General features: G+C 52.1%; 12 protein-coding genes across 31 annotated transcripts; 8 read left to right on the forward strand and 4 right to left on the reverse strand.

Annotated features, from left to right (window-relative positions):
- Positions 1 to 17,769: 17,769 nt before the first annotated feature.
- On the reverse strand, positions 17,770 to 23,391 carry UTP11 (UTP11 small subunit processome component). Its single transcript, XM_087760813.1, has 8 exons — positions 23,216 to 23,391; positions 23,039 to 23,100; positions 22,021 to 22,123; positions 21,650 to 21,763; positions 20,832 to 20,925; positions 20,400 to 20,530; positions 18,678 to 18,788; positions 17,770 to 18,063 (listed from the first exon to the last, which is right to left on the reverse strand). The coding sequence occupies exons 1-8, from the start codon at positions 23,276 to 23,278 to the stop codon at positions 17,980 to 17,982; spliced, it is 762 nt and encodes a 253-aa protein (XP_087616939.1). The 5' UTR covers positions 23,279 to 23,391; the 3' UTR covers positions 17,770 to 17,979.
- Positions 23,392 to 23,506: 115 nt separating this feature from the next.
- Positions 23,507 to 55,320, forward strand: FHL3 (four and a half LIM domains 3). 5 transcript variants are annotated; one of them, XM_087760810.1, is made up of 7 exons: positions 23,911 to 24,562; positions 50,140 to 50,275; positions 50,420 to 50,604; positions 50,685 to 50,859; positions 51,489 to 51,658; positions 51,840 to 52,026; positions 53,306 to 55,320. In XM_087760810.1, the coding sequence occupies exons 3-7, from the start codon at positions 50,449 to 50,451 to the stop codon at positions 53,455 to 53,457; spliced, it is 840 nt and encodes a 279-aa protein (XP_087616936.1). In that variant the 5' UTR covers positions 23,911 to 24,562; positions 50,140 to 50,275; positions 50,420 to 50,448; the 3' UTR covers positions 53,458 to 55,320. The 5 variants fall into 5 exon arrangements, with proteins under 5 accessions (XP_087616937.1, XP_087616936.1, XP_087616938.1 ...); XM_087760812.1 differs by having other exon boundaries at positions 50,423 to 50,604; XM_087760811.1 differs by lacking the exons at positions 23,911 to 24,562; positions 50,140 to 50,275 and adding an exon at positions 23,507 to 23,888.
- A 6,746-nt stretch (positions 55,321 to 62,066) lies between these two features.
- SF3A3 (splicing factor 3a subunit 3) lies at positions 62,067 to 70,452 on the forward strand. Its single transcript, XM_087760511.1, has 17 exons — positions 62,067 to 62,227; positions 62,305 to 62,352; positions 62,546 to 62,598; positions 63,035 to 63,140; positions 63,609 to 63,681; positions 64,099 to 64,190; positions 64,590 to 64,672; positions 65,057 to 65,195; positions 65,605 to 65,673; positions 66,039 to 66,106; positions 66,461 to 66,568; positions 66,886 to 66,955; positions 67,647 to 67,811; positions 67,926 to 68,036; positions 68,480 to 68,570; positions 69,508 to 69,563; positions 70,156 to 70,452. The coding sequence occupies exons 1-17, from the start codon at positions 62,132 to 62,134 to the stop codon at positions 70,231 to 70,233; spliced, it is 1,506 nt and encodes a 501-aa protein (XP_087616637.1). The 5' UTR covers positions 62,067 to 62,131; the 3' UTR covers positions 70,234 to 70,452.
- Positions 68,480 to 79,525, forward strand: LOC148055373 (uncharacterized). Its single transcript, XM_087760513.1, has 8 exons — positions 68,480 to 68,570; positions 73,735 to 73,800; positions 74,184 to 74,243; positions 74,704 to 74,861; positions 75,140 to 75,238; positions 76,582 to 76,677; positions 76,810 to 77,066; positions 79,450 to 79,525. The coding sequence occupies exons 2-8, from the start codon at positions 73,758 to 73,760 to the stop codon at positions 79,523 to 79,525; spliced, it is 789 nt and encodes a 262-aa protein (XP_087616639.1). The 5' UTR covers positions 68,480 to 68,570; positions 73,735 to 73,757.
- Positions 77,067 to 98,490, forward strand: INPP5B (inositol polyphosphate-5-phosphatase B). 8 transcript variants are annotated; one of them, XM_087760507.1, is made up of 22 exons: positions 79,509 to 80,758; positions 80,883 to 80,962; positions 81,414 to 81,511; positions 81,896 to 81,925; positions 82,408 to 82,518; positions 86,897 to 86,987; positions 88,366 to 88,536; positions 89,268 to 89,369; positions 89,780 to 89,894; positions 90,559 to 90,675; positions 91,538 to 91,725; positions 92,324 to 92,435; positions 92,598 to 92,707; positions 93,609 to 93,744; positions 94,341 to 94,451; positions 95,109 to 95,271; positions 95,428 to 95,663; positions 96,245 to 96,358; positions 96,746 to 96,830; positions 97,218 to 97,345; positions 97,604 to 97,715; positions 98,052 to 98,490. In XM_087760507.1, the coding sequence occupies exons 1-22, from the start codon at positions 80,330 to 80,332 to the stop codon at positions 98,174 to 98,176; spliced, it is 2,964 nt and encodes a 987-aa protein (XP_087616633.1). In that variant the 5' UTR covers positions 79,509 to 80,329; the 3' UTR covers positions 98,177 to 98,490. The 8 variants fall into 8 exon arrangements, 5 of the variants coding, with proteins under 5 accessions (XP_087616636.1, XP_087616635.1, XP_087616633.1 ...); XM_087760506.1 differs by having other exon boundaries at positions 79,513 to 80,758; positions 86,894 to 86,987; XM_087760509.1 differs by lacking the exon at positions 96,245 to 96,358 and having other exon boundaries at positions 79,501 to 80,758; positions 86,894 to 86,987.
- Positions 98,491 to 99,482: 992 nt separating this feature from the next.
- Positions 99,483 to 120,784, forward strand: MTF1 (metal regulatory transcription factor 1). The gene is made up of 11 exons (XM_087760784.1): positions 99,483 to 99,605; positions 99,936 to 100,400; positions 107,212 to 107,450; positions 107,879 to 108,010; positions 108,539 to 108,612; positions 109,156 to 109,289; positions 110,109 to 110,186; positions 111,214 to 111,316; positions 111,901 to 112,457; positions 113,356 to 113,422; positions 114,460 to 120,784. Exons 2-11 carry the CDS (start codon positions 99,987 to 99,989, stop codon positions 114,846 to 114,848), a joined length of 2,187 nt encoding a protein of 728 aa, XP_087616910.1. The 5' UTR covers positions 99,483 to 99,605; positions 99,936 to 99,986; the 3' UTR covers positions 114,849 to 120,784.
- A 16-nt stretch (positions 120,785 to 120,800) lies between these two features.
- LOC148055374 (uncharacterized) lies at positions 120,801 to 122,292 on the reverse strand. Of its 4 annotated transcripts, XR_015705455.1 has the most exons (4): positions 122,236 to 122,292; positions 121,793 to 122,161; positions 121,424 to 121,558; positions 120,801 to 121,141 (listed from the first exon to the last, which is right to left on the reverse strand). XR_015705455.1 is itself a non-coding variant. In XM_087760787.1 (2 exons), the coding sequence occupies exons 1-2, from the start codon at positions 122,275 to 122,277 to the stop codon at positions 121,796 to 121,798; spliced, it is 408 nt and encodes a 135-aa protein (XP_087616913.1). In that variant the 5' UTR covers positions 122,278 to 122,292; the 3' UTR covers positions 121,184 to 121,795. The 4 variants fall into 4 exon arrangements, 1 of the variants encoding a protein (XP_087616913.1); XR_015705453.1 differs by having other exon boundaries at positions 121,424 to 122,161; XR_015705454.1 differs by having other exon boundaries at positions 120,801 to 121,171; positions 121,424 to 122,161.
- An 18-nt stretch (positions 122,293 to 122,310) lies between these two features.
- Positions 122,311 to 125,643, forward strand: YRDC (yrdC N6-threonylcarbamoyltransferase domain containing). The gene is made up of 6 exons (XM_087760785.1): positions 122,311 to 122,515; positions 122,725 to 122,920; positions 123,213 to 123,327; positions 123,679 to 123,798; positions 124,507 to 124,649; positions 124,998 to 125,643. The coding sequence occupies exons 1-6, from the start codon at positions 122,353 to 122,355 to the stop codon at positions 125,059 to 125,061; spliced, it is 801 nt and encodes a 266-aa protein (XP_087616911.1). The 5' UTR covers positions 122,311 to 122,352; the 3' UTR covers positions 125,062 to 125,643.
- Positions 125,644 to 125,984: 341 nt separating this feature from the next.
- On the reverse strand, positions 125,985 to 129,422 carry MANEAL (mannosidase endo-alpha like). The gene is given in 5 exon segments (XM_087761282.1): positions 125,985 to 127,405; positions 127,408 to 127,595; positions 128,020 to 128,096; positions 129,130 to 129,292; positions 129,364 to 129,422. Coding segments are annotated over 5 exon segments (948 nt in total). The 3' UTR covers positions 125,985 to 126,944.
- A 34,774-nt stretch (positions 129,423 to 164,196) lies between these two features.
- EPHA10 (EPH receptor A10) lies at positions 164,197 to 209,979 on the forward strand. 4 transcript variants are annotated; one of them, XR_015705433.1, is made up of 18 exons: positions 164,197 to 164,287; positions 165,620 to 165,684; positions 166,948 to 167,617; positions 183,750 to 183,905; positions 184,708 to 185,049; positions 192,019 to 192,143; positions 194,408 to 194,570; positions 195,969 to 196,077; positions 196,333 to 196,388; positions 197,830 to 197,955; positions 199,921 to 200,106; positions 200,879 to 200,940; positions 201,062 to 201,265; positions 203,096 to 203,245; positions 203,429 to 203,622; positions 203,726 to 203,890; positions 204,405 to 204,623; positions 204,976 to 209,979. XR_015705433.1 is itself a non-coding variant. In XM_087760637.1 (18 exons), exons 4-18 carry the CDS (start codon positions 167,014 to 167,016, stop codon positions 204,517 to 204,519), a joined length of 2,757 nt encoding a protein of 918 aa, XP_087616763.1. In that variant the 5' UTR covers positions 164,210 to 164,287; positions 165,235 to 165,353; positions 165,620 to 165,684; positions 166,948 to 167,013; the 3' UTR covers positions 204,520 to 209,979. The 4 variants fall into 4 exon arrangements, 3 of the variants coding, with proteins under 3 accessions (XP_087616761.1, XP_087616763.1, XP_087616762.1); XM_087760637.1 differs by adding an exon at positions 165,235 to 165,353 and having other exon boundaries at positions 164,210 to 164,287; positions 204,405 to 209,979; XM_087760635.1 differs by having other exon boundaries at positions 204,405 to 209,979.
- Positions 209,980 to 235,431: 25,452 nt separating this feature from the next.
- On the reverse strand, positions 235,432 to 240,235 carry CDCA8 (cell division cycle associated 8). Of its 2 annotated transcripts, XM_087761218.1 has the most exons (11): positions 240,106 to 240,235; positions 239,878 to 240,006; positions 239,555 to 239,595; positions 238,952 to 239,027; positions 238,466 to 238,605; positions 238,058 to 238,137; positions 237,626 to 237,724; positions 237,307 to 237,433; positions 236,765 to 236,851; positions 236,321 to 236,391; positions 235,432 to 236,129 (listed from the first exon to the last, which is right to left on the reverse strand). In XM_087761218.1, exons 1-10 carry the CDS (start codon positions 240,185 to 240,187, stop codon positions 236,347 to 236,349), a joined length of 906 nt encoding a protein of 301 aa, XP_087617344.1. In that variant the 5' UTR covers positions 240,188 to 240,235; the 3' UTR covers positions 235,432 to 236,129; positions 236,321 to 236,346. The 2 variants fall into 2 exon arrangements, with proteins under 2 accessions (XP_087617344.1, XP_087617343.1); XM_087761217.1 differs by having other exon boundaries at positions 235,432 to 236,391.
- On the forward strand, positions 240,186 to 242,930 carry AIRIM (AFG2 interacting ribosome maturation factor). 2 transcript variants are annotated; one of them, XM_087761220.1, is made up of 4 exons: positions 240,186 to 240,625; positions 240,701 to 240,880; positions 240,959 to 241,077; positions 242,036 to 242,930. In XM_087761220.1, the coding sequence occupies exons 1-4, from the start codon at positions 240,186 to 240,188 to the stop codon at positions 242,101 to 242,103; spliced, it is 807 nt and encodes a 268-aa protein (XP_087617346.1). In that variant the 3' UTR covers positions 242,104 to 242,930. The 2 variants fall into 2 exon arrangements, with proteins under 2 accessions (XP_087617346.1, XP_087617347.1); XM_087761221.1 differs by lacking the exon at positions 242,036 to 242,930 and adding an exon at positions 241,654 to 241,979 and having other exon boundaries at positions 240,959 to 241,095.
- The last annotated feature ends 32,202 nt before the right edge of the window (positions 242,931 to 275,132 follow it).

The following is a 275,132-nucleotide window of genomic DNA, read 5'->3' on the forward strand; positions in this document are numbered from 1 at the left end:
ATTAACCCTGGGTGCAGCTGCTCATCCATACAAGCTTGTGTTTGGGCAGCAGGTCTTCTGGGCTCCGTTCCCAGCAGTGTGGGCTAGTGGTTAGACCACTTAAGAGCCAGGCTGCCCCCACGTTGCCCCGCAGATGCACACTTCCTTCCCTTGAACTCTCTGTGGGAGCAGAGCCTGCCCACTGAGGGCAGAGAGGACAAGAATAAGAGGTTGTTTGTGCAGACTTGAAGTATGATAAATAATATTCCCCTGGAACTGCCCTGCTGCTGCTGATTCCCGTTCATAATAATGATGTGTGAGACACTTTAGGAGAGCAAGGCTGTGTCTGCCCTTGATGCCAATGCTTTTAAGGGTTCAGTGTGCTGCCCTGCTCCCAGGCACCATCTGCAATGCTTGAAGCCAGGGCTGCTTTTAGCTTCTCAATCAATTGAATTCAATTAAGTGATAACGTGAGCCCGTGGGTAGAGAAGTGATTGCTTATCCCTTAATCAGCAAATTCTCCCCAGGTAGGGCAGTGTGGTTTGCCACCCTGTGTCCATGCGGTTTTAGTGCAGACATCCTCTGGATGGGAGCTGGGGGTGAGCTCCCGGCTCAGCCCCCCGGAGCCCTGACCTCCCGCTGGTGCCTCCTACCCCGCTGCCAAGCCGGTGGTGGGATCGGGGGCATCCTGCAGCCACGGACTCGGCTGCCTTTGCCCTCTGAGGACGCTCGCACTGGGCCCCAAGGCTGAGGGTGAACCCTTTGCTATGGGGGTTGCTGCCCCACGCTTCCCAGGCGAGAGGACCGGCAGCACAGAGCTGAGGCTGGGGATGCTCAGCACTGCCTGCACAGACAGGAGCAGCCGCCTCGGGAAGTAGAGGTACATTTATTTAAAACACTCTCTTTTTTTCACTCTGTCTGCAATGCTGTGTTTCCGCTGGGAGATGCTGCCAGCATCTACCCTGACAGGTCTGGGAGCAAGTGTGTTAGGGAGGCTGTGGGCATCGCGGTGAAGCGGAGCTAGCTCTGCCCCTCTCCCCGCTCCTGCTCCACGGCCATGGGATGTGCAGGGCACCTCGGCTATCTGAGGCCAGACCCGGCTGTAAGGGATTTCAGACATCAATAAACATCAGTGTCAAAAAGGACAGGAAAAGGTTATTTATCAGAAAACAGGCCAAGAAGCAGGATTGCAGCAGGGGTGACATGTGCTCCGGCCATGCTGCCGGGGCCGCATCCTGCGGTGGCTCAGAGGGGTCAGAGCCACCACCCCAGCGCTGCTCGCATCCCCACACCAGCTGATAACCGTGGCTGGGCCCTGCAGCCCCCGTGCCGTGCCTGGGGCCCGGCTCTTGCCACCTGCCATGACAGCAGCCCGATACTTCTCTCGCTTCCCCCGGTGCAATTAGGGCTCTGTAGGAGTGACAGTCTCCTCAGAGCAAGTCAGGCTTGGAGGGGGCTGAGGCTTCGGAGCCAGCTCTGCTGCCCCGCAGTGCTCTCCTGGCTGCTGGGCTCCCCGGGCTGGGGGAGCTGTTGTTTCTCTGCAGAGACCAGGGGCTCTTCGGCTGCCAGGGAGCTGCAGGAAACTGTTTGTGGGTGCGTGCATGTGAGCGTGCGTGGATGGAAGTAACATGGTGGAGACTTAACAGAACACTGTTGTACAAAACAAGAATAGAAGAGGTGGTTAATTTTCAAGATAACACCAACAAAAGGAGAATACCGAGATGCTGTTGAATTGTTGACCGTTTTCTGGTGACTATCTAGTAAAGACCCTCATGTGCCACACGGCCTCGTGTTTCTTCTCTGCCCCCGCAGGGGACGTGCGGGCTGTGCCGGTGCTGTGCGTGGGGCTGCCTACAGCCCTGCTGACTGCAGCTGGGTTAATCATAGAATCATGAATGGCTTGGGCTGGAAGGGACCTTAAAGATCACCTAACTCCAACCCCCCTGCCACGGGCTGCCACCCACTAGACCAGGTTGCTCAGGGCCCCAGTGAAGCCCTGGGCTCAGGTGCCCCAGTTAAGCCCCCTGGCAGTGGGGAAGGGCTGGTGCTGCAGACCTTGGCTTGGGAGCCGCGCAGGGGACGGGCGCAGGAGGTCTGCTCCTGTGCCGGGGCCGTTCCCGCAGAAGCACATAACGCACCGAGGCCTCAGGGATGCTGTCAGCACATCCCTGGCATGGCTGGGAGGTTCTGCATCCTTCAAACCTGTCCTGACGCCGCAGTTCAAGGTACAGCCCCAGTGTTGTACCCTCCCTCCCCCCCATCACCTACCTCTGATTAGAGCCCTCAGAACAAACCTGCTAATGCCTTTCCCAAGCTCTCGCCCCCACACTTTTGCCATATAAATCACTATAATTAAAGTGTTTGGAAAATGCTTTGGGAGCCCAGACAAGCATCCTCACATGCTACACACCCAGCTCGGCAAGCCCGACTTCCTGCTGCACCCACCCCGCTGCCCCGGGCGCTGCATCCCTTCCCTCCCAAAACACCCAGCAGGACAGGAGAGAGGACCGTTCCCAGGCTGCGCTCGCCCCGGGCTGCGGGCCTGCCTTCAACCCGGCTGCCGGCCAAGGCTGAGCGCTGAGCAGCCTTCCCCAGCAGAGAGGAGCTCGAGAGACGGGGCAGGACCCCCCGCAGGCCCCTGGCACTGGGAGCAAAGCCTGGACGAGGCGGCCCATGAGGGGAGACGAGGGCACTGGGGAAATCGCCACTGTTCATGTCTCTCTGTTACAAGCTCAGAAAACCAGAGCTCTCTACAGGCTGCTGGCACCGGGATGCAGAGGAACCTGGTGAGAAAGCCCCATCGAGAGGGCACGGAGGGCACAGCACGCTCCACCCTGCGCTGGCCCTTCTGCTCACTCCAGGGGAATGAGCCCCAGCGGCCTGTCCGTGGCCACTTTCTCACAGATGTGGCGGAGGCGAGCCCCGGGGGTGCAGGCATGGCTGGCGGGTGCCACCGAGCGCTGCAGCCCAGGCGGGGAGGGTGAGGGACTAGCAGAGCCTGCCAGGACAAGCTGGGCACTGTGGCACGGTCACAGCTCCCCCGCTTCAGCACAGCTCTGCGGGGCAGGAGTGGGTCCCATCCTGCCCTGAACCAAAGCATGAGAAGCCCAAGAGGTTTTGTCCCCATCTGTTTAACTCAGAGCCGAACAATCCTTCAGGAGTTGGTGCGAGCCACCACCTGGGGGAGAAAAGCCATTTTTCAAGCCATGGGCAGCAACATCCATGAAACATTAATTTTTAACAGTAAGCCCCTGGAGTGAAGATCAAAGCAATTACGTGAGGAGGCAAAGGCAAAGGGAAGAAGCAGAGCAGCAGGCGAGGAGGCGAGAGCTGCCTGGGTGGGAGCGGTGCGGGCGTGCGGCGGCTCTCCAGGAGCCCCTGGAGCGGGGCTGAGCGGGGACCGGCTCACACGCTGCCCAGGGCACGGCGAGCAGCTCCTGGCAGGGGGTGAGCCTCTCGGGACACTGGTGTCCACAGGCAGGGAGGTGGTTTTCTGGGCTCGACTGAGTACAATAATTGCACACGCATCAACATCCCTGTTGGTGGAGGAAGCACTGGCCAGGGCCAGGAGGAATCGGGGCTGGAGCTCGTCATCAGTGCCCAGCTGGGCCCTGGCATTTGCCGGGGCAGCGGGGGGTATCTGCCAGCAGGAAGGTCCCTGACCCCGGGGCAGAGCGGGGCAGCCCGGGAGCCATTCGCTGGCTGAGCCCATCCGCAGCGGGCTGGGGCCCAAGCCGCTGGCCGTGTTGGGCTGTGGGAGGCTGTGGGCCCAGCTGAGCAGTTAAAGTCTCTCTGTTCTCATGCAACATCCTTTTCGGCTTGCCTTGTGAAACAGGAATAACTGCAGCTCCTGATCTCACCGCCCCTGGACCCACCATCACTCGGCGGTCTGGCCCCCTCCTGGCCTTCCCCCAGTGACCACCCCACACCACTTTCAACGGGCATTTCCAGGCCCCCCGTTCCTGCTCCTGAGCCCCACGGTTCCCTGCCCGGACTCCTCCAGTGGGTCCCTGCCTGCTTGTCCTCCTCTCTCACGCTGTGCTGGGCTGGCACCAGCTGTGCCCCGTGCCAGGAATCTTTGAGTCACCTGGACTTTCCTGTTCTGTTCCCAAGAGCCCCGCTGCTCCCCGCGTGCCAGCACTGCTGGCCCTGCCACAGCAGCCCCGGTGCCACTCCGCAGTGAGGGCACCTTCCCACCCCGCATCCCCAGCCGCTGCAGCTGCTGTCGAGGGTGGGGAGCCAAACACCCCAGCCTTCCCCCCTGGGTTCAGCTCCAGAAATGGGAACAGATTCCCTTCCAGCCCCTGTATGCTGACTGGGAATAGCTGGTGAGTCCGCTGCTGGCAACACCTTTTAGGCAGCAGACGCTGTCCGAGTGGTCGGGTCCCAGGCAGGTCACAGCCATCCCCCTGCCCGCCCCTGCCTGCCTGCCCCAGGATCGCCGTGCATGGGCACTCCTGCAGCCCCTTCACCTTGACGCTCCCCCTCAGCTTTCCCAGTCACCCAACAAGACCGAGACCCACACGCGAGGGTCTGCGGGCTGTCTTTGAACCGTTGGCATCAGAGGGTATTTCACAGGCTGACGGAGTCCGTGAGCACATGAAGGTCTGTCTTTTGCTGCCACTTTCCCTTCCCCGGCAGGAAGGGTTCAGCAGCCCTGCTCTCCGTGCAGACAGAGCTCAGCCCTGCTCTCAGCTCCTGCTCAGCATGTATTTTTCACCTTTTAATGAAAGCAACTGAACTGTCAGAAGTTGCCTCTCAACTCTTCTCTGGGGCTTGGATTGCCAAGAAATGATTGACGCATTTAATAGAGGCAGTGGGTGCAGAGGAATTTGGCAGGAGTCCAGCCTCATGATACACAAAGGACACTGCCGTTCCTGCTCAGGTTTTCTGAGCTCCTGCTCTCTTGGAACAGGCTGTCCTGTGCGGGGGATATTTCACACTCCCTGGATAGCTCTGGGAGCTCGGGAGCAGCCCTGGGAACAGGGCAGAGTCTAAGCCGTGAGGATGGTGGGGGATACCCCCGCAGGTGCACATGTTTTGGGCAGGCAGGGGTCTGCCGGGCTGCGGCGCTCAGCACTAGGCACAGACTGGGGAAGCCCAGCCTCCCTCGGTGCCTTTCTGGTTTTTTCACCACTGCTTTGAGATGTAAGCAATCTTGTACCCGCGCTGAGTGTGAAGGTGTATGGCGAATACTTGCATGTTTTTGCATATACATGTTCGTGTGTGAACCTGCATGTGAGAGCGTTTTTTTTCTTACATTTCCTGGAGAGAAACCCCCCCCCCGCCATGCATAGACTAGTTTGGGAACAGCCCGCACAGATTGCATTCAGCATACCTACCCCTGCATGCGTGCTCCTAAACGCACTTGCATGCAGACGTATGTGCTCACATAGGCACGCAGGTGTTGGCCTGCACCACCACGTCCCTACAGACTGAGCGGCCGGCATGTGCTGTGTGCCGCTTGCATGCAATGCAAATGTCAGTCTGAGCTAACCCATTACTTAGCAGTAAATAATAGTCATTACTTGACTCAGCCAGCCTCCCCTTAGCAAAGGAACACTTTGTCAGCCAACTCCAAGGTTTAGGCCAGGACAATCCGAAGGCTTTCATTTCTCCGGCCTTCCTGGGAGGTAGCAGAGAGTGACCCTTGGCCGTTTCTTAGGCTCAGGAGCAGAGTTAGGAACAAAGCCCCCTGTCAGTGCCTGACCACGGTATCTGACCTCGCCTTAGCTTTATCCCACTGAAAGGCACCATGAAGCCGGGGCTGAGATTACGAATATCTCTCTAGGGCAGAGGGAGCTCCCTTGGGTATTTTCAGAGGGGCACCCATTTCAGATATCCCTAGAGAGCGACTTCCAGGAGCAGACTAGGTAATGGCTTTCTTGTGCATGCAGTGTGTACATTGCTCATCCCCTGGAGCTTCCCATCTCCTACAGATATAAAGGGCAATTTGTGAAGCTTACACAGGCTTATTAAAATATCATTGTGAAAGGGTGATGTAAGTACCTGAACAGAAAAGATTTGTCACATTAACCAGAGACTTATAAGTCTTGTTTCCTCGTCCTTGTGTCTTCTTCCCATAGGAGTATAACAGTCATTTATTATCATGCATGGAAAAAAAAGCCTTAGCTCTTCGGAGGATGTGCTGGTTTCTTGCAGGAGAGCGAAGCCACTGTATCTGACTTGTGATCTGACGCAGGCTGGCTGGTGAAGCGAGCGTGCCTGGTGCTCAGATGCCTGGCACATTCTTTCAAATAATGCCAAATGAGCAGCATTATCCTGAAAGCAGCGCAGCCTGAACCTTGTTTGTGTGGCCATGGCAAGTGTGGGCTGGAATACAGCTCCGGCTATTATCATGTAATGAACACAACAATTACTCTGTAAGGGGGGAGAAAGGGTTAGGGCCAGATAGAGTCTTAAGAATAAAGGCTTGTTTGGGAGAATTATTCACTGGGTCCCTGCTGTAGGTGGACGGCAGCAGATTAGAAGGAAACATTATCTCTCAGGGCAAGTTCAGAAGGACAAATGAAGCCAAACTGGCACGGGCTGAGAGTCTCAATACATTATTCTCTTTGCTCTACAAATCTGTGAGAACAAAGTGCTCAGTGTAAATGCTCACCAGGGCCTTTTTTTCCCCTGTAGGACCACAAAAGTTCAGCATGAGACGAAGGGCCACGTGTTGGCTATTAGTCCACTACAAAGAGCATTTGAGTTTAGAATTTAGAGTCTCATAAAAACATTATTGTCTGCATCCTGGGACATTTGTTTGTTAGGGCAACAGGGACTGAAAAAATGTGACCCTCTGCGCAGCTGTGTGCCTCACCGCTCTTGTCATCACTGGCCACCTAAGAGGCTACCTCAGGCCAGCCCCGCTGGCCTGGCTTCACCCTGCAGCCAGCCCCTGCGTCCTCGTTGCCCCAGCACCCCAGCCCTCGGCGCGAGTCCCGCACCCAGCGAGCCTCCCTGCCGGGCACACGCCTCCTGGCCTTCCTACCCCAGGCTCCTCTTCGCCGACCCGTCTCTCCCACGGGACTGCTCTAGCTCAGCTCCACGGAGAGCTCCGAGGAGCCGTGCAGTCCCACTGGCCCAGGCAGCTCAGCGGCTGGTGCTCTGCGCTGTAGCAAGCCGGGGTGACTGTCAGCAAGGAGCAGCTCCCCAGACCAGAGGGACACCAACTGCCGGAGCAGCTCGTGGGAGAGGCTCAGCGCATCCTTCCTTGGACTCCTCCTGAAACAGGTCTGACGCCTGCTTCTGGGAGAGATGCAATGGGAAGGCTGATCGTCTCGAAGCCGTCCCACCTGGCCAGGGACTCCTGGTCGTCCACCACCTTTGCAGTGTTAGAAGGGAACAGAGAGGTTTGCATTGCCCTCAGCAGGGATGTAACGCTTGCAGCTTATACAGGGTTAGAATCAAATCTCCTGCTTTGGGGTTGTCCTGTCATCTCCGAAGGTGAAGAAGGATTTTTGCCCCAATGAACAGTTGGCCTGATGTATTTTGTTGGGGCAGGAGGTTAGGTGTTGGAACAGGCTGCCCAGGGAAGTGGTGCAATCACAGTCCCTGGAAGTGTTCAAAAAACGTGTGGATGTGGTGCTTAGGGACACGAGTAGAGGTGGACCTGGCAGTTAGGTTAACAGGTTGGCCTTGATGATCTCAGAGGTCCTTTCCAACCTTAACGACTCTGTGATTCTATGATTCTACCCAGAGGCCTTTCACACTACGTGGAGCGAGGCACAGGACATGCGCTATGGAGCAGTACCCTGAAGCCTCCGTTGACATTTCTGGCCGTGCTCTGCTCCCATACATCTGCGGTTTATATGCTCAGCAGGTCTGAGGCGAGGAAGAAGTTTATGTCCAAGTGAAAATGCCAAGGACTACAGAGGTCTTGCCTTCCTCTGCCCTAGGGGTCATGATTTTGCTCTCGGGAACACCCAGGCATCTCTCCCCTCAGCACTTCTCTGCCAACACCGAGGCCCTGGGCAGGGGTGAACCTCCTGCTTGAGGCTGCTGTGGCTCAGCCTCCTCAGGGCTGAAATGGCAAAACCCAGCTGGAGCTGCTGGACCCAGTTTTGGCTCTCTGAGTGAAATGCAGCGGACGGCAGCACGCAGGCGATCAGAACACAGGATCTGACAGTCCCTCCTGGACTTGCAGTCTGGAATCAACAAAATTATGGACAAACATTTGCAAGTACATCTATGACACTTTTGGGTTGTGAGCTGCTTGCTGCCTTCCTGGTTTAGAACGATTTTGACAAAAAGCATCCGTATGATTGTGATATAGTTAAGCCCATGGCCAGGCTTTATAAAATGCATGGCAATCTATGGGACAGTTTTTAGAAGCATTTTGTTTTGCATTTGGATTGTCTTCCAACTAACAAGACGATCAGCTTTGGGCTTAGTCAGGACTGGGTGGAAGGTTTTAAGGACTGTCTCTCTTTTGCAGCAGGAGACGTGGGACTCAGCAGGGCCACTCCAGGTCTGCAGCCGCCCCGGGATGCTGCCGGATGGTGCCTTGAGCTGCAGGCAGGCGAGTGAGCGCGGTTCAGAGCAATCTGCGTTCCCCCCAGATCTGTTTGTCCTCCGAGCCTTCCCAGGCAGCCTGCACGCAGCAGCCACTGCTTCCTCCAACTGTGCTACGAGAAGGAGCGTGTGCTTTTAAAAGGCTAAAAAAAAGGTGGAATATATTATCTGTTCACAAAGTCAATGTAAATATTAAAGAGCCTGTGAGGGGGAAACGTCTCTGATGATGTCTTTTCAGGAGTGTGGGAGAAAAATCCATCCAAAGGCTCGACTGAGGGGTATGGCCAAAAGGCAAGCAATGCTTTGAACTTGTTGAAAGCCACAGGTCAGCAGTCTTTCTGGGACTGCAATGGGAAGCAGCTGCCCACCTCTCCTCGGAGTCAGCGAAAAGGTCACTTCAGTGAATCCACAATTTAAATAAAAGAAAGTGAATCCCAGAAAGAGCCATTTGAAAATGAAAGGCATCAAATGTGAAGATAGATGCGGTATGTCTGGGTAGCAGAGGACCTGAGGAGCTCTGGCTTAGAGGGTGTCGGTGCGGTGCAGGGAGAGGGCAGGTACCGCGGGTGCTTCTGAGCGGTGCACCAGCGAGGGATGGGAAGGGAGCCTCCATCGCCCCGTCCACAGGGTGCAGAGCAGCCTGGGCCCTGGGAGACCCTTCTGCCCTGCCCCACCAGTGCACTCGGGCTGGGGACCCTCGTCCCTGCTGTCGCGGGCCGGTACCACAGCCAGGCTGTAAGAGGCATCTCCGGACAGGCTGAGAACAGGGAGAGAGGCGTGGGGGACTCGTCTCCTGTGCTCCTGAGCTGTACCAGGGAAGAAGGACAGCAGATTCTTAAAAACACCGAGGAGATGCTTAGATTGATAAAGGCAAGCAAAACAGTCCGTGGTGTTCTGTAATGCAGCTCTGTTGAAACAGTGCAGGAAAGTTGCCTTGCGCCAATAAATCAGGCGGCGGCCACAGAGAAGCAGATGTGAATCACACCTTGCTTCATATGCCCTGCAGTGTTTTCACTTATTGTTCCAGTTTTAAAGATTAATGGCACTCAGAGATGAGTATTATCTACGCTTCCATTTCATACTCGTTATCAGAAGGGCTTTTTTCAGCCTAATTAGCATGGATCAAATTTTCCAAGTGGCTCCGCAGACTTGCTGCTCTACCTCGGCTGCCCAGGATGCTGGGACATCCCGCTGCTGCTGCTGGGCATGCTGGACCCCGACTCCCCACGGCGCCCTGACCCTGTGCCAAGAGGAAAGCCAGGGCTGGGGGCACCCTGCTGGGGTGCAGGGGAGCAGCCCCCCGACCCATGCTGCTGCCTGGCTCATTCACTGCTCCAGGACGCACATCCTCATCGGAGGGGCAAAAAGGCAGGTCAGGGCGGTTAACGGTGAGCGGTCCCCTCTGCCCTGGCCAGCGGAGGCAAGCAGCCTGGCGGTGACGGCTCCCGGAGCAGGATGCAGCAGCCCCACCGGCGCTGGCCGCAGGGAGCCAGGCTGCCCGCACCCTGCGCCCGCAGTCCCCACGTCAGGCACAGAGAGGGCCGTGCCCTGCCTGCCCGGCTGCAGCCCCCCAGCCCCTGGAAGCCCACTGCTCTGGCTGACCCGGCACAGGCTGGGCTCCAGCGGCGGAGCTGCGAACGCCAGCCACAGCAGAGCTGGTGTGGGCACAGCTGTGGGCCCTGTGCCAGGACATCCCTGTGGGTCCTGGGGGATGAGAGCTGGTGGCACATCTTGCTTCGGGTCTGAACAGAGTTTGTAGCCTTTAAACATGGAGAGAGAAAGGTCGCTGTCATCTCCTCCATCAAGCAGAGCTGCAGCAGCCCAGAAACAAGGGTGTCCTGACCTGGGCTGCCAGGAACCCCCACAGATCCCAGAGCTGCAAGGGGCTGACAGCCTCTCTGTTCTTAAACAGGAGGAGAAAGGGTTCTCGCTGCAGTGGGTGGACCAGGGGCAGGTGCTGGTAGTCACCCAGCCTCCAGCTGGCCCAATCAGCCAAGGCAGCAGAAGCCTTAAAGCCCCTTGCTGGGGTGCAAGCAGGTAGCTCTCTGTGTCAGGCTGTGTTTTGTTATCATCTGGGCACTGGTGCCTAGGTGCTCAACGGGAGATTAGGGCATGGAGTATTTGATGCCTGGAGGGGTAACAGAGGTGGGTTCCTTGTCCCGGGAGCTTAGCCTGGGCCTGGCTATGGGGCAGGAGGGTCAGGAGAGGGTGGACATGGCGGACGTGGTGGTGGGAGGGCTGGAGGAGGTGGTGGCTGGGGAAGGGAAGCCTGCTGGCATCTTCCCCCTGGCTTATCTGGGCCTGCCAGTGCGTGGTTAGGGTTTGCGGGTGCTGTGTGCGCTGTGTCTCGCAGGTAGGCGTGCGGGGGCGTGGGTTGGCGTGTGCTGTGCCTGCCTGCCTGTGGAGGTGTTGGCAGCTTGTTGGGGGGATCGGTGGGGAGCAGCTGGGCTGTGGGGTGCTTGTGTGGGGCTGCCACTGGGCTGGAGGAGCCCAGGGAGCACAGTGCTGAGCTCCCTGCTACATACGATCAAGCCGTGATCGTTTCTATCATGAAGATAAACTGGCCATTGTTGCCAAAAATAAATGTTAGTGTTCCAAATCCACACTTCAATAGCACCAGCTCATTAGAGATGCATATCATTTGGCTCCAGTCCCACACCTTCCAGCTAGTTATAAATATGCAGTTGCTGCTGGCTCTACCCCAATCATCTCTGCAATCAGAGCTTTTAATTAGGTTAATTAAATTGTATCAAACCTCGCAGGGACGCAGTTCACTGATGCTGATGAGGCAGCCAAAACAGACCTTAACTCTAGCTCTAATGAAGGCCCTGCTGCCTGCTGCAGCTAATGACAATGCATAATAAATTAGAGCTTCCCTAGAAAGGTGCATCAGGGCTTGTGCTTCAGTAAATGATGATCTATATGCACTAACTTACTATTTCAGTCTTTAGGTCTGCCAAGCCAGGGACATCCTGGGAATATGTTCTCATTAAATAATGGGCTCCTACCTGCTCAAAGCAATGCTGCTCACCTTGGTTCTCTCAAGGCACTAAAAGCTTCGGGTATATAACTGTAGAGATGGCAAAGCAAATATTTGCTGCTTTCACCTTGCACAGCGCTTGGTCTGCTCTGGTGCCTGGCTTCTCCCAACAGAGGCAGCAGCAGGTATTTATTTATTTGAAAGCCTCTGTAATGGAATTTGGGCAGGAACATTCTGTTTGGAGGGAAATGGGGGGCTGCATCCAAGTGTGTGGCAGCAGGAATGGGGACGATACCCTGTGCATGGGCTGCTCCTGGCTGTTAACAGCCCCCGTGCTGCTCCCAGCCAGGTGGGGAAAGGTCCGGGTGGTCAAGGAGCCTGTGGAAAAGAGAGGTTTAGGGCAGCCATGTTAAACAGCAATTAGTCATTCCTGATTTACATCCTGCTCTTTCAACTCCCTGCTGTGAAGCTCCTCAGGCTTGAGTGGTTCTCCTTGGTGCCCGTGGGCAAGTCACCTTAGCTGAACCTTGCTGTAAGGACAGCATGGTCTCAGTGACAGTCGGAGCTGGGGCAGCCAGTCCTGCCAGCTGGAGACGCCTGTGATCCCGTGCCCGGACCACCGTCCTGCTGGTGACCCCGGGACCGCAGCATCCGGACGGCGAGCGGGAGCTGCTGGGACTCTGGGCTGTCCGACTGCTGGGCTCACAGTGAGTGGACTCATAACGTGCGGTACAGCACCTGCGGGCACGGGCGGTGGGATGGGTGGGATCAAAGCCTCCCTGCTCCGCTCTGCTGAAAGAAAACAGGGCTCTGGGGTTTCCGAGTGTCCCTCCGGCTGCCGCAGGCCCGGCAGTGGCTGCCCGTGCGGGGCTCTGGAGCCTCTCCCAGCATGTCGGCTTCTGTTGCTGTGCCCCAGGGATGGGGCGAGAGATCCCACTCTGCTGGTCTCCAGCCTGGTCCAGGCTCGGAAAATGGGGCCTACAGGAAACCACCCGTGAAGCCTAAGGGCTGGTGATGGTTCTCCTGCTAGTAATAGATTGTTGCAGTTGCCTAGAGATAATCCTGCAAGCATTTTAATGTAGCCAGCTATTAACTTTTATAGACAGTCATTATCAATTGAGTTCTTCAGCTTGAACAAGGAATTACATGAAATTATTATACAGCACAATATTATTCTGAGTCACCTGAAACCTGAGCTGTGAATCTGTGGGGTATTTTGATATCTGTATCTTGCAAGCTGCAGGGAATCTCCTTGCTAAAGAACCTGTTGGTTCAGCCTTTGATACTATAATTATCACAAGCAGAAAATAGCTGTGGGCTGTTTCTCTCTGTCCTTCCCCGCGAGGGCCCAGCTAGAGGATGGCAGATCCCACCAATGTCTCGCATCAAATCTTGCACTCTGGTCGGGTGGGCTGGGTGTTTCGTTCAGCTATAAGGTATTGACTCTTCCCAGACCCTTGCAGAAACATTTCACAGAATCACAGAATGGTTTGGGTTGGAAGGGACCTTAAAGACCCTCTGGCTCCCACCCCGCTGCCATGGGCAGGGACCCCTTCCACCAGACCAGGCTGCTCCAAGCCCCATCCAGCCTGGCCTTGGACACTTCCAGGGAGGGGGCATCCACAGCTTCTCTGGGCAACCTGTGCCAGTGCCTCACCACCCTCAGAGTGAAGAATTTCTTCCTTATGTCTAATCTAAATCTCCCCTCTTTCAGTTTAAAGCCATTACCCCTTGTCCTATCACTATCTGCCCTTGCAAAAAGTCCCTCTCCAGCTTTCTTGTAGGCCCCCTTCAGGTACTGGAAGGCTGCAATAAGGTCTCCCCGCAGCCTTCTCTTCTCCAAGCTGAAAACCTCAACTCTCTTTTCAGTGCTTTAGGATGAGGAAACTAAGCTAAGGGCTTTGGGAGTCAAACCAAGAGCCAGGTCCGACGGAGGAACTGAAGGGAAGGCTTCGGCCCTTTGCAATGTGCCCTGGCGGGAGCTGTTGGGTCCAGTGACTGACCCACAGGGACACTGCCCTGCACCAGAGCCATCTGCTGCCATACAGTGGCAACCATGTCCTATAACCCTAGACACAAACGATGTTCTTTCTTAAATATCTCTTAGAGATAGAGGCTTTTCCAGAACCTCCTGGAAAACATGATTTCCAGCCCCAATTTGTTCCTGGGCAGTTCATACACAGTTGTGCCTGTGCCAGCACTTTTCTCTGCCATGAGTATTTTCATGCTGTTTGCTGTCTGTAAGCTTTTTAAGGCACTTGTACAGCCTTTATCTTGCTAGGCTGAAGGAGCCAAGACCCAGTCCTGTTTGTCAGACACTCTCAATTCCCTTCTGCATCTTAGAGGCTCTTTCATCTCTCCCGTTGTGCACTAATCATCTCTCTCGAGTCTTGGTGACCTGCGCACGGTGGTCCAGATGAAGTCTCATGACAATCCTGTAAGATACTTCCAGTATTGCTTCCCTGATATATTGGCTCTTTTCCTCTGGCAGCCTGAAGTCATTCTGCGATGGCACCCACAAATTTTGCCTTTTTTTTTTTTTAAATGTGGAATTAGCATTAACAAGGATTGTGCAAGTGCACACAGATAGCTGCTATATGAATAGGCATCTAACTTCCCTGTTAAAGGTTAATTGTGAAGCTGAGGGGAGAGTCCAATGCTCTCCATAAAACCCTCCTTGTCCTTGTTTATTGCCTCAAAGCTTTAGAATCACAGAATCGTTCCGGTTGGAAAAGACCTTTAAGATCATCAAGTCCAACTGTTAACCCAGCACTGCCAAGGCCACCACTAACCCATGTCCCCAAGCACCACATCTCCCTGGCTTTTAAATACCCCCAGGGATGGGGACTCAGCCCCTGCCCTGGGCAGCCTGGGCCAGGGCCTGACAGCCCTTTGGGGGAAGAAGTTTTCCCTGATATCCAACCCAAACCTGCCCTGGCGCAGCTTGAGGCCGTTTCCCCTCGTCCTATCGCTTGTTCCTTGGGAGCAGAGACCGACCCCCCCGGCTCCAGCCTCCTTTCAGGCAGTTGCAGAGAGCGATGAGGGCTCCCCTCAGCCTCCTCTTCTCCAGGCTGAGCCCCCCCAGCTCCCCCAGCCGCTCCTCCTTTAATTGTTTTGCAGTGTGATGTTGGATTGGGAAGCTGTTTTCAGGTAGCTCCTAACCGGTTTCTTTCAAGACATGAAATGGGACTGGGGATCTTCCTGAGCAATGGCCAAACAGAACCTGGGCACCGTTTTTGCTCCCCACAGTTTCAAAAACGCACAGGCTTGCCTGCCAAGGAAAATCAAACCGGATTCTCCCTTCCAGCAGGCAGCCCATTTCCCATTCATCTGCACTGCAGGGAGCCGAGTCCTGGCACCAAAATATAGTGTTTAACCTGTGATGGCATTTTCAGCATCAACTGTTTCTCTGGACACCGAGCCACAGTAATACTGTGAAACGCAACGAGGGCTGTTGGTCAGATAAAAGAACTTTGGTTTTGCTCTTTGAGTTGGTTTGGTGCATTTGTTTTGCTGGTAGCCGTTGGGAGCTCTGCAGGGCAGGAGGTGTCGGTCAGCCCTGTCTGCGAAGGTGGAAGTTCGGTGATCAGCACCCACCAAATCCTTGAACGTTGCAGGCAGGAGTGGGTGAAATGTGTTTGTGCGTGAGAGCTGGCACCTCCTTTCAGTATGTTGTGGCCACAAGATGATAAACCACTCCACGCTGGATTTGTACCTAGGCTTTTGTGGTCGGGGTCCAGCAAGAGGTCTGCTCGATGCCACACCGTGGACCTAACAGTGCTCCAGTTTCCCTTTAAGGCCTTCATGGTTTCCCAGGGAAAAGTAACTCAGAACCGCTTTTGCTCCTCGTATCCTGTACAGCCAACGGGCAACCGCCGTGTCTTCACTGAAAGCTTGCAGCTCCCCCATGCCAGCGGACAGAGGAGAACCACCACCAGGAGAATAAGTGGTACGGCACTTGACCTATAACTTCCCATGTTGAGAGCACTGACCGCTCAAAGGCTCGCAGCTACCTACTGCATCCCATAATATCTTGCTCCTTTACTGGGAAGAGATGGCTCCCTTCCAGGGATTAGGTCATTTGTGCCCATTGCAGCACTTGATCCACCGATGGGATCGCCAGCGCACCGGGCACTTTGAGCATCGGGCTAACGAGCTGTTCTTCTTCACGTTGTTACTCTTCAGCTCCTGCCAGACGATAAGGAATTCCTTTAGGGTCTTCCCATGGAATTGCTGCTTTTCTTTCCCATCCTTCCCAGTAACTCTCTTGATGCAGGTAAAATTAAGGAGGGATAAGAATCAAATATTTATCCATTTAAATCTCAATCTAAAAGAGATTTCACTTCAAAGACACCCAGCCAGTCTAGTGGGGACCTTGATGTATGTTTTAAAAACAATGTTGTTTTTGTTTTAAAACAATCTTGTAGGTCCCAAAAAACAGAGGTGAACTTGACAGGTTTCTTAAAATCGGGCTCGCTTTTCGTTCCTCTTCCTTTTTGCATTTCTCTGAACGTTGCCAGCTTAAGCTGCCCAAGTCGATGAATTACGCCTGTCAGCTCTTCAGGGTCTGTTCAAAACGATGGTGAGAGAACGGGAGGCTGCTCTCCTGGGACCGGCTCCGGAGCCTGGAAGACCGGAGACGGCAGAACAGCCGGAATCGGCTGCTTTTGTCACCCCTCGGCTGCAGGAGCCCGGAGCTCAGGGCAGAGCACGGACCGTGCGGGGACTCGGGAGCAGCGGAGAGCAGGGCTCGCTCGCACGGCCGCTGCGGGCAGAACCGCCGGGACCCTTTCCCCGGGAGACGCTGGGGGACCGGTGCGGCCTGGCGCGGTCCCCTCGGCTCGGTTCGGCCCGGTCCCCGCGGCCCCCGCTCGGCCCCGGCCCCTCGGCTCGGCCCGGCCCCGCCGCGGCGCGCTGCTGCCCCCTGGCGGCCGGGCCCGGCCCGCGCCCTCCCGGAGGACCGCGGTGGCGGTGGGGGGGGGTCCCGCCGCCGGTTCTTGCCGTTTCTCGCCGTCTCTGCCAGCGGCGGGGAAGCCGCTTTTCACGGGGGGGAAAAAAGCGTTGCAGCTTTCAGTGGCGCGCGTGTTTTCCCGGGAGGGAGGGAAAGGAGAAAGGTTCTCCCGGGCGCTCTGCTTCACTTTCCCTCCTGGTCGTCGGGTGCGCGATGGCTCGTAGCGCCATTACCGCTGGAACGGCAGGGCTTCACCTCCCGCAGGAGAGCATCGCAAGGACTTTTCAGAGCAAAGCAGAGCACCTCCCTTAATCCTTCCCAGAAAAAAATTCACCCCGCAATTGTTGCAATGGCAGAAACGACGTCTGAAGCGGCATTTGAGCACGTAAAAAAGTCACGTTTCAGCCAAGAGAGGCCGGGAAGGCTCCCGAAGTGGGAAGAGCTTGAGAAGAGCATCTTTTTTTTCATTACCGTCTTGCATGGGCATGTGCTTATTATTGGCAGACACAGTGCAAGTGAGAGAGATAAGAAAAGGAATGTTTACGCCCAGGCTCTCTCAACTTGCCCGAACTGCTCCGGGACACTCAAGGATGCGTCTTTATTGTTCTCGCTTGAAACCCCCTTCCAACTACCAACATCGCAACAAGCACAACCTAAACAAAAGAGGACAAACTTCTGTCCCACAGCCGGCTTCGGTATTGTCCCTCCCTGTGAATTTCAGTATCGCCTCTCCTCGAACGCAGCAGGCAACACTGGAAATTTGGCGTGGCACGGGCACCACGCCATCGTACGGCAGAAGACAGAATAAGCACAAACAGCTCCTCAGCTATGGAAACTATTCATAAAGGGCGAGTTTTGCTTCCTTTCTGTACACTGGAAGAAACAATTGCCTGCTTCTAGCACCATTCCAGAATAGTCTTTGGCTCATACGGTGCCTGAATTTAGCACTGCCTTTCACCTCGTACATTTTGAAGTGAAATACTTTAGTATATAAGGAATACTTTAGTATATAAAGAATACTTTTCAGTGCAGATAGATAAAGCAGAATGGGAAGATTAGAGGGATTGGGGGCTGGAGGGGGTGACTGATTAGAAAGACAGTCATTCAACTTAACTCTGCTTTAAAAGATAGCTAAAAAAGCTGACCTGAAATCTCGTATGGTTTTGGAGGTGTCGGGGTCACCGGCCACAGAGCTGAAGGTAACGAGCCCAGAGCACCTTCTCTGCCCACGGGCTGCGTGCAACCCATCTCCCACTCTCTTAATTTTGACCTTGACTTTTCAAGGATTGTTTATGGTGCGTATTACTAGGACGTTCAGGCACCTCTTGTGGCTTCCCACTGTAAATACCAAGAGAACAAACTCTCTGATTTATTAATCAATTAATTAGATACAATATATTTATGGCTATCACAGGCCCACAGCAATTGGTTTTAACAAAGTGCTAGGCTGCAGTGAAAAACAAACTGATACGGTGTTATCAGTCCTTCTTCATAAGGCAAATCCTCTTTCTTCCTAAGCAAAGATGGCAACAATTATTTAATGGAATGGCTAACGTTTCCGCTGAAATTTGAATTTGTAAATAGCTGGACCATTTGTTGTCTCTTTCTTCACCTTTACTTTATGAGTTTTGTCCTGGAAAAGAAGAAAAAAATATTTCCTGGCATGTACGAAGAAGAAAAAAAACCTAAACAACCCACCCTCATAGAAATAAGAAAGCCCCTGTCTGGGAGTAACAAGGCATTAGTGAAAAACGGTCACCTTCCACTGTTTAGGTGGGAATTCTGTTTCTGTCCGCTCTTTCCGCCTTTAGGCTGTCAGGCACAATCTGTTTTGTTCACAAGCACCAGTGAATGGTGAGTCCCATCGAGACAAATAATTTTTTTGGTCATTGGGATTTTTAAGATCTTCTCATAACCTACAGAAATGGTTCCTTGCCTCTCCTACTTGAAAGCATTCATTCAGTACTTGAGAGATGGCAACAGTATTTTAGAAAAGACTTGTGAGCTCCATTTCAAAGTTGAGTCTTTGTCCTTGCTTGGACTAGCAGATACAGTTTACTAGCTGTGGAACAACTGGAATGCTTCATCTCCTCGCTTTTTCCATTCTAAAAGAGGATTACTTATTTTTAGGAGTTATCTGGAAGTATCAGTATAAAATCAGAGTGAAGAAACACATACATACAAAACCAGACCTAGTGACCTTAAAAAAAACAAACAGATTCAAAGAAGCAGAATGAAATCCCTCACCAAAAGATCTTTACGTGTCTGGATTTTCTGTGCAATAACAAACATGGCCTTTTCTCTTTCAATGCGCTGCTTCAGGAGGTCATACTGATTCTTCCTTTGCTGGGCTAATTTCTGGAAAAAGAAAAAAAAAAAGGCATTTTTAAGACAGGAACAAGACACTACAATCTATAACTGACCTATTCTGAGGCACCTGAACCTCACAAACATTTTTTACATTTTAAAATCATAATCATATTAAAGAATGCTGCTTCAATTCTGTGGCTAGATTCCAGAGAACCATTTTACCATCTTGATTCTCATACTAGAGGGTTTTCTAGTTAGGACTTAATTCTTTGTGCTTGTTTTAATCTCCTAAATCCAAACATAAAAAACCAAACCTCTTCTAACCTAGTTTAGATGCTGTGTAACCCTGTTCAGTAAGTGGCTGGAATTTCATTTTTCTAAATCCTCTGAATTTCGGTGTTGAGTGCAAGATAACATTTAACGCCCTAACAAAACCCAGTTTATCCAGGGGCGGGGGAAGAAAAAAAAAAAAGACCAGAGACCAATTCCCGAAGTGCTTAGAAATTGCACAGAGGCCTCCCAAAATGCAACTTGTTTGGTCACGTTTACCTACTACGAGCGGATGGCTTTCCCAGCACAGAAATGGTATTAGTGCAGGTGTGATTTAAGTAATTAAATTAAGGAGAACAGATCCCAACGTGCTTAAAATGACTCAGACATCTAGAGGAGAAAACTTGTCGGTCTACAACTTGTCCAACTGCTTTACTGACAAGCCAAACGGAGAAAGCTGGCAAGAAGAAAGGGACCACAGGGTGTTTGTTATCTGACATCTGGTTCAGAAAACAACAGGTTACAAATTTACCAATCAGCAATTTTAGACAACTTTGTTTTTACCTGACACACACCAACTCCAGCTTACAGGACTGCCAATATATCTAAACTAATTAAGCGGTGTTTACAGTGTTAAAGCCGAGTGTAGCTGCTTCTAGGACAGAAGTGCTGTGATATTAAAGCATCAGAATCAAAGCGGATTGCATCAGCAATTTATCCTGAAGGATCATGAAACACTTTGAATTAGGAAAGCCGGGAAGTGAGACTATAGCTTAACTGTCTTTAAGAAGAAATGGGGGGAGACAAGTCCTGAATCTCAAGTCACTCCAGGCTCAGAACCTAACTGAAAAACACCATGAGATCAGAAACCCAACAGTATATACATCTATGTTGGAATAAGCTTCTTCACATCCCTATTCAGGGGTGCAAGGGTTTTTGGGGAGGTGTGAGGGGAGACTTAACAGCGGATGCTGCAAAAATCACACTTACAACTGCAGCAATCTAATGAAAAGATAGTCCCATAGGTGTACGTCGTGTAGCAGAGGAGAAACGTATCAATTTTGCCAAGGAAACTGCCTAATCGGATCTATACCATTCCTTTCTGGCGCATACATCGCAACTCTTGATTTATAATCCACAGTGGACTGGGATACGACTGAACAAGTTCTCCGTGTCGGTCCAGGAGATTTGACTGTAGGCTCCAGGCACTTGACGATTAAGCGACATCCACTACAGCCTCGTGTCACCAATAAAAATTCTAAGACAAGAGAACAACTTTGTTCTCCTCCACAACAGTCCAACGAATCCTCTTTAATGCTTATTATATAAAAGATGTAAAACATTAAGAAAACTATAAAAACTGCCACAAATAGTGGCAGGACAAACTACCTTTAAGTGGGCAGGATCTGTAGCTCCTTTCAGTGTCTCCTTCTGCAATGTTGCAATGGTCGGTCGGTTGTACACTCTATCTACGAGCTCTGGAACAGTATCCAGATGAGTTGCAATATCAAACTCCTGAACTATAAATAAAAAGAAATTTAGGAATAAACTCACAGGGACTTCTTGGACTAATGCTCAGCAAACCTTCCAAACATGCAGCTTAAGTCAGCAATGGGAAGCCCCAGCAACATAGCTCCTGCAGAACCGAGGTCTTATCTAATAATCAAAAGAGATTTCTAGAGCACCTGAATTATTACTCCTGAAAAACAAAAATCTTTTTTTTTTATGACAACAGCATAAAGAAAACACCATACTATTTTCAACAGCCTACGGTAAAACATCCTAGAACAAGCTTTCTGATAAGACCGATTTCATTCTCACCTTCTTTTTTGGTATCAAAGAAGAACACGTGCTTATTGGGATTCTTCCCCTCAGCATCCAGCAGATGGAGCTCCGACTTCAGCCTCTCGATTTTCTGCAGGAAAGCAAAGTTAATCTCTGTTTTGCCAAACATCTGTTACAATGTAAGTAACGTCCCCCTGAAGTAAATGCTTGTTTGTTTCTCAACCTTACAAGCATCGGAACTCTTCCTTCCTTTTTAATCTTTGAAAGTACATCTAGTCTATATTTATGTTATGTCTTTGTAACCTTTTTGAGTAGAGGTAATTGCCCAGCCAAACATGGACAAATCAATTTTCAAAACAGTAAGTTATCCCTATGGCAGACAAAGTAGGAATGGTTACCATGAAATCACTAGCAAAAGTATGAAGGAAAATTCAAAGCTGACTTTAATTTTTTATCTGCAGTGATGGTGTGTGGATCAACACCAGAGCACAAAACACCTTCAGAAATGGGTCATATTTCTGTTGATTGCCTGCCTGCCATAGTCAAGCCACCCACTTCAGTAACAATAATCCTCAATTCTTTATAAATATGAGAACCAAAAGTATGTGTTTAATGTCTGAAATTTCCATAAGAAATTGCCACGTTTTACAATAATGCATAGTATATTTTTTATTATTCAGTATACCTTTAGGTTCTATATACAGAGCTCCACTGACATTTCCATCTATCATTTTCAGTATCACACAAATCAGATTCCACTAAACATAAACACAACAGCCAACAACAACAAAAAAAACACGATAAAAAGAACAATTCTGAGCAAACTGGGAAACACTAAAAAAGTCAAGTATTACCTTGGCTTCTGCCACTCTTTTCATTTCCACATATTTAATATCTTGTGTCCTCATCAATTTCACCTGTTCGGGGGTCACTTCATCCTTTGGCTGCTTTATTACATGAACTCCATCCTAAAACCAGACGGAACATAGCACTTACAGACAGATACCATTCTAGCTATGGTGTACTACGGGTCCTAATAATAAAAGCAAAGGAACCTTTTTGTCCTTTGCCCCTCATTTTCTTCAAAGCCTTCCACAGGCACCAAACCAAGTCTGCTAATTTATTTACTAATTCATAAATTAAAAACAAAACAAAGTAGGAAAGAAAATGATGTTACTTAGAGTAATGGAGCGTAACCCTGCTTGAAGGCAATTTAGATTCTCACCTGGAGCTCTGCACGTATCATTTTAAAGTAGAACTCATCAGGATTCTTGTCCAGAGCTTTCTTCTGAAGTGCTCTGAGGGCATTCTGTTTCTTGTGATAGTCACTGGGGAGAAAAAAAACCAAAACCCGAAGTTGTTCAGCAGTTTCTCCATGTTCACGCTCCCTGATGAGATGCTGACTCCTTCAAAGTGACGCTCAGAGCTTTGAGACAGCAGACAAGGCTCCGCATGTAGAGCTGGACACCAACATATGACTTTAGCTTTACAGTTTATTCCTTAACAAAGCTGGAAATGAATAGTGTCCAACAGTAAGTGTTAGAGGAGGGATGGAAACACATTCACCCATTCTGCAAAGCTTACTGAGCTGCTTCGGACTGCTAGATCTTCTGCAGAATCAGTCACTGAAGATGAAAGATAATGCTTACAGGTTTTGTATTAATCACAATAATAATGATTTTGTGAGGCCTTTGTCCTCCGTGTTGCCCTTCCCTCTGACTCAACCAGAGGGATATTGAGCTGTCTGTGCACGTCGCATTTGTTTCTATGAAAGTGCCTGCTAGCTGGGGATCAGGTACACCACTTTGTGCAACCAAGAACACCAGCTCTTCACATCGTCTCTGCAATCTGTGACACCACGGTGCAGAAGCCACTCCGGCCAGAGGGTAACACTCCGGAGCCCGGGGAGAGCCGGGAACACCGCCGGGGCTGCCCGCCTTGCTCCCGGTGCTGAGGCCGCACCTCGGGCCCAGCCCGGAGCCATCATAGAATCGTTTAGGTTGGAAAAGACCTTTAAGATCAGAGTCCAACCACTAACGCATGTTCCCAAGCACCACATCTCCCTGGCTTTTAAATCCCTCCAGGGATGGGGACTCCACCCCTGCCCTGGGCAGCCTGGGCCAGGGCCTGACAGCCCTTTGGGGGAAGAAGTTTTCCCAATATCCAACCTAAACCTGCCCTGGCGCAGCCTGAGGCCGTTTCCCCTTGTCCTATCGCCCTCCCCTCCCGGCGGCCCCACTCACTCGGCGCGGAGCCTGTAGTCCTTCTTCTTCTCCAGCAAGCCCAGCTTCTGCCGGCAGGCGGGCTAGGAGGAAAGGCAGAGAACAGCATGGGCGGCCGCCGCCACCGGCGATCCGCGGCGGGGCCCGGCTCGGGACGGCCCGGCCGAGGCGGACGGCGGCCCGGCGCAGCGCACTGACCTGTGCCCGTTCGCGGTGCGGGCGCTGCCCCGATTTGGCGGCTTTCCTGAAGGCGGCCGACATGGCGGCGGGTGGCGGCGGCCTCCGCTCGCCTGACTCGGGCCTCGGGCCTCGGGCCTCGAGCTCCGCCTCCCGCCCCGCCCCGGTGCCGGTGCCGGTGCCGGTGTCCCGGCCTTGCCCCGCCCCGCGGTGCCCCCGCCCGCTCCCGCCCGGCCCGGCCCGGTGCCGCCGCCGCGCTGTGGAGCTCCCGGCGCTGTGGACTGTCCGGAAGGGGCGGGGCTTGGGGGGTCAGAGGTCGCGCGCGAGGCCGTTTCCGTGGCGACGGCAAGGCCCGGTGCACTCCGCCTGGGCCCCGCCGCCCTCAGAGGCCGAGCACAGCCCCGTTAACCGCGGCAGTGGGCAGGCGGGACCGGCCCGACCCGACCTTCCCTCCCCTCGGAGGCGGGGGCGTGTCTGCCGCCGTCACGGCCCTGAGGCTCCGGCGGTCGAAGCCGCTCGGGAGACTCGGCCCGGTCGGGGCCGGGCGGGAGCGGCGCCGGGCAGCTGGAGGGCACGGGCTCGCGGGTGGCCTCAAGCTTGGTGTAGGAAGGATCCCGCCGCCGGGGGCTCCGGGGCTCGCCTGCGGCCTCCCGGGGCGCGCAGGCCGGGCTCTGAACCGCAGCCTCGGTGACCGGTACGGCCAGGCGCCCCCCGGGCGTTTCAGCCGTGGGGTTCGTTGCGAGCCCACGCAGCGCCGTGAGGGAGCGGGCGCTGCCAGGAGGGGGAGCCGCAGGGCAGGCGGCGGGCAGAGCCCCGCGGGGCCGCCTCGCGTCCTGCGCCGGGAGCCGACCCCGGGGCTTCGCCACGGGCCGGGAGCTGGGGGGTTTCTCCACCGCCCGTCCGGAGGGAGAAGGGCCCGCAGCCGGCCGGTTCTCCCGGAGCCACCTCGCGCCCTGCGGGCGGCCCCGCCGAGCCGAGCAGCGGGGAAGCGCGGCGGGGCGGGCGGGCTCGGCGGTAGAGGCGACGGGGCAACGGGGAGGCGAAGGGCTTAGCCCCGCCGGGGGACCGGGGGTTCCGCCGCGCACCGCGGCTTCCCGGGCAGCACCCGTGCCAGGGACGCCCGGGCTGGCGGGAGCGTCCCCCCGGTGTAACCCCCTCCCGTCCCGGCTCCCGGAGCGAGCGATCGGGCGGGGCGGGCACCGGACGGCCGAGCCCGCCGCCCCTCAGCCCCGCCCCGGGCCGGGCGGGGCCGGGCCGGGCTCCGCGCCGCGCCGTGGGGCTGGGGAGCCGAGCCGAGCCGCGCCGAGCCGAGCCTGCCCATCGCCGGGGCCAGCAGCGAGCGGGGCACGGCCCCGGGACGCCGACCAGGTGGGACGGGACAGGCCGGGAGCCGGGGCGGGAGCCGCCGCTGCCGCCCGCTTTGGCCGCCGCAGCCCCGGGAGGGTCGGGGCGATGGCGGGGGTTGCCCCGGGGCCGGGGCGGCGGGGAGGGAAAGCGGCTCGGCGGGCGGTGAACCTGGCGCTGCCCGGGGACGGGGCACCCCCGGGAGCCCGGCTGGGGTGACCCTGTGGTTCCCCGGGATGTTCTTCCTCAGAGAGCTCCGCTTCGGGTTCTTCTCGGAAGCACAAGCTCACACCGCTTTCTGAAAGAAAAAAAAAAACAAACCCATCTTTCGGCCGTGTCTCTTTCCCAGACTGTAAAGTTGCAATGCTTAAGCTTTATTTTATTAAGAAAGCTCTGAAACTTTACCCAACCAATAAACTCGGAAGTAAACTTAAACCAAATGCTCAAACGTTAATATAGAGAAATTTTCGACACATCCTAAATGGTTGCTATGTTTCCAGAGAATCCCAGGGTGGGTCCAGGGAAAGACTCCTCAAAGCCTTGCTTTTTGTGTGTGTGTGTGTGTGTGTGTTAAACAAAGAGTCAAAAGTCACCGTTTGAACCTTGCTATTAAAAAACCAGCATCTTTTCAAAATGTTTTTTTCCTGGCCACAGTTTTGTTTCAGATTGTTATGTTTTCTTACAGGTAATGTTTTCTTTTTTGGTTTCCAGTTTTGTTGGTGTTTTGTACTTGTGGTTACATTAATCACTTTGACTCTTTCATGAGAATTCATGGAAACGTTGGATATACTTCATAGTTAGCCGGGGTGAAGCACGTTAGCAGGAATTACTCTGCGCTGACTCAAAGCTCAAATGGATGGCATGCGATGGTGGTTACTTATCTTCACCGTGCAGGCTTTGATCCTGAGGTCTCTATACTTAGAATTGAATTGAACACGTTCACTGTTTCCCAGTTTTGAAAATCGTAAAGCCATCTTTCCAAAGGGGAAAACCTATTCTAGGAGCACGGGGAAGGCTGCCCTCGACCAGGCCGAAGGTCTGATGGACGCAGCGTCCTGGTGGCAGCACGGGCCACCAGTGCACAGCGAGGGAAGAGTGCGGGGAGAGTTCTTCTGCTTTTCTGACTCCTCTACCAAGCATTAGAAATCTGCGGCTCTTCTAGCTGCTCTGAATGTGTGGTTGTCAAATACTCCTTTCTTGTTAATATTTGAGAAGCATTTTCTTGGATATTTCCTTAGGAGTCTCTCATATTTAAATAGCTGCCTTTGGCATCAGTCATGTTTTTCTGGTGTTCACAAAGGTGTTGAAGCTGCCTTATTTCCCTAATTTGCTTTGTCAAAACATGGTATAACTTCCCGACAGGCAGGCCATCAGCAGGACAGGAGGAAAGGGGAAGCCTGACGTTTCTCTGTCTTATTCTTGTGCCGTTTTCTTTCCTTTTCCTAGGATGGAGACTGTATGGTTGCCTCCTGCTCTTGCTGGCTGCTTCCTTAGAGGCACCGAGTTGCGAGCATTAGTTTCATTCTTAGCCTGCTAGGTCTGTAATTTTGTAGACTTTTAAGGCTGGTGGCATAGCATAGGAGACAAAAATATAGGCAATATAGTTAGTTGTGGGCACTAATTATAGTGGATGCTCTACAGCAAGAAGTATGTTTTGGAATAAGAACTCCTTCAACCTGTACACAGGGAGTGGCAGGGACACACCGAAGGCAGGGTGGTGTTTGGAAATATCCAGAATTCCCTAGCAAGAAGCCCTGTGAACAGTTCCGTGGTCTCAGCTTCTGGAGCACCACTGTCTCTCCGTGTTGGATGTTTTTGAGGTGCCTCTGGGTGGAAAATCTGTGCATCTCCCCTGCCTGCAGAATAGCACCCGAAGAGCTGAGCGGTGACTCGGGTGCTGAATATCAGGCTGGTTCCTTGGTCTTTGGGAGGACGGTAGGTCCCTGCCGTTCCCTCTGCAGGATTTGCAGCCATCTGCAGCACGGCTGCTGTCAGCTCCGCTTCCTGTTTACACTGCAGTTCGTTTCAAGCGGACTCTGAAACAGCCATGCTGTCCGAGGACACAGCTGGCAGCTGGGTGGCTCAGCTCTCCGAGATCATCGTGGGGAGGAAAGGCAGGAGGCTCTTTCCTGGCCCGTGTCATTGTGGTTGCCCTGATCCCACATGCTTTTTTTTTTTTCTTTCTGTAGAGCCTTGTGTGGCTATGGGCAGTCTTCACTGGTCAATAGATTTCTGAGGGGTATGAGGTCAGTGACGTTCTTTTGGCTTTTGGACCTAGCAGCTTTAAGATGGAGGTGAACCCTTAACTGACGGAGCCAGGGAAAACTTCTCTGCGGGCAGGTTACTGAAATTCCCAGTGCATCGACTTTGAAAGCGCTTGGTTCTGTTCACAGCCAGGACTCGCTTGCTCTACAAGATAAGATGCTTTCTACTGTGTTCCTAATGCTGTTACATGGCCCGCTGTTTTTTGAAATGCCAGCAGGAGAATGGAATAAATTGGTTGCTCTTAGTGCTCAAGTGATTCCCACTCCCTCTCCCTGGAAAAGGACTTTCATGGTAATTACAGCACTGATACACAAGATATTCATGGTGGCCCGCTGGGGTCCTCGTTCATGTCTGTGGGCTTTTCACTGTCCTTAGCTGGCATGAGGTTGTGCTTGAAGAGCCCTAATTGCATCAGTAGCCTCGTGAGTGAGACATGAGTGTAAACCTTCTTCCTCTGCCTCACCTTCCCTGTGAGAACGTTTCCATAGCCAAAGAAGGTGTTTACGGAAAACTGGGGACTGACTGGCTGGCTGGTCTGAATAAAAGCCAAACTTCTTAACTAGACGAACAGCTTCATAACTGCTTGTAATTGCTCAAGTAAGGAAACTAATTTTCCTCTGGTGTTCATTATTCAGTATCCCTGGTCGACATCCCCTGTTCCTGGGTTGCCCGTGCCCACCACGGAGCACCCAGCTTGGCCTGGCAAGAAGGTGGTGCGAATGACACGAGCAGTTTTGCTCAGCATTCGACTCCAGAGTGCAAGCTGCTGTACCTCATTCCCTGGGGGGCTTGGACTATTTCTGCTGAAATAGGGATCATTTCGATGGCCAAACTGGAAAAATTCAGAGAGAATTTGACAATGTTTTGCCTGGTGATGTCATTGAAAATAAATCTAAACGTTTTACTCTGTTTAAAAAAAAAAAAAAAAGAGAGAAAAAGGAAAGAAAAAGGACAGCTATAGCAATACACACCAGCTGCATCTAGGAAAAGACCAGTTGTTAGGGGGCAGAGAAACTTTACCAGTATTATTTAATCTTCAGATTACTACTGAGAGTTTAGGATCGCTTCTGAAGGATAGGACGTTCAAGTGTGAGGGCTGAGAGTTTGCAAGTGGAGAGGTTCAGCTGCCCGTGCTCTGGTGGTTTCAGTGGGACCTGGGTACCACAGCCAGGCTTGACAGCCCTGACCGTCCTCTGTGAGGCTGCTGCAGCGTCCTCCCTCTGCAGTCGCTCGACAGAGAGGAGGTGGCATTTCCCACGAAGGCCGGTATGTAGTTACTAGGCTTGGTCCATTAAAGTAGTCTTTGGCTACAGCTGGAAAGAAAAACGCTCCGTTCTGTGGAGATGTAGTTGCTGAGAAAAGTCCTTGGTCTTTGTTTCTTCTCTTCCTTCCGTTTTGCACTGGTTTTGCCAGGTGTAAAATACAATTGTCAGCAGTTTACAGGGAGGGGGAGCGTCAGTTTTCCTGTTGAAGAAAATATCAAGGGTCTGATTGTGAAAGGAAAGGGGAAACTGAAGAATGCCACATGGCTTCCACCTTCCTGTATTTCATCCTAGCAGAAGTGCCTCTGCTGAGTGACTCACTTTGTGTCTGTTGGTATTTGCTAAATGGAGAATGGTTTTAGCAAACGATTCTGCCCTTACTCGACAGGAGCCCACTGAGAGGATAATATTACTCTGGGAGGAATCAGAAAGACATGTCCGCTAGGGCTAAGCTAATAGTTAATCAAGAGTTATTTAGAAATGTGTTAGCAGAGAATCCAAATAGCAATGGAATAAAAATCCTGAAATTTATGTTCTTAGTGCAGTCTCACTTTAGCTTTATTTGGCCTGTGGTCATCTGACTGTTACCATTATCTCATATCATTTTTTTACTTGGCTCTGAATGTATTACTGTAGATTGTCCCAGGCTTGCAAGTTGCAGAGTTCTTTTTATATAAAGTATTTTGAACGTCTCAAATACAAAAAAAAAAAATAAATTCTTAAATCAGCACCATGGATAAATATTAACTCTAGACCCTGATTGGTGCCATCGCTGGACAAAAGTTTGTTGATGTTTATGCCCAACCTGCCCAGTGCCAGTTCTGTTCAGGAATATAAATTCTCTTCCAGCACCAACCTGGTGGCCGATGCCAAGGACATAGTCTTAACTGCTTCCTAACTTAGTTTTGAACGTCTGAGCTATAAACCAGAGGAATGTGCTGTATCTAACCTGGAGCTGTTAGCGGCCTCCAATGTCATAAATCCAGTAAGTGGAGAAGCCAGTGCAGGTGACTGGACAGCTGGAGCTGTTTTCTCTACACACGAGGGGGAAAGGGACCTCTGAATAACTCAAGGAAATGCTCAGTGTTGTTGGAACGGCCGCGGATCTGCTTCCCTAGTGCTTCCTTCAGCACATGTTACACTTGACCCTGCCAGCGCGAAACGCCAATAGGAGTCAAGTCATTGTCCCCAGTGGCAGATTAAACTGCTTGGCCATTGTTGAGAGTCCAAGATTTTCCTCTCTCACCCTGTTTAAATGGCTGCTTGGATGTGCAGCCAAAGTAAATATGAGCTAATAAAAAATATAGAGATAGCAGATACGGACTAGCTGTTACGGACTAAACAGGCACGCTGTAGCACAAAGACATCTGAGTTTTGCTTGCATCTTTTTTGCTTTAGTTTTGAAGTTCAATTACCTGAAAAAGAGGTGGTACAGATCAAGTCTAACTTCCTTTCTATTGCAATAGGGGAACCGTATTTATGTGTATCCTTTGAATACAAAAGCGATCTCTTAGGCTGCAGAGGATCCAGTACCTGCCTTGCAAGTTACAGTGCGCAAACCCCAGGCTAGCGCTTCCTTGCTCGAGCGCTGGAAGCGCGGTGGCAGCCCATGCAGCTTTGGAACGCTTTCCTGTATTTCCCCGCAGTCCATTTCCTTGTTGGCAATAAATGCCTTTTCAATTGACTTTTTACTTTTTCATTTACTCAGTGCACAGCCTGTGAAGGCCGTTGCTGTAAGATAACATTGAAATCAGTAGTCTGCGGGGGGTTGTAAGGAGGCGAGATATCTACATGGCTATCAGGAGTGCCTAAACTTGTGATAAAGGAGAGAATTAGACTGGGAGAGGATCAAAAATCTTTCCGTGTGTGAAGGCACTGCGGAGTGATAGAGGTTGGATTGTCCCTGTATTCCCGTGGCGCAGTGCTGTTGAATACTGTGTTACGCTATGTTATAAAAGGTGCCGAAGTGAATATCGGGAGAGGTACTACAATTGTTTGAATATTCAACTGGTTTAAGTGCTTGTATGTTGCTAGCATACGTAATCACCGCGTGTCTGAGGATGGCTGACTTGCTGAAGTCCTTTTGCGGTGGCTTTCTTCGCTTTCCTCTTCCTGCGGCCTGGGATGGCGTGCCCTTGGCTCTGGTGGGATTGCACTCTGTCTTCCGGCCTCTTCTGTAGTGGAATGGCCAGCGGTGATCAAAAGGTTATAGAGAAACTCAGGGCTGAGAGTGTGATATGACATTAAAGGACTAAAGGCTGCTGGGCAATAATTACCATAAACGCTGCAGACAAGTCCAGATCTAGGAGCAGTTTTTCCTCTTTCATCCCAAGCCAGTCATGGCTCATGCTGACAGCACACCTGGAAATGAGGTAACTGAATACTCTGCCCACATTGTTCAGATTAGCTGGGGCTTGGGCACAGCCGTAGCATGTGTTTTCTCTGCTCCTGGGCACCCTTTGTTCTCCTGCAGCCGGGAAGTCTTTCTGATGAGATGAGACAAGACAGGGTGCTTCTCTTCCTTTCTCGGGAAAGAAGCTCCTAAGCCACCTGTGGTGTGACGTTCCTGAGAAATACCCTTTCCAGATGCGGAGATCTTGCCGCTATTGAAGTACGAGGCGGAAATACTTCCAGTGCTGCCTGAACATGTTATTTAGGTCAGTTGCAAGGAAGATGGCAATGTGAATCAGAAAAGGAGTTGCAAGAGGAGGAAAGTTATTAGACGGCACCGTGACATCCCCTGCCAATGCAGGATTTTTCTCTGCCAGCACAGAAGCACAGTTAGAGATCACATTCGTTGTCTTCTGTGCTCTCGGTACGCTCCTGTAACTACGAGTATCTGGACTGGAAATGAAAGAGAAGGCTGCAAACAAAAGCCTTGCCTTTATCGCCCTGCATCAGTGCACCTATTTCCTGGTGTATTAACTAATCTCTCTGAAACAGAGAGACAGAGCAAGGTCTCCTCCTTACCCCTCCAGAAAACAAGGTACATCAGAACAATTGCTGTAACTGCATCCATTTGGGGTGAATGAGTCTCCAGAAGATGCTTTTGTGGAGGCACAGTCATCACGTTTTTGTGGCAGCTGCTCGCTGGTGCAGTGCTGGCCGAAATAGCTCGGCCGATTTTCCCACCAGGTAACCGGCAGGGCCGCGGCGGCGGCGGCACCGGGGAGCACTAGGGGTGCGCAGGGAGTAAAGCAAAGCGAAGCCAACAGCCTGAGCACGCTGGGCCGGGTCTTGGGCTGAAGGGATGTCAGCGGTGGTGGGAAACCTTCTAAAACCGTCCCGTTGGGCAGGGCTTTGCCGAGCACTCCGTTTCCCTTCCCAGAGGAAGCAGCCTGAATTTACCCGTTGCTCTGTAGAGACCTGTAGGCTAAAACAAATTATTCTTACGCAGTAGAAAACACTGGGACCAACCTTAACTGATGAAGCAATTTGCCCGCTTTTAGCCTCAAGGTCTCCAGTCCCTCAGGGCTTTCCAGCGTAATGACTTGGGTCGGTTTCCCAGAAAGATTCTCTTGGATATGTGCTGCTGGCAATCCTCTGGCTCATTACTGGCCGTTTTATTTTTCCAAGAGCCAGCTCTTGTTAGCTTCGTTCTCACAGTATTGTTTTCTTTCTAGAAGAAGCTTTTGCTGGCTCTCCTAAACTATCACATGGGAATTGCTTACAAGCTTAGATTTTTTTTTTTGTTTTTGTTTTGACCCAAAGCTGCATTTTGCTCCCCTCTGTAACACTGCCAACATCATTTCCAGTCTCTTTTAAGCATATGTTTTGCAATAATATCTAAACTCTTGGCTCTAAATAACTGCCTTACAGAGAGATTAGTATCTTTTAACGAAGGAATTGAGAGCAGATAGTGAGAACAAAAGCAGTATCTGGAGAGCCTGTAAGACTACCCTGACCTTTCCCAAAGGCCTCAGCCTAGACTTCAGTGCTTAGCTAGCAGATGGCAGAAATCGGGGTGGACTTTAGTTTGTCGTCCTCTGCCCAGTCACTGTGTTTGCTGGAAACGTGCTCTGCACGTTGTTGCCATCTGGGCTTGACTGTACTATTCTTATAATCTCCAGGGAGCCTTCTCTCGCAGAGCTCATCTCTGATGGAAGTCCTCTTTGGCTGACCTTGCACTGAGGCTAGTATTAGCAGCGTGGATTTTTGAGATTTGACAGCAGCGTTCTTCGTAGGAAGAAAACTGGCTTGGGAAATGTTTTGTCCTGGCTGGGAAAGAAGGTATGGCACTTGCCAGCTGCGTTCTCCAGGTATACCCAGCTGCATATGTGGTATCAAACTCGAGAGTGAGGAGGTCAATGTTAACGTTTTCAAAACTTTAGGAGAAAGTGCTACAGGAACGCAAAGGCCTTCAGAAAACCGACTGAAAAATTGCTTTTGCTTTAGATGGGAGAACTAGATGTAGAGGTGGGAAGGAAGTTGTACAAGGCCATTCAGGAAAATAGCAGTGGTGGGAGTATACCCCGTGTCTTCTGATATTAAAAAGCTCCTCCTTGGTTTGCATCCGCGCGGGTCTGGGAGGCTGCGTCTGACCTGCAGAAATAACGATTGGTGATCGTGGCATCTTTTGGAAGTGAAATTTCTCTCCTGAGTAGCACATTGCTCAATTTGGGTTGCAGGTGAGTCGAGTTCCAGTTGCTCCATGCGTTTTTATGAGTTTGATGCTGGTTCGTGCTTATGACTATATATGAGTGCGCAGATTTCAGCATCTCCCTAGGACTAAATAGCACCAGGGTTAAATGTATTTGCTTTTGTCGAGTCTTTAGCTACCAAGTTTTGCGGCAGAATAGCAGAAGTGCGTAAAGCTGATGCTCTGGTGAATGTTAAATGGGACTATCCACACTTACATTTCTATCCTCATTGATTTCTCCTTTGTACTGCAGTAGTATCGTAGATCTGGAGGTTGCAAATTTCAATTAAATTTGTGCAAAATGGCTTGGGGGCAGTTTCTGCTTGGGAATCTTTGTTGTTGTCATTGTAACTACAAAACCTGATGCACCAGACTAAAATAATGCAATCGGAATGGATTTTCTAGAAATGTTTTCTAATCCCTCTGAATCGTGATTCTTAAAATTTATATTCAAACGTCTTCTGCCGCACAGGCAGAATGAGGGCTCCAAATGGTGTGAATAACTGCTCTTGGCAGCACTGTTTACCAAAGTAGTAGCTAGGCTGGAGCCTGTATGTTCTGACCTGCCCGAGTCGCAGGTCATCCATTTGCACCAGCTGCTGCAGTGTCCCGGAGAATTTCCTGCTTTGCTTTTTAAAGATTTATATATGCAGGGACAAAAAATAGATCAGAGGAGTCTCATACACCGTGAAGATCCTTTCCTGATGTTATACGCTGTGTAGCCACCTTTTCCTCCAAGCTCTTTCCAGCTGGCCTCATCTCTCCGTGCTGTTCCGAGGTTTTTACCTTTATTTGCATGAGTGAGCCGGGGGTTGTGGTGTTCGCTTTGGCTCATCCTTTGGCAGGGCAGGCAGCTGAGATGTGTTGAACCTGGACCTGGGAGTCTCAGAATTGCAAGGGAGCTGACTTAACAAGTGGCTGCTTACAGAGGGAGGCGAGAGTCGGGTGTGGGGGTCCCGACAGGAGGCAGAATCTTCATCTGAACCTAAATAAATGGTCTGCTTTTCAGAGGAGCTGAGCTGACTTTGCCTGAAAGCAAAAGAATGGATAGGTGCTCAGCATCCCTGGAATTGAGAGGCCAAGATACAGGCTGCCAAATACAAAAACAAGGCAAGAACAAGACCAAAACCCCTCCCAGCCTCTCTTCCGAGGCTGTAACTGCCCTGGCTCAGCCACGCAGCATTTCAGGTGTGGAAGGGTATATCCCAGCTCGAGCGGCCGGTCCCATGACTGTGCTGTCCTCTGGGGAGCGGGGGGTCTCCGTTCCCCTTTGCACTGCGCATCTCGCACCGTGCGCTCCCAGACCTGCGTTCACTTCTGAATCGCACTGCTCTCTACTCGTGACACTTTTATGATGGATTGCTGAACGCTGAACCTGTGGCGCCCGTTTGTCTTCTGCTCCCTCCTGCCTGTCCCTTTTCTTGGCCTTTTGCACTCTCCAGCTGTGCACTGGTCGGAGCTCACTTGAGGCTCCTTTTGATACAAACGCCCAGGAGAATTTTTGTGATGGTCCCAAAGAGGCTCCTCTCCACGTCTGTCCCGTTGCAGCTTTGTCCCTTTGTTTCCCAGGCTCCTGCCTTTTGCAGCCATCTCCGGCTCAGCTGGCCAGCCCTCCTTCAGCCACGCTCTTGAGAAATCTTAGCAGAGAGTTAGACCTGGCAGATGGAGGCTGTTACCTCATTCCACAAAAATGCTTTGTTATTGAGAAAATGGAAACTGTCTGAGGTTTGGGAGCTGAATAGAGTCATTGGTGTCTGTTTTAACCGCAGTTTGGTGGTGACTGCTGAAAGTTCCCCTCTCGAGCATTCCCTTTTCCTACACCCATAATCTTCAAGTCATCGGAGAGCTGCAATGATTTAACTCATTAGCTGAGCAAATGCTGAATACTGTTGCATACTCTGCAGAAACTTTGCTAAAACCTCAGCATCTTCCAGCAAAAGAAAAATGGCTAGCCGATAAATAACCCTTTGCAAACTGTTGGCCAGAAAAGTGATCCCTGTGGATACTAAGCCAAATTCAACTCTTTTTTTTACAGTCTTTTACAATCTTGTTTACTTGATTTTTAAAAAGCTGTGTTTAATATTACGCAGGAACTTCTTGGAGCAAAAAGGCATACATGGAGATTTATGTTTTGTAATTCTTTAACACAGGTATCTGACTCTCAGTTCTGACGAGAAATTTCTTTTTCGTTCGTAATTTTTAAAAGTAGATTTCAGCACTGGGCGTTTGGGAGCATGGGAGAAAGAATAAAAATAGGGATTGAACTGTTCGCAAGCTGGTTTTCATATTGCTGTGAACAATGACTTCAGTTACTCAGTACAGAAGAGCATTAACCTAAATACAAGGCTTGTTTTAGTTAACAGATATTTGTATGCATTTGTGAAACTGTGGCATCTGATACCTCCTGCTCAGAGCATTGCGTAAGCGTTACTCACCAAGCACCCCAATAGAGCTGAAAGCAGCAGTGTTAGCTTTTTGGAAATAAAGCGAACACTTTAATTATGTATTTTTAAACTAATGAATCTTAGTGGGCCAAATGAATGTCTTCCAGCTGCTACAGATGTTTTTTACATGACTAAATATTTTGGTGCATAGAAAAACCTAGAATACTGGAACCACAAGATATTAAATTATTACACCGGAATGTAAATATGACCTCGATATTTTGAATTTGTTTATCCAAATGTCAAGTGTTCACTTAGAAATTCATCAGTTAATACTGTTCCGATGTTGTTATCTGGGAAGAAGAGTGACTACTCAGCATCTTCTCCAAATTTCTTTAAATATCAGAGTGGGTTTCAGTAACAGGAATTTGCTTAACTGGAGAAATAATCCCAGCTGTTTCAGGCGGAACCCAGGATCGGTATTTTAGCTGTAATGAACTGTTTCCGTTCTAGATCCCTGCTTTCTGTGGGTTTACAGTGTAACCATAAAAATCCTTTCCAGGCTGAGCTCTGCCTCCTGAGGTCTTTGGGAGGTTTTTTTCATATAAAATGCAAATTGTAAAAACAATTAGCAGTTGATTTTCAGACTGTATCTTACCAGTTTAAAGCCCATTCCGGACACATGTTGCTCCTGTAACCGTACAGCAACCTTATTTCTTGGATGATCCAAGCCCACAGGATTTCCCTCCTGTGAGCGTATCAGAGGTTAGGTAATTTCTGTCGTAGTTCGGATCTGTGTGGCTGCAGATTGTGCCGTTTGCCGCTAAAACAGCGTGTATACTAACTCGGTACTGCTGGTGAAAAATGTTTTTTAAGGCTCTTCTAATGAAACAAAAGAGATGGAATAATAATATAAAACGTCGATCTGAAAGGCCTAACTTCAGCATGGTTGAAGACAAAAATTCCTCTCCGAGGTCCACATCTGATGGCAGTGCTCCTAGACACTGCTTAGGATGTGAAGATGGTGAGGAAAGAACAGCAGCAAAAAAAGTGGATCCTGAACTGTCTCTGAGTGCAAGGACTACTTGTGTCAGCATCAGGAACCCACGTGTTAGCCTAAACTGCTGACTTTTGCCAGGCTTTTGACCTCACCTTGGAATTCCATTACCCTCATTTAAGGAAGACGTGGCTTTTTCTCTTCTTAAGAACTAACACAGTTTGAACTGGTGCGCAACTCCTGGTGCTGCGCTACTCCGGTGCCTTCTTCCAGCTCAGCGTGCTCACTTCTAAAGCCCAAAGTTTAAATAGTAGGAGCGACTAGCAAAGGCATGGGGTTACTTGGTCGAAAGATCTGGAGTCTGGATTAACTGTACTTTGTAACTGCAGAGGACTGCGTCTGTCTGTCATGGAATGGTTTGGGTTGGAAGGGGCCTTAAAGATCGTGTCCTTCTCTTCCTCCTCTTCCTTCGTTTTTCCCGTTTCTCACAAGGAGTTCAGTTTGTGCAATCTATTTGGACGTAGGTCTATAACATGCGTTAGTGGGTGTCGCAGTTCCAGGCTGATGGTGATACGTGCTGCATCTCAGAAGGAGAAGAAAGATGGACAGGGACTCGGATCTTGGTTCCATTTTTAGTTCTACCAGGCTTGTCTTGTGCCAAAACCCTCCGAGGTGCAAATCCTAGGAGGGAGATAAAATAACTCCCTGCCCTGCAGGTGTTATAGGGGTAAATAATGTTTTTGCTGGTGACAGCTGTTAGGGAATTGAGGAAGCAACAGTCCTATGAGAGGTACGGGCTGTCAGATCTGTGGAAACTGAGCGCTCTTGCATTTATGGTCTTGCACTGGATCATCATCTATATTTGTGTTATTTGCAGTAGGGACTCAGGGAGCTAAACTGCTTTCCAAGTAAAGAAACTAATCTTTAGTTTGTGTCCCTAAATGTGGATTAGTTATTCTCATCTGCCTCTTTTCTCAGCACATGGAAATTTTCAAATAGAAAAGTCAGCGTTTAAATTTTGAGACATTTCAGTGGCTGCCTTTAACTCGGCGAAGACTTCATATCAAGAAAGTGGCTGCAAAGCCTAACTCAGAGGGTTCTGGAACATGTGGAGTAATAGTGGTACTTACTAAAGTCATTAATAGCAAAAAGTACACAGTGTGTTGCATGTAACTCAGCCAAGAGAAGTTTTATTTCTAGTATTTCTCAACCCTATGCAAACATCGTGTAACTCACAGGCAGATTAAATGTGGCCCATTGCGCCTGTATAGGAGTCTTGGATGTGTTGCTTTTGGAGAGCCTGAAGAGCTCTGTGTGGGAAATCACAAATGCATTTCAGGTTGGTGAAGGTGTTGGAGAATGCGCGCAGGCTGTATCGTGCTTCATGCTCCGTGAAACAGTGACTCAACTAAGGAATGATGAAATAAGTGCTTTCAGATCCTTGATAGCTTTGAGTTTTAATTTTAGAAGAAGATGCAGAGCAGAACTTTGAATAAGAGTGGAAGAGGGCAATCCAGGGATTTTGAATAACTGGGCCCCGAGTAGATCGTGCTGTTTGAATAACCCTGACCCTTTCCACTTCTGCTGCTCGCCTCATTAGCAGCTGACTGGGTAAGTCAGGCTAATAATGATGCTCACTAGCTTTTCACTTTCTGTTAGGAGTTTTGCTTGTTATCGGTTTGGTTTGTTTGGGTTTTTTTCTGTCATCGTGACATTGAGAAATAGAAAGAGTTTGGAAGTGAAATATATCTACACAAAGGTGGAATTCTTATGTCTCTTATGAAAATTTGGAGTAACTTGAATTGTAAGTGTCCAATTTCCAGTCACAAGTAATGACATTTAAACCTCTGTAGGAAATGCAATCCCTGTGCTGATGTCACCCTCTGGTTTATGATGGGACTGCTTTTGTTTCTGGGCAAGCACTCGAGCGTTTTGCTAGTGAAGTGATGATTTACTAGCGCGAGTCTTGCTGGTCGCACCTGCTCTGACTGTCTGCGGCGTGAGTCACTGCGAGAGCCACCCTTGCGCTGCTTCTTGCCGCGCTGCTGCCGTTCGGACTGCTGGGTTTTACGCTGGTCCATCCCATTCGGCAATGCAAGGTAACAGAGAACGGGTCTGAGGTTTTGTTTGCAGGGGGTTGCCAATTTGGGACAAATTGCTTGCAAATGGAGCATTTTTGTTCGGGTCAGTTAGGAGAACAGAGGGTTATTAGGGCGTTGGTGGTGTCTTGTTGCGGTGAAGCCCACGATCCTCGAACTGCCAGAGCATGCAAACAGCTTTGGAAAATCTTCCAGTCTAGCCAGAGAGCAGGTTGCTGTTGCTTCCTTCGGTGAATGAGTGTGGAGCATCTCCTCTGCAGGAAAGAAATGGGGCATTGCTTCATATCTGCTGCTTCAGGGGCTGAAACATCAATGCTTCTTGGTGCTTACCTGGAAGTCCTCATGAGAGGAGCATCTGTTAGATAAAATTCTGACCTTTTGGTTCCTCTTTAATCTGTGACAAATCTGTTTCGTGCAGGTTTCCTTGCTCAGATTTGAATGAGAGAATGAGGTTCTGTAAATGAGCCACAGACCTGGATCAGGGGCTCTCTAATATTGTTACTTCTTTTCTGTTCATGTGTTTGGGTTTTTTTTTTCTGTAAAGGAGCAGTTTTCCCCTGTTCATGAGTTTTTAAACACAGTCAGCTCGCGAGCTTTACCGTGCTGCCTGCTAGCAGCAGTGCTCCGTGTTGCCCAGACTGACGTGCTGCCAGCGTGGTGAGCAGCAGCCCTCGTTCAGAGACGGACACATCCAACTCAATGTGCAGCTGCATGATATAAAGGCATTCATAAATTTTGTGAGCATTTGTGCCCCTTAAAGTAGCTGTTTCCACCTACTCTTTTGGATATGGCTCCAGTTTTCCCTTTCATGGGTACCACCGAAGACTCTTTATCTCAAAGTGTGGCAGCACAGCATGGCAGAAATTGGAAAGCATGTTGCATCTTACAAATTTTTTTTAGTGCTTGCAAGGAGTTATTTCTTAGAGATTTTATGTAAAATATGTGACAATTATAACCGATGGCTTCTATTACTTAAAATGTGCAGTACTTAAGAGTAATTTTTAAAGGTGCCAGTGAGAAATGTTTTAACAAGGAGACTGATTTTGAAGCTAACCAGCTCTGTATAGTAAAAGTAAATGACACCTGGGGACCAGATCACCTAGCAGAGAAATCTACAGCCACAGAAGGAGGAAATGTATTTCACTTCTAGGTTGGCAAGGCAGTGGCTAAAAGAGGAGGTTATCTTCCTCTCTTGACCATCCCGGTTCTGTGCTTTCTTGTACTCTGGAGGGCTCAGCTCTGCTGTCCTTGCAGAGCACTACCTTTTTTTCAGGAGGGCTACAGCTGGCACATACAGCATCTCCCAGGCAACAAATGATCTTAATTTTGTTTCGGACCACAGGCAAGCAGTTCTCGGGATGGTAACCTGAGACAATTCGTCTTTGCCAGGATTCAGTCCTTCCCCAGATTTAGAAGCTGCTCACATGCTGCGGGCTACAGAGCTGTAATTGCCTTTGCTTGCAAGGGACACCAGCAGCTGTAAAAAGTCCTTTAGATGGAGGCTGTCCGTACTTCTCGTGCAAATAGCCAGCACAGGTGGGGAGGCCCACGGTTAGCGATCGGGACGGGGGGAGAGAGGCTGCTGGGCAAGAGCTTGTGTGGCACACGAGTGTCATGGCAGTGTCTCCCCGTCACCTCCCCGGCTTGCTCTTCACTCCGCTGATTTTGCACGTGGGTGGAGAGCCCCAAAAGGCACAAAACTGCCAGGGCTACAACGCAGGTTACCTTTCTCAGTCAGTATATCTGCTTATATGCAAGAAACCAGCTACAAATGCTCATGTTTGGGAGACAAAGAATCAAATCAGAAAAGGGAATATTTTGACCAAATTTGGTGAAAAAATTCACTTTGCCCTTTAAGTAATAGGCATGCATTAAATAAAACATGTCTGGTTTATATGTCTTTTCCTGCTACTGTAAGTCAAAGTTGCTTTGTTTATTAAAAAAAATGAAGTTGAGCAGAGCCTTAATCAGCAAAAGAGCTGTGAGGCTTTTTGGAGAAGACGGTTAGTGAGGGATTGGGCTCAGACTACGCAGGTTTGCTTTTCAGCATGTGAGCACAAAACGTGCACGCTGTGACTGCGTCTGTCCCTGCAGCCTGTCCACAAGCTCATGTGCATGCTTGGTTAGAGGCAAGCTTGAAGCAGCCCCCTGATTGCCTTTATGTGCAAAATCGAGGTATAATATATATGGCTATGGGCCAACTTTGCTGGGTTCCATGGGCATAAATAATTTAGTCCAAAATTAAACTTCCATTGCTAGATTATAATTCTCACAACATACTTATTCTTTGGGACTCCCTTTTTCTTTCTGTAATAGCCAGGGCACTATAAAGATCTCGTTGGGTTTCTGCATTTGGAAGGTTTAGGACATCCTAGGCTCTGTGCAACAGAGTTCTGTCCTTTGAGTTTGGGACATGGATGCATTTTCCCGTTTGATCTTCGTGGTCATATAGAATTGTTGAGGTTGGGAAAGACCTTGAAGATCATCAAGACCAACCGTTAACCCAGCACTGCCAAGGCCACCGCTAACCCATGTCCCCAAGCACCACATCTCCCTGGCTTTTAAATACCCCCAGGGATGGGGACCCAGCCCCTGCCCTGGGCAGCCTGGGCCAGGGCCTGACAGCCCTTTCAGGGAAGAATTTTTCCCTAATATCCAACCTAAACCTGCCCTGGCGCAGCTTGAGGCCGTTCCCTCTTGTCCCATCACTTGTTACTGGGGAGAAGAGACCGACCCCCCCCGGCTCCAGCCTCCTTTCAGGCAGTTGCAGAGAGCGATGAGGGCTCCCCTCAGCCTCCTCTTCTCCAGGCTGAGCCCCCCCAGCTCCCCCAGCCGCTCCTCCCCAGCCTTGTGCTCCAGCCCCTGCCCCAGCTTCGTTGCCCGTTATGTTTGTTTCTGGAGAATACTGACTTCATGCAGGGGCCCTGTACCTCGTGCGAGGTTGTAATCGCAATGATGGCTGCTGTTACGGGGCTGTAGCACACAGAACAGGGAAACAAGTGCTACGACAGGCAGGTAACATGAAGCACCTTATCTACCCATTTGAAGTTTCATGTACATTTATGTATACTCTCTTCATGACTTTCTTGACGAAACCTCATCCAGTTATGATCCCTTCCCACCACCTTTTCTTGTCCATCACTTCATGATGACACGGGCAAAGAAGGCTCACAGACAAATTGTACTACTTCTAAGCAACTGTCCAATTAGCCTCTGCCTAGACCTGGTGTGAAACTTGGGGCCTGGAGGCCAGCCGCTGCCCGTTAATTTGTTCTGTATGGTCGATGACTGTCTTTAGGGTTTGTTTTGTGTTCTTGCATTACTGTTTGTTGTCAGTAGGATGATGGTTAATGTACGGTCTGCTCAATATGTCTGAAAGACCTGTACAGCCCCTCACAAGCAACAAATTCCTCATTCTTGCCCAATTTTCTAGTTGAAAGAGGAAAACTAAGGGAATTTGTGGATTTGGCATTGGCAGACTCTCATGATGTGATTTGTCAAGCACCTACTAGCCGATGACATTTTTGCCAGGGCTGTTGAGGCCGAGGCACCGCGAGCAGCTGGGAATAGTGTGTGTTCCCACGTCGGGGATGCAGCGTGAGCTGCTGGCAGCATCGTCGCAGTGGTGCTGGAAGTGCTGCTGCTGGGCTGGTGTTATGCCCGCTAGCTGTCACAAACGAGGAAAGCCTGAAGATTGTGTGCACTCGCTTTGAGTGCGCGCTCCAATGTTTTTGATATCACTGTTACCATAATTGAATGGGAGCATATCCTTCTCTCTTAAACGGGATGACTAATGTGCTTGAGAAGAGAAGGGAGGAGTTCAGAAAGCAATTGCACGCCTGTGCCTTGCTCCTTCTTAAGAACTGATACGAGCAGCCGTTTCCCTGGACTGTGACTCCTGCTCCTCTGATCACACCGAAGCTCCTGTGATCAGTCACGCTCCCTGAAACTTGGCTCCAGCATCTTTCTTCCTATTATGGTCACCCTGGCCATGTCTGCAGCTGCTGCCCTGCAGCCTGTTACGAGCTTCGGTAGCAAACTTGCTTGGTGCAAGCTCTCGCTGCCAGCAGGCTCCTGCTTGGTCAGCGTTGCACGTGGCAGGGGAAGGTACCTGCGATGTGGAGCTTGGACCAGGCTGTCTCTCTTCTCCCAAGCCTCTTCAGAGACCGGTCAGAATCTCTTCTGGCACATTTTTAAGCCATCTGGTAAAAGGGACTTCGTTTGGCTGGGGAGAAGGTTCTGATGTGTTCATATCTTACTCCTCTGCTCTTGGACGTCCTCCTTCAGTTAAGTGGTCTGTTTGAATCACGACAGGTCCAAATTGCCCAAATGGTTTCAATTCCCGACTTCCTGTTGAGGGCGCAGAATTTGCTTATTTTGTATACATTTTGAATAAGACTAACAGCTGATCTCTTGAGCAAACATTCCGTTTTAATGTCAGCAGAATGCCACAGGCTGCTTGTTCTGAATGTGTCCAAACAGCTCTGCTGCTGTTAGCTGCGCCCGCAGTCCAAGCTGCCCTCTGAAGGGGGAGGATTTTGTTCAGAACCTGAAATAGTTAATTAACCCTTACAAGTGTTTAGTAATAAATTTTCAACTCGGAAATCTTTCCCTCCTTTCTTCCTGGTCAGAGTTTTTCATTTTATGGTTGCATAGTAGGGACTCAAGCTTCTTTCTCTGACCCGGGTAGAATTAACTTTCCTTAAGGAAAATAAGTCTAGAGCCAGGGCTGCATCGTCTGTTGCCTTCCTCCGTGTCAGCCTGCACTCTGCTGTCCCTCTGTTGAAGGTTTGGAAGGTGGGTAGCCACAGTGAGGACGGGCAGCCACGGGAAGTCTGGCATTTCTCACGGGTGTTGTTTGAACAGATCTTCTGTTTCACTTCTTCCAAACCACCTATCTTCATGCTCACTGTGTGGATGCTTCAGCTCACAGCTGGATTCAGGGGACCTGCTCGGAGAGGAAGGATGTGGGGAGGAAAAGGGACAGAAGTAGCTGAAACCCAAATGCAAAGCAAGGTCTCGGCCACAAGAAATTACAAGTGGAATCTCAGACGGGCAAACCCGCCTGGTTTTCCACTGTAGCATGGAAAATTGGATTCCCCTGCAACTGCGGCCTCATTAAAAAGAGATTCTTTCTTTAAAGGGTAGAGAAGGGACAAAAGTCCCAGTGTGCACAAATACTGGCTTAGAGCTTTGTCCCATTACCTTGTATGGGGATGCTGCCTTGTGAGAGCCTGACTTATTAGCGGCAGGTTTTCCTTTCACATAGGAAAAGTTTTGTTTTATGTTTCCTTATCTGAGGAGAAAGAATGAGGAATTTAGTACTAGAGGAAAAAGGTCTATGAACTCATTGGTGTTTTGAAACCAGAGCAGAGTTTTGGAGTTCCCTGGGACCCTGAGCTTCCTGAGGCGCAAGGGCTCACGGCCCAGGGGTGTCGAGATTTCTTGCAGACCCAGCCAGGTCTACTGGGGAGTCTGTAAGCACGGCAAGGCCAAAACTATTTCCACGTGCAGATAGCTGACTCCGAGTATGGACTCTCTAAGGTTTGTTGGCCTTCCTGAGACACCTGGCCAATCACTTATGGTAATTCAAAAATTTAAGTTAAATCATTGCTGCTTTCCAGATCTTTTGCATATATCTGGTCTGGCAGAACTCAGCAGGTACTTAGACCAGGCATCAGTGGTCATCTTCCTCCCAGAATCAGCATTGCTGGTGATACAAGAAAGCGTGAAAGTGAGCCCGGTCTCCTGGAGATGGTGCCTCCTGGAGATGCATCCCGTCACCTCCTCCTCTGTAGAATAATGCTGATATAGAAAATAAATATTAGCATACATATTGTGCCATGTCACTCATGTATAAAGTGATAAAGATGCTTCCTGTCTCTCATCCAGTGTGTCAGCCTGTTGTCTGAGGCAGAGGGCACCTCTTCTTGCACTTACCATAGTTGGGCTTTGTCTCTATTAGGTCTTCCAGTGCTCTCCTGGCACTTGTAACCTCACTCTTCAGCGTCTCCTCTCTGCGGGAAGCTACTTTTGGGTAGGACTGGGCTCCGTGTACCTGCCCTTAGCGGCACCCTCCTGGAACCCTGAGTTGGAAGGGACCCACAAGGATGATCGAGTCCAACTCCAATTTGCCGTTGCTCACCTTGGACTGGGTGTGATGTCTCAGTCACAGCTGTGCAAACAGCGCAGTGCTTCCTACAGGTGCTTCGGGGCAGGCTGCGGGCTGACATCAGGTTTAAGCGTAAGATCAGACATTTGTGGGACAGTTGTGCTTTTAGCACTTACCTTGATCTATAGGCAGGGCTGTCAGGAGTCCATGTGATGCGGTTTTGCTCTTTGGATGGCGGGCACCTCAGAGGTCTCTTCTGAACATTAGGAAACCCTCAATTTGCCATTCTAAGACGCTATTAAAGTCGTGCAACAATCTAGGTCTACCTTATGACTTGTCGGGTGCTTTAACAGTTCCTGCTACCTCTTCCTCTGAAAGTTATGGGCATTTTCAGGAAGCTGCCTACCTTGCTGAGCAAGGGTGATTCTGACAGCACTTATTTCATTTGAAATGCAAGGTGTTTCCTTACAACTGTGCCGGCCGTTTTGCTAAATCTGTTGCAGAGCGCAGAGCAGCCCATGACTGCTCTGGGCAGGAGGTTGGTCTGCCCGCGCTTGGGAAACGACTGCGGTGCAGCTTGCTCAGCAGAGCTCGGTATAGGCACGTGTGTCAGCGCAATATCCAGTATCCAGTCCTGCAGTATAGTGGTGCAGGTGGGGGCTGTGTGGCCTTACACCCAGCTGATTCATTTGTCTCCTCCCTCCTCCTCCAAGGCCAACTGTAAGAACCAACTTTTCCCTATGTGTTGGAGAAATGACCTCCTCCCGTTGTGCTGGTGGGGGGGGAGCTGCCAGGTGAGGTCCATGGCTGTGCTGATGGTCCCTGCGAGGACTCTGCCCCTCGCCACGCCAGAGCCCCCCGGAGCAGCCCTTCATATTTGAGATTTCCGAGCTGTCCGTGGGGAGGCTCGGGCTGGAAGGCAGCTCGGAGGCGAGATCTGAAGGCAGGATGTGACTCACTGGTGCTATGAGCAGGCGGGGGAAGGCTTGATGCAACACCGCTCCTGGGGGTGCTCCGTGCAAGCTGGGTCCGGCTGGGTTACCCTGATGAAACACTCGGCACCTTTCTGGCAAGCTGCCTCCAGCCTCTCACCCAAAAGCAGGATCTCCTTTAGCAGCAGATGGGGGATGTTGTTCCAACTGCGCCAGGTCTACAGCCGCGCTCATGGGTTTGGGAGCAGAGCAAGAGAGTACGGACAGAGGCAACAAGCGGGAGGAGGTGCAGAGAAACCCGTGCGGCACCCCAGGGCGCTGGCCCCGCTGCCCGGAGAACCTGGGCTGGCCGTGCCAGCCCCTGGCTGGGGTGCGCGGTGACCCTGAGCAGATCCACAGAAGCGGTGTCGGGAAACATGGACTGAAAACATTCCCAGCCTAACAGAGGGGCTGGAGCTGCTCCTCGGAGCAAGCAGCTGGTTTCCCTTTTAGGGTCGGCGGCAGGCAGAAACAATTTCACGCAGATTCCAGGACCCATAATGGTTCTGGAAAGCCAACAGGAACAAAAAGCGTTCTTCTCCTCTTCTGACCTTGGAGCGCGCTGAGAACTGTCTTCCAAAGCCTTGTCCCTGGATGGTTTCATCCTTACATGGGGAACACTCGCCTGTCCCAGCGAGGTTGTGCTTTCCCTTCTGCCTGTCTGTGTAGGTGTGAACTGCGACTGCACAAGCTGTGCTCAGAGCACTCCAGGGAAGATGAGAATAGGCAGGAACCTGACAGACAGTCAAAGGCAGGTCTATTCCTGTGTGCTGGAAAGATTAAGTGTTTCCCTAGGAATAGCCTTATGGGTTGCTCTAGGATCACTTCATGGAGCAGCTGGTTGTGACCTGACAACGAACAACAAACTGGTGTGAAGTTACACAGGGTTATAGGTTCACCATATACATGCGACCTCTCGCTGAAGGAGTTCATTGTAGCAGGAATCGTCTCAAAAGGCTGGTTAAACTCTGAAGTCATTGCATGTAACAGAAAGCCTGGCCCTGGACAGTCTGTGCTGCCTCCTTTGCATAATAGGTCCCCGGTTTATAGACACTAAAATTAATGTAATCATCTCCTGGGGCTGTTGCTAAGCCATCTGCTGTGTTGCTGCGGACAATGACACCGGGGTGGTGTGAGGTGCATGTTACTCTCTAATTAGAAAGTGGACTCTGCTGTGCGTCCTTGACAAATTGCTGACCTTTCTCATACGTGAAGCTATTCTGAGCTCTGTTCCAGACTGATCGGATTTGCATCCCGGAGCACTTTAAATGTTGTTTGTGAGAGGAGCTCTTATTCCCAAAGCTGTTTGTTCATGGGCACAGGAGAGGAACTGAACTTCCTTTCCTCCATGAGCACAGCTATATCTGTCAAAGGGAAAGGGTAGGCAGCTGGCAGGCATCTATCTGGTGTTTATTTTTGCCCTCAGCCAGCCAGCGAGACAGCTGAGAGAATGCCCCACATCCAGCTCCACCGTCCCCACGTACGAGGGACCTGCTCCAGTAGACCTTGTCCCACAGGGACCGCAGCCATCTGGGAATGGGCAAGCAAGCGCTCTCCTTGCAGCTGGAATCCCATCATTTTAGGCCAACAGCTTGGTTAGTATTTGAAGGCGTTACTTGCATCAGCCTAGCACATAGCTAATGTTTACAGGGTGGTGCAGACTGCAGAGTATGAGCACGTGCTAATTAGCACGCGTAGTGACTGCCCATGTTGTGCCTTCTAAATCTGAGCCTCAATTAAAATTTTTTTTAATGCATTTTAAAACTCCACCTCTTTTCTTCATGAATGGAGACAACTTCCAGGTTCCTCATTACCATCACAGTAAGAATTGTGGGCTTTTGTACTATTTCTTTTACTCTGTTTCTTTTGTGCCACCTTCCTCTTCTCCATGAACTTGGTCTCCGGCAGTGCCATGTCCTCAGGGGCAAAGATGCAGAGTTTGCTTTGGCGTTGCACAGGGCTTTGACACCACTGCCCAGCCCTGCATGCGAGACCAGAACAGAGAGAGCAAACAGCTTATCTAATACAAATAACCCTGAGCAAACTTCCTGGGCCTGTTCTTTTTTCTGTAGAAAAGGCAGCGTGGAGTCTGATCCCATACGCTCTCATAGCCGTCTCCGCCACGTGACGCTCTGGGGACTTGCTCTGCTGGCGGTCCCTGCATCTGCCAGCCCGCCCGGACTCCGCAGCCTGGGGAGCGGGAGCCTGGCTCACACGGCGTGCAGCAGACATAGGTAGACTTTGGGGAGAAACGACTCATGGCACACTGCTTTAAGGGCTCCCTCGGTATATCATTTTCAGAGGGTTTCTATGGTATTCGCTTCCTCTTCTGTGGTTGCTCTGCGTTGCACACCCTGCAATGAAAGCGGCGCGGCGGAGCACCCACTGGCGCTGCCTGCAGTGTTGCCAGTGAGTGCTGGCCGAAGGCTTTGGCCAGCACAAGGCTAGCTAGGGGTCCTGGTGGGCTCGGGAGTGCCAGCTGCCCTCAGCAGTGGAGGAGAGGAGGACTGGCACTGCCAGGGGCCTGGGTGACAAACAGCGTTTGGGATTGAAACGTTCCTGTCCTGTCACTTTTTTTTTTTTAATCCCTGTTGCGATTATGGTGATAGCTCAGATGCCCCAGGGAAGCAGGGCTTGCTCCGGCCGTATCACCGCTCTGAGCACTCGCTGTGGAGCTGGTGCTCACACCCCGTCGCTCTCCTGTGGTTTGGTGGCTGGTCCCGAGGGTACGGGTGGGACCGGGGGATGGCGCGCACTTGGGGCAGCAGCACCTGCCTTGTCAGGATGGTTCAGGGGTGCGAGAGCCCCAGCAGTCCTTGGTGGGTTTATCCTGCCCACCTCCTGCCTCTGCGACACGGGGAAATGCAGTCCCTTGCTTTGAGTTTGGGGACCGGGGCTTATGGAGGGCCAGTGTCTGGGTCAGGCACAGCAGTGCTCAGGAGGCTGAGTCCGTGTCACCGGTAAAACCCCAGGCTTCTCCCATCAAGTTGTTTTTCCTTCCCTCGCATTTTCTGATGTCCTCTGACCCTGTATTACAGGACCACAGAGATAAAGCGCAGCCCATTGAGCAAATATGGCGGCTCCCCGGCGGTACTGCGGCTCCCCGGCGGTACCACGGCTCCCAGGGTAGGAGTGCTCATTAGAGGCCCTTTTATTACAGACACACCTTGGAAAGTTCCCTTCAACAGGGCTGGGAGGAGGAGGGTTATTAATTTGATTTTCATTCTTTGCCAGAGAGAAAGGTCCCAGGTGGCTTCGGGGAGTGAAGGCAAGTGGGGCGGCAGAGGAGGAGGCAGTGGGTGAAAAGCGGCCAGGAGCCGCGTGGGGTGCCGGGGGCATGGAGCTGCTGCCCGGCCAGGTGAGCACCTCATGGGGTGCCCCAGAGGGAGGGGGCCCTGCGGGCCAGCCCAGGCTGGGGACAGAGCTGGGGCAGCAGGTCCACTGCGGTGCCCTGGCCTTGGCACCTGTCCAGCTTCCCGGTGCAAACCACCCTGAGTGCCTGCCCCGTCTCCAGTAACAGACTGGAAATTGCCCAGCCCGGCCCAGGCCACCTTGTTCCACGGGCAGCGAGCCTGGGGCTGCCGGCTGGGGCTCTGGTGGACAGGCTCAGCAGAGCAGTGGCCCCAAGCCCATGCTGCTCGCAGGGGCATGCCATGGAGCCGCTCCTGTGGCCGCAGCCACGCGCAGCAGCCCGCCGTGCTGGAGGGCACGGAGCGGTCAGCGGAGCAGGCGACGGCCGGGGCAGCAGCTGGGTAAGGAGAGTGTCTGAAAAGGGACTTTGTTCCTCCTCTGTTGGTCACGTAGCCATGTGGGAACACTAGATTTATTCACCGGCAGTCCTATCGGCACATACCAGGCTTGACAACAGCTGGGAGCTATGTGGCTTGACCAAGAATAGCCCTGGGGAGCTCACTGCCGTGAGTCAGAGCTGTCTGGATCGGCTCCTGCCCGGCAGGCTGCCTCCCGGCGTAAGGGAGATGGCCGCTGCGGCTGGGGAAGCCGCGAGGAGGGAGGCGCAGAGGGTGGCGGTGAGCTCCCTGCCCCATTACGTGCTAAACTGTAGATTGAGCCATAACAGCTCTTTCTGAAGCGAGTGGGTTCATGAAGAAAACTGCAGCGTGCAGCGCTCTGCAGCTGACTGCTCAGATGTAATTCCATGGGCTTGTCTACACTTGATAGCAGCCTGTATTAAAGAAGGGTGTGATTTTGCAAGTGGAAAACTCCATATTTAGGAATAACCAGGTTAAACCAAACAGAAGGAAGATACTCTTGTTCTGGAATTAGTGCTCCAAAGAAAGTGAAATCGTTCCACAAACCTCTTGTCTGAGAGGGAGACAAGGAACAACGAGAGACATCTGATCTCCTGTGTGCAAAGCCCCAACACCTCTATTGCTTGTAAAACACCCACTTTCTCCCCAAAGAGCGTTTGTAGTTGGAGCAACACGTGCAAAATGGTTTGCTGGGATGTGGCTTCGTAGCTGGGTGCAGCGTGAGGTGCCTGATTTCTGCTTCCCTGGGGAGCAGCTGCGTTAAATTTCTGGAGAAGTTGCAGCCTTTGAAACGCTGACCGCCCCATCGGGCAGAGGGTCAGCTCGCAGGCCGTCAGGAGGAATCTTGCCATTGGTCCTGGGCCATGCTGGTGGCCGAGCGTGGGTCTGAAGGGCTGCTTGGTAGACAGATCTCCCTCAAGGGCGGCTGGCTCTCCGACGTGACGGTGGATGTGCACCCACGCAGTGTGCGCACGGTCCTGTTTTGGGTGCCAAATCAAAAGTTTTCATGCGAAAAACTTCTCTCTTTTGGTCATCATTTACACTTTGCTTCCCAGCAAGAAGGCAGACAGTAAGAAGCTCAGCTGCATGCTTACATGTCTAGGTTTCTCTGCGTGGTGCCTAAGTGCTCCAGCTGTTGATCTTGAGTATAAACCTGAAGCAAGATTCATCCCAGGTCCTGAATGCGTGCAGGCTCTTTTGGAAGCACATACAGCCACGGAGCAGGTGGAGCAGCTCAGGTCTGTGTCCTGTCCTGATAGCGGCCGTTTGTTGGCTCAGCGCAGGGATTCACGCTCCTGGCCCTCTGGAGATGGCAGGGCCGTGCAGGGACATCTCAGGCAGCGTAAGCTGATACTGAGCCAGCATCTCTGCTGATCTCTTAGCAGGTGAAGGAGGCCCTCAGACTGGCACCATGACGGAGTGCTTTGACTGCGACAACTGCAAGGAGTCCTTGTATGGGCGCAAGTACATCCAGATGGACAACGGCCCGTACTGCATCCCCTGCTATGACGCCCACTTTGCCAACACCTGTGATGAGTGCAAAGAGCTGATCGGCCACGACTGCAGAGTGAGTACGGGACCCCACGCCTGGGCAGGGGGGATTCCTAGGGCGATCGGTCCCCTCCTCATCTCGGCTGCCCTCCCCAGGAGCTGTACTATGAGGATCGCCATTACCACGAGCACTGCTTTCGTTGCTTCCGCTGTGACCGTTCTCTGGCCGATGAGCCGTTCACCTGCCAAGGCGAGGAGCTGCTGTGCAATGACTGCTACTGCAGCGAGTTCTCCTCCAAATGCATTGCCTGCGAGAAGACAGTCATGCCAGGTAGGAGTGGGCAGACTCGAGCCCTGCAGTTTGTTCCTGGTCCCAGCAGCATCGGCCGGGGCTGCAGGGTCCAACACTAGGGCAGCAAGGAAGAGAGCTGAATTTCTGCTCTCCCGCCCCACTGTCACTGCATAGAGTGGGTTGGGCACTTTGCTTGTCTGGCACGACAGCAGGACCCCGAGCTGCAGTCACCACAGAAGCTGTCTGTCTGTTTTCATGGGGAAGTGAGCTGGGGAGGAGATAACAAAGGGTTTCCTGGGCATTTTCTGGTGCGTGCTGACGAGAAGAGAAGGAATGACTGAAGGTGTGTGAGCGTCTCTGGAGATGGCCTGAGGCAAGGGAGCGTCTTTGCTTGGCCATTCTGGCACCATCTTCAGATGTAGGTTACAACAGGCGTCTCTGCCGCGGCCTGTGTGCCGGCGCTGGGGGCATGTTCCCGCAGCCCTCTCCCTTGCGGCTGTGGGGTGGGCCTGGGGCCTCCCCTCTCCAGCTGCCTGCAGTCCGGTGCTGCCACGGGGAGGGCAGGCCCAAAGCCGGGTGTGCAGGACCGCAGCTTATCCTGCGCAGCCTCCTGTGTCCCCTCTGTGTGCTGCTCCCTCCTGTCACACTGTGCACGGCTCTCTCTGCAGGATCCCGTAAGCTGGAGTACAACGGCCAAACCTGGCACGAGCATTGCTTCATATGCAGCAGCTGCCAGCAGCCCATCGGGTCACGATCCTTCATCCCAGACAAGAAGGATTATTACTGTGTCCCCTGTTATGAAAGCAAGTTCGCTCCTCGCTGCACTCGTTGCAAAAAGGTATGTCTGGCCTGACAGCCCGAAGCCCCCGAGTTCTCTGGTGCAGGGACATGTTCCCCACTCCTGTCTGAGCCCCACCAGAGAAGGGTTCGGGCGCTAGCACCCTGGCTAGCCGCTGGTTGTGCGCCGCGGCCCGTTTCCCCGTGCCCATGCGTCACCAGTGTGCGCTCTCTTCCCGCAGACCCTGACCAAGGGAGGAGTGACTTACCGGGATGAGCCGTGGCACAAGGAGTGTTTCGTCTGCACAGGCTGCAAGACCCCCCTGGCTGGCCAGCAGTTCACCTCCCAGGATGACAACCCCTACTGCATCAAGTGCTTTGGGAACCTCTATGCCAAGAAGTGCAGCGCCTGCACAAAGCCCATCACAGGTGAGCAGAATGGTCCTGGTTACGGGGTGCTTCCGCAGGGCAGGGCGTGATCTACCTGCCCTGTTTCCCGACGTGCAGTGACTTCTCTGGGTGAAGTTGCCTTCTTGAGTGCACATGCGACCCAGGCCCACGTGATTCTGATACACACCTCCACCATGCAGGCTCGCTCAAGTGTCTCCAGGCACTTCAGGCCTCCCAGGGACAAATGCTGGGGAGTGCAAGGTGCCCTCAGGCATGTCCCCCCCAAAAAACAACGGCAGCTGCTTTCCGAGGAGCCCCATGCGAGAGGATCTCTTTGTTGCAGTGGTCCTAGGGCCACTTGCATCCTTCCATCTGCATCTTTCAAAGCGGTGAACTGTGCCCCTTGGGAGGAATTCCCTCTGCCCAGGGGTAAAGGCTCCCAAAATGACCTCTCACAGCATGATCTCCTGTCTCTAGCTTGCCTTGTTTGAGGCTGGTTGCCACGTCCTCTGGAAAGATTGCTCACAGACAGGGAAAGCCAGAGACTTCCAGCCTTAGCTGGAGCAGCTACTGCTGCAGGGGGGTCTGGACCTGTCGTACCTGCTTAAGACAGGGGAAGTAGGGGGTCCTCTTCTGCAGAAACCCCTGAGAGGGTCTGGCCTCCTCCCTGTCCTTCCCCGCTTGACCTTTCCCTTTGCAACCCGTGTCTCTTGCTGGGAAGGCAGGCAAAGCCGTGAATCAGCTGGTGACTCAGAGGACAACTCTGGCTGAGGACAGAGCAGCTCCTGGGCACCCTGCTTCCCGTCTGGTCCTTATCAGTTTGTCACAGTCCCGGGGAGAACAGGGTCACAGCCCACGAATCCAGCTGCTGCTGGTGGAGGAAGGAAGCTGCCCGTGGAGCCTGTGCAGGAGCCTGGGCCTGGGCTGGTGGCAGGAGGGCTCTTCCCAGGATTTCGCTAGCACTGTCCTTGGAAGGAGCTGCTCCAGGCAGTGCTGCCAGGAGCTCCCGATGGCCCCCTCATTCGCTGTGATGGTGCAGCTCTGCTCCCTGCTCCTCTCTGAGGAGAAAATGGTGATTCTGGTCTGAGGATCTCAACCCTGCAATATCTGGAGTGAAATCATTTTGGTCCTCTTCCCCCCCAAGAGTGGAGATTCGTATTTCAGATGTATTCAATACCGGGGGGTGTTTGGGTGCCACAGTGCAGCACTGTGTGCGAAGCCCTGACGCGGAGATGAACAGGTCCAAGGCTCGGTCTGTGCAGGAAGCTTGTCCCAGTTTCCCCAGGGGTTCTAACACTGCACTCTGTCCCTCCCGTAGGCTTCGGTGGTGGTAAATATGTTTCCTTTGAGGACCGTCACTGGCACCATAATTGCTTTAACTGCGCCCGCTGCAACACCTCGCTGGTTGGGAAAGGCTTCATCCCTGACAACGATGAGATCCTGTGCCGCGACTGCAGCAGCGACCTATGAGCCTCTGAGGACACCGTGGGGCAGGGGCTTTCTCTATTCTTCAGGGTCTTTGTGCCAGATACCCCAACAACATTTCAGGGGCAGGGCACAAGGCACAGGAGATGGGGGCTGACCCCAAACCGCGGTGTGTTCCGGGGGTTCCTGTGCCCCTCCTTGAAGGCTAGAGTACGCTATGCTATGGCTCTGTGCAGAGTCAAAGCTAAATAAAGTTGAAAAAGGAGCTTCAAGACCCCCCATTATTTACTCTTTCCTTTTGCTTCCTGTCTGACCAGGCACGAGCTGAGCCCAGGGCCCCAGCTGAGCAAAGGGCAGCAGCAGCAGCTTTGGCATTGGGCTGCTGGATCTGCACGCTGGCAGCATGTATCTGCTCCCCTTGGCACAGTGCTGACTTTCCTCTTTTCCCCATGTGCTTCCCTTGCTCTGTGTGATATAAGGCAGCAGCTCCTGATCCATGCAGCTTGGCCGTGCTGGCCTGCCTAGCGGATGGCTTTGCAGCACAGCCTTTTTCGTACACGCGGCTGGCCTGTGGCACTGCTCGACCCGGGCGTGAAGGGCGCTCGCTGACCCGTTCGGGAGGTTTGGGAACACCAGGCTGGAGTGTTACCAGGAGAAGAGCGTGTGTCCTGCCAGATGGGATCCACCTCTGGATTTCCGTAGCCGCCTCATCGTTTGCAGGCCTGACCCTTTGCTCTGCACGTCTCCATGGAGGTGCTCTCACTCCGATGTGGATGAGGAGCTCAAATCGCTTGTAGATACAGGGCGTTCTGCCCCCACCACCTCCCTGCCCCATTCCTGTCCGTCTGTGCTGTGATCTCCCACGGCTGCCTCTGCGGTGCCTGAGCTGGAGCTGGTGGGTATTGCGCGCTGGTGGTCCCCCCTGAGATGCGCCTGGCTGAGCCCCGCAGAAGGGCGTGCTGACGGCTGAGAGCACTGAGGGCTTTATTCCTGCTCCATCTCTCTCATGGGGAACCATGGGCTGGGAGCCGCCCTACTGAGCCCAGCCGCCAGCAGCACAGGTAACGCTGGAGACCTTCTGTTGATTCGGGGAGGGAAGCGTTGCCTGCAGGCTGTGGCTGCGCTCGGTGGCTGCTGGAGGGGAGGGTGTGTGGGAGTGCGGGGCTCTGGCGCGGCGGTCAGCCGAGGGGGCAGTTGGGGTGTCCACAGCCTGCTCCTGCCAGGGCTGAGTGTCCCCCCTTGCGGCGGGCAGAGAGCGGCGGCTCCCCCAGCCGCACTCATCCCTTGCTGTGTCCCAAATGAGAAGCAAAGCAAAGGTGGCACCTGGGCTGCCCTGAGGAGGGGCTTTGTATCTCCCAAGACCTGCATTGGCCCTAAGGGTGCAAAATAGGACACCTTGAGCCATCCCAGACTCACACGAGGGCTTGAGCCATCCTTGCCCGATGGCCGAGCTGGCCTTGGGCCCCGCTAAGGCCCCTCTGCAGTGGGATGCTCTTGCCTGCCTTGTCTCTGCATCCTTTTTGCTTCTGTCTTGCTGGGGCACTTATGCTGACCTTGCTTTCCTGCTTAGACAGCCACGTGCTTTTCTGAAAGCATCCTCTTCTGTTTTTTTTTCCTTTTGTACTCTTTTGTCATGAATATCTGTCATTTTGTAACCAACTGCAGGATGAAGGGGCTAGCCCCCCCCAGGCTTCACGTAGGAACAGAAAACGTTATGCATGTTGAAGTGTTATTATTTCTGTATTCAGATCCTTGTTGAACCCTCGTTTGAAAGCTTTGATGCAGGCAAATCAGAGTTTGTGTGTTTGCTATTCTGAGGACCTTGGAGCAGTCTGTAGAAGGAAGTGTCCTAAACCTCAGCCTCCTGTGTATTTCCTACGGCTTTATATAATAAACGGTTTTAGTGATGCTTGCTCTCATGTGTTTCTCCAACAGCAAGCACAGGGCAGAGCGCCATCTGAATCAGCGTTGCAGCTCTGTGCTCAGTCTTGTCCTCGTCCCTAAGCCCGTCCTGGGGACGGCAGATCCCCCCCCATGCTCCTGCCTCCCCCTCCCCAAACCACAGCCCAGCATCAGCTGTACCAGTCCCGTGGGTTGTGGCAGAGGAACCGCAGCTCCCTCTTCCCGCTGTGGGGCTGCAGTGGGTTCCCGGTGCTGGGGCTGCCTGTCTGTCCGTGCCTGCTGTCTGTCCGGGCAGGCTGTTGTGCAGGACAGGCCTGAGCAGGACTCAGCCGGTGCCGGTGCCGCACGGGCGCGATGCCTCCGGGCTGGCTGGCAGGTCGGGCTCAGCAGCAGCCAGGATGCTGCACTGCTGCGGGAGCTGGTCTGGATGGCTGCGATACCGAATTGTATCCCGCTGTGCAGACAAGCTTCCTTCCCCCTGCGATACGTACTCCCCAGTCCGCACACGTAGGCTCTCGGGAGGAGGTTTGGTGGGGAAGTTGCTGTAGTCTCCAGTCGGGGTAACAGTGGTCTCCTTCTGGCAGCCTTCCCTGAAGCGGTGCATGCTCATTACTCACTTTTATCAGCCGGGGAGCCATTTATTCCCCTAACATCTGAAACTATTTTCCACAGATTCCTTTACATTTACTAACAGCTGCCACGACTTCCTCTGGGCTTGCCTGCCCCAGCCCCCAGCACCCCGCTCCGTTCCCCTGCACGGCGGCTCAGCTCCTGCGGCTGCTGCTCCGGCGGCACGACGGGCACAGCCCGTGGGGCCCGCGTGGGACCGTGGCACCGGCTCTGTGCGTGCACAATCCTGGCTCCTTCAAAGGCTCCTGCTCTGGCAGCTAATGGGATTTTTAAAGTAAGATTTTTGTTGCTGCCCTGTGACCTGCGCTGGGCTCTGGTTTTGCTGCTGCTCGGCCTCAAAGGGTGAGCGAGCAGCTCCAGCCCGGGAGGTTTCCAGCTGAGCCTGTCCTCCAGAAGCAGCACCACAAACCCTTGTTTCTGCAGCGCTGTTTCCAGGGATTAACCACAAAAGGTTTCTGTACAAAGGGCCCCCGGGCTCCTCTTTCAGTCAGCCTCAAGAGCCTCACGTTTTTAGCCAAAAAAGGAAATGACCCAGCTGCACGTAGCGCTGGAACATCTGGATTTTATCCCTGTCATGAATGGGTCATGGCTATGCACGGCCCAGTGCCTGATTTACGGGAGGGGGAGGGTGATGTCATGCACAAACATCCCCCGAGACTCCCAGAGTGCGGGTCTAAAACAGTCATGAAAATATTATTAAGCACAGGCGAATAGTGCAGGGGGGAGGGCAGGGCCGGGGCTGCTGCACGGGGTGAGGTGGGAGCAGGGGAACTCGCTGGGAGTCCAGGGCAGCACTGGGGGTGGAGAAAGAGGCTTCGGCATTAACCAAACGTGCCCAAGCTGCGCTCGCCTGCACCGCCAGCACGGGATCAGGGACTGCGTTTGCAGCCCCGATGGGCAGAGCCAGGTCCAAGCCACTGCCTGCCCCGGCCCCAGCGAGGTGTCCCAAAAGGGCTGCTTGCTCTGGGCCAGGGCGAGAGCCGGGGTGAGAGCAGGGCCCTGCCACGGGCTGGCTGGCGCAGCCACAGGGCTTGGGCAGGGATGCGGACAGGGCATGATGCTCCCTGGTGCCTGGAAGGAGCCTTGTGCCATGGCCCAGGGCACCAGAAGCAGCTTGGCTCAGTGGTGCCGGCGGCTGCTCGCTGCTGGCCGTGCAGCGGTGCCCATGCTGGGCACGTGCTGGCTGTGTGCTTCCTCCCCTGGAGACGGACACAGCTGCTCCTGGCTCGGGCTCGCCGCAGGCAGCGGTTTCACTTCCCAGAGGTTTGTTCTCTTTCCAGCCAGAGTTTCCCCCGGAGGAGAGCTGAGCCGTTGGTGTGTCGGATACAGTCTGCACGGCAGCGACGTGTGCCCACGTCCCAGAGCTGACGGGAGCTGCACCGCTGGGGAATGAGCTCTGCCTGCCTCTGCCTGCGGTTGGGCAGGAGGGAAGGGCTAATTTCAGCTCCCAGCTGCCTGCTGGCGTTTGCCCCTTTTCCAGCTGTAGCTGCACACAGGTTCAGACAGCGTGTCGGATTACTGCGCCGGTAATGCCTTGTCTGAGCTCCCCAAATCGAGCACGGACCTGCCTTGGCTGCTCCTGCGTCCCTCCAGGTGACTGGTCAGGAGGCTGCGTTGATGCTGGGTGAAGCCGGAGGCTCGGGCTTGGCCCCACACGGTAACAGGCAGGTCTCCAGGGCAATCGCTGCAGGTCTCAGGGCTGGTGGGAGAGCCAGGGTTAAAGGGAGAATAGCTCTCCTTTGTCTCTAGAGGTAGGGATGTGGTTATAGCCAGGCTGAACCCTGCAGGCATCCTGTGAGTACTCCCCCAGGTCTTTTTTTGTTGTCCCCTTGTCCCCACCCTGCCAGGGCAGTGCCGAGTGAAGGTCCTGGGGAGGTGGGGAAGGAGCTGTAGCTCAGCACAAGTAGGTTTGCTCCCATCATCCCACCTTTCCTTCCAGGAAAACTGAGCAATGTCCTGCCCTGGTCTGTCCCGCAGCCATGGCTGCAAAGGCACATGGCACCGAGGGGCTGCGGGGCTGCCCCGGGACAGAACGGCACCTCCCGGAGCCCCCTTCTCCCACCGGAGCAAACCTTCTCCCAAGTGCGCTGCCCTTCGTGGGGTGAGGAGGAGGGAGGCCACGCAGCGGCCGGTCCGGTCCCACCTTGACCCTCCTAATGCCAGCAGCCGAAAATAAAAAGGCCATGTGGCTGGACGGGACATTGCTAGATTTCAACTCCTTCCCTTCCCAGGGATGAAGTTTCATGCAAAGGGAAAGGGAAGAACACGAAGTTCAGAATATTATCTCCGTTTTTATTTTTAGACGGGCATTCATGAGGAAGAAATGACGTACTTTGGGGCAGCCTGTAGTGTAAGAGAGTAATCAAAGACAATATTCTTACCTTCAGTATCATTCTCTTCTCAGTGAACTGGCTGTTCCCAGGGCAGGACCAAGTTTGTCTGCCACAATTAAGCCCAATTTTTTCGTTGTTGCTTTTGGCTTAAAGTAATTTATCATGCATGGTAGAAAAATATGAATAATTTATTTGTGAGTTAAAATTTAATTACAGCTTTGCATTTGGCAAAGTGGGGGCAAAGCACTGGCATGATCTCTCCTTGGCATTTAGGGTGGATCTGAAGAAGGCAATTAAAATCCAAGTGAAAGTGGAAGGTTGCAGCCACGGTTTCTGTGGGAGGACTTCCACCAGGACCGTGTCACTCAAGTGCGGTCATGTTGCTGAAAGCCCATCAGGCAACAGAAGTCTGCACGTTCCAGGTAGCGAGGGCACCCGCTCTGCCCCGTGAGAGGCAGAGTGAGGGCTGCAAACCAAAGCCTACGTTCCCACGTGCTTATTTCTTTCAGGCATGTTCCAGTTCGGACTCTGACTCATGACCGTGTAACGCTGCCAGAGCCGGACAGCTCTGCCAGCCGCTGGCATCCCACCTGCGTGGGATGGGGAGGGTTCTGTCCCCCAGCCACAGGGATGCGGGGGCTTGTACCGGAGTGGGTGCACGGTGCTGGCCGTGGGCCCAGGACCTCTGCCTGGGCAACTGCGACGAGCACAGGTGACAGGGACAGGCGGTGCCAAGCCTGGGCATTCCCTCAAGCCTGGCTGCAGGAGGTGATTTTCCAAGCCGTGTGCTATGGATAACAACCGCGTCTGGGCTAAGCGACCACGCCTGCGAGCCCCTGGCTTGTCCTGCTTCCTGGGGCTCAAGAGTTTTCTCAGAAGACAAGGTGGAGGCAGGCTTGCAGGTAGCTGAGTCACTGCACGCTCTGCTGTGGCTCTCAGCACCCAGTGCTGCGTGGGCTGGACGCTCGCGCTGCCCACCCCGTCCCCGGGCAAGCCCCGAGGAGCAGCACTCCCCAAAAGGCAGGCCTGCGGGGGCCTGATGCTGCACGAAGGCTGCCTTGGCTTCCAGACGGGTCCTGGAACGTGCAGGGTGAATGTTTACTGAAGCAAGCTCACAATAATTTTGATAAGGGTAATTAAAGCCATGACATTTTATTTTCTAAGTACTTCTTCCTGTTTTCTCTGTCCTTGCTGCCTCCGTCCTGCAGCAGTGCCGCAGCAGAGAGGACGAGCGCCTGTGCGCGGAGGGCAGCGTGTGGGCGCGTGGCTGAAGGAGGCTGCGCGGGGTGGAGCGGCTGCGTGGCTGCGGGCGGGGGGGGGTGTTGGCGGCACGCCCTGCGCTTGCACCAGGGGTATGAGCGAGTTTTGGAGCAGTTGTCCATGGTTAGAAGGACTTCAGGCACATGTGCCACCAGGCCGAGCGCTGTGCTGTTTTCGGACGATGCCAAGGCTGTTTCAGAGTGCACGCAGTTGCATTTAACTTTGCTGTTGCTTCTAGAGAAAGGTCATTGTGCCTCCAAGGCTGGGGTCAGTCCTGATCCCAAATCCAATGCCAGCATCCCTGGGCACTCTGTGCCACCAAATATGGTCAGCGCTGGGGAGAGCCGCGGGCAGGCCTGGAGGGGCTTGGAAGGCAGCCACCGGGAGGGCTCCTGCCTGCAGAAACCCTCCCAGCCGCTGCGCCCAGCGGGACTGGGCCGGGCTGCTGCGGCGCTGGGGTCCAGCCGCTGCCGCGGAGGGATGGGCAGGACGGCTGGCAGGCAGGCAGGGCTGTGCACGTCGCAGCTCTCCTGGGCGCGAGGCTTTCCCTCCTCTCCTGGCAGTGACTGCCGCACAGCCACCCCGGCTCTCTGCGCAGCCTGGCCAGCACGGAGCCCAGCTGCTCTGCACAAAACAGCATTTTCTTGGTGACTGCTAACTATTTGCGTATAATATAAGCTAATGGCCTCATACAACATGACACTCTCCTTCACTCTGATTTACTAGACTAGGAAGCGTAAGCAGTTGCTACGGTGGCAACCCTTTCCTCCGCTGAAAGCGTCTGCAGAGGGCCTTCTGCGTGCAGCCAGCCCCGTGCGCAGGGATCCAGCCCCGCTCCTGGCCGCAGGGGTCTGCCTGCCCCTTGCTGGGGTTCCCTCTCCACCCCTTTTTCTCTCTCAACCGTCAGATTTGTGTCCCCTCCTGCAGAGAGGGCAGCTCCAGGGCCTGGCCCTGGGCTGGAGCGCAGGGGACACCCAGGAGGCGAGGGGGGCCACTGCTGCCACCCCTGCCACCAGGCTCTTCGAGGAGACGCCCTCTCCCCCAGCCACCGTCCCGGGGAGCCGTGCTCTGCGGCAGAGGAGTCCGGCGGTGGAGCGCAGGCACGGCCTGCACGCACCCATGCGATGGGGCTCTGGGGCCCTGGCCAGCACGTCCCCGTGGCCTCAGCAGCGAGGGGTACGCGGTCTGCTGCCAGGCCTGTGCCAGAGCAGGGCGTCCAGCCTGTTAATAACAGCACTGGTGGAAATTGTGGAAAAAGGGGCGCCGGGGAGCTTTGCAAGCCCCTCTGCGGGCTCCAGTGCCCAGATTCTGTCCAGGTCATGCTGTCGGCACCTTTGGTTTTGTCGCTGCTTTTCTGGCACTTGCGCAATGATCTGTCTCTCCCTGGCAACAGAATGACTAAATAGCTGCTCGCAGCTGAGGCGCTGGGGAACTGAGACCAGAGAAATGCCGGGGACCTGCTCCAAGGGGCCTCCAGCTCCTCAGGCCTCCTCTGACGCGGGCTTCGGCCCGAGCCCTGCCTCCCCCCCTCCTCTGGCCCTGCCGCCGTGGCTGCAGCGTGCCGGGTGGGTACCACCGCAGCCTTCAGGCCTGCGATCCCCTCCAGCAGCTGCTCTTGGCACCGAAACACTTCTCCCACTGGCCTCAGACCCTGCTGCTGTTTTCTTAAGCGGGCAGATGGGACAGAAAACAGCAAGCTGTTCCTCTGGGTGCACGGTCAGGTTAGCAGCCTTCCTGTGCCTGATCACTGCAGTGCAGGGTTCTTGTGTGAAGGAACAAATGCTGACGGCAGAAATCCCGTCCCTCCGGCTCCCCATCCCCAGAGGAAGCGCCGGGGCCGCTATCAGATCTCTGCGGGCTTCTCTGCTGCCCTGTGGCATCTGTGCAGGGGTGGCCCATGCCACCAGCACGGCCGGGTGACGGCACGGCCACACTGGGACCACCAGCGCCCGCTGGCCGCCCCGCACCGCCGCTCTGCCCGGGCAGCTCCCGCGGCACCGGGGAAGTTTTTCACGGGCAGGTGGATGCCCCCAAAGCCTCCTGCTCCGGAGGGTTTCGCTCAGCAGCCGCCGTGCAGGCGGGGCCCCCGGCCTGCGGCACCGGGGCCGGGGACCGAGCCGGCGGCACAGCCCCGCCGCGGCAGCCAGCCGGGCCCGGGCCGGGCGGTGACGCCCGGGGCTCGTCGTGAGGGTGCCCGGAGGAACCCAGAGGAACCGGCCCGGGGGCCGGGGACCCGCCGGCCTGAGGTGACTCCGGGCCGCAGGGGCAGGGCCGGGCCGGAGCCGCCTCCTGCCGGCGACCCCGAGGCGGCCGAGGCCGCGCTGCTGCGGGCCGTGCGCTGCGGCCCGACCCTGGCAGCCCGGCACCGGGCCTGGCCCCTCTCCCCCCGGCACCGGGCACCGGGGCCGCCCCCCGCCCCGCTCCACGCCGCCGCCGCCGCCGGGCCGGAACCTCCCCGCCGGGCCGGAACCTCCGCGGCGGGCGCGGGCGAGGCCGGAACCTTCCCGCGGGACACAGGCCGGGCCGGAACCTTCCGGCGTGGCGCAGGCGGGACCGGAAGGGGAGAGCGGTGGTTTCCGGGCGGGCGCGGGAGGATGGAGACCATCCTGGAGCAGCAGCGGCGCTACCATGAGGAGCGGGAGCGGCTCATGGACGTGATGGTGAAGGAGATGCTCACCAAGAAGTCCACGGTGCGTCCGGGGCCGCGGGGAGGGGCGGGGGGCGGCCGCGGCCCGGGTCGGCGCTAACCCCGCTCCTCTCCCCGCAGCTCCGCGACCAGATCAACTCGGACCACCGGACGCGGGCCATGCAGGACGTGAGTGCGCCGGGAGCGGGACCAGGGGCGGGCGGCGGCCCCGGCAGGCCTGGGGTGGGCTCCGACGGCGGCCCCGGGAGCAGCGGGGGGCGGGCCAGGCCTCTGCCTAGCGCGGCCGGAGCGCCCGGGAGCGGGCGGGTCTCGTCCCCGGTAACGTCCCCCGCGGCACTTGGGGCTTTCTTGTGTTTTTTAGAGGTACATGGAAGTGAGCGGCAACCTGAGAGACTTGTATGACGACAAGGACGGGTGAGTGCTTGTACAAACACCTCGTCTGGCGCGCGTGCGCCTGAACGGCTGCTGAATGTGTTTTGCGGATGGAGAACGTGGGGGCTCTTTTAAGTCAATTGTAAATATCTGGGGAGTAACGCTGGTCTGTGAGACCAGGAATCGAGTTTTGGAGACTAAATGTGCTCGAGCAGGACCCAGATGGCGCACTGAATGTATACAGGCTGGCTGTACGCATTGTGTTATTGTCTTGGTTTAAGTCGTGGGGGGAGGCCGTGAGTTGCCTTGGAGGTTTGTAAGTGGAGACTGGGATCTGATGTGGCTTCCAGAGGTTTGCAGTCGGTCTTACTGGAGCTTTGGGGGATCGAAATGCAGCACTAGACCTGGAAACAGATTGTATCAGTGTCAATGTGTTTTCCTTTCCACTTGTAACTTGTCCTTCTTCACGAACTCATAGCTTACGGAAAGAAGAACTCAGTGCCATTTCAGGGCCAAATGAATTTGCAGAATTTTACAACAGACTGAAACAAATTAAGGAATTTCACCGGAAGCACCCAAATGAGGTGAGTAGTTATCTACTTCATAAGAATAGGTGATTCGTGGTCTGTTGGACCTCATTCCTACAATAAACAGACTTTTTTTTCCCCCAGTTTCATTGCCTTAACATACGAGTATTAAGTACGCTAAAACATCACTTGAGAAAAGATGTTCGAGGCTAGGTGGTGCTTCAGAGGCCTCGTGTAAGCTCCTGTGAGAGCGATACGAACAGGAGAAGATGCAAGATGCTAACTGCGTTCTCTGCTTGCTGTGCGTTAGCAAAGGAACGTTCTGCCGCTGAGCTGGCGTTTGGCTCTGCCTTTCTCGTGCTGGCTAAAGTCAGACTTTTTTTCTTTGTGCAAAAGTAACGGTGAAGAAATGCTCTGGATACCTTTTCAGTTAGCAGTTTTATTGTTTGCGACCTGTTGTGATTTTATATTAATTATTCTGGGACATTAGCTGAAGTAATCATTTTTTTCTGTATGTTCTTGAAGATCTGTGTTCCGATGTCAGTGGAGTTTGAGGAACTGTTGAAGGCCAGAGACAACCCGAGTGAAGAAGCTCAAAGTAAGTTTGTAGTTTTTCTCGGAGGCCAGTTTAAGTGAAAATATGGTGCTTGCTTGAGAGGCGTTATTTAGTGAGTTGTTTGATCTGTTTTGCGTGTTTCAGAGTTCCACCTCCCTTTTACTAAATGACTTCTGAAAATTGTTCTTTTGTCATTTAAATTCTTCTGAACTGCAGCCCCCGGCACATTTCACAGTAGCGGTGCCGCTCTTGAGGAATGTTCTTGTGTGCTTACACAGAGAAGCGGTCAGGTGTCTCATCAATGAGTATCCCGCTTGCATTGTAAACATCTTCCTTAACCGTAAATTAGTCCGCAGTTAATCCTTTTCAAGTTCTAAAGTATAATAAATAATAATAACAAAGTATAATAAGTAGGGAAGATTAAGCTTATAATAAAGCTCTTCATGATCTTTGCTCCAGATCTGGTGGAGTTCACAGATGAGGAAGGGTATGGACGATATTTAGATCTGCATGATTGTTATCTCAAGTACATTAATCTCAAATCATCAGAGGTAAGTGGCTGCACGTGTCTGGGCTACTTCAGCAGTTTGGTCATGGTTATTTGTTGGGTTTTTTTTCCTTATGTAAATAAGTTGTATTTCCAAATAGCTATTTCAAAGGGACTTTGCACATACAGCTTGACAGCATCTGAATTCTGCTTCACAACTCTCCTCTTCTGTTCTCTTCAGTTGATATCTCTCTATCGTTAACGTAACGATCGCCTTGTAAAAAGCCTCTGTTTTCTGCTGCCAAGTGACTAAGGCAACATGTTAGCGCACAGAGCGCCCCGGGCCTCTGCAGTACAGAAGAATGGCATGAGCTAGTGCTTTTCTTCTGGTCTGGTAACTGGAAACTGGATGTTAATTTGGCTGCATGTGTGTCAAGTCTGACTCAAACTTTTTTGTTCTTAGAAATTGGATTATATCACTTACTTATCCACATTTGACCAACTCTTCGATATTCCCAAGGAGAGAAAAAATGCTGAGTATAAGAGGTGAGCTTTTTTGCCTACCTGCTTCTTCTATGACAGCTGATGAGAAGGATTTTGCTTCTTAAGAGTACAGCTGCTAAGAATATAATTACCAGTCAAACTTAACTGATGTAAATTGGGTGACTGAGCTGCAGTAACTCAGTCGTGTGTCTGAGCCCTGAGAAAACACGCAGCGCAGCAAAAGTGTGGAAAGCCACTTTCTACTCTGTGGAAGGACCTTGCTTTATCCTTGTAACTGCTGCATCTAGAAATCGTGTGTTGAAAGCTGTCGTAATCTTGACGACTTGCCTTTGGAGTACTAGAGGGTAATTACTTTCCAAAGATGTGGTTGGAGAAATACGTTAGAGGTTGGTATTGAATTACCTGTGCTCGTGCTTACTCTGCCAGGTACCTTGAAATGCTTCTTGAGTACCTACAGGATTACACAGATCGAGTGAAACCGTTACTGGACCAGAATGAACTTTTTGGGAAAATTCAGACTGAGTTTGAGAAGAAGTGGGAAAACGGCACGTTCCCTGGCTGGCCGGTGAGCAGTTGTTAAGCCCGTGTGAATGCTTCTGTATTTGTGATAGGTTTTCTGTGAATCGTGTGTAAAGTAATGACTGAGGTTAAGTCTAATAGCGAGGTGTGTTGTTGCAAATTTATTTTATTTTTAAATTTTATTTTTAAAATTTAATTTTAGATTTTATTTTTTATTTTTCAAAGATGCAATTTAATACTAACTTGAATTTGAAAACCAACGTAACCGGTTTGAAACAAACCTTTTTTAAGGTTTGCTTATTTTATATCTTTTCTATTGTTCCATTGCTCAGTTTAGTGAGAGAATTTTTCCATGTGACATAAACTGCTTTTCCTGAGGTTAGAATATTATATTGCATGAAGTGTTGCAGGATGTCACAGAGATCTTGCATGTGGGTTTTTTTTTTTTTTTGCAGAAAGAGACCAGCAGTGCCCTCACTCATGCTGGAGCCCACCTGGATCTCTCGGCATTTTCCTCTTGGGAGGTATGTTTTCAGTGCTCTGCACTTAGTGCTAAATTTTGAGTAGGTGGAAGCTTGGTCATTTTGGTTCTTTTCATAATTTTACTTGCTGCGCTTTCACCTCTGGCTCTGGGCTCTCTGAATAAAACTTTGGTTATGTCGATGACTTAATTTTTCCCATTAGAGGGATGTAACTTGAAAGATCTGGTTTTAGATTTGTCACATTCCTCATTTTTCAGTGAGGAGTGGTGCGCCCTTGACAGACCTTTCTTGAGTGCTATTCGTTGTTCAGGGTTGTTTTTCTTTTTTAATGAGTTAAAGTGGACATACATCCACATTGTATTTGATGAATAGCTTCTCTCTTACTGTGATTTACTTTAATTGAACAGGAATTGGCCTCCCTGGGACTGGACAGATTAAAATCAGCTTTACTGGCCCTGGGACTAAAATGTGGCGGGTAAGGTGCAGTCTTTTCACAGTTCCTTTTCAGTTTTTGAGGTCTTCCTGTCTTGCATTCCTTTATGGGATACTTATTTTGTCGTCTCCATTGTACAAGAATTACTTTAATGATGTTTGAAAGACAAAACGTTGAAAACCAATCAGGGGATACTGTGATCTGCTGTTTTGAAAAGTGTCCTGTTCTGAAGTCTCTTGTAGAGAAGAATTTTAGCTTAAGGAATGAAGACAGAGATAATAGGAAATCTCGTGATCTCTTAAAAGCTAAATTTGGAATTTTGTTGCATGAATTCAAATAGTTCTCGGGAAATGTAAAACTGTGGTTTGGACTCGTCTCCTCCCTACTTCTCCACAGGACTCTGGAAGAGCGTGCCCAGAGACTCTTCAGCACTAAAGGCAAATCCCTAGAAGCACTCGATCCTTCCTTGTTTGCTAAGAATCCAAAGACGAAAGGAAGCAAAAGGTGAGTTCCTAGAGGTCGTTCTCAGGTTGGTGGTGTTCTCTTCACTTGAATAAGTGGTCTGTAGACATCACTCTGGTATAGTCGTGACAGAGAGGCTGTTGGAGTATTAGAAGCTTTTCATGTTGGACCAAATAGTCCTGAACCAAATGGAAGATACCAGAGCTGAATGGTTTGTGTGCACTTTAGTTTACACAAGCCGTTTGGTGCTTGTTTCTGTTTTGTCGCTGCTTACAAGTCAAATGTGTCTTTAGTTCAGCGTACACACGATGTTTGCAGTTCTGGAATGGACTTCATAAAGTTTCTGTATCTATTTCCAGAGACACTGAAAGAAACAAAGATCTTGCATTCCTGGAAGCTCAGATTTATGAGTATGTAGAAGTTCTTGGGGTAAGGATTTTATTTTGTCTTTTGAGCTTTTTATTTCAGAGCTGTCAGATAGTGACTGGAAGGTCATCCACACCTTTACCCAGTGCTTTCATAGACAGCAGGCCCAGAAGAGCTATTTTCATGTCCAAAGTCGTAACCTTTTAAAGTGCGTGTTAGCAGACAGCTTTTTCTGTCAGTAAGTAGAATGTGATGGATTACGTTTATGTTTCCATTAGCTAATTATTTGGCAGGCTTTTGTGAACAGACCCAGACACAGAGGCCACATGTTCCCTTGGGGAAGCCTGTCTTGTTTTTCTCTCTTCTCTTCTAAGCACCACATCAATGTAGATAATTTCTGTTTTATGCCTAAGTCGCAGGGTACTGCAAACCTTTACCTGTTCTGCCACGATGCTCACCTGAAGTCCTTGCTTCAGTTTGGGGCGATTGCTTTTAGCAAGGTGGCTGTTGCTGTTAGCTTGTCATCTCGGAAGTGCTAATAGTAGTACAAGTTTTTCATTCTTTGGAAGTAGGAAGTGTTATATTAAAAACTTAAGTGGTTGGGCTAAATAAAATGAGAGTTCTCTGTTTTGTACTGCCTCTTCCATTCCCCTCCCTCTGTACATTGAGGAAGTGTTTCACAGTGCGAGGGTTTGCCCTTATTTTGTTGCTGTCATGTTGTGTGAACAATTCCTTCTCTTTTCTCACGCTCTAGGAACAGAGACACCTCACTCACGAGAACGTGCAGCGTAAGCAAGCACGGACAGGGGAAGAGAGGGAGGAGGAGGAGGAAGAGCAGATCAGTGAGAGTGAGAGTGAAGATGAAGAAAACGAAATCATTTATAATCCTAAAAATCTGCCTCTTGGCTGGGATGGCAAGGTAACTGAGATTGTCAGGCCTGGAAAAGCAGGAGATGTCACTGACGTCGCACTACTCTTCTGTTTGAACCTGCCTTGCCATTTGGCCTGATCTTTGTTTCTCTTTGCTTGCCAGCCAATCCCATACTGGTTATATAAATTACATGGTTTAAACATCAACTACAATTGTGAGATTTGCGGTAACTACACCTACCGAGGGCCGAAAGCTTTTCAGCGTCACTTTGCAGTAAGTAACGTTTCGCTACAAAAACATCGGTACTATGTTCAGGTAATCTTTTTAGGAAGTAACTAGTAAATCACTGGAGTGCCCGAGCGGCACTTCTTCCACTTCTACAATGCGGGTCTGGGCTGATGCTGCAGGGCCATGCGATGGGAACTATAAATTATCGAGGGCACGCTAAGATCTCTTCTGCACATTTCTGTACAGTCCCTTCTTGTTGGAACAGTATCCAGGTCTGACTGGTGCAGAGTGCCCATTGACTGCCAGTGTATTGTTACTGTCTAAAATACAGAAAAAACATTTATATAGAGGTTTTTCGGACCGGTAGATTTCTATTTTGATAGTATTTGTTTCACCCTGTCTGGATGTTAATATGTCTTTCAGCCTTTTGCATTGCGGATGAAGTGGCATTCCCTCTCACCCACTGACCTCTTGCCTCTTCTCCCCAGGAGTGGCGGCACGCTCACGGGATGAGATGCCTGGGCATTCCCAACACGGCGCATTTTGCCAACGTCACGCAGATTGAGGATGCAGTCTCGTGTAAGTAGTGATGGCAGAACAGGGAACGTGTGGCGTAAGAACGCTCGTGTTAGCTCTCACCAAAAATTTGTCTTAGCCTGTGACCAGAGACTGGTTTTGGGACAGAGGGTGAGAAACATGGTGCAAGCAGGATGATCCTTCCTTGGACCATCCCTCCCAGCTCTTAAAAGGAGAGTGGTTTTTTTTTGTTTGTTGGATACCTGCAGGCATAGATGCTTGCTGGGATTGCCAGCGAAGTGTTCGTTTGTTGCCGGCTGTTTTGGCTGTGATGCTTTGTGTGTGAAATCTCAGCCAAGTGCAATGGGCCACCGCTTCTTTAGGCAGAGTGTGGCTACATCATCCCGTGTAACTCTTACTTAATTGATCTTCGTCAACATCTTCGTGGGGAAGCCAGAAAAACCTTCAGAAATGGTAGAGCCTACAGGCAGATTTTGAAAGCCTACGGTACTTAGGACTTACAGTGATTATAACTGAATGCGGCTCATCTGTGCTGATGTTCTGAGGAGGCTGCCTCATGCGGAGGGTGGTTCTTGAATCTGCCCCACTGAGGTTAACAGATACAGGTTATGGTTCCTGGAGGGAAATTAATTCTTGCCTAGAAGAGACCAAACAGGTAAAGCCTTGATTTCCCAAACAAGCTGTTATTGCCTTTGGAGCTGTATCTCTGAAGTAGTGTTTTTGGACCTTTGCCTCTTGTGTCCCATCCTGAGTGATCCCTTTAAAGCCTTGTTTGCTTTAGTTCTTGTGCCTTTCAGTAAACCGTACTGGGGAATGATGCATTTGTAATGGATATTAGGTATGTTCCTGGATACTACTGAAGTGATGGTGTTTTAAAAGAAAGAAAAAAAAAAACAACCTTGTGTGTATATTTTACTAGATTAAAAACTAGTTTTGCAAGGGAAATGGCATCAGATCCTGTACGACTTTGTATTTACAGTGTGGGCAAAGCTGAAACAACAGAAGGCTTCAGAGAGATGGCAGCCCGACACAGAGGTGAGATGTTACAGAGGCATCTGGATGTCTCTAGTCCTGGGTGCGCGGGAACCCTCCATTTACCTTGCATCAACTGTCTGGCTCTGTCAGGAGAATTCCTGAGAGTCCCCTGTGTGCTGGAGCGATAAGCAGGAACGTATGCTGCCGGTCGCACAGCTCCTGTTAGTGGCAGTCTAGGAAAAGCACTTCTTGTGCTGTATTGGGAAGCAGTTCTGACAGCGCAGGCTCAGCCCTTTGTGGCAGAATCTTTTAATACACTGCTTTACGGCGCCAGCGTCATCTTTGCTTTCTGAGAAGAAAAAAGGAACCGTTGTGAGCAGCGTGTTTGCTTATACTAGTGCCTTTTCTTAAACTTCTGTCTCAAACCAGTTTTCAACAGTATGCGGGGAAATACAGCCTGCATTAATTACAGCTTGTAATTATTCTCTTCTCGTGGAGCCCGCTGGTAGCTGCCCTGCGTACCCTCCTGTAGGGAGGTTCCTGGCAGGGTGGTCGTGTTCAGCAGGTGCTGCTGGAGCTAAAATTCAAACGCTGGAGGACAGCCCGAGTCAGGCTGTGTCCAGGTGTCTCTCAACTGTTCCTTCCGTTCTAGGAGGAATACGAGGATTCTAGCGGGAATGTGGTGAATAAAAAGACCTATGAAGACCTGAAACGTCAAGGGCTGCTGTAGCTTTTCCCAAGGGAAGGATTTCACACCTGAAAAGCAAGTGGATATGTGTCAGCAGCTCTGAGTCTTCTTCTGTTTCTGGATTTTCTATGTGCATGAATATAGATTTCAAGGATACTTTATAGAATCACTTTCTAGTAAGCCCCTTGTGAAAAGCAGACTTGTGACGTTATTTTATATTAAAAACCCCCTTGAAGAATAAACTGGTTTTAATTTAGGAAATGCTGAGAAACTTGTCTCCTTTCATATGCTGGAAGGAAGAGATTTGATTACGGTATTTTTAAAATGCTTTTTATGCAGTTTGAATTGTCAGCAACAATTGCTTTTCTCTTATTCCCATTCTGATGGAAACTTTTATAATGAGGATTGACTTTCTGTAAAGCACACGTGAACGTTGCATGCTGACAACGAGTAACGGTCCTATACTGTATCTTGCTGTAAGCACATGGTTTTCTGTGGGCTCCTTTGCAAAACAAACGTATTTGGCTTCCATTGCTGCTTTTACCTCGGGTCTGTCTCCCTGTGGAGGTTTGGCCACCGGGATTTTATCGGGGAATTAATAATAGAGGTTGAGAGTTTATGGTAATTCCTCCAGCACTGTGGCAGCCCTCCTGCCCCCTCCGGCCCCTCGGGTGGGTTTCATTTTGGTATGGAGTTGGCTTGTGCGACATCTCCAGCCTCAAACCCCCCCCTTTCTCTGTTGTCGCTGTGCAGGGCCGTTTGCATCTCCAGGTGCCATGGAGCAGCAGGTAACAAACGCTTCCCCCGGGTGATGGTTTGCGCAGCCGGTGGTTGGCAGGGGTGGGACCGGTTGCTGGCACCAGGCTGCGAACCTGCGCGGCCGGTGCCGCAGCTGCTGTCGGTGCTCGCAGACTCCACCGCTAGCAGCGGCTCCAGGCTTTCGCTGGGGCTTTGGGGAGCAGACGGACAGGGTGAGTCAATGCTGTGGGCTCTTTCCTTTCCCTGCCCTGGGGGAAGGTTGTTCTCCTTGGGACGAGGCCGTGGTGGTGGGCGTTCGTTCCTAGCCTGCCCCGGAGCTGGGTTGGGCTGTGCTGGAGTGGCCCCCGGCTCAGTAAGGTCCAAACCTGGCCTGCGGGGTGGCTGCCCCGGTTTGGAAGGCGAGAGAGACGCCAGCCTGCGTTGGCTTCTCTTCCACTCTGAGTGAACAGCCTCAGTGGTCTCTGTGCAAGCTTCAGCCATTCCAGGTCCTCGGGGAATGCTAACTGGGCCTAAATCATGAGGCGGGAGGGGAGCGTTACAGTTCTCCTTGGAGAACTTGGCCATGGAGCCTGTTTGAAGTCACGTCTCCACTGTTTCCTTAGCTAAACAGGGAAAGATATTGAGTGAAAGCAGAGAGATTCCTGCAGCGGAGAGCTGGGTGTCATGGGAAGCACCAAAGCAGGTGGAATTTCCCAAACCATGGGGGCGAGCGGCAGGGCAAGGGGCTGGGGGGTGAGAAGCTGTGCAGATGCCTCTTTGTAGTCAGGCCTTGCCAGCAGCGTGGAGGCACAAGCAAGGACGTAACCAGGAGCTTGACAGCAGGAAACCTCTCTCCATCGGACCCGCTCCGTCGTGAAGCCTAGCCGCTGTTGGCGAAGTCCCCTTCTCCCTGCCGTGAAGCAGCGGTGGCTCCCGTGCCCGCCCTCAGGAGCAAGCTGCTGCAGCAGCTCTGCCAGGCAGCTCCTCTCACAGCAGACCTGCCTCCTGCCCCGTCTGCCCGGCCCGTATTGCTTGCCCAGAGGTGCCGCCTGGTTTCCTTGCGCAGTCCGGGCAGCGAGCCGCTCACAGCCCGAGGGCTGGGAAATCCTGCGTGAAAGGGATGTGCGTGCCGCCGTCCCGGGCTGGGGGGCTGCGGTGTGGGCTGGCAGGGAGGGGACAGGTGGGAAGGATGTGACTAGTTATCGTGAGCTAACCAGAAATATTTGAGCGTCGGCAGCGCAACGGCTCTTTATGATCCAGAGCATTGCCACCTCTCGCTAGGGAAAGCTGCTTTGGCTGTAAATGTTCCTCTTTACGTTCCACATGAGTTGTGTGCCAGAACTAATAGGCTTATTAGTTTTGCTCTGTGCCAGGTCCTGCGGGCCTGTTGCATGGGCATGTCTGGAAATGAGCATTTTTCACACCAGACTTCGTCCATCCGCAGCAAGAGCTGTGGAGGGTCTCTCTTGCTGCCCTGAGCTCTGAGGGCTGGTGGGCTTGGGTCCTCCCGTGATGGGTGCTGCTGCCGGCGGGTCGCATCTTCATTTGCGACAGCATCAGCAAACTGCTGCGCGGTGCCGAGTGTCATCCGTAACTACCCTGCCCGCGTGCTCCTGGCAGCTGCCTGCAGCTCTGCGTATTGCCTGTGCGCACCGGTGGAGGGTTACCACACCAACGGGAGCGCGTGGCTCCCCGGGGGGCTCCTGCTCGCCAGCAGCCCTGCTGGGCCCCTGGGCCCCGTCAGCGGCAGGCGGCTGCAGCAGCCGCCGTGCTTTTGGAGAGCCTCTCGGGAGGGAGCGGCGGTGGACGTCCTGGGGCTGAGCCCCGCGGCTGAGCACCGCTCCTGCGAGCATGCGGCGGCCTGCAGCACTGTGCTGTGGCCCTGAGGCTCGTACTGGAGGCAGAGTGCAGACCTGCACTGGGGTGTCTGCCCCTCACCTCCCTGCACCCTCCGGCAGCCGACCGCGGTGCTCAGCAGCAACGCAGGCAGGAGCCGGGCAAGCCCTCGGCAGCTGCCTTCTCTCCCCAGAGGTGCCAGCATCCTAGGGGAGCCCCGGGCCTCCCGGGGAGAGCCTGCACTCCCGCTCAGCTGTGTGGCTGTGCCCTGCGCTGGGCGCGCTGCTGCTGGCACGAGAGCTGGGGATGGAGGCTGTGCTGGGCTGAGCCGCAGGGCAGAGGCAACCGGCCCTCGGGAGCGGGCACCCGCTGCTGCCGGAGCGCGTGACCGTGCTGGCCAGCACCGCGCTGGCGGCTGAGGGGGTTCAGTCTGGGGGAGGCAGCTCCCAGGCCCCCTCTGCGCTTGTTCAACTGCCTCCGGCTGCAGCTGTGGCTGAAAGGGCCTGACTCTTGCTTGAAGCCTAGGCAAGCACAGTGACGAGGGTGCTGAATTATTTGGTTATTTATATGTTAGATGATTTCTGGGTTGAAAGCCTGTTGAGACCACCTGGACGGCAGTTTTCAGAGGTGCTGGTGGTGGGTGTTGTTATTGCCAGGCACTTATTCCTGCCTGAAAAGCATGTCCTGCTACTACAGGGACCAAAAACGGACTGCTGAGCAACCTGGATTTCTCTGGTGTCCCATGGCGTCCAGAATAAAGGCTGTAGAATTTCCTAGAAGAAAGGTTTCTTCAAAAAAAAAAAAAACTGAACAGGAAAAGTCTCTTTTATGTAACTTGTCCTGATGTTGTTTCTGCCGCCTCATCCCGAGCCGAGCAGCCGCAGGGAGCACGCGCCGCTGTGACGGCGGCAATGCCTGCTGGCCTGTCCCCTCCTGCTGCCCAGCTCTGACTGTGCCTCCTCCTGCCAGGTCCCGGGTGAGGTTGCTGGTGGATGAAGATGGCTGCTTGCCGATGGCTCGTCCCCTCCGTTCAAGGTAACGGGGGCTCCGCTGCAGCGTGGAGAGTGGTGTCCGTCCCGGCGTGCCCAGGACGTCTGTCCCTGCCCCAGCTGTCGGAGGCTGTGCCAGAGGCTCCCTGGGTGAGGGGTGGCCACTGGTCACCCAGGGCTCTGGGCAGCTCGGGGGTCTTTCTGCAGCAGGGCTGGTCCCCTGCGGCCAGCATGGGTCCCTGACCTCAGGTGTGTCTGTGGGGCTCCCCACGACCTCCCGGAGGGGAACTGGCCACCACCCTCCTCCAGGGAGGCTGGTGGGGGCTGGATTTAGTCTTTTGAGGGCGCACTGCCTGTGCTGCCGGGGAGGCTCTTCGGGTAAAGCGGGTGGCAGGCGCGGTGGTCTCAGTCATCCCCCCTCCATTCCAGGCCTGCTGCTCTGCATCTTGGCTCTGCACCTCTGCGTCCAGGACCCTCTTGCCACAGCAGGTGAGCTCTGCACCCCAAGGGAAACCTGGGGCTCCTGTGGGGAGTGGGGCAAAGGCAGCATGGTGCAACAGGGACTTCATCCCTGTCCCCTCCAGGCTGTATTCTGTAGGATGGAGCTGCACTGAGGAACCTTTTTTCAAGGTGTTTACCCCAGAAAAGCTTGTTCTTCACATGCAGTGTGGCTGGAAGGGGGATGGAGAAGGTGTTCCAACATCTGTCTGTAGTGCTGCTGTGGTAGTCTGTTGTCTCCAACCTGCTGTCGGGCTGCCCGGGCGCTGGCTGCAAACAGGCCTTGTTTGGGACATCCTGTCACTTACTGCCACCCACGTCCCAACCACAACGTGACTGATGCTTCCCGCAGATGCCTTTGGACCACGCAGAGGCTCAGGAGGGGATGCAGGGCTTGCTGAGCAGGAGGTTGGTGTTTTCTTCACCAAGGGGGAACTTTTGTGTCTTCCAGAGCACAGCACAGTCGCCAACGCCTCGGTGGCCGCCAACGCCTCGGTGGCCGCCAACGCCTCGGTGGCCGCCAACGCCTCGGTGGCCGCCAACGCCTCGGTGGCCGCCAACGCCTCGGTGGCCGCCAACGCCTCTGTGAACAATACAGAAGAAACATCGGTAAGGAAAGGGAAGGGAAAGGGAAGGGAAAGGGAAGGGGGCCGTTGGCCAGGCTGTTACTGCCCCATGGACAGGGTCTCCAGGCCTGCTGGTCTCTCGCAGGAGCCAGGAGTCCCATGAGAGCATCTCCTGGGGTGGAAGGGGAGCACCTCGGGCATGGCGGGCGGGTGCGCAGAGGCAGCCCCTCCAGACAGCGAGGCCGTGGTTGGGGACAGCACTGTGGTGCCGCGCGAGGAGGCTTCGCTGCAGGGTGACACCCCGCTGTGTTCTCCCTCCAGCTGACCTGCCAGAGCTTTCAGTGCTCTGGGGAGAGGTGTTACCAGGACGAGGCCCATGCCAACGAAACGGTGACCTGCCATAATGAGACTTACTGCGAGGTACGGAGCTCGCTGAGACGGAGGCGCAGGGGGGCTGTGATAGGGAAAGTCTGTTTTCCCTTTCTTTATATTGGGAATCCACTATTAAGTCTGTGTCAATCTCCTGTTTCCCTCCTCTCTCTCTGTTGCAGTCTGTCAGTTATTTTTTGCTCCTTTGTATAATGGCATCTCTTCACACTCCTAGTATTTTTCTCTTTGGCTCTGCTGTTGCAGCTTTATCGTTTCTCCAGCACAAACTACACAGCCAGGTGCAGCAGCGCGTGTGGCACAGAGATGTGCAGGACCAACAGCAGTGTGAGCACGCAGCAATGCGCCCTGGATTGCTGCGGCTCCCCGCTCTGCCTGCAGCTCAATGCCAGCTCCTACGGTAACTGCCCGCAGGGTCCCCGGCGGCGGTCTGAGGGTCTGAGGTTAATCCTGCTGCACGGGAGGGAGATGGGTGGGCAGAACCCCATTGCAGAGGGCTGGCCATGGCTCCATCGCCACATCTCACGCCTCTGGGGCTTGCTCTCCTTCAGAGCTGGGGCGAGGGGAAGGGGTGGCCCAGCAGCTGGTGAATCGGTCCCGGGTGCGGCTGTGGAGGGCTCTGCGCGGGCTGCGTGCTGGGCACAGCCTCACAGGGTTCCTCGTGTGTCTGCAGGTGACCTGCCACCCGCCACTGTGCCGCCTACGACCACCACCACCACCCCCCGAGCTCCCCCCCGAAATGTAGGTACAGGCTGGGCAGACGCTGCTGCAGCCGCGGGCTCTCCTGGGGGCTGCGGCTGCTGGGATGGCTGAGCTCCCACCTGAGCGGGGGGAGAGGGAAAGGTCCCTCCTGCGCCTGCTTTACAGGGTTAAAAGCTGCCTCTGGAAGGGGAACAAATCCTTAATGAGCTTTGAAAGGAAAGAATCTGTAACCAGCCCCCTCAAACAGGCCTTTTCCCAAGCCCAGCGCTTACGTCGGTTCAAGCGGTTTGAACCGACCGCGTGGTGAGCCTTCCTCACAGCCGCAGGGAGGGCACGGGGACCGATGGGGCACTGCAGCCTTTCTCCTGAGCCTGCGTGGAGGGGAAGGTGCTTATCTTTGCGGGGCCCTGTTAAGAGGAAGGAAAAGGAGGTTCGAAACGTTTGCTATGCTGGTGTTTCACTGAAGTCTCCTGCAGTTTCAGACGGGGCGCTGTTAGTCTTTTCTCTCTCTATCTAAAATGCCTGAGACAGCAGTGGCCAAAGACCAAGAACAGAGGGGGATTTAGAAAGGAGCCCTCGGGAAAGAAGGGCTGTCTGAGGTTCAGTTCTTGTCCTGGGAGTCCTGCTCTCCGGAACGATGAATATACGGTGTCTCTTCTGGCCCTCTCTTGCAGGGGAAAGTGTGTGCAGCGTTCTCCTGTCACGGGGAGGGATGTTTCAAAGGCAAGAAGACTGTTGCTAGATGCATTGTCGGGCATGACTTCTGTGAGGTACGGCCTTGGGGCTAAAAAGCAGGACAGCTCATGAGCTGGGACGTGCCCAGGAACCTGGGTGCACCTCTGTAACATGAATACTAAAGGCTTGGCAGGACCCCCAGGCTAATGTCTCTCCCCTCCTTCCAGATGAAGAAGATGGGCTTGAATTACATGGCGGGATGTAGCAGAGCCTGCAAGGCTGCCAAACCAGTCTGTGCTGGTGGGACGAAGGCTGCCTGTTACCAGGAGTGCTGCCCAGCTACCCTGAAAGCTAGCTGTCTGAAACTGGATGGCAAAGTTCACGTCAACAGCGCTGGGCAGGTGACTCCGGCCCCGCTCTTGAAGCTCATGGCATGCGGGGTGGTCCTGCTCCTGAATTACAGGGTCTCAGCTTCCCTCTGGGGGTAAGCAGCAGTCGGGGTGCTCCGCAGCCTGCCCTCCTGCAGCGGAGCTCCGCAGCGCTCGTTAGGATCCCTGTCTCTCTCTGACTTCAGCCAAGGCTGCTATCGAACGCCCTCTGTTACGGCCCCGTCCCAGGAACAAGGTGGCCCTTGCAGGTGCCTGCTTCTCCCCCTGTGCAGGTGCCTCCTGCCCACGGGGCGACCCCAGGCCTCTGAGCGAAACACGGCTGCAGGTTGCTGACAGGCTCCGGTCTCTGCTCCTGTTGTCCCGCAGCACAACGTTCCTGCGCTCTCTGCTTTGTGAAGAGGCTGCGGGTGTCTGCTCGGGTGCTCTGCCCAGGGATTCCTCCTCCCATTTTTGAGCTGCCCAGTGAATGGCAGGTCCTGGCCATGGGTGGACGTGGGGCTCCCTCTCGGCGCGGCGAGCCGGCGCTCTGCTTCATACCTCTGGTCACAGCGCTGACACTGGTTCCCTGCCCAAGCTCCCGCAGGGCAGGGGGATCTGAGCAGCTGCCCTGTGGGATGCCCTCCTCCGTGGGATGCTCTCCCCTTTCCACTGCTACAGCACCCTTTCCACCTGCTTCCCAGTCCCAGTTCAAGCCTCTTCTGGGTTACAACTGGAGAGGATGAATTTCTACCGGCCCAGTGCCTCGCTTGTGCTTCGTGAGCGGCCCTTTGTACCTAAGCCAATATTGTGCGCAAGGGATGCTGAAGCGTGTGGCAAAAGCCAGGTCTCCTCTTGTGCCCCTCTCCTGGGTGGCTAGTTGGGCGGGAAAGCCCTTCCATTAGCACACTGAAGCAGCAGCAGCTTTTCCCCTTGTCTTTCCAAGAGCAGCTCATGCAGCTGCCTTAGGCTGGGGCCCTCCTGGCCCAGCTGGCCGGGTACAGGTTAGCGACCGCCTGGCTGCGCTGCCTCAAGCTGGTCCTGAAGCCCACGCAAGGAAAACTTCTTTCCCCTGGGGGCTGCTCCCCCAGCGTGGTAGCGCACAACTGCCACTCGCACAACTAGCAGAGGGCCACCACCGCTGCTCCTCCGGCCGGCCCTCCGTGTCTGCGCGGGGGCAGCTACGCTTGCTTGGGGTTCACTACGCTTGGCTCGGCACTTGCCCTGCACAGGACCCTGCTGCTGAGCGCCAATCCCACCTCCCATCCCTCAGCTCCACTCTAAATCCTGCACCTTCCCAGGACTGGTGAGTCCTGGCTCCTGTTTGGTGTCTCACATTTCAGTAAATTTTAAATACTTGTAATCGAGACTCCCCCAGCGTATCCAGAGGAAAAACACTTAATCTATGCACGAAGGAAGCTACAAAGAGGTATTCTTCCCTGCCCTGCCAAAAACCTGTAGGCCTGTGAGACTTGCAAGCTAATTATGGTTTCTGAGAGCTGTTGCAGTGTGTGCCTCTGTGCTGCTGGGACTGCAGATGCTGGAACGAGTGACCTCAGGAGTAGGAACAAGAGGGTCTTAAGCCTGCTTAAAAACCAGAAAATTCTGCCTTGACTGAAGGCACAGGGTCTGCTCTAGTTAATAATCTGCTTGCAGCACAGCCTTTCTGGGCACCCTCTTACTTGTTAGTTTAAAACTGCTCTGATGTTGAAGTACCTCGTCTGGGTAGGTAAAATTACTAACGCCATGTTTCATCTCCAGTTCTTAGGCAGGAAAATGGGATTAATCTAAAAGTGTCTCATGTTTTACGTGTTCCTGTATCACATCTGTGATTCTCTACTGCTAAAGGTAGAGCAGAGACGTGAGCATTAGCCTGTAATGGCGCTGGTGCGTAGCTTGTCAGGCAGAATTCACCGGTGTCAACGCACTGCCGAGCGTGTAAACGCGCGCTCTGCTGTCCTCTGTCACTGTTGCCTCTTTAAAGAAAAGATTGCAAAAATATAAAAAAAATCTATGTGTTGGTCCCGCTGGGTTCAGGGGTTTGAGCGTGGCTGAACGCGACACGACGCGTGGGAAGGGGAGGGAGAGCCTGGGCGTGCTGGTTTGAGGCGCAGCGGGAGCCCGGCGCTTTCACCAGCAGAAAGGCTTTGCTCTGCCAGCCCTTACGCGGTGCTGCCGGCCGAGCCGTTCCTGCGCAGCGGATGTGGGACTGGGTGGAAAAAAAAGCCCGACTGAAACGATAGCTGGCCCCTTCCACCTTGCAGGGCAGCCTCAACCAGCCTGCTGTGCTGGTGCAGCGAAACCGCAGCACGGGGTTTGGGGCGTGTTTTTAATTTGTTTCAGGCCCCAATGTCAGCATGGCCGTAGCAAGTGAAAACAGAATGAAACCTGGGGTTTTTCTCTCTCAAAAATACCATCCAGCACCACGTTTCTTGTAAGAGTAGAGATTTAGCGTTTACAGCAGATTTTTCGGACTGTTCTCCTTTCGTTTCCTCTTTGCAGTCTCTTGTCTATTCTGCACGGCTGCTGGAGCGCGGAGAAGGGAGCGGAAAGGCAGACAGCAGAGCGGTTACTTTAACAGAGACTGTGTGGTTTTTTCCTCGTCTCTAGATCTTGGCTATTGCCCCTACACGAGCTGACTTAGGCCAAACTCTCCTATCTCTACTATGCAAAAGACAACGGCTGGTGACATTTTCTAGCACCTGCATACACACTCTGCAGTAGCTCATCTGCATAATAAACCGGCAGCTCAAAAGTTGGCTTACGCCAGCTGGGTCTTCTTAAAATTCAACAAAACATTGAATTGTGGGTCCAGAGGAGGGTCACAAACATGGTCAGAGGGCTGGAACAGCTCTGCTGTGAGGACAGGCTGAGAGAGCTGGGGGTGTTCAGCCTGGAGAAGGGAAGGCTGCGGGGAGACCTTATTGCTGCCTTGCAGTGCTTAAAGGGGGCCTACAAGAAAGATGGGGACAGGCTTTTTAGCAAGGCCTGCTGCAACAGGACAAGGGACAATGGTTTTAAACTAAAGGAGGGGAGATTTAGACTAGATAGAAGGACAAGATTTTTCACGCTGAGGGTAGTGAAACACTGGAAGGGGTTGCCCAGAGAGGTGGGAGATGCCCCATCCTTGGAAACATTCAAGGCCAGGCTGGACGGGGCTCTGAGCAACCTGGTCTGGTGGAAGCTGTCCCTGCCTATGGCAGGGGGATGGACGGGATGGCCTGGAAAGGTCCCTTCCATCCCAAAGCGTTCTGTGATTCAAGGTGCTACTGAAAAAAAGAGCATCTCCTGATTTTACCGGGAAATTATCCCAAGCCCCGCTGGTTTCGTGCCTTCCCAGCCGCCCGCATCCCGCCGGGCGGGATCCCGTACGGGCGGCGGGATGCGAGCGGCCGGGATCGTGGGTGCACCCGCACAGGATCCGCTCGGTTGTGAAACCGGTTGCCCGGGGCGGGGAGCGGCGCTGGGAGCTGCCCCGCGGTCCCCGGGCCCCGCCGCGTCATTCGGCCTCCGACCCCGCCCGGCGCCGCTCCCGGGGCCAAGCGGTAACGGAGCGGCGGGGCCGGGCCGGGAGGGGGGAGCCGCTGCCGCCGGGGAGGCCCGGCCGAGCGGGGCGGTGCCGAGGGCCGGGCACGACGTATCGCGACAGCCGCGCCGAGCGGCCGGGCCGGGGGAAGCCGCCGCCGCCGCCGGGTACCGCTCGCGGATCGCGGGGACCGCGGCCCCGCCTGGCTGCGCTCCCGCGGCGCGGAGGATGGACCAGTCGGTCGCCATCCAGGAGAGCCTGGCGGAGGGGGCGACCTGCCGGATCGTATCCTTTGCCTCGGCCTTGGTGTGCGGGGAAGGCCGGGTTCCCTCCCTTCCCCTCCCTTCCCCTCCCGGCCGCCCCGCCGGGCTCCCGTCTGTCTCGGTTCTTCCTTGACCCTGGGCTGAAGGCGGTGCAGGGCGTCCTGGCTGCCGGGGAGAGCGTGGAGAGCCGGCTCCTGGGCCTCGTGGAGCGCGGCGGGCAGCACGCGTAGGTGCCGGAGGCCGGTACCGCGGGGCGGGAGGGCAGGGTGCTCCCGGTAGGAAGAGTTATCTGCAGAAAAGGCAAGAGCTCTGCAGGTCTCGTCCAGGCCTCGGAAACCGCCTGAAAACTCTCCTATCCCAAAGACTTTCTACCGGGGTGGAGTCCGGTAGGGCGGTGATGTGAAGGCGTTGTGCCTTGGCACCTCTCCTCCTGTACGTTATGGGTGGTTAGCGAGAGACGCCCAGGGCCCGGAGGTTTTGGTCCGGTGCGTTTTGCCAGTAACATAAACCCATTCTTATTTAAAGGACGGGGTAAGCAGGCGGGTGGGCACGCGGCCGAGAAGTTGCTTTGGGGTTTGCATGAGGTTGGGCTGGCAGGATGGGATGGGGTCTGGCCGTGCCTGCGGAGGTGCCAGGATCGAGGAGGCACTACCGCCGCGTCTGCTCCGTGCTTGCAGGATCTACGTATACACTCACCGGCGGATGGCCATAACAGCTGAGGATGTCTGGCTGGAGAAAGTTATCCCGATCGCGGAGGGGTTCGCAGTGGAAGAAGGTACTCGCGCACTTCAGTGGCTTAGTGGTCGCCTCCAAAGAAGGGGATGAAGGGGTTTGGAGTCCATATTTTGTTGTTCTACTTGCTGAAATTTGGCATCTTCACATTTTTCCTTCAATTTGTAATGCCTGGTGGCGCTTGTGCGACACACGGCATAGCTGGAAGGGCCGTGCTGGGTTAATTCTCTGCAGGCCAGAGCACCCTGCGTCCTTCCAAGCGCCAGCCCCGGCCTCCCGCCCCGGCAGGTTGGTTCTGCCTGCCTCCGCTCGTGCAAGCAGTATTTGGGGTCTGAGGCGCTTAACGAGGTCGCTAACTTCAACGCATCAGCGCGGCCCGCAAACCTGTTACTTAGCTTTGTAACTGAACTTTGTTTTGCGTTTACAGTTGCGCTTGACAGCGACCTTCATGTCATCGGTGAGTTCTGTGGTTGCTCCCACGCCCGTCTTGCGGGCGTTCCTGGGCCCCGCACCAGCCACGCTCGGGGAGGCAGGAGTGGGGGCTCTCGCGATCACACTGGTGACCGGGGGATCTTGCCTTGCTGCTGGTGGGGAGCCGCGCGTGCCGTTTGCCGTGACTCAGCTCATGTTAGCGAGTGGTGTCGCACCCGTTCAACCACAGGAACGATTTTTCCAAATGCTTTTAAACTGCTACTGGAAGATTAATTATTGTCACTGAATAAGCAGAATAAAAATTATTATAAATGCTGATTTTTATATTTTTAAATGACGTTCCAACGTAGAACGTGGGAAAGGACCATGATAAGGAGGCATAGGGAGACTTGTTGCTGAAGCCTGCGTGCATGCACGCACCAGCTGCTGCAGAGCGGAGAAGATGCTCGGTTTCTGAAGGCTTGTCAGCACTAATCACAAGATCTCTTCTTCTCCCACTGTCTTTAGGCTCTGACGTGACGATCCAGATAAGTTCAGAAGACGATCGACTCACGGTGCGGTTGCCTTTTGGTTCCCACACGCGCACGTTCCTTCAGGAGGTCAGCAGGTGCTGCCCAGGTACGAGCCGTCGCGCGCTGGCTGTGACCCGCCGCTTTGGTGCCGGAGGCGTAGGCGGTTTCGGCTGGCGTGCTGCGTTCGTGCATTTCTTCCCCGTGCGGAAGAGCAGCGTCGGGCTCTCCGCTGCTGAAACTCGCGCAGAGCTGTCACGATTTGCACGTGCGACGATTCTCCGTCGTCGGGCAGCTCAGCCCAGATGAGCAGATGAGCGGATGCGAGCGCCGTGACAAGCCGCTTCTGCGGTCCCAAGGCCAAATCGCAGTTCGTTTCGAGCTCCCGCGGCGGCAGCTCGCCCCGACTCTGCTCGCCCTGCTCCCCCGTCGCTCGTAACCGCCGCCCGCGGCCGCCGTTCCGCCGGGCAGGGCCCCGCCGTGGCCCCGGCCCCGTTCCGCCGGGGAGGGCCCCGCCGCCGCCCCCGCTGGGCGGCCCCGCGGAGCCTTGGGCCCCCGACCGACCCCGGCGGGGGACGCGCTCGCAGCCGGCGGCCTGCGGCCAGGCCGGGGGCGCCCGTGTAGCGCGGGGCCGCGGCGCTGCGGCTGCCGGGGGCGGGCCGGGCCGGGCCGGGGCGGGCCGGGCGCTGGGAGCGGGGCCGGGGAGGCCGGCGACGCCGAGCGGCGGCGATGTCTGCGGGCGGGCGGCCCCGCCGAGGTGAGCGCGGGACGGGGACGGGGACGGGGACGGGGCGGGCGGAGGGGCCCGGGGCCCGTCCGGGGGCCGCCCAGCGCTGGCCCCGGGCCCTCGGGCGAGGCCCGGCCGCCCGGCGAGGAGCGACGCCCGCGGCTGGGCGGAGGGGAGGCCGGCGGGGCCCGGCGCTCCCGGGGCGGCCGGTCTGGGGGCGGCCCGCAGGCAGAGCTGCCTCCGCGTCCCCTCTGCGGGCAGGTGAATAGCGGGCAGCGGGAGCAGGGCAAACCGTGCCGGTACCACGGGAGCGGAGCTGCCTGCGCCGCCGGGGCTCGGTCAGCATCGCCCCATCCAGAGCCCAGCAGCCGCCAAGGATCCGGGCGCTGCCCTGGCCCAGGCTGCCCGGGGCAGTGGTGGAGTCCCCATCCCTGGGGGTATTTAAAAGCCGGGGAGATGTGGTGCTTAGGGACATGGGCTAGTGGTGGCCTTGGCAGTGCTGGGTTAACGGTTGGACTCGATGATCTTTAAAGGTCTTTTCCAGCCGAAACGATTCTGTGATTCTGCGGCTTTGCTCATCTGGTGCTGCTGCTCTTGCTCTGCTTGCCGCCTCCCAGCTGCTGCTGGGCTCTGCTGGGTCGGTTGCGCTCTCTTGGCGGGCTGTCAGCCTCTTCCCCTTGCAGGGTGGGTGCTTGCTGCACACACCAAACCCCCACGGCTCCCGGTGTCTGTTGCCGATTCCCTCTTTGCAAAGCACACGTGTGAGAAGATGCAGAGCGCTAAAGCAATTCCTGGAAGTCAGTGTGGGATTCAAAATCTGAATTACGCCGTTTCTAGTTTACTTACCTTCATTTAGACCAGGCTCCTCTTAATTCATGACAGCGCAGTTTGGTATTGCTGGCATTGCTTCTTTCTATTGCGATGTTTATCAGTAGTGTACTTAAAAAAAAAGAGAAGGGATGAACTTTGTAACTCAGGTAACAGCACAGCATGGGTTGAGCCAAGGTAGGGATCTGGGAGCGTTCCCTCGGACGAGGTGTTTTAACTTGTAGCTTAGAACTGACGGGGAGAGACTTGGACGTATCTGCATGCTTAGGAGGAGAACCATGCTGAATGAAACACAATCCTGGCTCCCGTGTTGGTGTGTTTTGTTGTATCTGGAGCACTCTTTGAATGGGAAGCTCCTTGGGAAGTAGTTCTGCTATCAAATCATGCCTTTGAGCTTTGACAAAGTTGCCTTTTCAAGGCTTCATTGTGTTTTTCTTGAATCAGAGGAGTCTAGCGTTCCCTTTTTTTTTTCCCCCCACTCAGTTGTATTAGCAGAAGAAAACGCTCTCTGCCATCACTTGGGGTCTTTTGGAACATAAGTTGATATAGAATGAGGTTTTGTCTGCCGTTTCCAGGAACAGCTGTAACTCATTCTGTCCTTAAATGAACATGCATATTGAGTTAGCAACTTTCATATGCAAATTAAAGCACGTTTTAATACTGTGTAAATGCTGCCGTTTGCTAGTAGAGTGATATTAGTTCATTATATCTTCTGTGAATTAAAGCTGGCTAATGAATGAGAGCATCTATAAAGGGATTAAATGTGTTTTAAATGTGCTTTACCTTGTATGGTTTACGTTCACAATTTCAGTTAAAACCCCTACCTAAAATCCTCTCCGTGTGCATGCGTGTGCAGTCGCAGTCACAACTGTGGTGGTGCTTCCTTTGGAACAGCGAGCAGAACAGACACGCTTCCCTCCAGCCCGGAGCAGCGCGGTCCCGCAGGGACTGTTGCTTACACTTTCATTTAGGAAGGAGCAGACTGTCTAAGACTGATATAACTAATGGCAAGACTAATTTAATTCTCCCTTTTGAGCACTAAGCATGGGTTGTACTTTATCCAGAAGATATATTTTCCTGCTGTAGAACAGTACTATAATGTCACTGCACACTTTTAACAAGAAGGTCTTTATTGCTGCTTAAATCTCTTTTAACTGCAAATCCCGTCTGATGCAGGCCATACGCATTCTGCTGTTCTGTAATCTCTGCACATAGCGCTCTATTTCTGCGCCCCGTTCAATTATTGAACAAGGTCATTATCTTGCTAAAATATTCCACTTCAGGTTGCTAACATATAGATCCCTCTGGCTAGAGCAATCTGTATCTAGATATAAATTTATGTAAAGGAAACAGCCCTTTTCCAGGGCTAATCTCTTTCTTAGGAGAATCCTACCTAAAACTGGTTTCTGCTAATGAGGTTAGAATGCGTAAGTGTGAGATACGAGCGTGACCTTTGGATCGCGTCGCAGCCGTGTCAGCAGCGCTGAGCAGGGACGCAAGCCTTGTGTGCCGGCAAGTGGCATCGTCCTATATGGGTGATAAAGCCTCAACTTCTGCTCCCTTCCTGTTACAAAAGTAACAGTTGTCCGTTAAAGCCAAAGTTCAAGTTGTTTTTTGTCACTGTCAGGATACATTGCATGGTCTTTATCTTCCAGAGGCTCAAGCCTGGTTAAGTACTTAATGCCTATGGAGAAAATTGATGGCTCTGTCCCAGCTCCCCGAGACCGCGCTTCGCGGCGCGTCTCTGAACTGCGTACGCTCCTGTTCAATTCTACGTGACTTCGGCTGTGTGTTCTGTAATGAGGTTTGAGTCATGTGCTCTTCTGCAACCAACCTCTGATAAATCCTCTTACACAGTCTATTCGCAGAGGGCTCTTGGGCAGAAGAGGTTTTCCAAGCTGAGAATACGGCCACTTCTTGTCAGCTTGTTTTATTCTGAGTGCTTAGGTAGAGTACTTCAGGTTCTGTTTCTGGTTTGCGCTCTCGTCCTGGAGAATGTGCTCTGACAGCAATAACATTTTAATTGTTCTGGATCGTGCTCACTGAAGGAGGAGCTCAGCTGAATGACTAGAACCTTATAATCTTAAGAACAATTTCTATATCATCACTGGGACTGCTGTTTGTGCATCTTAAACATGGAAACCCCCATGGGGAATCCTTTTTTAACTGTTGTTTTGCTGCTTGTAGGAGCAGAATGTCATAACGGAAACGAAATGCTGAAAGACTGGTCAAATTTTGCTGATGTGGTGTGGTGTGTTTAGTGGCACACCTGTATTTAGTTACATTTGCATGGTAGCTGCCCTGTTGTTTTTTTAGGAACATGCAGTTTGCATTGAGGCACTTGTTTCTGCGGAGGTGCGGTGGGTTCACATGGTGACTCTGTATCGCGCTGCCTCGAGGAGGAAGACACTTGTGCTTTGCTATGTATTTGCAGATAGGTAGAAACCCTTAAAATGGTAGCGTGGGGTTTTTTTGATTCCCCCCCCCCCCCCCTTTTTCTTCCTTTCTTTGTACTTCCTGTCTTGCTTCAGAAAAGAAAAACCTGTCATTAACCTACATTTTTTGGATTCCCAGGGTAAAACCCTGGATTTTGTGCTGCTAAGTCCCAGTTTGGCTTAGCTCTAAGGAGAGCCAACAGCAACCTGCTCCAGCAATGGGCAGGCAGCGTAGAGCAGTTCTGCTCTCCGTGGCCGTGCCGCACGCTGGTGTCAATTCTTCCTCTAGAGGGGAAGCTGCATCGTCACAGAGCAGTTCTGTCAAAATAAGCTAAATCTATCAGATAACTGAAAGAGAGACTGCGGGGCACTTTGTTTCTCCACACAAATCTAAATTATATTCTGCTCACAGATTTTTGCCAGTGTTTGCATAAGTGTGTTGATAAATTAAAGAACACTTTGTGTTTATGTGAAACTTTTTTGTTTTTTTCCAGAAGTGGTTGGCTCTGAAGGCGTCAAACAGAACGGAAAAAAGCTTGCGGTTAGTCAGAACCGGAGCCACGACAGCACCGATAAAAGTGCTCCCAGGTATGGGGTCTCTCTTGCTTCTCGTATAGGTTTGGTGAAGCAGTTGAAGGGAGAGTTGTGCACGTCAGCTCTTCGTGAAAGGTCTAGTGAGGAGTAAAAGTGGTGGCAATGTTTCTTTGCTGGTTTAGCTATGCCTCCCCTCCACAGAGGTTCTCTGTATGGTGACAGTAAATATATATAGCACCAAAGTTCTGGGTACTTGTGTATGGATGGAATGAACTGCAGCGGGCAAATTGTTGATGCTTTGATGTCTAGAAGAAGAAAAAGAAGGTGCAGAGAGCTTCTGTCTGGGCTTGCTGGTTTTTAGCTGGAAACCGACTGGGGAAGTTGGTCTCTCTGGTGCCAGCGTGTGAGGTCTGTGCACACACCAGTGCTCGAGCAATCTTGCGGCTGCATTATCTGGTTCCATCTGCCGGCGACCGTGTCGGTTGCAGTCCTCAGAGGTGGTGGGATCTAGAGCAGAAGTTGGCAACTTTTTGAGAAGAGAATCCGCAGATTCTAGTTAGGAGAGAAAAAAGTTCAGCCTAAGCGTGCTGTCAAAACTTTAGTGGGAATTTCAGCGCAGCCTCTTGGGGACAGTCCTGCTAGTCCCCTACTTGGGCATATTTTTGCGGTTTACTGGGACAGGACCCGCTAGTGTTGTTTATTTTGAATTCAGAGAGCTTTGGCTTAGGGCCACCGTGTCTCATAGATACACACTTAAAATGTTACAGTTCCATTTTCCTGTTCCCAGGACTTTGTGGACCCTGCTGCATGTCCTTCAAAGTCTGTCTGTGTGCTGTCCTTGGCACTGGTGTGCAGGTTGTTGACCTTAAATTTATACCACCCGCTTGCTTGTGGGAACTCCCAAGCTGTGGCATTATTACTGTTGCAAAAGGAGTTTGCAGAGCCACGAGATACTAAATAAAACCACCTCTACCTCCACCCACTCTGTGCTGCCTCCTTTCTAGGCTGAGCTGGGAGTTTTCCACCAGAAGGCTTTTTAAAGAAACACAGTTTTTCATTCTTCTGCTGAGGTCAGAAGGGCTGAGCAGAGGCAGCAGGAGAGGAGATTTGCATCTCCTTGCTCCAGTAAGCAGGAAGGGTTGTACAGGTTTTGTATTAACATCCAGGTGTGAGTAAGGCCTGCTCTCAGTCAACAGGCTGCACCAGGTTAGTGAAAACCGTTTGTTATTTCAGTTAGTTAAACTGGTTTTATCTCGAGATCTGAACCGTTCAAAGAAATGCTCATTTCAGGCTTGTTTGCTTATCCCAAACATTGATTATCTTTAGTGAAACAGAGAGATAAATGTGAATCAAGTCCTTGGTGGCAGCAATAAGCTGGTTAGGGGGTGTGTGTATCCTGGGTTTCATCATGCAGTTTTGCTTTCGGTTGCAGGCAAAACAAACTGAAACCTGAATTGACAACTGAAATGGTACGGTCCTCCAGCGTAATGGTTTCAAACAAGGCTTCAATCTTATCAGAACCAAAGTTTGGACTAAGAGATACTATTGTTAAATCTCAGCTTGTACAAATGGAGGATTCCTACACACACATCCAGAGCTTCAGGTAATGATCATTCCTGACCAGAACTTATTTTTGCGGGGAGTAACTTAGTTAGCGTGAGCTGTCAAAATAACTCATGTTCGTTATTTCATCTAGTATCCCTGCAAAGAAGAAATTTTGTTGAAAACTATGATCCATACTTACCAGAACAGCTAGCTTTCCTCGTTTAGGCATTAGCAGAGAAGAATTTCATTCATGTCTCTGTCAAGGCTTGCCTCAGGGTTTTTGATGAGAAAATGGCCTTTTTGAAATGACTTTTTCCTGTGCTTATTTCAGACTGTGTCTGGAAGTGCATCAATTCTGTGTACCTCTGGCCTTCTCTCTCATTGCTTCTGTTCACTCCCTATCCATGTAGTTGTTCCAATAAGCTCATAACAGCTTGGGTGAACTATGTAATTAGGACCAAAACTTTACTGTGGTTGAAATCCTTTTATGCATGTCATTCTATGAATTTATAATTTCAAACTGCTACTGCACAGCTCTAGTCTTTTTTTTTTTTTTGTATACTATATGTAAAAATGTGTATCCTTCTGTAAAACATGCCTGCAAAGATGCTACTGTAATTAAATCATTTTAGGGATTTAAACTTTGTCACGTTTTCCTAATCCCCCCCCTCCCGGAAACATGTTACTCCTAAATAGTTATATGTATTTTTATGTACATGGGTTGATAATAGTGGTATTTTCTTCAGCCCTACAATTTGCAGCTCTGGGATTTAGTTCATTTCTTTGCAGATTTTTTGTTGGGACGTATAATGTGAACGGTCAGTCACCCAGAGAAAGCCTCCAGCCTTGGCTGAGGTGTGATGCTGAGCCTCCAGACATTTACTGCGTGGGGTGAGTGTCTCTTGCTGGCCCATCCTCCTAAACCTTGGCTGCGGGCCGCTTGCTTGTGAATCCGTAGCATGGAGGTGTTCAGCCAGGACACCACAGCTGAGGAACGTTTGCGTTGCCTTACTCCATTGCACGGCTTTAGAGCGTGTGTTTGTGTAGCCTGATGGGGCTCTCGTTCTGGTAGTGTTTGGACTCTCTGGCACTGCGCTGTTACAAAATCTTTAATGCCATTCAATTTAATACTAATAGTAATTTAGCTTTACATTTAACATACCTCTAAAATCAGCATAACCGAATTTGAGTTTTCAGTTATAAATTTAGTGAGAATAAATTGATGTAGTTCTTTCCCAGAGGAAAGGGCTGGAGAGTTATAAACAAGTGCATGCATCCATGGGTTCCTTCCTCTAACACAGTTTCCAGGAGCTTGATCTGAGTAAAGAAGCCTTCTTTTTCAATGACACACCGAAGGAAGAAGAATGGTTTAAAGCTGTAACTGATAGTCTTCACCCAGATGCCAAATATGCAAAGGTAAATGTGGCTTTTGGGGAGGTTTGAGTGTGGAATCGTTTTCCACTCGGGCCTCTCTTCCCTTTGCTTTTTCTTGTTCTCAGTTGCTGTGTCTTCCAGAGGCTCATTGTCTGCAGGCTTTTGCTCAGTCAGAAGTGCTCTGAAGGTGAAGTGGGTAGTGTTGCTGTGCAGGGTGCTGAGGCAGGGGGCAGGACAGGAGACCAGAGCTAGGCATCCACGCGTAAAGGGAGCTCCTGCGATCTGGAGGGAAGAGAATAGGAAGTATCTTAGTTTCTTCCATGTCTGTCTCCACAATGCATGGTGGAATGAGTTGTGAAGGTTCCCTGGTAGGAATGCTGCTTGTTTTGGCTCCTGCTCCTTAACGTCTGCTTTGTCTCCTCTCACTGTTGTTGAAGGGAAGCTCTTTGCATGGGTCGTGGCTGTGCTGTAGGTTTTGCTTTGGGCTTCAACTTTGTCTACTGGGGTGTTGGTCCCTGGCTCCTTCCTGTGCTGTGCTGCTGGCGTGCCTGTGTACTGGGAGCCCAGTTGGTCCATCAGATGAGCCTGGAACTCTCTTTTTCTTCATCTGTATGTTGCTGACTTGTGTTCTGGACTGGGGGGCGATGTGCCTTCTCTCACCAAACCTCTCCCGTTCTAGTATTTAGGAACAGGATCTGTTTTTCAGGTGAAACTTGTGCGGCTCGTGGGAATCATGCTTCTGTTGTATGTGAGAGCAGACCTTGCTTTGAACATCTCCGAGGTGGAAATTGAGACTGTGGGAACTGGAATCATGGGGAGAATGGTAAGAACAGCAACTGTGCATGAGAAGGGGTGAGATTTAGAAGAGCTCTGGAGAGCCCCTCTCCTTAGGTGTAGTGGTTATTCCTCAGCTGAGGGATACAGCTGCCTTCAGAAACACATAGTCCTGCCCCTGTGCCAGCTCAGGGCGTTGCGAGAGGGAATTGCTGTGTGCTCACAAAGGCTCAAAGACCTTGAGGGAGAATCTTCTCTGAAGGCTTTTTTTTCTGACTGCACGTGCTGGGCTGTGTGGGGCCTGGCTCTCACGCGATTTTGATGCTGGCTGTGATTTTGCCCAAAGCAAATAACACAAGGAAACATGAGTAGAAGAAACATGTCTATCCAGATTAGTTTTCCTCAGGAGGACTTCCTGGCCTCTTGCCATTCCACACCACTGGAATGAAGCCTGTGCCCTTCGAATGTAGTTTCTGTGAACGCTGCAGCTATAGCTTGTCAAAGGTATTTTTGACCAGCTAAGCCATGTGCTTTCTCCTCCATTTACAATTTTTTTATGGCTTGTGTTGAAAGATCCAGTTTGTTGCTAAATAGGTTTCAGGACTTGCTGAAGTAACTGACGAGCTCTCTTACTGATTATGATTTCCTTCTGTATTAGCTAATTCCTGAATCACAAACTGAGTTCCATGTGCTTGCTTGCTGTGTTCCCTTGCTGTGTGCAACCCTCACATGAGTTACTGACTTGAATTCATGAAGTAGTTATCACTAATTGGCGTTTTCAGCCCTTTCCTTCCTCTGGGATTAAATGGTCTGCCTCAATGTCTTCTGGCTTGTCCACCGCTAGTAACTCATTTGTGGATTCATCTGTTGTATAGAAGCTTCTGACCAACGTCTTTGTCTTTATCTTTCAGGGTAACAAAGGTGGTGTTGCCATAAGGTTTAAATTCCATAACACTAGTGTGTGCATTGTGAATTCTCACCTTGCAGCTCACACAGAGGAATATGAGCGGAGGAACCAGGACTTCAAAGACATCTGCTCTCGGATGCAATTCTGCCAGTCGGATCCAAATTTGCCCCCTCTCACTATTGGCAAACACGAGTATGCTTCCCGTCTGACTGTGTGAATCACTGCATGTGGCAAGGAAGAACCTTATGAACGTACTGGGGTGTGAGGTTCTCTCAGCTGGGGTGTGAGAAGGGGTGCCCAGTGAGCTAATCGTCAGCCTGGGAGGGCCAGAAATGCCTTACCGTAACCCTGGTTTTGAGAGTGGTCACCTATACGGTTCTGACAAGTCACTTGCCGCCTTATGCTCTTCCAGGCCTTGTTTTATTTTCGAGCATGAAGTGGGAATGGGGCAATAATAGGCATCGATTTCCCCAGTGGGTTGTGGGATTTAGTCAGTGTGGAATATTAAAAGCACCAGTTACTAAGAGGTAGTGACAAACACACAGAACAGGAATTAAAACCAGCAAAGGTAGAAAATGTAGCTTCTCTTTCAAGTTTTTACTCTTACTTGTTCTCTCTGATGGAGAAGCAGACACAGCATCCCCCTGATCATGCTGAGATTAGAAGAGCTCGTGCTTGCATTAGATGGTTTCAGGCGCTGCTGCGGAGCTGTGCTTCCAACTCGGGGCCAGCTTGCGTGTTGGATGTCTTTAGGCCTCTGTGCAGACTTCTGGTGTACGTTCTCTTTCAGTGTGATCTTATGGTTGGGTGACCTCAACTATCGGCTGGAGGAACTGGATGTGGCAAAAGTGAAGCAGCTTGTAGATGAGAGAGCATTTCTAGAGCTTTGCCAGTATGACCAGGTACTGATGTCTCACCTACCTGCAGGTGGTGCTGAGGGTGCTGGTTAGAAACGGCACGCATGCTCCTTAGCCTTCTCCATGCTGAACATCTCCCTTTTAGCTCATATGGGAATTGTGCTTCAGCTTATTTAAAATTAATTTTTTTGTCTTTTTCTTTTGTAGCTAAAGAGGCAAATGAATGCAAATGCAGTCTTTGAAGGCTTTACAGAGGGAGAGATTTCTTTCCAGCCAACATACAAATACGATGCTGGCTGCGATGACTGGGACACAAGGTACGGTGATTGCCTCATATGTGGGGCCACCAATGGCTAATGTTATCACTGAAGGAAGTAAAAACAAAGCTAAAAAGAATGGCAGATCTAATGGCTATAAATAGGAACAGTTCTGACATTATTGCTGTTCCTCTCCCTTGGCTCCAAAATCCCTCGCCAGTTTACATCTCTTTATGTTGCTTTTCTCTTTGGCGGATATTCCTAATCTTTTTCCCAGGAATAATCCATTGGGTTTCTTTCCTCTTAGTTAGAGGTGTACAAAATGAAGGAATCATTTTAGTTAGTTTCGTTCTTTTTGTTTGGTTTGGGTTTTTTTTTTTCCCCAAGCAAAATTTTTATGATCTTTTATTTGCTGATATCTGCTCTACCTACTCAGCTGGGGTTCGAAATGGTGCATTTGTGCTGTCTGTAGCTGAATGCATTCTCCAAAAGCCTGCGAGAACCGTCATTCCTGCAATGCACTACAGAGAGCGGCTGACCTGTTCTTAGTAAACTGGGAACGTTGGCCTCAAGTGCAGGAATGAAATCTGTGCAGCAGTCAGTGGAAAAAAAAATAAAATTAAAATGCGAACTTTAAACGTAGAGCCTGAGTTCTTATTTTTCATGGTTCTTATGGTCAAAAGTATCTCTGAGTTCTGTATGTTACTTGTATCAAAAGAACAAAACAAATAATTGCATCTTTGAAGAAGCAGAAAGTAAAGCATGATATAGAGATACCTGATTAGCAGATAATCAAACTTTTTATAACTACTCAAAGAAACTGTAGAAAATACAGCTTTGATAGAGGACTGGCTCCAGGCCATGTCAGGAAAGCAGAGTCCCTGGGAGAGCAGTATTCTGCCTTGCATTGTTACTCCACCTGAGCTGTGCCTGGAATCTGTAATTTTTACCTCTGTTTTAGTGAGAAGTGTCGTGTTCCAGCATGGTGTGATCGGATACTCTGGAAAGGGCAGAACATTGCTCAGCTGAGCTATCGCAGCCATATGGCTTTGAAGATCAGTGATCATAAGCCGGTTAGCTCTGTGTTTGATATCGGGGTAAGTACGTCAGTGCCGAAGGAGCCAACGCTGCTGACCTCGTCCTCTGTGTGGGGAGAGGGGGAAGGAGGAGAGAGGTTCTCCTGCTGATTTCCCTCTCCTCCTGCTTTTATGGCATCCACAGAGAACAATGGCTTAAAAGGTGGGCTAGATAAGATACTGAGGTAGGATTGTTGTTCATAGTAAGCTAGGGTTGTGTTAAGTGATACTTCAGTTAAGCGGAATAACGCATGAATATCTATAGGTGTTTTTTCAGAAGTCTTCTTTTGCTTTTTTTTCTTATTTTCCTAATAATTTTCACAGAAACTTGCAGTGCGGGAATGCTGCATCATTGACAACACAGTAGTGTGTTGTCAGACTTTTTTTTTTTAACAAGTTGATCTGGTACTGACTGGGTGACTCTTGCTAGTTACGGCGAGGTCCTTTACTGTTGGATCCTGAGGAGATCTTGGAGCATTAGTGGCTTTGTTCATTACATGTGTTGCATACTCTCGTGTGCTGTTAAAATTAAATCACTTCATATGTTTCTAGCTGTGTTACAGCTCTCCTGCAGAGACACAGTGAATGCCAGTTGGTGCAGTGTGTGTCCTTTTCAGGTGAAGGTTGTGAATGAGGAGCTCTACCGAAAAGCTTTTGAGGAAATAGTGCGCTCCCTGGATAAGCTGGAGAACGCCAACATTCCCTCGGTGACCCTCTCCCAGAGAGAGGTAGGGTATGTTCACGTGCTGTGGCTCGCTGGAGAAATGGAGCACCCCTAGACCCCAGAAGTGTATTCCGGTGGTAGCAGATGGATTCTAGACCCTGGTGTCTGGTTCCAAAGAAGTAGAATATTTTGACTTCCAACTGTTCTCTGTTTACAAGCCCTAGAAATACTTGTTTCTGTTTAGATGCAGGTAAATTCCATTCACAGTACCAGGCTGAAATGTAGAGCGTGTTACTCCCTGAGGTGGGGAGGGAGAGAGTAAAAGGGTAGTTTGTGGCCCTTGCTCTGACTTGTTCTTTGAAACATAAAATGTAAATCTGAAGGATTTGGAGAAGGTCACAAACCTGGCATTTGCTTTGTGTGTTGGGGACTAAAAGAGATAAGCAAATGAGACATTTGAGGCTACAGCTATCTCATTCTCACGTTTCATTGAGGTTACTTGAGGGGAGCGTTTGTTTTAAAGGGCCCACTGATGCAAACGACTTTAGCATACAGAGTAAGCAAATGTGATCATTTGTAATCCTGGAAGAGATGGGATGCGGGAGCAAGAGGGTTAATCTGGGTATCTTGCTGCTTAATGATTAAACTACAGGACAGGAATTGCTGCTGGTGCTTGGCGAGCTGGAATTGGCTGATGATGTTGACTGACATTTGTTTCTAGTTCCATTTTGAGGACGTTAAATACATGCAGCTGCAGGTAGAGAAGTTTACAATTCGCAATGGACCAGTGCCCTGCCAGTTCGAATTTATCAGCAAACCAGATGAGGAAACCTACTGCAAGGAGTGGCTGATTGCTAATCCCAGTAAGGGCTTTCTGCTATCAGGTGAGCTCCTCGTTGTTCATCTCATGTTAATGAGCCAATATTGTCACCTTCTGGCTTAGTTCTCTCTGCTGTTTTGAGAATGTTATGCTTATTTGCAGGCTTACTGGTTTAATACCTTTTTTAACTGACTATGGGTTTTTTATCATCTTCCGGCAGATGCTGAGATCACAGTTGAGTTGGAAGTGTTTGTTAATAAATCAACAGCCACACGCTTAAACTCTGGAGAGGAAAAACTTGAAGATATCTTGGTCTTGCATCTTAACAGGGGGAAGGATTATTTTCTATCTGTAACGGGAAACTACTTGCCAAGTTGCTTTGGGTCTCCCATTCATACGCTGTGCTACATGAGGGAACCGATCCAGGACATGTCAGCGGAATCCATTCAGAAACTTGTAAGTTAAAGACAAGATTCCCTTCCGAACCCACGAGAACCATTAAAACTAGATGTTAAATCCTGTTTACTGCTAAAGAGCCTTCTTCCACTTCCCTGGTCCATAGTCTGAGAATGCTGATACAGCTTGTGCTCTCCAGTGCACCATCTTCACGCCTTGCGTTAGTTCTTCACGTGGATGAACCAACCCATTTCGTATAGAGAGCACTGAAAGTAAGATCCCGTTTGCTCTGCCTGCACATATAAAGGTGTGCAACTTCTAAACGTAGGCCTTTTCCCTGGGACCTTTGGCTTTCTCCGCATTGAATGGAGATGTGTGTGTACACGTGAGGCATGATGTAACACTTCCTTAGAGCTGAGTGAACGTGAAGCGTGTTCATGAGAGCAGCTTGTTTCTCTTGTCTGGACTTTTGACATAAATGTGCCTGTTGTACTAGTCTTGTATGAAGAGTGGTGAGTGAAGCTGCACAGTTTCTTAACAAGTCTTAATTCTCAGGTATAAGCTCTGTGAAGCATTTTTGCAGAGTTGAATAACAACTTGGCTAGCTACCTTTTTTCTCCCCCCTGCCCTTCCTCTCTCAGACCCTGATGCCACTAGAAATGAGCGATGACGCTGTTCAAGCTGAAAAGCCCATGGACATTCCAAAAGAGCTGTGGATGATGGTGGATCACCTATACCGCAATGCTTCCCAGCAGGTTGGCAGTGTTTGTACTGGAAACACAAAAGAATTTGTTTGCGTTAGGTTTAGTTTTGAAGAAGATACTGGTAACAGCAATCATTGCTAACTGTGGACGTTTGGCCAATGGGAAAGAGAGATAAAGGACATGTGCGATCAGTGATCCTGGTGCCGCGGGTTGCACTGTTTCGTGATGGTGACCTTGTCTGTGTGGCTTGCATCAGCAGCTGTCCTTCTGCATTGCTCTCTACTGCAGGGCCACAACCTTACTAGAACCGCTCATGGTGAGATTTATGCTGAGAACTAGCAATTTGGAGAGATTTTCCAACCAGATTATACGGACATTGCTCTATTTACCCAAATAACTTTTATTTTCCTGGAGACTGACTAATGGTCTTCTTTGCAGGAGGACCTGTTTCAGCAGCCAGGCCTCAGATCAGAATTTGAGCAAATCCGAGATTGTTTGGACAAAGGAATGCATGATACGCTCCGTATCCTTTTAGACTGATGTCTGGTAAGGCTCGCTATGCCTTAGTGATCAAAGCTGAAAAAGATTTTATCAGTCGTCTATGCTCCACCATGGCTTTTAGATTACCGTCTCTCATCTCGGCGTAACTGAGACCTGCAGTTCCTCGCAACTCTCTGTAATTGGTACAAATACCTCTGCTCAGTCCTTGCGATGTCGATGAACGATTGTTGATGTAAGTGTCCGACTGCCAACGGAAACAGCTTGCTACGTGAAGGCAAGTGATTTAACTCAAAGCTGTGAGCAATAGTTGTTGTTCTTGGAGATCTAAGCAAAGATTAATGTTTCAGCAGAAATACAACCAAAATAGATGACGCTGTGCTTGCCTCTTCCTTAACCATCTTTGAATCAGTTGGCAGCAATCACTCGGTAGCAGAAGCCCTGCTGCTCTTCCTGGAAAGCCTGCCGGAGCCTGTCATCTGCTACAGGTTGTACAGCAGCTGTTTGGAGTGTGCCAGCAACTACCTGCTGAGCAGCCAGGTATCGCCAGCTTTGCTGTGAGACTGTCCCTCTAATTCCGGAGGGAGGGGAGGCAAACTGTTCTATGCCAGACCAGTAACAGGTTTTTGCTCTCAGAAACTTGATCATCTGATAATAGAAAGGATCTAGAACTGGTGCTTCTTGGTTATTAAGAGCTGTTAGTATTTGCAGACAGGGTGATGTTGGTAGTAGATAAAGCTGCTAAGCCATATCTTCAATATAAATGTTGGGGTTTTTTTTTCCTTTCTCTCTCCTCAGCTCATATCTAACTTGCCAGGGTGCCATAAAAATGTATTTGAATATCTAATGGCGTTTTTACGAGAGCTACTGAAAAATTCAGGGAAAAACCATTTGGATGTGAATATTCTCGGTAAGGCGAGCAAAATAACCATTCTGTTCAGAGGGGCTTTGCAGTTTGTATAACAGAACACATTTCTCCAAAGTGAGTGCAGTCACGGCTTCTACTGTTTTGAAGCATTTACTGATGAGCAAACAGTCCGTAGGAAAACAGTCATTGGGGGAGCCTGAAAAAAACTGTACAGTGACTCAGAGACCCATGGGTCATCAGCTTTATCTTACCCCATTCTGAAGCCAGGCACTCTCTCACTTTGACTGGTTGGGGTTGGTGGAATTACCCTCGATATCCTGCTGCTGACGGGCTCTTATCGTGTGTCTGTGTGGCTTTTTTTTTTTTTTTTAAATGCAGCTAGTATATTTGGTGGCTTGTTACTTCGACCTCCTCCCGGACATCCTACACCTGATATAACGGAAAAGAGGAAAGCTCAGCAGTTCATCCATCAGTTCCTCTTGAGAGAAGACAATTTACCATGAATTTCAGATGCAGCTAATCTGATTTTTAGATATCAAATTACTGTAAATTTTTTTTTTGTACAGTATACTGGCTTTCTTTTGAATATCATGATATTTTATACAATCTGTTGCTTTTGAAGATGCCGGTCAGGCAGTTTGAATCAGACTGAACATGTCACTGTTTAAGCTGTAAAGTATATCAGAGTTCTAAATAAGCTGTATGTAGACAAGCAAAAATATCAAAGCTGATATTTACACTGTATTTTATTTAACTTGTGTTAAAATTCAGAATTTTTAAGTCCTTGTTATTTAAATAAAAAGATCTTGGTGCATTTTTCCAGCCTATCTGCCCATTTTTGATATTGGCTGGTTTAGGTTCTTGGTTTCTTGATAGTGATTTAAGTCACGTTGTAAAAGGCCTGGAGCTGCCCCTGCCATGGTTTAACAGTACCACGTCCTGGGTAGCAATACGGATGCGTTACGTGAATTGTTCTGTGGTCTTCCACTCCCCACTGGCGGAACTCTGAGACCACGTAGCAAGGTGGATCTGTGATCCAGTGGAGGCAAGGGGCTGGTCTGTAAGAAAATGGGTTTATTTTAAAAAATACGTGCCGGCTGGTGCTGCAGATGGTGGGAAGGGTGTGGGGGGAGACGTGGGTGCCACTGTGAGGAACAAGAGGCCTCCACCCCAGCTCTGTCACCCGCCACAGCGCTAGCTGCTTCTCTGGACTTTTTTGTGCCTGGGCGCTCAATTTGAAGGAGGTACTTGGCCATTTTGTAATCTTGACGAAGAGACTTTGAGAATACTGAGTGATGCGTGAAGATGTTTGTTGTCCGTCGCTGGGCGTGGGTGGCTGGTAGCAGCTGCCATCGGACCTGTCCTGCGGGGCTCCTGACTCACTTTTGAAAATGCTGAGGTAAAAACAGACTATCGAGGAAAACTTATCCTAGCTTTGTGTGCTCTGCTTCCAACTTGTGCTAATTACGGAAGAAATGGCTACTTTTTCTATCGTGTGACTGTATTTCGAGGCTATAAATCTATTTTAACACCGGCTGTGGGGCGCGTGCGGAATCTCCCCCGCTGCAGCAGCTGCCGGGCTGGGCCGCGGCCTTGGCCCGGTCCCGACCCGGGGCCTGTCGCTCTGCCCCCGCCGCCCCCGTTCCCTTCTCCTTCTGGGGCCGGTAACGCTCCTTTCCGTGCCCGGCGGGGCCGATTCCGCTCTGCGTCCGCACCGCGGGGCTGCCCCGGGCGGGCGGCGACGGCAACCGCAGCGCCGGGCCGCCGCCGAGTGCGCAGGCGCGGCCCCGCCCACCCGGCCCTTCCCGTCAGGCCCCGCGGCGGGCGCGGCGCTCCCGTCGGGCCGTGCGCGGCCGGAAGCGGAAGTGAGTGTGCTGGTAATCATGGTGCCGCTGGGGCGGGGAAGGAGGTGCCGCCGCTGCCGGGAGCTCGGTGAGCGCGGCGGGGCCGGCTGGAGGGCGCCCGGGCTGGGGGGCGGTGAGGTCCCGCGCAGGCCCTGGGAGCGGCTCTCCGCGGCAGCGCGGGGCCGGGCCGGGCGGGGGTAGCGCCGCGCTCGGGGAGGGGACGAGGCGCAGGGCCCGGCTCCCCCGCCTCCGCCACCGCCCGCCCTGAGGCCGCGGGGAGGGGGGGGGGCGGCCGGGGCCGCGGGGTGCCTGCCCGGCTTCGCAGCGCTGCGCCTGCGAGCGGAGCGGGGCCCGGGCCGGCCCGGCCGGGGCAGAGCCGCCTGACCCCCCCCCCCCGCCGCCCGTCCTTCTGTTGCAGATGAGTCGTTACGGTCTGACTTGACGATATCGCACTGAGAGGCGGTGAGCCATGGGGGAGAACAGTCCTGAAGGCAACGTTATCTACTACGAAGTGGAGGAAGACGACTTAACCCAAGATGACAATATGATGAGGTTTGCTGATAAAAACGGGCTGGTTTCTTCATCGTCTGGGACGGTCTATGACAGGACAACTGTTCTAATAGAGCAAGACCACAGTGTGTTGGAAGATGATGAGGATGAAGGACAGTGTGGTGATCACTTGCCTTTTTTACCAGAGGGTCATGAAGAAGGATTTCATTTAATAGCAGATCATGAAGGAATGTCCCAGGGTTACGTGCAACATATTATTTCTCCAGATCAGATTCATCTAACAATAAATCCTGGTTCAACTCCTATGCCAAGAAATATCGAAGGAGCAACGCTCACTTTGCAGTCTGAATGCCCAGAAACCAAGCTTAAAGAAGTAAGTAGTTAGATGTGATTCTGAATTTTATGTTTATTGTGAGTCCTTTTCACCTGGCGACCTTAAATGCTTTGAAAATGTGTTTTTCTAAAACCGTTTGCTGGGAGAGAGACAAAAGTTCCCCTTGTTCTTAAAGGTTACTGTATAGTGGAGTGAATTCCATTCCATTGAATCCGCTGTTACTTTTAGCGATAGCAGTGCTGCATGCTGATAGGCATAACCATTTCCCACAGTTATTTACTGGGTCAGCAGCAAAACTGCGAGTGTCATCAGTTTTCACTCTAATATCCTGCTGCTTTTTCATGAAGCAGCCAGGAGCCGCTTTTTGACATGCGGTAACGCACTAGATAACAGGAGAATATGGTACTGAAAATGCATTTCTATTAGTAGCGTATGTGATTTTAATGGTCTTTTATTTTTCTTTTGGTTGGACAATTTTGGTTGGACAATTATTTCCTGAGTTAAGATAACTAAAAAGAACACGAACTCTGTTATTCTGTGGTTAACCACATTCTTGAGAAAAGTGCACCCAAGTTGCAGGTTAAATTCCAGACTGTTGGCAGTAGCTAAAGTATGAAACTGAAGATGCCAAACTTAAAATTACTTGTAGCTTTATTGTGTCGCTCACAGGGAAACTGTGAGAAGAAAATAAGGGAAACTTCAGACTACCTTCTGCTGTATTTTGAAAGCTTAAATCGGCTTGCATATTTAAAATGGTGATTACTTTTAATTCTGTTTCCCTAATGAATTCTACCGGCATGCAAAGTGGTGAGGGCCTGTACAGACTGACTTGGGATTCTTGCTTTTTAGGTGCAAAAGCAATGCAAAGTTGACTGAAATACCAACGCAGTGACAACTTTGTGCTCCTTTTTTGGCCCTTCTGGGTTAAATAAGGGAGGATCTAGGCAAGTGTCTGTGCTAGTGTCAGTGCTAGTAGTATCGACTACTAGTGTAACTGATATTCACTGTAAGAGAGAATTGCAGAAACGAGCCCTTGCTGAGAAAGGAAGCTGGGTTTGAATGCTCTGAATAATTTAGAGTAGCGGGGAACCTTCATTATCGCTCCCTCGGCAGTGAGGAAATGGGGCTGCAGGAGGTTAGCTCTGCAATTAGTTATGAAACTTCTGGACTGAGGTTTGTTCAATAAGCCAGTTTAAGTCTAAGGAAGTCCTTTTGCTCAGTTATTATTCATATTAGCAGCTGCTGTATCCCTACCTTCTTAGCTGCTAAAATATTTAAATTTTGTATGTCAGTCATATCAGTACTTTCTTTTCTTTTTGTAGGATAGTCAGCTTGCAGTCTGCGGTGTCCGAGAACAGTGTGTACTAGCTAAACGGGTGTTGATGACTGCACGTGCAATTAAACTGATTTTATTTCTTCACCCCTCCTTTTTTTTAAAAAGGCTTGTAGCACCTGGAATTTCCTAATGAAATCCTTTATCTGAATTTATTTTCCCTCTCTTGAATTAATTTTCCAGGGTGGGGGTGGAGTTACACTATAATTTGAGTGCAGTGGAAATAAGCCCTAAGCATACGTGACACTCTTCCATCTTGTAAAAACCCTTTTTGTCCTGCTGTTTCAAGTGCTTGGGAAGCTGTCTGGAGGCGGGGAGGGGAAAGCTCTCAAACCCCTGAACGTTTGGCTCATCTCTGAAAGTCAGCAGTCCAATTCTTTGGTACTTCCAAAACATCCGTAGCAGTTCTAACACTTGAGATAACTGTTTTAAGGTCTTAAATTTTCAGGCCAGTCTTAGACATTTATGAAGCAAAAGAGGGTTTTACACTTCATTAACTACCTTTAACTTCCTTTTGTTATACGATACTTGTCTCACTACAACTCTGTCTGTAAGAATAAATGTGGTTATAGTCTTCTATTTCAAATTCATTATTTTTTTTTGTTCAATGACGACATAAAAAATAGCAATTTAAGGGAGATCTTGTGAACTCAAGATGAGTTAAAGGTAAACTGAGCCGTTTAAGTAGACTTTGGCACAGCGTGTCAGGCTCAGCTTTTGCCAGTCTTGTTGATTATTGGACAATTAGTTCCTACTTCTAAGGTAAATGCTTAATTAGGACTCTTGTAGCTTCCTTCTGGTGCATCTCCTTGGGAGAGACAGCACACTGTCCTTTGCAAAAAGCACATGTGATGCATCCACGGCCTTTATCTTCAAAGCAACTTGTTTCTGTACGCTTCATATCCTGGCCATCTGTGTTTTTTCCTGTTGCTGCCATGTTTCTTTGTTGTTGTTGCTTGCGCATGGCAATGGTCTTGAGTACTTGCTGCTGTAACCGCAAGTCTTTCATGGTCAATATCTACATAATTTTATGTGTATTATCAGTGCTTATTTGATGTGCTAATGTTCCTAATGTGAAAAGAGAATTAAATGCTTTGCTGCTTTACAGAAAGTTTTGTTTTGCTTAGAACATGGTGGTAGTATTGCTTCTGTCTGGAGTATCCTTCTCAGAATAATTTGTGAAATAAAGATTTGGTCTTTGAAAAAAGGGGGAGCACTGCAAGGCCTTTGTCATAGTTCAGGCCATTAAGCTGAAAGTGTTACTGCCGTCTTCCTTTAAATATGTGCATTGGCAGCTAGAATCCAAATCCTTAATCTATAATTATTCTCCTTTTCTTGGACTTTCTAGACCTAAAAGTAAACACCTAGAAAGTGTAACAGACTCCTCACTTGATTTTTTAGGTAGTTTGTGCCTGTGTCAAATCCCTTGTGTATTATGGGGAGTACTGTGGAGAATGTCCTGTCATGCAGTATGTAAAACGTTAATTTCCAGCTGCCTTAAAACTCGAACAGGGAACATTTGCTTCAGTACTGATACATAAATTGTACTGAATCTGATGATCCCTGGTGAAGATAATGTACCCCTTCTCGTCTAATAAAATGTACTTTCTGACCTCGTGTCTGTGTTTTATCAGTCTATGCTTTTGTGTTTTGGCTGACTCAACACAACCAAACTTCTTAATTATGTTGTAACTGTGTTGTAATGCTTGGATATTTACTGATAACTTTAACCTGATTTGCACTATAAATTAAGGGCAAGTTGCTTTACAGTGGAGTTACTGTTTCCTTCTCTGTACGGTGCTTCTGATAATGCTAAGTGACTAGATAAAAATGTGAAGCCTTCCAAAATCTCTTCCTCTCCAAGTTACTGTTGGTCTGATCACCTAGATCATTTGTTCAACTTTAAACGCTTGACGTTTTTCATCGTTCCTCTTTTTACTGTCTTGCACAAAATCAAGGGAGAATCGGATGCAAACATTAACAGCTGGTTTTGGGGTAGTGCACCACTTCCATTGCTTTAGCACACATGTATTTCTTGACTAGCAAATCTATAGTGAGTTAAATGCTTTATAGTAAACCTTGGATCACAGGAGGAGAAGGATTTAGGAAGAATTTGCTCTGTATTGTGAATTTCATGGTAGGCTGTCAAGTCATGAGTCCAAACATGACATTTTCCTACGTGTTCTCACATGAATTCGTCGCATTTCCTGTACTTAGGGCAGCCTAGGTAACTAGTGTCTATAGAAATAAAGAGAAAACAGTGTATCTGAAATAAAATATAGTATCAGAAGAAATTGAATTAATCTCTTGGCTAGCTTTTTTTTAGCTTATTTAAAGCTGTTACAGTGAAGTGTAGAATAGGTCCTCTTCCCCATCCTTTTTATGAAAACAAACCAAAAAAAGCCACAAGCAAATCCACAGTCTCCTTGTTAGATGGGAACGTAGCGAGGATTGGAAGAAGTGGCACTTGAACAGGGCAAGATACTTTGAAAAAGGAAAAGGTTTTGGCAGTAAGGCTCCTGAACTGTAGTTTTTAATAAGCCCCTTAGTATGGGTAGTTTTCTCTCAATCTTCCTGCATATTTCTGGGACAAAATGCTTTTTTTTATACTTGTTCTTTCGCCATCCACTGTAATTTCTCTCTGCTATACTTCCCTACTGTATGTTGCAATAGCTAGATATTTTTCATGGTAGTTACAATTCTATGGGATAATGTTGCTTCTCATCTGTCATGTGAAATTGGAAAAGCATGGAGAACTAGTTCCTGGATGTGTCTGCATTTGAGAGTAAAGTTTCTCCCTGGATTAATTCTGTAGTAAGATAAGTGTTGATAATACATAGCTTGGAAAACTCATCTCCGTTTAGCAATATGCTGTTAGCATCAACTATATCTAAGAGGCAGGAGCTGAATTCAGTAGTAGCCAAAATGAAAACTACTGCTAGTTATTTTATAGTTGCCTTATGTCTTTTAAGCTTTATAGTTACGATGTTTCTATGCTCTGTGTAAGGATCTGTTGTACAGCTAATCTGTTTTAATATTCTCCAAATACTAAGGTTTTGTTAAAGGAGAGTGAAGGTAGATGCCAGCCTGTTGTGGTATGAACGAGAGGCTACAGATTGAGACCACACAAGAGATTACTCAGCTCCTATATAGTCAGGTTTTATAAAGCTTTCTTAAAGGCAATTTTGTCCCCTGCAAAATAGGTTGGGAGTTAACTGAGAGACTATTTATTTCTCTTTTCGTATGGAGGGCCATCTAGAACCCAAATTACACCTGGTATGAGTTTGCGCCGGGCACTGTGTGACCACAGTGCTTCCTGGGAAGGTGTTGGGACGATGGTTTAGTTAACTGCAATCCCTGCCCGTGCTGACAAGCTCGTTTCACAGGCTGCCCTTGTAGAGGTGGTCTTCTGGACAGGCAGAGCCTGGGTCTCAATAACCCGATTGTTACAGCCCTGAAACGCGTGCCTTAGTGCTTTTGACCCTCGTTCTGTAGTTACCCTTATGAAGGCCTTAATCCTGTGTATAGAGAGGGGAGGGAAAGCATGCAATGAAATATCTTTTGGGTGCCTCAGTTCTCAGGTAGCTGATGTAGGACCTAGTAGGCATGCACTTAAGAGGAAATGCTGAGTGCGCATGGCTCAAATTGACACCGTTAAGGGCTGTTACTTTGAGAAACAAAACCTGAAGGTGTGTACCTTCCTTTGGACCTTACAGCACTGATAGGGTCTCCAACAGTACCAACAACTGTTAGCATAATAAATACTGTGTACCAGATCCCCTCCACTGTCCGTATTCTTGTGCTGTTGTAGTACATGAATAGGAGACAATTTTTGGACAAAACACAAATGTGTTTCAGAGAGCCATTTACAGATCTCGTAGTGATTTTACTGCAGGCCCATTGTTTCTTTCATTTATGGGATACTACACAAAGCATTAATCAAATTAGTTATTTTATAGAAGGATTAAAAAAATACTCAGTTCTTAATTAGGCACACCAAGAACAATGTGTTTTTGGTGTTACTCCTACTTAACGCATCTACCTAAATTCCTGTTATTTTGAGAGGAGCATGACTTCGAAGTGATTTTGTACTTACCTGACAATAGGTGAAGGAATCCCATGTTATTCTTTTCTCACCTTCCAAGCTGTGGTAGTTAAAAAAAAAAAAAAAAAAAAAACAACAAACAAAAAACATGATTATCAAATGATCTTTTCTGATGGGTGTATATAAAGAAAAAAGAAAAATTGTTGAGTCATGGGATGGGTAGAAACCCATAAAGGTTACTCATCAGTTATGTGTAGGTTCCTCAGGTTCTCCTGGTATCAGCCCCCAATTCCGTATCTGTTTTTTTTTGAAGACAGTCTGCAGCCTTTTCCAAGCAATAATACTAGGTACTGAGAGATAGGTGCTTTGTGCCTTGGAAAAGAGGAAAATTGCTGACTTATGTCCTGACTAGTTGCTAGAATATTAAACCTGCAAGTTCCTGCTCCTCCGTTGTGAGTTTGCGTTGCCTTTCTAAACATTTCTAAATCAATGGAAATACGTTTGGAACACTCTTCTGCTTCTTGCCTGTCAACCGTCAAGTCCTCTCTTGGGCTCCATAATCACTTTTAGATGTTAAGGTTTCTCAACTGCGACAGTCAAATGAAAGACCTCAGTCTGATAATTAATGTTGAAGATAAATTTATTCAAGCATATCAGATGGCTTATTCCTTCTACTTCACAAGAGAATGAGATTTAATTAAGCGTTATGACTCGCACACTGGAAGCTTCTGCACGGTCTCTTTCTGCCTGTTGCAGAAGCTGGGAAGGCTACCAAATCTAGTTCAATATGAAATTGTTTCCTGGTGGTCTAGACAGCTGACTGAGAAATCTGTAACACTTGCCTTTTGATGTAAAGCACCTTGTTTGATTCATTACACTTCAGGCATTGACTATTTAAGTAAACACGGAAGAGAAGAACAAAGCACAATGAAGGCTGTTTTTGACATAAAATGAAGTAATAAATGGACCGATGGTTAGACCATAGGAGACGCTGAAAACTGTAGTTCTTATTCAAGGCATTAATGGGAATTCAGCACACAGGGCAGTGCTTTTGAGGGTCAGGTTGTGAAAGTACGTTTTCCATTGTCTTCCTCCTCCATAAATAAGTAGAGTGAAATGTAGGTGCTACACACAGGAACAGCAGGTAGGTTTGATAGCCTCTCAGTGTCCTTTCCAACTATTTTATCAGAATTTTAGCTAGAAACATTTTGAATTAGTTTTTCATTTTTTCCTCTGTTCTATTAGATAACTATTCCTCTATAAGGTTAGCCTGCTTTCCAATGTGTGCCACTGCTTCCTCACATAGTGCAGCAGAAATATTAAGTTATCGGATAATTAAACGGCAATAATTTTTTTTTCCCTTTGGGAGTCAAAATCTATTCTATTGTCTTTGACATTTACCTGCAGTTCTGCCCTGACTGGACTCCAGAAATGCTTAAAAATTATTAAGTATGCATCGTTTTGTCTCTTAGGTCAAGAGATACCAGTGCACCTTTGAGGGCTGTCCGCGCACTTATAGCACTGCCGGAAACCTGCGCACTCACCAAAAGACGCATCGTGGGGAATACACTTTTGTCTGCAATCAAGAAGGCTGTGGCAAGGCCTTTCTTACCTCCTACAGCCTCAAAATCCATGTTCGAGTGCACACTAAGGAAAAGCCGTTTGAATGTGATGTGCAGGGCTGTGAAAAGGCATTCAATACACTGTACAGGTAGGAAGTCTCTGCTTATTTCTCTTGTAGATGTGGCCGTTGCTGTTTGGCAAGTTGCATCTACTTCTTGTTTGTGTCTGAACACAGTTGTTATGCTTCTTCCAGGCACAGATATGAATATAAGCCCCCCAAAATGTGGAAGTGCTCTACCAAGAGTAGGATGACGGAACCTATGATGACATACTTAGCTTATTTATATTACAGTAGTATTGAAGGTGGTGCACAGACACAAGGAATTCTCAGATTTGCTGGAGGGCTTCGGAAGTGATATCAATTACTTCCGTAAGCTAGTTCCCTTCAATTCAGAACACGTTAAGCCTTTGATCCTGTCCTGCACGTTTGAGCGAATAGCTTGCTTGCCTCAGGTAGGGGCCATCTCATACTACAAGTCATAAGAGGGATTTTTTTTTTTTTGGCACATTTTTTAGGTTGAAAGCACATCAGAGGCTTCACACAGGGAAAACATTTAACTGTGAATCAGAAGGCTGCAGTAAATACTTCACAACGCACAGTGACCTGAGGAAGCACATTCGAACACACACAGGAGAAAAGCCATTTCGGTAAGTTGCTGGATGGCAATTTTTACTTCTGTGGGGCTTCTGTAACGGGCCACCTGTGCCAAAAGGCAGCTATTACTGTCCTGAATGAAAAGCTGTTCTCACGAGAAAAAAGTGAAGGGGGCTAGCATTTGAGCATGTTTGTTCTAGAGCTCCCTCAGTTGCCTGTAAAAGTGGGTAAAATGACTGTTTTCAGAGACAAGAATAGTCAAGCTATTTTTTTAAACATGAATGTGTGCCACGATAAGCATGTTTTTAAAACATATGGCGGCTTCTCTGCTGTGATGCAATGTTTATTCCATGAAGGAGCACCCCTGCCCAAATGCTGACTTCATGCTTGAATTTTGAAGTCCTATTGAGAGCCCTGCTATAGGGTGTGTAGCATGTATAGATAGAGATACCTGATTACTAACACAGATTAGCGTTAGGCCTGCTTTTCAGAGCCCTGCGACTATTGCAAGGCGTGATCTAAGGTTGTAACTAATGCATCAAAGCAGCCTGATGCTAACCCTTCTGTGATGTCTCATTCAGGTGTGAGCATGACGGCTGTGGAAAAGCTTTTGCTGCAAGCCACCACCTTAAAACACATGTTAGGACACATACTGGTAAGTCCCAAGGGTTTGTTTTTTCTTTAATCGAGCTTATTCAGTTTATACTAACTCTCAGAATCCTAATAGGTATTTATACTTACATATAATACGCGGGTGACACCAAGCTGAGTGGTGCAGTTGATACGCTTCAGGGGAGGGATGCCATCCAAAGGGACCTTGACAGGCGGGAGGAGCGCACCCAGGTGAACCTCATGAAGTTCAACAAGGCCAAGTGCAAACTCCTGCACCTGGGTCAGGGCAAGCCCCAATATTCCATTTATGCGCTTCCATCTATGCTTGACAGGTCTTGAATTTCATAAGCATGTTTCACAAAGGTATCAGTAATGATGCATAAAAATGAAATGTTGTGTTCTTGTGGCAGTTCATGTGGTAAAGTGGAAGCTTTTATCTGCAAGACTCCCAAGAATGCTGAATGTGTCAAGTGGCATTAAACAATCTTGTTTGTATAAAATATTATTACTGTCCTAGGTCCTTTAAACGTATGTGTCTTGATATAATGTTTGTGAGTTTGTTATATGTGTTTTGTGTTGCCTATAGGGGAGAAACCCTTCTTCTGTCCCAGTAATGGCTGTGAGAAGACTTTTAGTACACAGTATAGTCTCAAGAGCCACATGAAAGGTCATGAGAAAGGACATTCTTATAATGCACTTCCCAATAACAATGTATCTGAGGTTAGTAGAACTTCTTCCTCATGCTTCTGTGTTAGGTGGAGATAAAACCATAATTTGGGGAAGAAATTATTTGGTCTGTAGCTTGTTCTAAAGGTATAACATTTAAGGCTGGGATTTTCAAAGGGAATTGTGGTGCCCCGTCTCCCATGAAGAAACCCACAGGTGCCTCTCTTCTGAACCGAGAATTCAATTTCAGTTCTGAAATTGCTGGCATTCAAGGTGGCAGCATAGGGTTTATTCTCATATGCTGTGTTTACAGCGTGCGGATAATAAACAGGGGGATCGGCATTCCTGCCACTTCTAGCATGGTATTTGGTTACCAAGTTTTATTTAGAAAAGCTCATCTAAATTTGTCTATTCATTTTAATCACATTAAAATTAACGCTTGGGCTACTGCTGCTTTGACAAGTATGCCACGTACCAACACAAGTTGGCAATTATATATATTATCGTGCTTTCTTGTAGATTCTTATGTTTTAATCAGTACTATGTAATAAGCGTGTGAAGTAAAATAAATACTAACTGTTAAGGTTTAACTTTTTTATTTTCTATAGGCTGTTTTGTTCCTGTGCTAATTTAAAATTCTAGGTTATTTAATGTTTTGGAAGTAATGTGAAAGAGATGTTAAGAATCCTTGATAGCTGCTAAATATCCTTTGCTTAGTAATATTGCTCCTTTGATTTTAGAACTGAGACTTCGGTCACATATAGGTAAAAAAAATTCTGCGTAGACAGAATTGTATGGACTCTAAAAAGTAATTTAAAACATTTCTGACACTATTTTTTAATATATAACTCAATCTATTTTTCTTCTCTACAGGATACAAGCCACTCACTTTGTCTGAGTGACTTAAGCCTCATATCAACAGATTCAGAATTGCGGGAGAACTCTAATCCAGTGAGTTACTGTCCCGGAATTGCCTCACCCGTAACCTGAGTTTTGCTTTTTTTCTGGCAATGTGCTTGTCCCGTCAACTAGAACACAGCAGATTAGATACGTATGGCTGGTGGCTTCTGTTTCGCTCGTTTGGGCCACTGGCATGCTCTACTTTAGGCTTTCATTTTGCTAGTGGAGGAGATGTAGTCTCTCACAGAATAAGTGACGTTGGATAGAATTGTTTTAGATGTACTGAACGCTGCTTTTTTGTGTGTCCTGTGGCAGTTTGCAGGAGGCTCTCTCTTGACAAAAACCGTATGTTTCTTACGCACGCTATTGAGCCTGTAAATATGACACATTATTGCTGTCCTTTTTGGAATGTTGGAACAAAAAAGAAATATTTCTGTCTAAAAGCAGAATAACCAGGTGAAAGAGAGGGATTTTCCTCCAAAATATGCAGTGCTTAATTCAGCCTGTTTTTAAAGGCTCTGCATCTGACTTTACCGTAATAATGTTCTTATTGATAACTGTTGACTGAGCTTCAATTTTACATGGAGGAAAATTATATACTGATGAGACTGTGTCATTCTTTTGTGCTTTGATGTGGAAGCAGTATGCAGCTTTTTAATATATTCTGTTCCTAGAGCAGCGTGGGTGACAGTAGTGCATAGTCCAGGATATAATCTAAGCGGAGCTATTTTGTTTCACAAACAGCCAAGAACAAATTAATGTCCGTTTCTAACAAAGTATTACAAGAAATAAGGGTTAAACAAAGTGTGGATGCAGAAGAATATGTTTTACTTTGAAGGACTTATTTATTTTTGTAAGGATTTGCTCCTTGTGTTGGTAAATTTGATTGTGGGTAATAAGAACTAAGTGTCATTTTACAGTAGGTAAGTGAAGTACATTGCCTTTCCTGAAGGTGGCTGGTTAATTGGCGAGGTATTTCCGACATTCATGTGCTGCTTGACTGGGATTTGTGCAAAGTTTATGGAGACCTGAGATATAACATTATCTGATGTCTTCCTCTTTGTTTTCTATTTGCCAGACACATGGACAAGACCTTAGCACAATCTCACCAGCAAGCATCTTTGAGTCTATGTTTCAGAGCCCAGATCATACTGCAAATCAGGACGACTCTCAGCAGACAGGTACAAATGGTATTTGTGCTATTTTAAGAGAGAGCTTTTTGACAATTTTCCCCCTCTGCATGCATGTACTTAATTCAGCATGTCAGACTGAAGATTACTGCCCCACATAACTCTAAATAGCAAACAGAACTTTAATTTTGGTATTGAAATTCTTTTGTGTTGGAAATGCGTTGTATCCACTGACAGTGTAACACTCAGGCAGTGACAGGGGAACTGACTATTTACAGCACGTACAACGCTGACATTGATGTTCTTGGACTTTCTACATAAGCGTTGTTTTCAAGCTTCCTCTCTTGACGTAGCTGCACAAACCTGCTGATAAAAAGGCTTCTTAGAAAGAGCTAATGAGGCTGATCAGCTTGTGTGTAGTATTCAGTGTTACCAGCTTCCTGAATTTGGACCTGCTTTTACATTTCTCTGTCTAGTGTTGTATGTTTTTGAGCACTAGTCTGAAGATGTCAAAGTGGTAATGCTTTACTTAGCAAAAATCCATCAGCTAGCCGAGAAGTTCATTGAAAGAGTTGTTTATTCAGATCTTATGAGAACTGATGTGTTTATATTTTTTTCTTTGTTTCTTTTGGCAGCTGCCTTGATTGAAGGTTTTAATGGTGATGCAGACTCAGTCACTGCTGTTCCGCCTTCTGCAGGAGACTCAGCATCGTTGTCTCTTCCACTTGTACTGCAGCTTGGCATCTCTGAGCCTCCGCATTCAGCACTACAAGCCTCAGCAGCACCTGCTGCTCCCTCCTCCATAGGAACCAGCTCACAGCAAGCTGCATTTGGAAATCCTGCAACTGTTTTACAATCCCCAGAAGTGCCTGTTCCTCACAGCACACAGTTTGCAGCCAGTCACCAAGACTTCCTGCAGCACACTCAGACACCGCCGCAGCCCATTGTACAAGGACTTTCAGTGGTTGCTGGGACATCTGCCCCAACGGCATCAAGTGCCACTGAGCCCTTGCCAGCTGTAGTTCAGACTGTGCCTGTTGGTGCGAACTCTGTTCTGACCAGTAATCCAACTATAACAATTACTCCTTCTCAGAGCACCGCTATTCTGCAGTCCAGCATTGTCATGGGAGAGCAAAACTTACAATGGATCTTAAATGGTGCCACTGGTTCTCCACAAAGCCAAGAACAAATGGTCAGTATATCCAGCATGGCTTTGAAACAGCTTGAACCATCTCTCTTCCTCCTAGAGTCCTTGTTTTTGAAAAGGAAGGGGGTCAAACCTGTAACTGTAAGATACAAACTAGGATGCAGTATTGTATAATGCTTATCATGGTAATATGTGTAAACATGTCACCAATGCAGCCCCCGAAATAGAGAAATAAATAGAAAGTAGATAGAGAGGGTGCAGAAAAAATCTTGCTTTCTTCTTTTCCCCAGTGACAGACTTCTCACAGCAGGTATCAGCTTGGTTTATCCAGGACAGTGTACCACATGGCCTGAGAATATATGTGGGTTTTAATCTATTACTTTTGACAAGTAGAAGCACAAAAAACTCTGTAAAGTTTGTGTTTAAACATTTTGTAATCTGTCTCTTCCTAATTTAGCCTGATAGAGATAATGAAAAGTTTTCTGGGAAAACAGAATGTTTCTGGTTCTCCAGTAAATCTGGATAGCTGAGACTTCAAGGGTTTTATCTTGTAAGAATACTGTTGCCACCTTTAGACTTTCTCAGTTGCAAATGGTCAAGAGTGAGGGGCAGCAGGTACAAGCAGTATGAGCAAGCACAGCAGTGTTTTAAGAATACAGTCGTGCAATTGTCAAAAACCACAAGCTGTGTCGACAAGCGTGTGGTGGGACGGGTGATTACTCCCCATCTTTAGGACTACTGAAATAATACTCTTGAGTTTTGGGATAGCCAGAACATGGCCCAGAACCAAGCCAAATGTTGTATTTTTTTAATTAGTTTTCCTGTGTGTTCTCTTTGGAATGTGTGTATCACTGTTTCTTATGATTGCAGTTGTTTAGAATTTGAACAATAGAAACTTGATTGGGATCAACTCACACTTCTTTTTTTTTTTCTTTCTTGAAAGCCACAAGTTCCAAAAGTAGTAGAAAAGGTTTTTTTTACCACTGCGTTACCAGTAGCTGGCAACACAGGTAAGCTTGACACTGAACTTGCTTTTCTCTCTTTCTCTGTTTGTAGTACTGTTAGTTTGACCAGGATTTGTTGTGATTTTATTGTTTGCAGAAATGTTGAAGACAAACCTTTCATTTTTTTTTTTTTTTACCTTCCTGAGGTTTTAAGTGCAGTCTGCTCTAGACTTATAGGTTTGTGCTGAGATCTGTCCTGTAGTAGTTTCTCTAACAATTTGTAAGATAAGCAGGTTCACAGATCAGATCCAGTATTCATAAAAATGGTATTTAGTGGAACTTATATAAAAGAATAAAAGACAGAAATGCAAGGACATAATTTGGTTTTTGTTCTTTTAAATGAGGACGTGAAACAGGTAGTAAACTAGTAAGCTTAATCAGTTCTTTAGCAATTGTTTTTGGTAAGCACTATCCGTGAGATTCCTCAAAATGATACACAACTGTAGAAGTTCCGTTCTATAACATGCTTCCTACACAGCGTTGTTATATTGCAAAGATGAATCAATCGGAGTCAAGAGAGATCGGGTAAGTTTAAAACTTAAATTTTTAAAAAAGAAAGGAAGCCAGGCGAGTAGAGCAGCATAGGAAGAGCGAGGAGGAAGATGGGAGAGGAAAGCAGACTAGAGAAAACAAACAGGAAGATACCTGTGTTGGTGTCAAGGACTAGAATTACTGGTGTAATGTTGTATCATCATCTTCAAAGACTGGTGCATAGGGACCGGGGCATTTGAATGCCACTCTTTATTGGATTTTATCCTGTAGAAGTTACAGTGGTTGTCAGAAGAGACGTACTGTGCTGTGTAAAAAAATTTAGATCAGACTTCTAATGCCTGGGTTCGACCTGAACAGGTTGCTCATCAGCCAAGAGTACCTGCCACTTCTTTCTTATTTATCATCTGCTAGAGGTATTCGTTGTGATTGAACAAAGTAACATGTAATCTCTGCTGCAAGGTGCATACAATCTAATGTCACAAAGATTATTTGTCTCTCCCTGCTGTGAAATTATGTAGTTCCATTGTGTTTTGTCTTTGTTTCACCTTCAGGAAACCCTGTTCAGCAGATTGGTCTCAGTGTTCCTGTCATTATTATAAAGCAGGAGGAGGCCTGCCAGTGTCAGTGTGCCTGCCGAGACTCTGCCAAGGACAAAGCCACCATTAAGAAGGAATGTTCCTCACCTGATTCAAAAGCTTTGGAGCAGCCAGCTCCCCAGCTGCAGCCTCAGACCTTTCCTTCCTCTTCCCCTTCTCCTTCGTGTGGGCAGAGCAGTCAGATAGTTAACCCTTCAGACTCACAGACTGAAACATTAAGTGCCATGGATGTATCGGACTTCCTGTCCCTCCAAAGCCCTGAAACCCCATCTAATATAATTCCAATCGAAGCACTACTGCAGGGTGAGGAAGAAATTGGTTTGAATAGCAGCTTCTCTAAGTGAAGATGTTCCAGATTTTCCTTTGCACCTGGAGGGTAAAACCCTTCTCCTTAGAAGCAGAAACTGAAGGATCGATTCTTTTTCCTTCCTCTTTGGAAGTTTTGTGGCTTATTTCTGCTTCACAGATGTCATCTTAGTCACGTCCCAGGTACATCCATCTTTGAGAATCTATCTAAAAAAAAGAAAAGGAAAAAAAAAAAGAAAAAGCTAAGTTATATATGAACTGTTTTGGCTGCACTGTCTGTCACTTTTGCTTGTCATATGTGAACACAGAAGTTAAGGTTACTCGTGTGCAAAAAGATTTTAAAAAGAAAAAGGGGGGTTAGTTTGTCTCCAATTGCACATCACTTATGTTTGGGATTAAGGTACTGGCAGCGTGTGGGTCTTTGTTACAACTCCTTGGGTCTATAATTTTCTTCTGTCTCTTATGTCTGATACTAACCATGCACTATAAGGGGAGCCCAGGAAAGGAATTTGCTGTAGTAGAAAATGGCATTATTGTAGAAGATGATTTATCTGCAATTTTATTGGAATGCGATTGTCACGTCACTGAGTTGGGAGCTGATACCTGGGTTTGCTTTGTACTAACGCTGTTACTAAAGCCTACAGAAATTGTGGGGAGTTTATTTCAGTAAAGCACAAGTACCTTGTGCTCCTGAGAGATCTGTTCATTTAATTTCGTTAGGACTTAAAAAGTGTGGTGGCAGACACACTGTTTCACAACATGGAAACACAATCGGAGCCCCTGCTTACTCAGGCTCAAGAGTCTGCTTTCTTTGCCTCTCTTTGAAGGATGCAGTGAGTCCTAGGTGTAGTCAGATTGGTGCCTGCTGCTCTTTTTGATTTATTTGGCTCTGTTCAGAAACAAGTCATCCTCTTAACCCCCGCGACTGTTTAATCAGGAGCATGGTGCCTTTGCTGGTTACTCTCATCTTTTGTCAAGAACAACTCTAGGAAAATTTTCAGAATGATTCAACAGAAATTCAGTTTGAATTCAGTGAGTTTATCCTTCAGCTGTCCATAAATGCTTCCTTTTTTTCTGTTCAGCTATATAATTTCTGCCTGAATTTGCCTCCAGCCTACTGCAATGCCAGCTTTTTGTGCACGGGGCTATTTCTTGACTAAAAGATGTTACACAACGTAGTAGTTTTTCATATCAAACTGAAAGTCTATATTCTAACCTACTCAGGGTAAATAAAACACAAACCCCCCTTCCACCAAAAAGCCTGTAATGTTGCAATAAATGCAGTCTCATTCTAAATGGTTTATTTATGCTGCATTATTTTAAAAGATGTAATTTTATAGTGTTTTATCCATCTTTCTGGCTTTGGCTGTCTTTTTGTGTTAAAGGAAAGAATATTAAATAGTCTTTATTCAGTTTACGGTGTTGTCATTAGTGAGATACAAAGATAATGACTGTAAGCCAATTAATGTGGAGTGTCTCTGCGCACTAAATTTAGGAATGCAAAATCCTAGTGGATAGAGATCTTTCACTCTGTATCTGATCAAAGCTGCTCTCTGTACCTGCTGGGGGGAGAATCGTGTGAGTGCAGCCAGACCTCCCCAGGATACCGGATGATTAGCAGGTTTTTTAACCCTCTTGTGACACGGTCTGTGTGGCCTTACCAACACCGCTGTCACAGTCTTAGCTGAGACAGCGGCTTAAGCGCTCTCGCGTGCTATTCCCTCGCGAATCTGCTGCCACAGCACAGATGGAAGTGGGCTGAAGGGAACTGGCTTTTCACCTCTCTGACAACTTGTTTCTAGTTGTTAAGTGCAGAAGGGTAAAACTGTCCCGTTAGGGCGAACGTGAGGGAGGAGAGGCTGTGCGAAGAATGCTTTGTGCCTGGGAGGTGTCGTGTCGCTCTACGAGGGCAGTGTGCTCCATTTTGGTAATTGCTCGGGGGCACCAGCTGAACTGGAAACACCGATTGCGTTTCCTCTCCGCGTGCGGGCGCGTGTCGCGGTGCTGTGCAGTGCTGTCGCAGCGGGGATGTGGGTTCTGCAGCAATAAGGTTTGCATACACAAAACTCAGCTTAACAAAGCGTTTTATGTTTTGTTCTTGTAGTGGTAATCCCTAGAGGGCAGCGAGATGGTGGCCCCTTTTGTTTTTCTCCTACAGCTTCATTTTGTGATGCAGTTTGGTTGCAAGGCAGCAAGAACTGCTTTGAACACAAAAGAAATAGTCTCAAGCCTGCGTGGCTGGGACTGTCCTCACAGGGATGAGTCTCCTGCCAGCTCCTGGGTGTAGAGCTCCGCCTCGGAGGAGTGCGAGCAGCGCCTGGAGCTGTGCGGGGTCCCCTGGGGCACAGGCCACTGCGAGGGGCCTCGGGGCCTCGCGCCTCTCCTGTGGCGTAGTGCAGCAGTGGTGGCTGAGGGCGAGTGGACGTACGCCTGCGTGCACGTGAGTGAGTCTGCTGACGGAGGAGCGCGTGGATCCCCCTGGAGTTGTGTGGTTTTCTCTGATGGGGACAAGGGTACCAGACGTGGCCTGAAATGTGACAGCCAGGGGATTTAGCAACCTCTTCTGAGCCTTTCCGTCCTTCAGGGAAGCTTTTTTCCATGCTACTTTTGCTACTCGGGACTTGGTCCACCTAAAACACGCTTCTGGTTCGACCGGATAGCATCTTCAGAAACTCCTTTGTGACAGAAATGAGTAGAATAATCTACCAAAGGCTTTGAAATCAGAAGCTAATGTGGAAGTGTGGTGATGGGCAGCAGTGAGGTGCTGCACGCGTCCTCTCTGAGTGGGTGTCAGAGGCTGACCTCTCTGCTGTGTTCTCTTCACAGCTACTGTTTTCTATTGGTGTGTTCTAGGCAAAGCAATGTGTTCCAAGTTTATGCTGACTTCTAGGTGCATTGGGTTTGCCATTACCTGCTTGTATGTGCATCAGGCAGGCTGCGATATAGGTGAAACTAATGAGAGCTTGTAATGAGGCAAGAGCAGCGTGATTCTGTGAACGCACAGGCCGCTGCCCCACGGACTGTGCACCCTGCCCGATTGCGTTGTACAGATGTGTGCTTTTGTTGTTTAATCGTTGGTCTGCTTTCCATGCTGCGTCTATCCGATACGTTTCACAGTGGACATTTGCATCATCCCCAGTGCTGTGTGATCAAATGCTGTGCTGCCGCGTGGTCACTAACACGCTTGGATGGGAGGAGATCCCTGAGCAGCTGGTGAGAGAGGGCAGCGGCAGCAAAGCCCCGAGATTCCTCAGTGCCAGAGAATTTTCTGTCCTTCTCCCCTTGTTGCCCCAGCATTTAGCATATTCACAATAACATTTTTAATAAAGGGGGGAGTTTCTGCCATGGTAGATCTGGTAGGGCGTTGGATTCCCAGAAAGGGGCACGTTCTGTTCGTACGCTGGAGCCTCTGAGAACAGTGTGCCCTCCCTCTGCAAAATCTGCATTTCATGAACCCCTTTAATTATCAGTCAGAGAGTAAAACTGCACTGCTCTGGGTCGTTCTGTGTTAAGGGTTTTGCTGTTTTGTGGCTTATGGGGATTTACTTGGTTACTTAGAGTTTCTAGATGGGTGCAGAAGCTTAAACATGTAGAATGGGTCTCATTGCCAACATCGGTAGCTCTAGTCGCCAAGCGGTGACCCAAGCAAGCAGACTTGGCGTGCAGTTGAAGGCTGTAGAAGTTGCTTTTCATGCTTGTTAGATGGTAGAGGGATGGAAAATCAGCACTGTTTAAATGCTGGTACTGAATTATATAGAACAAAGTACGAATTGGGCACTTCTGTAATGCTGACTGTGTCCAGAAAGACTAGTTCGCAGAACCTCATACTGGTATCTAAAATGCACTTTAGGTTATTTTTTCTTTAACCCAATTGCTGCAATTTCTTTTGTATATACTTTCACAAAGTTTATTTTTGCTCTGAGTAAAAAGTTAACAGGGGTGTGCAAAGATGAGCACTTAACTTGGTGCAATACTTGTAGCTAAAGATCATTGTCCCGTGTGGTCGGTCTGTCTGTGTCTGTCTAACTGAATATATAGTAACTAGCTCAGTGACATACTGCCCTTCCCTGTCGATACCCAAGAGAAATTATGCATCATTAGCAAACGTCCAATCTATGCAAATATTCCACTGAGAGCACTGTGCTTTAGCAGGCCTTTTCTCTCACGCTTTCTGGTGGGCTGCTTGTCACTTCTGTGGGACACAGCTGTGTTCCTTGGTGTGTGTCCTTTCCCCCTTGTCCTCTGCTCTGTTCCGCCACACGAGTATGAACAGAAGCGACAAGCTGTTCCGAAACGGGCATGTTGCACCTTTAAAATTTGTCTTCGCGAGATCGTTTTTGATGTCATGTTATCTGCCTTACTTCACGGAGGATGGCGCTTCTGCAGTCATCCACGATATTGTTTTTGCAACTGCAACAACATTGTTAAACTGTTTACAGACCTCTTCCTGCACCAATTATAAATAAGGCTCGGAGAACAAACTGAGGACCGGCCTGTTGGTTGTGGAACTGCTGGGGGAGAGTAGTTGAGGCGTCATTGACCTTGGGGCTGACTGGAGATGAAAAGCTGGTCCTGACTGGGGGGAGGAGCGCAGCAGGCAGCTGAAACAAGAGGCAGCCAGGTCCGTGGTGTAGAGCAGACGGGATCTTGGTGTCACGTTCTTTGTTTGGCCGCTGGCTGGCTGCGAGACCTTGGGCAAGTCACCTAAGCTCTCCATGCCTCGGTTTCCTCCCTGTGAAATGAGGACAACGAAACCGGTCTTTGTAAAATGCTTTGAGATCTATGGGTGAAAAGTCCTTGGCGTTAGTGATCTGATCTAGCTGGGCAGAACTGTTAGAGTCAATCTGGACTGTAAGGCAAAAAAAAAGGCATGTCTTTAATAAACCCTACAAATTTCTGATTGCATAGTTTTTAATTGGTACACTATTTTTTCCGTAACATATTTTGGAAACAATGTCAAGTTTTTATAAATGTTACCTGTAGTTGATACTCACGGACAGGGCTGAACTTTTAACTTTTTTGCGTCTTGTCTTGATATATATCATATGTTCTAGAAGTTGGATTCTGTGTCTGCACTGAGAAATGCAAATTAAACTGGATATTTATGTAGTAGTGTACATAGTCTGAGTGTGTGTGTTCTTGGAACTAGTTTAAAAATCCCACACCATGCTTTTGGTGGTGTGCAAGCTGGCCAAAATTTGGTTCATTATGCAGTGTACACTTTCTCAAATAAATGCAGTTTCTACTTTTTCTTACAAGAAATTTTTTTCATATGATCTTTTTCAGCAAAATCAAGGGAATGTTTTTGCAGTACCGTAGTTACAGTAGCTGGTATTTCTTGCTGTGTAGCTTTGTGTCCTTCCACTTGCTTACTGAAGCGGAGCTATCTGTCTGACCCTTGTTTGGAGAGAGAGTTGTAGTCAGAGTTTTATTTCACGCAGACCAGCGTCAGCGCGGCGGGCAGGGATGCGCAAACCTCGAGCCTGGTTAGTTACCGAAGCAGTCTTTCAGCATCGACAGCAGCGTAATTGTCAAACCGGGAGGTCTGGGAGAAGCCTAGGTTGTCTGCTTACTGCTTTTGTTTTGTTTGACACGTATGGGGAGCTGGGCAATGGTCTTGGAGATGACAAAACAGAAGAACCCCAGTTTTTTAAGAATGTGTGTATGGTATTAAAGGAATTTATTTAACTATGAAACATGAGAACATATGTGCTTACATTGAGCAATGTGAATATGTTAGTTACAGGTACAGTACTTCCAAAGGAAGAGCATCTCCAAAACCCAAAAAAGAGTAAATATGAATTTGTATTTTTTGAAGAATGTAAAATGTGAAATAATGGTGTTTGCTTAATTGCTCATTTTGTATGAAGTTAATATTGTACTTTGAAATATCTGCAAAGAAGTGGAAATTAACTTTTTTGGAATTGAAAGCAATATTAATACTAATGGAATCCTAATTAAATGCTTATTTAAACATTGTGTTATAATAGTCTTTCCTCAGAGTATTTATAAATTCTTTGGGAGGTGAGCGTGAGGATCCTTCCCCTGCCCCCTTAGGACAGATCAGGACATGAGGGGATTTCCAAATCCTGACACCCAGCAGCATTTGCCTTGCCTCCCCCGCCAACAGTGACCTTCAGAAACAAACTTCGTATCCTCAAGTTCACTCGGGTATGGATAAGAGTTAGAGCGGGTGTTGGGATTCTACGAATTATTCTTCATTTTTGAAAATGGGAAACGCTGCTGTAGTCCCTTTCATGCAACCACCAGCTGTGTTCGATGCCGGTACCGCGGTGTCAGGCGCCGCCAAGTCACCGTAAGCCATCTGAAGCTGCAGGGGAAGTGAGAAAGGCAAAGTTTCCTGTGGTAAAGACGGTAGTTTTAGTACCTAAAACCTTCAAAGCGGGGAGGCTAAGTACTTTCCAATAAAGAGGATGGGAACTTTGGGGAAAGCTCGTGGCAATAAGGAAAACAGACTGAATCTCCACTCTGAATAAATCAACCTTTCGGTGTAGCAAACCGTTTTCATGTGGCAAAAAACCCCACCCCAACAGCCGAGGGGCACCTCCCACCCCCAGACCTCCAGGCTGGGCCGGCCGTGGTTTGTTCGTACCTCTCGGATCGAGCATCTGTGACTTCAGGATTGTACTTATCATCGGAGACGGAGTTGCTACCCACAAAACAATGCACAGCGGTCGTGCTTCTCCAGCCCTTCTAAAATCCAGTCAGTCGTTACCTAGTCCTGGTCCTGTTAACAGTCGAGGACAGAGTCAACATCCGAGACAAACTGGTGCACCCTGGTTGGAGGCTGTGCCTCCTTCGGTAAGCAGCAGCTAACCTCTACGCAGGCGGGGGGCTGCGATACAGACTAAGCCAATATTGCTTTATTTGAAAGTGCAAATTTAGTAAGATAAGGTATCGGTGCAACAAGAGAAAGCAAAGTCCAAGGCCACAACTGAGGGACTCGGCCACGTTCACTGACTTATCAGTCTTTGGCTTTTCCCCCGGCGCTAACGGGTAAGGCTTTTTCTGAGCCTGTAGCCGAGCAAAAACCTGTGGTGGCTCCTAGCTCTGCGCTGGCACCGCCGTGCTCGGACGAGCTCCCGCAGCCGCTCCCGGGCGCACCCGCCGAGGCTCCGCAGGGCTCCGCGTCCCCCTCGCCGCCGGGCCCGGAGCTCCCCGCGGCCGAGCCGGGGCCGCAGCTGAGGCAGGGCGGGCGGCAGCCAGCGCGCAGGGCGGCCTGCAGGGCGGCCATCTCCGCCCTCAGCTCCTCGCAGGCGGCCATGCGGGCCCGCAGGTGCCGCTGCCGGGCCTCCAGCAGGCGCCGCAGCCTCCTCAGGTCGTTCTCCACCTGCGGCGGAGACAGTGGTCACGGTGTGGCCCCCTCCGGGCCGTGTCCCCCCCACCCCGGCCCCCGGCACCCACCCCGGGCCCCGCCGCCGCCTCCATCCCGCCCCGCGTCGCCATGGGAACGGCCGCGGCCGCCACGCTTCCGGATGTGCGTCACCGCGCCGCCCCGTGCAGGCCGGAAGCGGCTCTTGTATGCTGAGCGCGCGGCTGGCGGCGCTGGCGCGGGCCGGGGAAGCAGTGCCGGGCCTAGGCCTGAGCGCGGGCCTAGGCCTGGGCGCGGGTTTAGGCCCAGGCCGTGCCTGCGGTGCCCGCCTGCTGCTGCCGCCCGGCGGCGCGGTCCAGCCGGACCCGCAAGGTGCGGGCGGGGTACCTGGGGGAGGGGCGAGGCCGGGTCCGGGTCCGGAGGGAGGCTGGGCCGGGAGGGGAGCCGGGGCTGGTGGCGGTGCGGCCCGCAGGGCGGGAGGCCCGGGGGTTGGGGTGGGCTGGGGGGGGGGGGGGCGCGGAGGCCCCGGGCCGCCAGTGGGGGGTGCCGGGCCGCCCCGCTGACCCGCCGGTGCCGGGCAGGCTGGAGGGAGGCGGTGGCGGCCGCCGTTGGTGCCCTGCAGGCGGGCGGGCTGGTGGCGGTGCCGACGGACACGGTGTACGGCGTGGCGTGCCTGGCCCAGGACTCCGGCGCCGTGCGGAGCATCTACAGCCTGAAGGGGCGGAACGGGAGGAAGCCGCTGGCCATCTGCCTCGGGGACGTGGACCGCCTCTACAGGTGGGTCGGGCTGCGGAGCTCCCCGGTCTCTGCCCGGCTCCGAAAGGCCTCGTACGGTACCGACAGCCGTGTGCGAGCGAGGCTGCCCGGAGGGCCCAGAGATACCACGCTTCCCACGGGGGCCGGGGGCTGCCCGGTGCCGTTTGCGGCGGGGAGCGGCTGCTTTGTGCTTACCGTGCTGCGGAGGGGACCGAGGGGACGGGCTGCGCTGGAGCTGCCTGGCAGCGCCCAGCACCAGGGGTCTGGGTGAAGCTGTGCAGCCGCCTTTAACGCGCTTCCTCTTGCCATGTAGGTACTGCCAGGTGAATGTGCCGGACGAGTTGTTGCGGGACCTGCTTCCAGGGCCTGTGACCCTGGTCTTAAAGCGTTCAGAAGAACTAAATAAAGACTTGAATCCCTTCACATCGGTAGGTCTTTGCCGCAGGGTACATCTGTGTGGTTTTGAGAGACAATATGCCCTTTTTGTGCTTCTGCTGTAGTAGTTTTTATTCTTGTGTGTGTGTTTAGCGTGCTTAGAGTGTTTGGCGTTTTCCCGAAGCTGGTCCCTGTGCTGTCGTGCTCCCTGTGACTTATTTGAACACGGCATAACCCAGCATTAGGGGCTAACTGATGAAGGCCCGTCACTCATTATTGCTAGTTCCGCAGGTGTTGATGTATTGATTCTGTAGAGTATCAGCCTTTAAGTCAAGAGGGCTTTAGGCAATGCAAGATTAAAAACGGTTACTGTGTGTAAAATCATGCTCCCTTCTTCCTTGCAGCTGGTTGGTGTTCGTATTCCAAACCACCCTTTTATCAGGGAGTTGGCACGAGCTTGCTCTGGACCACTGGCTTTAACAAGCGCTAACATCAGCTCTCAGGCGAGCACGCTGACGGTTTCGGTAAGGCTGTTTTTGCCACTAAGTGACGTTATTGTGGTAGTCCGTCAGAGTCCCAGGCTCTCACAATTGGAAGCCAGTTTTAGCAATAAAACAAGGATTTCTCTGCTGCTATTATTATTTTTTTAAGGATAGTCTGTAGTTAGAGCAGATATGTGGTGTGGGGTAGCTGTCTTGCTGTGATCCTCACCTTAAAAAGCGAGGAGGGCAGAGCTGGAAAGTAATATTTAAAGGCTTAGATGCAGTTTTTGAAGTGGGCGCCAAATCTGAAAGATGGAAATTGCTGCAGGAGGGACAGCTGTGGAATGAGACTGCTGCTGTCTGTACAGCTCCTTGCAGCCTGGTAACTGTCACTCAAGGAGATGTCTTTTTGCAAAAGCTTGTGACCCTGGTGATGGTGCTGTTGGGCGTAGTGCCAGACAGACACCCTGTCCTCACTCCCAAATGTCTGATAGACTTCTAGCTTTTTTTGTGCACTCCTTAATAAGCAGCGGTGCAGCTAAGAAGTCTCCAACCCGAGAATCCTTGCGGCTCTCCTGCATGTCTGAGATAAATCTGTTCTCAGAAATCAAACCGGGATGTGTTCATGACAGAAAAACAGTGAGCTGACCTGACAGAGGAAGGGGAGAGACACCAGAACGTCCAGTAGTGTCTGTTAAAACACGATCACAAACCATCTTCAGGACTGTTAGCCACATCTCTCTTTTTCAGGAATTCCAAGAGCTGTGGCCTCAGTTGTCCTTAATCATCGATGGAGGCCCGATAGGGGATGTCCAGAGCCCAGAGTGTCGTTTGGGGTCAACTGTGGTTGACTTATCTGTGCCGGGGAAATTCACCATCATCCGTCCCGGCTGGTGAGCACTCTTCTGAATACAACTGTAGCTTTTCCTTCACGTTAAATGAAATGAAGCTTTCAGGTTAGGGTGGGTTGTGTTTGCTTCTTTTCCCATAGCAGTTGAACCTTCGCATTAATGTTGTTTAGCTTAATTCCCAGCAAGCTCAAAAATCCTGAAAGAGCGCTCCTAATTCCGAGCCCAGGAGACCCCTTTCTAGAAGTTTCTGTGTGAATCACTCTAGTTTCTGGAGTTCATCTTCTTCTTGATTCATATTGCAGTACTGCATCTAGCTGATTACTCTTTCCCAGAAAATGCAGTTTAATCCTTAAAACCCCTTTTTTCTGAGTGTTCTGTTTCACCCCACAGTGCACTGACATCTACAGTTGAAATCCTGAGGCAGAAGTATGGCTTGGTACCGGAATCATCCTAAGACTTCAGACTCCGAGGAGGCTCGGCAGAGCTGGTAAAGCTGGGCACCGTGTGCCTGCGCATTCAGGAAATGGGCATTCGTGGCCTTGTTTAATAAGGTCGATGAGTTATGTCAAGGTTAATAAACAAAAGATTTAAAAAAAAAAAAAAAGATAAAAAACGAGGACAACAGTTGATGGGTGTCTGTTAATTAGTATCGCATCTGCTATACTCTGAGAAGCCAACCCAAATATGTAGGCTGACCTCTTTGTGCTGCTGTACCATTCCCAAATACCTGTCTGTTTTATTAACATGATTAGGCCTTTGAAATGCAATAATTTGAATGTTAGACTGTTCTCGGGATGGGGTGATGAAGACAGTGTCCGATCCACCCTCCCCTTAACGCTTATTCCATGTGTTTGTTTATTGTATCTGCACTGAAAGAAAAGCAAAGATGGAAAAGAGGTTTTTTGAGCTTTCATGATATAGCTACGGTGTCCTCTGGCTGTTTTTCTCTGTTCTAAGTGTAATCAAAACCTGCTACTGAGATAAAACAGTGCTTTTGAAAATTAACACTATTCAAATGGTCCCTGTCGAGATGAGAGCTGCTCAGAAAGACCTGACTTCCTCCTAATACAAAGAATGAAAACAAGTTCTTAGCGTGCTGATCTTTATTTTTTAAATGTGGATTTCCCTTTCTTGATTTCATTCTGAAAACGGTACTAAGCTGAAGTAAATAGGGAATGGATGAAAGTTGCCTCTGGTATTTATTCTTCATTAAAAAGTAAAGTTTACGGAGCTGCTGTTAATTTCAAAACTGGTAAGCAACTTGCATGATTTTGTTATAAATGCTTATTTTTAGACATTGTCGTCCATCGCTTTTGATGGACTTAGGTGCTTAGCGAGAACATGTGTGGAGTCATCATGAATAGAACCCTGTTTCACATCCAGAGCTGCCCCTTCTCATTTATTGGTATAGACAAGTATAAATTAATTTTATGGCTGAAGAGTCCAGGCATGGCTAAAATCACAAAAAAGGGAAAGCTAATGAGAGCTGAACCTCTTTCAAAGCACAAATTAATGGTGTTTTCAGTTGCATTTTTATTGCTGATATTTTTTCTCCTTGGTTCTAAAGGGGATAAAGCAACTTCAGATGCAAATTTTCAAACCGTGGAACACTAAACAATCAGTTAAGAGCTTTTAGTGTAGATCATTGCATTTCCTTGGTTTCCAGCGCATACAGGTGTAGTAAATAGTCTCTCGTGTTCCTGCTCTAATTATCTTTAGTTATTTATCTTTAGTTATTTGGGTACAGTGGAGCACAGTGACAATGCCCACTGCAGAACTCCTTGGTGCAGGAGAGATTGGATCAAGTAGAGGGTTTGTAACGGCATGGCTTAGTGTCACCTACAGGAGACAATTTGGAGGACTATTTACTCCTCTTTGCAGTAAGCTGACAGAGTTGCTAGCGGAGTGAGGGATACGTGATCGCGGCAGGCAGCGGGCCAAGGGCGTACGGTGAAACGCGTGCTGGAACCAGCTAACCATGTCAAACATCACGGAGCATGCGCACAGAAGGAAAAACCAGATCTTTGGCCCCCCAGCCAGCACCCCTTGTGAATTCCAGAGCAGCTCTGAAAGGGGCATCTGTACTAAATCTGCAGAAAGTTAATTTGGCTGCTGCTTGCAGATTTCCTGCTCCCTGTAACACTTGGCCTGTGAGTCCCTAGCTGGGGCTTACGCAGTCCTTGAGATATTTGCAGATGGCCGCTCGCGTTCAGCGGCCTGGTTAGGCCAAACGCTCTGTGGCTGCGTCCCCTCGAGTGCTTTTTTTTTTTTCCTGAAGCGCTTCGCTGTGCTGCAGCTTTGTCAGCGGCACGTTTTTCCGAGTAAGGCAAATCCTGGTCACATCAACCACTGCTCTTTCTCTTTGCTGAAATGCTCTGCCCACCTGCGAGTCGGCTCCAGGTTCGTGCTCGGCCGATGAGGAAGGCAGTTGAGATAAAGGCGTGTCGGCGTCTTCTTGGGTACGGCCTTCTCGATCTGGGTGCCTTTGTGCCATTCGTTGAAGGATGTGATGGAGACGATCTCTGGCCTGGCCATGAGAGCAGCCTGCAGAGCTGTTTCATTGTACTTCCCGTTGACTCTGTTCCGAGTGTTGCGGTTCTTCCAGGGGCGAACGCTGGTGTCGATGTAGCCTGGGCCAACGCTGGGCATGAACATCGGGTTGTTGGAGTTGCAGAAGGCTTTGATTGCTTTCCAGTTCTGGTGGGATGAGCCAAAAGAGAAGCCGTTGGATGCAAAGTATGTGTACATGCCATCGTACCCTGCGGAGAGGGTATCGTGCTTCTGTCCCTCCTCCACCAGAACACAGCGTTGTAAGCGGTGTTGGGGACAGAGCGAGAGGGGGAGCCTGACGGCGTGAGAAGGTTGGCCCAGGATTCAGCCAGCGTCAAGTAGGAATGGTAGATAGAAAACAGCGGGACACTCTTGCTGGTGCTGGTCTTGTACTTATGAAAAGCTGCATGTGATCTGTATCTAGAGGAGAGCACAAAGCTTTTTCAGAGGCTGGGGTGATGAGCCCCCAGCAGGCGTTTCCATTATAAGGCAAGCATGGTGGGAGACTTGCTTTGCTGTAGGGGCCTCCTTTCCCAGAGCCTTTGTCTCCGTCTTCACGGGAGCGTCTGTGCCTGCTCCTTTCCTTTTTAAAAGAAAGGGTAGAGGTGCCAGCTTACGGGTGATAAGCTTAGAAACATGCAGAAAGCAATTTTGGGTTCTGAAGGCAAGGTATTCAAGTGCCATGGAAAGTGGGATTTATGATCCCTGCCCGGTATCGCCCTCCTGGCTCGCTCTAGGCAGCTCCCTCCCCTGCGCGCTGGTTTTTGGATACTATTCTGATGCATTTAATTCAAAGTTCTGCACGCTGTTTGGGTTTAAAGCAACGCTGCGCAGCTGGGTTTAGCCTACATGAAAAACTTACTTGTCCGTGATGTATTTGATATTCTGATGCACAGCGTGGTCACCGCGCCCTTTGTATGGCTGGATATGGAAGGCAGCCTTCAAAAGAGACTACGGAGGTGATTATTTTCATCGCACTGGCATTGCTTCCTCTGCACCCTGACCTCCCACGAGACCCTAGGTCTGCTGTAAAGGACCTTCTGTCACCCGCCGTGGGCAGACTGGGAGGACCCCTGCACGACACATGCGGAATACAGCAGTCTACTCGGTGAAGTCAGGGCTTTCACTAGCGTTCCCTAATGCTGGTGAAAAGTAAACTGAAAATCCCAATTACTAAGAACAGGAAAAGCGCTGTATTTAGCTATTGAAAAATTGTTGCCAGTGTCTTAAACACGAATACTCGTTTCTTTTAACTCGTTTCTTTTAATGCAGTCACTGAAGCAGAGGAGCAGGGCCCCTGCCCAAGCCCAGCATCGGCTTTGTGCTGAACGGTGAGTTTAATGGCCTCCAAGAGCAGACAAGAGCCCTCCCTGTATGGCGTATCTGTGCGCAGCATCCAGTATGGAGTGCGCGAGGCCGTCCGACAGCTCCCTGTTGTCGTCCGCTAGGCTGGGTGGGTACCAGAACAGGACCAGCGCTCCTATGGCGGCATGTAACACAGCAGGTCGTGGTCAAGTGTGTTTTGTTCCTAAACTTTTCCTCTTCCCGTGCATCAGCGCTGCAGTAAACATTTCTGGTCCTTCTAACGCTTTAGAAGACCTGTGGTGTTTAAGCTGTGGTTATGAGACCCTGTAATCAGCGCTCCCAGCCGCTGCCTCCGAGGTAGCTGTCGGGGGCCTTGGGTGCTGGCAGCGCTCTGCGGGGTGGTGGGGGAGAGCGGGGAGAGGGGCTGGGTGCGGGGGCACGGCAGGGGACGCCGAGGGGCGCTGCTGCCCGGCGATGGGGCATCGCAGCGTGGCGGAGGGGAGCAACTGCAGCTGCTTGAGTTGTGGCCCCAGTGATGCCGTGCAGGGCTCGGGGGCTGGTGTGTGCCCGTGCCTGCCGCAGCCCCCCAGGGTTGGTGTCCAGGGGGCTCGGGGCTGCCTGCCTCCCTTGGGGGATGGGGCTGGCAGGCTGGCACGGGGGCTCTTGCCGCCCGTGTGGGGCTGGGGGTCCGTCGGGGCCGGTGGTGCATAACAGTGGTGGTGGCGCGGAGCTGGCCCATGTGCTTGTCTAGCATCGTGGGGTCGCGGGAGCTGTAGGGGCCGAACACAGGGTAGAAGCCGGAGCTGATGTCGTTGGGCGGGCGGTGGTACCTGCGGGGGAAGCCGCCGAGACCTGGGGGTCCCAGTGCCCGTGCCGCCCCTTGAAGCACGGGCTGCCGTACCAGGCATTGAAGGTGTGCAGGTCGTAGCAGGGGCCGCCTGCTGTGGGACCGGGGCGCATCTCTGGTGGGTCCCCCCATGCGGGCAGCGCTGGGGGCTGATCTCCTGTGGGACTGACAATGCTCCTGGCCAGACCAGCCCATAGCTTGGACCGGCCGCAGCCCCGGCTGGGAGGGCGGCGGGGAGAGGGCAGGGATGCCCGATGATGGGGAAGGGCAGGGGCTGCTGTCTGTGCTTGGTTCCCGACCCTTGAAACGAGTGGTTGATGAAGGACTAGACACTGGAGGAAAGGAAAACGCGCTCCAGCAAACACTGAAATGTGACTATCCGAGCTGTTAAAGGAAATAACATTTTAATTGGGTGAATCTGTTACGCACAAATGTTACAGGCGATAAAACTCCTGCTAAATGGAAACCCAGTAATGAGATGAACCTGTCGAGGGAACAAATTGCCTGCAAATCAGAAACAGGCTTCCGAGGCACCCAGCGGCTTTGGGGCTTCCATTATTTCACTTGGCCGATGCTCATGCCGCCCCGCAGCACTGGAGCCTTCTGGCAACGTTCCCTCGCCGCGGCCACCCATGCAGAGCGGTGGTCTGCGGGAGGAGTGCGGGTAAGCGTTAGCGAGCTGTAGAAAGAACTCGAAGTTTGCCTTGCAGAGCTTTCGGTGGGTTTTGGCTGGGTTAGGTGTGTGCAAGAACTAACTGTGGGCTGGGTGCCAGGTTGGCAGCAGTGGTTCTGGTGGGACACCAGTGGAAAGGGGTGTTGGGAGAGCGTCCCAGTTCTGGCTGGCTGGTGTGCTGGGACGCGGGTGAGGAAAGCGCCTGGCCAGCCCTGGCGTAATCCTGTGTGCTGCTGTATTGCCTCGGGTACGTTTTGGCCTCTAAAATCCCTGTGACTGGTGCCACCTGAGTTTGCCAAAGAGATTTGGCAAACTTCTCCCTGTTGTTTGTACGCCAGCCCTGCTCTGGAGGTGACGCCCGCTCCTCTCTTCCTGGGGACAGCAGCGTCCTGTCCGAGGCAGCTGTTTCAAGTCCTAGTCCCAGCTGTATTTCACGCTTCGCCATATGTGGATGCTACAAGCAGCACAGAGCCAGTTTTGGAAGAGCGGCAAGGAACATCCCCCTGCTCAGATGAGCAGTTATTTGTAAAACAGGGAACCTCATCTTTGTCCTCTGTCTCATCTGGGCGTAGGGCATGAGTGCTGCTGGAGCCTGAGCTCTGCACGCATGGGACTTGCTCTAGGAATACTTCATCTCTGTATACAAATACCGTGCAAATGCTGTACTCAAAGGAGTGGAAAGAGGCGTCCAGCTCTTACCTCTCCAGTTCCTGGATCTATTTGGTCAGAACACAAGTGCAGCTGTACCTTCCTAAGGAAGCTGCTCCACCTGATTGCAGAGGGAGACCAGAAACCATGGTGCAAACGTACTTTAGTGGCTCAGAGAATATAAGGCAAGAAAAACCTCTCCTGCTTCCCCCGTTTATTTTTCAAATCTCTTCAAGAGCAGTGTGGTAATTTTGGAGGTCTGATTTACGCTTGGGGGTGCCGCTCCTGTGCGTTTATTCATCAGCTCACATCTGCTTGGGCCTCTTCAGGGACTCGGTGAGCTTCGTTCCCCCCTTTGCCTCTCGCTTGCTGTCATCTGCTGGAGATGAGGTCACTTTTTAATCTCATTTTGCGGCTGCCCGTTGTGGGTGCAGTGAGCGTCGTGCTGAGCCAGCTAGCTCAGGAAGCCAGCGATGCTATGTTCCTAGTCTTTTCTGAGGCCTTTTTCTTTCGCTTATGCAAAGGACGCTGCTGTTTGCGACCTCCCGGTTGGCAGACCCTTACGCCTGAGCATGCTAGAGCCACCAAGAACCAGCTGTGGGGCAGGAGGCAGTGGGGCTAAACATGACTGCTTTTTGATGGACAGTTTTAAATTGCTCTGTTCAGCCCATCATCCCACAGGTAGCTGCTGTCATTTTCTTTCAAATAGCTACCTTCGGGCTGCTTGGAGAGGTCGGGCTGCAGACGGTGGATGCTCCAGGGAGGTGGGAAGAGCTTTCTCTATCTAGTGCTAAGGACAAGGGTACTGGACAGAAATCTGCAGACCAGTGAATTTGCTGTCACTCTTCTCCCTCTGTGAGTTCAACACCTCTAGAAACTGTCTTTGAAGTTCAATTTATGAACTGGCAGATGAAGGAGCTGAAGGCAGGGCAGAACCATCTAAATAAAAATGATTTGGAAGCAATGAGGAAGGGACGCACGGTATACGAGTTGGGATCTTTGGGTCTAACAGCCACGTCTAACTGGGTAAAATGGTGGTGTGGCTCAGTCTGGGTCTCCGCTGCTTGTGTGATTTGTGTTCCAGCAGCATCGCAAGGATCAGCTTTTACTGGAGTCCTGTCCCTGAGCCCACCCGACTCAACCACCCTGCAGTGCAGAAGGCCCAGAAACACAAGTTCCCAAAAATTACTGCACCAGGGCACTTCTCACTCCTGCATCGCTGGAGATGACGCTTGTCCTCAGTGACTCTCCCGCTGGCTTCCCTGATGCCTCCGTCCGTACAGGTTTGTTCTCCGAGCAGCCCCGTGAGCCAAGCTGGAGCTCCAGCCTTTTGCTTCTGGGGTGGCCGAGCTGCCGGAGCCGTGTCTCCCACCACTAGATAGTGCTAGGCCACCGCAGGGAGCCTTGGAGCTGGCAGCCGTACGGGCGGCCGGTGTGTACGGTTGCTTAAAAGTATTAATTAGCGAGTGCTGTGCTGGGGCTGTGCCAACACGGGCTCGGTGTGGTGCAGATGGCAGCTTGCGTGTCGAGCCGCCCGCTGCAGGCGAGCAGCTGCCGGGGAGGGCAGGACGTGGTGCTGCTCTCCTGCCTCTGCCTGGTCTTTGCAAAGCACATGCTGGGATGATTTTTCCCAGTGTCTGAGTGCCATGGAGCAGTTATGTGTCTTTATTGCTCATGAGCAGCTGTCTCAGTCGCTGCTAATGGACTGTAATACACCCAGAGCTGACCCCAAAATGATGTCTTCACGGAAATTGCCTGTTTGTGCAGCTTCTGCTGTAAAAGCCCAGAAGCACCAGGCTGGGTGAGTTACTGTCATCTGCAAAGTGTGTGCGTGAGGGGTCTCTGGGTGCTTCCCCTTCTCTGAGCCTTTGCTAAGAGCCTTGCTCTTACCTCGTCTTTCCAAAACAGATATCCTGCAGGATAGAGGGCCCGGGGGAAATAAAAGAGGGATCACTTCCCTTTTGTCTGCCTGCGCAGGACCCTCTCCCCTCCACGACTGTCCCCGCGGTGGGGATAGGCACCGCTCTGAGCAGAGGGCATGGCTCGGTGGGGGGGACAGAGCAGGGCACAGGGGTCCCTCTGTGGGCCCCGGCAGGCAGCGGGTGCGGGCGGTCTGCTCTCCACAGCCCCCGGTTCGCACCGATGCTGAACAGAGCCAGAGCCACGCTGTGGCGTGGATGTAAAGGCTGTTTGGGGGCTCACTGTAACGTCTCACCATAGTGAGCAATTTCCCTACTGATTCTGCTCCCTCTCTATTTGCATGGTGAGCTTACCCCCGCCGTCTCGTTCCTTAGCTCATCAGCTATTCATTGATCTTTGCCGGGCTCCTCCAGCACTCATTCATCACTCTCGCACCCGCCATCCACTTTCCAAATGTTTCCTATTTTTCTGGTGATGTATTTCCCTGTTCAGACAAGCTAATCTTGTGCCATCAATAATCGGGGTGCAGCTGTGCTCCTGACCTCCGTGCCGGCGTGGGCACGTGGCTCTGCCCTGCGTGGATGGAGCCAGCCGAGCCGCGGGGACGCCGGGAGAGCGGTGCAGCTGCAGGGGCCTCCCGGGAGCCGCTTCCCCGGCTGCTGGGTCTCTGCTGCAGGAGGTCGTCCCTCTTCTTGGGGACTTCGAAGCGTGCAAGATGGAGGTGATGCTCTCATGGCCAGGAAGGGCTCTTCTCCCATAGCTGGGTGGGGAGCAATGGTCTCGGAGAAGGTGAGGCAAAGCCCTGAGGCAGAGCAGCCTTGCTTGCAAGGGGCTGGGTTTGCGGTCTGCCCCGGGGTGCCCGAAGCCTTGTCTCTCTGCCACAGCCTGGCGTGGCCTTTGCGAGCAGCCTTGGTGGGCAGAAAACTGGGGAAACATATCGGCATCTGGGCTGGTGCCTCTGCTTCTGGCTCGTTCCACGCTGCTGGCGGTCAGTGTCCCCGCAAGCGACAGCTTTATTTGTGCCACCGGCATCAAGAGGATGAGGCACGCGTCAGGCGTGGGTGAAATGGCTGGTGCCCTTCTTCCCTTGCAGGAAATGCAAGCGCTATAAATTACTTCTTTCCTCGGGCTTCTGGGTGTCTGCAGGCCGCTGTAGCTGTCAGGGTGATGTACTCAGCACCAGCTAAAGCGACCAGCCTTTGTGTCAGCATTTGGGCACTGTCAGCACCTCTGGAACGCACCAGCACGGAGCAAACCCAGGCTTTGTTGCATATTCAGGTGTTCTTGGTACTTTCCAAAACGGGGACCCTGCTGCTACGCCGAGTGACTTTGTGCGAAGGCTCGGTGCCAGGCGCTGTGCGCGCAGCGGGCGGGGGGACGCGGCATCAGGACCGACGGCGATGGCGAGCGTCTGGGACGCTGCAAGCTGCCTGCCGAGATGCGTTGTGGAAATGCACCCATCACCAGTTAGGACGTGCTGATTAGACAAATAGCTTCTGCTGGAGTGGAGAGAGATGCCTTTTTAGATCTTGTAGGTGGAACTATAAACACTTTCACGAGCCAATTCACAGGAGCGGTACAGATCAGGGTGACTCGTGTGTGCAGCCCTTGCTGAAACCACATTGGCATGAGCACTCGGAGCAGGAAATACACGGTTTGCATTTTAATTAGCGCTTGCCCTCCAAATGCAAACGCAGCTTTAGAACCTCATTAGCAGAGCCAGTTCAAGCTCATATAGCGATGATTCAAACGAGCAACAACAGACCGGGCAGGCTTAGTCCATGTTGATATCTGAGGTGAAGCTGCTGAGCGTCTGACCCTTTCCATCCCTGTTGAAGCCATTGGGGAAAAATGCTGTCGGAGTTTGTGTTTGGAAGCCTTGGCCGAGTAACCGGCTCTGTCTGATGTCCGGCAGTTGCTGGGTAACTCTTGCTTCTCACCGTGGTCTTATCTACTGATGTTTATTGAGTGCTTCCCCATGTCCGCAATGTCAGCCTTGCTGCTGCGGTTGGTGGCTAAAAGCCTGTGGCTTTTCATACCCTTTTTTATTTTGTGCAGCTGTTCTACGGCAGAGGTGGTTGTGCTGAGAAGTTTTCACAGCGGCTGTAGTTGGAGCACCCTTTACTGTGGCCTGGTGGTTGTTGTTTGGAGTGCTGTAGGAAGCAGGAGATAAATTAGAGCAGCCCAGGAATAACCCTTGTTACAGGAAGGTGCCTCAGAGCATGTATTTAATTGCTTTAGTATTTTTTTACACATTTTTGGCCATCTCTAGCTATAATTAGAGTCAGGAAGTCTTTCCAAAACTGTGCAGGGGTGAGGTGCTGTCCCTGGGGAGGCTCTTCCAAATACCCCCGCCGCGTCCCAGGGCGCTCTGCCTCTCATGCCACTGATGCTGAAAGCAAAGCGGCTAAGTCCTGCTTTGGCAGCTGCAGCAGCAACGTGCCGGCAAGGCTGGAGCACCCTCCTTGTCGCCGAGTGGCACGGGAAGCCACCGGAGCACCGTTCTTGCTGCAAAAAGCAGCCTCCCCAGAGATCCTGCTGTCCGAGGCATCTGCTGGCCCCAGCCAGGGAGAAGTTTCCCTCCCTCGCTGCAAACTGAGATCTGCAATGCCGCTTCTAAATGCCCTCACTCTACTTCACAAGACAGAGCAAAGAAAACCAGGCTTGGGCTAATTAAGCTGGAAACATAACATTGCAATTTGTAGCTGATTAAATCTTTCAAACAATGTTTATGTTAATCTCCTTCTGATTTATTTTTTTATAATGCCTTGACTAGGAGATAGGCCAGTGCATGGGGAAATGCTTCCAGATGGAGCACAGTCCGCCTTGCCAGATGCTTGAAGCTCAGAGCGAGGATTTTTCGCTCACTGTGGTTACAGCCAAGAGAGATGATCTTGTCCATCTAAGCCGGTTTTGTACGTAGAGGGGGATGCTGAGCTGCAGTTCTTGTGTTTGCTGCAGGAATGAGTCCGCCTGTAACAGGAGAGAGCTGTGCAACCGCGCGTGGGAAGGGGCATCCATGAGACAGCCAGTTCTCTGCCTCTCTCGCATGCACCTTGCATCTCTGAGCCAGGGCTTTGCTGTCGCAAGAGGAGCCTGATGTAAAATGCTCCTTTGAGTTAATCTCTGGAGATTATAGGGGCCTATTGCAAAAAAAAAACCAAAACCAAACAGTTTTCTTTTACACACTGTGTGTGCGTATCCATTTATACTGTCCTCCAGCCCTTCTTCCAGCTCCAGAGTTGGCAGGGTGCCTGGCAAATTTCCACAGGATGCTGATTTAAGGAATTAGTCTGTAGAAGCGTAGACGATAGAGACAGAAGGGACCTTGAGGCCATCTGGAGAGTCCGCTTCCCCAGACAGCATCCCCTCTCCCAAGTCACTCCAGACGCATTTGTCAGATTTGCTCTCGGCTCCCTTTTCTGGAGGAAAATCCACCTGGCTGCTGCTCCTGTTCTTCCTATTTTCCAGTTCCTTAAAAACGTATTTATCGGGACTGGAATTTTTCAGGGGCTTAAAGGTAACGTGGTCTGTCTACGTCCATCTCTTCTCTTTTTTTCTCACTTTTTCAAAAAGGCTGTAATTTACCCTTTCTGGTCTTGACACCTTGGAGATGGCTGCAGGGTGGGTCCCTGGGCAGTGCAGGTCGAGGCAGGGCCGTGCCGGGGTGCCACGGGGTGCCACCGCTGCCAGAGCCAACTGCTGGAGCGATGAACAGCCCGTGCTTGCAGGGAGGATAGCTCCAGAGGTCAAGGGGTTTTCACTGCAGAATTGTTAAATTAACTATTCATTTAATTATATTTTGATTAAATTAGATCCTTTTTTTTTTTTTTTAATTTCACCAGCAAATGATTCTCTGCATAATTAATGCTGGCTGATTCTGCTAATTCACTTACTGCTGCTGAGGGGACAGAGGTTTCGGTTACAGTCTGAGCTGCGTGCTGGTTTCCAGGAGCTGGTACTGCCGGTGCTGTGCCAGGAGCTGCCCCGCAGGAAAGCCACGCTGTGGCCCTGGGGCTCCCCGGGGGGCACCCTCGTCCCCAGGGCCTGGGGGTCTCTGGGACAGGGAAAGCTGGGTCAGACTCCTCTTTGCAAGGAAGCGATCAATTTTTATTCATGAGCCCGCTCTCCCCTGGGTCTGTGATGATGTTCTCCATTAACTCTGCCCACAAGTAGCTGGGAAGTGGGCTGGCTGCAGCTCTGTCAAGTGCGATTACTTCTTTACGCCGTAACGCAAACTGTCATTAGCCGCAGCTTGTTTTGGTGAGATTTCTGGGGAAGTGGGGACTCCCGAGCCTGCAGGAGCTTGCTGCCCGACGTGGGCCATCCGCTGCCCGATGCGAGCCATTGCTGTGCGACGTGGGCTGTCTGCGTGCTGTGTGCCGTGAGGTCCCGTGGCATGTGTGCCCCAGGCCCGTGGTGGCCATCGGGGCTGGCCCTGCTGCGTGCCAAGAGCAGCCGTTCCTGCATGGAGCAGCGACTGCCGGGGCCGGCCAGGCTGCATGGCCGTCACACCAGCAGGGCTGGATGGCTCACGCCGAGCGCAGGCAGCCGGCATGGTGAGGCCACGGTTTCTGGAAATGGGACTGGAAAATCAAATGCAGTGGTGCTCCCCCGCGCAGGACGCGCTGGCCCACAGAGAGGGACCAAGACTGTGGGACTCCACTGCCCTCCCAGCCTCTCCCCGCCTCGCCCAGGACCTGGGCAGCTCTTGGAGCCCTTCAGGGGAGGCAAACTGTGTTTAGGATGATGTGGTGGCCAGCAGCCACGCGTGGGGCAATGGGACAGCGGCAATGCCAAGGCTGCCGGCTGCAGCCCCGGGTGCTGGAGCTCCCATGGGAGCTCTGCGAGAGAAGCGAGAGTATGGCACAGCTTGACCCTGCTTCTTCTTGGGGACAAAACTCAAAGCGTCTTCTGCTTCTCAGGGACATGCGGGAGCTTGCGGAGCTGTTGTTACTGTGGGCTGAGCTGATGAGCTGTCTCCTGGTGAGAAACAAATTTAGTTAACCTTAAATTAGTCAGGAGAATGGGAGACTCTTCTTTGAAATGATGTCATTCAAACCATTGCACCTGAAATTATCCCCACTAGAAATGCAGCTGGAGAGAGTAATTAATTCATCGCACTCCCATATTAATTCTGCAGCGGCTCTGCTCCAGCGTGACTTTGACGAGCCGTGTCAAGCAGCAGTTCTGGGCAGGGAGCCCTGGGATGGGCAGCCTGGTCCCCGTTGGTTTCTGCGTAGCTGACCATCAAAAGATAATTTCCAAGTTTTTCCCCCGTGGTGTATAGTCGTATCCTTTAAATACCCTTCAGGCTCTGACAAGCTTCCCGAGGCGTGGAGAGAGCACTTCCCTGCCTCCAGGTGTCTGAAAGGAAAAGAAATGGTGAGTCTACAGGGATTTGGGCTTTTAATCATGAAAGATCATCTTTTAAAAACTGCAGTGTGAGCAGGACAATTGGTTTAATTATTCTGAGCATGTTTGGCCGAAATCCTGGGCCCGTTACAAGATGTCCCTTCCCCTCTCTGCTGGTGGGGGTTTACACGCAGTTGCTGGGGAGGCAAGCGGTGGGGCAGGGACCGTGGTGGGGCAGGGGCCGCCGGCATCTGGCTGGCCCCAGGACCCCCAGGGGCTGGCGGGAGGAGCAGCTGATGGGGTCTGCAGGGGAGGTCGGTCCTGGTACCACTGCCTGCCCTGCTGCAGAGGTGGCCCGTGGTGGCCCTGCCATTGGGCTGGGCTGCAGGTGGGCTCTGGCTCCAGGTGCCCCCTGAGCTCTGCGGGTCTGTCGGTGGCTGCAGTGTGCCCATGGTGCGTCCGGGCAGCGCCTGGCTGAGGAAGGCTGGTTTTGGTTGGCAGGCTGCAATCGTCAGTAAAACTAAACTCAGCATCCAGCCTGTTCCCGAGAGGCGATGCTGCTGGCGAGGTGCTGCTGGTGTCGGGAGCAGGCTGGTCCCGCAGCTGGCCGGGCAGGCACCCTGCTCCTGCCTGCACCGCGAGGGCAACGCTGGCAGCGCTGGGCAGCTCGGCGGAGATGAGCATTCGGTGCAGAGACCACGTGCGGCTCCACTTGTTCCTGCCGTGGTTAACGCTTTTGCGAATAACCTCTTAGAAATGATTCCAATTAGGCTAGCACATCTCTTTGTAATCTGGATCCCTGTTGTGCTGTCAGACTCAATTCAAATTTAATTTGCAGAAGGTATATATCGGGCAGCTTTTTTACTTAGCACAAAACTGAGAGGAAGATAACATTGATGGAAAAAATAATACAAGTTCATATTCTCCTTACCTTAAGGAAGGAAGAGATGCCAGAAAACTTAGCCAAATTTACATTTTAATGGGAAATGTTACAACTGCCTGCTCCCGGAGGCACAAATTGCTTTCCGGATGGGACCCTGACTTTATACCAAAGTGCAGGGAATTAAATCTAGCAGCCTCTGATGAGATGAAAGGGCTATCTAGAAACGCAGCCCCTGCCACCAGCCAGATGTGAGGACGGGGCCAGGCGCTGCCGGCGGTGGCAGGCTGCCTGTCCCCATCCTGCCTCGGGGCCTGGCAGGAGGGAGGCTGCTGGGACCGATGGAGGCAGCTCCTAGCGCTGGGGTCTGGAGGGGTCGTGCAGGGGGCTGCAGGGCTGTTTGCACAGAAAACCTGTGCGTTTCAAAGCCCGGGGTGACCCTGCCCCTGTTGGTGTCCCCCGCCCCATCAAGTGGGTGACGGCAGAGGAAGAGCTGGCTAAGAGCGGTCTGTCCTTGCTCCCTTTGCAGGAGGCTCTGGCAGTGTTAACTGCACTTGCAGAAGTGCCACTTCAGCCTTTCCCGCTGGCAGCTGCAGCCGGAGCCCTGCCGAGAGCCCGTGTCGGAGGCAGCCGCTCGCTTCGGGGTTTCTCTGCTCTCTTGTCTAATTGTTCCTAATCAGAGCAGCTCAAGCCTGCAGACAGGCTCCGGCAGCGCGCCTCCGCGATGCCAGCCTGGTGTCTCAGACCTTCCCGCAGGGACAAAAGCTGTGCCCAGGAGAAGATGCTGTTAATTTCTTAGCATCTTAAAGCTCTTTGAAGATGAAAACACGGTGCAGTGCTGCGTAGTCTTATCTCTCTGGCAGTGCCTGTCACCTGCAGCCGTTTCTGGCACATTCACGAGCGCGGCAAAGACTCGTCCCTGCTGGGACCAAGTCTGGGGAGTCGCAGGGCTGAAACTGAGAATGTGTCTTGCGTCTCCTGCAGCTCTGCTGGGCTTGACCACAGAGCAGCCTCTGGCTGGGGCAGGCAGCTCATGAGCTGTTGTCTGGCCCTTGCACTTGCAACAAAAGAGCTTTTCTTAATATCTCTGGGTCCTCCGAGTCCCCCACTGCTGCTGGGATGTCCCAGCTGTCCCCCAGCCTGCTCCCTGCTCCCCTCTTGGTGTGCATCGTTGCCCCATCCTGGAGACAATGACCCAGTCTGCACCAGGGATTCGCCAGCCTCTGAGCTTGTTTTTCAGATAATTTCTCTGTGCTTGAGGGTAGCTGGTTTAATATAACACATTGGATTTTTTATATTGGCAGCACGATAGGCAAAGAGTTTTATTGGCATCAGATATCCTTGTTAGTAACGACTGAGGTGTATGAACAGTTGAACTGACCATTAATAATTCAAGCGGTTCAGCTCACCAACTATTTATTTACTTCCAAAAGTTGCTGGTAATCATTTTTCCTGCTTCTTAAGCGAGAAGTTGCAACTGCCAGCGTGGACTGGCAGGGTCTTGCTGTGAGTAGCACTTGTCTGTGCCCTTGACTTCTCCTTGGCTGGGCTGGGCTCTCCCAGCCCCAGGAGAGGCAGAATCGGAGCCCGGAGGAGAGAGGACAGCCCCGGGGCAAGGGGACGCAGGCACAGGAATTCCTGCAGGCTGGGGTCTCGCAGCCGCTGCAGCTGCCTGAGCAGTGGGAGCAGCCGCGGCTGGTCGGTTGTGCAGGGTCGCAGTGGTCGGAGACCAGCGGCTGGGGGCTGCCCTGGCTGCCTCTCTGGTGGTGCTGTGCTCTGCCTGCACCCGCTGCGGGCAGGACTCGTCTTGGGGCAGCCTGTGGGCTGCTTGCCAGCAGGCAAGCAAACAGCCAGCAAGAAGGAGACTCTGCTGGCAGGGGTCTCGGAGCCCCTAAAGTGTTGCCAAAAACCTCAGGGCACCCAGCCTCGGAGCTGGGATGGGGATGGTGCAGCAGAGCCCCGAGGAGAGGTGGCCCAAGCGCATGGAGAGGCACGGGAGGAAGGGTCTGTGTGCGTATGCCTTGCCAGGCCAGCTCTGCAGGTCCCTGCGCCACTGAGGCTCTCCCTCACGATCGGGATCACGCTGAAATGTGCTGCTTCCCTCTGGAGTGGAGCTGGCCACAGCCGCGTCCTTCACTCGCTTCACCGGGCAGGAGCTCGCCCTGTGCGGGAGCCGCCTGCGGTTCCTGGAGTTTGTCCTCTCCCCAGACGGTGCTTTTCCAGTTGTCAGAGCAGTTGTGCACAGTGGATAGGATGTAAATTCACAGTGTTGTATGGTGAAGGCATCACTCAAACAAGCAGACAGCGTGCTTATTGGGGATGCTTCCAATCCAATAAAATAAGCAAAAACATCGCTGTTAGAGACTCAACCAGAGCAGATGCTCTGGCACCCATGAGGCTGCTTCCCTGGGTGAAGCAGTGTCACTGTCTGGAACCCAAAGCAGTGATAAATCATAGGTGACCTTCAGTAATTTATTACTGCCTTGTGCAAAACACTGCTGTTTCTCTGGGCCGGTTCCTGGGCATTTGCCTGGGATCACAGTAATTCCAATCTTTAGCATCGTAATGGGTTTGTCATGGGTTAGATAATGATAAAAGGCTGGGGATGTGGGGGAATGGCAGATACTGAGCTGCTGGAAGCAGAGTAGTGCGTGCACCAGCGGCAGCTACCGCTGCCATTTGCTGATGCGGGACGTGCCGTGCCAGGCCTGCAAAGCCGGGCGGGATCGCTCGGAGGCACCAGCAGCTCTTCTGTGCTGGGACGGAGAGAGGGTGTTTCTAACGTTTTCAGATTGCCGGGCATTAGTAGGCTCTGGCCTTCTGCTGTACACTGTTCATAGCAGTAAGACCAATACCGTTAGTGGTAAGCGATGGGAGAAGGGCTCGGCATCGTTTGCAGTGCGGCAGATGTTCCACTGATGATATGGAGCAGTTCAGGGTGAAGATTTCACAGCGATGTGCTGAGCCTCCTGCCCAAATGCGGAGCCAAGTTTGGAGGTGGTGGGGCAGGAGTTGCAGAGCTCGTTGGTCGCGGACATGAGCTGTTGGGGTAAAGCCGTGGGCCAGAGCCACATTCTGGGGCCATGGTGGAGTGGAGGGTCCTTGGTCCTTCAGAAACCTTGGTGGGCACCTATTAGGGTCTAAAATACAGGTTTCAGCGCTTCAGCTTGGACAGTCAGTCTTGCACCGCTCCCCCCGGCAGCAGGGGTGCTCTGTGCCGAAACGTGGCAAGGGCCGGGGACCCGTCCTGCCGGCGCCGGCGCGAGAGAGTGGCCAGCGGTGCGAAGGCAGATGTGGTGGCTCATGGGGTTCGCCCTGGTGCCACGCCAGGCCTGCAGGCCCTTGTCCTGAATCACACCCTGCTCGCTCTCGGATGCTCTGCCCCTGCGTCAGCATTTTGGCGTCTAGGAGGACTCCGAGGATGCCCTGTGATGCTCAAACCCAGGCCAGCCCCCAGGGGTGGGTGCCTGAGTTTAACCAGCTTGCTCTGTGTCCACGATAATAATGTGGGCTTGGCTGGAGTGAATGTTATTTCCCCCCAAAAAAGTCACAGGGAGAGAAAAGACTTTCTAAAAGCAAAAACTTCCCCCAATACTTCAGTTGTGAGGCAAAATTTACATTTTGATTTTGGAAATCAATAGCAATTCACAAATAATTCTCCTGTGCTGCTACAGGTCATCCATCAGCTTTGGGTATCTGCTCGATAGAAGCCATTATTGGTTTTTGTTTGTTTGTTTGTTCAATATTAGTGGTTTGTTCAGCTGTTCTCCAGGTCTGTATTATAATGATAAATTACAGACTTGTGGGCTTTTTTCCCAAATAGTCTTAGGAAATGCAGATGGATGACATCATTACAGTGCCACTGAGCCAGGACACACCAGCAGCAGCAGCTGTGAACATCTGGGATGAAATGGTGCTGAGGAGGCCATGTCCCTGTGCAGGTGAGGAGCAGGCAAGCCTGGCCTCAGGTCCTCCTCCACGTCGTTTATCCTTGTGCCCGATGCCGGGCTAGAGGGAGCAGGGCTCGCTGGGTATTGCTTCTCCTCCGGTCTGCCCTGTCCCTCGCCCACGTTTGTGTCCTGGCCATGTCGGGGAGCTCCTGTCGTGACGTGCCAGAGGAGCGCGTGCGCTGGGTGGTGGGCTGCACCACGCTGAGTGCCCTTGGATGGCGATTTTGGGGGACAGAGCGGCCGTGCAGAGCCCGGAGCCTGTGGGGGCACAGGAGGGTCCCGAGCTGGGCTGGGGGGTCTCCTCAGGGAGCGCCTGTGAGCCCAGAGCTGAAGCCATCCCAGACCCGCTGGGCTCTGCAGGCGTGGGGCTGTTTGCCAGCGCCGGCCTGTGCTGTTATGGGCAAATTACCTGTGGGACGCCTTTTTAATACTGAAAGAAATAACTTGATTAGTAATTATTGGTGCAGAACACTTGAGGAGCCTCTGCAAAAAGCAAGGATGGGCTGTTTCACTGGAGCTGCCTGTCAGTTTTGTCATCTAATTATAAGACCGTTCAGTGCCAAGACTCTGGACAGAGAGAGGAAAAAAACCCTTAGTGTAATTGTATTGGTCATATTTTGTAGCCACTAATTACTTGCTTAGCAATTAATGTTTCTCTGGCTGGCTGGGGAGCTGTCATGGCCTTGGCTTGGGACAAACAGCTCGGTGCTTCTCGTTGTACAGCTTCCAGACTTTGTTAAATGTGGGGCTGGGTGGGGAAGGGGATCAGGCCCCCACTTTGACCCCAAGCAGCCCCAGTCCCACAACAGCTGAGCAGGACGGTCCCCTCCGTGTTGCCCATCCACTGCCGCAGAGCTGGTGCTGCCCCAGCGGAGCTGCCGCGGTCCTGGGGCTCCTGGGCGTGCTGGTGTGCGCCCCTGGGTGCCGGAGTGGGGATGCTGGTAATGACCATCATGCTCTCACCCTCGTTACAGCGGGAACAAGTTAATTCCTAATCTGTGTGTCTTGCCTTGCCTTTTCGTGGCATGTGTATGTAGTATTCACTCGAGAAAGATGGATCAGGGTCGGCTCTTCCAGCTGGGGAAGGAGAGGCCGGTGCCGAGAGCGGGGTACTGCCGTGGCCAGAGGCAGGCTGGCTGGCTCCCCCGCGGAGGCAGCGAGGGTGCTGACAGGCAGAGTGCAGGCAGAGCACGGGCAGGCTCAGGTGGTGGCAGGTCCCACCACGTGTGGTAGAGGGACATCACTGGGCTTGCTTTGTAATTTTGGTTTTAATTTGAAACGTGTGTAACACCTCTGACCAGCACAGACCCCTTCTGCTCCATCCCCGGTGCACCAGGCATGGAGCAGATCCCAGAGGGGCTGGGAGGCTCCGGCAGGGTGCCTGCTCCCAGGACCCATCCTGCACCAGTGCAGCAGGGCCAAGTGCTGCAGGTGCCTTTGGTTGGCAGTGGGCTGCCATCTTCAAAGGGAGCACCCCTCTAATCCACCACGCAGTCCGAACCCCCGAACCCGGGTGCTGCAGCTCCCACTAACGCCGCTCATGGCTGCTCTGCGGGTGCAAGCCAGGGCGCAGGCGAGGCGGGAGGAGAAAGGCAGAGTACGAGCCTGAAGGAGAGGAGTGACAGGCACTGAGGTTATTTATTGTTTACTGTTTGCTTCTAACAAGCATCATTTTCAGCTTATTAATTGTGGCAGGACGTGAGCTGGGTGAAAATTGATTTGGACCCCATCATCTAAGTGGTCAAACAGTTAAGTACCTATTTTATGCTCTCTAAACAGACATGGTAATTTTTCTCTTCACACACTGTTTTACACTAGCTTAATTCCAACAGTAAATTGAAATCAAATGACAAGCAGCTTTTCAGCCCAGAAGGCCTTCCTGGCACGTGTGCATGAGAATAGCAGCCCGTATCAGGGGGATGCGTCCTGAAGCACCAGGTAGTACAGGCAGACAAGCAGAGCCAGCAGACAGACGGACAGAGGAGGGCTGTGCCTGTGTCTATAGTTGTTCACGCCTTATTTGTGTGAAGTACATGGTAGTAGCTCCACCATTACCGTGGTGCTGTTACAAAATGAGACTATCTTCAGCCTTGCAGGTGGCCAAGCCATTTTTTGGTCTCCGTTGGCCTCCTGCAGCCAATGTCTCGGTGTCTCTTGGGTGTCTGCAGGTGAAGTCAAGAGAAATAGAGAGGCGGAGAAAAGCACCACCTGAGAACGATGTGTTCTGGACCAGGGGGAGCATCCTTCGCTGCACAGAAAGAAAACCTCTCGCTGTCCTGGTTGGCTGCAGCGTGGGGGTGAGGACGGCAAAGGAGGCAGAAGCCGCTGAAGCTCAGACCCACCTAGAGTTGCCTGGCCATGGTCCGTGGGGATCTCCAGCCCCGCAGCACAGTGGGGAGACGGGGGGCTGGCAGTCACCGGAGTGCAGGTGAGGGACACGCTGGCGCCCAAGTCTGGGACAAGGTGCTGGATCTGGGGTTGATGGCTCCACCTGAGCTCAGCGTGCTCATAAATCAAAATCTTGATGTGAACTTTAGCAGCATCCATAAATTCTTCATTTATCATTATTAAAGGTATGTCAACATTCAAAAATTGATTTATAGCTGGTAATTTAGATCATGGATTGTCTCTGATACGGTAAACTATTCATATCCAAAGCCCATTGTGCGGTTTTCTACTTATTAGGAATTAATGACTCATAAAACAGGGCCAGAACAGGCTGTTAGCGTGAATGAAGGGAAGGCGGTGACTGTTGGGGTTTCTCTCCTGAATGAGCATGAAGGAACCCCTGATAAACAGCTGATTGGGTCCGTGCAGCCTTTTGAGCATGGCTGGGTGCTGCGGGGGGTCCTGGCCCTGCTGGGACGGCTGGGGCTCGGCAGGCGGCCACCTGCGAGGCAGAGCTGTGCCAGCCACCGTCGGGCTGCGCCGCCAGGTGCTCTCCTCTTAAATTTTACAATACATATGTTAAATCTCCAGTTCTTCTCCACACTGGCGAAGCTTTGAAGTCCTTTATCTCCATGAAAGACCATCTGCTGCTTCAACACCATGGAAACGGCTTTCGGCAGATAAAAACTTTAGTTTATCATTTTAATTCAGCACGAAATGCCATGAAGTCAGTAATTTATCGTGCAGTTTGCAAGGTATTTCTCTAAGTCTCTAGCATGGCTGTTGTTTGTTTCTAATGTTGTAGTGATTTTGCATTTGTGTAAGTGCCACAGAATTGACATTATATAGCGAGACAGATTGTCCTGTCTTAAACAGCGTCTCATAGTAAACTAGCAACAGCTGCTAAATTGATACGCTGTGTTGACATACCTTCATAAATAACATATTAAGGCCTAAAATAAAACTCTTTTAACATCTAAATTAAATGGAATCAAGGCTTAAATCATGAGCTAAATACATTTACAGATGGCAGGCCATCGCGCTGGTGGTGGGTGATGGGGCTGGGTTCGGCAGCGGGAGCTGCAGCCTCTTCGCTGAGCCGGGCTCCCTCTGCGGCCGCCAGCGAGCGCAAAGGGAATGCGAAGGTTCAGGTCCGAGTTCAGGTGAGGTTTACTAATGAGGCTCGTTAAGCGAAGAACAGGGCTCCCTGCAAATTGTGCTCCTTGGGTGCCAGGAGAGCTGGAGGGGTGACAAAACCCACAGACCCTGGCTGCCTCCCTTCCTGCTGACCGCTCTCTAGCTCACCCGCTCTGCCCTGGCCGCTGCCGGGACGGGGCTGCCATGGAGGTGACACCGCAAAACCGCCTCCTCTCTTCTGGGACCACAGTGGTGCCAGCCCTGCCTGCTTCTGAAAACGCCGCCGGGCAAATCTCTTTACTGCTTAGGGAAGTGGTGTCTGTTGCTTGTATTTGTGTGTGGTCTGCGTCGGTGACCGCAGCTCTCGGCAGGCGCGGTGCGGGCGTTCGCGTGTGCTCGGCGTGCAGACGCGTACGGGGCCGTTGCAGACCCTGGTCCAACGGGGACGAAGCCTCCCCTCCAGGCTCCTGTGCGGCTGCAGCGGCCTCGCGTGTCCTGCTCGGTTTTGGAAGGGGGAATGGTTCTGAGAGTGGGTTTGTACCAAATCGTTTACCGATTTGTTGGTTCCTTTTGGCTTTGTAGAGGATGTTTTGCATCCCAGTGCCTGATTAATAAAACCTCTGCTCACCCACTGTGACAAACTATTATATTTTGGTTAAAATATTACAGAGAGAGACTGGTGTGATAGAAAGTGCAACATTATCTCTAATAAGCAATTATATTTCATAATATGAATTAATTAAAATCTTACACTTAAACCAAGTAGCTAATTACAGACCTTTTAGCTTAATAAAGATAGAGTGCGGAAAGGGATAATATATACGGTAATTATTGAGTTAAGCAGAATGTAATGTGCATCCGGGGCTCGCCTAGGACATTCTCAGTCAATACTTAATTACTTTACTGGTCTCTGAAGTCTATGTGGCATCTGGCTGCTCTGCTTCTGCTCCCCCTCCCGAGACATCGTCGTTGCTGTGATTTACCTGCAGCTGCTCTTCTGCAGTGGCCGGTGGGTGAGCAGGACGCCGGGGCAGGGGGATGTGTCTCGTGGGGCTGATGTGCCGCGGTGGGTCGCAGCGAGCTCTCGGTCCATGCCCGCGGTGCGGTGGGCCTGCTCCGCGCTTGGCCCAGACCGTCCGTCCCGCAGCACGCACCGGTGACACAGCTCTGCCTGGCTCTTTCCCACGGAGCATCCGCACTGCTCTGGGCTCTGGCCATGGACCCTGCTTGGTGCTGCTTCCCAATCCTGCAAAACTCCTTGGGGTTTCTGCTATTGCTCTGTTCCGCAGGGAGGCGAACGCGTTACGAGGGGCAGATCTACGCTGGCGGCTGGCAAAGCTTCCTGGCCTCGTGCAGCCCGGTGGCGTGCATGCCTGCTGTGCCCCACGGAGACCCTTTGCTTCTCTGGCTTGCCTTGATTGAGCGTCGTTCCCGGCATCGCACAGCCCTTACGGTAACACAGAGGAAAAATTTATTTAGCAAGACTTAAGGTCAGGTTTTGAGAGTTAACAGTTACAAGGTCGGGAACAGAGAGTTACAAGAGAAAACAAAACACAAACCGCAGACCTATGCCGAGTGCAAGGGCCAGGCTGCTCCCTCGGCTCTGCTCCCGGTGCCGCAGGGCTCCCACGGCGCGCGTGCGGCAGCACGAGGATGCGCAGAGCCCCGCTCCCTGCCAGGGGCTCTCTGCAGCCCCGTATTAATTATGCTCGCTGCCAGTGAAAACAAAGGCAATGCTCCTTATGCCTTCCTACGGGGCGGGGACGGATGGGAAGTCATCTCGGACCCAACTGCCACATTCCCGTACGGGGATGGTTGGTGAGGCTAAACCTTTCTGCAGGCGTGTAAACAACCCCGGAGAGCTGTCAGCATTGACCGCAGCCATCCCGGCGCTGTAATGACGGGCCGACAGCTGATGTGATCTTAATGACTGGATGTGAACTTAATGGCTGGCAGGCAATGGGACGCACTGGCTGGGGAAACTGGAACTTGACACAAAGCCAGAGGTTTCTGGCCGGAAAATTCTGGCTTGTTTGGGAAAGGCCACTGCGATGCTGCAACACTTGAGCTGGCTGGATTACGAACAGCTCTAAAAAACAGCAGTAAATGGAAAGTGGGATAAGATGTACCACGGGTTCCTCAGCAAGCGACCCAGGCAAGCTGGGCCGTGCGCACCGTGGCGAGGCAGGCATCCGAGCGGTTGCTTGCCAGAGAACGGGACTGCAGGACATCTATCCTGCATGTGTTGCAGTCACACATGAGACAAACTGTTGGCTAAAACACAGCAAACTGAGATTAGAGCACGAATGGCGAGGCGAGTAAGAGCGGGGTAAGGACGGCAGCCGTGGGGCAGTGGGGATTCGGCTGGGGCCACCCCTTGGGGCTGGGAAATGCACTGCAGGCACAGGGCACCGAGAGCTCTGGGTGCTGGGATATTGCAGAGAAAAATGCAGGAGTAAAGTAACTGGGATGAAATTTGTTATTACACAGTGCAACGCTGTGCTTCAGGCCTGGCAACGGAGTTCATCAGCCATAAACAGCTGCACTGGAGAAAGACCTGAGTTTATCAGCGCGTCATAAGATGATTCCCTCGGGCCTTCAATATCCCCGTCCTCTGCTCTGCGGAAAATGGCCCGAGCTGCTTCACAAGGAGGTTTTTCCAGCAGACACACAGTGGTCTCGCAGGGCTGTGCAGAGGAGCTTGAGCATCGCGCTTTGCATCGCAGGTGCCCGCTTGCCCTCTGATGCCTCCGGGCTTGCTGCGGGCAGGGGGCTCGGTCCCGTCCCTGGGCATGGCCGCGGCCAGGAGAGCGCGTCACAGGGATGCTGGCAGGAGAGACCTGCCCGCTGCCGACGGTGGTGCAGGTCCTGGCAGCACGGGGCCAGGGTCCCGCCGGTGTCTCCCTTCAAAGGCAAAACGCTTATTTCTGTCTGAGCAAGAAGAGCCACTAATTGTATGTAAGCCCCTTCTGTGATATTTGATTTGTGCTTCACGCAGCACCCCTGCAAAGGGTTTGAAGAAGGATGAAAGCCCCCTTTTAGGAAGAGAGGCTGTATGATTAAGCAGCTTTCTTCCTTTTCACTCAAGTACTGTGCTGGTTGGCAGCTGCTCTGTGCCTGCGATAATTATGTCAAAGCCTGGGGTGCCATCAAGGGTCTCTGACCATCTGCAAGCCAAGAGCTTCTTTCCAATTACTAGCACTGGCATCCCATGTCCTCTTTGGTCCGAGCTGATGTTTGCTGAAGGATATTGGAAGAATTAGTAGATATATTTCTCTCTAATCCTGTCCCAAGCGACAGCAAAATCAAACTAAAAAGCACCAGATCGTGTGCTGTTGTTTTAGGCAATAGCCCAATGGTATTAATGAAGGTTTTTATCATTCTGGGGGCTGCATTGATTTAGAGAACGAAATATCCAGGGTAACAAAGCTGGATGAATTAAAAGCTTAACAACGTGAAGAGGTGTTATAGCACCACAAATTCTTTGGGAACTTGTCTGGGCTATCCCACTCCTTGAGACTGGCGTCCCTGCCAGACAGCGTTACCCTTCCCTCAGGGGCTGTTCACGTGCTCGGTTGCTGGATTGCCTCTTGCTAGGAAGGAGGCTCGAGGGGAAGGCAGACTGTGGCGGTGCTGCTGCTTGCCCTGTTCCTTGCAGGCGGCAGCTGCCTGCCTGCTCCGGCTCCCCGGCGTGACCCGTCGGGCACGGGGAGGGAACTTGCCCGTCCCCACAGCCGGAGAGGGGTGCCTTGCTCAGGGACACGCTGCAGCCAGAACGGCGGAGGTGTTGCGCTTGGGATTCGGTGTATTTGGCAGGGACGCAGTGTGGTGGGGCTGCAGGGGGGGTTCGAAAAGCCAGGAGACCATTTGTCACTGTCTGCGTTTTGGCTTATATTTGATGAGCCAAATAATATAAATAAATGGACTGTATTTGCAAAGGTGATGCTTCTGCATTTCTAACTGGCATGAACAAGCAGCTTTGGGGAAGAATAGCAGGGCGTGGATGTTTCTGAGAATCTTCTTCAGTCTTTGCTCTTCTTTCCTGGCAATATCAGCAAGCTCTCAAGCACCTCTGCTCTCTAATCTAATCAGTCCTAGCGAAACAGGATTTGCCGCAGTGTCTGATCACTGAGGTACCCACCAGCAGAGATATCACCAGATAGATTTTGTGAGAATGGCCAAAAGTTATCCCAGCACCTTTTAATGCAGAGACAGGGTCTCCAGAACCTGGGCCTCTCCCTGCTTTGTGCTGCTGCTCCAAATTCCACCACTGCTGGCTTTGAGCAAGACTGGCAGGCAGGTTCGTCGATAGAGGAGGATATGTATGCAGGGAACTCCAGTATCCAGAAGTACTTACTGCCCTCTCTAAAGCCCTGTGATGAGGACTGATACAGCAGCTCACCACACAGCTATGTACTGTGTTCATGAGGGTAAAGAGAAAAAGCTTTGCAAAGGGCGTAAACAGCTGCTTGTGACCATAGCGCAATGACAAGACATGCTTGCAACCACTGCGGTTAAAACTGTCAGTTTTGAAAATGTGGCTTTGCTCCACCATGGCTCTGAGCTCTGCATCGGCTCTGGCTGTTCCCCCGGGATGCAGCCTGTCCGCGTCCCGTCCCTCAGAGCCCACAGGTGAAGGCTGTGGTCCAGGCGCCTGCCTGCTCCAGCCGTGTTTCCCATTTCCATGGCCGGAGCTCACGAGGAGGTGACACACATATCCTCTGCCTGTGCTGCGGGTGCCGCATCTGAGGGCTGCGGGGAAGGGGGCTCTCCCGGGCACGCAGGGTGGTCAGATGAGTCGGAGCGGGGGATGTGCAGCCCCTTCCTCCTCACAAGCCGTGCGGCCGAGCCCGGCAGAGCCGCTGGGCATGGGGCAGAGGGGCGGCTGTGCCAAGGGATGGGGACGGGAGGCAGAGGCTGCTCGGCCAGGACTCGCTAGTCCAAGTCTGGCTTCCAGGTGGCAGGGAGAGCCCTAAATTACCACTAAATTACTACTCAATTTCTTATGGACCTGGTCCAAATGCCACTTTCCTGACTACATCACACGTGTTTTCCAAGCAGCAACCAGACTGGGTGGTAAGGCAGGGGAGATCTGATTAGTCCTGTTAATGCTCCATTATTAAAGCTCAAGTGATGGGAGGTAATGGTCCCTCGGGGCCCGTCTGCCTGGGGAGTGTGAACCTGGCAAAGCTCTGGCTTTGGGTCCAGCCCCTTGTCCCAGAGGCAGGATTGGGGCTTCTGCCGGATGCTCAGCTCCACCGGGCTGGGTGGGCTGGGCCAGGCAGGGCAGTGCCGCGGTGCCACGGGCATGGGGATGCACAGCCGCCATCCGTCCCAGCACCCACGCAGCCCAAGAGCTCTGCTCTCCGGCGAGGGACCACTTGCCAGGGACAGGCCACCCTTAGGGATGGCTCGGATACCTGGTGCGATGCTGCTTCCCCCAATAGGGATGGCTGCGGCTCTGTTGTGTTAAATTGTCCGGCAGATGCCCTGGCCTCACAGACGTGTTGGTGGGGTCGGCCGGCTGGGATGGTGCAGGAGCCGCGTTGCCGGAGCTGCTGCTGCTGTGCCGTGCTGTGAGCTGCAGTGCTGGGGTTTCCCTGGGGATGCGTTAGGGGATCTATGGTAGTCTTCCAAGGTTTTCTGCTTTATGATTCTTGATTAGTAGATAAAAGGCCCATTTCTACTTTTAATGGAGTCTCTGATGTTAATGGCCTCCCTCCAGTCAGATTAAGGTGCTTTGGCCTGTTTTACTCTAATAGAGGATGATTGAGAAGCATCTGGCTGGTTCACAGCTGGCTTCCTCGCACGCCTTGCTGTGCCGTGCCGCTGCCACCCCTTCCGACCAGAAGCTTCCTGGAAATGAAAAAAAAAAAAAGGCTGGAGGAGCTCATCCCCTCCCTTCGCAGGGGCTCCAGCGCTCCCTCCTCCTGGCCTCTTCCTTGCTGCGGACATGTCTCGGGACTGTCCCAAGGAGAGCGTGGCCGTGGGATGGGAGCGGGGGAAAGGCTGTGCCTTCCCTGGCGTGCCGCGCTGCCCGTCCTGCCTGGCCCTGCCAGCCTCTGCCACGTGCCGCCGTCCAAGGGCAAAGCAAAGCGCTGGAGTCTGCAGGATAATCAGAGCTATTAGAGGCACTCGTGTGTGCAAGAGGGTGTGAAATGCAGATGGATAGAGGACCCTGGGGAGCGGGAGAGAACAAGTAGGGATGTGCTCATGTCCCTGCCGAGGCCGGGGCGGAGGGGAGCGCGGGCTGCGGGCGCCGGCACGGGGGCCCCGGCGTCCCTGTGCCCCGCTCAGCCATGGGCATCTCTGAATCGGCACGGAGCAGCTCCCCAAGCTGCAGTCTTCTTGTATTAACAAGGCACCATTTCTGCATTTTAAGTGCGTGCTCCTTGATGTTGTCCTGCCTCTAAATGATCCTGGAAATGTATTGTCTACTTAACTACCTTTTAATTAAAAGTCAGGGATATTAGAAAAGAGAAATCAATTCCTGTCACAATTAAGACTTGGTTTGAACAATTGCAGCGTGTTTCAGCAAAGGATCCTCTCTGGACTTATTGATCTGTATTGTCATAATGTCTGCTTTATTACCGTGGCTCAGATGGTCTTAAATGAATATTTCGCCTGAATTATGCATGTCATCTGGCAGGCAGAGGAAGCTGCCTGCTGCCAGTCAGAGTTTGCAGGGCTTCCAGGCCCCCGTGCCTTCTGACGGGGGCCGGAGCCGGGGCTGGGCGAGCAGCCTCGTCCCCTACGGTGTCGGGCTCGGCTGCATGATGCTCGCACGGAGGGCCTGCTGGAGCAAGCTGGGGAGTCTCAGGGTTTGCAGCCCCAGGAACCGTCTCAAAGCCTGGAGGCAGTCATGGCGAGCGGTACCAGGGGAGCAGAAATGGGTAACTGGCAGCGCCCACCGGAGCATCCCGCACCCAGCGCGATGCTGTGTCTCCCTACTGATGGGAGCGGGACCAGGACCAGGCGGGCAGGCTGGCACCGAGGCTGGAGCCTTCCCCGCAGGCGACCGTGGCTCCTGCAGCCGCCGAAGCCTCCCTCTCCCTCTTCAGAGAGGGGCTGCGGGAGGTCTCCAGCGCTCTCCCCTGTGGAAGTGAGGGGAGAGTAGGAGGCTGATTAATCAAAATCTAATATGATGAAGGACCTTTCTAAAGGTAGGAGATGTCCCAGTTATGGTTTCTCTGCCCTTTAAAAGTTCTTGAAAACTAGGGGGTCTTGGAGGAAAGGAAATTGATTTCTTATGGTTTCTTTTGTACCTCGGGGCAGAAAGTAAATTCAAAGGGGCCCTGACATGAAAGGTCAGAGTCTCTGTTGCTACAGCTGATAATAAGATCTCTCACAGATAAATCAAAACACCTGGATTTCACCACAGAGGAGCTACTGGTTTAACCCAAGATACTGGGATTAGGAAGAAGAGAGGGCATGTGCTAAAATCTCGTCTGCCGTGGAAGCAGACTTGGCAGCGGGAATGCCGCAGCCCCGGTTTCCCCGGGGTCGGGGCCGTAGCCTGCTGCCTCGCTGTGCCTGGCACATCCAGTGCTTCCCTGCAGTTTGTGCAGCATCTGGCAGCCTCCGCCGACTTGCTTCTTGCGCCGTCACTGCTCTCTTGCTGTGGTCCATCGGCAGCGACTCCTGTAGCTGCTTTCTCTTCTCCCCCGTGCTCCCCCGAGTCCTGCAAGTTGCCTGCTCACCCGCAGCCGCGTCACCCAGACTTAGGGGCTGGGGAAGGAGAAACCCCACGGCCTTGACAGCATTTCTTGTAAACCAATGGCCACGGCTCCCAAGGCTGCAGCCCGCTAGATAGCATTTGCTTTGTGATATATAGGATTCATGTAATTATTTCTGGCTCTTATTAATGCTTTTAATCTGCAGACCTCAGGAGCACTCAGGCAGGGAGAGGTAAGCAAGAGAAAACCAGCAGAGAGAGATATGCTCAGAAAAAAAGGAAAGAACCAGAGAAAAGTGAGTAGGATGAACTCTTTACCTCTCTATCCCATTAGCACATTCACCACAGATTGCAAAATCCTGTTAGGAGCAGGCAGCTTGCAGAGCTGGAAGGCAGCATGGGGCACTCGGTGCTGGGCGGTGGCTTCGGCTCTGCGCCGGTGCCTGGGCTCTCCCCGCTCGTGGGCTGCACAACCCGGGGTGTCGGGGACAGCGTCAGCCCTGCCTGCCCCTGGCCCGAGAGCCCCCCCTCGCCGGGACAGCCTCCAGCTTTGATCTTTGCTGCTCTCATTTGTGGGTTAAGTGATTCCCAGGCTCCGCGTTCATGCCTTTGGTGTATGACTAATTGGAGGAGTGTCTAATCTTGTCCTCCACCGATGTTACCTTTACGCAGCCTGTGATTAAACACGCTGTCAGCCGCTGCTGTTTACAGATAATAACGCTGCTTTCTCTCCATTCCTACACTATCAGCCTCATTAGGAAGGTTTACGGCTAAATTAGTCAGTCTGGGATTGAATAACATCTCAAAAGCATCCACCGAGCACCGGACCCTCCGATGCCGGCTGGCTGGGTGGTGACTCCAGTGACGCCGAATCGCTGTGCGGGGCAGAGACCTGGCCCCACACCAGGGTCACCCCCAGCTCCGGAGCCTAACTGCTGTGCCATGTTGGCTCTCTTCATGGAGACCCTTTCAGGGGTGCAGCCCCCCACTTTTGCTACCAGCCTGGAGACAGCAGTAAGTGTCTGGTTTGATAAAATTCTGTCTGATGCTTCATTACAACAGAATCTGCAATACATGCAAAAAGATGCTCTTTTTCCACTCTTGCTGAATGAAACATTCATCCATTTCCAGAGAAAGCTCCTGGTACGGATGGTGCATGGCCTTTCAGCTACAGTAGGAACAAACTGCAGCTGCAGATGGGAACAGGTTGTTTCTGCCATTTGTTATTCTTTCCCCTAATTATAATGCAGATTGGACACTCTCTCCAGCATTTCCTCCCTTTCTGTTTATTTAAGCAGTATTTTTGCAAACCTACATGGCAATCTCGCCCTGGGACATGAGTGCACTGTTAGAATGAAACCGAATTTATTGCTTCCCTGAGCTGCAGGCCTTTTCCCCCAATGCCCCTTCCACCGGCGGCCAGCACTGAGCCAGGGGCTGGGAGCGGGGCAGAGCGTGAGGCCGGGGAGGGCCCCTCTCCCCACCATCGGGACGGAGCCGGCAGGACCCCCGTGGCAGGCATCCTGGGGGCCAGCGTGGCCAGCGGCCCCCCTCTCCGGGGGGCTGCATCCAGCCCCGGCACGGTGGCAGGCAGAGCAGAGGCACCCGCGGGCACGGGAAGCCGTCCAGCTCTCCACTGCGCAGCGAGCACTCCGTAATTACCGGAGAGCTTTAATGGAGCTGGACACACCGAGCTGGTGCCTTATTTAGAGTCTGCCCAAGTGCTGAGTCCTGGAGTGCAAAATGCATCTAGGAATTAGCCCCAGCTGGAGTAAATTGCTAATTATCATTTGCAAAGTATATTACCCTCTTTTATCATGGACAAATGAAAAAGACTCGCTCTGCATGACCTCCCTGTCACCCTCACCCCGTGACTAAGGGATAATTGGTGAGTGCCTTGTGGTGATTGAGTTATGGAGCAAGTCCCAAAGTGTCTTTCTTCATCAGTGTGTCATGCAACTTGCATCTTTGATTGCCTAATGCATAGGAGCCAGAGCAGCGTTCACCCCAAGGAAAGCCACTGTAGCTCGGTGCTGTAACTGCAGTGCCCTTGTTGTTAAGGGACGTTTACTGCCACTTTATTGAGGGGCCAATAAAGTTAGAAATCTTGCTAATTGATTTTAAATGCTGATCAGCGCAAAGACTTAAACGTAAAAAAGCTCTTAATAAATAGGGGAAACACTGTGAAACAGGGAAATCCACACCCGAGGGGCGCTGGCATTTTGGGGTCTCCCCTCAGGGGTGTGCGGGGATGCACGCACAGAGCCGTGGGTCCCCTCGGGAGCAGCGTGACCCAGCCTGGCACTTACTTAGTCTTCAAATTTACAAAGGTTTGGGTTGCAAATTCAGCGCAGTGCTGCTTGGAGCAGTCGAGGGAACTCCGGGAAGATCACGGGCTGCGATGAGAGCTCGGCGCAGGGGCCGCGGCCTGGCCGTAGCCACTCTGGAGCGTCCTTCCCTGGCTTTCGAGGCCGGACGCTCGCCTGTGCGGCCGTACGACCAGCAGGACCAGTCTGTCTGAAACGCGTCTGACCACAAGTGATGGCCACACGCTGCATATCGCTTTGTAAAACATAAAGAGCCTGCTGTGAAATTATTTCCGACGCCACTGAAAATGAAAATCCTAATGACAGCACTTCAAACAGAACTGCTGCAAATCTCTATAAGTGATTTTAATGAAACCAGCCAGGAATACAAGGAGAGCAAATCAAAGCTAGGACAACTCCTTTGTTCAAATTACACGTAATTGGTATCAAAATTATGATAATGGTTGTTTGCACCATTATACTTGAGGTATATCATCATTTCTATCACAGACCTCGGCTCTCAGAGGCTCAGACACCTGAGCTCTCAGTCTGCAACTCTGTCTTTCAACCAGAGTAGGAGAAGCAGCAGCAGTTTGGGTGTGAAGAAGCCCGTCTGTGCAAAGACGGGGGTGCCGGCATCCTGCCCTGTATTCAGCACCACCAGCAAAGCATCTCTGCAGGGCAGGACCTGCCTCCCTGGGGGAGCTGGGGCGTCTCTCTGGTCGGGATCCCCCCCCAGCCCGGTTATGACTGTGCCATGCATACCTCCATCGGGAAGGTCTGCGCTTGCTGCCAGCAGTAAAGGGTAGAGTGGCTCCAGGAGGCTCCGGGGTCCGGCTGGGGATGGGATGGCGTCAGCACTCATCAGCTGTGGGAGTGCAGGAGGTTGGTATGTCTGATCCTGCTGCTCAGGAGTGACTGAATGGGTGGGGCAGGACACAGTCCCAAATTCAATATGTTTACTTTAAGTAATTGGACATTAATTAGCACTAAATTACGGCTGGATTCCTCTGGAGCTCTAAATTACTTTTCTATTGGCACCAAATGGTTTCCTCTTGATCAGTGCCGCCCAGGTGAGTGTCAGAGCCGTGGTCGGTGGCCGGTCGGTGGCCGGTCAGTGGTGACTGCCACGACCCTGAGGGGATGTGCCGGTCCCCCGGCTGCCACGTGCTCGGGGCGTTTGGGGAGGAGCGGTGCTGTGGGCGAGGGAGGACAGGGTTCGTCTGGCGTAGCGGGCTGCTGGCCATGCCGGGCACCACGACCGGCTGGGAGAGGAGCTCCCCTGCCCCTCTCCTTGCGACCAGCAAACCACTGCTCCGTGAGAAATGCCGGAGCTACCTGGCCGCCGGGATGGGTTTGTTGCAGTTTTCCCACGAGTCCGCCGTTAGCAGGTGATGCGGGGTCTCTGCACCTTCACGCCGCCTTTTCTGCGTGCTGGCCGAGCAAGGCTTGGGCTGGAGTGACCTTTGAGAGCGGAGCCAGAAGCACCAGCTTACTCAGCGAGGAGCAAAATGAACCAAACCCTCCCCATGCTGGGGCAGATCTGAGCAAATGCAAACCATCGTTTTCTCCTGGGAAAAGTAAAAAGTAATTATTTCTCCTCTGTGCGTTCCAGCCCTGCGTTGGCCCCGCGTGAGGCTCTGAGTGCCACTGCGGGCTGGGATGGGATCGGATTTATCTGGCTCTGTTACAGCCTGGGCTCCATCAGCTCTCCGGCCTCCGTAATTTATACGCCATTGTGTGACTGACGAAAAGCTCCTATCAGATAATTGATTCCCTTTGTTTATTTGTAATCCTTTGAAATCTCCTTTCTGGTACTAATTACCTGCCCAGGGCCCTTGCCCGGCCAGCCCCCCGCTGCGGGTGGGTTTCTGCCTGGCCCCCCGTGCCGAGCCCGCTGACGGCTCAGGAGGAGTTGGGGGAGCCCGGGCAGGCCCCCGGGAGCTGCAGGGGCTGTGGCTGCCCTGGATGCCGCCGAAGGAGAGCCCGAGGGTGCTGGGCTTGCCTTCGCCCAGCAGCTGGGAGCTTCGCTGGCCTCGTGCTCTTGGCACTGGCTACAGCTCTGCCATGCACCCCATCCCCACGTGCCACCAACACTGAGCTGCATGGTGGCGGGTCCGAGTCCCCTGGGAACAGCACAGGGAGTCTAATTAACGCGTGTAATAAATCTGCAGAATTAGGTGGCCCGTCTGCACTTGTACATCCATTGGTTCCTCCTCCACAGGGATAATGACAGCAGATAGCTCTTAAAATAGGTGCTTTTTCCCTCACAGGGGTTTTGTGACTGGAACTGGAGGCAGCACGAGGATTTGCGCCCAGCCTGGGCTGGGGCACCCTAGGACGGCTGGGTCCTGGCAGCACTGCTGAGCGGGCACGGCATCGCCTGGGCCAGGGCCCCTCGTAACCCCTCGGTGCCAGAAGAGGTGAGACAGAGCGTTAACTTGCCCGCATTGGGTCCCGGTGGCTCTGCTGTGCTGCAGGCGATGCGTAGCGAGCCCTGGACCCCCGTAGCTGCTGTGCGTGGATGGTCCTGCCCCTCGCTCCGAGGGGAGCGGGCAGAGGGGCGGGAAGGGCACAGGGTGCTAGGGGAGACCCGCTTCGGCACAGTGGTTTGCACTCACCTCTCACCTTTGCCAGCTGCTTGGCTCCGTGCGGCAGAAAGCACGGCACGGCGTCACCCTCTGCCCTCCTGCCGCTCCCAGAGCGCGATTCGAGGTGGGGAGAGGGTAACGTTTTCCACGCATGACTCCTGAGCCTTGGCTTGCTCTTCAGATTCTGTCACCAGATTGCAGCGCCTGGATCCCCTCCTGTCTGGTTCTAATTAATAGCGTGTGATAATTTGTCTCCAGTTGAGTTGGAATTTAACACTGAATGGATCCTTGCTCCTTTCGGCTGGGTTTCATATTGATGATGACAGAACGGAGCATTACTTATATAAGTATAATGATCTTACGCTGCCTGGAGCTCTGGATTTTCTCAGTATATGACAAATGTGAGGCATTAAAAAAAATTAGACACTTACTATATTTTACATTATTTTCTAGAGCGTGGATCTCTGTGAGCTGCCTAGAAATCCATTAGCAAGAAATGTAAAGATGCTTAAAGGCATTTCCCCGGATTAGCTGCCTTTATGTAGTCAAGGATCTTTTATGTGATTACCTTAAAAGCTAAAGAGCTGCTGCAAAACATTTATAGTACAGAGATCCCGAAGCAAAGAGTACACATCTGACAGAAAAATTAAGCCATTAAAAACAAATGCATAGCTCTGGTTGCTTTTATTTTCAGACAAACAACGTAAAAGGAGTTAATACACGGAGTATTTTCCTTTTGCAGCCCACGATGCAGGGCTGTGCAGCTTTGATCACGAGATTTATGGGGAAGCTTTACATTAACTTTTATTTTCACTGTGATTTCTACCAGTTAGCGGCGAGGAGATGGTGCGGGGATGAGACGGCGCTGTCGGCAGCAGGCTGTGAAGGCACTGGCTGCGACGGAGCGTGGTCCTCCTGGGAAGCGGTGTCTGAGCCCCGGGATCAGCCGGCGGCGGCGGGCTGGCGAGGCGCCGGTGGTACCCGGTGCGGATCGTTGGAGCCGCACTAACTCTGCCGCTTTCCCGGGTGGGCTATTTACTTACTGCCAGACACATTTGTGCTGTATTGCTGCTGCCTGCTCTGCTCTGACTCCGGCACCGTCACAGCAGAAGGAGCAGAACTCATCCTGGAGCATCTTTTTGTGACATGCCCAAAACATCACGAAATTGCACAAATCCCATGTTTTCCATTGTAAGAAAATCCTTTCAAGCGTGGAAGAGGAAGGAGAGGTGCAAAAGCTTCCGTGAGGTTTCTGCCTGCTCCTTCTTTCTTCAAGGGCAGCTCTTATAGCCACATACTGAGGCCCGCGTCCTCCTGCCTCCTTTGTCCTTTCGCATAAAAAGTCATTTGTCAGCAAAAGAAACAAAGTTTTGTTTTTCACTCCAGATCTGGCTGTCCTCCCACTGAGACTTTCAACTCTTTATCTCAGGAATTGATGGTCTCGGATTCTGATCCTCTTTCCTTGGTGTTTGTATTGATTTTTTTTTTCCAGGAGGGTTATTTTCACCGTGGTTTCAAAACTATCTTTCTGTCTCCACTTACAGCAGGTAATAGCTCAGCTCGGCGAATTACACATTTTCTGGGCCGTGCTGGTCCCAGCTCTCTGCAGAAGTTCCCCTGGCAATCTGGAGCCTTGATAACCAGGCGTCTTTGTTTTTTCACTCTCGTCTCTCCAGGCTCATCCTGGGGCTGTGGTAGCACTCAGGAGCCGGGTACGGGAACCTGCCCGCCTGCTGGATGGCGGTGGCAGAGGTGACCAGACGACCCGGCAGTATTCCTCTTCCTTCGCTTACGGAAACCGGCCCCTCGTTACGCCGCTGGTGCTGGAGGAGGTGGCTGGTCCCGGGGACGGCATCCCTCTGCCCCGCTTGCTGACCTCGTGGGACCATGACCTTGGCGCTGGCTTGGCTGTGCCACAGCCCCTCTTGGGGCTCAGAGGCCCGTCCCTGGCCAGCAGCTGGGCCTGATAAGGAATAAATCCAATAGTCTCAATTTAAAAGGCTGCTCTGTTTCCTTCATCCCAGCAATGGCTTTTAGTCATCCAGTCCCGCCAAAGAAAAATTCATGAGATCATTTCCCCAAAACAACGTGATACTTCAAAATTGTAATTAAAATACCTCTGGCTGTCCTAATATTAAGCTTTTATAAGTGCTTGGAATAATATTTCAGATAAATGGAAAAGCTTCGTACTCTATTAGCGTGACATACCCTTCTTCTAGTGAAACATATCTCTAACATCGAATCCTCCGTATACGCTGAAAATACTCTTCCCTGCTTGGTTTTTCAATGACACGACTGCGTACACCTCCCGTGGGTCTCGGTGGTGAATGGAGCTATCCCGGGGGGCTGTATCGATTTGCTTCATGACATTAATACCTTCCAATGTACCAGCAGCAAGCTCCTGCGCATGAATACTAAATGGGAGGCTGTTGTGCCCCGGAGGCTGGTAGGAGAGATCCCATATATTACACCATGTGAGTTGTGTGTCATATTAGAGCAATCTAGTTTTAAAGGGCATCTTTCAAGCACAAACTAGCTTTTTCCCACACTTGACTGATCACACAAATAACTGTGATTAAAGGTCAAGTGCCTGGGTTTTTCTATTTTACTCCTTAAAAATTTATATGCGAAAGAAAACCTAGAAGTTAACATAGCATGAAATTGTTATGCAGTTATGAGCCTTTAACGACAACTAAATACCACTTTTCTTCCTGGGTGGCTTGAAAAAGCTCCGGTAATAATGGGTCACTTCTTCTGGTTTCCACTTGAGGAAAATTCTAAATAAACCCTGTCTTCTGGTTCCCTGCCCCGTAATGTGATGGAGGGAGAGGTTTAATCATATGAACTTGCGACCCCTGGTCCCCAGGGCTGTGCCCCGGGCTCGCCGGGAGCTCCTGGGCTGCAGGCGCCAGGCGGGAGCATCGGCCGAGCTCGAAGCACTGGCGCGCTGCGACAGCACCGCCGCAAAGCATTGGCCCGAGCTGAGCTCTCCCGGACGGAAAGAGCATTGATAAATGGATGGGGATTTTCTTGTCGGTCAAGTTAACACAGAGAAAAGGTAGTGGCCGTGTTTCCAGAGGGGCTGAGAAATGGCGGGAGAGCTGGAAGCACGCTCCGGGTTCAGGCGTCCAGCTGGGCTGCCTGCGTCCCGTTGCGGGTCTCACCCCCGGATCTGCCCGGCTCCGACCGACGAGGCAGCTGCACAGCAGTTTTGGGGCTGGGCTGGAATATGGGGGGTCGGTGCGTTGGGGTGGGAGGGGAGTGCTGGAAGACACGGAGAGCAAGTAGAAATATTAGAGGTCTATATTGTCCAATCCAATTGTGAATCCTCGTCATGCTTGAAAAATGCAGCATTTCTGCCAAATGGCCACAGCAGCAGCGTCTTCGTCTTAACTGGCCAAGAGCCCCAGATTTCCAACAGATTTATGCTCAGATGCAATGCCTCCCAAACCTCTCGAAAGCAAACGTGTCTTAGGTATTAAAAAAAATGCTTGGAAAGGCAAGATTCCTGTGGAACAGGTTAAAGAAACATTGTGCTCGGGGTTTTGAGCTGGTCCCCGGGTTGCTCGGGATTCCTGATCCTGCAGGGACTTTCACATATGGTTAAATGTATTCACACGAGCAGTCTTCTTGACTTCAGGAAGAGAGTACTCAGAAGCTGGGGCACGAGGCAAATGAACTGCAATCACCATATCTAATTAATCTTATTATGCAATGTGCAAATCTGAGCCTGACTGGCAGCAGGCTTCCATAGGATACCTGCTCCAGTAAACTTTGCGTGTGTGAGGCACCGCAGAATCCGGGCTTTGGTGTCTAACACTTGAAGGCGTTTAAGCACAGCGCGTTTGTGCACACACGACACTGCTCTTCCCCTGCGGTGCCGTGCCCCAGCCAGCTTTCGCATGGGCACGTTCACTGAGCTGCTGCTCCCCCGCACCCCTCACCGCACCTCTCATTTCACGCGTGGGTTTTGCTTTAGCTGGGCGAGTCCTGCTGCCAGCGTGACCCAGCCCTCAGCTCTCCGTGTCCGGGCGCAGCCCTCGGCTCTGGGTGCTCCTCACGCCTGCTGAGCCAGCACCCGAGTCCCGCACCGCCCTCGCTGGGGGCGGCCAGCTGTGGCAGCGGGGAGCCGGCAGCGATGGCGAGGGCCGGGGGTGCCCCTCTGCAGGGCTGCGCGTAGGGCTTGGCCTGTGGTCCGAGCACCCACCACCACGAACGGGGGCCGCACACGGGGTGCCCCAGCCCAGCCAGGCTGCGTTAGATGGAGACTCAATGTTTTTATTGCAGACTTGCAATGTTTTACGTTTGACAGCACATAATCACAGCGAAGGGAACATCCCACAGGAACAAGTGTTGCTACATAAGCAAGCTTTGGCGTCAGGGTATCAGCCATCAGGTGGGAAACCGTCAGGCGGTCAGCCTGACTGAGTTTTGCAGGGACCTGCAACACCTACAATTAGCGATAATCAAACCTCATCGAGTTCCTCCCCCGGTGCAGGAGGCTGTGGGCCTGGCGGCACACGTCTCACCTGCAGCGTGCCGGGAGTTGCCTCTCCCAGCCCAGCCGACCTCACCACAGCCTCCCCGCCCTGTGCTTGCTGCCGCGGCGCTGCCCTTCGCGCAGCTCTGGCGGGACCCGCCCTGCCTGGGGCGGCCTTTTCCTGGGGTTTCTTTCTGGCCGCTCAGACTTTTATGGCAGCCGCTGGACTTGGAGGACCTTGAGACAAAGCTGAGACCCAAATTTGAAGAGAGAAAGGCGGAACAGAGGGCTTGACATAAAACTGGCGTTCCTGGGCATCGCATGCAGGCAAGGGCAGTAATGAGACGCGCCCTGCTGCGTGGGCCCTGTGGTGCAGAAATAAGGCTCTGACTCCCCCCTGACTGCCCGTTAATGGCAGCAAGGAGCAAATGTCATGCGGCAGGGGGGCCCACAGCACTGTTAATTATGGCTGTGACCACAGGCCGCCGCGTCTCAGCATCAGCAAGGGCTGTCCGTGCCCCAGTAATCCTTTGGCTTCCACGGGGAGGGCAGTCCCTGCCCTCGGCAGCGATGCCAGGCAGCCCAAAGCTCAGCCCCACTGTGCTCAGCCCGTTCTGGCAGCAGCCCGCCCCGCAGATCGTGCAATGAGGCACAGCTGGCGGGGGATTGGACTGCAGCTGCCGTCAGTAGGCTTCAGAGTGAACGGTGCCCCCTCGCCCCGCCCCCTCCCGCCGAGCGCCCCGGCGGCCGCCGCGGATTGGCCGTGCCGGCCCGCGGCCACGCCCCAGCGGCGGTTGGCGGCGGCGGTTGGCGGCGCGGGGCGGGGGCGGGGCTCGGCGGCTGGAGCGCGGCGGCGGCGCGGGGCGCGCGGAGTCGGCGGCGCCATGGCGACGGCGCGCGGCGGCGGCGGCTTCCCCCGGGCGCTGCCGCTGCTGCTGCTGCTGCCGGTGCTGCCCCGCGCCGCCGCCGAGCAGGGTGAGCCGGGGCGGGGGCCGGGCGGGCGGAGCGGCGGGGCCGCGGCACCCGGGGCAGCGACGCTCCCGGCCGCGCCGTCTCCCCGGTGCTCCGTGCACCTCTCGGCGCTCGGTGCCGCCGCATCGGCTCCGGCGTCGGTCGCCCGCGGCGGGTCCGGCGGCGCGTTGCGGTGCCCGGCGCCGCCGGGAGAGGCCGGCGCGGCTCCGCTCCGGTGCAGGCGGCTCCGCTCCGGGGCTGGCGGGTCGGGTCCGGGCGTGCTTCCCCTTCCTCCCCGCGGTGTCTCCGCCTGCCCCCGCGGGCGCGGCGGTGGCTTCGTGGGGTGGATTCGCCGCCGCTCTCCGGGGAACGGGGACGAGCGGGACGGGGCGGGCGGGGGCTCGGCGGGTCCCCGCAGCGTGGCCGGGTCAGCCCGGAGGGTCCCGGAGCGAGGGGACCCGGGCGTCCCGATCCCTGCGCTCCCCAGAAGCGCTGGGAGGACCGAGCTCCTGCGGCGCCCGCTGCCCGCCCGGCGCTGCCGGTACCGGCCCCGCGCTGCCCGCTCCGGCTGCAGCGGCTCTGGGGGGCAGCGCTGACCCCCGCCGCAGGCTGCGCCCCGCGGCCGTGGCGTGGGGAGGGGGTTCAGGCCCCAAAGGTCCCGGTGCGGGGGCAGCCCGGTCCCGCCGCGGCGCCGGGAAAAGCGTCCTGGAGCGCTGGCTTGGGAAGGGAGCGGCCAGGGATGCGCCCTCCGCTCCCCGGCGTCGCCTGGGGTCTTGAGTCTGGGGTCTCGGATCTGAGCCGAGACACAGCTCGCCCGTCAGGGGCTGCTTGGGTTTGCTGGCTGGGGAGGGATCGTGAAACTGTGAATCTGGGGGAAATACCTTTTCCTGCCAGAATTAGCTGTTCTGTGGGAAAAGGATGTAGTCTTTCAAGGAAATTCTTCTTTCAAAGCAGCTGCCTGTGCCTTTCAGTTCCAGGAGATACGCGCGCTGCGGGCACGGTACAGTTGCAGCTGGTGGTGCCGGAGGGATTGTCCTGCAGAGTGCCTTGGGAAGGACTGCAGCCTTCCCTGGGACGTCATCCTCGTTAGGTTAGGGTGCTAATCGCATAACTGCGAGGTCTGCTCCGGATGCGCAGCCTGGAGCTCTGCAGCGTGAGTCCCGCTCGGTGCTCAGGCGCTGACGCCGTGGCTGGTGGAGCTGGGGCGGGAGCTGCCCCCTGTGCTCGGGGCCCTGGCCCCGGGTGTCCAGGAAGGGGTGCACGGCACCGAGCTTCCCAACGGGCAGACTGGGGGGGATAGTTATGGGCGTTCCTGCATTAGCGAGTTTGCTTTCTAACGTGTTGTCTTCCCTGCAGTTGTCCTGCTGGATTCGAAGGAATCGCAAGCGGAGCTGGGCTGGACCTCGCACCCGTCAAACGGGGTAAGTGCGGAGGTGGGACTGTCCCCCCGCGCTGCCGGAGAGGGGCTGCCTTTTGGTGCTCAGCAGTGTTGCAAGTCCACGCGTGGAGCCGGTGGAGGGGGCTGGCAGCCACGGGCTCTCCTCGAGCCGCGGCGGGTGGGCAGCTTGGCACGAGCTGTCGCGTTGTTCAGTGCTGGGCACCCTGGGGAGCAGAGCGAGAAGTGAAGTACTGGTTACGTGACGCGGAACGGCTCCTCAACACGAATTTTACACTCCTGTAATAAACACCGGCTAGCCAGGGCTCTGTATTGTAGTTGGCACGCCGGTGCGAGCTCCTGGGGACCAGTTCGGCGCTTGGAAGAGGGCTGTGGCTGGAGTGGGATCATCCGGAGCTCTGCATCACCTAGGGTTTGTTTGATCAGGTCCCTGCTTTGCTGCCAGGGCCAGTCCATAGCTGCTTTCAAGAAAGCGTGCCGGGAAACTCAGAGTTGTGTTCTGTGCTGCTTTGGGTTCATTTTCCGGAATGGAAACAAACCATTTGGAGGGAATAGTGATAGATCCTGCCTTGCCCAGCTGTTAGTCTGCAGGAGAAACTCTGTTTTGGGTACATTTGGCAATTTTGCGTAAATTTACCCCCAGAAAGAATTGCTTTGGGAAGCTGCCAGGTCATCCTTAAGGCTGTGAGGGTTGAATCGTCATTTCATTAATCGGAATCTCTGCTGGTAACTTTGGGGAAATACCGTTTCACTTGCAGTCAGAGGATTTGTCCTGTTCTAGCTAAAACTTCTCCTGACAGAGGAGCTGCCGCTTGCTGTTCACGAAGCTATTTGTCCTTGTGTGATGGTGTGACTGGCATCACATCTCCTTGGCCATCTTTGACTTCTCTGGGTAGCCCAGCCCCACCTGGCATTACGCTGTACAGATCCACCTTCCCAGGGATGGCAAATCTGAGGAGAGAAGCTCTGGCTTCTCAGCAGGTGATGTGTCCAGTTTCATATGAGACTGTTTTAGGAGGTCTGATGCCCGTGCCCTCTTTCTGGTTGCATCTCTGTGTTTGCACCTCTGCAAAGAGCTTGGGCATTAGGTGGTCTGGCAGCACCGCTGTGTTACTACAGCTTGTGGTGTTGGTGGGCTAAGGACTTTTAGTGCCTATGATATAATGGCCTGTAGGTGGAGAGGCTTGTGGTGTGATATTTATACCGATCAGTGTGTTTCTGCTGGGGCGGCAGGTTCTTGTTCACAGCAGCTCGCGAGCTGTTACAGCCCTTTGTGTTCTTTCCCCAGTGGGAAGAAATCAGCGGCGTGGATGAGAATTACAAGCCGATACGCACGTACCAGGTCTGCAACGTCATGGAGCCAAACCAGAACAATTGGCTGCAGACGGGCTGGATCGCCAGGCGCGACGGCCAGAGGATCTTCATCGAGCTGAAGTTCACCCTGCGGGACTGCAACAGCATCCCCGGCGTGACCGGCACCTGCAAGGAGACTTTCAATCTGTACTACGTCGAGTCTGACTCCGACCTGGGCCGTAGCGTCCATGAGAGCAAGCACACCAAGATCGACACCATTGCTGCTGATGAGAGCTTCACGCAGGGGGACCTGGGTGAGCGTAAGATGAAGCTGAACACTGAGCTGAGGGAGATTGGGCACCTGAGCAAGAGAGGCTTCCACCTGGGCTTCCAGGACGTGGGCGCCTGTGTGGCGCTGGTCTCCGTGCGGGTCTATTACAAGAAGTGCCTCGCCACCGTGCAGAACCTGGCCGTGTTCCCGGACACGGTGGCGGAGACGGCCTTTGCGACTTTGGTGGAAGTTAAGGGCGCTTGTGTCGCTCACGCCCAAGTGGATGTGGATAATCCCCCCCGGATGCACTGCAGCGCGGAGGGCGAGTGGCTGGTCCCCATAGGGAAGTGCGCGTGTGCTCCCGGCTTCGAGGAGAAGGACGGGGGATGCAGAGGTAAAAGCGGCCGTCGATGTCCTCTGGCAGTTTTTGTCTGTGTCAGTCCGTGTTGCTGCCAGACTGCTCCAGTCTGCCTGGTGCCTGAGCACAACTCAGACAAGTGGAATTGCCTTTTGTCAGCAATATGATTCTTTTAGTTGATTGCAGCTCCCCAGCTAACAGCCAGACCTTAATTTGAAGGGTGGCGATTGGGTAAATGGGGCGCGTTGCCGGTAGCTGCTCTGCAGCACGGTGTTGGCTGGGCAGAAGTGCCAGAGCTCTGAATACCATCAGGCATTTCCCACAGCTTTATCTGTAACTATGAAATTACTCTACAACATTAACATCCCCTTTGTCTTGCTTTAGACACAACTTAATAATTGGGTGACTTTGCAGCTCGCAAGGTTACGTTTAATGACAGCTGTAAAAATGGATATAACCTCTACCTTAACCGGGTGTCCCTCTGATGAACCTGGTGCTGTGACCACTTGGATCTCGCTTTCAAAGGCAGGTGAGAGCCGGGCATGGGATCAGCCCCGAGAGCGCGGGATGCGGGCTGCCGTGCTCCTCCTCCCGGGGTGTGTGAGCCTCTGAAGGGAGAGAGGTGCCGGGCTAAAGCCTCCTCCCGGGCACGTTCCTGCTTCAGGCCGTGGTCAGGATCTGGTCCCAGCTCAGCATGGTCTCAGCTGCCTCTGCGTCGAGTCAGGTGCCAGCACGAGCCGGCAGCGGTCCCCGGCGGGTGTGCATCTCCTACCCCGTTCCTCTCTCCGTCAGCACCCAGGGGCTTTTCTTCTCCGAAAGGTGTAATTGGCTACCAGTTATTAACTGGCAGTGTGCATGGCTGGCCCGTTAGCAAAGGGGAGAGGTCAGACCACCAGCTGGGAAGTGTGAGAGATGTTTTCTTCAGTAAGAAACACCTGGAAACACCCGTCATTGCCCATGCCTGGTGTCCAGGTGATACCTTGAACCTCTCTACCTTTTCACCTGGTAGAAAATGGAAATTAGCTAAATAAGTCCCAAATGGGTACAGTTCGCCTGTGTTTAAGGCGTATGGCATGGTAGGAGAGGGAGCTTTTCCTGAGGAATCAGCTCTGTCCTTCAGGAGCTACTTGAGGCTTTTCAGATCGAGATTGTGCCAACTGTGCTGTTGTCCTCCATGTGGGAAGCCCTTCCTGGCGCTCCGGGGAGCGGCTGTTTGCTTGGTGCCCTCCTTAAGGACACCTTATTAAAACTATTGAATTGAAATTTCAGTGCTGTTCATTGCTTCAGCGGCTGCGTGGCAGCTCGCCATGCTTTCCCCATCTGTTTGGAGTGGGAATTTACATAGCAAGTCCCAGAAGGCTTTTGCTAATGTTTCAGGTTTCTCTGTGTTGAGTTTAAATAATTCATATTCTCTAAGGAAAAATATTTGAAGTAATTTAATGGACATAATTAAGTTTTTTCCCCCCCTCTCACAGAAAGCAGGTCATTAGTCTCTCTCTGTGGAGCAGCGTCTGATGTCTGGTCAAATATCAGAAAAATAGTTTTTAAGGGTTCAAAGTTTTTTATATTTTTTAGAGCCCTGCATTAGCATAGCACTAAGTGAATAACTTTAGAAGATTTCTGATGAAAGCATCTGGGGCTGAGGAAATTCTTCAACAAGGACAAAAGCCCTTGAGCTGGAGGCAGGTAAATACGGTGGGAGTTTGGGGATGTTAAAACAGCCAGGTGATGGCACAGCAAATCTGGCTCCACCAGTGGCCCTGCGGCGGTGGCTTTGGAGGGCTCGGCGGGTACGAGTCTGCTGGATCCTCCTTGCCCGTGAAACTTCTTGGCTGCAGTGTCTGTCGCAGTTCTTGTGGCCATGAGAGGTTGGACCCTGAGTTTGTTCAGGGACCACTTTGGGGAGCAGGGACAGCCTGGGGGCCGACCCCCCATCCTGGGCAGCTGGTGGCTCTCCAGGCTGTCTCAGGTGCCGCTTCGCAGCTCCCGGCTCTCCCTTATCCTTCAATCTCCTCCGAGACCTTTCTGGCTGCGCTTGCAGCATGGGACATGCCGGTGTCTGAAATCAGTCACCCATTCACCCTGCCGACTGCTGGGGTGGCTGCGTATCCGGTGACCCCGCGGGGCCTGGCTGCCGGCTGGATCTGGGATGGAGCCAGGGTGGTGCTTAGGGCCAAGGCAAGCACTTCTTGGGTCTAAATCAAAAGGAAATCGGATGGCAGAAGCGAAGAAGAAGGTTCCCCAGGCCATCCTGCGGCTGGGCACTGCCTTCTGTCGTCGTGCTCTGAAGCCGGGGCACATGAGGCTGTCCTCCGCAGGGACTGACTGGTGCCTCGGGGCTGTGCTCGCCAGGCAGAGGGGCCATCTGAGGCCCTCGGCCGGTCTGACCCCAGCCCAGCTGGCTTTGCTGCTGCCGGCGCCCTTGGTGTGGTGCAGGGGCCGGGGTCGGTGCTGGCGGCGGGCAGGACTGCGCCTGGTCGGCAGCGCTGGTGGCAGCCGCGAGGTGTGGGAGGTGCGGGCTTCTCTGCAGGAAGAACGAGCTTCATTTCCCACTGAACTGGTGAAGCTGTTTGAACTAAATCATAAAGCTAGAATCCTTGTAGCCGTGATCTAAGTGCTGAAATCATCCTGCCGCTGAGAGAACATTTGTATCTTCACACTGAAATTAGGAGAGATGAAAAAAGACTAGTAGGATTTACGGCACTGCTAATTACTGCTGCGAGAAAGCCGAGCCTTTTCACTGTCCATCTTTCTCTATCGCACCACTTCTCTGAAGAAACCCCAGCGTACCTGACAGGCTTCATGGGTTTGCACGTTTCTGATGAATCACTTTGCTGGTCGTTGAAATGCAGCCATCTCTAGGGTGGAACTGAGCAGCTTTAGCATCTGTTTAACATCTACTCTCAAATAAGAGGAGAGGTTCTGTCACTGTAAATACATTTAGACTGCTTTTCTTGTCTAATATATATCTATAGCCAGCTGCTGGTCTGCACTTACTCTGATCTTAAAACCTATTTCCAGCAGATGCATGGCAGGCAAGTGAGAAGTCCTGTTGCAGTGTGGATGATCACCTGTCCATCCCTATTTTGTTTTCGGTACACTTCTCAGCACTGATGTCTTTTTACCCTTTAATTTTACCAGGCATGAGCTGTGGCCCCTTCATGCCATTTACTTTGTGGTGTATTGCAATAGCTTTTGTGTAAATGAAACCGTGATGTGGAGGATCTGCCTGACATTTGCTGTAAAGTTGTCTCTTTCTGCTTCATCTTTTCCATCCAATCCCTTGTAATATCTGCAAGGAGAATTTCAACAAAGCCCAAGGTTAATATTTACCAGCCAGATTTGCTGCAAATGAGACAACTTCAACCAGACGTTGAATTAATATGATGGAGACCAGTTTCCGAAAATAGCTGTCAGCCACTCTTCTTTGACAGAAACGTAAATTTGTGCTGTAGCGAAGTTTCCTTCTCAATTTATTTCCCTCCACTTCTGACAGCAGCGTCGGGAGCCAGCTCCACGCCGCCGTTGTGCTGGGGAAATGCCCTTGCGCTCTGCTCTCCTTCACCGGCATCGCCTGCGCAGGGCAGCCTGGCACCGCGCTCGTTCTGATAGATGATGCTCTAATTAGCGGACTGTATCCCTTGCCTATGCAGGGATGACACTACTGAAACCAGTTTTAGGGAGGAAATAGTTTCTAGCGCTTTGTCGTGATTTTTAAACGTTTTAAAGTGAATTTGGCCGAGCTAGGTTTGACGCCTCTGGTGCTCTGGGCCTGCAGGGACCAGGCAGTGAGGGAGGGCCTGGGGCTAGCCGGAGTGCGGGCGCTCGGGCCGGTCCCTGGCCACTGCTGCTTCTCTTCTGTGGCCCAGCCAAACACATGCATGTATTTTTCTTCCCTTGCAATAAGCATCAAGTGTTGCCGCTTTTCAGGGAAGGAAAACCTCGCACAACAAGTCGCATCAGCGCCTTGCTGCTTGTGGCAGCCTGCGGGCATGAGGAGCAGCTGCTGGTGCCCACGGTGGCTGTTTGAGAAGGGGAATAAAATGCCCTGTTCTGCATTACTGAAGGGATTTTTTGAGCAGTATGTTGGATTCAACATGCCATGGTCAGGACACAAGGAATATTTACTGTATCTCACTTAGGGAGAAAGCTGGAGAAAATGATAGCCCTCGGACTCGTTCTTTTGCTTATAAAGCATGTTGGTCTTCTGGGCTCTCCTGAAAGGAAACTTCAAGGATCGAGAGAGGAAAGGTGTTGCTGTTGTGGGATTTTTCATTTTCCCACCCCTTTCCTGTACATTTGTGATAAACCAGCACGAGTTACCCAGCTCGGCTGGGCGGATTTGCACGGTTTGTCCCACTGTGCCGGGTATTCCTGTTGCACAGAGAACTTTTCAGCTGCTCTGCCTGTTTGTGTGCATGGAAATGGGACTTTCCGAGGGCTGGAGGCAAGTCTTCCCACGGAGCCTTTCCAGCAGGCATGCTCTGGAGAAGGCTCCAGCACCCGAGGCTGTCGGTGCAAGCCCGTGTGTCGGCGTCTGGGGTGTTTCCCTCTGGCTGAAGTGCACTGTCTTCAGGCTGTACTGGGTTCATCCCTGGCAGCTTCCACGTAAAGGACTTTGGGGGCCTTACAAGGCGAGCTGGCACGGCTGCTGGTCTCAAAACATAGGGATGAGATGAAAGGCACAAGTCAGTGCTAATTAGAAGAAAGCAGTCTTTGCTAATGGTAACTGCTAGCGATACAAAACGTAATGCACGCTTAACGCTGCGGCAGGCAAGAAACAGCTTCTCTGATCTGCTGTGGGATTCATCAGTGGTCTGCTGAAAAATGGAGGGTGCCGGACTGCGAGTCCGCTCTGCTCATCGGGCTGGGGTGCATTATTAATGGCTGTAATTGCCTGATGAATCTAACGCTGTGGATAGTATAATTACACTTTATGTCAGCTTATAATTGTTGCTGTTAATGAGGAGACACGACTTGTGACAGCACAGTCTGGATTCTGATGTGGCCCTTCGTTGTTGCTGTTTTCCGAACCCGTTTTCAGCCCCCCCCCCCGGTAATTCCTTACTGAAGCAAGCCCATGCAAAGGCAGCCAGCTGGGCTGTTCCCTTCTCTTCTGCCTGCCGGGGCTCTCGGGTGCTGCAGATTTCCCTGGGATTTGCTCTGGCGGGTGTTTATCCTCCTCCCAAAGCCCTTCAGCGATGCCTTTTGCTGCTGCCTGGGCAGCCTGTCCTAGCACCTTGCCCTCCTCATGTCTAACACAAATCGCCCTTGCAGTCACCTAAGCTTAGAACTTCTTGTCCTAGCGCCAGTGCGAACACTTCTCTCGTAGCAGATTGTGTCTTGCTACAGATATCTCAGGGAAGTCAATATTATCTTTCCTGTGCTTGGCTTCTTGAATAGTAGGGGAACAAACGGATAAGCAATGCCTTTGAGAAGATCATCTCTGCCTGTTGTGAGTAGTAGGTTTGTGGACAAAAACACAGCTGTAAATACTGTGAAACAGAGTAGTTTCTTCATTGCTGCCAGGCATTACTTGGACATAAACTTGGTCAACGTTTTGAGCAAATTTAAAAGGATGTTTTTCTGTAGAAAAGAGGATTTGGAGAAAGTCCTTGATTTTTATTTTCCAAAGGGAAGTGCTACAATAGAGAAAGTGCTTGCCTTTTAGAAAAACAGCCTTTTCTTTTGTGTCCTGTTATACCTCCCCTTTTAGTGCTTGTCTTTTTGCGTTGGCAGCACCCTCCTGCCCGCATCGTGCTGCCAGGCTGTGCCTTTCCTTCTGCCAATGAATTGCAGACGCTGACTTTAAAAAAAAAAAGGAAAAAAAAAAAAAAAAAGTCCAAAAGCAGTGGCCTGGCCCTGAGAGCTCCTGACACCATCTTTCTCTTAATGACAGCAAGCTGCGAGCGCGGCTTGTGTCCTTGGAAGTCTCAAGGGCTGCATGGCTGCCTTGCGCATCAGCAGCGCTCTGCTGCGAGGGGCCGCGGGCAGCGATGCTCCTGCTGCGGCTGGCGGCTCGGCCGGGACGTGCAAGAGCAGTCCCTGGGTGCAGGCAAAGGCTGTGCACCCTGCAGTCGGGGGAGAGGCTCGGGAGTGGAAGCGCGATGCCCGACACCAACCCGAGTCTCTCCTCTTGCTCTGGGAATCGGCCACTTCATTTGCCTGGGAGCAGAGGAGGAGGAAGGAGAGCATCTGAAGGCCGTATGAGCTGGGGATTTCCTGAGCAGGCTGTCTCCTTCTGGAAGATGTTTTTGGAAATCGAGTGCGTGTGTGCTCTGCACGGCCAGGGCTTGCTCTTGCTGAGCAAAAGTTTGGGGCGGGAGTGGGAAGGGGTATTGGTAAGATGCCTTCCTGTGCGTTGCACATGTCCCATCAAGGCAACACATCACTACAGTGTCCTTAGATACAAAATAAATAATTAAATTGAAAGCTAAAGAAATTTAGAATAATAAATTACAATATTTTGTCATTTAGTGCAAAGATACCTCCTGAAGCCTAAGGTCTGCTTTTCTGGTTAAATACAAAAAAGATGGATCCAAATGCACAGCACTTGGGGCTTTTGATTTGTTTCATCTTTTATACATCAGCTTACAAACCTGTATATGCTTCTGGAGTTTATTTTATCTTCTGACTGATGCTTGAGTATTATGCATAATAAGTTTATTTTTTCTCCTGGGATTCTGTAAGTTGCACAAAGCACCAGGTTTTACTTTCATCACTGATGCAGCCACCGGCATCCAGCACAGACGCTGCGCTGGCGGGGCCGGTGCCGATGCGCAGGTTTAGCAGCATGTGTCAGGGCTGGAGCAGGCACGCCGTGGCTGCGCTAGGTGGTAGCAGGATGGGAAACGGGGCTACACATCACGTGGGGGCTGTGGGAGTAAATCTGTGCCTGCTGCTGAAGGAATAATCGCTGAGGAAATTTATACTTTTCTTTCTGAGTTATGGTTTGGCGTTCTCCTCCTGGGTCCTGTGTTCTAGCAGAACACAGCTGGAGCGCCTTTGTGACCTGGGCAAAGTGACAACTGGAAGGCGTGGAGAGCTTTGCCCTGAATGGATTTGGAGAATCCGCCTCCATCTGCCCATTAGCAGCCTCCGTGATAGCCGTGATGCCTTATGGTAGCTGCTGCTTTCCATCAGTCATGCATATGAAACACCCATGTAAAATATGCTTTCTCTTTAGTCTTTTTTTGGAGTAATGATCAAGCTTGGAGATATTTATTATTCGGGATCGCACGTTATATTGCTGTTTTACAGTGTGTCTGAAATAATTATGGCTATGGAAATTGTGGCAGAGCCAGACACAAATTACTCTATGATACTTAGTTTTAGCGCAAACTACTCAGAAAATTACAAGCATCACAATTCGTTTGCAGAATTCTTGTCAGGCTCAAGGTTATAGATCCCCGGCTGCTAGATGGACATGCTGGTTATTCTGCTGAAATACTGGGGGAAAACATATCTTGCCCATGGCTAAGGGAGTTTGTGTGGGATAAAGCACTTGGCGGGAGTAGGGGGCATTGGAGGTGCAGGTCAGTCAGTCCTTTGCGGGGAATTATTTAGTAGATGCATTTGGGAACTGAAAGAGACAACAGTAAATTGCAGTTGGCTCCGCGGATGTGTCTACTTTAGCGTGTCCTTGAGGAAAATTCCTGCATAAATAGCAATGAGGTTCTCTTCAGTACTGCCTAGCACTGAATTCGAGCAATTCTAAATTCTTTTAGATATTTCAAGACTGTCTTACTAATATTCTTGGGTATTTAATTTTCTTCTGGACTAAATCACTGAATTTAATTTCAGCTATTAAGAGCTCATTGTTGGAGCTGCACAAAGATCTAGCCTCTGGACATAGGTTTTCATTTCAGTGCTCTTCAAATTATTTAACAAGGGCAAAAATTATAGAGTGGCATTGTCCTAGAGGTTTCAGAGATGCTGGGAACATGTTGGACTGTAGGCAGCTGAAAAGTATTTTTGAAAATCAGTTATTTTACAAAAAAAAAAAAAAAAAAAAGAAATTTGTGGAAGACAAGCTGCCTTTGAATTCACAGCCTGAAATACCCGTCCTGGTGGGCAAGGTACCAAGGTAAGAGGAGCTGGAGACCCAATCCAGTGCTTGTATTGATCGCTCCCTCACGCTGGCTTTGTCCCTCTTGCACAGGCGTGGAGATTGGACAGGATTTTTTTCCCTTCCTCACAGTGGGATTCTGTAACGGCACCGCTCGCTGCCTGCAAAGCACTGATTACAGTTTTTGCAGTAAGACAAGGCAAGATTGCAAACCAGCGTGTAAAGAGAAGACAGGAGCCTCTCTATTACCCGAGGACATTTGTGGACAAGGCTCTTTCACCAGCTCAATACACCACTGCAACTTTATTCTGTGCTCTGAGTCCGTCCTTCGCCGGGCGGGACTGTTGGTCTGCTGGGGTGCCTTGACCCTGGGTGCTGCAATGGTTCTTGCTGCAGCACCCCCTCGGCACCAGCTGCGTGTTTCCCCTAGCTGCTGTCTTTCCTAAACGGCGTTTTTATGAATGCCTACTTCGGCAGAGAAAATTAACGTACGTTAAAAGCAGATGAACTTTGTCAAATACAATTTCATGACAAAAAATGGAAAGGAATTGATTTTGGAAGACAACCGAGTTGTAGTGTTAATTATAAATGTGTGTATAGGCGTTTTGGGTGAAACTGCAGGCGTTATTGATTCATGCTGGCATGCATGCGGCTCCTCCGCTATCTGCAGGAGTTCAGCAACATGAAGAAATTCAATAGTGCTAACACAGGCAGTGTTCTTTTTTTCTTTCTTCGAAGCTATCTGCAAGGTTTGTGGGTCAGCAGGCTGACCTGAGACAGTTTGGGGAGGAAAAAAAAAAAAGGCAGAACCCATCAAAAGCATTAAGACTAAATGTTGAGGGTGTAAACAAACCAACAAACTCTGGTATGAAGAAAATGATACCAGACAGCAAGGAGGGGTAAGTGTGGCTACGAAGGTGTTGCTGGAGCTTGCCGCTGAGACAGCGAACGCCTTCCACAGCCGGTGATGGGTTTATCCTGTGGTGCCCAGAGGAGCTGACCCAAGGCCGTGGTCTTTGCTGGGCGCTGATGCTAGCGCGGGCGTGCTTGCGCAGAGCCGTGGCTGCGCTGCGTGCCCCTTCCCTTCCCCTTGTTCAGCCTGGAGAAGAGGAGGCTGAGGGGAGCCCTCATCGCTCTCTGCAACTGCCTGAAAGGAGGCTGGAGCCGGGGGGGTCGGTCTCTTCTCCCCAGGAACAAGCGATGGGATGAGGGGAAACGGCCTCAAGCTGCGCCAGGGCAGGTTTGGGTTGGATATTAGGGAAAACTTCTTCACGGAAAGGGCTGTCAGGCCCTGGCCCAGGCTGCCCAGGGCAGGGGCTGAGTCCCCATCCCTGGGGGTATTTAAAAGCTGGGGAGATGTGGTGCTGAGGGACATGGGTTAGTGGTGGCCTTGGCAGTGCTGGGTTAACGGTTGGACTTGATGATCTTAAAGGTCTTTTCCAGCCTTAATGATTCTATGATTCTGCCCAGCAGCGGGGTCGCTGCCGGACCCTTGGACCCACCGCCTGGCTGCCCTGGGCTGGGTCTTGTGCCTCAGCATGGTCACTCTTAACAGAAACTGCGTTGATGTGTATAAAATTGCTAATAATGTTTTCTTTAGGAAGCGGCATCTCCGTTGCATGGTGCGGGTCTGGAGCGTGAGAGTCGTGGTGGCCCATGTCCACATCCAGGTCCGGGAGGGGAAGGGGGGTCGTGGCCGAAGGTGAGAGGAGGCCGTGTCGGTGTCTGTCGCTGGTTTTGTGCAGGTGGGCTGAGAAGCGCTGCCCCAGCATGGCATCCTTGAAACAGTCTTTAAAAGGATCCTCCTGAACTGCACCCGAGGTGGGATCCTCAGGCGAGTCCTTCTCGTTGCACAGCAGGGCTGGAGAAGCAGAGAAGGGGACACCGCATGCAGGCGTGTTTTTTTCCAGCTATGGAGAGGGGCAGGAAGTATGTTTGATGGGTTTTGCCTGATTTTTGTATTAACATTAACATGAAGTTGTCTGGGTTAAGTAGTTTTATTCCTAAATCCATGTTATGAAGCAATTTCAGCCTAGTGTTTAATCTTCCATCTCTGCTCATTCTCTTAATATTTTATGCTAAGCTTCAGGATTTACTTAGATCTCGGCCCCTTCCTCTCTGCAAAATGATGAACACTTTTTAATTAGAAGGGACTCATAAGCTGCGGGAAATGGATTTTTGGTTTTACTGGGTCCTGCGATGTGTCTGGGGCAGCGTTGGTGAATGCTTCCATACTTCTGCTCACAGTTGTCTATTGAAACACGCTGCTTAATTTACAAAAGATTTCGCAGCTGATGCAGCTACGTTGTGCGGAGCAGCCGGACACTCGCGCAAGCTTGGGGAGGGACGGACGGCTTCACTGCCTCAGCCAGCAACAGGCCCAGTGGATCGACACCACGTACGGGTGCAGGAAAGGCACATCGGATGAGGCATGATGGCTGGAACGGCTGAGGGTCGCGTAGCCAGCATGGAGCTGGAGAGCCTCTGCTCCGGCTTCTGCTGTGGAAGTAGGATTTGCTCCCGCAGTGTGTCCGTCCCAGGCTTCCCCAGTGCCTGCTCAGGGGGATCCTGCCCTTCCTCCCACTGCTGCCGACATCTGCAGCGTCCCCCCGGGGGCACAGCCACGGCTCCGCAGCCCCTGGTCCCCAGGCGTGCAGTCCCCGGGGCAGGTGGCAGAGGCGGGGAATTTCCTTTAAACTTGCCGAGATACAGGATTGCGCCTTCGCTCGCTCACCCAGGCTGTCTGCTCTTTTAAAGAAGATTGCCTTTTCCCTAGGAGGCGAGTTGCTGCCAATGCAATTACGGTCGGAGACGTGCTGCTCGGCCCTGCTCGCGATAAGATTGCATGTGGAAGCCGCGGGTCTGCGGGAAGAGGGGATGCTCTCTGGACAGAAGCTTTGCATTGAGCTTAACCACTCCGTGGGAGAAGGCTAGCGGGAGCAGCGCCTGTCTGAGAGGCTGCTGGAAGAGGATTCAGTCTTTGCTCTCACTTGGTTAAAAGCCAATTTTTTTCTTTGTGTATGCGTAAACCAACATGCAGAGCCTTTGCAGAGGAAAGCTGTGAATCATTAAGGGTCAACTTCTGTCTCTGGTTGTGCAGTCAGTGTGCTGGCTGGACCTCCAGAGACCCGAGTCCTGTTCTGGGTCCTATTTGTCTTATATGACTTTGTGCAAATCGTACGGTCGTTCTGTCCCGGTTTCCCACTTGTCAGTGTGGTTAATGTTTCCATACTGCAGAAAGAAAACAAAGGTTAACTTAATTGTTTGAGGTAGTCAACTGTTGCAGTGATGGGTATGATAAGTGCACGCAATGTAAAAGGCTGCTGACCAGCTGGTGAATACTGCCAGGGTGATTAATAACTTCATTTTACTGCTGCATGCAAAGTCTTGGCCATGCTTCACTTGAACGGCGACTACGATCAACGCTGGAGCTTACAGAGCCTGTGTCCTGCAGACAGGTTGTCCTACTTGATGCACATAGCGAGTCACTTTTAATCACTCTTCGTTGATTAACAAGATAAAGCTGCTCAAACTCTGATGCCCTTTTGCGGATTAATCAGGATTTCAGCTGGGGATCTCTTCTGCCATTTTTTAAGCCAAAACTTGTACACTGAGCTAGCTGCAGCTTAGAAAATGTTGAGATCCTTGCTGGTGAAGGAGCAGCTTCGGCATCCTTGGAGCTGTGACTCTGAGTCCCTGGCTGGAGAGGAAGGTTACGCCTAGGAGCTGCTGGCGGAAAAAGCCAGTTGTCAGGCTTCATGGTGCTGGGAGATGGAGATGTCTGAACTGCTGGGGAGGGAAAATTAAAGCTGTCACATGCCAGTTGAGTAAGAAACCATGCATTTTTGAACTCTGCATCCTCAATTGCCCCTGCTTTCCCTATGGCACAGGCCAGGCGTTGCCTTCTCTTGATAGAGCCATCCGCTCTTGTCCAAGGAGCTGCGGCAGACGAGTCGGTAAGAGAAACCCTTCCCGTGGGTGCATCATGCCGGGTAATCTGCCAAGCTGCAGCACAAATCAATGTTGCTTGTTCTGCTGCTGGTTTGATCGTGTGTGCATACAGTGTTATATCAAGGAGGGAACATGTGCTCTCTCTGTCAGTGAAATGAATAAGGCACGCCTGGTGAACAGGGAGTAGCTTGTGTGGGCAGCGATGATGGAGCTGGAGAGAGGCAATTAATCTGTCTGACCCATCCAGCTGCTTCTCTTTGGCTCTAGGAGAATGTATTATTGAATTTTATTATTTAATAATTAAGGACAAGGAGTAGGATAGAAAATAGCGTACAAAAAAGAGAATTTCATTCTATAAATTGATGGCCTGATCTCTTGAGAGCTGCCACATACCCACTGCAAAAATGTGCACTGTGAAATAACAGGGACACCTAAACCAGCTGGGGACCAAGAAAAACACTTGTGGGATGAGGTGGAAGAGGGTGGGAGTTTATCTGAGAAAAGAAATGGAGATGCACACATGATGCATCACATGCGCTGGGGCGCTTTTGTTCTTCTCCGGTGTAAGATTCAGACAACCAAGGAACAAAATTAAGAAGTAAGCCCCCCGGCTGGGCTGCGCCCAGGCTCCTCACGCAGGCTCGGCGTGCTTGTGTTTCTGGGAAATGCAAATCGAGGTGTTTCGTACAGTGATTAACCAACATATCTTCTGACAGACACTTTTGTAAACTTACTTCTGCTAGCTATTAGAAAAGAGGGAGGAACAGCCTGAAGGATGCTTCTAATTGAGAACGTTCAATGTCCTACGACGAGATGTCAAATTTATGTGACTGTCAGGCTCACCTTTCAATCCGAGGTATGGCGGCAGTATGCTCTGGGTTTAGTGCTCAGCTTCCATCAAGTTTGTAAACAACATTGATTTTTCTGTTCTGCCTGACAGAGGGTGCGAGCGGGAATCTCGCGCCGGTGTTCAGACTTTGATGCCGTAACGAGATGGGCTTCTCCCCGCGGGGAGGGATGAGACAGAGGCTGCAGTCGATGTGCGGCACCGAAGCCCACAAGCCCCCGTCCCGTCCCAGGGCTGTCTGCCAGGAGGCACCGGGGGACCGGCCGTGCCCTGGCTCTGCTCTTGGGGCGCACGTCTCCCCGAGCCCTCCAGCCGCTGGGAGAAGGGCCGGTTCTGGGGTGTGCGCTCGGGTCACCTCCCTGCAGAGCCGGGAGGAAACGCTTGAGCGTTCGGGAAAGTTCAAACGTTGTCCCCAGCGTGCGGGGACTGCGGGATTTGGGGGTCTGCTGATTCTCTGCCCCTTCTCGGGCGCAGCACGTGTTCGGCTCGCTGTCGGTGGCTCTTTCAGCAGAGACCTCCAAATGCTCCGTGCTTGTGCTGGGTTTCTCTGTTGAAATCTGGCTGCCTCCTCTGCCGTGGTAGGATGTGTTCTCAGGCTTCTGCTCTCTGGAAGCGGCTGCGCCCTGTGCATGCGGGGCGTTGGGATCTTTAGCGGGCCGCTGGTGATGTTTCTGCCCTGTGTTGTGGTCAGGGCTGCCTAACTAAAGGAAAAGCAAGCTACCTATGTCGCCATTAGATGAATGTAACATTAGTTTTGGTTTGGTTTCTCAAATATAAAGAGGAAGCTGGAAGTTTTGGGAGTAATTGAAATACTTGCTAGTTTTTTTCTGTTTTATCTAGCATCCTAGGTAGGGAATGACATTTACTATGCATTGTGGCTCGCTGTCTTAATCTTCCTCCTCTTTTGTGTTTGTCAAGCCTGTGCTTTTAAAGGTTAGCTTTATCTGGTATTGGAGGCATGCAGACTGAGACGGGAGAGGTGAATATGGAACTGCAGGCTCTCCAGTGCCATACTGGCAGCAACTGTTGCCGAGAGTTTGCAAGATCAAGGAGCAAATGTCAATTCTTCTTCCTAGAAATATATATTTTCCTAGAAATCCTGCCTCCAGCGCCTCTCGGGAGAGGATGCTCCAGCTGTCCGGCAGGCACTGACAGCCGGTGGAGGTGTCTGGGCTCCCCTTGCAGCCAGTGAGACCGGTGAGGGCTCCTGGCACGTGGGTCGTCTCACCCAGCGCCAGCATCGCAGGCAGGTCAGGCAGACAAGAAACGCCAGCGCGCCTCCGGTGACCGCTGCGGGGTCCCGATGTCCAGCTCAGCTGGCCAGAGCCCACCGCTGGTGCTGCCCTTTGCGTCTGGGCGACTGCAGCATGCGCTGAAATGCTTTGCCTTGTCCAGTTCAGCTAGGAACCGCAGCCAAGAGGGGCCCAGGAGTAATCTGCTAATTTGGGCTCCCTCGTTTTTTAAAAGGTTTTTTTTTTTTTTTTTTAATTCTCCTTTTTAACAATTGAACTCTTCAGTTTTGCTATAGAAATAGAACGCTGAGTCCACGTCAGCTGGAAAGTTGCAATTTCCATTCCAGATACAAGGAAGTCTCTCTTCATTTCTTGGGCTTGAGGAGGCCAAATCTCCTGCTTTCTGCAGGCTTTGCTTGCCTTGGGTGACACGACAGCACGAGATCTTGTCTGGCAAGGAGCAAGGCTTTTGGGCAGCTCTTGAAAGGCTGTATCTGTTCTGTAAGAAAAGCAAAAATGTCTCGTGTGTTTTGCTGCTCCCAGCTCTGCCAAGCTGCTGTCTGCCGTGTGCCGGCGGCCAGGGGATGAAGGGACCGCGGGGAGTACAAACCTCAGCTGTGGTGCTGCGGTCCCTCCCCGTGTGTGACTGCAGGGCACTGAATTTCTAAAGACCTTGCGGTAGATGAAATAGCCTCCCCTTAAATATTCACCCATTTTCAGCATCCCAGGGAAAGATCCTCTCCGCCCTGTGCTACATCTTAGTGCTTTGTCCTCAGATCACAGCTGTAGCTGCCAGTTTTATATCATGCTAAAAATTAATGAACCAGAGTGCACTGGAATAATCTGCTTTAAAAGAACAGTCTCAGCAGCCAACTCCTTAAAAATTGTAAGAGAGAGGACTGCGTTAGTGGAGCTGTTCATCTAGGAACTTTACAAGTGATTAAGTTTAAATATTGAGGGAGCCGATGACGGGGTAGCAGCCAGCAGCACCACACCAAGAAGATGAAGAAGCCAAGCAAAACATGAGTGCTTCTGTTTGGCTTGAAAACCAGCTGAGACAAACCCCTGGCCCTGCCGGGGGTCGCCCCCCAGCACGGAGGGGCTGCCAGCCCCGGGGGACCGATGTGCCGGCGGGCAGGAGGTGTGCACGGGGCACCCTGCAATGCCAGGCAGACGTTTCTTTGCAGGCTGCTTCCTTTTCAGATGTTTTAGGGTCAAACTGAAGCTGTTGCAAACTGCTTTATGGGGGTTTGCAGCTATTATTGTTGTTTTTGTAAGGTAGTAAGTCTTTCATGCAGAAGTAGCTTGTGTGTGTCCTGCTAGGGGTATTGCTCGTAGGCTGCATGCTGCTTTTAGTAAAGATCAAGCAAATCCTTGACCGGCGTGTGAATTACTTGTTTGTTTGCATATCAAAGGTACTTTCAAAAGGATGAGGGGAGCCTGTGTATGACCTATAAAAGCAAATTTATACTGCTGCCTAACTTCAGCCCATACCTCACCGCCTGCAGTGACTGCTGTATAATCCACAGTGATAAAGCCGTAGCTGCCAGTGACATGGCCTTCTGGCTTGGGTTTGTATATGAAGCTCTGGTGATTGATGAGGTCTCCAACTTCTCCATTGTCTATATTCCCCCCCTTTTGGGGTTGTTGCTGAGCCTTGCTGTGCCTCCCATGTCATCTCTGCTCCGCTCACCTGACTCTCAACCCCAGTCATGTGTTCTCTGTATCCTGCATCTTTCTGCAGCCACCTTGTCCCGTGTCCCTCCAGAACCTCCACGCGGTGCTCCAGCTGATGTCTGACCATTCCTCCAGCCCCTTGAAAGGGTCCTCCAGCCTGGAAGTCAGTGCAGAGCTGCAGCACCCAAATGTCCATTCTGGGTCGAACCAAAGGCACATCTCTCTTGGTGCCAGGATCATGCAGGCGCTCGGGGAAGGTAGCTTGGAGGGTGATGCCTGCTGGCCAGTGGCAGGCAAAGGATGTCCCAGGAAATGGGGAAATGCAGTCATCAGACATATCCCCCATTCGTCTTGTGGTGTTCTTCCCGTAACTCCCTCTCTCTGTCTTTTCAGCTTGCCTTCCTGGATTTTACAGGCTTTCCCTCCGTCTCCCTTTCTGCTCTCCTTGCCCTGAGCACAGCTTCACGCATGAGGAAGCCTCCACGTTCTGTTCGTGCCAGAAGAACTACTCCAGGTCCCCGTCAGACCCACCATCTGCCTCCTGCACACGTACGTCTCGCTGAAATGCCGGCTCTTTGTAAAGCGAGGATACGGGGATCCAGACGCTGCGTCTGTCCTGCAGCGCAGAGCTGAGCGGGTGCCCGGGAGGCTGTCCCAGGCTGTCCCCCTGCTAGCCCGTGGGAGCTGCGCCCGGGCACGCGTGTCCCTCGGAGGTCCTGTCTGCACCAGGGTACTGCCGCGGTGGGGAGGGGATGGAGGGGCTGTCCCTACGCCGCAGAGCTCGCAGGCTGAGGCTGCGATCTGATGAGACAGGCGTGCGGTCGGGCTTGCAGACTCCCAGGTAAAACTAGGGCACAGTCATTTAGTCCATATAGTTTACAGATTTTAATTAAATGGCCTCTAGTTAATTGGATTGGACCCCAGCTACTCTAGTGATGGATGCCGGAGAGCTGCTTGCACGGCGATGAGAAACCCTCCTGCTTTGCCGGAGAGGGAGCGTGGCTGGGCAGTGTCGGAGCAGCGGCAGGGCTCCTGGGCCCCTTGCAGCCGAACCCTGGGGAGGCGCTGGGTCTGACCGGGTGCTTCTCATGCGCTGTGAGAGCTGCGGCTTGCTGTGTATGACATGTCCCTTCGGCGGGGATCCTCTGTCCGGTGTCCCCACCGTGCTGTGTGCATCAGTGCATCCATGTCCCCTTGCGCTGCCATGTGCTGTGGCTGTCCGGCACCGTGCTCTTTTGCTCTGCCACCGGTGCCTGTGGTGCTGCTCCCAGAGGACCCGTAGGTTCACCCTCCTCCCCAGGCAGCGCCCAGCTGTCCTGGCACCCGTGCACAGACACTCTTCTGCTTCCAGGTCCACCCTCCGCCCCGAGGAACCTGGTCTACAGCCTGCGGCAGTCATCACTGGTCCTGGAGTGGAGTGCCCCTGCCGACGCAGGCGGCCGGAGCGACCTGACCTACAGCCTGTGGTGCGGCCGGTGCCCGGCGGCTCTGCGGGGCCGCTGTGAGCAGTGCGGCAGTGGTGTGGGCTTTGTGCCGCAGCAGACGGGGCTCGTGGACCGGACCGTCACCCTGGTGAACCTGCTGCCTCACGTCAACTACACCATCCGCGTGGCAGCCGTCAACGGTGTCTCGGGCATCAGCCCGCTGTCGGGGCAGCAGTACGCCGAGGTCAACATCTCCACCGGCCTCGCAGGTACGGCTGCTGCGTAGCGCGTGCAACCGCTGAAGGCAGGCAGTGCCTTGCCCCCATTGCCCCAAGAAGACAGTTGCCCACGCTGTCTTACACTTGCGTGTCACCTCTGGGGTCTATGGGTCTGCTCGGTGGCCGGTTCCGTGGCTTAATTGCCAGGAGGGCGTGGGGTCTGGAGGTGGTGTGGGCACCATCCTCAGGCTCTGCCCATCCAGTGCCGCGGCAGTGCCCTGATTCCTCTTGGTTTGCTCCGGTGGCACAGACGTGGTGCTCAGCGATGGTGGGCAGCGCAGCAGCACAGGCAGGAGGGGGAGATGGAGACCGGCCTGCGATGCTCCCAAGGGGGTCTTGGTTGGTGCCACAGGGAGGCGAGGAGCTGGCTGTGCTGGAGGAGCCCGTGGCCCCGTTGTCTCCCACTGCACTGTGCTGGCTTGCAGCAGGGTGGCAGTGACTGTGGGGACAGCCTGGGCTCCTCCCAAGGGACGAGCCTGCTCTGTGATCCGGCTGCAGTTTGAATTTACAGATCACAAAAAAGCACCTTCAGAGAAGCAACATTTTCAGCCCATTCACAAAAAACCCTCATTAAAATAGGTAATTCAAATATTGGCTATCCTTTGGAAACAAAAAGATTGATTTCATCTCTCTTCTGTGCCGGTCTGTGGCACAGTTTCTTACTGTAAGTGTCCCTTTCCACGTTTTGCGTTTCTGTTCCTTTACGTGAGGGGAAGCGAGCATCCAGCCTGCCTGCATGCCCGGGGCCCCTGGCCGGCCGGAGGGGTTTGATCCCTCTCAGTTGTTAGCTGTGCCTAAAAGAAATCAGCTCTGGCTTGTTGTGTCCTTGTCTATTCCTCTGCGGTTACGTTATTAATTTGCATGAAAACCCTTTGCCAAGCCACAGTTAATGGAGACAGATGATCCTCACGTACCTCGTGGCAGGAATCAGCCAACAATTTCGCCTGAAGAGATTAAACTTTGATCTTGTTATAATAATTTTCCCACCACTTGATCAAATGTTCTTGCTTGTGTTGTTGCTTTCTCGTCCCTCGTATAATAATTTCTGTGAATCCGTTGGGTGGATGCTGTGCTGCAGAGTGCTCCTCAGTGGAGGTGTCATTCCTCATTAGGATCTTTCCTGTTCAAGGATGGATTTAGCTCTGGGAAGATCTTCTGTCTCCTGAGCTCGGGCTGTTCCTGAGCCAGCGTACAAGCTGGGTGAGCTTAACGAGGTCTAATAACGAGCTGTTCCTCCAGAGGCTGCTGCCTGGTGTTGGGCAGAGGGCAGGGGGACTGGTGTTCAGGAGCTGCCTCCTCGCCTGGAGCTTCAGGTCCGAGCTGGGGACAAGAGGCCGGGTAAGGGCAGCAAGCACCCCGTCCTCTGTAGGGAGTGAAGCAACAAGTCCGTGATACCAACCCACGCCTTAGCCATTTGTCTGTTTAATACGGCTTTTCTTCTGGGTAAGTGGGAATCTCAACCCCTTACTCAACACGGCATACTCCTGAAGGAACTGAACTATGCATAAAGAATATGGCATAATTAATCTTGTAATCTGTTCAAAATCAATGCCTCTTGTCGAGCTGTCAAGTCTCCGGATGCAGATGGTGGCTTAGAATTGGCTGAGCAGCTGAGGCTCAGGAAATTTCTTGACACACTTCAATTTTTTGCTGCTGAAGGTGTCCCCTCCCGGGGACAGTGCCAGGCTGGACCTGCTCTGTGCCCAGGTGCCCAGGTGGCCCCGTTCCTCTCGCTTTGGCACTGTGGGCACGAAGTGACAGTGATGATTAACCTGCACCTATCGGCAAGGAGGGGAGAAGGTCATCTCCTGGGGAGGCAGCTTCTCAGTCTGGTTTGCCCCTCTTGGGCCAGAGCCCCCCTGCTGCGAGGATGGCTGTGTATGGGGGGGACCCTGTGCAGGCAGGGCGCAGTGCAGGCAGGGCGCAGTGCAGGCAGGGCGTGGGGCCGTGGCTGGCACCCACGGCTTGTAGAGCCGCTCCGTGGAGCGTGCTGTCTCCAGCCCTGGTGCCCTTCATCATTAAAGGCCGTCACAGAAGTGCTGGATGGGGCTGGAGATCAGGAGAAAGGGAGACTTCAGGGGTGCCTGCAGCAGCGGTGACTTCTTGGTGGCTGCGATGCAATGGTCTCGGGGATGTCATTTGCAGCAGCAGGGAAGCTCTGGCTGCAGATACGCAGAGTCAGAGAAAAAATTAAACAAAGAAACAAGACCCTATTTAGCTGTCAGATCCCGGCTCCTCTAAATATAGCTCTGAGTGCGGCTTTCGCACTGCCCTTCCCCTTCAGCAGTCACAAGAGGGAATTAGCAGTTGTTCATTGTATTTGCAGGGGAAAAGAAAAGATGCTATTTAGTCTGCAGGAGGCAAAATTAATACTGTGTTTTTTCTAATCTGGCCCCAGCATGGGACTAAATAAAAGTGTTTGCGGAGCGAACGGAGCTGTTTACCTGCAGGAGTAGAGCTGCATTAGCTATGTAAATGTACACTCTGGGACGATGTCATTTATATTCCCGGCAGGGATCGGCTCCTGTCTTAAAGGGCTTTTAAATCTGTTGCAGATTAATAATGCAGCCAGTGCCGAAATGCATTCTCCTTTCTCAGACTGTGGAGAAGTGGTTTGTGCTGAATTAGGTCCTCTGAAGTAGACTTCTCTGCGCCTGCTTGGTGCTGGTGCAGCAACAGCAGCCCAGCCCCGGCCGGGAGGGGCAGGGGGGCCGCAGGACGAGCTGACTCCGGGGCGAGGGCACACGCTTGCGGGGGCTTTGCCCTCCACGCGCAGAGAACCGGACCTGGAAGAGCTGCACGGTGACCGATGAGGCTGCTGCCCTGGTTGGGAAGGAAGGACCCTCGGGCAGGAGTTTCCTGGGACGGTGCCTAGTGCATTTTCCACGTTGGGGTGTTAATAACTGGTGATGGAGGGGAGAGGCTGGCTCTCCCCAGCGCGAGCAGTGCCGTGGTGCAGGGCGGCAGAGGCGTTCGAGGGCAATGGCAAGTTGTATCCATCCGATTGCCACCCACCGCATGCGCGGAGCCACAGACAGCGCGGTGGACAGGTCGTGGTCTGCTCTTGCTTGCTGTCTGTCTGCTCGGCTGCCCCAGCTCTGAAAAGGTGTGGGGAGAGCGTTCCTGGAGACGGCCGGGCGCGGGAGCTGGGCACCAAAGAGGCTCTTCTGCTGCGTGGCCTGCAGGCACTCTTGGTTCAACTCTGTCTTTAAGTACCTGCCGTTGTCCCTCTCTAACCCCTTTGGGTTTTGGATGCAGCTGGCCGTTCCGTGGAGGGACGCGGTGCCCACACCTAATTTTACGCTTTTTCTGCTGATACGCTGGTTAATTAAGAGGAGTAAACCCACATACAATGGAATGGAGCTTATAAAATCAGGCAGCGTGGTGAATAATTTAATGTTTGCTTTATCAGAATAGAGGCAATGTTAGGGGAGCTTAAAATATTGATGGAAAACACATTTTTTTTCACAGTGTGAAATGCTTTATAGTCTGTGTGATTTTCTTTAATCCCTTTTAAACACGTTTGAGGCTAGTGCCTGCTTTTCTGGCGTGTACCATGGGTTCTGCTCTACAGCCCATCACTAAGAGAGTGTGATTTTTCCTGATGACTTTGTTAACAGTCAGGACCACTTGTTCAGGTTTCTTCAGCCCGTTTCTAGATTCCGAGATACAGGAGGGCATCCGTGTGATATTTTATTGATGGGAATCACATAGAACAGCAAGGAGCACTTACCTTATTTTGCAGGAGTAAAACGCAAGTTAAGCGTCAGGCTGGCCTCAGCCGCCCGTATCGCTTGTCGTTTCATAAAACATGCGGTGCTGCGCACTCATGCGGAGGCCCCAGGCTCGTGGTGGGGATTACCCCACCGCCCCAGCGACGAGAGCTGCGAGCGTGCCTGTGTGCATGTCTGTGCATGTGGGTCAGCGTGCGTTTGCGAGACTGGTGAAGGGAGTCGAGGATATTTATCTTTTTTTTTTTTTTTTTCAGCTTATTGAAACACTTCTTACGTATGAAAATCATTCTCACCACTCCGTCCCAACAGCAAATGCCATATTACAGCCCGTGCCAGCCTAAAGCTGGCTCTGATGAAGTGGAAATACGGAGCAATTTGCAAGGTTTGGAGCAAAAGTGTGCCCAACTGGTGCAAATTCGGTCATACTCATTCTTGGTGTTTGAAGTGCCACAAGCGGGCACGGGGCTTCCTGCGGGTGCTGGCGGGGTTGAAGGTCTCTGGCAGAGGAGGGGACCCTTTGCCACACATGGGTGCTGCTGGCGCTGGCCGTTTCCCATGCACCGTCATACAGACTGGCATGAGGAGGGCGGTAGCACCACACGCACCGCGGGATCGCCGTGCTGGAGGAGTCGCAGACCTCTCCTTGTGCAAAAAACGTTGGCAAAAAGTGCTGGAGGTCTGAAAGCTGTGATGTGTTTGGCAGTCTGACGTGGGCAGGAGAGGTTCGCTCCATGGGTGCCCGTGACGATCTCTGTAGTCCTGCCTTTTATCTTGATCTCGGAGAAGGAGGCAGGCCTCGGCAGCATCTGTGCTCCAGGTTCATGGTGCAGCCGCCCGGGCGGTCGTGTCCTGCTTGGCCTGGCAGACCTTTCTGCCTTGCTTCGTGCTGCCGGGGTGAACTGTCTCCCCCTTCTTTACACATGGACAATGCGTTATCCCCTTAAAGGTCAGCTCTGGGGCCAGTGTATTTCCTCGGAGAATTATTTTTAAAAAGGTCAAGTGAGGCGCAGCCAGATTGCAGAAGAGGGAGCTGTGTGCAGGGGGTGTGAGCTCACACGAGCGCGGGGGCTCCTGGCTGCCCTTCGGGTCCTCTCGCTCTTCCAGCAGAAGCTGAAGGGATGTGGAATCAAGGAGCAACTCATCATGAACAAAACATCAGGAGGACTTTTTTCTTCAGCAAAGCTTAGATTAATGAGCTAAGTAATAAATAAAAAATTTCACAGATACTTAAGTTTATTTCCCAGGGCCTTGTTCCTCTCCACAGGAGTCTCTGTGGGATAGTCAGGGTCCAGCAAATGTCCTGATTTGACGGAGAAGCGGGACAAGCTACAAACGGCCGATTTCCCCGTGCAGCGTTCCCTGCGCCTGCTGCAGGGCCGCTGGTGTAAACGGGTGAATCGGTCACTGCAGCCCCTTCAGCCCGGTGTGTTCTGGCCCCTGGTGCTTACCGGGGTGATCCAGGGACCACCCTTCCTTGTGCCAGGACTGTGCCACCCAGCCGCGGCCAGGCTGATGGCTGCCGAGGGCACGCTGGGCAGCCCAGAGCCACAGTTACGGGAGGCTTTTCTGCCATTCCCCATTCCCTCCTCATCCAGAGAGGAGACTTTCTGCCCCCCAACCAGGACAGCTTGTGGCACAGCCCCAGGAGAGCTGTGAAGACCTTACTTGGTGTGTTTGCACCCTGGGGAGGTCAGTTTTTCTAATCAATCCTAGTTTTCTCTCTAATCAATCCGAATCAGAACAAGGGGCTCCGAGAGAAGCTTTTATCAAGGTACCAGGTACAAAGGTTTTTTTCCCTACTAAACTATTTAGTGTCTTTCTTGCATAGCACCTTCACAGCAAAGACACCGATGTCCTAGCATGTCCCAGCCAGCCCCTTCCTCCCTGCTTTTGCTGGTGAATGCCCTGGCCGTGGGCAGATCCATCACGTCTGAGCTGCTGCTGCCTTGCTCTGGGCAGTCAGGGGATGCTGGGTCCTTGGCTGGCTCCTGAGGTGCTGCAGACAGCCTGACGGGTCCAGCTGGCTTTCTGCTGGTGCAAGAGGCAGAGCTGCTGGGATGCTGCCTGCAGGCAGGGAGCCCGGTGCAGGCAGTGCCGCTGCCTGTCAGCTGCAGGAGCAGTATGGGCACTGAGCGCAGCTCAGCGGCTTGAAGGCAGGAGAAGGTGCTCAGAGGAGGGGACAGCATGGAGGAGGCTCTGCAAAAGTGGAGATGAGCGCAGCAGGGTAAGGCAGGCAGACCCTCCTCTGCTGCCGCAAACAGCAAAGGCATCAGTGTCAGGCAGAGAGCGTGCGGATAGCTGGGAGCTGCAAGCTGCCTGCTGCGTACTGGAGCCAAACCTGGTTAAAATGGGAATAGTTGGCAAATTTCATCTTGCATAGTGAGATGAACTAAACGGGAGCATGCATGCCAGGGAGGAAGATGCAGCATGGAGCATGTGCTAACTAGAAATAACCAGCCAGCTCCTGGGGCACAGGCTGTGTGCTCGGCAGCGGGTAGGACAGGCAGCTCTCCCATCTGGGGTGGCGCGGGGCAGAGCCCGTGCCAGGGTGGTTGGAGGGGGCTGGAGAAGCCTTGGTATGTGCTACAAGCCCTCCTGCTCAAAGACTGTGTGTTGTATTTCCCAGAAATCGTTAGCAGCAGGTTCAGAGCACTGGACGTTGGCTGATGCTCGGACCCCTCCGCAGCACCGTGGGCAGAGGGTGCCTTTAGGTTTTTTTGCTTGTTTTCAGTCAATGCATTACTAGCTGCCCACAGATTACAAAGCTGTTGTATTTTTACCATCATCTTCTCCCATTGGGTGATCACTAGCTTGGAGTTTGCCCTATTTCAGCCCTGATTCAGAGAGAGGGAACTGGTAACTGCAAAAGAAGCATGCTCTTCGGCTGTTTGAATTGTTAAAGTTTTTGCTGCGGCACCACAGGGCAGAAGCAGGAATGAAGTAACCACAACTGAACACATTTGTGCTGACATGGGACTCGCAGCCGAGATGAATATGAGGATAGAGATAAAATTCTCTGTAACGTGCGATCTCCTGGTTGCGCTTACTCGGCTGTTCAGAACCAAAGTAACCGAAGCGTGGTGGCATGCAGTGTCACTGGCCGTGTCCCCGGGGCTCTGCCCCCGGCCTGGCTGGCTGTGCTGGGCTGCTGCGGGGGCTTTGGGTGCTGCTGGCTGCGGGGAGGGTGCGGGGCATGCACCCACTGCTTTCCTCTCTGCTTTTTCAGTGCCAACTCCTGTCACCGACATCCGCACGGATAAAGTTGAGCAGAAGAGCGTCTCCTTGTCGTGGCAGGAGCCGGGCTTCCCGATGGCCAACGGCACTGAGTATGAGGTCAAGTACTACGAGAAGGTAGGCTCTGGGGACTGGCTCTGGCTCGCAGCCGTGCCCTGGGCCAGCTCCCGGGTGCTTCCCTGGCCGGCCAGGTCTGCCCCTCGGGAGCGCGGGTGCTGCGTGTGCCGCCGCTCCTGGTCGCGGTCAGCCACCGCCGCATGAAGACCGAGCGGTGGAAAGGCATGTGTCTGCAGACGGTGCTGTTGCGAAGATTTTACCAGCATCTGAAAGTAAGAGGAGTGCTTCAAATGGGGGCCGATAAGGTCTTTTCTTCTCCAACAGTGTTATGCAATCTGCTTACACAAGTTTTAGGAAATTTGGATTATTTGTAGAGTTTATGTTAATTAGTGGTTTTTTCCCCCCATCTGTGCAGCAAGATTTCATCCAGTCCTAATGTTGCCATCTCCCTGGGAGAAAGAGTAAAGCCAATAATTTTCATTCATTTTTTTTTCGGTTTTTTTTAATGCATTGGATGGCTTTTTTCAAGGACATTAGAAATCTGAGGTTTGGGTGCTTGCCATTAGCCAGGAACTGCTAAACCATACTGTGTTTCTCAATTTTTGACAAGATGACACCTGTATTCATAGCCTGATCTCTGGGAAAGTGTCAGACCTTGTGGTCTTCACTGGTTTAGGACTGAGGGCCACCGAACCCGTGACTTCGGTGAGCTGTGAGTGGTCTTCCACACAGGAGGGGACGCAAGCAAACATTTTTATGACAGTCTCTTAATTTTAAAAATAGCTGTTATTTGACAGGTGCGGTGGATTGAGAATTTTAGAAAAAATACCAGCGGGTAGAGAGCAGGGACAATGCTCTAAATCAAAATAAATGCAGTTTATGACACAGTTCCACAAATTACCTTATCTGCGTGTGCTCAGGCTCATTATGAAAGTGATTACATGTCAAGCAAACTGTGCAGGTGACATGTCGGTGTGCTGTATTTAGAAACAAGCTACCTTGAAGCTGATTCATATTAATGTGATTTTCAGCATCTGATAGATCTGAAAGGAATAATCTGTGGGTGAGGGCGAACGCTGAAGCCCGAGACGGTAATTCCTGTGCAAATGGGCTGCAGCAACAAGATACTCGGGGTATGTGAAATGAGGAAATGTCCTGCTTGGGTAGGGAATTCAAACTATAGTTTAGCAATTATTCACCGAAATGAGGCTCTTGATGCTGACACGAAAATCAACTTAGTTCCTAATCTTTGCTTTTAGAGCTGTACTTTGACTATGAAGATTCAAGGGGAAAAGCATATCAAATGGAAAATACATTTCACAGCGGTGTCCCCCGCCCTGGGAATGGCTGCTGCCTGCGCTGGGACGCTCGTCGGGGCTGGGACGCTCGTCAGGGCTGTTCCCCGGCACGATGAGGGGGCAGCATGTGCATGTGGGATCCGAGAGAGGCTGATGCTGAGGCAGAGGGACACGGCCCGGCCCCGCTCCCGGTGGAAAGTAGCTTCAGATAACCCCAGTCCAGGACTGTGGTGGCACCGGCCTCATCTTCTCACTGGGGAACTTATTTGGAAGTACCCGACACAGCTGAGAAAATGATATCTGATGGCGGCTGTGCAGAAGCACAGGGAGCTTTGCGGGAGCTGGTGGGAGGGCTGGGGCTTGTTTTGCTTGGCAAACCACGGGAAGCAGAGGCACGGGGATCTGCTGCTCTGGTGCGTGGAAGCGGTGCGAGTTGCCCAGCGGTCCCACCGGCTGCCTGGCTGGGCAGAGCCCACCCTGCCTTCACTGCCTCCGGCAGCGGCTGCGGGAGGGGAGCTCCCCATCGCGCTCTCCCTTAGTTGAAGCAGAGGGATCTGTAAGTCGCTGGGCAAGTGAATAACATCCCGGGGACCAGGACTGGTGGCAAACCCACCTGCCAGCTTTGATTACTCAGTGTGTGCTAATACACATGTATTTACTCGGGGGCTGAAGCAGCTGTAGCAGGGGAGCGGGAAGGGGCCGGCCGGTGCCAGCAGGCGAGCCCCAGCCCGGGGGCAGGCGGGAGGAGAGGAGCTGTGCGGGGTGGCACAGCTGCTCCCCACCACCCCATCCTCCGCCTGTCTTCATAGCACATCATCTGGCTCCATCTGCCATTTCACGCGATCTTTCCATGTAATTTCTATTAATGAGACATCTAGTAAATGTATTCTTTCTGTTGGAGGTTTTGTGTTTAGATAGACTGTCCTGATGGGACCCAGTGGCGGGGCGAAGATACAGCTGTGCTCTGCCTGCTCTGTGGCACAGCTGTCAGTCCAGCTAGATCTCAGGTATCTCATTATTCCACAGGATCAGAGAGATCAAAGTTACTCAACTGTGAAAACCACATCAACAGCCGTGACGGTCAATAACCTGAAGCCTGGCACCCTCTATATTTTCCAAATCCGGACATCTTCCTCGCCAGACTATGGAAACTACAACCCTAGTATTGAAGTGGAGACGCTGGCAGAGTGTAAGTGTTGGCAAAGCTCGTCGTCCCTTATGCATGCACCTGCAGGCATGAGGCTCCTTGAGCGGAGCTGTGGGGATGCTGCTGCTCGCTGCTCCTGCCCCAGATGCTCTTGGTTTTGTGGAGCAGCATCTGCTCCTCTGGTTCTGCTGCTCTGGGTCTAAGGTACTTCCCAGGACTTGCTTTTAATTGCATTTTCCTATTTGATTTTTAAGAAGGTTGCTACTGCTGGTCTGCCTGTGGTGGCTGTCCTTGCTCTTCTCAGCACAGCATCAGTGCGGGCAGCCTGTCTCTGGCTCCTCTCTGGTGTAGAGGCTGGGGACAGAGTCTCTGCTCCTTGTCTGAGATTGCCCGAGAAAGTGCTTACCAGAGCCAGAGTGACAGGGCGCTGTTTTGTCTTGCCATGATGTCGGTGCTGGAACAGATCTCACCAGGTCCTTTTTGTGGGGCCACCAAACAGGTGGTGGAAGGGAGCGAGGGCTGGTGCCCTGCCGAGGGCATGATCCTGCCCGGGTCTGTGAAGCTGTGCAGCCCACGGCAGGCGCTGCAGAGACAGGGCAGCCGGCTGCACAGGCTGCAGCAGAGGAGGCCAGACCAGCCTGGAGGTCCAGCTGGCCTTGGATGTGTGCCCCAGATAGGAGACGACTGCTTACCTCCGCTGCCATCCTGGCTCATGAGGCACTTGGCTCCTTAGCTGCTCGGCTGAATGAGGTCAGCCAGCATCAGCGTTATTTGCTGGGGCTTTTCCTTTTCACAGTTTCCATACATAACTATAGTCCAGAAGCATCTTATTTCACTGGCTAAAGGAGGGCTTGGAGAGGTGGTAGGGCTTCAGCTTAATAACCCACCCTGGCTAGAAATGAAAGCCCTGAGATGGCTGGCTCAGTACGACTCTCACAGATTGTGTTTAACAGGGCTTTAAATTGCATCCATTTGCCACACAGAAGACATTTTCAGAATGAATTGAAGCCAATAAAAATTTTATATAGAATGTAGCTTTCTAATACCCCCGTTTGCAAAAGCAGGAAGGGGAGGGATTAATGTGATGCAGGAAAACTATTTGTAAGTCATAAATTTTAATACATCCCTCTGATAAACCTTTCCTTGGCACTGATTGATTAACAAAACCAGGAGCCCGGTGTGGCAGCGCTGGGGTTGCTCCGTCCGCTCCTGCAGCACTGCCCTGCACGTTGGTCTGATTGCACCAGCCTGAGCTTTTAAAACTGAACCAGAACGTGAATTGCTGTGAGGATAGTGAAAAGTTACCTGGCACTGCGGGCGAATTGTCCCACAGCCTTGCTGGAAGATGCTGGCTGGCACTGGGAGGAGCAGTCGGGGCTCCCCCATGCCTTGGACCTGCCCTGGGGCGCGTTGCCCACCGGCTCTGCTCCCCTCCCGCAGTGACGGTGGCCTCCAGCGAGCAGAACCCTGTCCTCATCATCGCAGTGGTGGCCATCGCGGGGCTGACGGTGCTGGTGTCCATGGTGATCGGCGTGATGGTCTGGAGGAGGTGAGCGGAGCTGCGGCTGAGCCGGGGCGCTGACCGAGGAGGTTTGGGGCTGGGGCTGAAGCAAAGCCCCCGCAGCAGGGGCTCGCGGGAGCACGGGGCAGCGCTGGCTCTAAGCGCGGGAGCTGGGTTGAATGGCCTGCTGGCTCCTCATGCCGTGGGGCTGGACTCTCTTCCTGAGGGCTGCCACTTGAGGCTTTTATGCCCAGCGAGAGGCTGCTGCCCAGATAATGGTGTGCATCTTCGTTCTCGTTGCAGACAGTGTGGGTACAGCAAAGCCAGCCAGGACGGGGACGAGGAGCTGTACTTCCATTGTAAGTGAAGCCTGGCCACCGTGGCCAGTATGACTGCGTGGGGATGCCTGTACTTAGTGCTATTAATAACCAAGCTCCTGACAAAGCAGCCCTGAATCCTTGCTTTAGAAGTGTTGTCAGCCCACGTTATCCCCGAGCAGGGGCTCAGCACAGCGAGGCTCTCTGGGGATGGCAGGCTTGACAGCTTCATAAGCCGGTGTCCAGCCTTCCCGCACATAGGTCACTGCCGTGCCAAAGGATGGAGAGATGTTTTCAGCTTTCCACGGGGCACGTGAATTATTCCGTCAGCTTTTCGCAAACGGCTACATGAGAATACAGCTTTGTTTTCTGGGGCTACTCTTGATTATTGAGCAACAATAATTTTACAGACAACTGTTGTCAAAGGAAATTCAGATGTCAGGACTGATGAGTTTATTTGATTCCTGGCATGTGCCCGTGAAGCGCACACGTGCTCTTCTGCTCCCCGAAGCATTTTGGAAGCAGCAGAGCCTGCGTGCTTCTCGGATGCAGCTTGGCCGTTTCTCCTGGCTTTGAAGGGCCTCGTGCTGCTGCGCTGCCCTTGGGAGTTTGCTGAAGGTTTTCTGTGCGGGGCGAGGGGAGCGCGGCAGCTGCCCGGTGTCGGGAAGGCGAATGGAGCCGAGGTGGAAGGGAAGCCTTGCGTGCCATGACCCCTTCCCAGGGGCAGGAGGGCTCCGCCGTTTGCCTGTGTGCTGGTCCTGGACGGGCCAAGCAGCTCATGCCAAACATCCGTCGCCCTCCTTGCCTCGCCCAGGGAGAGGAGGAGACACGGCAGCGCTCTAGCAGGGCGAGCGGCAGAGCCGACGTGCTTCGGCTGTTGTTTTGCCTGTTCGTTTTCAGGAAATGTGAATTAGGGTTTTGAGGAAGCCCCAGCAAGCGGGCGGCTGTTTCCCCTCGGGAGCTTCGCAGGGGCTGCTGTAAGCAGGTCAGCCTCGTTCCGCGCAGTTCTCCTGGACATGCTCCTAGGCAGGGTCGCTTGCCGTGCAGCAGATGGTAGGCACCTGTGGGAGGTATTGTGCTGCCCATGCTGCTAATCGAGGGAACCTGGAACATGGCTGTTGTTCGTTACTATAATTATCTCTCCTAGAGATTGGGAACAGAGACGATTTGGATACTCGAGGCTTAGCGTGAGTGGCAGATAGGCTCAGTCTGGGAGGGAGCTGCACTAGAGTGAAGGAGCTGCTCTCCTTTAACCCAGGGGTTGTGGCAGTGGAGCAGAGCGGTTACGATCATTTAATCCCACAAGAAATTTCCTAGCTACGTTAAAGTCAAGTCTTTTGCTTTGCTTATAAAAAGGTGGCAAGTTAATCCTGCCAGCAGAGCTGGAGATGGATAACCTGCGAGTGCGTTTCCTGGGACAGGCAGGCGGGAGCCCTGCCCAGCCTTTCTCACGTGCCCTTTGTGCTTTTCTGCTTTCCTGCAGTTAAAATACCAACCAGGAGGACGTACATCGACCCTGACACTTGCGAAGACCTCACGCAGGCCGTGCACCTCTTTGCCAAAGAGCTGGATAACGCTAGTATTAAAATTGAGAGGATCATTGGGACAGGCAAGTTCCTCCTCGCCGGCCCCTCTGTGGTGGGCACCGGGGCGGTGGCCGTGCCGCGGGGAGGTGGCTGTGCTTGTGCCCAGCCGGAGCGCTCCCCCGGCACGCAGGGCCGCGGTAGTGCCGTGACGTTGCTGCTGCGGTGCTGCCCAACCCGCAGTGCCGTGAGCGCGTGCCGGCCCTCCTGCCGCTGTCCGTGGGCTCTGCCCGCCTTGCCGGCGGCTGCCAAGGCAGCTCCTCATCCTCTGGCACCGTCAGCGCCGCGGCCCTTTGCTCTTGCTCTTGTCCCAGGGGGGTACATGCTCGCAGCAGGGAGATGGGAGTGGGGCTGGTGAGTATTTTGTTCGGGAGCTTGATTTCGCATTCCCATTTGTTTTTCTGAGGCACTAAGTACAGCCAACCGAGTGAGGCATGGACCAGAAAGCATCAGCAATTATCTGCATCTGGGCAGTTTGACAGCAGCATGAAAACTATTTATAAATATGTGAACCTAATGATTTATTGATTTTCATCAACTTCACTGCCTAAAACTTAAAAGCAAATTAAAATCCCCTCACTGGGCCCTAAAGCCTTAATCACTAATGTGTGCCAGAACATGGAAAACACGATTATTCTTTGTCGTTTCTTTTTCTAAAGATAAATTCAGCTGCAGAAAAAGAAGAGGTGGAGGAAGGGACGAGGGAAGGGCTTGCCCACCAGCTTAAAGGACAGTGTTGAAGGGAAGAGGACACTTGAGGAGAAGAGGAGGTTGTCTTTGTAGCTGCTGAGTGGAGCAGCTGAGACTAATCTCATATACCTTTCAGAAGCAAATTGGTGTTGGAAAAACCAAGAAAAATCAGTCAGGAAGACATTTAAATATAAGGAATTTGGGAGTGCGTTTGTCTCTCTGCTGACCCTAACAAGTACCAGGCTTTGAAATCAATAAAGCTTTTCATAGCTACGCATTTTTTGCTGTAAAGGCAATATTGGCCTTTTATGTTATGAATTTGATAGCTCCTGTTGTCAAGAGTGTGGCTGTGCAGAGTGGGATGCTCTGGCTCAAAGATGCACGGGCTGAGCTGGGAAGCAGAATGGGCCAGGCCCAGGGAGCACGAACTCGAGGGCGGGGGGTTAATCTTCTTCTCGTGGGGAAAAAGCGCAATATGCACTTGAGCAGAGCGTGGAACGAATGGCTTAAAGGTGTAGGAAGAGGAAGAAGCAATTGCGTTGCATTGTCACACGTTTTTAGTATCACATGCTGATGCTAAACTTGTGGGAAGGGTTGTGTGTTCAGCAAAGGTGGGGGAAGATGGCAAAACAGACTCTGTGGGGGAAACTTGCAGCCATGCAGGGCTCCACGTGTTTCTGAGTTTATGGATTGGCAAATCCTGTGATTAACGATGGGAAAGTCATAGAATCATTAAGGTTGGAAAAGACCTCTGAGATCATCGAGTCCAACCGTTAGCTAGCGCTGCCAGGTCCACCTCTAAACCATGTCCCTAAGCACCACATCCACACGTTTTTTGAACACTTCCAGGGACTGTGATTGCGCCGCTTCCCTGGGCAGCCTGTTCCAACGCCTAGCACCCACAGCAAGACACATCCCTCGTGCTACAGAAATGCACTTTATGGTCCCAAAGCAAGAAGATAACCCCTAAAGGGAAGCTGACTTCCCAGAAGAGAACTGCTGCCCTTTGCTTTGTAGCAGGTGTGCGTATACACATAACCTGTCTTTATAGTGCATTGCAACCGCTCAGTAAAACATTGCCCTTACACAACGATACCAAAAGCTGTGAGGAAGCCATGAAGTCAGCTAGCAGGTAGCTCATTCTTTCGCGATCTGGAAATGGCAGAGGGATCTGTGACAGCGCACGAAGGAGCGGTGTGAGCGCGATTGCAGGGATCCTCTGGGAAGGCGCGGTGCTGAGCAGCGGGCTGCGAGGGGCGTCCTCCCATGGACGCTGTTTAACTCATCTCTTTGCTGTGCAGGAGAGTTTGGAGAAATCTGCCGGGGATGCCTGAAGCTGCCCAGCAAGCGAGAGCTGCCGGTGGCCATCCAGACCCTGCGGGCAGGGTGCTCGGAGAAGCAGCAGCGATCCTTCCTGGCGGAGGCGTGCACCATGGGCCAGTTTGATCACTCCAACGTCATCCGCCTGGAGGGGGTCATCACCAGAGGTGAGGGGGGTCCCGGGCTGGACGCCGCGGGGCGGCCTGAGCCACGCGCAGTGGGGGAAGGCTCCTGGGCAGGCAATGTGCTTCAGCTGTCGCTTTGGAGCGGTGACCTGGTGCTGGTGGTGCGGTACTGTTGGCTCTCTGGAAATCAGGTGTTTCCTCATGTCTTAGCTATTTTAGCATTCTGATGATTAATAAAATGCTTACAGCTAGATTAATAAATCCAGGTAGTAGGACTGGCTTAGCAGCAAAACCGTGCGCTCTTAATAAAAGCAAATTGAAGTGAGGTTCTGTCAGTGAAACAGATGACTCTGACTGCTCCGGGCTCTCGTGGGAGTGCGTGTGCTGAACTAGTCTGTGGATGCTGTAGTTAAATGGATATTCATGTAAATCCAAAGAAACGTGGGCACGTGTGCTGATTTTAACAAGCCTTTTTATTAGGTAAGGAAGTATTTCTGTCCTGAGTCTTGGGCTGAGCTGGTTGCTTTTGCTTTCACTGGGTAGTGCTGTCCTCCTTTGTGATGTGGTTCAGTGCCCTGATAAAAGGAGCCTCTGATATTGGGATCCAGTGGGATCCCAGCTGGGAATGACAAGAAAGCCTCGGACCCACTGCTTGTTGCAAACTGTCTGAGATAAAGTCCTTGCCTCCCTTGATAGCCAGGCAGCGCAGGCTGACCGCGCTGGAGGTTAGCACCTGGATTTCTAACCCCCGCAGTGTTAGAGCTGCCTGAGCAACGGGCAGGACTCACGCGCTGCTCCTTGTCTGTCCGTGCAGGGAGTACCATGATGATAGTGATGGAGTACATGGGCAACGGTGTGCTGGACTCTTTTCTCAGGGTGAGTGCTGTGGGAGCCGGCGGTAACTTCTGGGGTCTGCCACCCGCTGGGGCTCTGCTGGCGGTGCCCCCTTGAACTGGGCATCACTCACCTTTGGCTTGTCCTCTTTTTTTTTTTACAGAAACACGAGGGACAGTTCACGGCCACCCAGCTGGTTTGCATGCTGCAGGGGATTGCCTCTGGCATGAAGTACCTGGCAGAGATGGGTTACATACATAAAAGCCTTGCTGCCCACAAAGTCCTTGTGAACAGCAGCCTGGCTTGCAAAATAACTGGTTTCAGGCGGCCACAAGAAGATAAGATGGAGACCATCTTCTCCACCATGGTAAGCTGCATTTCCAAATTCTATTGTCAACATTCCCCGAAAGCAAAATGCTGACAGAATGGCTACAAAACCTCCGCAGAGGTGGATCTCCCTGGCTGCAATGCACGGCCATGGCCAGGAGTGCTTGGACGGGGGCTGGCATCACTGGAGAGGTTTTCAGCCTGCTCTGAATGCTGAATAAGGATCAAATCCAAAGCCAGCCAGCTTCCACAGGTGGAGTTAATAACACATATAGCAATCCTACTCCAGAACCAGTATTTTTCCTAGGCTCCTATGTTCTTCCTCATGTATGAATGCAGGCTCTGCATCTTAACAGCTTCTTTCTCGGCTAGAAATCAAATGTGTTTAGCCAGGGAACTTCACAGCAGCTGCCCAGCACCGTTCTTCCTCTGGCCGCAGCCCTGCCGCACGTCTGCACGAACTGGCAGAGAGGCGGTGGGTGGCTGCAGGCAGCCCTGGCAGCCTCAGGGTTCCTTATGTCTGTTTTATCACTTGTAATGAAATTCATGGTTTTCAATTAAGAATTTAAGTCCTGCTTGATTCACCCTTATGCCTCGTCAGCTCTGCTAGCCAGCGTGTCTCCCGAGCGCCTGTGTGCGCTTGGAGAAGCTGCCCGGGAGCCCTTGGGCATGGAGCCGGGGGGCTGCCCCTGCCTGCCGACCTGGGCGGGCACCCCGTGGGCCCCCGAGGCCCCGCAGCCCCTCGCTGGAGCCGACTCCCCGTCCCCGCTTCTTCCACACACCGCTTCAGCGCGTTTCACTTGAGGCTGCGTCAATGCATTTCTAACCACAGAGCAATAAGCTGTATTTCATTTGGTACCCTGCAGCCGCCCGGTATCAGCTGGGGCTGTTAGTGCATCACATTAACCAGGCATTAATATTTTAAAGAGCATTGATTCCTCAATCAAATGAGCATTTATTGTTTGCAGGGAGCACTGGGCAGCGCCAAGGAGGCAGCAGCTGATGTGCGCTGCCTGCAGGGACCCGGTGCCTGTGTCCCAGTGCGGGGTCTGGGTGTCCCAGGGGCAAGAGCCTGTCTGCAGGGTTTGGCCCACGCTCTGCCAGGAGCCGCAGTCATTTGCCAGCTCAGAGCAGGCTGGTGGCAGAAAGAGTCTTGGAGAACTTTTGCAGCCATTATCAGTAGCTGCAGGGAGGCATGCTCTGTGCGCTCCGTAGGGAGACCACCACCGTCCCAAAGAGTCCCTGGCACAGCGCAACCCCCCCTCGCTGGACGTGGCGAGCGTTGCCTGCAGAGCTGTAGCTCAGCCGTGGCTGTTGTGCCGCAAAGCTCTCGAGCAGAGTCGCCCTGGCGCTGGCGTGCTGCCGGGTACGGAGCAGCCCGCTGAGCCCGTGCGGTGCAGCGGGGCTGTGGCTTTGGGGTCAAGGTCTCCCTGCTGTTAATTACAATTAGGTGCGGTGTCTGTCACTTGCTTCCCCTAGTGCATCCAGAGAGCTCTGCAGATGCCTAGACGGGATTGCTAATTACAGGAGAGCAAGCCAGGGTGGAGGGACTGTGTGTTTGCACAGCTCTGAAATGGTTTTCATTAAATATTAATGTATAAAATGCCATCAGCTCTTCCCAGAGACATTCTCCTCTCCCATTAATATTTCAGGATTCGCACTCCCATGCAGCATATGATTGCATGACCATTTTAAAACAAATTGAGGCAGAAGTTTTCTCCTAGTACTAAACCTGCATGTGGCATGTGGGCTTGCTTGGTGTCCACCCTGCGATGCTGGGCAGGGCACGACGAACGACTGCCCGGGAATTGCGTGCCGCAGCTATGTCCTGCTGTGCGAGCACGTCGTTTCTCCCCTTCTGCCCATCCAGCGTGGGAAGAGCCTGGTGCTGTGGTCGGCCCCCGAAGCCATCCAGTATCACCACTTCAGTCCAGCCAGCGACGTGTGGAGCTTCGGCATCGTCATGTGGGAAGTCATGTCCTACGGCGAGAGACCCTACTGGGACATGTCCAACCAGGACGTGAGTCCCCGGCAGCCACGCGGTAGATGACGATGTTGTCATTGCTAATGGTGTGCAGGTGGCTCTGTGGTGCGTGGCGGAGCTGCTGCTGCTCCCCAGGCGGGGTATGAGGAGGGAGGTTTGCACCAGGGATCTGCATTGCAGTGCCTGACCCCGTCCCTCTGCCCTCCTCTGCCGCTGCAGGTGATGAAGGCTGTGGAGGACGGGTTCCGCCTGCCCGCACCGGTGAACTGCCAGCCACCCCTCCACCAGCTCATGCTCGACTGCTGGCAGAAGGACCGCAACCAGAGACCCAAGTTCTCGCACATCCACAACATCCTCAGCAAGATGGTGCAGAGCCCGGAGCCCCCAAAGTGCCCCAGCTCCATGTGCACCAGGTGACCGCCCTCTCGCTTTGCTGCCTGTCCTGCTTTGCCCCCCGGTTCCCACCTCAGGCGTGCCGTGCCCCGCTCCCTCCTCACCGCCCCGTTTTGTTGGCAGGTCCCACAGCACGTCCATCCCCCTCACCGAGCGGACCTTCTCAGCCTTCCCGTCTTTCAGCTCGGTGGGCGAGTGGCTGGAAGCGATAGAAATGGGCAGGTACAAAGACAACTTCACCGCTGCGGGCTACTGCTACCTGGAATCGGTGGCCAGGATGACAGCCCAGTAAGTGAACTGGTTTCCTGGCTATAACCTCATGTCGCTGGGTGCAGCGTGAGCGAGCTCTGCTTTGCAGTTACAGTCAGGTGTCGCTAAACAAGAGGACAGATCTTCCAAAACACGGCTGTAAGAGCTCACTGTGAGCTGGGCTGCGTGTGTTGTGCATCTTGGTGGTTTTTGAAGCTGAGATTTAAACCTGTAGCTTCTGGCAAAAGTAGTGTTGCCTGTCCCTTCCAGAAAGCAGAGTCAAATCGAATGCAATTTACTGATAACCTGTTACGCCGGCGGCAGGGCCAGGAGCCATCTCACGCTTGGTGTGCTGCATGTGTTACCCCTGGATTCCCAGTCAGGTCTGCATTGCTTTGGCTGGGACAACAAGTTGGGGACTTCTTACTCTGGCAGGTCTGCAGTAGCCTGATAGTCTGAAACCTGCGCTGCCCTTGCCTGGGAGCAGTCGGTGTCGGGGCACTTTACAGTTAGGGCTTTGTTTTTCATGGCTGACGCGGGGTTTGTTTTGCAGAGATGTCCTCAGCCTGGGGATCACGCTGGCGGAGCACCAGAAGACCATCCTGAGCGGGATCCAGACCCTCCGGGCCCAGGTGATCCAAATGCACGGCCGAGGCGTGCAGGTGTGAAGCAGCCCCCTGCGGAGGCGCGGAGCACTGACCCGGCGCTCCCGGGGAGGAGACAGCCCGCCGGCCCCAAACTGGACCAAATCTCTGAAACCTCGCAGTTTCAGGTGGGATGTAGGAATCACTGGGCTGCTGCCAAACAAGTCATTCCACGTGGCAAGAGAGCAGGGCTTCCCGTCCCCGGTGCCAGGGAAGGCAAGGATTCCTGGGACGTGTGCGGTGTGCCTAGGTGGCTGTGGCTCTCCCTAGCACTGTTTTGTAAGATGAGTCAAACTGTAATGATGCCATTTCATGTGGTAATTAGGTTAACAGGGTGGATGGACATTTGTGCACTGTCTTAATCTAGAGCTGACAGCATTTTCTTATCTAGCATCCTACTGGTGAAATCCATGGGTATTTTTATACAACCTGACATGTTCTAGCAACCCCACAAGGAGCTTTTATTGCTTTTATTTTTAGAGACCGGAGCACAGCTCACACCCAGCGCCCAACTTCTGGAAGGTGACTTTCCCCATCTGCTATGCTGAAGGAAACTCTTTCCCAGCTGCGTCCCTTCCGCTCCAAGAGTTACTTCACTGAGTCTTGACACCACAGTTGGTGAACAAAAACAAATATTCTCCACTAAAGTGCAGAGCAAATGGTGCCGAATGGTTTCTAAGGCTCTCTTGACAAGATAATTTCAGGGGAAGAAATGAAAAGCTTTGATGAAGAGAGCCATAGCCAAGAGAGGGCAAGCAGTGGAGCCCTTGGGCTGCCCTGCTGATGCTCTCAGCCTTCGCTGCCTTTTGTGCCGGTCTCGGTCCCTCGTTTTACTGCTGGAGCCCAGCAGTGGGGTGGGAACTTACAGACCAGAGCAAAACAGCAGGCAGCTCTCTGCTGCCCGCAGAGACCTGTGGCCCGCGCAGGACTGATGCTAAAGCGTCTGTTGCTACTTTAGCCTCTCTTCCCTGCTTCTTGCCATGCAGTTTGGCGGGCAGAGCATCCTGCATCTTGCCTTCGCTGGCTTTGTGGGCAGCTGTGATGGGCTCTGACTGCTGTGCCCTAGGCTGCGGAGCAGAGCAGGCAGAGCGTCGCTGTGTGCCCACAGCCGTGGGCCGATGCCAGGGCCTGGGGACTCCCTGCTGTCGGCTGAGCCGGAGCATCCTGCTCAGAGGTGTCCGCTCTGCCTCAGAGCGGTAGATGGACAAGTGCTCTTCCCTCTCTAGGTCTGGAAGCTTTTGCAGGGGAAAAGGTTTTATGAACAGCACTAATTCAACCCACAGCAGCAGAAAGGAACCTCCCAATTCAGCTAGAAATGGGATGAAAACCGGGGAATTGGTTTGGAGTCAGACAGGTAGCGGGCATGGCTGTGCTTTGGGTGGATGCTTCCCATGTCTGCTCGGGCAGCGTGCCCCCGGCCGCTGGAAGGGCCACCTCAGCTGCAGCGAGTGCCCTTCCCCTCCTCCGCCGGCTGCCCTGTGCCCGGTCGGGAGCAGGGCAGGGAAAGGCAGCAGCCTGCCCAGAGTGTCCTGCTTGGCCGTGCCAGGGCACCAGTTTTCCACCGCAGGGTAACAACTAGGCGGAGATCCGTGCCGGAGGGCTGCAGTGCCAGCGAGCCCCGCAGCACCCACAGCCTCTGCACCCCGGGTCTGGGTGTTTGAAGCGGGTGCAGGGGCTGTGCTGAAGGGACCGCGCACGGGGCTTGGGCAGAACCGACCATTGCATCCGTGGGATCCCTGAAATCCTGCTGTGCAATCCAGGCAAACCAGGGCACATCAGCACTTTATTTTGTTGCAGACGGTAGTGCAGTACTGCCTGCCTTGCACGCTGGCAGCTCCCGCTGACGCAGGCCTGATCCCTGACAGTAGACATAAATAGCATCTGCTTAATAATACAAGTTTCCTTGAAGTTAGTTAATTAAATGGGTCTTTGCAGCCTTGTACAGAGTTTTGTAGGCCTTTTATTATCTTCTGTAAGTATTGCAAGTGAATTATTAATGATGAAAGGCAAAGATTTACAAAGGGAAGGAATGGTGTGGGAGATGTTCACAGTGTGGCTGGAGATCTGTTCGAGTCAGATCCTCCTGTTAGCCTGCTCCGAGGGGATGAGGATCTAAATGACGATTGAGCGAAGGGCCCTAAGGCAGCCTCTTGCGGGGCCGGCACAGCACCTGCCCTGCTCGGGCATCTTCCTTCTCTCCTGGTCATGCTTAAGCAGGGTGGCACAACCGTAGGTGCTGGTGGATGTCCTGGGCGTGCTGACCTTCGCAGAACACGTTACTGTAGGGATCCAGGTTCTGTTTAGTAAAGCCTCATTCGCGGTGGTTTCCTTTTCACTGGCCTTCGGGCTCTTCTGGCTCGGCTGCGTGGCCAGGCTGGGTCCAGGAGTGCTCGCGAATGACAAGATTTCACTTTTTTCAGATATTTTAGCTTGATTGCATCAGAGATCAGAACTCTCTGCCTGAACTTCACCGACCAGTGGTCTCAAGAAGGTGCCAGGTTTGTCAATTTTCTGCCTTGTGCCAGCGTTCCCAGGCAGTGCCGTGGTGAGCACCACGCGCTCCCAGCCGCGCTCGGGTCCTGCAGCCCCAGCGCTGCAGGCTGGCAGGGAGAAGGGCACCTTCCCCCACCCAGGTTTTGGGCTCCTTTTGGGTCTGCGGGCGCAGACGGAGCTGCCCTGGCAGCGTGCGAGTGCTGGGCGCGCTCCAGGGAGTTTGCTGCTCTCCAGGGTAAACAAGCTCTCTCCTTCCTGCCGCCTCTGCAGTTTAAACAACATTCCCCGTTCTCACGTGGTTAGGTTTTTTTTTTAACAGAAATAATTTGTCTTTAAGTTTGGCACGTGTCCAGACTGGTTGGTCACTCGCCATCCTGCTGTTTCACACCCAGAAGAGTAATAACGGTGAACCGAAACCTTCATTTGGTAGAAATGCCAGATCCCAAGGATCAAGTGCAATTTGTATGCTCTTTATGTTTACATTTTATCTATAGAGAAAGTATATTATAGTTCTCTAGGCAGGGAGTTGAACCAACTTGATTCCAGATCCTTTCCCTCCTCTCCCTGCTCTTGCCCTGTCCGCTGGCGTTTCCAGCAGCCTCCTGCATCGGGATGCTGGGAGCCTCGCTGGGAGGTCACCGCCGGAGGGGCTGGCTCCAGGTCGGGGCTGCTGCTTTCAGGGAGGTCTGGGGAAATCCAGGGCTTGGTGACAAGGTGACAGCGCGCTCCAGAGTCTGGGAGACGGACCTGGCCGTGAGCACACAGCGACACGTTCCTCTTGAACCCCCCCAGAACAGAGCCTGTCTCCAAAGTCAGGGATGCAAGGAGGGGCCGGCTCTGGGTGCAGCCCGCGGCCGCTCTCAGAGCTGCCGGGATCTGCTCCTGGGGCCCTCTGAGCGTTGCCTGCTGGAGAGAGAAACCTCAGCGCAGCTTTTCTAGAGTCATGGCAATTTCTCCTGGGCTCCGGTGGCTTGCGGGGAGCTGTGGGTGCCTTGGGGAGCTGCCGTGGGCGTGTGGGCAGGGGTCCCTGCCTTCCCACAGCAGCTGAGCTCTGCATGGGGCTGGCAGCCCTGCAGCCTCCTGTGCCGTTCGCTTGGGTACTGCTAAGATGCTTGCTCTGTGCCAGAGTACTCCGAGTGAAAATGCGACCATCTTTCAATCATTTCTTTAGTGTTTTCCCTACTGAATTAGGCTCCCGTACTACATTCTCTAGCACAATCAGAATTGAAGGCGTCATTTCTTTGAGTCTCTCTAGCTGTTCCCAGGAGAAATTCAGTGCTTAATTACTTTTCTGACTTACTCTGGTGAGGGACTCGGATGTGGTGTTTCAGAAAGCTGTTTCTTTCAGACAGTAAGGTTCCGTGGATGGGACTGTGCTCTAACTCATCAGAAACAAGAGGTATTTGCTTTCCTGGCCTCTCCTTCAAGAAAGAAAAGAAAAAACACATAATGGAAGTATGCTTTCTAGCTTAGCTTGTTGCAACAATAAACGCATTTAATTGAGCTCCTCATCAACGCTGAAGATAATGAAATGAGCAGATTAAGTTATAGATTGTTGTTATGATTTTAAAATTAGCTTGCATCCTCTCAGCACGTCTCTTTGGGGAAGTGTTCAATGCCTTATAATTAAATTAATTAGCAACGCTGTTTTGAAGCTGCTCGACCAAGGGAAATGCCTCAAAATGATTTCAGTCTCTTCGCCCATCCAGCCTCTGACACGGTGCAAGGCTGCTTCTGCCTTGGCTGCGGGGAAGCCCCGATCCTGTCGGTGCTAATAAGGGCTCAGGACCGGCCAAGCAGGCTCAGCCTCACTGCAGCAGCGTTGGCCTTAATTGGCTTGTTCACGCAAGAAAAAAGAGCGAGTGTTTTGTAATCTGCAGGCTTTGCTGGAGCTAATAAATAGAGTTACGAGAAGATTAGATTTTAGATGCTCACACAGAGTGGAGGCCAGTTATGAATTAGAGGAGCAGAGCAAGTGTGTCTAAGCTTGTGCGCGGATGGGACCGTTGGCCGTTCTTCTCCGGAGAAGCACCTGGTAAGCAACCCTGATCCCTCAGCGTGTCCCGGCGGCTGTTGGTGCCTTGCGACTGTAAAGCAGGAGGCTGTTTCCATTGCGCATCCTCTGGAAGCGCAGGTCAGCAGCCGAAGGCCGGGTGCTGTTGGGGGGGCAGCGACGCGGACCCGGCGTCCAGCCTCGCGTCTTCAGAGCCGGCCTTTGGGAGGCCGGACAGTGCACCGTGCTGCCCTGACGCAGTAGCAGGAAACCTCCTGTTTCTGGGCTTTGCTTGAGATTCCTTCTGGGAACGTCTCCAGTAGATGTTCCTCTCTGCCGGTGAGAAAAGGTGGAGCACAGCCTGCCCTGGGGTGGCAGGAGAGCGATTCCTGCTGCTCGCTGCGGCTCCGCTCTGCAGGAAGGCTCTTGCAGGAGAGACCCTTTCCCCTGAGCTCCTTCATCTGCGGTCCCCGAATCCTCCCCTCCTGTGGCATATCTTGTTTTCTGCGAGGTCAGAAGGATGGATCCTAACCGCACGGCCGGTCTGTGCGCTGCGTCCTGCACAGCGCCTGCAGGATCAGGCCCCTGGGCGTGCCAGACCCTACGGTGCTATAGGGGTGCGTGAGCGAGTGGGGCCAAGGGCCGTGTCTCCCAGCTCCGGGGATGGCCAAAGGCCTGAGGCAGCCTTGGGGTAGGAACCATGTGCTGGAGTCAGAATTGGGGAAGCTCCGGCCGCAGCCCGACGTGGCGCTGCTCGGCGCGGGCAGGACACGCGGCTTTGCGATCGCCGGCACCCTGCAACGCCCCCCCGGCACGAAACCAAAACTGGAATCAAGTTGGTTCATCTCCAGATGCTTTTGGATATTCATTGAACGCGTGTTATATACTGTAAATACATACTTGAGAAGTCAATATATATTTTTATAAGCTTGAAACAAATGTAATATAATATCATAAGGGACACTGTGTGCATTTCATGTTTGAACTATAGTCAGACATCTCCAGGGAATCACTGTTGGTTTGGAATAAATAAGAATAATAATAATAAATGATAATAAAGATCTATTGACATTTTTGTTAATTTTGTATTTATTGAACTATGTTTAAAGATTGCAATAATGAGATACCTAAATACCTAAGTAAAAACAACCACTAATTCTGCCCTGGCTTGTCTGTGTGGGTCATTTCAGGTGTTCTGATGGCAAGTAGCACTTCAGCGAGGGTAGCAAGTGTCAGGTAAGGACTAGTTTTAGTAGCAGCGAGGTGTGAAATGACGCATTGTTTTGTTAAATAGCCCATGTGCTAAGATGAGAGCCTTTGCTCCTGCTGCAGAGGTGGCAGCAAGGGTGGGACTCGGGATGGTGGATTCTTGTTAGGGTGGGAGAAAACCATTACTTAACTAGGACAGCGTCTGTGTTTTGTGGACAGAGGTCCCTCGGTTGGCCTGCCAGGCCAGGTGCTGTTTGGGCAGGCGGGAATCCCTCCCGTCACCCTGAGGACCAGATAACCTTGGAAGTGCTCGCGGCGTGGAGCTGTCAATACAAGTGCAATTGTCAGTTTAATATATGTGTGGCTGGGTAAGTGTGGGGATGCTGCTGAGCAGAGGGAAAACACTGCAGAGTTACTGTGCTCAAGGCGTGTAATTAATTGTTTAATTGAGTAAATGCAAGCAGTGTATGGCCAGCATGTTAAATGCGCACACTGCACAAACAATAATATTTAGAAATAATTCGATGCGACTCTTCCACTAGTTTGCATTTCTTCTCTTTTTCTTAGGCTGCTTAGTGCCAAAGAACATGTACAAAAGCCTCGTTTCGGTATGCTGACAGCAGTGACAGCTGCTAGGAAAAAGGAACTGAATGGGTGCTTAAAATGGGTGAAGTCTATTTGCCTTCTGTCGATCAATTAATTCAGCCAGTCTTCACTAGGAGCCTGGCCAGGGCTATATTGGCACTATAAAGAAATAATTAGAGCTGCGAAGCAGGGTTATGAATAGTGGAGTGCAAGTCACAGCCGAGCAGATGTATTTTTTTGCCTGGAGTTATCTGCACTCGTGTCTCCCGTGGTCCACGGGTGGTGGTTTTACCCCTCTTCTGTCACCTTCCTGGCACGGTCTTGGCTGGGGACCCCCAGTACAGACAACGGGGGGTGCAGTGGAGGACGTGGGTGATGCTGGGGGTGGGGGGGGGTCTCCAGCTGCAGACATCGCCCTCCCTCGGGGCTGGCGGGTGGGCAGGAGTGACGGCAAAGGTACCGCGCGGTCGGCCCTGTGGTGCTCCCGTGTGCGTGGGCAGGGGAAGCTCCCCCAGGGAACGTGCCAGGCGAAGGCTGCGGCATGCCATATAATCGAGCCATTAATAACTGAGATCGTGTCATACGGAGATGAGTCTGCCGTAGGCTGTGTGCAGCAGCTTGCAGAGATAGCCAAGAAAGCAGCAGCAGCACCAGGAAAGGTCAGTGTGAAAGACGGTCAGAGCGGGCACCGGCCACGGCTGCCTGGCCCCAGGTCCACGGCCTCGGCTGCCCAGCCACGGCCACCTGCATGGCAGCCAGCAGCTCTGGGCCCCCTCCCTGGTCTAAGCCTTGGTCCCAGCTTTCAGACCTGGGAGCCCTTCTCCTGTCTGGTGCGGCAGGCTTGAGCTCATCTCACTTGATGCTTTGAGTAAAAAAAAAAAAAAAAAAAAAAAAAATAAGGAAGGTAATTGCCTGGAAATGAGCTGTTACACACCTGTATAATTAGCTGGCATTAATTAATGGCACAAAAGGGGCTCCTTCCCCTCTGCCACCCAGGGAGCAGAGTTCCCCGGCTGTCCCACGGCAGGGCCACGCTTCAGCAGTTCGCTGCATTGCCTGCCATGCAGGCAGATTTTCTGGCTTATTGGGTCAAGCTGCTGCACTGAGCAGTGTCAGCGTCTCCCTGCCCTGTTTGAGCTGGAAGCTTTGTCCTTATAACTTAGTGCTCGCAGTTTTACGACTGCCCTGTTGCGGTGATGGATTGCCCAGGCTGACATTGAAGCCGCTGCTCCCTTCTTCCCCCACCCTCTGCTGATGGAGCTGACCAGACTGCAAATATTTTCTGCACAATGGACCAGAGAAAACCTCTCTCCTTCTAATTCTCCTTCCCTGATCCAGAGGTTTGAGGGGAAAATTACAGCCTGGTCTGCAACTGTGCACGTGTCTTGTATATCCAGCAATGAACTTACCAGCTTCTGACATATGCAGTGTCTTTGAGGAAGAAAACTAGCTCTGGAAAATGTCTGGAAAATCACAGCAAACAGCATGGCTACCACACCGTGCACGGCCGGCCCACGACTGAGCGGTGTTGGTGTCAGCTCCTGCGCCCTGGAGAGCTTCCCCCCTGCACGCCCAGGCTCGTGCCCCCGGCTCACCCCCAGCGCTGCCGAACGCGCGCTGCAATGGAGGATGTTGCTCTCTAGTGACAAAGGAGGGATCAATAAGCTGTTATGGCTGAGACACAGCAGAACAGGAGACGCAGCAGCGATCAGTCAGGGAAGGGCTCAGCACTCGGCAGGTGCTGCCTCATATAGGGGGATTTTTTTAAATAAAGCATTTATTGTATGGTGCTCGTGAGAACAGCTGGCTGCGGTGTCCGGCCAGCCCCGACGGCAGCTCTCTGTCTCAGGGAGAGCCGCGTCTCCTCCTCTTGCCCCTCGCTCCCACGTAGTGGCCTCAGCCATGAAATCCATCACCTTCCCCATTCCTCTTTTGGACACTTACTGCAGAGAGGCTGCGTGGCCCCGTCTCTGCTGGCTGACGAGGCCAGGATGAGCCACTGCTCCGGTGACAGCGGCATGGTGGGGTCAGACAAGGCTGGCCTCGCTGGCGCGTGTCCCTCATCCTCCCTGCGCTGCCTCTGGGACCAACGCGGGAAGGAGACGGGCAGGAGGAGAGCGATGCCCAGGGAATATTAAAAAGAGCCTGGCTCTGGAGAAAGAGCAACTTTTAAATATGAACAACTGCTAATTATCAGGAAGAGCCGGTGCCATCTATCATTATAATCAGCGATCTGTCAGTTCAAGTGTCACCAGGACGGATGCATCTTTCCTCCTCGTATTAATCTCCCACCGTCTCGGTGTGCAAGAAGAGCGCTGCACGCGCTGGGGCACGGCCAAAACCCCACAGCTCCTCCTGCCCCAGGACTTCGCTGCGAAGGACGGGTCCCGTCCCAGCCGGTGTGCCGAGCTGCCGGCAGTGCCGCACACTGCCCGCCTTGGCTGGGACAAGGCCTGTGTGGTGGCACGGAGGGACAGCCGGCACGGAGGGATGGCCATCCCGCAGGCACGGCCGTGCAGCAGCAGCAGCAGAGCTGCCCTGCGGAGACCTGGCGTCCTGCAGAGCAAGGGACAAGGTGTCCACTCTGCCCTTTCAGAGCCATGCTCTGACGCGCTTAACATTTCTGCTCGCTAACCCTCAGCGTGAGCTGGGGCTCCGGGGAAGGCTAAAAACCCACATGGGGCTCGTCAGCCTTTCCCTTGGCAAAACGGCTGACGAGCACGTAAAGTGTCCCTGTGGGCGATGCACGGGTGGAGCGATATCCTGGGAAGTGCAGCCAGCTGTCAGCTCCGGAGGGACTGCTGGGGCACGGCAGCGCCCAAACGCATCATTTGGGAAAAACAGAGGGGGCACTGCCGATTCCTTGAGGAGAGCGTGTGTTACCCCTGGCTGGGAGGCGGGCAGCAGAGCCGGGTCTCCCTGCGCCTGCAGCACTTCCAGCGCTTGCATTCCCTTTTGCTAATTGCAAAAGCTGAAAATGCACTGAAGGTAATGTATTATCACCAGCGTGATAAGCTAGTTTAAGAGAGAGTTGTTGAGGATGTGTTCAGCTGCTCAGGACTTTGCCTGCCTTGCATCGGCTCTGGCCTTCCTCCTTGCTTTGGCCCAACACCGTCTGCTTAAACCACTTCTAATGAAAGCCGAGGCTGCAGGCTCAGTTTCAGCCCCCCAGCACAGAGACAAGGCTGCAGGGACCTGCTCCTTCTGCCCCCCCCGATCCCTCGCTGGGGCCAGACGCAGCCACCGTCCAGCCCTGCCGCTGGTCATGCCGGCGGGGACAGGGGTGCCAGTCCCGGGCTTGTCTGGCGGCAGCAGCTGAGCTGGGCTTGGCTGAGCCCGCTGCAGAGCGGGGACCGGCTGAGGGGCGCCGGGGCTGAAGCAGGTTCTGAGGTTTGTGGCACCTCCCGGTTCAGGCGGCCTCGGCGCAGGGCTGGGTGCCTGCCAGTGGCACCCGCGCAGCCGCCCGCGGTTAACCTTAGCTGCCTTTGCTCTTACCATTGCCTGCTGACGAGAGAGCCATCTGCCCAGCAGCAAGAGATGCCTGGAAGGCACAGGAGCTGTTTAATTACACAATTATAAATGTCTTTGGCCTTTTTATCTTGCCGAGGCCGACAAGCACCTTCAGCATCAGACAAAGGGATGCTGTTATCGCTTTGCGCAGCAGCCGCCTTCCTGGGCAGCAGCCACCGCTGAAGGGGCACAGACAAAAGCAGAGGAACAGTATTAGTGAGCCAGCGGGTCCGGATCAGTCCCCAAGCCACCGCCTCGGCACAGGCTCTGCTGCACAGCCAGATCTCGGGGAGCCTGAGCCGGCCCTTTTCCCGCCTTGCTTTTGTTGCATTACGACAACCTGCCACGTCCAGAGCCCCGGCAGCAGGGCCCCCTGGGCTGGCAGGGGCTGTGCCCCCTGCCCCCGCCACCGCCTTTTTCGCTTTGTCTGCCTGGTGTCGGAAGCAAAGCCCACCCGGGATGGGGCTGGCACTGCTGGCTGGACAACTTACCCAGCTGCTTGATGGAACTTGCTGGCAGGTCTCTGGTGGCAAAGGGGGAAAGACGAGGGATGGGAAGTTGTTTAGAGGGTTTCTGCTGTTTCTGTTGCAACGAAGAGCCTTTATAAGGTGTTCTCCCCAGGCACCCACCCCCTCCACCCCTTCTTTACGGTGGCACCTGACTTAGAGGATGTAAGTAATGGTTTATTAGCAGATCACACTTTCAGGAATCAGTTGTGCCAGGAGGAGCGTTGCACAACTGCTCACAAAGCTCAGTGCAAACGGGCACTTTGGGAGCAAGCCGGTGGGCTGCTAGAATGGGCAAGTGGCCTTGGCACCTCTCAGAGAAGCAGCTGCCCTCGGTGCTTGGTGTGGTGGAGAAGGCTGGGTGACCAGCTGACAGCCTGAGACCATGCAGGGCACCGCGACCGCTGCCGGTGCCAGCACCTCCCCTCGCTGCCACCATGGCAGCCCCTGCAGGCTCCGGTGCCCAGCGGGGCACCCCAAGCTGCAAAAGCCAGTGAGCCTGACTGGAGCGATGCGGAGGCTGTGTGCATGGGTCTGTATCGCAGCTAATAAAACTTTCATTAGATGAGAGAAACTCCATGAAGTGCTAGGAATTGGCAACAGCTGAGCAAAGGCATTCAGTAGAGATGCAGCCACATCAGGCTTGGGAGTGCCGCCGAACGTGGATGTTCATCAAGTCACCCTTTACAAATGGGCGATGAAATATTTACCCACAAACATTTAGCACAGATGAGCAGCGTGGTGCTGCCCAGCTGTGAGTGCCATCTCCACCGCGGTGGCAGCGCCGGCTCCTGTGGCAGCGGGGTTGGGGACGTCCTCCTGCCTGCTGTGCCGCGCACGAAGCCCCGCGCTCTGGAGAGCAGCCGCCAGCTGTTTGCGGAGGGGCCGGCGGCAGGAGCACCCCCGGGCAGGGTGTCACAGGCTGGGCACCCCCTCCAGGTGCTGCAATGAACCCCCTGGGCACCTGCAGCCTGTGGAGAGCTGGTCTGCTCCCTGCACGGTGCGATGGGAGCACAGCTCGCTGCTTTATGTACGGTCATAAACATCTCCATTAACTTGCACAGTATTTAAATTCCATAATGGAGCTGAAATAAAGCAGCAGCATCTTATCCCCGCTGGAGCCCTAGATCATCTGCTACAAAGAGGCACTTTGGGGAAGTCTTGCACACTTGGATAAGAACTTAGACCTGGGCAATTCAGGTTTTTCTTGCAAGTCCCTTCTCCTCAGCCTGTTCTCACGGACATTTTCCCAGGGGAATTCTGTGTCTCTGATATAGCTGGATGCTTTGTAGAGTGCTCAGGCGCAATGGGGCAGCAATGGGGCAGCGGCGGGGCTTTTGCATTTTCTGACAAGAGAAGCAAAGGGCTGGATGGGCCCTCAAGGGCCAAACGAGCACCAGAGGAAGGACATCACAAACGCAGCCCAACGCAGCAGTGCAGGGCAAGGTGCTCACGTGCTGCGCATCCCCTGAGCCCCCCTCAGGCCTGTGGCGGGCGAGCTGGCCTCGTCACAGCTGCACAGGGTGGGCAGAGGCGGCAGGGACCCCCCAGGGGACCACAGACCTGGAATGGGTCTTCTGCTTTTTAAAGCAAAAGCATGAAGCCAGGAGGAATCAGGGCAGAGGCAGGCGCGTTCCCATGCTGGGGCACAGCAACACAGGTCCTGCTGCGGGCTGTGTTTATTAGCAATGAGTAAAACACACTGCAATGTTTAAGTAGCTCAGCTTAATTTGTTTCCTGCAAGCGGCCACGTCCCACCATGTCACGAGTGCCGTGATGCACCGGCAGCATCTCCCACCGATGCCTTCTGCAGCTCATTTTGGGCTGTGCCGAGGCGCTGGCAGTGCCTCTCCCCATCCTGCTCCGGTGCCGTCTTCTCTGGGCAAACCATGAGAATGTCAGCATTCAGGCTGATCCTAAGGCTCCCGTCTCGATGCAGCTTGGAAACCAAAAGCTGTTGGCCTGATCCTCATGCCAGCCCCCAGCCTCGGTGCAATCACCGCCTCTGATGGACAGACAGACCCTGCCGGTGCCACTGCCGGTGCCGCTGCCGCCCCGGGGCTGTGTGGCCCCAGCTCTGGGGAGCTCCGGCAGCCCATGCCTGCTCATAAAGCCCCGGTGGCTGCAGGGCCAGGGACAAGAGCACAGCGGAGCAACGCGCTCCCGCTGGCCGGAGCACAGAGGCAGCAGGGCAATCTCTGGAAGCAGGCATAGGGAAGGCACTCAGCCATGGGGGTTTTATGCTGTTAAATATTTTTAAGTGAATTCTATTAAACGCCAGGAGACAACGAGATTAATAGGGCAATGAAAATGTTTTTTGTGAGATTTAGGTCCTCTGGGGTGACAGCAATTGGTGTGTTGGATAAATAGCGGCTTGTGACTGTAAATACAAGCTCCCGGGGTAAGTGGTATGTAAATTGGTAATGCTGTATGTCTCTGGGGAAAAACAGGCTCAGGCACCCAGACTGCTCTCACTATGGCTGTTTCTGGGCAAAGTTAAATTAAGTGAAGATATAATGCAGCTTTGCAGGAGAAGCAGAATTCATTACAGCGGTTCATGTGAGGAACAGCAACAGAGTCATTCCCTCTCCACCATTTCATCACCGGGAATCCCGAAGGAACAATTTTATCCTCATGCTGTCTGTACGAGTCTATGACCCAAGAGGGTTTCATGTGCCGGTCGCGTTGCGTGCTGTCACGCTCCTGCTGCGAGGTGGCTGCTCCTGCACAGCCAGCCCCGAGCCCAGCAGCGTCTGCGGGTCCAGCTCACACATCTCCTTGCAAGTCTCCTCCTTGTGCATTTGCTTGGTCCTGCCCCAAAAAAGGGTCTCTTATATTCGTAAAGATGCTGCCAAATCCTTGCTGGCTGAAGATGAAAATCATGGCACCAAACACCAGTTTAGCAGACACCCAGCCCAAGTTTGCAGCGTGTTGGAGTCTGGTGGTGGTTCTGAGAGCCCTTGCACGCTCGGGTGCGGTGGGTGCCCAGATGGGAGCTGAAGGAGCAGGAGGCGTGACGGAGGCACCCGTCTTGGCCGTCTCACAGACGTGCCCAAGTCCTTCCCATCTAAAGCACCGGCAATCAACATGCTTGTGTTATTGGGGCAGCTGGTTGTGCTGAGCTGGGAAAAAAGACGTTGGCAGTCAGCTCTGCAACATCTTTGATTTCCTAATCGTGATTAAGTGCATAGTAGGGTCTACAGTGCCTGCAGCTGGGGCAGCTTCTGATTTCCACTTAGATTATTTTATAAGGAAGCTCTGTTATGACTGTAATACTTGCTCACGCAAGGATAAGAGTTTCCTGGAGTCTGTTAAAATTGTTGTTAACAGAGTATTGTCTTGCCTAATAAGAGCAGGGTGGCTCTCAGAAGCCGGCGTGCTGTCTCACAGCACAAAGCAGAGCAATATATAAATCTCTGCTTTGACTTGCGGGGAAATGCAATGTGTCAGGTATCACTTCGCATGGCATCAAAATGTGATGTGGCATAATGAATCAAACTTCCAGAAATAAAACTTTCTTCTAGAAATAAACTTGTCACTGTCAATTTAAACGCTTGCCAAAGAATCGTGATTTGATGTGAGTTACTTTTGCCAGCAATTTACAAAAGTGGGTGGCTTTAATTACTATTTATAACACGAGTAAGATCTAAAGAGAGAGGAAGGTGTCTCTATCCAAATATGCATTAGCTGTGCAACAGAAAACCCAGATTCTAAATGTAGCTCCAATATAGCAGAGCTTGAGAGCAAGCGAGCGAAACACAATCCGCTTTGAGCCATGAAGGAAAGGAACATTTCCTCCATTCCCACTTACCCAAACACCCATGGAGGCGACAGCGGCTGCCACGTCTTCTGCCGGCACCCGGCTGGAGCATCATCCCCTGCCCAGGGTGGACTCCCTGGCTACACGATGGGGACCAGCAGCGTGGCTGCACGCCCCCCTGCAGCAAGTGGTGCAGGAGCTGGGGAGGCAGCGGGTGCCCTGTGGCAGGAGAGTGCCCAGGAGCGGGCAGGGAGCCGGATGGCGGGATTAGGAGATGGGAAGATGGGAGCAGATGGCCCTTCCCATCCCTGCTCCCGCAGGTGCTGTCTGTGCTAGGAACTGGCCCAGGGAGCTGGAGGTGCCTGTCGGTGGCAGCACCCAAGGACCAGCCCTGGGTGCCAGCCCTTGCCCAAAACCAGGCTGGGGGTCTGTGCAGATGGAGGGGTGCAGGCAGGGACGGCCCTGCCTGGTCCCGGGCAGCCCCGGGCTGCGGGGAGGGGGCCCTGCTGCCAGCAACCCACCCGTGGGCAGGGTCTGCAGCTCACCTGGGTGAACTTCAACGGGATTTTTTTTTTTATTTTATAAGTATATTGGTCTAGAGCTTTGACTTATTCAGCTGTTTACACTGGTCACATTGCAATGGGAAGATGCATTTCCCCAGATTACAGCCCTCATTTACACAGCCTTGATTGCAAATAAGTGCAGAGAGGCTTGGCCACGCTGATGTTCCCGCACGGTGCTCCGTGGAAAAACTGGTGGGCAGGCGAGGAATGGGGCCGACAGCCGCTGCTCGTGCAGGGAAGAGTGTAGGGCTTCAGTGGCTCTGTGCTGCCTTTTAAACCGGTATCAAGAGATGAAAAAAGATAGCAAGATGTATGGGCTCAGATTAAAATTTCGTCAGACTTCCCATGTCAGCGAGGAGCTGGGAATAAAAGGAAATCTGTCAGAGAGAGCTTGAGAACCTAAAATACAAGACACAGTAAAGAGACATGGTTGTCGATGATGAAATCTCTGAAATTTGGCTCCCATACATCAATGTCTAACTGCACAGAAAGATTCTGTGTATTCCTCTGATTTAGTCTTTAAGGAAGAAAAGAGCTGATTAAAATTCAGCAGCCTGAGGTATTTTAAGTGGGTATTTAGAGACAAAAACTTACAAAATTCTGCAAGGAGAGACAGGATCCTCTCTTGTCAACAGACTGCGAGAAAGATTTCAGTCTCCCAGCCTCGGGAAGGGCGTTTGTCTGGGAAAAACCCCGATCTGTTGGCGATGCTGATTAGTGCAGTCACTAATCGCAGCGGCTCCCTCGTTCGTACGTGCAGCCCTGCGATCGCCGGGGAGTGACGAGGTGGTGACGCTCTCTTGGACTGTTTGGCTGCAAAGACAAAATTCTTGCTGTGACCACGGCGCTGCACAGGCAGGCGTGCAATCGGCCCCTGCCCGGGTAACCACCCGTGGGTAAGCGCTTGCACCGGCTCGTGGCTGGTGGGACCAACCGAGCTACCCAGCCCGGCTTTAAATTTGCCAGCGGGACCCACCGAGCCTGAGCCTTGGTGAATGCTGGAGCAGTTGAGCTGCCAACCTCCTGCCCCACCTCCTGCCCTTCCGACCAAAGCAAAGACCTCGAGCAAAGCTGCTCCGTGTTGGTAACCACCCAGCGCGCCCCGGCCGTGCACCGCAGACGCCGCTGTGGCGGGGCTGGGTGCCCCAGGCAGGTCCAGGCAGCTCGTCCCCCCGCGCTCTGCCAAGGGCTGGGGTCCAGGCTGGGCTGGGACGGCCCCGCTGGGAGCAGCACACGTGCAGCAAACGGGTTTTCTGATGGAAATGTTCAGGTGGGAAGAGAGGGCAGAGCAGGTGAATGGCAGAACCCTGCCCCTGGGGTCGCACGGGCAGCCCTGCCTGCAGCCTGCCTGTCCTTGCAGCTGACCTCACCCCCGCCGTCCTGCCGGGAGCCCGACCTGTCCCAGAGCTGTCCCAGCCTCTGCCGGGACGTGACGAAATGCCGGTGAGAAAGGAGCGAGGTGGCAGCCGCCGAGGGCTGGGGGAGCGGCGGTGGCTTGGACTCCGTTATTGATTTGAGGAATGTTTCAAACAGATCGTTTATTTTCATTAGACTTCTGCCGACATCTTCATATCAGTGTCCCCTACGTAGGTCGACATCTGTCCTCAGGAATGCTTTAATTGCATTTTCTTCGCTTTACGCAGCTCTTAGCTAATGCATTCTGGCTTCATTAGATTAGACACCTATTGTCCTGAGGATGTTGTCATGTTTTCAAATGGCTTCAATCAGCACCTCCCAGGCACTGGCTATTTCGGGAGATAATAAAACCGAAACCTCATTCAGGCTGGGTGAGTAATGGAGGTGCATTTCCCACCCCCATCCAGCCTGGCTTTAAATTTGACTCGCTGACATCCCCTGGATGCTGGCAGAACACCATTAAGCCTCTTGTCTTGCAGGCATTGTCCGCGTGGTTACACACTGCTCGGGAGGAAGAGCTCTGCAACAGGAACTGGGTTTCTAATGATCTTGTCATCGTGAACAGCACAGAGAGATTAAATGAAAGACTGAGGGGAACAGTCAAGATCAAAACTCAGATTTCCAGATGTCCGGAGCACGGCAGGCAGCAGGCTCGCAGTGCTCCGTCTCCTTGGACCCAACCTGGCCCAGCAGCTCGGGGCGCATGTACGCGTGCTCATGCCCTGTAATGAAAGAGAATAAAAACCAGCGTGACAGAATCAGAGCCCGCCCGCTACCAGCAGTGCTGGGGTTTCTTTCCTTGGCAGCTCCAGGCAAAGGCCGTTCTTAGCTCTCGTTCTGCAGAAGCTCTTTCCTGTCCCAGTTTCCCTGGGATCCCTTTATCAGTGCTTACAGCACTTGGGTCCCCACTGCACAGCTGCAAACGGGCAGATTCGGGAAGTGAGCGGCGGTAGGAAGGGACTGGCCGGGCCCCGGGCTGGGGGCAGAGATGTGCGGGGACCGCAGAAGCGCTGTGCTCTGCTCCCCTGGTGAGGGCTGATGGCTCCGGGACCGTCCCCGCTCTGCGGGAAGGGCTCAGCACACAGGGCCCCAGCACACAGCTCCCCAGCACACAGCTCCCCAGACAAGGGCTCGCCTTCCCCAGCCGCTCTCCTCCGGCAGAAGGATTGCCTCAGCCCTGTCTTCTTATCACGAGCTACCACAATATCCGCATCTATCCTTTTCACCCCACAGGCGGTATTTTGACTTCTGGAATTCATCTTACCTACCAAGGGATTCTAAATATATCCCAGACAATTTCCTCCCCTCATTTTTAATAATCTCTTTCAGCCTCAAATTAGTTTTTGAAAATATGTATTGGGATGATAGGCTTTTTATCACAGCTGATAGACAATATTCATCACACCTGTGTCCTAATCCTCACAACACACGCACATTCATTACAGTAGCCCTGCCTCAATTTTAACAGCGCTTAATTCATTACAGCTCCATTACTGCCTGTGCATGCTCCCCACAACGACTTTACCATCGATTTGTCACCTGGGTCCCCCCGGGTGCTGCGGGTGGCCCTGATCCCCACCCCGCGTAGCCGCGGTCGCTGCTCGAGCCGTGGGAAGGGTTGGAGCGCAGCGGGTGGAGGATGCCGCCCTGTCCCCCGCACGTGAGCAGGGCTCGCTCCAGAAACCTTGGGGAGGTGACGTGTGGAAGAGCAGAAGTAAAAAAGCCCTTTTCCTGCCCAGGATCCCTTTCTCCGCTCGCTGGGCTGCAGAGGGGTGGCCGCAGCCCCCGTGGGCACAGCGAGGCCGAGGCGATGCGCTGGGGCTGCGCAGACGCGTCCTCCCGTCCCCGAGCCCTGGTGAGACCAAACCAGGAATGATGGAGACAGCCCCATGCAGGAGACCTATGGTGCCTCTCCGTGCCCTCAGCTCGGTCAGGGACCCCAGGCCTCGGGGCAAGAACCTGCTGGCAGAGCCTATTGCAGCAGCAGCTCCTCTAGAACAACTACTCCAGCAAATCCCAGTTGTGCAAGAAACCCCTCCGTCAGCAGAGGCTTAAACCTCAGGGCAGCTGAGGAGCCACGATGCCTGCTTTGGACCGGAGCCGAGAGCAAGAGGAGGAAGCAACATGAGCTGGAGACTGGTGACAAAGAGGAAAATCACTGAAGCCTGAGAAGCTCAGCAAGTTGCATTACAATGAGTGTTGCAGAGATGGTGAAGCTGCAACATCTGTCGTGTCCCGGGAGCGCAGAGTTGTCTACTCGGCAAAAAATAAATCTCGTCGGGCTAGCTGTGCGAGACCAAGGACACAGCGACATGGAGCCCTGGTCCCGGTGTCAGCTCGTCTCATTCTGCACCGTGCTCCTGTCATTAGCCGGTGCGTAGAAGAGTAAGCGCAGGATTTACACTCCTCAACCCATGTGTCAGGAGGTTTATGGCACCGTAAAATGGCTGGGCTCTGAACAAACACAGCTGAGCAATTCTGCACGGCCTGTGGTTTCTGAAGCTGCTTTACGATTCCCATTTAATGTGACTGATTCCCTTTTACTGCACCAGCTGATTAAAGGTATCGCTGGGATGGGGATAGTCGCCTCTTGCTTAGGGCACAGCGGTGCCGGGGCTCCTGCCTGGAGCAGCGGAGGTGGGACGAGGAGCAGGGTCCCCCAGGCTCCCCCTTTACACCGTGGGCAGCCAGACCAGGAGCATCCTCCTCCTGCCAGTCTCGCAGGCAGGAATTGGCCCGGAATCGATTAGACCCACTCCGCCAGGAAAGGAAACACCCTGCGACGCTGCTGATACCGCATGTGTGGCCAGAAGAGCGCTGCCGTTGAATACCCGCAGAGAAAGATTCATCAGTAATCTTTGGAGCCAAATGGCAATTATGACTATGGCAAATAATTTCAGCCTCTGAACAGGACAAGAATATTGTCTCTGCAGGGAGATCTTGGGAAGCAGGAAAAGCAACACAGTGATTCTGCATTTCAAATAGTATTTCTACTTCTAATCAAAAGCAAATTGTTGTTTTTTAGAATGATAATAGACAAAAAGAAACGAAATGGTCTGACTGCAGCGTCAAGGTTTAGCCAGAAGAAGGGGTGAGAAGGTAATGTCAGGTCATTAGCAGATTCAGTTAGAGAAGAAAAGCCCTTCCTTGCAGCCTGCACGTCCCTGCCTGGATCAATTAGTTAATGAGCCCTCAGCCCATCCTGGCCACAGCCCTGCCCGTACGCTGCCGAGCCCCTGGGCTGCCCACACCTGCCCGCACACCCGCCACCGCTGGGGCAGGTTTGTCTGGAGCAAAGCTCAGCAAGAGAAGCCCAGTGGAGCTGCCACGGGCAGGATTCGGCCCAAAAGGCTCTGCCCTCCAACACCAGCACCGGACTGGGCGAGCACATCCCTCGGCTGCGGGATGCATTTTTGGAAGTGCCAGGTCCCACCGGTGCCACTCTTGCCTGGTGGCACCAGCACAGCCACAGCCCCTGCTCTGGCGTGTCCCCTCCCGACCAGGCAGACGGACTCTGGACCACCCGTGCCAGCGGAGGCTTCGGGCTCCCTGAGGTGCACCCGTCCCACATCCCAGCCCTTTCCTCCTCGCGGAGGGGGTGGCTGCCCTCAGCTGGGTCACTCACCGCCAGCGCAGGCAGCAGGGCAGGAGCAGAGGTCTCTAGCGGAGACATTAACGGCATCGTTAGGATGGGAAGTGTCTGGGGTGTTTCGACATAATTAATTGGGGGGGGACACATGTGCAGGAGGTGTCTGCAGAGATACTTTGCTTGGGGTGCAAGGGACCACCGTGAGCACCCAGCCTTTGGAAACACTTGTGCTGTGCTGCCTCTGCATTCCTGCCTGCACTGCCTGCTGCTGCCCGCGGCCGGGGCTCGCGTCTCCCCTGGCAGCAGGCAGTGCCCTTCCCGGGGCTCCGGCTCTCTGCACGGAGAAACTTCCTACAGCAAACCTTAGATAAGGCAGGGAGCGTTGTGGGGAACAGATGGCAAGTGCCAGATGGGTAAGGCGTCTGAGGAAGGAGATGTTATTACGTGGAGTGAGCCATAGGCTCCAACGATCCCGCTCCAAACAATTGGCAATTAACTTAGGCTATTAGCATCAAACTTTGTCTCCAAAGTTTCCTCCCCTCCTCCCTTTGCCATCAGGTCTCCTCATTTCTAGGTGAGCTGGATATTTGATGAGAAAATGAACCCGTAATTCATTCACAGCAAGATGCCTGGTTCTTCAAACAAGCAAAAAACCACCAGAGGGGTTATTTGCCAAAAATAATGGGATTACTATCGGTCGGCACTGTCCCCACGGGAAAGGGAAATTGGTTCTCTCTTGCAAGGGCTTTTATTTATAGCGAGCAGGTGGAGTCTTGTCACTGTTTCATCTTGTGCTGGCACAGACTTGGGACGTGTCCTTCCAGGGGACGCCCGCAGGCAGTGCCCTGGATGCTCCTCACTTCTGCAGAGGTGAGCTGGTGCCTCGTCGGTGCAGAGCGGTGGCAGCGGCCCCTTCCCTGCCACAGGCCAGGACCCCTGGCTCAACCCTGCCCCGCGGCAGCTTTCCTTGGTGCTCGGAGGGAGCATCTCCAGCCGCACGTCTCCTCCTGCCTCATGGCCACCCGCTCTTAAATCCACGTGCACCGGGGTGCTGCCAGCTCCTCTGCCAGGCTGGCATTTCAGTGCACCGTGGGGGCTACACCGATGTCAGAGGGGTCCCCGACAGCCCCCGGCCATCGCCCCGCCATGCACGCCCAACGCAGGGCTCAGGCACCCGCTAACGGGGCACTCACGCAGGAACTATTTGGGTGCTTACGTCTAAACTGGCTGGGCATTCACGTATGAACTCATTGGGCACTCAGGCATAAATTAATCCAGTGCTCATGCACTGCAGACCCTGTAATTTATGCTCAGCACCACCCGACCTCCCCACCGTTGTCTGCACTGCCTTAGGGGGGCTGAGCCGTGCTGGCCCCAGAGGGGACGTGCTTCTGTCATCCTGGATTTTTGCAGGACGTAAACCTCAAGGCTCTACTGCGATATAACGCGCAAAAAGGCCTTGCTGCTGCCCCGGTCCCTCAGGATGAGTCCAATGCCCAGCAGCTCCGACACAGTCTCCGAGCAGCTCTGCTCCCTGCGTGCCTGCACGGTGCTCTCACTGCTACAAGGGTGACTTCGCTCTGCACCATTCGCTGTAAAGCGCAAAGCTATTGCTTTTCAGACCTCTGCCCCTTTCTGTCTGGCGGGATAACAGCATCTCTTCTTTTATCTGCAAGAGCTGCTCAGAGCTGGCAGGACTTGGAGCTGGCAGCTCTTGGCAAGCGGTTTCCTTGTCCGGCAGGTTCCTATGGAGCTGCATCTTCTGTCATCTTTGTGTGCAATAATTGAACAGCAGAAAGAGAAAGCGGGAGCGTTTGTGAGCGTGCACGAGCCAAGCGCTCGGCCCTGCCCTGGCCAAGCTTCCCTCCCGGGCTGCACGCTCCAGACAGAAGCATTTTCAATTGCACTTTCCATCTGGCTTTGATTACTGTCCAATTTCTTGTACCTTCATTTGCAGTCAGCAGAGGCGGGCTGACTGACATTGAGGGAGAACGACTCCTCAGATCCCATCAATCAAGTGTCATCAGGATGCAGCTTCCCAGGCTTCCGGGCCACAAGGTCACCCTCGGGGGGACATCAGCTTTCCGTCTGAAGCAGAGCCCTCCTCCTGCCCCTCTCCCACCGCACCCCTGGCTCTGTCGCACAGCGGGCAGGGAGGGAGGCCAATCTGCAAGCTGCCATTACTCACTGCCCCTCCGTCCCCCCTCTGGACCCTTGGATAGACCATTTGGGGGATAAGGGGGAAGAAAATTCACAACTACTTTTTTAGGAAATCGCAAAACCACATGGGAACATCAGACAGCACCAGATGCAGAGCTTACGCCCCGGGCACCCTGTGCAGGTCCCCGCTCCTCACAGGTGCATCAGCCGGTGGGGACGCACCTCTCCCCGTGGGTGCCCAGGCAGGGGGCCATGCCCTCTCCCAGCAGTGCCAGGCAGGCACACACATCCCCAGCGTCCCCCTGCAAGGGACAGGGTGCCCGTCGGGCTCAGTGAAAGCCATCAGCCCTGCACAAGGCAGGCAGGTGGGCAGTGAGCGCTCAAGGGATGATGCTGGCCCGGCACCAAGTGGGTGCTTTTCCTGCGCTTGGCCGTTCAGCAGCAGCTTTTCCATAGGGAAAGCCACAAGCGGTTAAAGGAAGGGGCTGCTGTGCTCGGTGGCTCAGCACTCAGCCTCTCGGGGGAGGGCTTTCCACCGCTGCAGCCGAACAGGGAGAACAGCTGGAGCTGCAGCCCGCTGCGAGGTACGACCTCAGCCCATCGCTTGTTTCGCTGGGATTTAAAGTCTGGCTGTTCCCTACTGCATTAATTTCTCTGTCATGGGGTACACCGAACTCCCGCACCTGCTGGGCAGAGAGGAGGCAAACCCCCCGGTGCTGGAAGCGGGAGCTCGGGGTCTGCCCATTTCCATCTCCTGAGCTTCGCTCACCTCGTTCCTCCAGGGAAAACCACCTTCCTGCAAATCATGTGTGCTCAGAGCCCCGGCACCCAGGAAATGTGAACCCAGGCGGTGATCTGGATCCGTCCTTCGCTGTTTGTGTGGATGAGCCAAAGCCACCCCGCAGCGGGGAGAGGCACAAACAGGGTCGCCCAAGCCAGCTCGTCCCTCCTCATTTGCACACTCAGGACGGCCGAACTGAGCGAGGTACGCCTCCATCGCTGATGCACGCTGCAGCAACGGAAAAAAATCCACTTACTGCTCACAGAAGGTAGCACTTGCAGATGCTCATCACACCAAATTACTCTGCAATTAGTGTTCTTCATGGAGGTGAACTGAGGCCCTTTGCAGAAGGGAAGGCCTGGAAAGACAGAGCGCAGCAGTTGTGTTTCCTAAAGGAAACCAAAGAAACAATCTCCTGAGTTGGATTTAATTGCCTTAACAGCCAACGCGCAGAGCCCTCGGGAGGACGGGTGGACAGGCTCTGCTGTCACCGCTCACTGGAGGCCAGCCCCGCCACGGTGACCAGCCCCGGCTGAGCACCGCGAGAGCTGGGTGTCGGGGCGAGGGCTGGCCGGGGCGACAGCAGGATGGCGGATGCGCGAGGTGTGGGGCTCCGGTGATGCGAGCAGGGACGAGCAAAAGGAGAAACACCCAGCTCGTGCTGCCCGCTCGCCCCCAGGACCCGGCCTTGCAACCGCTCCGCAATGCGCTCCTGCCTCTCGCCCGTCCACCAGCGTTTGCCTGCCTGTCCTCCTCCCTGGATGAGCAGCGCTTAGAGATGGGTTGGCTCTTCTTAAACCCAGCAACTCTCCCCCCTGATCAGCTCCTCCCAGGAGCTCCCTGCCTGCTGCAGCCCGAGAGCCGCACTGCCAGATGCTGCCTGTATTCTGCAAGGTTGGCCGGGAGAAGCTGCAATTAGTGCTCAACCCCCCGATGCTATTTATATGAGTGATGCAGGACAAGGATAAATCGTCCTTTTCCACCGGCTTTGTGCTTCAACACTAAGGATCACCAGTCACTTCTCCCACCCCATACCCTCCATTCGGGGGCTGCAGCCGGGTTCCAGCACCACTCGGGGCTCCTGAGCTTGCGACCGTGGAGGGGGTCGCAACAGCAGCTGAGATCTTACTAACATTTCCAGTTACTACCTCACAGCGAATGAATTAATTTCAAATTGTGTACGAAACATGTCAGCTTTTCCCTGCTCAGTGTAGCCCTGAACTGTGCAAAATCAGCAGGGTTTGTCCTTTATAAGGAAGATTGACCCATAACTAGTAAATATTGATTTTTCCCTTGAAAGCCGCTCTCAGCCAGTTGCCGCAGGGCTGCGCGGCACCAGCAGAACAGAAGACGATAGACACCGTTAGACCGTCGGATTGCAAGAACTTATTTTCTCTTCATGAAAATAATCACGGCTGCAGTTCAAGGTGCTCTCTTGGGGAGCACTTCGGCAATGACAGCTCCTGCTCCAGAGGCACGGAGCCGGCATGCTTTCATGCCTTAAACACCCCGCACCCTCCTGTTTCCCCAAGTGCCCTGTTCCACGGAGGTGTGCGAGCATAACAGCCCCCGCAGTGACGCGGTGAGCGTGCTGGGGCCGTGGCCCTCGCCGGGACCCCTGGGCAGGAGCAGCCTGAGCCCAACAACATCATCCTGTGGGAGCGGGTGTCAGGCGCGGGGCAGAGGGAATCGCTCCCTTCCCTTCGCCCTCTCCCACAGGGATTTCTGGCTCCAGAGGGGCCTTTGCCAGTTCCTAGGGAGGCAGAGGCAGCACCTGCTCCGCGCGGGCAGGGCCTGGCGCTGGGGTGAAGGGCTGTGCTGGTGGGACGGGTGCTGCCCTGGCTGCGCTCCTCAGCACGGCAACCGAATTTGAGGACATGACTTCCCTATTAACCGTCTCACCCTTATTAAGGGAAATTAGATTAATTACATTGTAGCAGGCAATAAATACTTCCCTGGAGAGACAGGGAGGGTGCCTGGGATTTTGGTCTCTGTGTGCGACGTTAAAATTAGCGATTCTGTCTAATCCCATTTTTCAGTGTAATAATGCTTCTGGGCGAGAGGAGTGTAAAGCTCTGTGGCTTATGGGCACGAATTTTCTGAGATAAATAGAGAATTTCATCCCGGCTCTCATCAGAGCTAGGGACGAAATTGCTCTGAAGTCCGCACCCTATAAGCTCTGTTTCCCGTTGCTGTATTTTAAGAGGACATTTATGCTTTCCCCAGCTCTGATGTGACAGCCAAGCAGCGGCATCCTGCAATTCCACAGCGAGGTCCAGCCACATCATTTTTCATATTATCTTGCTGTAAATGAGATTCACTGGACAATATGGATCTGATTTGCAGCACAGCTGTGAAAGAAATCCTGCCTTTACGAAAGCTACCATCTATGAATAAATTGGATATACTTATTTTGCTCTCCTGACAGGCTCAAACTTTCAGTTGTGTGGCTGTGAAAGCCAAGACCCAGCCTGCCTTGTGGGTACCGCTCATGGAAGGAAATATTTGATGTACACCTCAGGAAGGGCTCAGAAGGCTGATCCTTGCTGGAGCACACTGGGCACACACCCGGCTTTCTTACCCTGCAGGGACGGCACCACAGCCGAAGGGGAGCTGGACTCGCAGTTCCCCTTCCAGAGGGCTGGACTATTTGGGCAATCAGCTTCCCCCTCTGTCCTCGGAGGTGCCAGACCCTCAGAGATCCGGGCAGCAAAGGCTGGCGCTGCCGCAGGGAGGACAGAACCCTCCTCATTTTGCCAGTCGGCTGCTGGCAGGACCCGGAGGGACGGGCTGTGATCAAACGCCGTCCTCCTTACAGCTGGGCTCGCAGCCACGCAGGAGAAACAGTGGCGGACCAGAGGACAGCAGGTACCGCACACGGGACAACCCCTTCCCCACAGGGCCTCGCCACAGAGCAGCGCAGCTTTCCAGGAACTCATCTGTATCATCAACAGATTTCCTACCCAGAAGCTAAGCTGCAGCCCCTCTGGCTCCTTATACAGCTTCCCCAAGCCTGAATGTTGCCAACCAACGTACCCCTCCCTGCTAAGCCTCAGGTACTCGCCAAGAGACCACCTGTCCCATCTCTGAGCACACCCGCACGTGGGAAGGCAAGCAGGCATCAGAGCAAGGCTCTTCTCCCACCGCACACCTCCAGGACTCACCCAGAGTCCTGCAGCACAATCAATCAGAGGAACGCGAGCTGCAGCTCAATCCACAGCAAACAACGGTGCTTGATTTGTTTCCTGGAATCCCTGTCACACACAGTGACGGGCGATACGGCATCAGCTGGAAGGCTGCAAGGTCCCACAGGGAACGTCGCGTTACGGCAGACGGCCCCGGGCAGAGCCCAGCTGCCTGAAGCAGCGCGGACATAGTTAAACGCTGCACAGCACGGCTTCCCTGCGGCGAGATGCCAGCCTGGAAAACCCACCACCACTCAGCTCTTCTAATTAATACATTTTACCTAATTGAATGCCCAACTGTTAAATGATGTCAGTGAGGTTAATTAAATGTTAAATCTTTCTCAGTTAGCAAAAACCCAACCAAACAAAAAACCACCCACCAAAACCTCCCACCGAAAAAGCCCACAAAGAAAGGAGGAAAAAAAGCAAAGTTACAGAAGCTTAAGCAGCGTTGGCAGACTGTGCCCTCAGCTGATGAAGGGTAATTCAAGGCTTGTAACTCCACTCTCGGAGCATCCATTCCATCAGCAACCAGAGAGGGAGAGGTTTGATGAGCCACGGGAGGCAGCCACAGAGCTGAATCCCTATGCTCACCTCTGCTCCATCCGTGTTTCTCTTTCTACGGGTGGACTCGCAATTCTTCAGCACGGAGACCACTTACCTGTCTGCGCCGGGAGTCCGACACCATGCCAAGGAACACCACCGCCTGGGCCTCCTCATCCTCGTGCCGCAATCTGCCGACAGCCATCGGCATTGCTGACTGTGGTTCCAAACAGCGTGTTCCCCTTCAGCCGAAGCGGGGTGAAGAGCAAGGCGAGGAACCAGCTGGCCACGTCTTGCGACTTGTGGACCAGGCAGGTACGCAGCTGGAGGCAGACCTGGGATCCAGAGACTCATCTCCCTGATGGAGATTATCTTTTTGCCTCATTAAAACCTGCACATTGCTCAGCTGTGAACTGCTGGAAGGAAGACTGAAGTTAGAGCAGAGCCAGCGTAGTGTCCCAGCTGCAATCAGGTGGCATGGAAACGCACGTGAGATGGGAGTGGAGAGAGTGGCCGTCCCCACCGAGAAAGGCCACTGAAAGCTGAGCCTTTATCTAAGGGAACGGTATCATGAATCACAGACTTGACTCCAGGAGCTTGAACTTCTCACTGGTCCCCAGACAGCCCTCTCCGATCCACTGAGATGTGGGAACTCGCATGGAAAAGTCAGTCCGTGCACACTCTGACTCAGGCAATTTGTTCTATTGATTAAGCAAATAATGCCTTTTTTGACAATACCTTTTTCTTGTTATTTCCCTGACCCCTGAGACTTAGCTGTGTTTTCAAAATGACTCACAAATTCCACAAATGGATGAATTTTTGGTGTGCAGAATACCTTTACTGCTAGCTGCAGACACTGCAATTCAACACAAAATTTGGAGATGCAGCCTGTTCAACTAAACTCACCAAAATGGCAGGGGTTTCCAGACATGCATTTCACCTTGCAACTTGAAGTTCTCCCAATCACTTATTTAGAGAAGAGAAACAACTTATGAACTCCTCCATGCTTCTCTCAGTGGTGCTAAGGAATATTTCCCCTTCTTATGCCTTCAGCTGACCCAGGAAACATCCATTTCTGGTGGAATTATACAGGTCAGTTGGAGGAGTCGCATGTGCTGTCCTGCACCTTCCAATCAAAAACTCCTGCATGAAAAAATTGCCTAGAGACAGCTCTAATTTGTTCTAAACTATCATCCCTTCTATCAGCAAGCAGGGAATTGTTATCTATTTATTTCTTTACAATGTCACCGAATCAGTGACCACCTGCAAGGTGTCCACGATGATAAACGCTTGCTTTGTATACGGAGCTATTTCTGACAAGGCTTGATAGTGCACATCTATCAAATTGCCTGGAAGAGCCGCCGATGAGGATCATTATCTAACACGGTCCCTTTGCGGGAGTTCAATGTCAGCCCGTCCTGGGGAATGTACCTCACTGGGTACCTCTTCTGCTCATTAGTTCTCTAGATTAATCGTTTCACATTTCCATTATGAATTTGGGCCGAACTTTGGAGGTCTCACGCCCAGAGCAAAGCTGTAGCACAAGCCCCGAGACTCCCGAGCATCGCCCCAGCGCACAGCGTACTGCTGCACCCGCTCGGTGCGAGCGGGAACTCCTGGCTGGAGGGCTGGCTGGCTGAGCGCTGTGCCAGCCAGCCGGGGGAAGGCAGCAATGCTTTTTTCCCTGCAAGTCCATAGTTACCCAGCACTATAAAAGCTGTGGTGAAACACAGACATGCCCTGCTACTTGCTTGCTCCCTGCTGGGTCTGTGCTGCTCAAAGTACCACCAGCTCTCTTCAACAGCTTGCTCTGTCCCAAGGGAAACTTATTTTGAAAGAGCTCTTGTTCAGGTCAGGAGTTTTGATCTTAAAAAGTCAGTGCTCAGCAATCTTTTAGCAAACCATGGCTATTACTCCCCAAAGCACCCTTCCTACAAGAAAGCCACAGCTCTCAGCCCTGGCAGCAGTCATCATGACTGAAATTACAACCAGGAAACTCACTTTTTCTCATGGAAGCAGCCACAAAACACGGGGGGCTTAATTCCTTCTGCAGAGCCTCACCTATTAATGCAAAACACAGGCCTTTGGAGGTCACGTAGCTCAGTTCTTGGAAAGAACATATGCAGAAGCGATATTCTGAGAAGGCCCCTCGATGTTCTCTAGCCTTGCCTCTCCAGACTGGCTCTGTTCAGAGGACAGTCCCAAGCCATGCCCACAGCGACTCAGACCTAGCAGTGGCTCAGAAGACACAAGCTAACGTCAGTCTCTGTCTGTAGCCTGAACTGCTCCGGCCAGTGATGGATGCAGCCTCTTCCAACCTGACAGAATAGTTTCTTTCCTGTGGTGCTTTTTATTTCCCATCACTCGGTTTAAAGAGCAGTTCAGACTACAGCCAGGCTAGCACCCAAATAATACACAAACAAAACCTCCCCCAAATCCACAAAAAAGTCAGCCAGCTTCCCTGTGGTGCCCCAATAATCCTTGAACTGAATAGAAAAGGGAGGTTCGAGCTTTGTTAAACAAAACACAACTGCCATGTAACGTGCAAAAGGGCCAGAAGCGACGCCAACAATTCACATGAGCAATAAATCCGCAGAAAAATGAACTACTGCTTACCCATGGTGCAGGCAGCATGCAAAATGGATTTAGGTGATGAATCTGTTTCACTATTAGCTGCCAGATAGCTTTAATTCATGTCAGATACAATTAACTCAACTCTGACAACTGGAAAAGGAAGCTTGAATATTAACAGCATTGTTGGTTGCGTTGTGCCGGGAATGCCACGAGCAGCACCACCTCTGCAAAGAGGAACCTTGAGCTATGCCGCCGCCACGCTCTACAGAGCAAATTCAGCACACAGACAACCCAAACAGGCACAAACTGAACTGCAGTCATAACCCTCCGCCAGGTTCTACAGATTCTGCTTCTTCCAGGTGCTAAACGTTCTTTTGCAAGCATTTTTTTGCTGGAGGCATAAATAATGTGTTAACCCCAATCATAGCACAAGTATGGCCTTTCATCCTCCAGAAGAATCAGGAACGTATGGCACATACATCTAGAGTCAGAAACAAAGGTATGACCTGCTGTTGGAGCGCTGGGTCGGCAGGCTTGCGGGGACACAAGGCTTTCAGGTCTGTGTTGGAAAAGTCTGTGGAAGCAGACAAGTCCTATCTGCATCTCCTCGCCACTCAAGACTCATTAATCGAGAGGAACAGTACTTCTGCCTAGTACTAGCAACAACATTAATTCCTGGATTTACTAAGTAACAATACCATACCTCAGCATTAAACAGGAGACCGAAATGGCTGATAGCGTAACAAGCATGTCAACGCAGGGCCTTAAAGATTGTACCCAGAGCTGTTAAAAGCAGACAGCATTAACAGAAGAATTCTCGGGGCTAGCTGAGCATTTTAGTTCACTTTTTTTTTCCCCCGGTAAAGACATGTTTAAAGCAGAATCTAGACTTACACATCTGTATCCGAGCAAGTGTGTTACAGTTTTATTTACAGCTTAAGTGGTTTTTTTGTTTGTTTGGTTTTTTTAATTAATACTTTAACAGAATTCAATGACAGGAAGGCAAGCGTACTTGCAGCTTAGTCGTTTACAATATTGCCACCTGCAGTTAGGACTTAGAAGCTGCCAAAACCTCTTAAGTGGTGATTTCCAAATACGTGGTATATACTTGAGGTTTGCATTACAGTGACACGCTTGCTTTTTAAAGGAAATTAACGTATGAATGCTGTTCTACAAACTTTTTCCCATACCACAGACGGCATCAAAGATTTACGCCAAAGCATAAGTTACCTCTGATAGCAGCTTTTCCCGGTCTTCCTTCATGCTGTAGGCTTGGCTTTTGCCAAAAGCAGAACTTTTCCAAACCTAGAAAAATTCCCAAAGTCTCAACATCCTTCTTTATAGCTCTTTCAGAGAGGCTTAAATCAAGGACAAAAAGGTATCTTTGGAAAGGACAGTGCGCCAGCTAACAAACAAACAGGCTTATTTTTAGAAAAAAAAACTTAAGACCAAAGTTACGGAAGCAAAGTTCTTTACTCTGAATGCTCTCTTAACATGCCAATTAAAACGTTCTCATGTTAGCTTCCCTGCTGACACAGAGGAAGGATTATCAGGTTGTCTCTTGCAGATGCCATTTTACATATTTGACTTTGTACGATCCATACAGAATAACGCTTCAGGAATCGAAGCTAACCACCCTTTTAAGGGATTCCATCTCTTAGTTCAACAGACGAGAGAAGTGTCCTCTCCCATCCTGTACCAGCTACAAAGAGTCACAATAAAAAGGAAACCCTGGGTTTTGAGTGAGAGGAGTCTTTTACATTTTAAGACTTTACGCCGTCTTCCCATGGAGGGCTAGTGCTTCATGGAGAGCTCTGCTTTTCCACGCTGTTGAAAAATAATACAGTGGTTGTAGGAAAGCAAATACAAGACTTCTTCCCTGCTTCATTTTGCAAGGAAGTGTTAAGCCAGACGAGTGCTCCTGCTTACATTTTAAAATATAAATACGTTAACCCTTTCCTAAGAGGCTACGTTTAAAGTTGAATTTTCCTGAATTCGAAGTGGAGCAAGATTTCTCTGTATTTTCTATAAGCAACGGGGGAAAAAAAAACCATTAATGACTGAGGAAGTTATGTTGTTCGTTCAAACAGCATTTATTGGATATGGCTCTTTGGCAAAGAAATGCACTGAATTAACTCAATTTAGATGAGAAGAAAGGGCAATACAGTGTTTTGACCAGTCCAAGCTTTCTTCTCTCCTGTCTATACTCAGTTCCAGGAGTACTGCTTCTCCTAAAGATTTTGAAGGGGCTGTAGGAAAAGCAAAGTTCTCTCATATTAGAGATACTCCAGTAGCTCTACGGTTAGCCTCAGTAATCTAGTTAAGCAGCGGTCTAGCTAATTGATTTGGTGAAGTTAAACTACCTGTGATCTTTTATTTCTTTAAAAACACTAAAATGCATAAGCTCACTATAAAAACCTCAAAGCCAGTTACAAATACAATGGCTGCTGTAAGAACAAAAGAATTGCTATTCATGGTGGCATCACGAACTACGAGAGGCTTTGCGTTTAGTCCCAGGCACCAGTAACTTGCCTTTAGGTATCTCAGGTACCATCCTGAGATAGTCATCACCTTTTAAGCACATTTGCAGAGAAAGGACGCGCTTGGAAGGAAGTGCAACAAGTTTGATCTGTTGCTTTCCTTGCCCAGACAGATACGAACTCGTCACTTGTGTCCACTGCTTACGTCTTCTGCAAGATACCAGAATAGCCTTTCTTACCGAGCTTGCTGGTCCGCAAGGCCAAGATAACTGTATCTTGACCTCAACCTTAAAGGAAATAGAAAATAAAGTATTTTTTTTCCTGAATAAAAAAAAAATGCGATCTATTCTAATCCCATTACATATTATAGGTAGAAAAATTAGTTCTTAACTTCCATTCTGTAAATTAATGGAAGGAAGACACAAATTAGAACAAGAACAAAAAGGTAGCAGTCCTAAATGTAATATTCTGTATTTACAGAGGGACGTCAACATGCGTTGAGTTTCATCTATGGGTTTTTGCAGCACTGCAAGCTTGTGCGAGACGTACCTAGAAAGAAAGAGAAATTCATCAGTACTCTAAGAGACGCTTATATCCCACAACGACTTACGACTTCTGCCTGAAGCAGAAGGCACTTTCAGTTTCGATTCAGTTTTTCAAAACATTGACAATAGTTCTTTTTCAAGAAGTGCCTGGTTTACCCACAGTTTGTATTAAGCTAGATGTGATGTAAAACTACTCCCCCTCCTTCCCCCTTCTCAGTTCATGCTGCTTCTTGACCAGTGACATGAGCCAAATACAGGACAAGACAGGGAAAAAATAAGGAGTTTTTATTACAGCTCAACAGTCCAGTGACTAATGACAGAGTGACAACACTGCCTTACAACTTCAGGTCGTGGCTGACAAAAATACATAGACTTACTGATAGCTTCTTCACAATTCCTTGGGCCTCTGGATTTAGATGAAGAAGATTCTTCTTGGTTAAATCACTTGCTGTTAAACGAATGCTCTGTGAAAAAAACCCCAAATCTTAGGTTTTCTGTTTGGTCAGCTGTAGTAGCCAGAAGCAGGGGGAAAAAAAAAATATTACAAAATAAAAGTAAATAAAATCCAAGCATACTAGGAGACCACATACAGGCAGGGAACAACATGCAGCTTGACCAGAAGCTCATCTCATACCTTCCTTGCAGTGCATTAACACATTACTGCCAGCAGAAGTTACTTTAAATGTTAGTTAAATGCACAGCAAAACGTCATTCTACATTCTGCTTTGACCAGCTTGAACAGCTCCCACTTCTGACTCAAAATCTTTCCATGTTCTTTTTACGCTAGCTCAATCTCCTGATAAACTGCAGTGGCGCAACTGAAGAGACAAGAGTGGATGACTTGAAGCTGGTAAGGCCCCCAAGAAGTTACAAGCTATCCCTTCAGCATAGATTTTACAGATTAAAGTTTCTGATTTACCTCCCCTCCTCCAACAGGGACCGTAATGAAGATATCGTTGCTGTCAGCAAGGGGGCTGCCATTGGCAGAGATGGTGTAAACACGTTCATTTATGGCAGGCGTGCGCAAACCTGGTGTCTTGAAAATTCTGAAACAAGAAGTTATAGGTAAGTAATTTCACTGCAATTGCTCAAAGCACTTTGACTAAAAGTCTTTCATTTCAGGTTCAAAGAGCCACTAAGGATTATGTTGCAAATAAATGACAGATACATACATAAAGCAAACGGCAAGGTGCTCCCCTATATGAGAGATTAACCGATAAATTTAACAGAATACAAACCTGGAATCAAATTTGGGTGTGACCATGGAGGTACCTCCCCGGGCACAGAGATCAACAGTTCTGCCATTAGCTGGAGTGATAAAGTTGGTTTTGCTTGATCTGTTAAAGGGAAACAAACAAACAAACATTTGGTCATAAGAATACTTTTAACAAATGTACAAGCACTATCTTATCAAAGACTTGAATGAGGTCATCACCACAAGAAAACAGAGGTTCTTACTAATGAAAAGTAAACCCCAAAGCCAAGGATAGCCAGTCATCACAGGAGAGGAAGTTGCCCATCTTTCATTCGCTGTCAGATCACAGATTTTTTCCTATAGCATGGCACAACTACATCAACCAGCCTGCTAAACCATGCTCCATTCCATGTAAGAGCTATATTAGCATTATACACCCTTTCTGAAACCCGGTAAAAAAGATATCCCCTATTACCTTTTACTCATGCGCTTCACTCTTGCTGAAGGAGCTCTCCTACTCCTGGACACTGGCACTTTTTTAGTGGATGCCTTCACCTGAAATACATATTACTCACCAAATCAGTTACTTTTGAAATACAAATCAGTTACTTTTGAAACACAAATTACTCACCAAATCAAATCATGAACAAATGCTGCCATACAAAACGTTTGGCTCAACAGGCCCCTTTTTATCGCACAAGAGTCCAGAAACAAACACCAGACAAGCTTCTGTGACCCTCTCCTATCACTAGACATTTCAGGAAGCGATACCTGTTTTGAAGTCCCCCTCAAAGTATCCCAGACAGCTCTATTATCATAGGCATCGCCTCAGTAAGTAGTTCATATCCTGGGAATAAAGTCATCACAGAGAATAGCTACTTACCTTTCCAGTTCTTGGATTAACGTTTTCAGCTTCTAGCTCTGGAAGACATTGGCTATCATGTTTTGCTTTCTTTGCTAGAGGAAGCAAAGGAGGTTCTGCTTCTTCTTCAATAGCTTCAATATCCTGCTTAGATTTTTCCACTAGAAAGAGAAAGTGTTAACTAAGTTGAAAATAAATAATAACTTTACATTATTAGTTAGCAGCGGTGGTAAACAGTAAACAACCACAAGCATTTTGGGCAACAATTTGCTTCTGAAATCCAAATCCCAATGTAATCCAAATGGTTAACAGAGCACTGTTTTGAATTAAGTGTTTTAATAAAATTAAGTAGAGCCACTGCAGAAAGTAGGGATAAAACCAGGATTATTTTCTTGTCTTTAAATATACTGAGGGATGTAAGAACAAACTGAATTATTATTCACAGTATGTAAACCACGACATGCTTTCACCTCGCTGAACTCATCGCAATGCTAAAAACAAACTGACCTTTCTTGATGATTTTTAAAGGAGTCTGGATAACTTCTGCTGTTAACTTGTTTATTTCTGTTATTTCCAAGTCTGCCTAAAATTAAAAACAGTCACGACACCATTAGGATTACGAGTAGCATACAGTTCTGAGAAATCCCCGTTGTAGAGAAAATCCTTAATTATTTTATAGCAATAATACCTCCATGTGTTCTGCTGTGCTCAAACTGGGACCTTTCACGTTATTCTGGAGGTGACACAACACGTGAGGTCCGCATGCCATTCAGGACCAACACGCCTTATTTGGCAGCTGCAGATATGCTTCACCTACACCCTGCTGCTCAACCAATTTAGAAATGCTTTAATGTACTGAAAAGCACATGTGCTCTCAGGGACCTGGGAGTGAAATCAAGCAGGTAAGGGAAGACGGCCAAGGAGCAGTATGAGCACGCAAACCCTATATTGGATACGAGGGGCATCTCTTACTAAGTCTTAAAGCAGTATTTGTGACGGTATTTATGTAACCTCTGCCATCGTGACGCTCCTACAAACTCAGGAAACCCTTTGTTTCCTAGAGGTACACAACGCCGTCAGGGAAGTTTGATATTTATGCTAGAAACCTACCGTTGCTGCCTCTTCCAGTGCCCTTTTGCTTCCTCCTTTAGCTAAAAAGAAAATATTTTTTTTAAAATTAATACATATCTAAGACAGCCTATACAGCATACGTAGGCATACTTTAATACGTCACCACTAGGGTGCAAAAAACCAGCACAAACCAGTTTTCCTGGCAGCGAGCGAGCAGCCTCGGACAAAGAGAGCGGCGCTTCCCAACAGCCCGCGGCCGCCTGCGCGGCGGATTCCGGACAGAGAAGATCCCGGCTGCTCCTTTGTTTTTATTATCTACGGGAAAACGCGCTCCCGCTCCCGGGCCCGCTCCCGCCCCGTACCGAGGTAGTCGAGCCAGTTCATCTCGCGGAGCGCCACCGGCAGCCGCAGGATCTCGATGTTGTACAGGTTCTCCGCCTCCTTGACCAGGCGCTGCCCGTTGGTCCGCAGCTGCTCGACCCGGCTCCTCACTGCGGGGAGGCAGACGGCTCAGTCACGGCCCCGGGGCCCGCCGCCCCCCCCCCCCCCCCCCCACCCCCCCCCCCCACCCCCCGCCGGCCGCGGCCTACCCTCACGGTCGAAATCCTTCAGGAATGCCGCCAGCTTCCTGCCGCGCGCGCTGGCACCAGCCTTCTTTCGCGCGGGAGCCATGGCGGCAGGGCCGGGGCTCGGGGCTGGGGTCCGGTTACCGGGGCTCGGGGCAGGGAGCGCCGCCGCCCGCCGCGCGTTCAAACCCAACCGCCGCCACCGATCGACCAATCAGAGCGCGGCGCGGCGCAATGACGCATTGGCGCGGCGCGCCGGGGGAGCGCTTCCGGGTCGGCGGGTCGCTATGGCGGCGGCAGTGGCGGCGGCGCTGCGGGAGTGGGCGGCGGCGGCGGCGCGGCGGGACGCGGCCTGGCGGGCGGCGCTGGCCGCCTGGGAGCCGCTGCTGGCCTCGCTGGCCGGGCTGGCGGCGCAGATGCGGGCGGCGCAGCGGCTGGCGTGGGGCGCCTCGCCCTTGGGCGCCTTCGGCGGCCTGCGGGAGCGGCTGTGGCGGAAGCAGCGCGGCGCGGCCGAGGCGCTGCTGGAGCAGCTCGGCAGCCGGCGGTGAGGCGACGGCGGCGGCGGGGCCGGGCGGGGGCCGCTGGGCCGCGGCTGAGTGCTCCCCGCTTTGCCGTGCAGGGCGGAGCTGCGGGCCGTGCGGGACGCCGTGGGGGCCGGCGTGGCCGCCGTGCTGCGGCTGTACGAGGAGCGGGCGGCGGAGCTGGGCCTGGCGGCGGCTCTGCGCCGAGGGCCGCGCTGCCCCTCGCTGGCTGACGCGCTGGAGGGGCTGCAGGACGTGGAGCGCTACTACCGGCACCTGTATCCTTCCACGGTGGGGCTCTGCGGGCAGCGCTGGCGGGTGCCTTTTCCTCTTTGTCGTCCTTAGCGGGCATGAAGGTACCTGGAGAGCAAGCTGCTTCTCCTCAGCATCAGCTGCGACAGCCTGGCAGACATGGAAGCCCTCCCGCAGACTTGGGAGAGGATTTTGGAGCGCTATAAGGAAGATGTTGTTCAAGGTAGTTCTGCATACAGCAGCCCCACAGGGTCTTTCATAGAATCATAGAATCATTTGGGTTGGAAAAGACCTTTAAGATCATCGAGTCCAACCGTTAACCCAGCACTGCCAAGGCCACCACTAACCCATGTCCCCAAGCACCACATCTCCCCAGCTTTTAAATACCCCCAGGGATGGGGACTCAGCCCCTGCCCCGGGCAGCCTGGGCCAGGGCCTGACAGCCCTTTGGGGGAAGAAGTTTTCCCTGATATCCAACCCAAACCTGCCCTGGCGCAGCTTGAGGCCGTTCCCTCTCGTCCCATCGCTTGTTCCTGGGGAGAAGAGACTGACCCCCCTGGCTCCAGCCTCTTTTCAGGCAGTTGCAGAGAGCGATGAGGGCTCCCCTCAGCCTCCTCCTCTCCAGGCTGAGCCCCCCCAGCTCCCCCAGCCGCTCCTCCCCAGCCTTGTGCTCCAGCCCCTGCCCCAGCCTCGCTGCCCTGCTCTGGCCACGCTCCAGCCCCTCCATGGCCTTTGTGGGGTGAGGGGCCCAGCGCTGAACACAATACTTGAGGTACGGCCTCACCAGTGCCCAGTACAGGGGGACGATCGCCTTTTGTTGAGCTCTACGCTGATGTCTCAGCCCTGGAGACAGCACATTGGCCCGGTGTTGCTTGCTGTGTTGGTCTCAGTAGCAGTGGGTGACCTTGCTCAGTTTGCACTTGTTCTTTGTGACCTGCTCTGAGATCTCGTGAACGACCTCAGTCATAAATACTCGCCATCACACCCTGGGCGCAGCTGGAAGCAATGTCCTCCCTCGCAGTGTAGCGAGGGGCTTAGTGATCCTTTTCACTTGGTCTACTAAGTTAGCTTTAGTTATGTTTTTCTTTATTGCTTTTAGAAACAAGTTAAATTTTTGTGGGCACAGAATACAGATAAAATGCATTAAGCTAATGGGGTTGGTTTTTTTCTTTCCAACTCAGATGCGCTTCTTAAGATTTCTCTGTTTGTGGACAACCAGCGAGAGCTGTGCTGCTCACCAGGCTCCTGACAGAGAACAGGAGGGACTGATGTTGACCAGCTTCCACGAGAGCCTGGCGTGTTCTGAGATGACCGCAAAGATGATGGTGAATTGAGGAAGCTTTACCGGTGCTTTTTGGAAGCTGAATGAGTTGGGTACTTGGCCTCAGCAGGAAGTGCTTGGACTGTTTCATTTTCAAGTGGAAATGGACTTGGCGTCTGAAGAAGAGGCTGAGCTGAACAAGCCATGAAGATGGAAGGGAGTCATCTTCAGCTACAGAAGTCGTCCTTTCTTCTGCCTGCCATGGATATTTTGTATACTGAAAAAAACGTTGGGACTTACTAGCTTACAAAGAAATGGCGAGGTGCGCCGCAAGTAAGCGAGTGTAACGTAAGGTCCAGCAGGCTGATGCCATGTAAGAAAGGTGTTTAGGTACCATCCTTACAAATAAATAAAAGATGTAAATCAGGGCTTCAGACCAGTTTGCACCTCGTGCCTCTGAGCAATATGTTTGCTTTCATCCCGCCTGTACATTGATGAGGAAAGAGCAAATTTGACTTGAAAAGGTAATTAGGGAGGTGCACGGACACCTGAGTTCTGACGCAGGCAGTTTTCAAGCGCGTTAGAGTATGCTTCTCTGATACCTCTGCTAGGGCATGTTTAAGTCACAGTCTTAAAAGTTTGTGCTCTGTTGCAGCAGCAGCTGCTGACAGTTCTAGGGACATCTTTTGTCGGCCATGACACCGATCCTCTGTAACGGTCCCGGAAAGTGGTGGGATGCCTGTCTCTAAAGAATGTATTTGATAAGAACTGTAGCTTCCCAGAGAAGGCCAAATAAAGACCTGTACTTGGACAGATTGTGCTCGTGCTCCCTGTTTTTATGGCGAAGCAGGGCTCAAACCCGGGGAGTCCATTTGACCACCTGAGGGCACTGCTCGACCTGCGAGAGCGGCGTTGGGGGGCCCTGGGAGACTGCTGGCTGTGCAGGGCTGGGGCCGCCAGTGCTCCCCCTCGCCTGACAGGCCTTCGTGGGATGGTGCTTTATGTGCAGTTTTAATTGCAAAGAAAAATAACGTCACCCTCTTGGCGTTGGTATGGCTGCCGAGCGTCATGGCTGATGACATCAGCATTTGCCGAGGGAAGGGCGTTACACTCGGAGAAGCAAGGTGGGTTCTGCTCCCAGCACGTGCGGGCAGCGGGTCTGGGGGCTGGTGGGGTGCTCGGTGGGCTCGGCGGTATTCCTCCCCTGCTGAGGGTAGTTCCTCTTGTGTCTGCGTGCTCTGCGTCGCTGCAGGACCCTGGCGTGCTCGCTGGAGCTGATCCTGTCCTCCAGCCGGCTGCGAGGGGCTCTCGTGGCTGGACAAGTGCCCTCTGCTCCGCGCATCCCCGCAGACCCTGCGTGAGAGCGGGGTGTAGCTGTGTGCTGTGAGCCACAGTGCGGCTGTTCTGAGCGTTTCACTTGGCCGTCTCCTTCCCAGGGAAATGAGGGATGGAGTCCTCCTCCTGCTGCTTCAGCTTAAGATAAAGCAGATGATGCAGTGAAGATACTGGTTTGGCAGATCAGCCAAGAATGCAGTTTAGGTAGCAAATGGCTGTACAGCAGTCTCAATGCAGACACTTCTGCATGCAAAGCACTTCCCCTCCTTCTCGAGTGGCTCTGTCTCACCATGACCTGTCACTGACTCATTTTGTCAGTGTGCTGCTGATGCTGGGGGTTGCATCACAGCATCAGTTCAGTATAAGGCATTTATTTTGCCATCCACAGCAGAGTGAGCAATTTCATCTAGTTTCCTTCTCCAGAGCTTTGATTCCAGCCGCAAACTCCTCCCAACTCGAGAAATTCACCTCCTGTGTTTAGGTTCCAGTTAGCGAAGCAGCATAGGTCAACTTTATTAGCCATTGCCTGCTGCTCGTGTTCAACCTGTGCATCTTCCCTACGGACATCGCTGACTTCTGATTTTAAGGAAAGGGCGAGCGCGTGCTGTGGGATGACACAGATCACAGCAGATTTATGCAGGTGCCCTCCTAGCTATCGCTGACAGCTGAGTGCTGGTGTCTGCAGAGGCCGTCAGTCTGAAATCCACCTGACAAACAGAGGCTGAATGTTGTTCAGCAAAGCACAAAGGTAATTGCAGTATTATTTCATCCATCTCCTGTTCCTTTCTGTTACGGTTTTGAACCTGTGGCCAAAGCGCAGACGTGTTGCCTGTGCTGGGACTGTGCTGCCGAGCTACGCGGCTAATGGCAAGCATGCACGCACCTCCATCAGTGCTGATGGCTGTCACTGCCACGAGTGACCTGCACGGCTCTGATTTTGGGACAGGGGATGAGGGAGAGCAGCTCTATGGCCTTGTGGTCATTACACATGGCTTGAAGGGCATGAAGACTGTAGGGTGAATCCTGGGGTCCCTGAGGTATCATCATCATAAAACAATAAATCATGGTGTTTGTGGATGCAGAATTGTGTTTGCATGTGCACACACTAGACAGCCCTTCAACACCCCTCTTCTCTGGCAGTCTGTCTTCAGTACAGCTGCATAAAGAACAAATGGATTTAAATTTTGGAAGGTCTTCAGAACAATTCGGTGGTGGCCCTTCTGCTTTTCCCAGACGTTTGGCCCTCTGCTGTCTGTCTTTGAGTTAACAACAGCCCTGCTAAAAGTGCTGAGAGCTTTCTGAAATACAAGTGGCCATGACCTGACTCCGACTCTGACTGAAATGGGGTAAAGGAGGTGCTCGTTGAAGTTTTGTTGTGATTAATTACTCTGTACTGTCTCTGGCTGATGGGCCATGTCATCAGTTGCATTTTTCTGCAGTGTTCTGGAAGGGCACGACTGAATCCCCGCATCAGAGTGCTCTAATTGGATACAACTGTGGGTTTGTTCCTTTTCAAGATCTGGATGTTACAGCTCAGGACAGCTGCCAAGGTCCCCAGTTGCTAACAAGAATATGGTTCCTTGTGTGTGTGTGAGACTTCCTTCAGCCGGCGTTCACCAGGGAATCCCTGCGGGTTCAAAGGTTCCCACCCTGAAGCCAGCCAGGGTGGGCATTCAGTCTTTATTCACTCCTCTTCCCATGCCTGGGAGCCTGCGGGGCTGCTAGATACCTGTGCTCCGGCGGCAGGGCTGTCCTTGGGTGGTGCCGTGCCAGCCTGCGGCTCCGAGGAGCCAGGGCAGGCTGTCTGCAGCAGGCACCGCTCTTCCTCCCCACGTCTCTCCCTCATCCTGAAGGTCCCTGGCTCGCTCTCGGTTTGTTTCTGTGTCTGAGCTTTCCAAGACTGAGCTGTGACATGGCCCACCATTAGCAAGCCATGTCTGCTGTCATCATGAAAGATTTCGGCGTCTGTCCGAGTACTGGGGTGGGAGGGAGGTGAATGCAAACGCAGCAGCACCCCCTGGCAGGCAGCGGGGTCCCCTCCAGCCGCCTGGGGAAGCCGAATGTGGGGACGGGGGCTCCGGCCTGTGCGGTACCTGAGTGAGGCCAGAGGGTAAGGGCAGTATCAAGGGCTCTGAGACTAACTGGTAAAATATACCTCACCATAAAAATAAATCTGAGTGCCTTTATTATTGGAGCAGAGCTCTTGAAGTATTCTTGCACGGAGATCTGTCTTTCAGGAATGCAATAAAACAAAGTTAGCAGCTGGAGCTACCTTGTTAAAGTAAAATTTTCAGGAAACACAAAGGTCATGCTTTGATTTTCAGCTTTACCTCCTGCTAACTTAATTTGAAAATAGTTATTCTTCACTTATAGGGAAAGCATAAACTAAAATCAGTTACTAAATTTGAATATCCACGAACGTTTATAGAGAGCATCTGACTTCTATCCGGTTAGTTTGTTTTTCCATGTAGGGTGAAATTTAGCTTCTGATGCAGCGATGTCTTTGCACAGTTCTGCTTCAGAAACGAGGACCTGCTGTGGGTAACTCCAGACTTTTAAAAGAAACCCAAAAGCTTTGCTTCAGCATAAGCTCATGGATTTCAAACATTTCAAAACTAAATTTACCACAAGGGTCCATAGTTAGGAAAAATACAAAGAATTTGGCACCTGAATTTAAGTGTAAAGTGAGTTGGAGGCAGAAATACGTGATAAAAAGCTTTTTTTTGAGACTTTCATCTTGGCTTGAAGCAGAACTCCTTTGTGATCTTGCAGGGCCCAAGAGGCTGCGTGAGTGCTTACCCGCTCAGAAATAAAACTCACGTTCTCCCATCTACATTAATTGGATGTGTAGCTCTGTTCCTCGCGTTTGGCTGTCTATGCTTTGGTGTTTCTCTAGTGCTCCTGACTTCATCCCAGCATTTGCCCTGTTGAGTTGTTGGTGAGCTCCAAGGGGGGCTCCTATAGATGTGTGTTGAGTGGGGACACATCTGGCTGAGAAGCAGGGATGTGCTTTCCTGCAGCGCGGATGTGCTCAGCGCAGGGTCTGTTGTCTGCCCTTGCGAGGGTGGGCACAGGCAGTTATTTGGCCAGCTCTTTGCCACCCTGGTTTATCCCTTGTTGCTACCCCCAGCCCCTTCTATTCCAGCAGACCCTCCAGGGCCGCCTGTTCTGCACTCCACGCTTCCGCAGCATCGCTCGCTGTATCTGCCAGTCCTGCGTAGGTTTTATTTCAATCCTCTCTTCCTGCTTTTCCCCTCAACCCTTTTACTCCTCCTCCCTCCTTCTGTGGAAACAAATCTACAGTAGGTGTCTCTTGAACTTGCCTGAACTCCTTGTCCCAAGCACCTTCCTAACTAATCCTTTCCAGATGTCCAGGAACTTTTATGTTTAGCAGTTCTGCTCAAGTTCCTCATTCATTCTCAGCGGAGCAAACATTATATTTCCTAATATTATTTGAAAAATAAGACTGATCGTGGCCTTCTGAGAAGTCGTTGCTACCTCAAAATGCAATGAATGCAAGGAAGCACCATTGCAGCCTTTCACCCCCAAACTGGAGCACAACAGATATTCATAAAGAGCACAGGAGTTTTATTTTCTGTAGCTGACACTGCTCCATGGCTATCTATGAAGTTTTGAAAGCGCTCAGTACTGCGCTTGTACCCAGCCAAGCGACGGGTGTTGGCTTGCAATTTCCCAGCTACAGCAGCATGGAGAAATCGGGAGATCTGTCTGATGTTACTCCAACGGTGACCCAGCAACAGAAAGCAGGTTTCCCTGACCATCCTCTCATCTCCTTTCCAGCATAACTTTGGTTTTGGGGAGATGACTGTTACTTCAGGCAGGGGATGCGGTCAGTGGCTTCTTTCATGCATGATCTCCGGGTGACCTGTGCATCCCGTCTTTGATGTTGAGTATGTTGAGCTGCATGCAGCCTCATGATTTGTCCATAACGGCTGTGTTCGGCAGGGGCCTCTGGGGAAAAGGGCTGTCTGTCATCCCAAAGTCCAATGGGATGATGAGATTTGTAGGATTGGAGGCAATGCCTGAGCCAGTTTACAATCCTGGAGACTGCCTCTCCAGCACAGCCGCTAGCTTGTCTTGAAATCAAGTCCTGTGGTTCCCCCTGTGCCTCCGGTGGCTTTTCATCCTTCCCACTGCACTCTGTGCGCAGCGAGGCTTGCAGTGGGTTTTGGCTATTGGAAAGCTTTGGGCTGTTCAGTGAGATTTGGGAAATGCCTATCTTTTTCTTTCCATTTTTCCTTGCTTTGGGATTCACCTGGCATGTTACATGTTGATTGCAAAGTGCCAGTGGTAGGAGAGAGACCTTCCCTAAATTCAGATTCTTGTTACAGAACGGTTTTGTGCCGTCAGCGGTCTGGGGCCCAGGAATGGTAAGTGCCGGTAGGACAAACCTGCTTTGTTGTCCTGTGCTCCCGCCAGCTCCACAGTCACCATTGCCTTCCCACACAAGCAGCGCTTACAGAAACATGAAGTAGCTCTTTAATTTCACAGCAAAGCAAGCCTCTGTGGGACTCGGTGCTCCTCCGTCCCCCAGCCTTCCTCACTGGGGGCCGCTACGGGATGGCTCCCTGTTCCTTTTTCTCCGCGGTCCAGACAGTCGCTAGGCCACCTGGGGAAGGCAGAATGAAGAACATCAAGCCGGTAAGTCTCCTAACCATTCTGCTATGTGAGGAATGAATCCAAGAGCCTTTGCACACTATTAATCTTTTCCAATTCCTAAGAAAGCAAATGATCTCCTCCCGCTCCCATAAATTCAACCTCTCTCTCCCGCTTCCCCCCAGTGTTTGAACTGTTCGCCAAGAGCTTTATTAAAAACTACAAGATGCAGTTTTGTTTCTAACCGAATCCCAAACAACTGTGTTACGTGGAGAAGAAACATTTGGTGCAGTCAGCTTTAGAGCATTTTTGTGTGTAGTCCATAGCCACTTGTCAGCCTGAGACCAGACTCAGCTCTGCACTAAGCATAACAGGATTTTTTCTCTTTTCTCCTGAGGTTAGGAGATGAATTCAAGCTGGTCAAACCTTACGGCCTCATTTCCAAGAGCACCTGGCAGTGACTGCTACAGCTGCCCCTGAGACAGCAGCGTGGTCCGGTAACGCCTCACCCTTCCCTGACGCTGCGTGACCTGGCCTGCCGCTGCGCTTCAGAACGCTGCTGCTCTCTGCAACGTGCCGGCGGCCCCGGGAACAAACTGTGCTGTGCAGCTGCCAGGTCCAGACAGCTTTCCTGCCGCCCCCCTTTCCTGCCCTTGATGGGGAGGTTTCTGGCGATGCCGCAGACCCTGCTACCTGCCCTCTTGGCACAGCCCCGGCCAGTGTCACCTCTGCGGGAGGTGTGGAGCAGCAGGTGATTGTCCCCAGCTTCTGATGCGAGCAGAGAAGCTGCAGCCGGTGCTGGGAGGCAGCGACCGAGGGTGGCTGCGGGCGTGCTGGGACAGCCAGGGCGAGGACGGCAGGGTCCCGTGGAAGGTGGCTCCGCGCAGCAGCGCTGGCGAGGTGCGCACCAGGGTCCCCGCCAGCTGCCGTGCGTCACCGCCATTCCTTTGCACCGCGTGCAATGTGTCACAGCCTTCTCCCTTTCATTTCCTAATGTTCCCTCAGTCTGAAACCCATCAACCAGGGCTGAGAAAAAACATTCACGGAGGAAGCCAAAGCAGAAGTAAGCAAAGCTGTTCCTTTGGCTGAATTCCTCCAGCTTGTTGTGTCCTGCTACTTCATTTGAGCAAGAAGAGCCTGCTCCTGCCTTGTGCACCTGAGCAGCAACAGCAGTCTTATTTCTTGCTTTCACTGGCAGAGAACATCACATCCCTGTTTTGGAAACGAAAGGGTGGCTCCATTGTAATGCAATCGTGATTCTGGAATAAATCCCATGATTTTTATTGCTTTGGGTGTCTGAGAAATCAAATACCATCATTCATTTCTCTTCTTTACATGTCAGCCTCAAAAGCAGGTTCCACCATCGCCCTCTCCTTGTGGGGAAACTGAAAGGACTAAGAAGTTTAAACAGAGCTGATACTGAAAGCAAAATAGAAAATCAGGGGCTGGCCCATCAGGAATTGTAAAGGAAATACCTGCTGGTGCCAAGCTTGAGACCGGGGAAAGTGTGGAAAGAGGCACCCTGAGTTGTCCAGGCCAGTTCTCTACACAGAGCTTTCCTCCCTCAAGGAATCTCCACGTAGTTGTGTGAAGTGAGGGCGAGCTCACCTGGTGGGGCTTTGCTCAAGAGAACTCGGTTTCATGGTACGGTTTTGGTACATCTCTGCCCAAACCCTGGGACAGAGGGTGAGAGCAGGTTGTGGAAATGGGGAGGAGGCAGATGGGGCTGCGGAGTGTGCCTTGCACAAGGAGAGCTTTTAAACTTGATAAATCTACCCGTGAGTCAGATGTCAGGAGCAGGGGATGGGAGAAGTAAGGGATGGGAAAGTCCAGATAATTGGGCACAAAAGAAAAGCAGTCTGAAGGAGTTCTGGAGCCAGCGAGCCTGCGGCTGGTCTGTCTGGAGCAGGGAGCTGGGAGGGCATCTGAGGCAGCCACAGAACTGTTCTGCTAATGAGGAACCTGAAAACGAGCTGCCATTTGTGTTAGTCACGTCTGCGGGAGTCGGGACTTCAGGTGGGCTGAGCCCCTGGGAGCGGCGGGGTTTGGGCAGACGTTCCCGTTCCTGTGCTGCATCACGACTGGCAGCCGTGGGTCCTGCATTCTCCTGCCCGAGGCATGGGGAGATGGGGAGCCAGCGATGTGGAAAAACCCTAGAGGCACCAGGGGAATAATCCAGACCAGCTTTTGCTGGACGTGACTCCCCCAACTCGAAAAGGCTTTTTGGTTGAGTTTAATAAGATTAGTCTGTAAGCTCTGGAGATGTCAGCTTGCTGGCAGGTCTGTGTTCAGTAGTTCCTCGCGCGCCAGGGAATGCTGTTGTTCATTTCATTGGCCTTGACTTCGCTGGATCAGGCTGTTGCTTTGCTTCTCAATTAGCCGCATCTGCACAGCAGTAACAAGCTGGAGATTAGAAAGCCTGGAGAGGGGTGCAGGGAAGTTCATCCATGTGGAAGGGAGCTCCCTGCACCCCCTCACCCTGGCAATGCTGGGGCTCGGCACCTAACCTGGCCCCTGGCCCCACCAGCAGCCCTGCCGGCATCCAGGCCCCCCCTTATCGCTGCAGCAGTGACACTGTACAGCTTGTTCTGTTGCTGGGGAGCGTGTGTTCTCTAAAGCTCCAGTTTAGGTCTGTGCTGACATTATTGAAGCTACTGGTAATAAAACATGTCACTACAGGAGCCAGGGCCACATCTGATCCTGTGAAGGGAAATCAAAAAAATAAACAAAACCCAAAAAACCCAAAAAACTGAAACCAAACGCATATTGAGAGGAGGGCTGGATTTCCAGGGGTGCGGAGCACTTGGTCCCGCTGCCCAGCGCCATCGGGAGGCACTCCCAGACCTGCCACGTTGGCCACAAAGAAGGGACAAGTGGCGCACGGGAGTTGCAGCTTCTCAGTGCCACATCATCGTGCAAGTGTTGAACACTCCCAGTGCAATGAACTACAAATAAATGCTGTTGATGCCTCTGCCATCCCATCAGGGATTAGTACATGCTGGAGCAATTTGCATGGGGATGAAACTTGGAAGAAAGGGTAATGCTGAGGGAATACGGTATTATTTATTATTGCCAGTTGCAAGGGAACAGCAGCAGCCTCCAAGCTTGTATAACTCTGGAACATGACTATTATTAGAACAGAAAGTTAGCAAGCAATTAGCTAATTGCAATTCACATTGTCTGTTCGCGATTAGAAGGAGAACAGTTATAAACTCCAACAGATGGAACTCAAATGGGTCAGTCTTTTTTTTTTTTTCCCCATCCCCAAAGGGCATTTGCTGTGAACTAAAGGACAGGTTCCGACCAGGGATTCGTGAGCGAAGCCTGTGAGCAAACGCGCTGAAGGGGTCGGAGAGCTTTCCCCGGCCGAGGCGATGCTAAGCAGCCCGCGTCTGTGCTCGCCAGCAGCAGACCTGCCCTGTGCTCGCAGGCGGTGGCTTGGTGGAGCTTGTCCTTTCTGGACTTTCCTAAACGGGATATCTTCAAGGCTGGAGAGGTCAACTAATTGCTCTGTCGTTTCATTCATTTATTCTGCTGTGGTGGTATTTGTTTAGTAGCCCTGGAAAAGGAGGGGAGCAGAGCAATCCAGCTAAAATACGTATTTCTTCTTATCCATTTGTTTATGACTCTATACAACTTCAGGTAATAGCTTCTCTTCTTTCTCCGGCAGTGACACAAATCAATGGTGCCTCCCTGAACCTGATTTCTAAACTTCTTGAGGTTATTTGAGGGATCTTCGGTCCCTAGTGAGACAGAGTCAGAAAAGGGATCTCTGCAAAGATTAGCAGGAGATGAGGCAGTGCTCTGCTTCCCCTTTCAAGTCACAGGAGACAGCAGCAGGGCAGTTCTCATGGGACAGAGATTCTCTCATCGCTTTTGTTAGGAATATCTGAGTGATGCAGCACTCAGATGGCGTGAAACATGAGGCTTGGATTCAAGGGATAGCTCAATGCATGTTTTACATTTGTTTAAGCCAAAGAAGGATGCAGATATGCTCACTACCTGTGCCGCTTTATTATCTTCTGGATGAGTTTTGTACTTGATGAGCAACACTTTGAAGTGATGCTATCGATGCCTACTGAATGGTTGAGAAATTGTAATTTACCTATGAAGCGTTTCTCTGCTGAAGTATGTCAAGATCCAGGCAGCGTGCATACCGAACGGTGTGTTTAAGGCTAGAGGTCTATGAGTGACATATAGGAAAGTGCGGAGACCCTGAGTACTGCAGCCTGCGATGTGGTTGTCCGTTTCTCAGATTTAGAGCGCGTGCATGAGCGTGGCACGCAGTGCTACTTTGACAAGTCGTATGAAAACTGTTTATGCATCTCAGATTGCTTTTTAGAGTATGGACAAGAACAAATGGATTTGGCCTTAAAAATAAAGCATCCCAGAGGTATTCTGAGGCAAACAGTTGGCTAAAGAGCCTCCAATCTACAGTCAGAGTCTGTAGCCATGGAAGGAGCTTTGCTCCTTATCTCCTCTGAATGTCGGTGATGCTGTTGACTCTGGCAAAAGAAGAACATCCCTGTTTCAGGTCAAGCTGATACACATAGACATACAGCTGTGGGTTCTGAAACAGATTAAGCCCAGCTATATGAATTTCATAAATAGTAATACAAACCCACTGCACACCTTAGGCTGATATTAAACAGAGGATGAGTTGGTATTCATCTTAGAGCGAATGCATTATAATGAAATGGAAACATCAGGTTTTACTTATAAACCCCAGGTTTCCCATAGGAGGCAGTTTATGGAGTGACCGTTTATTAAAGACAAATGCTATCATTTGAAACATATCTCATGTAGAGCAGGGGACTGGCTGATGCAGAGGAGCAGTAACTGGAGATGGAGCTTTGCATTTACAAGCCATTGATTTAAACAGGCTCCGCATGTACAGGAACGTGTGATGATAGCTGCCGGGTGCCCGAGTGTCCACCGAGAGCCCCAGCCCGTGCCTCCCACGGCGAGCGCAGCCCCGCAAGGTGCTGAGTGCCATGACCCAGGCCAAACATGCTTAACTTTAATATATATTTAACAGCAGGCAGAAAGATAATCCAGCTATCTTGAGTCAGACCAGTCATGTGCTTAAAATAGGCACGTACTGGGGCACCCTGGGGTGCTGAGCTCCGCTCTCTGCTCCAGAAATCCCCAGAAATGAGAGCTGGCTCCTGCAGAGCATCTGCTGGGGCTAGAAAGGACCTTGTCCAAAGAAGAGCAGGGTAGGAGGATTCCTGCCTCTGCCCACGGACGGAGGGAAGCCTGTGATGTGTTACCTCCTCCCGGGTCCCCAAGACTCTGGGGGTCTCTGATTTGGGATCCTCACTCAAAAAGCCTCCGAGGGGTCTGCCTTTCGGAGGGGAGATCCTCCCCATTTTAGCCTGTTACTTTTGAGGCATGCCAATGTCAGCACCCACTAGTCGCCAGCCTGATTTTCCTTTCATTTCATGAGTTAGTGATTTTGAGCTGCAGGGCAAATGTTAAATGTTAACAACTGCTATTAAAGTCACATCTGCAGGTAATTTTGCTATTCACCTGGAAAGAAACAGTGTTCATTTGACTAATTGAAAAGGTATATGCCGCTTTTCTGAAATCTTTCTGGATAGATCCTGGCACCCCGACAAGATGGTGCTGTTTGTTCTTTATTTTTGAAATCAGAAGTCTAGGACAAGGATGTCCTTCATAGGCAGTAGCAGGTAAAATTGCATGCTTTCTAGAAGCATAAATTCCATTTGTTGCGTGTAGGAGAACTTTCTGGCTCAATGTAGTATGACATTTGCAACCATTTAATTTGAATAAATTCCATTTTTATGCTCCATCCGGCTTTTAGTATGTCAGCCAAACCATTCGTAAGGGACAGAATGTAAATCCTGCCTGTGTTTCCCCTCCTGTGCTATCATCAGGGATCTATCATGCTAACGCCGCTGTTCCTTTTGCTTTCAGAGCTCCCAGAGGTCAGCAGTTCGGTTCCTGAGGACCTGGATGAAACCACAGATTCCTTTTGGGTGGAAAGTGGCTCTGGAGCAGGAGGAGGTTGGGATCTCTCCCTGTTCCTTGTGCTGGGTGCTGGGTGGGGAGGCAGACCCTGCTGAATCGCAGGGCTGGGGGCTGCGAAGGAGGAAACTTGGCTTGGAGCAGGTGAGGTTGCTGCTCTCAGCAAAGGGGCATGAGCAGGGACAGCCCGGAGCAGGGACAGCCCGGAGCAGGGACAGCCCGGAGCAGGGACCATCTCAGCTGCAGAAATGGTCCCTGGAGAAGCAGAGGAAGCTTTTCTCATAGGAAACAACCAACAGAAGGGTCTGATCCCTGCCAGCCCTGGGGCAGGCAGCTGTGCCAGCAGCAGGGTGCTTCCTATGTGTCTGTCTTGGGTGCAGCCGTGACATCGGGACCCGGGTGCCGGCTGGCGAGGGCAGGCTGCCGGCGAGGCTGGCTGCTGCTGCGCTCCCGACTGAGCGAGGCACTGCCACGAATGACTGCAAACAGCCCAAAGGTGAGGAGCCCTGCTGCAGAGCTGGACAGCTAAAATTAGACATCCAATTATGGGGAGCCTAGAAAAATGATCAGTTTTTTTCTTCATCAACTGAAACAGGCGTCAAGCACCTGTGTCTGGGAGCACAGCCCCAGGAGGGTTCCCTGGCTCCGTCAGCCGGGTCCCTCGTCGGAGAGCGAGGGCGGAGGGGCCGTCAGCGAAGGTGGAGAGGCCATTGGCCTTGGTCACTGCTTAGCTCTGCTAAGAGGGTTTCAAGAGCCTTGTGTCCCTCCCATCCCCATCCTCTGCTCTTTTTCATTATATATTAGATGCCACCTTTAGTTTTGTAAGCACGCTCTCTAATGACTTGGAACTTCTGTAACTCCAGTAATTCAGAAAAGCATACTTAAATTGCATGCAGATGTGAGCTATCTAATGAGCACTATTGGCATCGGGGGATCTTCAGTAAGGATGCAGACAGAGGCAAGCTTTTGCTGGGCTCAAGAGCGATCACTTGGCATCCGTTAACGACAAAATCGAGTTCTCTCCCGCAGAACCGTGTGTTACAGGTGACTCGTTCCTGGGAATGTAGCTGGAGGAAGATACCCATCCATGCTGAGCCTGCACAGAGGGGAATAAGCAGCAGCCCCCAAAAAGGCAAATTGTATCTATCAAGGGATCTCCTAGCTGCTTTATCCTCACAGCTCCACATCTGGCAGGGAGAGCAATGGGGCAAGGGAAATGCATTGCCTGCCTGCCTATATAGCTCAGACAAGCTGGTGACAGCTCGGCAATGTAAATGATGCATATTAAGCCCTAAATAAAGTGTGAGGAACATGTTTGGGTAAATCCATGCTGACAAAAAGAAGCAAAGGAATGAAATCCCTTTTCCCAAACAGACTGGTAAGTCTGTGGACTAAATGGAATCTAGTCCCACTGAAAAATGGCTGCTGAAGATTCATGGTTACAGGCTCCCTGCGCTCATCAGTGGGGATGCATGCGAGTGTGTACCAGGCAATAGGGGCAGGGCCAGGTTCCGCTCAGGAGTGGGGGTCACATTCCCCTCCTCAAAATGCTCAGGTTTCATCAAACCCACTTTATCTGTATGCATTTACAGCCGAGTTCATCACATTTCCCGCTGCGTTCCCCCATCAGCCACTTATCAGACCCAAGGGGTGGCTGCAGCGAAACATCGCCCTGACTTTCAACAGACTTGTGGGCCTTTCTTCTCTGCATAAGTGGTAGACTTAAGATAAGCCCAGGGTCTCTCAAACATGCCTGCCTCCGAATAAACAAAGCGGGTGTGATGTGTTACAGGCTGTGTTGCCAAGAATCGCCCAGCTGAGGAGAAGGGGATTCTCTTTGTATTTTTGTTGATGCTGGAGAGTCACCTGTCCTCAAAGGACGCTGGGCAGGCTAGAGAGCCTGCTGAGCAGCTCCAGCACACTCACAGCATGACGTTTGGAGGCAATAATCAAAGGCAAATATCACCTGAGCTGTCACATTGCAGGCAGCGGTGTAGGGAGGAGGCCAGGGGATGTGTGTGCTGCTGCCCAAGTCTGGGAATGCACGGCTCTGGGTCTGCTCCCAGGGAATAAAGACAGCCCCATGGTTAATGCAAAACATGATACAATCCAGCTTGCTTCAGCTTTGCACTGTTAATTTTCCAGCAGGTTTCTGTGCCCGCTCCCTCTGCTGAACCACCTGCTCCAGCAGATTCATATTTTGCAGGGAAAGCTTTTCAAAAAAGACAAGCACCTGGACAAAGCCTGCAGGCAGCTGCTGTCTGGCGGCTCGGGGAGACCCAGCAGTTGTCCTCCCATGCGTGAAGGCAAGCACTGGCAACGGGAGGCTGAGCATCACATCCCAGATCAGCCCATCCCTCCCTCCACTAAAAGCCACCGGATGGTCCTGGCTCCCCAGGGACCAAAGAGCAAACTCTCCGTTCCTGAAGACCATTTGGGTGAGAAATCAGTAATGCTGCTAAGGCAGCAATGCCTGCAGAAGAGGCACACAGAGCTCTGTGTCCTCCTGGACAAGGTCAGTCCAGCGCTGCCAGCCTCAGGGCTCACAGGCACACAGCCCTGCACCGGGAGGTGCTTGGGGCTGCGATCTGCAGGGGACTGGATGAGCCGCAGGGAATGGTCCTTTCTGGACTTCATTAAGACTGTGAGTTTTTAACCAGTTTGTTCTATGTTCTTTGTTGCCCTTTCATTTGAACAGGGGCCAAAAAGGTGGGATCCAGATTGCAGGCATTTTCCTAGTGCCTCTTTCTGTTCGGGGGCTGCTGTTCTTGGTCTCTGAGGGCTGCAGTGAGGTTACCTCGCACTTCCCGGGCCTCGGAGACCACGGTCTCCCTCCAGGCTCTGCTGTTCTGGGTGCTGTGGGTCAGGCAGTTATCATCCCAGGACACGGGCCGAGATGCAGGCTCAGAGCGCAGGAGGCTGCCAGGACACCTCACCAGATGCATATTGTCTCTTTGTTCCTCTGAAAACCACAAAAAAGCTTCTCCCTTCACAGTTCAGTGATGCCCAGACAAAGATGACGTGAAATCTGTGGGAAGACTTATTTTATTACAATATAGGAATTCACAGAACCAGATGTTTAAACTTAGCTGTTGCTCCTCCATACGAGCACCGCTGCCCCTGCTCAGTGGAGCTGTTTGCAAGATTATTTACAATGCTTTAAACGTGTCTGCTGCCGCTTGGGTCTCCAAAAGCTGCTCAGAGTCAGGGCCGATGCCACAGTGAGTCTCCTCCATTCCTCTGTGCCACAGGACCTGCTGGTGGCGATGCCGGGGCTGTGGAAGAGCAGGGCAGCGTGGTGCCCCTCGGTGACCCCACCATGTCTGGCAGGAGTAGGGGGACAAGGTGCAGCCCGCACGCGGTTCCTGGCCAGGAAATCATCCTGCCTTGTGGGAAGTATTTTATAAACCTTGTTCCCCAGGGAAGTGTCCTCTTTCCGCACCGGAATGCATTCGGCACTGCCCACCAAGGGTGCTCGCAAGAGCAGCCCTCAGTCTCTGCCCGGCCGCTGCCTGTGGACCCCACGGGATGTCTCTGCTCTCGTGGGATCCGAGGGGTGGGCAGCCTCTCTGTAGTCCCCTAAGAGTCAAACCCCATGCCTGGTTTTCTGGTTTTCTCTGCTGTTTCTCACCCGGGCTCCTGCAGCTGAGTACAAAGGAGCCTGAGTCCCCAGCCGGAGATGTGTCCCTGATGGGAGCCACACAGCCAGCAGCTGTTTTGCAACAGCCCGGGATGGCTTTTCCGAAACCGGCCAGCATCTGTTAGTCAACCTGAGCGCAGCATCTTAGGGTTCTTAGGCTGGAACAGCGAAGCGAGGCTTACACGCACGTCCAGGCTGGCAGTGTTGTTTGTTTCCCCAGCATCCAGAATTTCATCTTTTCCACCTTCACGCTGCCAGCACAGTCCTTATCCGCTGCCCTGACACCTCCAGGGTTTATTTCAAGCTGAACCATGCTGCCTCCATATGTGTTCCTGCCACTGGTTGCTGGTTATTAAAAGGCGATGCTGTTCTTGGTCCTCCTTGCGTCCATTCAGAAGTTGGCAGTCCTTAAAAGCTCATTCAGCTTAGACAAGCCTAGTGGCAATTACAGCCCTCATCCCGCAGGATCAGTTAACTCCTTCTTTCCCGTGCACGGATCAGCAGTCATGCCTGGTTTTAATTAACGCAATGCAGAAAATCCAGTGTGTTCCCCGCACCACTCACAAGAGATGCAGAGGTGGCTATGGAAAGGGGGAAAATGGTATAACTGCCCGGAGGCAGGAGATATGCCAGCTTATTGCGACTGAAAATCTGACCCCGTGCATAGCTGCAGGCGCCGTGTCACCTCACCGGGGAAGGATGCGGCCCTCGGGGACGGGAAATGAGGGAGTGATGGGAAAGGGAAACAGCTGCTGGGGAGCCCTCCGCAATGATCCAAAACATCGATGTGGGGCAGAGCGTGAAAATGGGATTTCCCCAGCAGACCTCGTAAAATTAAATTGTAAAATGAAATTGTAAAATTATACATTTGATCATCACTTATTGCCTTCCCACCCTGTGTTCCTGGCTGTCAGAAGAAGAATTAGCAAACATTTCTGGAGAATTTCAGAGTCCATTCACCAACTCGCAGGAGGTTTAGGCTGTGAATATGAAATAACGATTAACTACCTGGAGAACTGCAACGCTCACACCAGCCTCCCCTATTCCCAGTGCACGGGAGGAGCTGCTCCCTTAGACGTGGACATTCTTTAGGAAAAATCTCCAGCAAATCAAAAGCTCTGAATTAGCCCTGGGTACAAAAAAATCCAAAGCACATAGATTTTAATGACCAGGAAAGAGTGAGCCGAAGGTTTGTGGCCCCTCGGAGTAGACCATTTGCAAATCCTTCTGCTCCAGAGGTTTCCTCAGGCCTGCAAGTCATAGCAAATGCTAAAAAAATATTTTTTATGCAAGATCAACTCTGGAGTGAGATACAGAAACGTACAAAGAAATCTCAATTGACCATCTGGCTCTAACATTCCCAAAGCTCGTAGCCATTTATCTCTGTCCAAAAGTGTGCTTTAAAGACACAATAGGAATCTTGCTTTGTAGAGAGAATTTGTGAGTGGATGTTTGGCCTTCAAACACGTTAAACTGAACACCAAAGCCTATGGGAAGTACATAAACGCCAGAGAACAAACAAGCTCGCTTCATACCTGAAATGAAGCTTGATTTTGGATGCAGAAATGTGTTTATTTTCTTGGAAAGAAACAGGCCCTGGCCTTTCAGCTGTTACAGATTTTCTCAAGGGAATAATTTTTCTAGCAAACCTTGTTCGTTCTGTAATCCTTTGTAACAACTCACCGACTCATGCTGCCCTAGCTTTAAAAATACATTTTCAAAGCCCATTAGCAAATTCACAGGTTTTTTTTATACACTGAGAATTAAAGTGGAAACATAAGACCTAGCAAATTATTTTCACTTTATATACAGTCTCCCTAGTAAACAAGTGTTGCAAGAGCCTGTGTGCTGTCGGCAGAGCACTGAGGGATGCAGAACAAAATGTGGTCACATGTGGTTTTATTCAGTGAGTTATTTATATAATCTGAAGTACAGTAACCATCTCCTTGGATCCAGAGGCTCCCAGCTCCGCAGCCCCTGCAGACAGTGCTCCTTGGCTTTCCCACCGTGTCTACACGGATGCCCCTGAGCTCCAAGTGCTTTGCTTCTGCACATCACTGCTCAGTCAAGATCCTTATTCCCAGGAGCGAGCTCGGACCCGCAGGGCTCCGGGGCGTGTTTCCAGAGCCGCATCCTGGCACTCCCCTGGTACAGCATCCCGCATCCTGGTGCTTCCCTGGCCCTGTGGCCGTTCAGCATCACCTGCAACCCAGGGCTGGGCAGGAGGGTTTTGTGGCAATGTCTGAAGGACACAGTGTCCCAGGAGCCAGCGTGACCCCATCCTCCCTGGGTCTCACCTCCCTCTGCCTTCCCAAAGGCCTGATTTCACATCTAGAGATGTCCAAAAGCACTGTGGCTCTGCTTCCTCTCTTCCTCTGCGTCCCGTGACAGCCAGCATCTCCTCTGCTGCCCTCCCATAGCAGCCCCACAAAAATGATGTTCTGTTTCCCACGGGCTGGATCTGGCTGCACAGTGATGGGCACCACCGCACCCCGTGTCTGCATCCTCTGGGGTGGCCAGGGAGCTGGAGCCCCTGCCCAGGCCCCCAGGAGCTGGCACCACAGCACATCTCGTTTCTCCAAGGAGGTGCAAGATGGGTGGAGAATAACCCTGGCTGGAGACTCTGTGCCTTCCACCAGAAACCAGTGGCTGGTGGTGGTGGGCTCAGTCCCGAGCAGCTCAGCTGGGAGCGAGCTCTTGCAGCCGGCAGGACGCGGTGTCCGTGTGACGGCGAGCGTGTGACGACGGCTGTCAGGGTGGAGTGGAGCTCAGCAGTGCCGCAGCTGGCCTCTGCTCCAGGCACGCTCCGAGTGCGTGCTGTGCACTGGCTTACTTTCTAAGCGAGGCTGAGGAAGACCCCTGTGGCAGGGCTTTCTCTGCCTCCCTTGGGAAGCTGCTGGGAGCATAGCGAGGAGGAAGGAGCAGGTGTCGGGGAGCCCAGGGGAGCAGCGGTGGCTGCGGGGCAGGAGGAGCCAAGGAAGCGGCGGTGGCTGAAGGTGTCCCTGCCCTTGGCACCCACCTCCCGCCCGGGGGTCCTGCCTGGCGTGGGGGCGAGCTCTGCCCTTGCGGCTGCGGGATCAACTATGCAACATTGCTGACTAGTGGTACGACAGGAGATCAGCCGGCGGGTGGAGTGCAGGCTGAAGAAGGCCAGATGAGGTCTGAGCAAACCCACGGTTGTCATAAAATATCTGATCCGCTCACCCTAAAGAAATGTTTTTAATCTCGCTGGCATTAAAGGTTACAGTCAGTCATTCTCCAGGCAGGTGAATGGAATTCTTTATTGTGGCTATTCGGTTATATCTTGAATAGCAATAAGGATTATCCTCCAGATTTCTGCATCTCACTCGGAGCCCCTAGCATATGTTTATAATTTTCCTCTCCCTTTCAGGCAATGCCAGCAATCTCCTGAAGTTTTTAAATTGAACCTGTGAAATTTAATGGCTGGCCAGTGTATCTGACATATTCTTCTAAAATACTGCTTCGAGTGTGCTTCTCATACTGATTTACGACTTTTTTCGCCAACAAAGTATCCACTGTATTTTATCACTAGTATTTCTCATGCCATTTTTTGTCAAAAAGGAAGGTCAGGCCAATGATGCTTCTATGAATTTCCAAGGAGGAGCAGTAGGTGGCTGGCTTGGATTTCTTTAGTCTGTCTTTGCTGGTTTAAACAGGCAAAAGCTTCCTCACAGCGGGGACTATCAGAGGTTTAGGGCCAGCCAGGTTCTGCCCCTTGACCTGAGCACTGAAGCCTGCGTGGTTGCAGACACATGAACAGGAGCAGGTTCGGGTCCTGGGCAGCGGTGCTGGCCGCGGGGCACACCGTCCGGCCCTCCACTCCCCGGCTCCAGGGAGACCCCGTTCCGCTGGTGGGTTTGGTGGTGCCGGGCCGGTGTTGCGCAGGCATTGGTGCTGGGTTCCAGCGCACGCAGCTCAGACGTGCTTCTCCGCTCTTGGTTGCTTTTCTTTTATGAGCCAGTAGTTTAAAACTTGAAATAAACAACGATAATTTCCTGATGTGAGGGGAGGACGCTGCTTCTCTTCCTGAGCCAAAGGAATGACAATTTGTCAGAACATAAAAATACCGTAGGCTTTCCCTACGCACACGCTTCTCCCTCAGTGGCCGGCCGGGCGGCTTGGGACACTCCAGCAGCCCAGTACCAAATTTTGGGGAATGTCTTGTGTCACGTTGTCACCCCAAGGCGCAATGAAGGCCGACGCCTGGGGTGGCACGGGGGCAGCCAGCTCGGCTCTGGGGCAGCGCATGCAGTGGGTTTCCAGGCAGCGCTCGGTGGCAGGCGGGATGCTGAGCTTCATGAATCTGTAATTGCAAATGTAGGGTTGTGGTCATGAGGGAATTCAATGAATCCACAGATTTCATATCTCCGCTGACCCTCTGTGGCCCATAAATGGTCTAAAAACTGATTCCTCTTGTCTGTGGCCAAGAGGGAACAGTTAGTTCTTGTGTTTTTGAACAAGGCGGCATCGTCTGGCAGCGGATTTGAGGCTTTATGGAGTCATCGTCTCTGTTTCTCAAAAGCTGTTTTCAAAAGTCATTTCCTTCACTGAACCTTTAATTGCTGCCCTCAACCCGTCGCAGCCCTTCCCTGCTCTTGTCGCATCCTCGGCCGTCACGTCCTTGTCTGATATGCGTCGTGGGGCTGCTCTTCTGCCGCACAGCACATATGATGAATGGTTTAACCTAAACAGGCTCCACTTCCCATCCCTGGGCACTGTGCACACAGATCCTCCTCCGAGGTGGCAACGCCAAGACAAGGAGCTGCTCCGGGACGTTGCACAACCACGAGGGTTTACAGGAGGGATCCGGCTGCACCACGCACCAACGCACGCCAGGAGAAGGCTGGCAGAGAAACTTCTTTTCTTTTCTATTCAAATTGTCATCCCAGCCCTGTCACCACTGCAGCCAAGTGTTTCCAGCTTCCACATTAAATGGCACAAGGCAATCTGCTGCCTTCCCCTCCACCGTGCCCCCAGAGCAAGCCGTGGTGGGCACTGGCGCTGCTGCTGTCCCTGCTCCCATCTTGCAGAGCGGGGCTCCTGCTGTGCCGCCCCCGCCGCGCCCCTCCTGCCCCGGCTCCCCTCCAGCCCACCGCCCTGTGGCTGCTGCCTTCCGCCGTCCGCAGCCACCCAGCCTGGTGCTTGGTGCCTGGTGCCCAGTACTGTGGCCCCGAGCACCCCAAGCACGGCCTCGGCAGCCGCCGAGCCCAGGACCCGCTGCCTGGGACAGACGGATTCTTTTCCAGTTGAGCAGAAATCCACGGCTTGGCTCTCTGCTTCCTCCCATCTGCCCAAGTTTATTTTCCTTGTTTTCTGTTTATGAGCTGGGTGAGTATTGAATTTCCCAAAGTCATTGCCATCCCTTGCCACAGGTCTTGCACACAAAGACTCCCTTGGTGCCAGGATCCAAGTTTTGCAATTGGACCGGTTCCCTTTCCCTCCAACCATTGTGGAAAGAGCCTTTGTTTTGCTTCTGGATCTTGTTCATCAGGCCCAAATCAAGGGCCGCTATCCAAAGCCTGGGTTTTTTGAAATCTGATTTCACTGCTTTAATGAAACCAGCATATTTCAGGGGACAGGGCTGAGGTCCTTGAACAGTAGGATTTTTTCTGCAGGACTTGTGTGTCTCTGCAAAAGCTGCGCTGTCCAGTCCTGCCAGTTCCCTCTGAATAGCAGGAACAGGAGGGATGGGGCACGAACGCTCCTAAGGGACTTGTTAAAAGAGAAAGCTGTGTTTCTGGCTCAGAAGCTCCATCCCAGCTGCAAACTGGCAGCCAAGGGTGAACACCCCATGCCCTCGGAGGCTTGCGAGAGGTGGGGGAGCTTGGCAGGCGCGGGAGCCTCCCCGCCGTGCGTGCAGGGAGCGGGCTGCGGCAGTGGCTGGGGCGGCACAGGCTCGGCTGTGGCTGAACGGGACCCGCCGCCGAGTTCTGGCTCCTCTGGGGCCCCGGTGCCTCTCTGGCCCCTAGGGATGCGGTTCCTTTCACCGGAGATGCTCGTTGCCTCCGGTGGGAGATGCCTCTGCACTGTGTCCTGGCAAAGGGCAGCCATGCTCCTCTGTCCTGCGCGAGGCGGTCGCACAGACCTCAGACTTTCCCGATGAAAACCCCATTTATTCCGGGCCTGTAGGAGAGGAATCCCCTTAACTGCATGCTCAGGCATGTGCCGCAACTGCCCTTGTGTATGTCAGAGACAGGGAACGGTTCTGTAATCACCCATTTTTATTGAATTGTAACGTCCCTGTCCCACTAACTGTTCCAGATGCTCTAATGGTTCCTAGCTCTGGGCTCTAAAACACGCTGTTCTTTTCACCCTGGTCCCCGCCCTTCAAGCACAAACAATGGTTTTGCTGGTTTTTGAGCCTTTTGTGTGCCAACGGGATGTGGGGAGAGAATCCCCTTCATGCCAAATTCAGTTGATAATAAAAAACAGGAAAGGAGCTCGATGCCAGCTTCGAAGGAGCGGAGCAGCCCTGGTCCGCTCGCTGCGGCGTGCGGATGTCGCCATCGCCCAGCAGCGGGGTGGGATGTGGGGGAGGCGAGGGGAGAGGGACGGGGGGAGGTTTCATGGGGGGCTTCGGCTCCGGCACAGTCGAACCCTGTGAGTCCGCACATGCCAGCAGCGCTGTTCCCCACGGCCCCTGGCTGCGGTTGCAGTGCCCAGCGGGTGCTGGCTGCTCCTGGCAAGCACCAGGGATGGTGCCAGGGGTGAGGAGACTGCCGGGGATCACGGCAGCATGGGCAGGGCCCTGTGCCAGCACACCCAGGCACTGCCTTTGCACATCGGGAGGTGTACTGGGTGCCACGAGCATCCCGCACCCCACAGTGCTGCTGCCTGCACACCCACAGCCTGCCCTGCCAGCAGCTGGTGGATGCTGTGCTCGCACACGGGGACCACTGCCCTTTGCAGTGGCTACTGGCTGTGGGCAGGTGGCGAAGGCTGGTCCCCATGGGACCCCTGGCCTTTGCAGAAACCGGGCTGGGAAGCCTGGCTGCTCGTCCTGCCCACTGCATGGCTGATTTGGGACGATAACGGCCCTGGTTATTAACAGCCTACTGTCACCTTTGCTGTCCCTTGGGGGATCAGTTATCCCTTGCTCCCCACTGATAGTGGAGATGAGGAGGAGCAGCCCTGGCTGCAGCCGGGAAACCGGTGTTATCAGCACTGGGGGCACATGGGGCTGGCGGCTGGAGGAAGAGGACCCTGGCTCCCAGGACTGATTGTTTCTATAGTCTCTGCAGGTTCCTACATCTCCTCTTTTATCCCTTCTTTATATATATTTCAGAATGATATAAATTCTCCGCTATGAACCCCACTGTGTAAGCACAAAAGAGAAGTTGCAGGCGGGCCCAAGAGAAAGGGAGGATAAAAAAAAACCACAGGAGAAAATTAATAAAGCATTTGAGAAAGGGAGGGGGCGCCTCGCTGGGAAAGTGTGTAGCACACAGGGCTCCCCAAAGCACATCAAAGCCTGACTCTGAAATTAGCCCAACTGTTGGGAATGTAAAGCAGGGGATTCTCCCACTGGGCTGTGGATTGAGAGTCCCCCCATGGGCTGCAAGGCACTGACATTTGTATTTATCCAGGCTAGAAGCTCCATCATGGAGCTTTTCAAAGGGCACTGCTGGGACCCAGCAGGCCACCTCCCCAGCATGGCAAACACTGCACTTTTAATTACTGCTCCGAGACGGCACATGTGCCCGACCCCCACACTAATTCTTGTTGCAATTACAGCGATCTAATTGAGTTTATTCACTCTCTGCAGCTTTTGTGTCTTTCTTTCTCGCACTCCCTGCCGGTGAGAGCCGGGGCCTCCATTGATCCGCTAGGTAGTAATATGGGCAATGCCGGCGTGCCGCCCCTCAGGGTCCCGCCAGCCTTATTGTGTCCATTGAGCTGCCGTCGCTGCTGGGAAATGCCAAATCCCTCCCAAGGCAGAGCCCTGCCCGGCAGCGAGGTGACCCCTCCGCCGGCTCAGACGCAGAGCCGCACTCGCGGCATTTCACCACGTCAGCGTGCGGCGTGTGCTCGACGTTTTGTTTGGAGAAGCAATTTTACATTTTTTATAGGAAAATTACTCCCAATTAACAGAGAAATGATGCCATGGAAGTCGCAAATAGGCTCTCTGCTTGCAGGGATGATGAGCTGTCCAACGGGGACCATAAAGGTCTGCAGCCATATTCATGCAGCTGGGGGAGAAGCTGGAGCCTTTTGGCCCTGGGCAGTCAGGGGTCCCTGTGTCCCCCTGTCCCCCCTCCCCTTTCAGCAATTGCCCCACGGAGGTCTGAGACCAGCCAGGTTCCCAACCAGAAACTGCACCTGCCCATTGGGAGAAAAGGGCTTTTGGAAAGGGGGGTCCCTGGGTGCTGCCGCCGTCTCCTGGTCGCCCACGTGGTCTCTGCCCGGTGAGCATCGCCCGTCCTGCAACGCCCGTACTGGAGGCTGCGGAGCTCGCTGGAAAAGGTCCTTAGCAGTAACCCGCTTAGCAGCCAGGTACCCAGAACTCTGTGCCTAGCAAACGTAATTACATTTCTAAATAATTCTCTCATTACAGGCCTGTAGCTGTACCTTGCACCTGCGGCAGACTCTGGCAAGCACTGCGGGGTCTGGAACAGGGACCCAGCCGTCCTCTGCACAGCGGGGCCGGGTGGCATTAGGGAGTCCCAGGCATGTTATTGGGAAGAGCCCTTGGATGCTTTTGGTTTTTATACTCTGGCAAATCTTGATGTCTGTTGGGGAAAAAAAAAGAAAGCAAACCATCTGCAAGCTACCATTGGAAGTATTTTAATTTTGACTAAAAATCAAATCAAAATCCAGTTAGTATTTTGATAAATCCACTCGGTTTTCTGGTCTCTTGGGGAGTGGATTTTGCCTCCTCTTTTTCATCACTTTCACCTCTTCTTTCTGTTTTTCCCCTTCCCTCCTTGCTGTCTCCCTGGATGGCGAGGCGGTGGGGGGACGTGAAGTACGCTCCAGCCCAGCACCCCAGCCGCAGGGTCTGCTGCCACCACTCACCAGAGTGGCCTCTTGCTTTTTCAAGCCTGTTTGCTGAACAATAATAAAAATAAAGCATATTGGTGCTGCAAATCAAAACTTTCTCGTGCAATATTAACTGAAGGAATGCTTGACCTTCTGCAGGGAAATCACCCAAGAGGGCCGGCGGTCAGCAGTGCCAGGACGGACCCCCCGTGGGAGCTGCTGTGCGATGGCCGCCACGCCGCGGGGTGAGCGGGGACCCCCGGGGGAACCCCCCCATCCCAGAGGCTCCCGGAGGAGAAGCCCTTCTTGGACAGCCCTGGTGGGAACATCTGCCCGTGGCTTCTGTGGATGCTCTCGAAGAGGGAGCCGAGCAGACACATGGTAACTGGCAACTGGCCCAATGAGGGAGGAGGGGGAGGAATTAACTCTCATTTAAGTCCACTTTTGTTGTAAATAAACTATAATCACTTCAAACCTTTTGCTTAATCAGAAAAGGATGTTGAACATTAAGCAAACAGTCGGCAGGCTTGTCTTACTGCTGGATTAGAGATATTAAATGCCAGCGATACTTGCTTTTTTTAATCTGTCCTGCAGCTGCATTATTAAAACAAACACATTTGCAGACCTGCAAAAAACCTAAATGAAAACAAAAGATGAGATTGAAGCTCTCCCAAGGGCAATATCTGAAATCTGGACAATTTAAAAATCTACGTTTAGTCTTCATCTTTTGAACCAAATAATGGAGGGAAATGACACATAATAAAATTAACCACTGGAATTAGCAGCACATTCTCTAACGGAGCCAGGTTAAAATCCAGTAGCCTCTCCGTGCGGAGATGGCACCGCCAGAGCCCGCGCACTGCTCCCCGCCGGCACGGCCTGGGGCTCCTTCTGCGGTCCTGGTTTTCTGTTGGAGAGAGCAAACAGCTTCTGGTATTTCAAGGATACAACTTCTTGCAGTAACTGGTGTTTTTCCTTAAAGCTCCAACTTCTGGACTCCAGTGACTGAGACCAGAGAGAGACTCTCGCAGGAGTTCATGAAACTCTCACCTTTATTTGAAAAATTGAAGGTTTCTAGCTTTCTTGGTGGCAGAGAAAAGCTTGAAAGTATGATGCCTATGAGTCCAGCTGGAGTTAGAGAGAAGCACATATTCATCATTTTTTCAAGATTTGAGCACTTGTGCTGGCCAGGGAGCAGCAGCCGGTCCCCGAGAGCCTCAAGAAGCCACGGGGAGAGCTGCAGCGCGGTTAGGGAAGAATTGACCTGGCCGGTGTCTGCCGAGGGGTGAAACTCCGCTTCCCCAGAACTGCCCCAGAAATAGGTAACAGGGGGTGAGGGGGACGGGCAGGGGCACAGCCTGGGCACGGGGGGGACGGCGACAGCCAGTGCATCGCAGAGCCCTGGCTGGAGAGAGCAGATCCCCAGAGCGCAGCACGACGGGCAGCTGCCCCACTTGGGACCTGGTCCTGGGCAGGCACCGCGGACGAGGCATCGCCCGGCGAGGGCAGGGAGCAGAGAGTGGGGTCCTGCCCTCGGACTGGGGTGCAAGCAGGCCCCTCCTCGCCCAGCTGGAGTTATGCAGCTTCTGCCACCCTGCCCAGAGCTCCGGCATCCTTTTGTTCTTCCCTCCAGCCCCAGGGACAATAAAACCAGATTTTAAAGGAACCAGAGGAAAATGACAGCTCCGCAGGGCTGGGGAGGCTGGGACTTGCAGCTGTCTCAGGAGTTAAAGTGAGTGTCCGTTGCTGACAGGGATGCCAGCCAGCAATTTATTTTCCACATTAATTTTGATTATGAGTTCTTATATGGTTGCAAAGGCCAATTTTCACAAGGGAAATTTCTCCCCTACACACACAGGACAACAAATCAGATTGACCTAAAGTTGTTCTTTCCTAAATTTCTTGTGGAATCTTGGCTGGATACAAGTTGTCTCAAATGCAATTACACTGTCATAAATAATTTTCCACCTCTTTTTTCTGTCTCAACCATCCCGCTCCCCTGCGGTCAGTGGAAATTTCCCCCTTTTATTAGGTTAGACTCGTTGGCACTGAGAAAAACTCTGCGCTCATGGCATCATTGTCTGCACTGAGCCAAATCCTCAGAGATCTCCCTCCCACTAACACAAAGGCCGGGGCTGGATAACGAAGCCTGTAGCTGGCTGACGAGCTGCCACCCTTCCATGAGCCTGAGATCTCCTTGCCCTGACTCGGAAAACACCCACCCGAGTGTCATTAACTTTGAGCACCCGCGTAAACCTCGGGGAGCTCACGAGCCGCAGCATCAGCCCTCCGCTGGGGCTAGGAGGTACGGGTTAAAGCTCGTGCTGCAAGTCAAATACGTGCTGGAAATGCTTTGCTGCAGTTAGACATTAGCGAAGGGTTATTATACACATATTTCTCAAGGTTTTGGCCAAAATACACCGTTTTCTAGTGCCTGCTCAGCTCCTGAGCCATTCCCCGCGCTTTCCTCGTATGTGGCCGAGTCCTTCCAGACAAAGGGCTCAGCAATGTGACTAACATCTGCCACATGTGGACACGTCCTTCTGCTATTTAGTACTCGACTGTGCTCTTTTTTACTGTGCCTTTCATACGAGCTGCATCCCCAAACCACTTCACAGAGCAGACTAATTAAAATCATGGGTACAAAGCCATGCAGGGAGAAAAAGCCCTCTTTAAACCATCCAGAGAGTGGGGGGGTCACGTTCAGCCCCCGGGCTCCTCTGCAGGGTGAGTGGCAGATCCCTCCCTGGGCTCAGTCACACCCAGGCCAAGTCTGGGCAGATTTCATTAATTCAGCCCGTTCAAGGGCTGGTAAACAATTTTCAAGGGTCATTAGAAGTATTATTGGCCCTAAAAGTCCCCCGTTCCTAGTAGGACCAGCGCGCTCTGGCTGCCGGCAAGCCGGGGCGTGCGGCAGAGTGGGACAGCCTTGGCGGGGACGGCGGGAGGCCGTGGCTGCCCCTCGGTTTATCCCTGATGAACCACCCAGCTCCTCCACCTTGCTGAAGACAAGGATGCTGCCTCTGCTGCCGACCGAAGGGGGAAGGACCGACAGCCCCCAGCCTTCGCAACCCACTCCGGGTGCCTGCTGGCAGCCTGCGGGACACGGTGGAGCATCTCAGGCCCCAGATCCAATTTTGCAATGTTGCAGTAAAGCGTCAAATGGTTGGGTGCATCTTCTGCAGCGAGAAGCTTGTTTCTTGGCACTTACTTCGCTGTCCTCTCAGAGATGGGACCGTCTCGCTCTGTCCTTATGGGGCTCTGGTTTCTGTCCGAATGAAGAGTTCATCCTCTTCCCATTCCTGTGACTGCATGTTTTGAATTAAATCATATCGGAGACATTCAGGAAAGTGTGAAGTAATTTTTATTTAGAGAATGAAAAAGCAGGGGGGAAATAAAAATAAGATGATTTGATGAAATTGTGCTGTCCAATATTAGCAACTGATTAACAGGAAAATATAGAGGAGCCTGCAACCATAAGCCATGCGAGAGCACTGCCAAGGCTGCGAGCCACATTACTCAATAAGTGGAAAGTCCAGGTAAAGCCCATCCCCTGGCTACACATGTGGTAGTGATTTGGGCAGATCCTCTGTCAGAGCGGCTGACATCATGGCGAGAGGTATTTACAGCCGACAAGGAGAGCTCAGCGCGGACCTTGGCCCCCCTCCCCTTTTTTTTTTGTTGTATTCTGAGCTGTTATTATAAAGTATTATTTATGAAGTGGTGAGAGCATGAGCAGCACAGCCCTGCCAAACTTAAAGCACTTTTCATTTAACAGAATGAAAATTATTTTAACATGAGTATCTGAAGCAAAGATCCACGGATTCTGGACAGCTTTATAGGGGCAAGCTATAAATTCTGAGCTCACAAACGTATTTTCTTCACCAATAGGCTTCTCTTCACCTCTGAAAGTTTATTTTCAATAAACACAAGCTAAGTCTCCAACAGTTTCCAGAGGAGGATGTTAGCAGCTCTTACTGTATCTAATCAACCGCGATCCGTGGATCGTTCCAGCAAGACACTTAGAGACATGTTTTTGTGCCGTCCCAGCGCTGCGCTATTGCACAAGGTTCACCTCCAGCCGCCAAGGTCGGGGGGAGCATCGTGACGGGCTCATCCATTACAGACCTGGTCCAAGGCCACCGGAGGCAGCCGGACTCGCTCCGTTGACATCCCTGAGCTTTCCATTAAGCTGCAACAGGACAAATATCTCTTTGGTGCACCCACTTAACTCCTCTGACAGAGGTCAAGCTCTGAGTCCACGGGAATGGGCCAGCCCAGGCCAGAGAGAGATTTGCTCAAAGAGGAAAGGGAGAGGCATCCTGCTCCCCTCCCGCGCTCAGCCTTCGGCAGCGGTGGGCTGCTCGTCCCCCAGGACCGGGAGCACCCTCTGCAGAGAGCGACCGCTCATCCCTTGGGTGATTCGGGAACGCACTTGAACCCTGCCAGAAGCCTTCTCCTTGTCTGGACGTTACTGCCTGCGCTCACACAGATGCAAACTGTCATCTGAGTGAGGCTGACACCAGAGGCATCCTGCTCATCTGTTTATTTAGGAAGACATTTTTCTCTTTTCCAGTCTCCTTTTCTCCCGCTTTTTATCCCTGTGATCTCTGGGGCCGCGCAGCAGCGAGGGGGCAGCTCTGGCGAGGCGATGTGCCACGTGCTGCTGGGGGAGCAAGGCGATGCTCCAGGCTGAGCAGGGCCGGCGCGAGGGGGCCGGGAGGCAGAGAAACAAACCAAGGGGTGCCAGTGCAAAACCTGAGGATTGCAGATGAAAAAGCACCAGAGCCCCCTCTGCTCCCCTCCTGCCACCCGCTGCAGCATGGCCCTTGCCAGCACCCAAAGTCAGTGGAAACATCCGATGGTTTTCAAACATGCAATTGGGCGTTTTCCGCTCGCAAAAGCCAGCGACCAGTCGCAGGCCGGTGGGGCTGCGAGGCCCTGGCCCATGCTCGGGTACATTTTGCATAGAGATGGAGACCCAGGATCTCAGGTGATCTCAGTTTCTGACACTCGGAGGTGACCTGCTGCCACTGGGATGTTTTGCTTTGCTTCCTTGTCTGGGCCAAATGCAGCCAGCGGGGTATTTGTATTTCTTTCTCACATAGCTTAGAATGCCAATTGCTGTCATATTATTTTTGTTTGGGATTTCATGTCAGTTCAGTATGCTACTGAAATGTATCCTCCCCACAGACGAAGGCTGTTGGGAAACCACAAGCTTCGTGAAATTCAAAATTGGTAAGCAACAAAATTATGAAACCACAGGAAATGAGATGAGCAATTCTTGCAATTCTTGCTTTTTCCCTCAACTCCTCCATTGCTCTTAGAAAAATGTGCATTAAATGGGGCGTTAGCAAATGCTTCCTGTCGTCCAGTAAGATTCACGTCTTTCTGAGTGCGGAGTGGGTGCTGAGAAGGATGGAGGGGAAGAGCCGTAGAGGGTAACGCTGACTCATACCGACAGGCACCACAAAGCTGGGAGTGAAAAAAAATATATCAAGGTCAGTGGGAAGAGGATGACAGGAGACCCCCACAATGACAATAGGCAGTGACATGTGTGACCCGCCAGCACACAAAATGTACACCAAGGACAGCCCAGTGGCTTGGAGAGCAGCGGCTCGCTCTTTGCTCTGCCCTATGTTTTATGGGTTGATAGTTCATCTTGCTGTTTGCACCACTGCAGCGGGACAGCTCAGCACTGCTGCTCCGCCTGTTGTCTCCGTCTCACACCAGGGTGCGGGACTGCACAGTGAGCGTGCACGATGCCAGCCCTGTGCCTGGGCAAGTCACTCGACCCCTCGGTCAGATGAGGTGTTGGTCCTTCCCAACCTCATGGGGAGAAAGCTACTGATTTTGAGAACATTAACCACTGCGATGTGACCCAGCACAGGTGCAGCACAGCTCACAGCACATCTCCTTGCCGAGTTGAGCGTTGTCCCATGATACGGAGCCCTGGAGTCCTTCATCCTCTCTCAACTTTTTGTGCAAGTCCAATTATGGACTAAGCGGCAAACCGGCTGATGCGATTCTGACTATGGTTGCGCTTCTCTGCTGCAATTTGGTTCACGTTTCGCTGTTGACATGTTTATGGGGTGATGATGCTGGGGCAACGGCCCCTGTGGGTAAGTGAGAGACATCAGCATTTTTTTTTTCCCATTTGAAGAACTCACAAGTTGCACAAATAGCCAGAAGCTGGAAGTTGTGGTACAACTAAATCCAGGACTCCATGATGCTCCGAGGCATGATTCGCGCTGCTTCACAAAAATAGCGACCACAGCAGCCTCAGACCTGTTCTTCGCATTACCAAGGTGCAGCTCTAGCCTGGCTTTGGAAAGGCAGGCCAAGTCCTTGCAAGCAAGCAAATCAGCAGGGTGCTGCTTGCAGTTGTCCTTATACTTCATCTTGCTTTTGGAAAGGGAGAGGGTGATGGTGGGGTCTGTGGACTGCAAGCATCCGTGTGTCTTCTCCAGACACAGGGGTTTGCAGAGGGGCTGAGATGCTGCCAGTGTTCAAGCTGCAGCGTGCGATTCAGTGATTTATCCTTCCAGGGCAGACTTACTGCATTTCTTGTGAACAATTTCAGCCATGGTGTAGGTGTCCAAGGGACTGCTTGCACAATGCGGAGGATGAGACAGCGTCTCTGTTGGGTACGTGCTGCAGCACATGCCCCTCGCACCGGGCCTGTTAGCCCAGAGCAGCGTCTTTGGAGAGGATGGAAGAGCACTGCTGCGTTGCTTTGGTCGACACCGTCTCTGCGGGATGAAATGGGAGCGACAGTAAGCCCTGCTCTTCAGATTCCTCCAAATTCTTTATCAAATGGGCCAGCGAGGGCCAGCTGCCTTGAGGAATGTACTTTGCCATTCGAGAGATTGGCACACCCTGCAGAGAGCGAAGCGGCAGCTCCCGCGCGCTCGGCACCACGTCGGGGAGAGCGGCTGCCTCCATGCATCGTGCGCTGCTGGCTCCGGCAGGATGTCCTGGTGCCTCGGATGAGCTGTGAGTCTCCAGGATTTCCCCAAGAAATGTCAAGGGACGGTGCAGAAAATGATGCTTTTCAATAACAAGGAAATATTCCCTGAATGAAACCAGATCTGTTTATTTTGAGTTCACTGTTGCAAATCATTGCAAAGAGAACGCAGTCCTACAGAATGGATCCAATGTGGATGCGAACCACATGAGGTGCAGGTTTGATCCAGCAGAGAAACATTTTGAATTTGCTTTTTTTAATCTAATTTCTTATTGAAACAATGTGGTTTGCATGAAGGTTTTGATGTTTTGTTTTAAAACCACACATCTAATTTTAAATGTTTAAGGCTTATAAATAATACAGTAATTTTGATGCAGCCAAAGAAGATCTCATGCGAGAAACAGATAAATCAGTAAATCAGTACCTCATTTACATGTTTAACATGTGCCACATTTCATTCCCTGTCCTCCTTGGATGGGACTCAAAGGGACTCTCCAAAGAATTTGCCCCCATATCCCTGCTTCATCCTGAGAAAGAAACAAATCCCGGTTTGGAAAAAACAGCTTTTATCACAGATGTCAGCAATTAAATGATCCATTAAATAAAACATTCGCTCACCTTATTTTTCCTTTTTCTCATTTGCTAAGATGAGAAATATTTCCCTCCATAACTGCATTCCACCAGGAAGGCTTCCCGGCGCATCCCGGGGCAGCTCTCGTGGGCCGTGAGCTCTCGCAGGGGAACACGGAGCTGCTCGGTGCAGCCGGGGCCGCAGAGCCCATTGCCCTCACGTGGGATCAGTCCGGGGTCCCAGCTGCGGCAGCAGGACGACGAGCAGCCATGCACCGCAGGAGGGAAGCCCCCCATGACCGGTGGTGAGGCACTGGTGGGGTAACCCGGGCTGCCAGGGCTGGCCGAGGCCAGGACGCAGCCCCGCGCTGCTGCGTCTGCAGGTGCAACGAGCATGCAGCAAAGCAGCGGTGCAAAGGGAAAGCGGGAGCTGTGGCCCCTCAGCCCCTCTGGGGACCTGCCCTGGGAGTGAATTTCTCCTCCAGAGCTACCTTCAGCCAGCTGGGCACTGCCTGGATAAAGGGCACAGCATAAGCAAAAGCTTTAGGGAATTAAAGAATGAGCTAAGATTGCTTTAATGTACCCACCCGTACCTCTGTTCTCTGTGCCTGAGCCCGTCTCCCCAGCAAGGACACCCAAACCAGAACTGCTGCAGAACTGCTCATTTTCACCTGCTTTTGCACCTGCCATCAGCCATCCCATAATCACTCAAGTATTAACTAATTTCCTCCTTGCTTCCATCTAAGATAGCTGCTGTCTCCTGCAGAAGGGTTAATCTCAGTCAATTAATTCAGCCACTCCAGCCGTGAAAATGAAACGTGCCCCAATTACTGGCTCTCCTCCTGTGGTGTCAGAGTGAAATCTCGTTAGCACTTGTGTACAACCGAGAAGGCACTA

Source organism: Nipponia nippon, unplaced genomic scaffold, assembly GCF_047370975.1.
Source record: "Nipponia nippon isolate SJK-2023a ecotype South Korea unplaced genomic scaffold, ASM4737097v1 scaffold_23, whole genome shotgun sequence".
In the NCBI taxonomy this organism is placed as follows: Eukaryota; Metazoa; Chordata; class Aves; order Pelecaniformes; family Threskiornithidae; genus Nipponia; species Nipponia nippon.

What these genes read in the sequence shown, in the direction of transcription:
- UTP11 (XM_087760813.1), bottom strand. Translation starts at nt 23,278, where the DNA reads ATGTCGGCCGCCTTCAGGAAAGCCGCCAAATCGGGGCAGCGCCCGCAC. An exon ending in GACTACAGGCTCCGCGCCGA is followed by an intron (nt 22,124 to 23,038) that starts GTGAGTGGGGCC and finishes TTTTCTCCCCAG; the next exon opens with TGACTATCACAAGAAACAGA. An exon ending in CAGATCCTGCCCACTTAAAG is followed by an intron (nt 18,789 to 20,399) that starts GTAGTTTGTCCT and finishes TTCTTTTTCCAG; the next exon opens with AAATTAGCCCAGCAAAGGAA.
- FHL3 (XM_087760811.1), top strand. Translation starts at nt 50,449, where the DNA reads ATGACGGAGTGCTTTGACTGCGACAACTGCAAGGAGTCCTTGTATGGG. An exon ending in TGATCGGCCACGACTGCAGA is followed by an intron (nt 50,605 to 50,684) that starts GTGAGTACGGGA and finishes TGCCCTCCCCAG; the next exon opens with GAGCTGTACTATGAGGATCG. An exon ending in CGAGAAGACAGTCATGCCAG is followed by an intron (nt 50,860 to 51,488) that starts GTAGGAGTGGGC and finishes CTCTCTCTGCAG; the next exon opens with GATCCCGTAAGCTGGAGTAC.
- SF3A3 (XM_087760511.1), top strand. Translation starts at nt 62,132, where the DNA reads ATGGAGACCATCCTGGAGCAGCAGCGGCGCTACCATGAGGAGCGGGAG. An exon ending in TGCTCACCAAGAAGTCCACG is followed by an intron (nt 62,228 to 62,304) that starts GTGCGTCCGGGG and finishes CTCTCCCCGCAG; the next exon opens with CTCCGCGACCAGATCAACTC. An exon ending in AAAAATGCTGAGTATAAGAG is followed by an intron (nt 64,673 to 65,056) that starts GTGAGCTTTTTT and finishes TTACTCTGCCAG; the next exon opens with GTACCTTGAAATGCTTCTTG.
- LOC148055373 (XM_087760513.1), top strand. Translation starts at nt 73,758, where the DNA reads ATGAAGATGGCTGCTTGCCGATGGCTCGTCCCCTCCGTTCAAG. An exon ending in GGACCCTCTTGCCACAGCAG is followed by an intron (nt 74,244 to 74,703) that starts GTGAGCTCTGCA and finishes TGTGTCTTCCAG; the next exon opens with AGCACAGCACAGTCGCCAAC. An exon ending in ATAATGAGACTTACTGCGAG is followed by an intron (nt 75,239 to 76,581) that starts GTACGGAGCTCG and finishes CCTCTCTTGCAG; the next exon opens with GGGAAAGTGTGTGCAGCGTT.
- INPP5B (XM_087760506.1), top strand. Translation starts at nt 80,330, where the DNA reads ATGCGAGCGGCCGGGATCGTGGGTGCACCCGCACAGGATCCGCTCGGT. An exon ending in GGTCAGCAGGTGCTGCCCAG is followed by an intron (nt 82,519 to 86,893) that starts GTACGAGCCGTC and finishes GTTTTTTTCCAG; the next exon opens with AAGTGGTTGGCTCTGAAGGC. An exon ending in GCTCTGTGTTTGATATCGGG is followed by an intron (nt 93,745 to 94,340) that starts GTAAGTACGTCA and finishes TGTCCTTTTCAG; the next exon opens with GTGAAGGTTGTGAATGAGGA.
- MTF1 (XM_087760784.1), top strand. Translation starts at nt 99,987, where the DNA reads ATGGGGGAGAACAGTCCTGAAGGCAACGTTATCTACTACGAAGTGGAG. An exon ending in ACATGTTAGGACACATACTG is followed by an intron (nt 108,613 to 109,155) that starts GTAAGTCCCAAG and finishes TGTTGCCTATAG; the next exon opens with GGGAGAAACCCTTCTTCTGT. An exon ending in GGACGACTCTCAGCAGACAG is followed by an intron (nt 111,317 to 111,900) that starts GTACAAATGGTA and finishes TTCTTTTGGCAG; the next exon opens with CTGCCTTGATTGAAGGTTTT.
- LOC148055374 (XM_087760787.1), bottom strand. Translation starts at nt 122,277, where the DNA reads ATGGCGACGCGGGGCGGGATGGAGGCGGCGGCGGGGCCCGGG. An exon ending in AGGCGGCGGCGGGGCCCGGG is followed by an intron (nt 122,162 to 122,235) that starts GTGGGTGCCGGG and finishes TCTCCGCCGCAG; the next exon opens with GTGGAGAACGACCTGAGGAG.
- YRDC (XM_087760785.1), top strand. Translation starts at nt 122,353, where the DNA reads ATGCTGAGCGCGCGGCTGGCGGCGCTGGCGCGGGCCGGGGAAGCAGTG. An exon ending in GGTCCAGCCGGACCCGCAAG is followed by an intron (nt 122,516 to 122,724) that starts GTGCGGGCGGGG and finishes GGTGCCGGGCAG; the next exon opens with GCTGGAGGGAGGCGGTGGCG. An exon ending in GACGTGGACCGCCTCTACAG is followed by an intron (nt 122,921 to 123,212) that starts GTGGGTCGGGCT and finishes CTTGCCATGTAG; the next exon opens with GTACTGCCAGGTGAATGTGC.
- EPHA10 (XM_087760635.1), top strand. Translation starts at nt 164,197, where the DNA reads ATGGCGACGGCGCGCGGCGGCGGCGGCTTCCCCCGGGCGCTGCCGCTG. An exon ending in CCTCGCACCCGTCAAACGGG is followed by an intron (nt 165,685 to 166,947) that starts GTAAGTGCGGAG and finishes TTCTTTCCCCAG; the next exon opens with TGGGAAGAAATCAGCGGCGT. An exon ending in AGACCATCTTCTCCACCATG is followed by an intron (nt 201,266 to 203,095) that starts GTAAGCTGCATT and finishes CTGCCCATCCAG; the next exon opens with CGTGGGAAGAGCCTGGTGCT.
- AIRIM (XM_087761221.1), top strand. Translation starts at nt 240,186, where the DNA reads ATGGCGGCAGGGCCGGGGCTCGGGGCTGGGGTCCGGTTACCGGGGCTC. An exon ending in GAGCAGCTCGGCAGCCGGCG is followed by an intron (nt 240,626 to 240,700) that starts GTGAGGCGACGG and finishes TTTGCCGTGCAG; the next exon opens with GGCGGAGCTGCGGGCCGTGC. An exon ending in GAGCGCTACTACCGGCACCT is followed by an intron (nt 240,881 to 240,958) that starts GTATCCTTCCAC and finishes GCGGGCATGAAG; the next exon opens with GTACCTGGAGAGCAAGCTGC.
- CDCA8 (XM_087761218.1), bottom strand. Translation starts at nt 240,187, where the DNA reads ATGGCTCCCGCGCGAAAGAAGGCTGGTGCCAGCGCGCGCGGCAGGAAG. An exon ending in ACACCCAAATTTGATTCCAG is followed by an intron (nt 237,434 to 237,625) that starts GTTTGTATTCTG and finishes TTCTTGTTTCAG; the next exon opens with AATTTTCAAGACACCAGGTT. An exon ending in GAATTGTGAAGAAGCTATCA is followed by an intron (nt 236,392 to 236,764) that starts GTAAGTCTATGT and finishes CTTTCTTTCTAG; the next exon opens with GTACGTCTCGCACAAGCTTG.